This window comes from Falco biarmicus, chromosome 14 (genome assembly GCF_023638135.1).
Source record: "Falco biarmicus isolate bFalBia1 chromosome 14, bFalBia1.pri, whole genome shotgun sequence".
Taxonomy (NCBI): Eukaryota; Metazoa; Chordata; class Aves; order Falconiformes; family Falconidae; genus Falco; species Falco biarmicus.
Genome location: NC_079301.1, coordinates 20,978,613 through 21,264,879, shown reverse-complemented (window position 1 = coordinate 21,264,879; position 286,267 = coordinate 20,978,613). Strand labels below are relative to the sequence as shown.

Below are 286,267 nucleotides of genomic sequence, written 5' to 3'. Positions count from 1 at the left end.
GATTTATTCAGGGGAACAGTTGGAGCATGCAGCATCAGCATCTCATTAACGTCAGAGACAATGCCCCTCCAGTTTAAGACTAAAAAATGGCTTTAGTTTTCCCTATGTAACTTTATTGTAACGGTTTAGGGAGCCACAACAGAGCTGAGTTCAGATTCATTATATTAAAAGCCCTGAAACAGGTTCAATCACACTTGAAACAGCTGGGAAGGGCGAGCGAGCAGCAGAGAGCCTTTGCTCTTCTCCCTGCATCTTTCCAACCACTCGATCCCACTGAGGAGCGGCCAGAAGAGCCCTCTCGGAGGTGAGAAGCCCCCAAATGCATGGTTATTGCTGCACCCATACAACCATAGAATAATTTAGGTTGGAAAAGACCTTTAAGATCATCAACCCCCATCGCTCTGGGATGGACAGGTTTGCCAAATACAACTTTTCTCCTCCCGCCCAGCAGCAGGACCAGCAAAGCAGCCAAACACATTCTGCTGTGAAGGTCTGGATCTGCCATGGAAATAGACTCCAAAGGGAGGTGCAGGGCAATGTAAAAGGTTACAGGGTTTAAGCACCGAGAGGGAGGAAAAAGGTTATATAAAGTTTTACAGGCCAGAACAAAGACCTCAAATATATTAAAAGAAAACAAACATAGGGATGAAGTCAGACATGAACATGCCTCAAGGTTGGTTTGGACTCTTTAAGCAGTTTGGGGGTTGATGGACAGTTTTTAAAGAACAAATACAGGGCTACCCCAACCGAAGGACTTCCTATGGGGAGATGTGGGGCTGGAGTCGGCGACCCAGCAAAGAGCTCCTGACACAGAAAGTGTGGGAACCACTTCATGAATGAAGTCACTGAAATAAAAGTTAACATTTGTGTTAAAGACTCCATTTCAGATTGAACTGTACACCTGCAGCGCAAGACAGACCACGGAGCTCGAGGGAATGGGGAAGACTCCACCTTTATCCAAGAGCTCTCCCCACGGAGTGAGGCTGGAGTAGAATCCCGACCTGACGCACGCTTGGGGAAGCCACGACTTTCCTCCGCGCAGAACAAGAGCATCACTCGCGGTGCTGCCAAGCATCGGCCCAGCTGCGATCCTGTGATCCTGCTACCCACCGCCCGCCGTGGCACCCAAAGCGCCGGGCGCTGCGTGTTCCCGAGCTACACATCACCTTCCTACCCCTTCCCTTCCCTCCATGCCATTACGCTCCTCCCGGGGAACGCCTCCCGCTTCCTACTCGAGGAACGGAGTTGAGGTGAGGGAAGCGCTGACAACAAAGATAGCTTCCCACGCCCTAAAAAATTTCCTTCCCACTCAAGTATTTGCACGTACATCAGCTACTAATTTTAGGACCAAGCTCTTTGCCGTACGTGAGAGCACCTCGTGCAAGCCGAGTGGGTTTCTGGGGAGACTCAGCCCTGACAGCCCCAGCACCGATGGGCACCCACAAACGTCACAGCGGGACTCGAGAGACAACTTGCCGACACTGCTTTGGTATCCCACGTTAGCCACTGATGGATTTACAGAAGTCTGGGACATCGTGAGATTTATTGCTTCAGTTTTATGTACTAAGGAGCAATAAATTCTTCCGAGAAGTTAACTCTGTACCATTCCAGCTCTTCCGTTTCTGACCAGCCTCAAGGAAAAAGGTGTAGAGAGGAAATAAATCCCTACCACATCCACCATCGTTTCCTCCAGCGCATTCCCACCATAAGAAGAATCAACTCAAGGAGTGATGATCAAGCACAAAATGAACACTTCATGCATTTTATTGAGTCTATTGAAATTTGCATTATGACATCTTACATAGGGAACACTCCTCCTAAATGTTAGCTATCAAATCTGGTCAGACTGTTGTCCAATGACCTCAGAGTACCATTTTGTATTAAACAAGTCCAGCATAAACAGATGTAAAGCACTGTACAAAAAAAATAAAAAAAATAAAAAAAAAAAGGAAACCTGTTACATTCTCAGGTGAATTCAGGGCTTCCCAACCAACAGCCTTACTAGCAGATAATGAAATTCAGGAAGGAGTCTCAGGTATTTTAGCTTAAGGGAACAAAACCAGATAAAACAACCAAAACAAATTCAATGGTATGTTTCCCTAAGAAAAATAAAAATAAAAATAGATGCCTCAAATCAAGAGGTTGGGAAGCCCTGGTATAACAGATGCACACTTTTTTTCTTTTTTAACACAACTTGTATGTACTTGGGTAAGTCACCACTGATTCTGTCTCTTCACTCTCCTTCTTCCCTCCCTAGTCAAGGACAAACAAACAAAAAGCCTAGTGTACGTAAGGGCTGGAAATATTTCTGAATTTGTTATAAATTCCCTGAAGGTGGCTCCAAGCCAAGCCTCATCCAAAGCACCTCCTGCTGGAGAAGGCAGCGGAGCAGGCAGATGCCTGTGCACCTCCTCAGCTCCACGCTCCCGTACAGACCCTTCCTCCAGCACCGCGGATGACTGATGAGAAATCCCAGACACCAGCGACATGAATGTACACGCTCCCGCAAAGGATCCCAACCAAGAGGTAAGGCTGTGGCTAAGCCGGCAGGACGCACTCTGTGCGGCAGCGCGACGGGGAAGCTGGCGCCGGCAGACTCGGCACCCCCCTCGCCGCGCTGCTCCAAGCCCAGAGCGCGGTGGTCGCCCCCAGCTGCATTCCTCTTCGCGTTATTATGAGACCACCGGGAACCTCCTCTTTGTGTAGGCGACTATTTCAAGATAAACATGGACTGCAGATATACCAGGGAAACAGTCCCTTGGACTCCCCGCATTTGCATAATCCAGACAAGTGAGGGGAAACTGGAATGACAGTCATTATGGTCCATTGTGCCAACTTCGGTGGGAAATCCATTCGTTGGCAAGTTGACACAATGGACAATTATGGCTCCTTCAAAGCCGGTAAGGTATCACGGCGGTGCAGCTGCCAGGCCTGCACATCAATATTTCTTGCTAAACTTTTGAGTCATTTCTATGCCTGCAGTACCTACACTAATCAAATAATTTCTAAAACAGGTCAATTAACTGCCTACAAGTCCTCTGCAAAAAACCCCAACTTGTTCAACGAAATCAAAAAGTGCACATGAAAGGGAAATCTAACAAACAAATGACTCTTCACAGTCTTTTTAATGGATAAAGCCCCAATTTAAAAAAAAAAAAAAAAAAAAAAAGCATCCACCACTCTGTATCGCTTCACAATCTGAGTCAAACTATCAAACACACTCTTACATAAAAAATGCTGTGCATTCTAGGTTTTGGCCTTGTGACTGCTGTAATTGCTCTGTGCAGAGGCCCTGCGGGTACAGGTCTGTCCTGGCAGAAAGGAACGAAGCTCACACACCGGGCAGATACTCACAGCAGGAGCTTGGTAGTTCGCAGCTTGCAAAAGCCACCACCACAGCGACTGAGGCAGGCAATTACAAGGGACCTCATTCAAAAAATAAAGCAAAGCAACAGCCTTCAATGCAAAAGAAACCGCGCTGCTCCCGGGCTGGGGACAGCCCCGCCGGCGCTGCAGGAAGGCCGAGAGGCTCCCACACGGTGGCACTGCGAACCAGGCAGCTGATGCAACACCGCTGGCTGCCTCCTCAGACTCCCAATTTCTGTACAACCATGCCTTTGAAAATGGCAAAACTAGCCGGTTTAACCCTTCATACAGCTACAAGCACCAGTGAAGTGGCTGTATCCCTCTTGTAATACCAGGAAAGCATAAACTGAGGGAAGTAGTAAGTATAAACACTCAATACCAAAGTGATTCATAAACCATAAATTAGGCTATCTGTGAACCTTGTTAAATTACTCTTTCATATTTTGTTAGCAACTGAAGTGTTAATATCAGCTTTTCCTAACTCCCATCTAACTTTAAAAGAATAGAAATTGAATTACCACAGAGGCTGACAGATGACTCAGCTACATCAAGAGGTCTTTGCCGTATCAGCGATTTAATTTCCACCAACAAACCCCAGCGCCTTCAGCACGCTCGGCATCGGAAAAGGCATATAAAGCACTGAGAACGTTCAAGGTCTCCTGAACTGAGATGAAATTATTTGTTCTTGGTACCATTTGGGAAACCTCCAACATTTTATTAGTTGCTATTGTTACAGAAAGATAAATGTTAAGGCATGCCACTATTAAGCTATAACAAAACTGTAAAGTTGATTCTACCAACGTGAACAGTTACTGGAAACTCAGAACATTAAAAAGAAAGCTATGTTGAATGACACATATCACAGCCGTGCTTCACATTCATTAGCACTAGTGGGCTCCTTTCTTTCTGGTCACCAGCTTTAGTCCTCCAAGATGTACATCAGACTTTCAAAATCTAACATGGTATTCACGTAGAGAGGGGTTTCTTCCTTCTAATTCTATGCTCCAGTAAGTCAGTAAAGCTACTGGAAACCGAAACTGATACCATGTATTTGCTACGTGAACGCTACTGGAAGAAATGCAGAAGTGTCATTTTATTGAGGAAATTTTGGCAGAGCCCAGCACCTGAAATTAAGAGCTAACTTCCAGTTTTACAGTGGTGCATGTCAGAGGGAAAAATTCAAAACCATGAGCTTATTTATTCTTCTGTTCAAAAAGAATACAGGTATTCCCTCTGCCACAATGGCGTGTCCCACCAGGAGGAAAGCAAGCTCCATAGCCAGTCAGGGTTTCCCACTGAACCAAACACAAAACGCACACGCAGAAAAAATCCAGAATTTTGGGACATCGTGGAATCCTTAACTAGCTGATGAGATGTTAGAATGGCTTAGAGCAGAGACTATAGTTTATGCGACCACCACTATAAAACACCAAAAATGTGGTTTAATTAGGAAAAAAAGATAGGCCAGCTTTGGTTTTGTCATCTGAGGAACAAGCAACATTTCCCATATAGCCAGCAAGAGCAGTCCATATCCCTTCCTAACTACTGCCCTGGAGTTGAAGTAAATACTGCTTTCCCTGTTGCACATGTAAACTAGAGGATAAAAAAAAAAAAATATCATTAGAGAATAAAACAAAAGAATAGGTCACTGAGGGTGAAGGATGTTTTCCCCTGACACTGATGAGAGTTTAGGTACTTTTTCCAATTCTCAATTTCAGTATGCCACATATATAATATTAAAAGTATATTAATTTTAATCTGTCCAATCATCTATCCAATGAGACTATTGAGTTCATTGGGGTTTTTTTAATGGTATTCTTAGAATTGGCTACACATTTAAGTGCACTCCCATAATCAATTATGATTTTCAAACAACCTAACACACTAATAATCTGTTTTCCAGTTAATACTTATCTTTCTGTGGCACTTGTGTCACAGGCTACCAACACCACATATATCAGCATGTTCACTCAACAGATCCAGAGGTTACTAACAGTTGAAGCTGGTGGGGAAGAAAAAAAACACACACACCCCGTCAATACTTGTCTGCTGAAGAGTTACACAGCGTTGCCTCAAAAATGGAAAGTGAAAGCTGACAGAAAAACGGGGCGTAAACCTCACTGAACAAACTGGTACATACCCATTTGTGCAACCATACCAAGAAATAACCAGCCATTAGAACAGTTTCTAATTTTTATCGTCTTTTCCTGGTGGCATTACTGAGCCAAAACACTGCAATTGTAACATTTAATTTCCATTTTTTTAATGCAATTAAGATGTCTAATTCAACTGGTTTTATATTACAGTAGCTGTTCACATAAATAGTACAGATATGCACTGCTCTTGACAGGTACACAGTTACAAAAGCAGCTCTCTTGTATTAGTTTGCTCTCTGTGTGGTGGGTTTTGTATGAAAAGCATTCTTGATTTCTAAGCATGATACAATTTTAATTCTTAATGCGTTAGTACAACAGTGCATTGGAAAAGTACTGAGCTTCTACAAAAAAGCTTTACAATTTTAAAACAGATTTTTTCTTTTTATTTAAACAAGCATAGGCAATTCTTATATTTCCACAACAAGATAAATATCCCAATTAAGCTAACAGTTCACCCTACAGCGTGCCATAGTGATGGGGAAAGGGCTAACATTAGTGTTATTTACACAGACATGTCCAATATTAACCCAGTATGAAATTAAAAGTATGTTGAAGTGTGCAATTAAATTCAGTTTTCAGATAGTTGGATTTCTTGCAAAAATTCCTCTGCGACTCATGTACGTTTAGCTGGGATGACTTCTTGAAGAATTTCTCATAAGCACAATCTTGAGGACAAAACGTTTATTGGACTGGGATGGCAGGGGCTGGCTGGGTGGGGGAAAGAACTTGATACTCTTCACAAAGAACAAAATATTTTTAAGTGGGTAGATGTCTTTGGACACGTGAAATATAACACCCAAAACTGACTAGATCTTGAAAACTCTAATTAAAGAAATTTTCCAATTTTAAAACTTGAATTGAGAGAAAATGCTTTCATGAGGGAAGATTCACTCCAAGTCATTACTATACACTGAGATACCACTCAAAAAGTGGCCATAAAGGAAATGACTTCTTTGCCCATCACTATCACACTAGCTGCTTGGCCATAAATTTAGATCTCATTTAGACAACACTCTCTCTGTTACCAGAAGCTAAGACTGCTCTGCGACAAATGGGACAAGTGGAATTTTCTGATAACCAGCGATCAATGCAGTGGACATGATACTCGTGTGAACAAGGCAATTTACGGAGCTTGTTGCCTTCCGTGTACTCTGTAATACACACACTACAGGTTTTCAGAGCATCGCTCTCACCAAAATTCCTCATCGCTAGGTTGTCAATTTGTTCTTTGGTGAGTCCTCTCGGTTGGTCATCATCATCTTCGTTTAGTAGGAAAAATTGTGCTAGGCTAAGGAATGGTAGAGAACCACTTTCTTCAAAAGTGACCGATCCCCTTGTATTCCGACCTTCCCGTCTGGCACCAGACGTCGAACCACCTTCATTACCACCTTCATACACCTCCCCTGAGCCAACATCTGTATTTTCATTACTTGAAGTAGCACCACCTCCGTTCTGTGGCTCAGAAGCATCCACGTTCTGATTTGGAGTTGGGCCACTAGGATCTGCATCACTATCACTATACATAAAGTAACTCAGCTCTCCGAAGCCTGTCATTATCTGCCTTAGCATGGTCTGAATAGCAACTGATGTAGTCTCACTCAAGCCTGTGTTTAAGATCCTACGGATAGGAATCCTAATGGTACTGACATAAGTTCTCACTCCAGCCCGTTCTGAACGTGAAAACGTGCGCCTAAACCCTCCCCGTTCACTTTCGTAAGTGACTGTGTTGTTAGGTGTCTGGGACCTGGACCGCGTTCTGTTGGCTATGCTGTCTCTCTGCCGATACTCTCCTGGACGAACTCTTCTCACCTGAAGATCAAGTACTATAGTAGGAGGCCTCTGCCCAGGAGTTGCAGACTCACTGGTGCCGTTAGTTTCTGAAGAACCTGCTGCTTGAGGAACAGGTCTTGCTTCAGGGGTTGAAAACAGAACTGCATTTTCACTTGGCATCTCAGTCCCCACTGTATGCTGCCTTAACGTCACATGCTGCCTAGTTCTAGAGCTTCCCTCAGCTTCATTCACTGAGGAGTGGTCAAGTGTTTGAGATGATGTATTGTGATGAGACCTGCGAGGAGGCTCACTCACTGGATTAATAGGTGACCTACTTCTATCAGTCCTAGCCCGTGTTCTCCGCTGTTCTGGACTCCTACTTCTTGCTCTCCTCTGCCCTCTAGGAGGGGAAGCTTCCTCAGTTGTTAGCTCCTCTGAAGTGCTCCTTTCTGATCCAGGCTGTCTTACAGATGGTGATTCAGACCTTGGAATTTCAGAGTCACTTTGGCTGTTTTCCAAATCCTCCCCACTGGAAGGCTCTACAGATGGCTCATTCTCAGTTTCTGGATTTGTGTTCCCATTATTACGGTTGACATTTATTTCCAAACTGAATCTGAAGTCACCACTATTTGGGTTAGTCCGGCTCACTGCTCTCCAAGACTGGTTTCCTCGTTGCCCACTTCGTGTTGTATTTCCAGTCTGTCGGACTGAATTAAGCCAGTCTATTATAGAATCTCCATTTGAAACATCTTCTGCGGACTCTGCACCTGCGAAAAAGACAGGGAACTACCAAAATTAGAGTACTGAGCTAATTTTGGAGCCATCTTTTCCAAGAACATAATTGCTTGGTTTAACAAGTGACAATTTAGAAGCACATAATCCTACCGAGTGTTATTGTGGTTTCACACATAGCATCACAATTCTTATCTACCAGAGCTCTTTTCAGGGAGCAGGAGTGGACATTTTTTCTAATAGGTACAGATAGGCTGCAGCCATCACATCGCAAAACAAGTCAAAATAACACACATTGTTTATCGTAAGTAAACGGAAAGCCACGTTTCCTGTGTCATAACATCAATATTCTGTGTTTTCCCTTCTAAACAATTAAGTGATCTATCGACCCCTAAATAGAGAACTAAGTTTGTCTTGACCCTTCACTTAAGAACTGCTTTATAGCAAATCTATCTCACTAAAGAATGAACCCCAGTGGTAAGCTACAAGCTTCCTCCATCAATCTCTTCAGAAGGGTGATAACGAAAGCAATACACCATCTTTGGAAGGGAAGAATGGTGAACAAAAAGAGGGATTGCCAAAAAGCATCCCAGAAGGGAGCAGACAGAAAGGCAATCTTAAAAAAAAAACCACAACCCAAACAAAAAACCAAACAAAATCCCCACAAACCTAAATGCAACTTTATCTCGATGCAAGTAGCAGATGTATTATGAGTGAAATCTGTCCCAGACTGACCTCTGCAGCAGATATCAGATATAACGTTCACTTAGTTTTGAAACAAAGCTGACCTTGCACCTGCCTAGGTTTAACTTGTTCCACTCCTGCACTCAAGTTAAGGTCCGTATGGGGTGCTAAAGTTAAGAGTTTTCACAAATACTGTATATACCTCTATTCTCATCACTGTTTTGCTGTGGTGGACCTTCTTTAACTTGGTGTAGCCTTCTCAGCAACTCTTCTTCAGTAATTTCACCTTAGAAAATAAGCAAAATTTTCCAAAAATATTTCCAAATCATATGTATGGCAAGCATTATCAAAAGCTTCTAAAGAAGGCACAAGCCACCGCTTGTCTTTTTTTCTAAATAAATCCTGCCATAATGAGACTGCCAAACAGGTTGCTAAGGAGAAGTTCAGACACTTCAGCACCATTGTCCCAAGTAAGCTTTGCTGAAGCTAAAAGATCCAAGTTTCAACCTATTCAAGACAGATGTGCTTTCTGGTTCTGTAACCTCCACAACTTAGCGGCAATTTTCATCATCCGATACCAACTGAATGGCTGTCCAGAGTAAAATATTTAAGGTAACACCTGCACATCACGAGAAAAAAGGCTTAAATTAGTTGAAGTAGTGTTTTAAATTAGAACCGGTTTGAATTAGGTATCATCTTATGAAGAGTCAATTTAAAGCAGGAAGCCAATTGAAAACTGACATAAAAATGCCCACACAGAACCTCACACCAGACTACTTATCCTTGTTACAAACACACCTCACCAGCACAAAATTTTCATACGATGCTTACAAGAGATTACTTTTCGATCAAAAATGTCTAAGGGTCCGTAACTGGAACTGGGTCAGCTCCAGGTGTTCCCACCGAGTTGTGCAAACACTAGACTTTTGTATTTGATGAACGCACATCATCCTAACTACCTCTCCACCAGTCAGGGGACTGCTCAGATTTGGGTACGTACAAATTAGTAAGAATGCATCATGGAACACAACTGCAGCACACAAGCTAAATGGGTGAAACAGTTTCAGGAGAACAAAAAATGACAAATTGCCTACAAGCAATTCTAATAAGATGTACATACACAAGCATTACCTACCTGGTGTTCCTAGCAAATTGTTATCTCTCATAAGCCTGTAGTCCTCTTCACTCAGGTTGTTTACAAACTGATAGAAAGCTTCTTCTCGATCTAACCGATCTAGCTGACTCTGACGTTGTGCTTCTGATTGATCAATATTTCCTTTATCACTAGAATCTGAACTTTCCATCTTGATGAGTGGAAGAGTACCTAAAAAGAAGAAAACAAACCTTCATACAATATAGTGAAATACGGCACGAAATTTAGACATGTTTAACCTGTACTATGCTCTCCATTGTTATCCTTAAATTTTGCGGGGTGGAGGTGGGGATGAGTAGTTTGTTAATGAAGCTTCACTTAAGATGAGGTGCAGAACCACAGGGATCAAAAACAAAGTACTTCTCAAAGCATGAACCTCTTCAAGAAGTACAAACAAAACCTATGCCCATCATTATCAAATACTCAATAAAGAGGCAAGTGTTAACACATGGAATATCATCAGCTGTAAGCCTTAGTCCATCTTTACACAGTCGAGACTCTGCTTTTTACCATAAAATATTCCTAATACTGCAACTATGCCACAAAGCATGCCTTACAGTGCCATACAACAGTACAGTACATGGCATAAGCCACCCTTGACCATGTTCTCCAACACTAAAAGAACATGGGATTATACGTTCATCGCTTCTGCCTGCTAGAAGAAACGTCCTCTTCACCATTCAAATGAATTTTAACAGAATGAAGGGGTTATGAAGAATTCAAATATGGAAGACATAAGATGCTATGGAACACTATGTGTGCAACAAACCAAAAAAGCCCATTTGTTTCCTCGTGCACTGGGCTTGCATGGTGAGGTTTTGGTAGCAGGGGGGCAGGCTACAGGAGTGACTTCTGTGAGAAGCTGCCAGAAGCTTCCCCCATGTCCGACAGAGCCCACGCCAGCTGGTTCTGAGATAGAGCCACCACTGGCAGAGGCTGAGCCCATCAGTGACAGTGGGAGCACCTCTGGGGGAACACATTTAAGAAGGGGGAAAAAAAAGTGCGCAAAAAACCCTGCAGCCGAAGAGAGCGAGGCCATGCGAGAGCATCAGTGCTGCAGGCACCTGGGTTGGGGCAGGGGGAGGCGGGGTGGGGGTCCAGGCACAGGAGCAGAGATCCCCCAGTGGGCTGTGCCCCCCAGCCCACAGAGGAGCAGATACCTTCCTGCATATCCACCAGCCTGGGGAAGGCCCCACAAGAGAGCCGGGGGATGCCCACAGGGGGCTGTGACTCGTGGGCAGCCCGCACTGGACCAGCTCCTGGCAGGCGAGAGGAGCCCAGGCTGTCCTCGTCTGGCTCACAAGCTTTTCATTATATTTTCTCTCCCCTGCCCAGTGGGGAAGGGGAGTGACAGAGTGGCTTTGGTTGGCACCTGGTGTCCAGCCAGTGTCAAACCACACCTCAAAAAAGGAAAAGGATTTGTAAAATCAACTTTAGTTTCACGTCAAGAGAAGAATTTGCTTCCAAGTTTTAACTTTTACTGAATTACTGATGTTGATGACTAAAATTTCCAAGACAAAATTCCACGGTGTATATGTATACCAAGGATAACTACTGCTATAAGGAGCAGTCTTCTACATTGCATATTTTTTTAATGTGATCTTCTCCTTCTATTGTTTTTTACTCGGATGAGATCCTCAACAATGTCTCTTTCTCAAAAAAAAAAATTAACCTATGAATGTCATATCTATATTTGATATTGTAACAAAATATATGCAAATGCAGGAGACATTCTGGCACTATTTGTGCCATGCAAATATATCAAATGAAGTTAAAATAATAACTAGTTTCCTTAATCACCATGCCTCCCTATTCACAACATCAAGAATTTTCCTGTACAACTGGTAGAATCTAGTTACTCAGAGAGGTGATTAGCAAGCTAATCCTCTGCATGCTAAAAAGCTCTGCAATAACATTCCCCATCAGAAAACATTCCTTTCATTTAAACCATACTTCATGTGACATGAAAATACTGGAAGAATAAAGCTTTTCTGCTTCTCACTGGAAAATTTCCAACACTTAGACATCTGTCTAGTGCAAAAAGCATCTTTTTTTGGTTTGTCAGCACAGCTGTCAAGTCAAGACTGCCCACAGTTTACATTAGTGCTTCTCCACAGAAGAGCAGCACTGCATGATCTCCAAGGGTAGTTTATTTCAGCTGCTATTGTGAAAATTAAAGTGCACTGACAACCTCAGTGTGTAACAGTAGAAAAATTCCACAGGATAGGACTTCTCATTATTGCAGAGTTGCAAATTAGAAAATAGCTATTCCAACCCTCTTTGTCTTGAATTCTGATGCAGTAGAACTTGTTTTTAAGTTAGTCATATTAAGGCACAAATGACTTGTTGCCACTCAGTAATAGAGCATGCGAGGCTACTGGTATTATTTGGGTCTGTGAATTTCTGCCATTTTACAGTTACTACCATTTCAAATGGAAGCCTATCAGCTTTCTCTGCATTGCTAAATCTCTGGTGCAATCTAAAGACTCCATGGCCTGTCTGAAGCCCTGCACACGACGTGCTGTCAAACACACCAATAAATTAAACCATTCACAGTAAAAGTTGTGCAATAGCTGCAGCAGGTATGTTCAATTCTGGGCTCAGGCATGAAATCTGTATGCCCTTCAAATCTCAGACATATTTCTAATGAGAACATAGCTTACTTGAAATTCAAACAACTTTTTACAAGCTTTCTGTAGCAGAATTATGACTCCAAGTTACTTCACCTAAATATATATTCATTCTCGAGAAGATACTAGAAATACAAGGACAGCTGCTTTTAAAAGAAACATCTGAATAAAGCCTCAAGTAGAATGAGAGACTTGCATCTAAAATAAAACCTTGAAGGATACATTAGTTCTCTGGGGATAAACACCAAAATCCCAAGCAGCACCTCTTTTTTTAGGACAATGAAACAAAGTTGACAATAAGATTAAGTCTGGAGATGACACCGGGTTAGGCAGGAGTGCTGACCTGCTGGGGGCGGGGGGCTGCCCGGGCACTGGGCTGAGGCGCGATGGCCGAGGCCGGTGGTGTGAGGCTCAGCACCGCTCCGTGCCCGGGGGGACACCAGCCCCAGGCAGCTGGGGGCAGGGGGCTGGGAACTGCCCGGTGGGAAAGGGTCTGGGGGGGCGGCTGGATGTGACCCGCAGGGTGCCCAGGTGGCCAAGGCCAACAGCACCCTGGCTGGTAGCCGAAACAGCGTGGCCAGCAGGAGCAGGGCAGTGACCGTCCCTCGGCGCTGGTGCGGCCGCCCCTCGAGCCCTGGGGGCAGGTTTGGGCCCCACAGGGCAGGGGGGGCACTGGGGGGCTGGAGCGTGTCCAGCACCGGGCAGGGGCCGGGGTGGGGGCACAAGGCTGATGGGGGTGGCGGGGGGAGCCGGGGGGTTCAGCCTGGAGAAAAGGAGGCTCAGGGGGAACCTTCTCGCTCTCCACAACTACCTGAAAGGGGGGTGCAGCGAGGTGGGGGCCGGTCTCTTCTCCCAAGGAACAAGTGACAGGACAAGAGGAAACAGCCTCAGGTTGTGCCAGGGGAGGTTTAGGTTGGGTGTTGGGAAAAAATTCTCCACTGACAGGGACACTACAGCCCAGGATGTAGTGGAGTCACCACCACTGGAGGGATTTAAAATACGTGTAGATATGGCACTTAGGGACATGGTTTAGTGGTGGACTTGGCAGTGCTGGGTTAATGGTTGGACTCGATCTTAAAGGTCTTTTCAAATCTAAATGATTCTATGGTAAGAAAATAAGGAAATGTAGTAAAATGCTAAGAGACAGGAACAGCATAAAGTTTTGTGAAATGTTTTCCCCCAAACAACTGCCACCTTGGTATTTATTGACTTTAAAACACATACACTGTCTCCATAAAGATGGCAATATTAACAGTTTGTAAGCATCAGACTAATTCTGCAACAGCTTTTTTAAAAGAAAATCGCACTATACGCACAAAACATGACATTTGTTTACTGCTTATGCTTTGAAATTTTCCTTTTAACTGCAAATTCTAGAGCTTGCTGGCACCTTAGCTATAGAATGTCTATTTGATTATAAGACCTTTGCTCATTCCATTCCAGAACATGAAGAGGCACCATTCTTGGTCAGGGAATAAACAAGAGCCAAAACAAGTGAAGTGGGGGGAAAAACCCAGATAATCTCCTCTTTACCCACAGACTGATGTACACTTCAACAGGTGATCCTTTAGGAAATACTCAGAATAAGTCAGTCAGTCTCGCTGTTTCCAGGTTTGCTCCTCTCTTCTTGTCCATCATCTCCTATCTTCCCTCTTAAACCATAAAATCAGCTATTGGTCAAGACTGAAAAGATGCTATTGCTAAGAAAAAAGCCTCAGAGGTGGGATCTTGAATTAAGACTTTAATTTACATTAGGAATATTTCTACTAGTGACAAACTCACTGTATTTCCCCTTTGCAAGTTACTGTAACAGATCACGCCAGCTCACTGTACCCCAATTTTAAGCTGTTTAGCTTTGATATCCTAGGAAACCTATGAATCTATATGGGATGTTTACACTGATGGAAAAACAGATGGCACAAACACATAAATGCACATCGATGCTTTCCCCCCTACCTTACTGTTGACAGCAAATGGGACAATACTCTTCAAACTAGAGCTCTGATATTATAACCAGTGAATGGATAATAGGATTTCTACCCCAAGGCTTCTGCTACTTTCTGTCTCTTCACTGTCCACTCAGCTATACGTCCACATTGTCCACTTTAAGCTTTGCCTCCCACCCTGCTGCACAGCACTACATTACCAGACTGAACTTACTAGAATATTTAGACTACTACTGCCTCAGCATGACTCCATAGATCCCATCTGGCTGTACAACAGGATTTCCACAGTGGCACTTACTATGTCATCTTGCTCCTATTTCAGCATGGTAGAGAACACGGCAGAAAACTTGAAAATCTGTCCGTCATTCAGGATTCTGCTCTCAGCTCATGCACTACAGAAAACTGCCTGGCTTAAGAAGCTGACTACAGTAACACAGGGAAATCTGATGAGAGAAAACTAACAGGTATATATTAACACAAGATAACCAACATCTGATTATCTAATAAGCAGCTATGCTTCAACTCTTTCTTTCTTCCAGTGGTTTAGTTCAACTCAAAGGCTTTGTTCTTATCCAAGTTAAAAGATTCAGAATTTCCTTCTTTAGTCCTTCCTCGTCAGCACTGAGTTGACAAAGGGTGGGGAAGGTCATACCTATGAGCAGGAAGTTCAGATCTGTTGGTTGTTGCTAACTTCACCGAGATATTCAGCAATGCAAACCTCTTTATGGGAAAATGGGGGGAGGGGGAGATCACCTAAAGGTTGCACAAAACAAGAGAATCACAGCTAGAATAAATTATTTTCTCTTTTACAAAAAAAAATATTCTTTAGCAGCTGAATATCCAGACATATTAACTACAGTGAATTCTTAATTGGTGTTCCCATCCTTCCAGGAGTCAGCAAAGTATCTTCCCTGCAGTTATGCTTCAACAATCTCAGAGGTTTCAGAACACAACTGACTAGTTGTCTCTCCACTGCCACTGGAGACTGCAGGAGTAAAACCAGTAAGCCCACAAAAGGTATTGTTTGTTACATTCCTTTATTCAAAAGGAAGTAATGTCATGCTCTTTTGGTACTATATATTCCTTCAATAATGCAAAGTTAAAGTACAAGAAATATTTTACGTTTTCCCTTAAGCCACATCATGTGTAAACTAAATGCAATCAGTCATGAATTTATTACTACTTAAAAACAATCTAGTGGGCCAACAAGGAGTGATAAAACACTTGCCTTGTCCATTTACCTTCAACAGTAACATTGTGTATCTCCACACTGCTTAGCACTTACGGACTACAGAATTCTTCCCAGAGTACTAAGAGACATAAGGCACAGTGATAGATCACTAGCTCTTCCTCCTTCAAAAACGTGTAGTATCTCCTGACATTAGTTATCTGTACCAAATACCAAGACACTACCTTAACCTGCATTTCTGATTTTTTAAATAAAAAATAATACATAAAACATTAGAACTCTCATTAAACTAACCAGGTAAAACTTAGAAGACCTGACAAACTCAGAGATCGCTCATTTGCAGAGTTAAATGAAAAAGCAGTACCTTAAAGTTGTATTATTCATTAAATTTATGGGCAAGTCTGAAATTTTAACAGGACAAAGGCACTGAACTAAACTGCAGAAACAATGCAGATGCTCATGAGCTAGCTGTGCAAAAGAAGTTCTCTCTCAAATTCTCCCCATCTAGGTGTTACCAGTATTTTCAACATTACATGAGAATTCGTAGTACCCTATATGTTACCTCATGTCCCAGCAACATAGTTAGTACCTTTGTATGAGCAAGAAGAAAAAAAGATGATGGTAATATGAGTTTCATTGATGTGCTCAGCAGAAGGCTAATTTCTCATTTATGATTCATAACCTCATCTTAATTAGGTACTTCAACCAGTAGATCACCTTCCTTCCAGTCTGCAGAAATTATCAAACCCTTCAACTAAAAGAAGTGACTCAGTAGTGGAAGCCAGAAATACTTATTTTCTGGTTTGGTTGTTAGAGATTAACTATTTTTTTTCTCCCTTGCGTTCACCGAACATACCTCAAAGGCACTTTAGCTCTACAGCAGAAGTACAACACAGCTGCCTGTTCAAAGCGCTTTCCATGAACTCTGACTTCAGCAGCTCTAACATACCATCCCGCTTGGCAGGACCAGCCCCAGCCAGCAGTCTCTCCAATTCCATTTCTCAAATGACACACAAACAGCAGCAAGAACAGGCAGTTCTGTTACCCTGGGTTCTTTAAGCGCAAACAGAACAAACTTCCTGTGCAGTATTCATCTGACCCACCCCACCTCCCAAGTACTAGATTTTCCTAGAAGAATTAAAAGTTGAAAAATAGTTTCCATGCCAGTCACTGTCCAATTTCTCAATCCCCAAAACTAGCAGAAAGTAAGACATTAAAGAAACTACATTTTCATCTTAAATATTTCATCATTCAAGTCTGCAAGCTCAAAAGCAGAAGCAAAAACTGTCAGTGAATCCTACCATTAAAGGAAAAAGATACCATAAAACAGTGAAATGAAACAGTTACCTATTTGCATTATACATGGAGCTTCATTATGTCAAGTTTGGTTTCTCTTCTTTTTGTGCAGGTGCACAAGTTTCCTTTTGTGATCACATCGAAGTCTTTGATAGCATAGGTACAATTCACTCATCTACATCTTAGATGGTAACAAGTAACAAACTTTCCTAGTTTTCAAAGTGGCATCGTGAATTTTGGATATACTCTCTTTTTTTCCCCTGCTATTTTTGCTTTATACTGACACCACTCTGAAGAACAATAGATCTATGCTCTTACTAGATTTCTGCTAAACTTACCACAAATTTTAAACACTCAAGAACTCCCTGTGTCCTCTTTGCCTCAAAAAAATATCATGGAACATGTACCACTTCCAGAAAGCTGAAGGAAAATTTTGTCTTCTATGAAGTGTGATGCGTGAACAGCTATAAAATTTAAATGCCAGCTTAACAAGGACTGTTAAACATTGATTCAGCTATTTCACTACACCAGTATGTTTCAAAGCAAAGGCCCTAAAACAAGATGTCATTCTGAACATATATTTTAAACAACAGACAGCAGATAATACTTCTGCAGAACAGTTGCAGAAAATTCCACACGATAAAAAAAAAAAAAGGGGAAAACATTTCAACGGAACCAGCTGTTGGGATGAAGAAGAGAAAAACTCTTAGGTATATCAACAGCTCCTGAGAAGTCAGAAAAGTAAAGAAATCAGGGTACAGAATCTCAAGAGTCCTACAGCATCTAAGGCAGAGTAGCCATCTTACTGCATAAATTCCCAGCTCAAAGAGATCTAGTTAAAAAAGAAACTAATGACAATTTTGCAATGTCATCTTCTGTCTGAAAGGGTAGAGATTAGCAATTCCAGAACACTGAGAGCATGTGGAACTCATGTGGAAGACGAAGCTCTTAAAATAAAATGCCGTAAGAACTGCCAAAATGCAGAGCTTCACATTTTATCACCTGCACTTACTAAAACAACACTTCTCACATACAAATTGAAAATAAAATTAAGACAGTACTGCCTTTTACCCTCAAATTCAGAGGGTATCACAGAAGAGAAAGCTTAGCAGCATATACAAGGTGTAACAAGTTTCCAGCTCTGGAGTCTCATGAAGCGATGCTCTCTTCCTCCAGAAGTGAGCTTCCTGCTAGGTCAGCAAGCAGAATGCCCACTCTGAAGCTCAGAGGAAGAAGTAATGCTGCGCACAAGTAACCAGCATTGACACTGAAAGACAGCAGTATACACAGGACTGACATCCAAGGAAGCTGTACCCATAAAACTACACGATGACCATCATTTAGTGTTCCGATTTCTAAAGAAACAGAACTTATGGTTGGCTTAGTGCTTTCACCAACCAGAACTCACTGAATTTCAATTAAAATAGAAAAACCCATCTTTAAATTTACTACCAAATCTCACTCTCGCCACAAAACTGCCAATACAACTACTACTGAAAGTAAAAGGCTGATAAAACAATGACAATCGCTACAATCATAACCCACACAGGAATTCTGATACATGGACTTTTGTTGTTGTTGTCTAGTGCCTAACAAATGTAGAAGTGAAAAATAAAGCAAAATTTATCTGAAGTTAACTGTATATCTGTAAGACTAGAATTCCATTACTGATGACACACTAAAGCAGGCAAGCTCAAACATTTTAACAAGACTACATGCATATACATCTTGCATACTGAAATTAAGAGTGCTCTAAGCAAAATGTTTTTAAGTTACAAAATTAAGAGAGAACGTGCGGTTTCCTGCATATTCAGTTATTGTTAGATGATTTTACGAGACTGTGAGCTCCACAGACCTCCTCGAGTAAAAAGCTGAGCTTCAGCACCACACATCAGCAAAAAGTTGCTAGCGAGTACCTCGTTAATACAAACCTGAACAGTTTGAAGCAGATGCGGGCTTGTGCGTTCAAGACCTTAACTGTAGCCAGGAACATGTGCAAAATCAAGATGGAGTCTCTGTGATGCTTCTGGCTATCCCTACTCACCATACAAAGGTCCTAACTAAGTTAATAAAACTGCTACACTGTTTAGAAGTATTCTTTTTGAGATGTACAAGGCCATCATAAAAATATTTTGAAGACAGAGACATGCATGTTTGGGTTTATCCCTTCAAGATTAATTTTTGCAAGCTCAAGCGTTTCTAAGTTTTTATCAAGACTTAGATTATGTCACAAAACCTTGGATAAATATCCAATAATCTTGTTTGGATTTGAATGTTTTAATGCATGGAAACAGAGTTCTCTACAAAAAAATTCAGAACAGCTTAGTAAGGTGTAAAGCTATATTGAATTGGACTTAACTGTAATCATTAGAGTCAAGTATATGAAGTCATAACATTGTGTTATGGCTGTGGAAAAAAAAAAAAAAAAAGTACACCACCTCCTCTGCAACTAGAAGCATTCTACTAAGACCAAGGAACCTATTTTGATACATTCCTACAGGGAAGAGGAATAAAAGCACAAGTTAAGCAGGTATGTTAATATACAGGTGGTTTGAAAACATTGCCATTTAAGGTTCATGCTATCCATTCCTCTAGAAAGACCACTGCAAATAAATAAATTTTAAAAGACAGACATATAGTGCAGACCAAACACTTGTAACACTTTTCCAGTACATCTTGGCTTGTCTATGAATTCAGTAATACGGAAACCAAATTTGACACAGATGACAACCACTACATGCTTGAAAAATGCTGGCGTGGTTATTTCAGTGACTAACATTTATGTAGTCAGAATTGCTGATGAGGAGAACAGTGTAGAAGTTATGCTTTAGTGGTCTAACATAACAAGAAGCCCTTAATTTTACAATGTGTGGTGTGTTTTCCCTTGTCAGGAGCAGGCAAGACATAATTCCAAACTGTAATTCTTTTAATTTCAAAACAGTAAACCTGTAGAGAATACAGTCAGTTTAACTGCTAGTGACCACTACAACAAAACTAAGCATCTGACACTCAATTAAGATAATTAACTGCATAAGAAGCAGTCAACTATTTTTAAAAAAAGACTTGACAATTCACTGCAATTAAAATTCAGGGACAAATTGGTGTCAGAGCTTCTTTAGCATTTTGACAATGATTTTCAACTTGAAATTAACTAGTACTGCCAATATGGACAGTCAATAAAATTCAGATGTGTGCCAGTACTACTGGGTTTGAATTCTTGTTTGAATCCTCATTTACAAGCTTCTATCCTCCCAAGAAATGGTGAGATAAACAAAACTATTATTAAAAAAAATATGAATCTGTATTTTTTGCTGTGAGACCTTCTGTCAGACTCCTACTACACACTAAAAATCAAGACACATAACAAACCTTAATAGCTACATTACATATATATATTTACATACAGCTTAATATTGTTCCCCCCTTAATGCAGATCACTGAAGATAAAGTAACACATCTAGCTAGACTTCACAATGGTTTCAAATCACAGTAAAGAGAATCTTTAAATGCCTACAACAGTATCAAAAAGGGAAGGAGGAACTTCCACAGGAAAGTTAAAGTGACAGAGCAAAGACGACATGATTAACTGGAAAGAAACTAACAGAATAGGAATAACAAACATCACAGGTTTTAACAGGTCACAAGCTGGTCGAGACCCTTACAACAGATACAGTGAGATATGAAGAGTTCCTCTTGCCTGTCTCCCACAACACGGCTTCTTATCTCACGGGAAGAACAGATCGAAAACACCGTCCTGAAGAGCTGCGGTTCCTTAAGTAGACACTGAACAGTACTGCCAGGCCCACGGTAATATAACTCGCACACACCCTTCACCCCTCCAAAAAAGAACTAGTTTCGATTCCTCCTCCAGCCCCAACAGATACCTGGAAGGTGGGGGTCCAGCAGCCCTGCCCGGGGGGGTGGAGCATAAACCCTCCCCCAGCTCCAAACAGAGGAGCAGGTTCGACCCGCTTCAGCGGGAGGCCCTGCCACACGCCCCAGGAGAAAGAGAAAGAGACCCCAGTGACAGAGCCCGGTCCATCCGGAGGAGACGGGGGCCGAGGATCCTCGCAGCGCCCGGGTCACACCCGCGCTCAGACCGCCATCACCGCCCCCAGCTCCATCACGGCACCCCGCTCCGCCTCTGCCGCGGGGCGGTTTCGGCCTCCCGAGCCCGGCAGAGCCAGAAGCCGCCTGCCCTGCCCGGGACCCCGCAGCCCGCACGGCGGGGACCCAGAGCTGGGGCTGAGGGGCCTCGCGGCCCCCGGCTGCCCCCGGCTCCGGGCGGGGGCCGCAGGCGCCGCCGCCTCCCCTGGGCCTGGGCCTCTCCCTTCTCCGGGCCATTTTGAGAGTCCGCCTCCAGCCTCAATACTCACCGCCCGCCGCCGCCGCCCGCCGCCGCCTCCCCAGCTCTCGGTCCGCTGCTCTCCCCGCTCCTCAGCGGGCTCAGTTCTAGCTCGCCCCGCTCCGTCCGTCCCCAAACAGCCGCAGCGTCGCCCGCCCTCCTCTCTCAGGCGGCCATTTTCTGCTCCATTGTTACCAAGGAACGGGAGCCCGGAAGTGGCCACCGACAAACGGAAGTGAAGACGCACGCGCCTCTGCGCAGGCGCTGCCACCGCCTCCGGCGTGGGGGGGTGAGCGCGGCCCAACGAGAGGAGCGTGGAGGACCGCGCGGCTAGAGCGGCCCCAGTGCCGAGGGGGCGCCGCCATTTTGAAGAGGGGCAAAGGCCGGGGGTTGTGGCCGGGTGGTATGGAGGAGAGGTGGCTGCTGGGGGTCTTCACGGCCACCCCTCAGCCCACGGCCTTCTGGGGCTCCGGGGACATGTGGAGTGTCTCAGGGCTCAGCTGTGCTCACCTGCGGTGCTGTTAGGGCACAGCAGCAGTAGGGCCATGTCCCCACAGGAGCCAGGCCTGGCGGTGTGGGGGCCATCTCACATCACCTCATGGTGCGCACAGGGCAGAGGTGCCGGCGGTGACCGACGTTTCCAAAGGCTGAGTTGAAAATTGGCAGTTAGTACTGGTGGCTGTCAGTGGGGACATTTGCCCTCCTAAACCGTGGCAGAGTTTCCTGCCTCATGCTGTGATTTCTTTGCTGCCTAACCTGGTGTTGTGTATTAAAGACAACTGTCACGCCATGCAAAAGCAGAGATCCCGCTTTTCCAATGTGAGCCTTGCGTAACTGAGCACCAGACTTCCCATGTTCTTTAAGGCCTGTTCTTCAGTTATTCCTTTCTGCAGTTCTTCCCCTCTCACCACTGAAACTATAAACGGCAGCTGTGTCTGTCTCCCTCATGGCATTCTGGCAGAGAAGTGAAATCAGGAATCAGTAAGACATAGTGGGAAGAAAACTGTGGCTGAAAAGATACTGGAGATAACTGGGAGAGAAAAAAATATGGTCTCAGTTTTGAACCCAAGGGGGCTTGTGCCATACCGAGTATCAGTGCTAATTTAAGAAGAGGAAAAGTTAAAGCTCAGCAGACTTGCCTCCCATAAAGAACGGGAGGGACTCCCACAGAGTTTTGAAAGATCCTATTTTAACGCTTGAAATGTCTACCTTGCAAAGGACTTGCAAGGAATTCATCTTCACTTTCAAGCAAGATCCCATACATAGAGAAAAAAACATATTTCTGAGCATTTACATGGTTTCAGGAAACCCACAAGAAACCTTTGTTTATTCTTTTGGCAGTTTATTATAATAATAGTGAGATTACTGTCAAGTTCAGGGGTGGGTTGCATTTAAAGATTGTTGAAACTGTTGCATAGGAAGATACAAGCCTGGCTTCTAATGTAAATGAAGTGCTTTTATATAGTCACAGTCTAAATTTCCCCCTTCGGACTTGAGAACTCTACAGTGTGTGTGCTAGAGAGAATGGAGGGGTCAGGTACAGGGAATATTTCTCATCAGTTTTACTTGCCACAGCATGGGACCAGGATATTTCTCATCAGTTTTACTTTTCACAGCATGGGACCAGGAAAGGAAGTAGCTTAGAAACTTATGGGACTGAAGTCCATGATGCCAAAACCATTAATAATGGAGAGCAGAAGCAGTCCCAGTTTCATACGGAGCAGATGTAGGCTCCCAACTATATTTTTCTTGAAATAACGGGAACATAAAGCATGGAAGTTTATTACAGCTGCAGAAGGTGATACTTGATACAGCATATAGCTGGAGTGACAGTGAGGTAGTACCTAATACAGCAAAAAACTTGCTTGCGGAAGGTCAACCTGTTTCATTTTTAAAAGCAAATTGGAGTTGGGAGACTGAGTTTAAATCAGATCAGTCCTTTGCATCATTGCTGCAATATAGATCCTGCATTACAGTTGGATTTACTGTAGGGTCAAACCATGACCTAATGTCGCTGGTTTGACTGTTCAATGTGAGTAAAATTGAAAAGTTAGGATGAGTAGATTTAATGTCACAAAGCAATTTTGCAGTTTTAGTGAACCAAAATATTTGCCATTGGGAAAAACTGACTTGTTCCTGACCCATGACAAACAGATCTTTTTATGTAGACAGTGCTCCTACCTCTGACAGATGCCAGTAGTTGGAGAAATTATATCCCCTGAAGAGAGATACCCTGTGGCTGAGTGTGTGTGTACACTTTCATTGTTGGCCAGACATCTTTGAAGCAGGCAAAAAATTCATTCCATTGTCAAACATCGATAATTCAGGGAGCAAATGATTGGCACACAATCGATCCACTTTATCATGGAAAGCCTTGTGCTGACAATTGATAAGACAGCCACCAGGTGTGAGTATTGGCAATTAGTAAATCAGCAGGACATCTATCAGAGTGCTCCAATGGCAGACCTCAAAGAACTGAAGAAATAGGAGGTGATGTGACTGCGGCAGAATGATTTATGCATGAAAGTGAATCCTGTCTTTTCTCACTACCTTTTCTGAATACCAGGCAAGGTCAAAGCAGCATAAAAGTGGCTTTGTTATACACCAGTAACCTAAGCAGAAAAATGTTAGGGAATATTGAGCAAATGGGAGGTGGAGCAGATTCTGCTATTTGAACAAAGGGATAAAATCACGGTTTGTGCTCCTGGAACAGCTTTCAGTATTTTATGACATCTGGCAAGTAATTTTGTTTGTTTGTCTCTTTCTTTCGCCCTCAATGAAATATTTTTAATTGATTAATCTTACCAAAAGTCTTGAAGATCATCAAATGGCAAGCAGCAGAGGACTCAAACATGTTACTGTACCTCTGTGGGTGAGTTCAGACGTTTCAGGCAGATATTTGCCAGTTTGCTGGGAGATGAACACTCAGTGATGTGCAGAGGTGGCAGCTGGGTTCTGCTGATTCATGCCTCACTTCAGTGGTAAAAACCTGTAGCTGAGGTCCAGGGCAGACAGCTAAGGAAAAGTACCTCCCTTGGTGTGATTTGGTGGAGCTTATTTGTCAATGCCCTCACAGGGTTGATCAGGTGCAGAATAAGCTCTGATATTTCAAAATTGCTTAGTGGATTTCAGTATCCAGTTGACATTAATAACAATTAACGGCCTGTGCATACATATCTCCTTAACAGCTTTGAAAAAATAGGATTGGTGTAGCAGTGTATTTCAAAAAGCTTACAGGAGGAAATGTATTTGCAGAGAGAACTTGGGGAAAAATAGGGAAAAAAATCCAAAATCTATATCAAAAGTATGGTGTAATTCGTATATAAGTGTTTTCAATTTGCTGATGTATGTATAGCAAAGGAGAATTACAACACTTTTCCATGGTAAGTTTAATGTTGTTTCCTTCAGTGAGGGTAAATAAATTTGCTTTAAATCCCTCAGGGTCTTAAAAACTGGTTATTTGCTATGCTGTGAAGATGAGAAAAATGTTGTAATTTTTTTTTCCTAAAAGATATTAAAATAGTTTATTCACAGTATAGATAAGTAATAAACCAAATGCAGTGAGGTGAGAAAAATCTGAATCTCCTGGGAACTTCTAAACCTGAAGCAAAAAAAAAAAAAAACCCCAAAAAAAAAACCACCCACAAAACTCCGATCCTTATATACTCAAAATATTAGCAGACCCAGGTATTGAGCGGGCAAATGAAGTCAATGTACAGTAATGTACCAGCCCAGAACAAACCCGAGAGGAAGCCTAAGGATATAACAGTTCCTAACAGTCTAACTTTGGTCTTTTCTCCGTCTGTTCTGGTGGGGAGAGAACCCCATATTTATGCCTTATACAACAAAGTATTTTCCATCCAGCTGGTTATTTTTAAATCAGTAGGTCTGGCATGCTAGAGTTTTAAAGAGCTGGAGAATAATTTTGCATCTTAAAGGGTCGTTTTTAATAGTGTCCAGTAATTTGCTAAATTCTGATCTATGTCTTGTTTGTCTGGCAGTGCTGTGCTCTTGGGAGAACTTACATACTCACTTACATCCCTCCACATCCATGCTTTTCAGTTCCAAGCCTGTCTGGGGAGCAGGCAGAATCATAGAATTGTTTAGGTTGGAAAAGTTCTATAAGGTCATCAAGTCCAACTTGTTAAAGTCTAAGTCTGTCTTAACTGTTTAAATCTACCAAGCCCAGCACTGCCACAAGTCCACCACTAAACCATGTCCCTAAGTGCCACATCTACACGTCTTTTAAAGACCTCAAGGGATGGTGTTTCTACTACTTCCCTGGGCAGGCTGTCCCAGTGCCGGACAACCCTGTCAGTGAAGACATTTTTCCCAACACCCAACCTAAACCTCCCCTGGCACAACCTGAGGCTGTTTCCTCTTGTCCTGTCACTTGTTCCTTGGGAGAAGAGACCGGCCCCCACCTCGCTGCACCCCCCTTTCAGGTAGTTGTGGAGAGCGAGAAGGTTCCCCCTGAGCCTCCTTTTCTCCAGGCTGAACCCCCCGGCTCCCCCAGCCACTCCCCACAGGACTTGTGCTCCAGCCCCCGCCCCAGCCCCTGCCCGGTGCTGGACACGCTCCAGCACCTCAATCCTGTCAGTCTAACCCTGCATTTCTAATGTAGATCCTGTGGTGGACCTTAACGGTATTTGATGAAAGATGGCAGCAGAATTAATTACCATATTTCTGGCAAAATATGTTCTGGAGGGGGATCTCGAGAGGAAGGTGGCAGCTGAACACAGTAGGGCACGTCTAGGAATTCAGCACCATCAGAAGTGCTGCTTGTGCCTTTTAAAACTCTAAATTCCTCATATATAAAACCAGGAAGATGATCTGGTGACTTTCATTCTGTCAACTAAAGCATATTGTTAAGACAGCAGGATCAGAGCTCTCGCTGAAACCATGTGGATTTACAGGAATTTCCTGAGCAGGTTCTTGTATCTGTTCTGGGTTTGGTTCTGGTTGCAGCCACGTCATTCTTTCTGTATTTCTCTGACCAGCAGCAGCAGCAGCAGCAGCAGCAGCAGCGCTGCCTACAAGGTCTGCAGGCAGCATCCCTGCCTGCCGTCGAGCTGCAGCGCTGTTCCTTAGGGAGTATATAAAATCAATTTCTGTCTTCTAATGATGGCTAAACCAGATGTCTTTGTGATATCACACGCAGCTATCCAGCTCCGATTCAGAAACGGCTGTGAAGGTTTCCAAGGAACTTACTCTTACTCAGTAACCTTTCCTGTAAGGAGTTATGGCTGGTCTTTCCCTTTCCTTACGAGCAGCTCAGCCTCACTCGGTTATAACTAACACTTGTCCAGGTCAGAACAGTAAATAGTTTGATGGCTTCAGAACCGCTTCAGGTCAATATTCACGCATCAGGTTTTTAAAAGCTTCAGGATGAAACTTGAAACAAATACAGAAGTTGTGTCAAAATGAGGCAGGACCAAATGTGGAGAAAACGTGTGTCTGAGTGACGGAACAAGCTTCATTTGTTCTCTTTTGCGTACTTAAAGGAGATATCCGTATGCTGCGCCTGGCGTTCGTGTTGTTGGTGCCGCGTTCCCGTGCCACAGAATAGCTGGGCAGGTTCCTCTGCATCCCGTGATTAAAGCCGAGCGCAGAAAGCTGCAGCGAGAGGTGGGTGTCCAGGAACACGGTGTCCGTGGGGCGCTTGCTGAAGACATTATGCGTCTGGGTTCTTCAAGGCAGCATGGAAATGAGCAGTCAGATCCCTGCGGGGAAACAGTGTTTCTCAAAATACTGATGCTGAGATCTTTGTGCTCGGTGCATTATTGCAGCTGATGCCGCAAACGTAATTGCAGATGGCCTACTAAGGAGCACACAGTTTTTCCAATTAGTATTTTTGGCCTTTAAAAAGGCTGTTAACTAGAGATCTGGGCAGTGTAAAAGCAGCAATTTTGCCTGCACCCCCTGCTACCTGCGGTTTTAAAGCCTGGCTGCTATTTACTTTTTAAATTGACTTTCTTTTCCCCTTAGCTTCTGAAAGAAGGTCTCATACAAAGCATATGATAAGTGCAAGATGTGTAAAGTTCTGTTCAACATGCTAGGTAAATGCACTGGAAAACAGAAATTCCTCAGGCTGTCTGTACTCACTGCTGCAGGTAACAAAGGAGATGAAGCATTCAGCTGAGTGTATGGTAGGGTTTTTTTAACTTGCAAATAGCTCTTTAAGGGGTAACATTCATTTCCACTTTCATTGGTGCGGTCTGTAAGATAGGTCTGTATGATGCATTGTGGAAAAGGCCCAAAGGATTTCTCTCATGAAGTTTACTGTCAGTCTCTATCTAGTTAGGTGCTGTAAATCCAGTTGCACCCAAAAAATTCAGGCTATAGAAGAATAAATAAATTAAAGCAGAATGTGTAGCAATTTATACAACCCCAACATTGAGATGCCTGACTTCGTCATGACAGAGTGCTTTCTTACTGTACCTGAGCCAGTGTCCAGGCAGTAACTGACCAGAACTGATCTAAGTCAGGTATTTACCCCCTCTGGCCAAAAAAGATTTTAAAATATGCCCTTAACCAACTCAACAATAATAAAACATAGAAAAAACCCCTCTTGTGACATCATACAGTCAAACTCGTTTGTTCCGAGTCTGTCAGTCCGTTCCAAAATACTTCTGTCCAAAGTGTGTTGGTGCAACAGGATGAAATTCTGTAGTTAAGTGGTTGTCGTGGTTTAAACCCAGCCGGCAACTAAGAACCAGGCAGCCACTTGCTCACTTCCCCAGAGGGATGGGGAGGAGAACTGGGAAAAAGGTAAAACTGGAGAGTTGAGATAAAAACAATTCAGTAATTGAAATAAAATAACATAAAATAAGTAAAGAAGAATAAGAACAATTGTCATGAAAAGGAGAGAGAAGAGGAGAGGAATAAAATCCAAAGGAACAGAGCAAAAAAACCCCAGCAACCAACGCACAATACAATTGCTCACCGCCCGCTGACCGGTGCCCAGCCAGTCCCCGAGCAGCGATCGGCTGGCCCTGGCCAGCTCCCCCTGGTTTATACACTCAACATAATGTTCTATGGTATGGAGTATCCTATGGCTAGTTCAGGCCAGCTGTCCTGGCCGTGTCCCCTTCCCAATTTCTTGTGCCCATCCAGCCTTCTGGCTGGCAGGGCCTAAGAAGCTGAAAAGTCCTTGACTTAGTGTAAACATTACCTAACAACAACTAAAACCATCAGTGTGTTATTAACATTATTCTCACGCTAAATCTAAAACACAGCACAGCACCAGCTATCAAGAAGAAAATTAACTCTATCCCAGCCGAAATCAGGACAATGGCGATCTCTGGAAATTCCTGGATGATGGATTTGGCACCTTTTGAGAGACGGCAAGTGCCTCAACTTGCCCTGAGGTGTGGAGAACAGGCTTAGCAGGATAATGACACTTGGTTGTACGCCATGTTCTACAAGAACTTTGACAGCCTCAATGACAGTATTACCAGTACCTAAAAGGGGAAAAAGCGAGATTTTTATTTCTCTTTTCCCTGGTGGAAGAACTTGTCCTAGGCCATCCAAAAATATCCGTGTTAACACTGGGGTGTGGCCGAATGATGATATTGTCCTTTCCCACTGGAAAACTATCACCTCTGCATGTCTTAATTGTAGAAAACTTTGGTCTCCTGCTGAAGGAACTTCATCTCTACTCTGAAACGGCCAACTCTGCCAGGTTTCAAGCACTGAAGTCGGTGGATTTTATTAAAGCCCTGAGGCAAGAAAGCTCATCTAAAATAGTAAAATAGCAATTAAGAGCTCTATGTGTAGAACCAGAATTAAATCATCGACTGGAAAAGTTACTTCACCCTGACAAACTCCTTACAACATTTACCAGATATTTTTTTTTTTTGGTAGTATTAACTAAAGTAATTTACTTCTAGGATTACAGTATTAATCCAAAAATGTCTTTTAATAGCATGAGAAAGATACTGTTTGAGTCTTTTCTCATGGCAAAACTTTAAAAATTAAATGTGTATCATGTCTTAATGTTTCTACCTTTCTCACAAACGCAGGCATGCCCAAATGATTTGCTCCGCATTCGTGCTGGTGCAGGCTGACTAGTATGTATTCTGGCACAGCCCGATAAATTCCCTGCTATGTCACCTAAACCAAGCAGAAAACTTAATCCAAGCCCCCGAAATTTGGAAGTTTGCCTTTACACTGAGCACACTTGCTGTTCGGATGAATCTAGCTGTACATAATGAGGAAAGGCACTTACTTAGTATTGGGTACATAAGAAGAACCTTTCTCCTGTAGATGTCTGGTGGAAACTTAGCGTAGTACACTTTGGCTCTTTGAGTCTCCTCATCGCTCTGTATCAGGATTTTTCCTATGCGGATTGATCTACAGCAGTCTCGTAAACCTTGTTCCATTGCCTCTCCTCAAAATGAGCAGCAAAAAAACCCCCAAGAACAATTGTTACACGCTGAGAAATGGCACAACTGTAACATGCTGCAATTAAATAAGACAGCCCCAATACTGCATTGGTGAAGAGTTCTAAAAAAGGGGATTTTTTTTCTCAGTTCTAAGTGTTAAAAACACCTGAAGTGATTTTCCTTTTTTTCTCTGTTCTGACAGAAAACCGAGTCTCCTTGATGTTACACAGCTCCTGGGCATTGGTGTTTCCACACACCAGTGCTCAGCTCTCAGAGGCAGGAGCTGGAAACGTCAAAACAAACGTCTGGGGTTTGGAGAACGTCTCTGAGCTCTGCCCAGAGACAGGGGGGTGCCAAACGTAGCGCTGGAAGCTGTGGAGCCGCTGGATTTTGCATCACAGATACCAAGGTTTGTTCCACAGCACTGGGCAAAACAACAGTGACTCTGCCCCCACCGAGCGCGGCTGGTTTGGAGACCCCTGTGAGCAGAAGTGTTGGCGGCAAACCAGGGGGGGCAGCCGGCCTGGCCTCTGCCCTGCAACGGCCACGTGAAATCTGCTGCGGCTCTTTGTCTCCTCAAAAGTTAATGGAACGTACTACTCGGCATTTGTGGTCAAGGATACCTAAGCAAGAGTAACAACTGGCAGGTTTGGGTAAAGCTCTGCTGCAGAGAAGTGTTGTTGCACAGTTTTGTAAGGAAGTTGCTTACAGGTTTCCAAAACGTTTAATTTGTGCCCGTTCAACAACCAGGATCTGCCTACCGCTTCTCATTATGCTGACTCCGCAGTTTCCCTTTTCAAATCTGACTCCTTCATGCTTGTGTCCTGTTGGAGTGGTCACAAACAAGCACAAGCCTGCCTGCAGACGAAGCGGCAGAGGTACTGCATTTTGCAATAAAGCAGGGCCCTGCAAAAGGCTGTTAGAGGTTGAACCCATCTGGGGATGGGAAAGAATGGCCTTTACTGGAGCAAACGTGGTATGTCTGTCATGCTGACAGCAACGCAAAGCAAAATAGAATGATGTAGGTAAGAGGCCTTGCTAATAAATCATTTCAAGAAGATACTGTAACGTTATGAAGAATAGGCTTTGTCAAGTTAATCGGTCGCTTTCCTTACGTCATTGTTTAAAGCACTAGTGCTGATAGAATAAACCTTCAGGTAGTAAGACATCCGATCATCTCTTCAATGATATTTTGATTGAGAAAGAGGAACGGTGTAAGTCAAAATGACAAATATCAATTGGACTGAAAACTAACTGATAGGTAAGCAGAAGCATCACTGAAGAAGGTATAGCTTGCTTCCTATCGGTTCTTGACCCCACACTGCTTAGTGTGTCATCAGTGACCTACAGGAAAACATAAAATCATTACTGGTGATCTGCAAGTGCGGAGAAGTTAGGAACAGGTCGCTGATAGCAAACCTAAACTGGATCACTTAATGAGCTGGGCTTAAGTGAACAATATGTTTTTCAGTGCCACCAGATGTAAAATCATCAGCCTAAGAATAGAGCAGCAGCTGTACTACAGGGTGGGTGACAAAGTCGTGGAAAACAGTGGCTCAGAAGAGGGATAATCAGCTGAACATGAGCTCCTAATGAGATACTCTGCCAAGAGAAGCTAATGCTTCCGTGGAACCGAAACGGGAGACACCAAGGAAGACAAGGGAGGTTTTATTACCTCTGTTGTGGGCTCCAGGAAGACTTCCCTGAGGGCTGGAAAACACACCTTCATGAGAAAACATGCAAGGAACACAGTTTATTAAGAAATATAAGGTTAAGGGGCATTTCATTTTAAATGCAGTTTCTAGGAAAGCACATGGCAAATTTAACACTAAAGTGTTCTTTATCTGGCAGAGTAGTGTTTGGGAACTGGACGTCAAAATATGTTGCTGTATATTTTTAGCAGTGGGGAAAGTTGTCCACTGAAACAGTCCACCCACTATGACAGAGTGCCCATCACTTGAGAATCACTGGAAATACTTAGTGAGGTTTGTTTTGTTTTTCTAAAGGAAACACTCCAGTTTGAACAGGAATTAATTCAGAGGAATCCGGCAGCCTTCATTAGGCTGGAATTGGGAGCAGGTTATTAGAACAGCTCCTGCTAGATTTCTTCTGAATAAATACAGAAACATTACGACTGCAGGCAGGGGTGAGGGGAAGAGGTGAAGCAGGCAGGCGCAGGTAGCCGAACAGCTGCACACTGCCTTAGCTGTGATACACATGTGCTCCCAGTTAGTTGAAAAGGCCATTCTGAGTCATCTCCCCTCCCTTGTCAGGTTTAAGCCGTATCTCTAATGCGCTACAGCTTTCCAATACTTTTTTTTTACCCACATAACATTATCAGTGTGAGCCATAGCTGCCCTGAGCAGCACAAGCCGCAGGGCAATCAGCATTTGCAAAAAGACAGCTACCAAATTGTGCCTCTGACATTTTTTTGCCGTGCCTTTTGCTTTAACTCTGTGCTGTAAGAGCAATATTAGCCACTGGGAAACTTAAACATGTTACAAAGTAAGAATACAACCAAGTAATGTCAGCTTTAGTGCTGTCCTTGGCATTTTGAAAGTATTGGGGTGCCCACTGGGTTTTATTTTTTGTTTAGGGGAAGCAAGGAGCCTGGGCAGGCTTTATCTTTTCATTCGTTGCTGTTGAGAAACCAGAATGGAGGTTTTTTAAGTGCCAAAGTCCTTAAGAGAAAAATGGGGGAATGTGGGAAACACAGGATGGGGTTGGAGATAAGAGAGATCTTTCAAAGACATTTTCTTAGTCAGTGTTGATGGTCACCCACTTATTTATATCCAAAATACAGTTTTGACAGTCGCTCACCAATCCTTGTCTTCGGGTGTGATTTCTAATATCTCATGTGCAGCCTGCGCGTGTCAGTGACTTCGGGTACTGCCGTCTGGTTAATCACAGGGCTGGCAGGGGGGACGCAGAGTGGGTTTCTGCCTATTCTGTCTTGCAGCTGTTTCAACAGCAAATGCTAATTCCTTGCTCAATGTTTTGCTCTTTCTGGGAATTTAAAAATAACTTGCCTAATGAAGCAGTGCTGAGCAGCTCATATGTCCAGACAGATAGGAGTGAAATGCTTCAGTTCAGAAAGCAAAGTCGTCCGTGGTGGCAGTGCCTTTGAACAAGTCCCCCAAGGCCCTTTTTCAAATAATCCCAGGACTGGCTGAAATTAATACAGAAAAAAATTCAGAGAAGGGGGGGGGAGGGGAGAATCACGTCGAAGGGCCTGGGACTTGGGAAGACATTTCTGGGTGAGCTGTAATCAGTCCCATCCTACGACATCCCTTTAGCAGTGCCGTTTAATTACTCCATTACAGGCAGGGTTTGATGTATGTGTTCTGTAGCAGGGGCATCCAGAACATGAAAGAAAAATGTGGTGCTTACTGAATGCTTTACAAAGATCAATGAAGCTCCTTGTCCCTTGTTAGAGCCACGAGAAGCTGAGCACAGAGTGACAAAACTGCTTGTCCAAGGGCAGCCACCAAAGCACAAGGAGAGAGACTTACAGGCTATGGCAGTTTTCAGTTTCTCCTGGAAAACCACCTTGTTTTGTTACTCATTTTTGGTTTTCTATCCTCTGTACCTGGACATCACCATCCCCATTTAAGCTGACCCTGCAGTGAGCACATCTGCCTCAGTAGGACAAGACACATGAGAACTGCAAAGGGCGAACAGCCGTGTATTTCCAAGAGTGGCTGTAAGAGTGGTTACAAAAACTGGGCAGGATATGCTGGGAAGCAGAATTGCTATGGAAAGGCAGGTGTGGGGTCCAGGGAGATACTTGGCTTCTTACTTTGGGCCAAGACTGGAATCAGAAACGCTTCCTCTGCCCCCTTCTAGCCCCCTTTAGCCTCTTGGATTGATTTGCAACATTATTGTTTTCTTGTTCTTTAGAATTAAATAATTTACGGTGCAAGTCCTTGAGGTTTCAGACTTAATTCTGTGGGTGCCATAATACTTACCAGAGAGTAAATGTTACTCTTTCTAATACATCAGTGATAAAATATTTTTTCCCCAGCTAGATGAGCGATTATTACATTCTTCAAATCAATTCTCATTTTTCTTTAATTGTTTCTGATGCCCTTGGCACTGTTGAGTCTGCACTCCAGCCTAGGAGGCTACTGGGGTAACTCAGCAATCTCCTCACCGGCACAAGAGGAGATTATTGATCCCAAAAGGCTGGGAGTTTTATTTGAGGCACAGAGGATGTGGAAAACATCTCTCAGAAGAGGTGGCCAGGCAGAGACTCATGCTACTACCTATGTTAACCCCCCAAAGCATGTAAGATCTGTATCATACGCAGCATGTCCATATCTTTTTATTGAATTGTCCTTAGGAAATGCCAGCTCTAGAGTGCAATCCATTTGCATCTTGCATCCAATATGCCATACTGTAAAAGGATGAAATGAAGCCAAAACAGAAGGATCATGTGTTACCTTGGCTCTGTGCTTGTGTCAGGGAAATGGAGGACTTCCACCACTGGGCTGCAACTGCTAAAAACCAGGAGCTTCTCTCCCTCTGTACAGAATAATGAATGTCATCCTCCTCCTTCATCCTTCATCCTTCAACCAAGAACGTGGCCTGTGTGATGTCCAAAACAGTCCAGGCGACAGCACATTTCCTTTTTTGAACTGAAATCTTAACCCGGTTTGTAACCATAGCCCAAAAGTGAAACTGGTGATCACTCCTTGCTCGACAACACAGCAGCTGCTCTCCGTCACCAACATGAACCTGCATCTCAGTGTGTTTCCCGTAGGTTAGCAGACTTTACAGACTTAGCAATGATCAGAGATTTGTGCATTTCTGTTCTCAGATCCTAACCCTAACTTTAAGCAACCTTGACCAAAGCTGTACAGTGACTGTCTCACTTGCACTGGGAGCTCTCTGAGCAACTTGAGCCTTTCAGATTCAGTAATAAATCTTACTCTTCAACTCTTTTTTTCAATAATCCTGGTATCATAACCCCAACAGAGACCGGAAGCTTCCCACCCTCCAAAAGAGAAACTCTCCTCCACTCTAGCCCCCAAACCCCCTGAGGGTGTTAAGCCCCTTCATAGAGAAGGTCTATAATAGTGCAACTTGTCCCCATTGCATCAGGGCATGTTGTGGAGGGGTCATGGCAAGAACCAGCCTTCAAACAGAGCCAGGGCCAAACTCAGCGGGGGCCTCAAGGGCAGGACCCACCACGTAGCCAGGGGCAGACTGTGTCCTGGAAGGACTCATGTTGATGCTAAATCTCTGACGCAGCTCCGGGCGCTGCCAGACAGACTCCTGTGACTGCACAGCATGTCAGTGGCTTGTTTCAAAAAGAAAGATCTTAAATAGACTCCACAGCCAGCATTTTGCAGCGTTATCCAATGGGAGAGGAAGGAGGGATAAATTCCTTAAAAATAATCCTCATGGTGTTAAATAATGTGATTAAGCAGGCTGCCTAATTCTCCTCTTCGGTATTAAACTGTCCTGTTTATCACTGGTTTCAGCTCTGCCCCCCCTCGCTGCCCTGTCCTGTGCACCCTCCTCCTCTGCTGCAGCATGAGGATGACTTGATGTACCACCGCTTTAGCAGCTGCCTGCCATAAAAATGTGCCCTTATCTATCAGCCTGCAGTTTATGTTCAGTCTCTTTATTTTTCTTCATGTAATCATCAGACATTTCTGCATTTCATTGTGATAAATACCAGACTGTTGAATCTCTGGGACTGCCAAGAAATGCATCACACCATAGCACGAATAGAGCTGCTATTTTTTTTATTTCTTCCTTTAGTTTAACATTTATTCCTGCAATTGTTGTCTGTAGAAGGATAAATAGGGCTGCATCTTGCTAGCAAGTTGCTCCAAATACATTAGATGAAAGAATAAATAACATGATGTACCGAAGGCTATGAAGACTAAATATATTATATTGAGATAGTAAAGCAAAGGGCGTGATAATGTGCTATTCATTATACAGGTGCACCAGTGCTCACTACAGAATAAAATTAGATTGACTCGTCTGCAGGTCATGTACCTTATACGGCTCAGAACTGGCAGAGATTTTCTTCTGTCTGTACTGGTAGCACATTGAAACAGGGTTATGTCAATCACAGCCCTGCACTCCAAATAGGGGTTTCCATGATCACGCTGTATTGCACAGTATAAGGCATGAAGGATCCTGGTCATCGTGGCTTTGGTAGCACATCTGAAGACATCTTTTCCATTTCCCCTTTTTAAATGCCATAGGTTTCTCTTTTCCCTCCTCTCAAAGAAGCAGAAGATGTGCAACATGCAAAAAGATAAGAAACACATGGCGTCTGATAGGCAGGTTGGTATGTCAAGCATTACCCAGGTTATTTGCTCCAGATTATCATCTGAAGGTTTGTTCAGGGATGCTGAGTGACTGTCTGAAGTGGTGATACTTTGATAGGCAAAGTGATTGCTGTTTGCTGCTGCAGTAACTTGTGCTGCATTTCAGACATCGGCGCCGACTGAGCGCTCAGTGTGACTCTGTGTTTCCTGTTTTCCTTGATACCCGCATCCCACTTACCAGTTTACAGCCACCATTCTTGAGACACTTATGCCACACAACCTAGCTATAAAATGTCTTGCACTCCAGAGAACACATCCCTGAAGTACTATTCTCTTTGCAAGAGGATTAGCTGTCTGAAGCTTTACAGCCACCCACCACTACTGTTATTTTCATAAAAGGCTGGAAGCCTAATCTTGCAAAGTCATGCAGTCTAGAAGATCTCTAAATGGATTCTGATGGTCAAGAAAAAAAAGGTGCAGGTATAGGCAAGTGTGTCTTATGCTTCATGCAGGAAATGCAGAGATGCAAGATGCAAAATTCCACAGAAACTCACTTGTGTTTGTTTAAGTCCTCCTGTTCCCCAGAGACAGGGATCAATAAGAGCCTGCAATGTCATTTTGGCTGCCTGGGTTATCTCGCTGGGTGGGTTGTTTGCAGGAAAGGTTCTTGAATCAGTACCCTCTAGGTGTATCTGCTTGCTAGTCTCCCTCCGGATGACAATTGCTTCCCCTTCTGCATTTTAAGATGGCTCAATATATAAAGTTTAAAAGAAAAACCCAATCAGGGCTTGTGATACCTTGTGGTATCATACAAAAAGACTTTGATTTTAGCACTCACTGTTCAGCTTTTTGCAGCCTGAGGGCAGACCTAAGAATACCATGTGGTGACTTAGACTTATGCCCTTCCACAGCAGCCGGCAGCACTGGTGGAGGCTAAAGCTGGTTCGGTGAGGGCTGCCTGAGCCGCGTGCAGGACGGCAGCATGCTGGCCCTTCCTCTGAACTGGGCTCACTCACTGCAGGGAAGGAAGCGCAAGGGCAAAGGCAAAGCACCAGTGAAGAGCTGGATTTAAGCTTTTCTTGCAAACACACAGGCTTCCCCTGAAGAATACCACTACAGCCTAAAGGAACAGAAGTTTCCGCTTTCCCACCAGTTTTTATGAGATTAGTTCTTACCCAGTATCTGGTCTCCCATTCTTGAGTCATTTCCAAGTGTCACGTTCAGCCGCTGCACTGCATGTTGCTGCAGCTAATTATGGGCTGACCATGAAGCCCTGCCATCCCATTCCAGCAGGACCGCTTGGCCAGAGCACACCACAATCTTTTTTGTGCACACAAAGCCATGGCAGGCTGTGCTCTCCATCTCAGGTACCTTCGCACAGCCAGAGCCATCTTTTCCTCTGCCCATAAGGAGTAGCTATGGGTAACGTACTTCTTTGCTTATTTGTTGGCTGTTGCCAGCAAAAATACATTGCTGTTGCAATATGAGGATTCCATGTGGCACTAAAACCCCTCCATGTCCTTAAGCACAGAGGTGGATGCACAGCACATTAGAGAGGCTTGGGAGAGCAGAGTTACAGCATCATGGACATCAGTCCTGTCATACCGCACACAGTGGGATGCCTCTAGAGCAGGAGTGAAACAAGATGAAGTAGAAAAGACATTTTTAGGGATGCTGCAGAAGAAAAGTCTTTTGCGGGGCTTGGATTAGCCGCCCTGAACAGCCAGGAGCCCAACCAGAAGATGTGAGAAGGGGCTGGAAGTGCAGTGGGACTGGGCAAGAGGATGAGCCGAGATGGGAGCCAAGGCAGGGAGGTGCGGGGAGCCCCGGGCGTGCACGGATGGTGGGCAGGGATGGATGGGACTGACGTCCCAGTGCTCCCACAGCTGGGAGCAGCGCTGTGAAAAACAGAAATTCACCGGTACTGACAAGAAGGGCAAGTGGAAAAGGGGAGCTCGCATGGCAAGGAATGAGGCAAAGGTGGGAGGGGGTGAAAACCTTGAGGCAGGGGAAGAAGTAGATGAAAAGGGAGGAGGCAAATTGTTGGCTCAAGGACATTTCTGAATTTTGGGGACAGTCAGCAGTTGGATCACTTTTTCAGACACAGAGAAGGGGCAGTGCTGCTTCGTGGGGGATCCAGGCTCTTTATCCTCTCCACGAGATAGCTCCCCCAGCACAGTAAGGCCAGCAACGCCAGGGCAAAGCACAGAGCCATTGTTTGTGCTAACATGTTCCCAATGTCAGCAAAATAAAGAGATAAGCAGTGCAGCCAATAAACTCCCTGACCCGTACAGAAGCTTGCCACTTAATAACTCCTATAGCTATAGCACGGTTAATACAACGCTGCCATTGTCTCCTGCCCCACGCTGGGCACCAAAAAGGAGTGTGGTGGGTTGACTGAGGCTGGATGCCCAGTGCCCACCAAGCTGCTCTGTCACTCCCCTCCTCAGCAGGAGGGGATAGAAAACAAGGTGGAAAAAACCTCATGGGTCAAGATAAAGTCAGTTTGATAAAGTACAAGTGACGGCTGCGTACAGAAGCAAAGGCAACCAAAAGATTTAGTCTCTGCTTCCCATCAGCAGGTAATGTCCAGCCACTTCCCAGGATGGAGGGCTTCAGTACGCATAGCGGTTGCTCTGGAAGACAAATGTACTAACGAATGTCTCCCTGCCCTCCTCCTTTCTCTTGGCTTTTATTGCTGAGCAGCCATCATATGGTGTGGAATATCCCTTTGGTCAGCCTGGATTAGCTGTCCTGGCTACGTCCCCTGCCAAGGTCGTGCCACTGGCTCCTGGGGATAAGGGAGGAATTTTGGAGAGACAGCCTTGACTGTGTGCCAGCACTGCTCAGCAGCAGCCAAAACAGCAGTCTGTTATCTACACCTCTGTAGCTACCAAGGCACAGCACAGCACTAGGAGAGCTGCTCTGGGGAAAATTAACTCCATCACAGCCAGACCCAATACGCCCATATTGTTCCTTTTCTCTTGGAAGAAATCAGAAAGATGCTTTTGCAGATGCAGAAGTCCAGGCAGAAGGAGGGGAGTGCTTGAGAAATCAGTTTTTAGATGGTAAGAAAGTAGTGAGAATTGAGGGTGGTGGTGAATTCCATGAAATAGGAAAAATGGAAGATTTGCACCTTGAAAGGTAACGAAACCGAAAGAGAAGAGGAAGAACTGGACCATTCCAGTTACTTCTTTACACCCAGGACCTGGCAGCATACAGATGTAACAACTCTCACTGTTTCAGGAGATGTGGTGAGGAGTACTACCAGACACTGATAAATGATCTTTCTCAGATTGCTAGGATTTAGGCTCATTCCTTTTACTTAATTTCCTCCAACCCTCCTGAGGCTCAGTTCTTCCTCTCATATTTGCATGTGTTTATCTCTTCCAAATACCTCTAGACAGCTACCACGACTTCCCTCGCATCACTGACGATGTAACTTTAACTAGGGACAGTGAAATGACAAAAAACCCGAGCAAACAAAAAGGCAAAGAAATGACAAGGGCATTTTGCTGCCTTTAGCAGTAAAGCACAGTGACTCCTGCACTTCTGAGTGCTGTCACTGTTGTGTATTTAACTCATACGCACTTTCCAGGCATGCCATAAAATAAACATCCTAACAAATAATTCAGGTAAGGTTGCAGACCTGTCTGTCTTCTGGGCACGTGTTAGCCTGTGAGCTTCACAGCCTTGTAAGACATCAGTGGAGCAGGAAATGCAGGAGCAAAGTTTCAGTTTCACAACAAGGTGGGGACCATCCAGCTTCAAATGCCAGCAGCAGTCCTACCTCTGTCCCAGTAGCAGGATGGGGAGAGCTCTCCAGTAACAGCAAACGCTAGTGGAGAAACAGAAAACCAGTCACTTGTTTGCATGAAATTTGTTGGAGTTTGGCATCTTTGGAATCTTTTTTTTTTTTTTAATTAGGTGAAATTTATCACAGAGTTCAAAAGTTATGGAAATGGCCCGAAAGACAAGCTGGCGATGCAATTGCAACAACTCTCTTTAGGAAATCATTTAAAAACCCCTAATGATTGGAGAAATGGCCCCACAGCCCATTATTTGATGGCTGTTTGCATTTTCAGGTCCCTGTCTCCAATGAGAGAGAGAGGATGTCTGAATCCTTCCTTTTTCATAATTAGAGCTTATGAGCTGCAGGCTCCTTTTTAAGGTGCCCCTTTCTATTGATCTGTGATGCCACTTTAGAGGTTGTAACTAATAATATTAGATTTTAATCAACTCAGATTTGGTAGTGGATGCTACTTTCAGCTAGAGGAATCTGTTAACTGCCTCTTGCCTTTTTCCTATTTATATTTTAACTGCATTGTGTGAGAATAATGGAGCATCTTCATTCAGACAGAATTAGTCATTTATTTTATGTAGGAATCTTCAGCATGTAGTAATCTCACCCATATTCAGCCAAGCAGGTAAGCACATACTGAAGTCTACAATTAAAATCCTTAATTAAATCCTTAAATTAAGCACATACTTAAATGCTTTGCTAAAGAGGGATATAATCTCCAACATGCTTAAGATAAAGTGTGCATTTAAGTGCTTTATTGAACCAGTACTTTCACTGCAACTCGAAGTATATTTGTGAAGCAAAAGCTGCTATAGGTGTAATCCCACAAAAACACCCAGCAGTTTGACAGGGGAAGCCGGTGTGCATTTATCAACATAAACCACACGTCGCCTGTTCTGACAGCTTGTACCTGGAATTTTATGAGGTGTAAAAAAACATTTGGATGTGACGTTGCCAGGCCAGTGGAACGCGATTAGCTGTGCCGGGACCATGGCAGCGAGAGCAGCAGCGTTCACAGCTCGGCCGTGGGCTGGAGAAAGGACAGCCCCGGCTCGGACGCCTGCTGGGATCTGCATGGCTTGCTGGGCTTACATCCCAGATCTGGGGCAGGTTTGGTCTCCGTGTTGACTCTGGGGGAGTGTGAGGGTAGGAGATGGAAAGAAGACCTCCTCTACCCTGCCAAGCGCCGGAGCTGGCATGCTGCGGGGGCAAGGCGTCTTTGTGGGGCAGGAGAAGAGACAGGCTTTGGAGATGGCTGCAGGGCTAGGGCTGGGTCTGAGCGCGATGGCTGGGCTTTCTGCCAGGTTTCTGAATGGGACAAAATGAAGACTTTAACTGCTGAGTCTGCAAAGGCTCACAGGGTGAAGGTGATAGTTGATTTTGGTGTGAAATGGCTCTTGTTTCAGGGCAGGGATTCATCAGCTGGCTGCTGTTAAAGCAAAGTTAGGTTGGGTTTAAAGCTGAGCTTTAATAAGCTCAGGGTTGAGGATCTTTGGTCAGTAACTGGGGCCAGGATGAGACCTGATGCCTTGAGTGCACCTGAACCTCCTCCTCCCCCCTAGAAAATCTGCCAATAGTCCTGGTGCCAGTAGCTTGGATCTGCTCCAAGAGGATCCAAGGAGACCTGACACTTGGCCGGGGGGGCTGCCAGAGCTACGGCAGGACATTACTCAGGGAGGTCTGGCTCTTCTCCTGGCACCGCAGCAGCCAGGCAGCTGCTGAAAGCAGAAAGGGAAAGCAAAAGGAGGAGAAACTGTTTTGTTTTTCAGAGAATAAGGAAAAAGGGGATGGATCCCCCAAATCTCCTCACCACGACTATCTTCAGTCCACAGACAGGTCTGGCACTTACCCAGCTTCAGGTTGGCAGCATCCAGCTGGACGGGAGCAGCCAGGTTGAGCTCCGTCCTGAGCCAAAAAGGAGACAGGCACATCATCAGGCCACAGCTGGGTCCTTTCCCTGCAGACTGGGCTTTGCTAGACCTGGCCCGCAGTCAAATGTGCCAGCAAGATTGTGAATATCCATCATTCCTGCCAGAAATGGTATTAAAAGAATATTATAAGTTGCAATTACCATGGTATGCACTATTCCTGCTTCAGGTCCCAGTGTCATTTAGCGCCCAGGATGGATACTGCCCAATTGATGAGCAGCTATTTGGTATTTTGTTTTAATCTCATGGCCAGTGTGTGACTTTGGACGTTATTTACCGCCTGCTACCCAGACCCCACTCCAGAGACAAGGTTATTTGTTTCCTCACATTTGCCCACCCAGATTCATCACTCCAGTACCCAGGAGCAACACACATATTAATGAATTTAGCGTTGCAGAAGGGTGGGGGAAGGATTATTTCCGTGTTTCAAATTTCGAGCGTGACTGCTCGTTTGAAACAACCTCTCATTTTGGATCCATGATTTGCAACGGCCAAGACTTCCTTCTTATTTCATTTGCAGCAAACATACGATTTGACAGAATAGTAAACCATCATGAAATCAGAAAAGCCTGACTTGGTAGCATGTGGGTGTTAGACCAGAGCACCCCAAAACCTTCTGAGAAATGATCGCTCCAGTGGGCAGAGCTTGGAAGTGCAACACATTTAATACAGAATAAATCTGTAAAAATTCAGTTTATTAATCCTACCCCAGATTCCTGCTTTGGATGGTGTACTGCCACCGGCATATGCGTACAGCATGAAGCTTTGTCTACAGTTCGGCTGTGACTTTGTGGAGATGAAACGAGGGGCTCACACTGCATCCCCTCAGGCACGGGCACACGGGTGGCTGTGTTTGCATCGGGTGCTGCTGATTAGAGAGTGCTGCAAAGCCCACAGACGCACTCACAGCACTGCAACAGGCCTCCTAATTCCTTGTTCCCAGAAACACTGTAATTTCTAGGTTTGAAATATATTTAAGAGAAGCACTTACCGATACCCAACACAAAGCAAATCCCAGTTTTTTTGAATTGACTTTCTTGCATGAAGAGAGGAAAATACATCCACAATTTAAACTCATTACCTGACACCCTCTAGAGGCCTCCAGCCTGCAAACGCTTCAGCATGAGCTAATTTTACGAGAATATTCCCACCTTGTGCTAACTCATTTCAGCTAATGAACCCGGGAGGGCCAGTGACACACGTGCCTGGGGCTGGTGGCCAGGCTGTGTTGGGGCTGGTGGCACAGTGGGGAAGGTTTCATTAGGCAGAGACACCAGCCCATAAGCACAGGCTTGGGAAAAAAAAAAAAAAAAAAAGTTTTGAGTCCTCGAAATGCAACATTACAACTCGGTGAAAGGCACAGCAGAGAGAAAATGGTGCCACAGCCCCTCCCCCCTCCCCCCGCCCCCCCGCCCCCCAACTTTTTTTCTTTTGGAAATGGCAGGCAAGAAGTTCAGCCACGGTGCCAGCAGGGTGTAGGAACTGAAATGCTCAGCAGAGCGGGGGTTGCAGCACCTCTCCCCGATGGTTGTGTGCCTGTCCCTCTGCACAAGACCCTTCAGACTGGATCTACACCATCCCTACATGCTACATGGGCACGCAGCCCTGGGCCCAGTGGGCTGGCACTTCTGACCCTTTTTGAGTGATTTTTGCTAAGCTGACTGGGTACTTAGTTAAACAAAGTTAGGTGCTGTTGGATTATTTTTCCCATCGCTGCTTCTCTCACACTCCAGCTTCTTAGGTTGTAGCATATTGCAAATCTTCCCCCAGTGTACTCTGCAGCAAGAGGTGGATTATATGAAAGCAAAAACCAAGCAAGAAAATGTAGAGTGACAGCTCAGCTTCTACATATAATTCAATCCATGCCATTCCCCAGTGCATGAAAATCCACGTGCAACATGCAGTGTGTGTAGTGCAGCTTCGCAGCATGGGGAGAAAGTGGTCACAGCTTCACAGTTACTTGTTGCTGTTCATGAGAGATTACTTCAATGGTATCGACAGGCTTCAACACCATTTGCACATTTACAGGGAGATAATCCAGTAGTTTAGTTACCGGTCAGGAACACAGAAGGTGGAGGAGAAAATCTCCCGTCCATCACACACTTACCATCCAATTCAAGGTAAGTCAAAGATGTCCTGGAGTGTCCGAGGACTTCAGCAAGGCCACGGTAGAATTTACCTGCTTCCATCCCAATGTGTCATCATCAGGAAATTCATGCCCAATCCTATGGACACCGCAGGACATGGCCGAGGCAATTTGGTGCTGAGTAGTGCAGCAGTATCTCAGATTTCATGTTGCTGAGGTTCCCAGATCAGGCGTTTATCAAATTCATCCCTCTGAGGGCTCAGCCCATACCGAACTGCAGCTCACAGCATCAGGGTCCACCCCGAGCCCAGGAACAACCAATGCGTCCCCTCTGGGGCCATCCCACCCCTTCTGCTTGGCCACCTGGAAACAGGGAGACCCAAACGAGACCCTTGTCCACCCTTAGCCCAGGCAAGTACTCCAGCAGCTGGAAAATGGCACGGATGCAGTTCCCAAAATGTGTGTAACCACAGCTAACGGACCCTTCTAGTCCCAAACCCATGCAAATAGCACCCAAAGAATCTCTGACCTCTCTCAGCATAGGCCCTGGATAATAATACATTAAACCATACCCTTCAAAATAAAAGGAGGCTGTGAGCTTTGGCAATACGAAATGAAAAAAAAACCCTCCACCCAATTCATGGATAACTGATCAGCTTCTCCGGCTTCCGTGCTCTGATCAGGTAAAAACCACCACAATCCAACCTGGCTGAACTAGAACTGGACACCTCCTCTCCGTGGATGCAGCCCCCGGTGTTGGGGTGGCAGCCGGAGGGGAGCTGCGTGGCCGAGCTGCCCAGCCTCAGCAGCAGGCTGCAGGGATGCAGGGGAGCCCGTCACGGCAGGAATGGGAACGCTTCCCGGGTGCTGCCCCGGGAACTTGTGCCCAAGCCTGCGGGGCTTACCTATGGCGTAATTAAAGGAGGTGAGAAAGACAGACAGACCACCGGGCCATCGGTCAGTTGAAGTGGCTCGATGCCATTGTTTGGACCACTGCAGAAATCCGGGATGCCTTGGGTGAATTCCCACCTGCGTTTGGATGAGCTTTGCAAGCGTGTCCTACTTAAGCGCACAGGTTTGCTGTGCCCAAACAGCGAAGTGGGCAGGTCTGTGCCCCACCGGCACCTCCACTTCTCTCCTTTCCTGGCCCCAGCAGCTACGCACCGCTTTGCTGCTGGCTGCAGGGGAGGCAGAGAAAGCAAGGAAAAAAAATAATTAATACATCCCATTTCCCAAGCGTTTAAATAACTGCATTCTCTGTAGAAAGCAGTGCATGGAAGGGCAGGGCTTCTGGCGTCACAGCTGCTGGGGTGATTAGCATGGTAATTAAGGTGGCTTTGAGTCAAGGTACAGCAGAGTAGCCTTTAAGCAGAGGTAAGCTCATAATGGAAAATGCTGTAGGAATTAGATTCCAAATCTAATTCATCGTGGGCTGTGTGCAGGAGGGCTGCTCGGCAGTGCGGTGTTATTTGCCTCCTGACCCCCTTGCTGTTGCTCCTTCCATTAGCCAGGCGAAGCAGTTAAATGGGTTGAAAAGCCGCTGCGCAAAATCCTTCCGAGCGCAGGTGAAGGTGTTCTAACCCATCCTACGGAATCAGTTACAAAACTGTATCGCTGCTTCAGGACGCGGTGAAGGCAGTTAGGCCAAAGCGAGAACCACGGAGGAAAGGCAGGTATTACTGGGGCGGGTTTGTCCCCAGCCTGCCTTCACCTGCCAGAGACCGCAGCTCCCGCTGACAAGACAGAGAAGCTGGTGATATTAAATTACATCCTAATTAAAACCTGACTCTGCTTTCATTCACAAGGAAAAGTCACTGGGCCGTATGCATAGATGGATGATGGTTCATCCAGAAGTTAGGAGCGTTTTAATTATACGTGCATATAATGTAAATGCGTTAGATAAACACAAACCCACTTTAACAGGGCCCCTTCTGTAGCATTACTGAGGTATATGAAGGCTCTGCTGGTTAATTAGATGTGGTTTATTTAGGTAAAAGATGGAGATTTTTTACAGTTAACAGGTGCCTTATTTTATAGGGTAGTTTTCACTGTATTTTCATTTTTTAAATGTGGGAATGTACCCCTTTAAAGGAGCAATACCATGATGACACCTCTGCCTTTAAAATGCTACAAAGATAAGAATGTGCAATTCAAGTGGAAGGTTATCTTAACCCTAATTTACCCTTCCCAGCTGGACTGTTTGTCTTTTTAGTACTTTGCTTTGCCAAGGCAATGACATTGCAGCTTACTCCCCAGCTCTGGTTAGCTTTGGTCCCACTTGGATGCTGTAGCAGGGCTGCTACATTTATCCTGCTCAAAGTTCAGAGGAATCTGCACAGCAAAAATAGCTCCTCCGGGATTTGAGAAGTAAATCATTGAAACATCTGTATTGATGGGCTTTCCTACAAAAATACAGCTGGAACCAAAATTACTTGGGTCCCCTTTTTCAACACCTTTTCTAGAGCTGTGGGTTTTATACCAACAACGCTGGAAGATGGGGTTTTATTGGAAATTAGGAGGATTCATGCAATGCTGTCCTACAGAACAGCAGGGCATCAGCTCCCAGAGCTGGGGCTTGTCTGGAAAACCAAGGTGAAGAATTTCCCCTCCGGCCACTGAGCAGAAGTTCTTGGCAGCTCACCTGATGGATGTGTAGAGACATCTACGGCTTTACTCAGCTCTGCAATAAACCACTGACCCGGGAAGTCCCTGGATGGGAGCACTTCCCAGTGCATCTTTGTGACAGTCCCTTCCATCATGCCACACCTGGGATTGCCAGCTCTAATTACCAAAGTAAAGCAGGCGAACGGCCAAATGAAAAGCAGGAGGGGTCACTGGAACAGCAGCGTTAACCTGTGCAAGCTGGTTTGGGCTTTGCCAAGGAGAGATCCTTGGGTGCCTCCAGAAATACTGCTGGAGCTCAGCAGCCAAGCATCGATTTCTGTTTCACCAGTCTGGCTGCTGGGCAGTGAGATCTGCCGTGGCAGTCACCAACACATGTTTATTGTCAGTCCTCTGCTCCTGGGCTGATCCCTGAGCGTCCCTCATCCAGCCGTGTCACCACTCCTCGTGTGTGTTCACCCACCCTAGCCCGATGCCCGCACTAAGCCTCCGGCCGCTCCCCGCACCGGGGCAGCACCACTCCACTTGCACAGCCACTGCGTGCTTGACTGCAGTTAAAAACTGGGGATGTGAACAGGCTGCTCCATCCCGTTCTCAGCAGCTTCTGCATCCATGAGTTCAGCGGGTGAGATGCTGCAGCAAGCAAAAAAAAGGGCCTATGGAAGCAGCCGCCATCCGTGGCAACAGCAGAGGGGCCTGAGATGGGACAGTCCCTGCAAGGAACAGCCAAGGTTTGCTCAACCACAACCTTAACCATTGACGGGAGTTACCCGAGACCACAGGCACTGCCTGTACCACACAGGAGCGACTGCAGCTGGAGAAGCCGCTGAGCTCGGGGCTTTGGCACTGAGCTTTGTTTCTGAGTGGGAAGGGGGCTGGCAGCTGTGCCAGCTCGTAGCCTTCGAGCCAGCTGTGAAAGAGCCCCCAGATCGGGTATTGCCCAAGAAACGCCATCTCATTGGGACCGAGGAGGTCAGAAACTGGAAAAGTAATTTTTGTTCTTCCATGATGGGTGTCCTCCCTGGGCGGGGGAGGCCGCACCAACACATCTCCCCACCCCAAATTGTGGTACCACTTACACTGAATGCACACCCGCTAGCATCGCAGCCGCACAGGCAGGCAGCCGAGTCTTGGTCTTGCTGCAGAAAGCACAAGATTGCAACAGGAACTCAAAAGTGCGTCTTTGAGCAACATAACCCCGATTTTGGAAACAACCTGCAATTATGGCTCAGAGAAACACCAGCCTCCCCGCTTGCCCCTCGCCCCAAGGCTGCTTGCTCGCAGGGCTGCTGCTGGCACCTTCCCCACGGGGCCGGGGACACACAGGGAAAGCGGCTGTGCTGCTCGCTGTCCTCTGCCTCGCACTGCTGCCATGTCACAGGGTGTGCACCAGGTTCACCGAATGATGGAATGGTTTGGGTGGGAAGGGCCCTTGAAAGGCCATCTAGTCCAACCCCATGGGCAGGGACATCTTCAATCAGACCAGGTTGCTCAGAGCCCCGTCCAACCTGGCTTTGAATGTTCCCAAGGATGGGGCATCTAGCCCCTCTCTGGGCAACATGCTCCAGTGCTTCACTGCCCTCAGTGTAAAGTACTTCTTGCTTCTATCTAGTCTGAATCTACCCTCTTTTAGTTTAAAAGCATTACCCCTTGTCCTATCTAATCACCTACTGTGAAGTCTTATTGTCCCCAAGACTTATCCAAGGAGCTAGAACTATGCCCAGTCTGTGTGTCACGGGACCAGTCCCATGTAGGCGGGCAGACTGGGTGGGTTTGGTGGCCATGGGCTTGGCCCAGCCCCTCTACATGTTTTTCTTACCAGAGAGCAGACCCTCCAGTGCCAGATGAGGTTTGGTCCTTAAAGCCGAGCTGCCGACAGCCTTCCCCGTCCCGTGGTCCTGCTCCAGCGCTCGCCCTGCTCGATGCTCTGGGCTCCCAGTGTCGGGATCTGCATGACCGGCGGGAAGCACCAAACTCCTGTGTCCCGTTGTGCCTGTCTGACACAACTGTGGGGAGGCAGCACTCGTTTGAAACCAGCCCGTGAACTCAGGCAGCTTGCAGAGGTACCGGGTCTGCTCCTGGGGGTCGCTTCCCACCCCCTTGCCAAGGAATCTGCTGCTGAACACGGCGCCCGTGTCCTGCTTTCTGCTGGCAGGGCTTGGGAAGACCTGACACTGAAGTAATGCCCTTCCACTGGTCCTCTCAACATGAAGCACTAATGAAAGGAATGGTAGGGATTTTTTAAAAAATAATTTTTTTAAAGCCTTTTTCACAAGAAAATGAAGAGGGAAGACAGCAGCGCCCAGAACCGCAGGGCACTTCACTGCACCCACCTGCTCACAGCCAGGGACTGTGCTCCAGGCACTGCTGGGACCTCGCCGGACCCCCAACCCAGGCCTGGGGGGCTGGGGGAGCCCCCCCTCTCAGCCAGCCTGCCTGCACCGCCCGGCCCCATCACCGCGCCCTCACAACTCCTTCCACGGTGATGAGATGAAGTTTTCATTTCTCAATTAAAAATAGCCAAATAGCCACACTTTTTTAAAGCAGAAGTGCCCAAAGAACTTCTTCCCGCTTCTTCCCACCTGCAGCCGTGCTCCATCTCTCATGCGCTGGCGGTGATGAGCATTGGCCCCATTCAGCCGCAGGCTGGGACCAGGAGTGTGCGCGGAGGGGGCAGCCAGACTGCTCCTCATCTAGAGTAGCGATTTGTTTAAAGAAACGATTCCTAATATTCAATAAATGGCAGTTTTAATTTCTTCTTCATATATGATCTTAAAATGAGATTTTAAATTTTTTTATTTATTCCATAAACAATATAACAAAACTCAGCAAGTTAACAATATGACGTTTTCACCATACAGAGTCAGTCACAAATATTTAAAACCTTTGCAACAAGAACAACAAAACCCAAAATATTACAAGAATAATTTACAAGAGGATCTATAAAACAGCAAAGCGCTCACAAATTTTCCAGTTTCCTTTACACAATATCACTACACTCTTTCACAACATTTCTTTTTATTACAAAATTCCCAACAAAAGTTTAATTTTTTTCTTTGTATTTTGGTTTTTAAAACCAGAAACTTTTAAGTATACATCCTTTTATTAACACCCGAAGGTGCAAAAAAAGGGAAACCTCACACATACAAACACTTCACAGCACTTTTCTAAGAAAAATATACACTTACAAAATATTTTACAAATTGGCACACTTAAAAATATACAAGATTTTGTAGGCGTCTTAGAGTGATCCTTAAGAATTATACTTCAATTGACTCTACAGAATATTTATAAAGCTTATTCTAAAAGAAAAAAGGCAAATAATTTCCAAACATGTTAAAATTGCAGTGTAAAATGTGGAACAGAAATGGATATGTTACATTCATAAAAAGGGCCATTTCATAGTTCTTAAATGCTCAAGGGGGGGATAAAAGTTTTCTTTAGCACCATAAAACAGGAGCAACTTCCTAACGAGGTGCCTCTAGTTCTATGGAAGGGAACTCAAGGAGCAGTACATTCACATCTCTGGAGGCAGCAGTCGAAACGCCCCGGCCGGCGCCGCGGGCAGCGGAACAGAGCAGCTCCTTGGATTTCTACCCTGCTTCCCACTGGGAGTAAGAGACAAAAGGAGTTTAACTGGTACCTTTCTTTTGTGTAGGTGAGTGTGGTTTAGTCTGTGTTTAAGTCTTCCCTTTGTGCTTTTGAAATGGACGTTTGTCTATCTAGCGAAGGGTAGTGGTGAATACCAATCTGATTTCTTGTTTCCTTTTGCACCAAGTGTTCAAAGGCTCAGTAAACGTGTCTGGCAACCCAAGCATCCTGCGCGATGGAGGGCATCCTCCTGCTTTAGATCCCAATTCCCTTAGATGGCTGTTACTCCACTGTCATTAGTGTCAATTGTTTACCTGAGAAACAGATTTGAAAAGCCTTGCTTCTACCACAGACATTGTACTTCATTTCTTTTCTTTTTTTTTCTTTTTTTTTTTCTTTTTTTGCATTATTTCATGCGCTGAAGAGATAAAGAGGCACATTCTCAAATAGATGTCAGCGGCTTGAACCATGCAACTTCCACTGGACCCCCTGGGAGCTGCATAGGCAAAGTCCAACACACCGAGTTGAGAAAGTAAGACCGAGGGCCTGACCTTGCACCAGCTGAAGTCCACGCACCTGATCCTTCTCGCTTACACTGACCAAGGGAGTTTTTCTCGTGACTTAACAGCCAGGGGTGGCTGCCATCCAGGAAAGCACCGGCGGAGCAGGAGCCCCTGGGAGCAAGCTCCCACCCAGGTGCTTTGCTAGACAGGGACCTTAAGGAAAGAGGAATATGGTCCAGCAGGTAAAGGATGAAAATGCTCAAAACATTTTTATTTTGGTTTGTGGCTCATTTGAGCCACATAATACCAAAAAACCACCCAGCAATCCTGACTGTTGACAAAAGCAAGCTGCGCGGTAATGGTTTCACCAAGCAGCGGCCGCCGGGCTGCAGCCAGCCCTGCCTGCTGCTGGCCTCCTCCCCCCGAAACCTGGCTGAACCTGGTCCAGCAGTCATTACGCTCAAGCCATTTTTCAACCCCCTCCCCTCTTTTATGCTTAAAAAAGAAAAGCAAGATGTAAACCTGGTAAGTTTTTTTTGTTTTTTTTTTTAAAAAAACCCTATTACTTGAATCCCCATCACTGATATTTCCCTAATTACAAAACCTCTACACGCAAGTACCTCCGGGAAACCCCACAGCCGCCAGGGGTGGGCTACTGTAGGGTTTCCTTCTGCAGAACACCCTCCGCACAGCACAGCCACCACAGGGCGATGGGTGCCTTCCCCGTGCCGTGGCAGACCTGCCCTTCTGCAGGACGGCATGGGTGCCCAGCTTGGGGGTGGAGAGCCAGGGGCTCAGGCTGAACTACCCCGCGTGGTGTCCTCTCGGATGGACTTTGTGACCTTTCTTTACAAGCAGCCGGTTTCTGCTTTTTAATTTCACTACCAACTATAAGTCGCCCAAACCACAGTGTGCCAGCACAGCGCGGCTTAGGAGAGCAGCATCGCTGCCACCGGGTCCTCTCATATGGTGGCCAGTGGGACACCAGCACCACCAGAGCAGGAGTGAAATGAGATAAAGTAGAAAAGACATTTTTAGGGATGCTGCAGAAGAAAAGTCTTTTGCGGGGCTTGGATTAGCCGCCCTGAACAGCCAGGAGCCCAACCAGAAGATGTGAGAAGGGGCTGGAAGTGCAGTGGGACTGGGCAAGAGGATGAGCCGAGATGGGAGCCAAGGCAGGGAGGTGCGGGGAGCCCCGGGCGTGCACGGATGGTGGGCAGGGATGGATGGGACTGACGTCCCAGTGCTCCCACAGCTGGGAGCAGCGCTGTGAAAAACAGAAATTCACCGGTACTGACAAGAAGGGCAAGTGGAAAAGGGGAGCTCGCATGGCAAGGAATGAGGCAAAGGTGGGAGGGGGTGAAAACCTTGAGGTAGTGATAGGCAGGGGGAGATGAATTTTAGGGAAGTAAACTTCCAGCTGTTCAAGGAGTTGGTCAACAGGACCCCCTGGGAAACCGCCCTTGGGGACAAGGGAGCAGATCAGAGCTGGCAGATCTTTAAGGATGCTTTCCATAGAGTGCAAGAGCTCTCGGTCCCCAGGTGTAAATCAGGAAAGGAAGGCGAGAGGCTGGCATGGCTGAATTGAGACCTGCTGGTCAAACTGAAGGGCAGGAAGGAAATGCAGAGGCAGTGGAAGCAGGGGCAGGTATCCTGGGAAGAGCACAGGGTCATCGCCTGGTTGTGCAGGGATGGTGCCAGGAACAACAAGGCGCGGCTGGAGCTGAACTTGGCAAGGGCACAAAGAAGAAGGGCTTCTGCAGGTATGTTAGCCAGAAGAGGAAGGTCAAAGAAATCACACCCCCACAATGAACACGACTGGCAAACTGGTAACAGCGGATGAGGAGAATGCTGAGGTACTCAACTACCTTTTCGCCTCCGTCTTCACTGGCAGCCTCTCTTCCCACACCTCTGGAGCGGATGGACCACAAGACAGGGACTGGGGGGGCAGAGTCCCTCGCACGGTAAGAGAAGATCAGATTTGTGACCACCTGAGGAATCTGAACATACATAAGCCTATGGGACCTGACAAGAAGCATCCCAGAGTCCTGAGGGAACTGGCTGATGTACCTGCCAAGCCGCTCTCCGTGACACCTGAAGAGTCGTGGCAGTCAGGTGAAGTCCCTGGTGGCTGGCAGGAGGGAAACGCTGCACCCATTTTTAGAGCGGGTGGAAAGGAGGCCCCTGGACCCACCCACCCGCCAGGCCACTGCTGTGCCTGGGAAGGTCATGGAACAGATCCTCCTAGAAGCTGTGCCAAGGCACGTGGAGGGCAGGGAGGTGATTCCCCACAGCCAGCACAGCTTCACCGAGGGCACGTCTGCCTGACCGACCCAGGGGCCTTCTATGATGGCGTGACTACATCAGTGGAGAACAGAAGAGCTACAGCTGTCGTCTGTCTGGATTTCTGTAAGGCCTTTGACACGGTCTCCCACAACATCCTTCTCTCTGAATTGGAGAGATAAGGATTTGATAGATGTGCTGTTCAGTGGATGAGGAATTGGCTAGATGGTCATGTCCTGAGGGTAGTGGTCAATGGCTCAATGTTCAGATGGAGATCAGTGATGAGTGGTGTCCCTCAGGGGTCCGTAGTGGGACCAGCACTAATAGCTTCATCAATGACACAGACAGTGGGACCAAGAGCACCCTCGGCAAGTTTGCAGACATCACCAAGCTGAGCGGTGCGGTTGACACGTCTGAGGGATGGGATGCCATCCAGAGGGATCTGGACAAGCCTGAGAAGTGGGCCCATGTGAATCTCATGAGGCTCAACAAGGCCAAGTGCAAGGTCCTGCACCTGGGTCAAGGGAACCCCTGGTTATCAATCCAGGCTGGGGGATGAAGGGATTGAGAGAAGCCCTGTGGAGAAGGACTTAAGGAAGAATTTTTTTATGCTGAGGGAGGTGAAACACTGGAGCAGGTTGCCCAGAGAGGGGGTAGATGCCCCATCCCCGAGAACGTTCAAGGGCAGGTTGAGCAGGGCTCTGAGCAACCTGAACTAGTTGAAGATGTCCCTGCTCATTGCAGGGGGTTTGGACTAAATGACGTTTCAAGGTCCCTTCCCACCCAAACAGTTCTATGACTCTATGAAGATCAAAAGGGAGGAGGGACATGGCTGGCTCAAGGCAATTTCCAAATTCTGGGGTCTATCAGCAGAAAGATTGCTTTTTCAGACACAGACAAGGGCCAGTGCCACACCGTGAGGGATCTGGGCTCTTAAGATCTCCCCAGTCAGAGATTTCTGGGGAGAACATGGGATGACCACTGAGGGTGGCAGCAAAATCGGAGCAACAGGACAGAATGGGAGAGCAACAAGGCAGCTGGTATTTGTGATTAATACTGTCCTGAAACACCTAGCTGGGTATTCATGGATTTCCAACATAAAATAGTCAATACATTTTATGCCTTATCTTCATGCCCTATTGCACACTTCTTGAATGCAATAGATATTGCTATCTGGTTCAGTACAAGGTATTTTATACGAGTCCCATATTCATAATAAGCATAATGAGCACAGTGCAGGCCAGTTGAAATGTGCTTTTAAACGATGGTTCTGGGCCAAAAAGAAGGGCAGTGCTGCATACCAGCCCTGGGCCTGACCTGTCTCTGTAGAAGCAGCAGCCTGAACATCCGAAAGAAGGGAGCTGGCAGCCCCTCATCCTGCAGCATGTGGGAGGAACGCAGAAAAAATGGGATACACCAACACCATGGCAGTGACTGGAGCTTGCAGTATCTGATGACCCTACGAACAGAAAAGACAGCTGTTGGGGAAGCAGGGGAGAGCATGGAGGCTGCAGGCAAGCCAGGCACCCAGGGATGGAGCCCTAGCACAGCTCTCCTCTCCAAAATAAACCCTGAGCAGCTTCTGGATCTCCCTCCTGGAGCCAGAGCCAGGGTGGGATGCTGCACCCTGCTCCCACCTGCAGCAACCTGCAGGGTACCCAGAGTCTGCTCCCAGCCAGAGCAACTCACTCTGGGCAATGCCAGCATTTCATTTTTTCATGGAATAAATGAACTTACGGGATTGTTTTCAGACTTACTATTTTTTCAGAGTTGCTTCTTTCATCTGTTAAATAAAATGCAATGCAATCACCATGCTGTTCTCTCCGGGATTGCAGAGCCGAGCCTAAGCTATACCTCAAGCTCTGCAAATGCCAAAAACATTTTGATTCTAAATCGACACTCTGCAACTCCACTTCATTTAAGTGTTCAGTCTGCTTTTTTGCTAAATTAACTGAAAACAATTCTGCTGTTTTGCCTTGCGCATGGGCTGAAAAAAAACAAACCTGCTTGCACAGAAACCCGAGTCTAGTCCTGCCCTCTGCGAAACACCACCTCTATGCTCACAACCATGTCGAGAACGTGATCTGTCCAACTGCTATTAAGGCTCCTCTTCCTCACAATTTTCTATTGCATAAACATGTCCAAGCCTCGCATCCTTCTGCTCCCAACAGCTCCCAGTTAGCAGGGCTCTTGCATATCAAGGTTTCATGAGAAATCAGCAGCAAAATGCAATGCACAGGCTCTCAGTTGCACAAGGAAAATAGATATTTCTTGGGTTTGTTATTCTCGTGGAGGGCGAGGGTGTGGTGAGTAGGGTTACAAATAAGGCCTTTTGAGAATACATTTAGCATGTAATACTTAATGCTGTCTTAATAAAGTCCAGTCATGTATGATCTGGCCCTGATTGGTGAGATCACAAATAGCTCCGCTTTTTTTTTTTTTTTTTTTACTTATCTTATGAATTGAATGAAAGAAAAGGTTCAGACTTGTATTTAAAACTAATGACTTTGCTTTTGAAAGTTCAAACTATATTGGCATTGCAAGGTTAGACATTTAGGAAACACCAAAGCTATGATAGAAGAGCGCTTTTGACAGGCTCTGCATCGAAAATGTTTAAGAAACTACTCAAAGAAAAAGTAAATAGCAATAAATGTATGAAACTTATTAGTTCTGTTTTTATAACTATTTTAGAATTTATCCCAGGTTCTTATAAAATATATAAAACTGAGATACAAAGAATTAGCAATGTAACTTTGCATTTCAAATGATCTTCAGCTACAGGTTTTGCTTTAAGAAAACAGACACTTGAAAAGCAGCTGTTCTGTAGTCTCTAGATGCAGACACTTGAGTTCCTGGCAAACTTACCATCAGTGGTTTTCTGAACTCCTCCACCATTTCAACTCTCTCCTATAATGAAACTCAACATTTCACCATTAAGTTTTTCTGCTCATGGTTTCAAAGAGAGGACATTACCATTTCCCAGCATCGGTTTCAAAGTTCCTTTTTTCTTTTTTTTTCCCCCCTTTTTTTTCCTTTTTTTTTTCCTCTTTTTTTTTTTTTTCTTTTTTCTTTTTCCCTTTATGAGCTTTAAACCACAGGGTGAATCCATGAAATGAGGTAAGTAAATTTGGCACACTTTTAGTCATGTCCATAAAACTTTTGGTAAGTTGTATAAGTGAACAATATCATTTTCATCGTGAGTTACAGGTGCTTTCAAAGGGGGGTGGTTAGTACTTAACAACTGGAATGTTTCTAGTAAAACCAAAAGGCATAGCTGCAAAAACACTCACAACCCAATGTTGATAGAGAAGTAAAAATATATACAATACAGTCACTTGTTCATAGTTTGGCACAATTTTTTTGTTGTTGTGGGTAATAGTGCATAAACTACTGTACAACAGTATGACTTTTAAAACAGTCTTTCACAGAGAATACCAGATTAGGTTTGCTTTCAAATAATAAAATTCCCACAATTTCAAACTCTTCATTTCAGCACTTACATTTCAACATACCACAAGGCAGATTTCGAAAAGGAACCGACGGGAAAAAAAACCCCCAACCAATAAAAAAAAAAAAAAAAAAAAAAGAAGAAGAAGAAAAAAGAAAAAAAAAGAAAAAGAAACAAACATCAACCGTCTTTCTAGAAAAGGGAGTCTCTTCTTCAAATACAGGAAAACCCAAAAATGTTGTTTCTGCTTTAAGAAGAATGGAGTCTGATTCCCTGCAGGAAAAAATCAAACATTTGATGCCATCTTAGTTAGCTCGTCTGGAGTCACCACGACGGAGCGTACGCGCTAAAGGCGGGCGGGTACAGAAGATGCAGCTTTAGATGATGCAGGTTAGGAGATAAACAGCAGAGGGGGCCAGAAAGCACTCAAAATTGCCACGTGAAGCTCAATTAGGAACGAGTTCTCATTTGCAAAGTAAAGAGCCGTTTTAAGTTTCGAGATCTTGGCTTTTGGATGCATAACCTCTTTTTTTTTTTTTTTTTTTTTTTTTTGTGGTTTATTTTTTACAAAATGTTCCAAAACAAACAAAAAAAAAAGTCTTTCCTCATCAAAATCATTAAAAAGAGCATGTAATCGTGTTTTGTTTTGTTTTTTTCTCCCCCCAATAAATAAGTAATTAAAAACTGAAGAAGCCAAACAGCAGAAAAGAGTAGCCTTGTTAGTTTTTTTAACCCCAGCCAAGCCAGAAAATTGGTCATTCTTTTAGGTAGCTTGCAAGTATTAAGTATTTTCATGCACATAAAAAAAACCCAAACGAACAAAAAAACCAACCCCCAAACCAAAACCAACCAAAACTGTAAAAGGGGAATGTCTTTTTTTTTTTTTTTTTTTTTTTTCATGCAACTTTTGCTTTCAGGAAGGAAAAACTGAGGAAGAGCGGGCCTAGCAGGTGGGAGGGAGGTTAAGGGGCATTCCAGCCAGTTTGGTGCAGCATTACCTCAGTTTCTCAAAAGCAGCTGTCACGGGTGGGTCCTTGTGGGGCTGTTCGCGGTCCGTTCGCTTTATTTTACAGTTCTCATCCCTCAGCGATTTCGAACTGGATTTATGACGGTAGAGTTTTTTATGGGTAGGTCCGTTATTGCCTAAAGTGCTCAGGTTACTATAGTTTTTATCAAAAAAGGGAGCGTGAATGTCCGTGGTGTACCCAGTTGAGCAGTTGGGGCGACCAGGGTCGCAGGTTGCGGCTTTGCTGTTTTTGCTTGAGCCCTTGTTGTTTGACTTGTGGTTCTTCGCCGCCGCCGGCGACCCGCCGTTCGCCTTCTTCTTCGACTCTTGGGATGTCCCTGCCAAAATTTTAAGAGTTTTCAGTTTCAGGCTGTTGGACTCCGGGGACCGGAATATGTCTGGAACGCTGTTGTGGCCAACAGGCCCCCACAAGGGCTCGATGGAGGCCATCATAAACCTCTGGACATCCGCCATTCCCGACGCAATGTTGGACAGGATGTTGGAAGGTTCCTCAAATTCCCTCTGGTCGTCATCCAGGAGGCTGGTGGCATTGCCCAGGCTGGCTTCTGACCAGCCCGCGCCCCCCTCTTTCCCCAGCGCCCACTCGCCGGAGAGCCCATTGTGCTTGCCCAGCTTCACCCCAGCCGGGCTGCAATGCTGGGCGCCCTCAGGGAGGCCCTTGGTGGCCGTGGCCGTGTTGCTCAGCTGGCTGACCGCCCTGCTGCCAACGGCCAGAGCCTTCTCGCCGTTGACTCCTGCCGTGTTTTTCCCTTTCCTGGCAGATTTGGGTGCCTGCCTGGAGTTTTTCCCTGGCGGTTTTTCGGTTCCTTTGTTGGTTTTGGGTGATTTTTTCCGGGTGGCTTTCTGGGAAGAGCTTTGGTTTGTAACCACATTCTTGCTGGATGAACTTTTCCTCTTCGATTTTGACACTTTGCTATTGGTGCTAATTTGACCAGATGGCTCATTAAATGTTGACAAGCATGGACTCTTTTCGAGAAGGCTGACAGAATCTTCATCGTTGAACATATGGAACTGGAACTGGTGATTATTTAAAGCAAACCCATTATCTGCCTGATCCTCAGTCTGCAGGACCCCACAGTTCCACTTGACCTTCTCAGAGCTGTTGAGGGTGGCCTGGGGGCTGTCCTGAAAGCCCTTTAGGGTGCCCAGAGGCTTGGCATCAGAGCCAGCTATCTGTGGGGACAGGTTGGGAGTGTCCGGAGGGGACATCTCTGAAAGCGACGACTGGCGGAACCTATCAGGTGTGAAGTTGGAAATGTCTAAAAGGTCCGTGGACTCCTTCAAAGGGGTGATTTCATCTATGCTCTGCTGGATCACTAGCTTGGGACTGCAGTGGGCCAAGAAATCATCATTAATATCATCCTCGCCGTCCTTTTCACAAGACTTTAAACTTAAAGAACTGTAATTGCTAGAACTAACTGACAATGAACCCACTGAATCAAAACTAATGAGCCTGCCATCATCTGTACTTAGTGTACCTCGTTGGAAATGAAAGCGCCCCTCTCCATTATTAAAATGACATGACTGATAAGAATCATCAGACTGCACTTGTTGGCTATCCGGCATGTAATTTTTTTGGTAGAGCAATTTGCTGCTATTCAGATTGACTTGAGCGTATCCAGAGGCGGGGAGGCCGTCTGCACCCGCGGCACCGCTGCCGAACTCGCTCGGCAGCCCGGCCGCCTCCCGCATGTCACCGGGGAAGTCCTGGCGGTCGCTGCCGGCAGCCTTGCTGGCCGGCCACATATTACCGAAGCTGCTCTGCTCCATCTCCAGGTGGCCGGGCGACTGCTGCAGCTCGGACTCGGAGGGCGGGGAGAGCACGCAGCTCTGCGCCGGCTGCAGGGCCGGGAAGGGCTTTTCCGCCGGGACGATGCTGGGGAGCGGGTGCTGCTGCTGCTCGGAGGGATGCTGGGCGAAGTATGAGATACCGGTGTTGCTCGACAAATCAGAAGCATCTAACAACGTCTGCAGATACCCTCCGGGGATCAGGGGTACATTGGTGGTGATATTAGCAGATGGCAGAGGCTTGTCTGAAGAGGAGGTGGATGGTAGGAAAGGAGAATTTTTAGCAACCTTATCCTCGTGGCACTCCGGGAGATGGGAGCTGTCTGAAGCACAAGAAACGTTTTCGTCCTTCAGACGCGCCGCAGAGTCCTGGTTTTCCAGCACCGGGGAGCCCTCCGCCGTACTGGTAGCAGCTTTGATCTTCTTGCACTTCAACCTGGCTTCACTTTTGAATTTGATTCTGCGGAGCACTTTCCTCTCCGTCCCCTTGTGCTCCCGTTCCTGCGATTTGCATTTCACAGCGGCGATGCCCGTGATGTCATGTACGTGTAATCCGTTGGCACAGCTGGGGGTGGCGATGGCTAACGCCGGCAGCCCTTTCAGGCCCGTGTCCTCTTTACTGCTGCAAGGCTGCTTGTGATCAGAGGAGCAAGAGCCCAGCTTGTTCACTGATTGCTCGATGGCTTTAATTCTTTGAATCCGGTGCCTGTTTGCTAGCTTGCATTTTCGCTTCCGTGGGTGAGGGAGGAATGAAGCATCTGAGCCGTTAAGATAGAAATTCTGCTTGTGGTAGAGAGACGATCTGAGCAAATCCAGCCGGCTCTGCTGCCTCTCCTGCCAGAAGCCCTTCAGAGGGGCCAGCTTCTTGTATTTGCTGAGCAGCTCCTCGTTTAGGGTAACAGTTGTCTCGCTGGCATCCACTTTGCTGAGCTTCACCAGCATATGCTTCTCCCCTTTAAACCTGTTAATGATGATGTACTTGATGATAACGGGGGGCTCCTTGCGAGAGACTTTTCGCCGCTTCTTGGGGCACCACTCGTCATCGTCCTCCTCCTTGGGCCCGTCTGGGAGCCACTCCTTCTTGTCCAGGATCTTCTCGTTCTCGATGGAGTCCACATCGTACAGGTAGTCGTCGCTGTATCGCACTTTCCTCTTCGCCCGCAACCCGTAGTTCTGCTGAATGAAGGAGCCGGAGTGGTCCCGGGACAGGTACCGGCTGCAGTCCTTGATGTCCCGCAGCACGTCGTAGGAGGACTCTGTGCAAGTGCTGTCGTCGCTGAACTCCCCGGAGTCCTCCGTGGAATTCACCGAGTCCAAGAAGTGGCTCCTCTTGGAGCCCACGTACTGCACCATCTCCGTGCTGTTGCAAGATTTATTTAAGGCAGCTTTCTCCTCCTCCTCACCGTCCTCTTCCTCGCCGTCCTCCTCCTCCTCCCCCCAGATGATGCCTTCCTCAGATTTGAATTGAGAAGGGTCGGTGGCACCGCCGGGCCCCCTTTTCAGGGTGCTCCTGCTGTCCCTTTTGGTGCAGTTGCCAAACACGCTGGGGAAGAAGTTGAACTGGGCATCCTCTTGTAGGGTGGTGGTCTTCTCCCGCACGTTGTCCTGGAAAGATTCGTATCTAATTTTCAGAGAGCAGACATCGCTTCCCAAGGTGGAATCGTCATCATCGAACATGTAATTATCGACGTCTTCCTCAGAAAACAGATTTACAGAAAGCTCATTTTTGGAGCAGAGGTCAAGCAGCTCAATTTTACTTTCACTAATGAAAGACTCAAAATAGCCCCATTCCTGGTTGGGATTTGTTAGTAAAGGTTCCTCACCATTGCATTTGTCTAATAGTAATCCCTCATAATAATTTTTCTGAGTGGGGTCCTCTGAATCACTGTCAGATTTTTCTGCATCTCTTTTGTCCGCTGCCCTCGATTTATGCATAGGGAAGCTTAAAAGCTGGTCTGAAAGCAGTTGATCCCCATATCTCATGGTTTCTCCTGTGCTCATGCAGTGAATCCCTATATCAGAGACTGAACAGGTGTCATAATCCCTATTTATATCCCCCACTTTCAAGCTTATTCCTGGCTCTGCATCAATGCCGTCCTTTGATTCAATAAAGCAGCCCAGACAGGTCCGGCTCGGCTGCATCAAGCAGTCGCCCGTCAGCGCCGACATGCCTCCGGGCTCCATCATGGTGAAGGGAGCCTTCTCGCAGTCGCCTGGCAGTGACCAGGAGCTCATGCCCTTCGTCACGCAGGACGTGAGGGAGATGGCGTGGGCGGAGGAATCATCCGAGGCGTGCTCGGGCACATCCGTGAGCCTCAGGGGCGACGGGGGGCTCAGCAAGCAGGGCTTCTTCGAAGTCAGGGGAGGCAGCGCCCGGTGGCACGCGTGGTTTTCCTTCTGAGCTGACGTCAAGGCTGAGAATGTGACCGCGGCCTCGGCGGCGGTGCAAGGCCTCTCATCGCCGTCCAGGGCGTGCGATTCTGTGAGGGTAAGGACAAGGAGGGGAGGAAAAGAGAAAGAAAGAGGGTTTACATCCCTTGCAGTTCTGCTGAGGCTCGCCACCCGCTCCCCTTCTCCCTCGGCTTCAGTGGTGACTTTTCCCAAGCGCTCCTTAGGGAAGCGGTAGGTGCTCTTCCCGCAAGAACGTGATCCTTCCCTTCTGGATCTAATTAATGTGGTGATGTGCAAGGAAGGGAGAGGTAAACACTCTCCCCCCTGCAGCCAGCTGGAAGAGGTACACGAGTAGGTTTAAATAAACCAAGCCCATCCGTTCTTTCCTCCTCATATACATACCGTTACCTGGATACTGCCTTTCAAATCTGACAAGGTTATTATAAAACAAAACAAGCCTAATAAAAATGTTCCCATTAACATTGAAAAAATTAATGGAAAAATAAGATTCTTAAAGAAACAAAGCATCCCCCCTGCAGTGTCTGCAGCTTAAACATACCTGAGCTGCATTACTGCTGGAGGGTTGGAAAGTTACAGCTATTTTTAAAAACGCAGTAGTCTTTTTGTCACTGGCCACGCCAAGGGAAAGTAGAAGGCAGCACAGGGTTTAAAGCAATTATTGTTAGAATTATTGTGGGTTTTGCCATTCTTCCCTGATCTCTAAAAATGCCTTTTTAATAATGTAAGGATTTTTTTTTAACCTAAGGATTTTTTATTTTTAACTCCTCGCACTCTTTTATGGCAGAACAAAGTCAGTTTTATCTGACTTCTGGCTCAATGGATGATATGACCCTTGAAATTTAAATATGATGTCTTTTCATCCACGAACATGCTCCGCTATCTCTGTATTAAAAAAAAAATACACCAACATGTGCATTCATACCAGGCACAGACCTTTGCCAACACAGAGCTGAGCGCGGTGCTTTTGTCGCTGCTCACGTCTTACCTTCTCGGTGGCTCCACTGAAGGCGGAGGGCGCAAGCGCAGGAGCAGCGCAGGCTTTCCGAGGAGGGACAAGTGCTTTAAAACCCAACTGGAGCACAGGCTATTGCAAGAAATGGGGCGTCCAAAGGGATTTGGCACCTACACGATTGCTGCAACCCTCTGCAACAAGTGCTTTGATTCAAAACTGATGGAAGAGCAAACCCGCTCCCACACCTACGCCAGCCGAGCCCAGCCGGCGCAGGAAGGCTCACAGAGGCACACGTACCATTGGCACCACGACCCACCCACCGTGCCGCCGCGCCGGGGCTGCCGAGGAGAGCGGGGCTCCCGCCTGCCGCTGGGCAATAGGAAAAGGAGCGGGATGTGACGGAGGGCTGCCTGCCCGTGCCAGGTGTAAAACCTAGAAGAGGTCAAAATGCCCCTAATCTCATCCCAAAAGCTCCTGGCAGTTTTGTGCTACGAGGGCCTTAGGGATGGAGCCATCGGTGAAGCCTTAAGCCAGCCCAAGCAAACTGCAGTCGGGGCCATGCAGCGCTCTAAGGGCTTTAAACAACTTTCCAAGCGCTACACAAACCAAACGAGAAGCGCAGTGCAATGCCTGTAAACGTCTTCCAGCACGTGTGGCTTGGGAGAGACCAGGCTGACTTGCTTGAAATTGGTGCTGCTTCCCTTCCCTCCAAAAAGGGTTAAAATAAATAAATAAATAAATAAGCTGATTTTTGAGTCCCTCCCACCAGTTTTTAGATCAGAAATGCAGAGGTGGTATCTTTTTCCTTAAGCACCAAAACAAAGTAACCGGTGCGGTTTCCACTGCAGAAGTAAAAGAAAATAAAAATCAGCTTGAAGCTGATGGGAAGCATGGAAAATTTGAGGATAAAAGAAGAATGTCTGTGAACGTTGTAAGACTTAAAAAAGAGGGAGGTAGAAAGCTGAAATTCAATCTCAAATGCTGCATTCAATACGCAGAGATGCTATTACATAAAATAAACTGTCTCTGGGTGTTTGTTTAGGTTTATACTTGCATAAGTGAAAACTCCTGTGAAAAACAAATGCCAAAACTTGATTTTCTGGGGCTTGTATCATCCTAAAATCAGGCTCACGTTCAATTGATGCTCTAAAGTAAACAATACTCCAAAAGGCTACAGTTAAAAAAGAAAATGCTGGAGAAGCAAAAACCACCTTTCCCAGTTTAACTCAAGAGCCATCCAAAAGCACATGTGCAGGCTGAGCGGAAAAATCCCGAACCATCGTGCTGTCAGGGGGCTCCAAAGGGAGGCCGGTCCCGATGGCTGCTCTGCACCCACAGCAGCCAGCACCCATTTATAGTTAGGGTGGGAGGGGGCAAAAAGCATCAGCCCCGTCCCCAGTGCCACCGACAGGGAGGTGGTGACATCAGAACTACTTGCTGGCTCACTGCTTTGGATTCAACAGCAACCCCATGGCAGTGTTGAACTAAAGTGCTTTTTAAGCCCTGTTTAACTGAATTTCATGAAAAATTTCATTTTTAGCAGGTTCTAGAAATCACCCGTCTTTCCTGAGCAGGTAAGCACTGATTTGACTGCCTATTTGATTAGACAAGGGGACCACGGCTAGAAAATCTCCCTGCAGCTCCAGCAGCTGTCATCAGCTGTGGCTTTGCCATGTGTAGCCACGAAGGAGACGTGCTGACAAGGACAGATACCTCCATAATTACATCGCGGGGGCAAGCGCGAGCGTACACTTCACCTGCCACCAGCACATGTTGTGGGGTCCTCGCAGGCACCTGCGTGTCTGGAGTTGCTCCTGGTTTTTGGTAACGAACAAGAACAACATTTGTCTCCGTGCACCTTGTTTTGAGATGACAGAAGGATCTGAACATGCAAGATGTCAGGGGACCAACTCCTTGATATCTAATAGGGTCAAATTTGTATATAAATAAATCTCTCTGTCTCTCAAGATTTACAGACCAATATAAAATGCAAAAAGCCATGAAATAAAACATAAAAGCATGGCAAAGAATGAAAATGTCAAGCTCTGCCTCAGCGCTGGGCTGCCATTGCATTTACGGTGGCTAGTGACTGAAGTCCAAACGACCTGAGAAAGTGCTCTGGGGCATATTTATTTCAATCAGGCAACAGAGCACTGTTACTCCTAATTAGTTACTGCAAGTATGGCATTGATTAAATAGATACAGACAAAGTTAGGTATTTTGGGCAGGCTGCTGGAAGGGGCTGGTCCTTCCCCACCGATGGCACTGGGAGCAGGACTGACTCAGTGGCCACCGGGAGTGGAACTGTGGCCAGCAGCACCCGTGCCCGCCCAGGAGCGGTGTTACAGGCCAGGGGCTCCCACGTGCTGGCTGACGGGCCACACAGAAGAGGCAGTAACGAGCTCACACGTTCGACCTTCCCTTTCCCTGGGTGCTAATCCGGGTTTGTTTGTCTACCCAGTCTCTTGTTTTTCCCCACTTTGTAGGGACTAAGGAACCTTCAGTCAAACTGAGCTGAGGTTGGCTCGTGGGTTCGTAAGTAACCACGAAGAGAGGGAGAGATTCCCAACAGAGGGGCTACATAGTCCTGTATGACTTTTTTTCCCTAAGAAACCAAACTAAAATCCGTAATTCAAACTGCATGTGTACATAAACATTTCCAACCATGCATATGCATGGGCAAAAGCAGTACTTGTTAAGACCTAAAAAGGCATAGATTCATAGCTGGAGTGACATCTGTGCAGAAAATACCCATTCACCCTACTGCTCCACATTGCAGGGATACCTGCGAACCACTAACATTAAATGCACAAAAGGAATTAGGAAAATAAGTTGGCTTGCAAGTCGTCGCTGCTCCCTCATGTACTGTAATTAAGTTCCTTACCATTTTCTTTCACCCCATTAATCAGGATAGTTTCTTGGTCTTCTGAGGCACAATCCTGCTCTTGTTGGTCATCCATCAATTTAACCTCTTTCTGTTCACTCCATGCCCCACTGCATCTGGCCAACCTGCACATTTCCAGAAACATAACCACAGTCAGTACAATTCCCAGAATCGGCTCATGGAACCGTGAATAAAAAATAACAACAATAAAACACCCCCGCACAACCTCACATGCTGCCCTTACCCTGCTTAGGAGGACAAATACTATTTCTTTAGGCTATTGTATTTTCACTTTTCTACTCCAAAAGCCAAGCCCGATGTATTTCAGCAAGGTTAAACGGCTATATATCACCATTTCCTTCCCCAAAGTCCTTCTTCGGGAGGCGGAGCAGTGCTCTGCACCCCTGCAGCACCCTCTGCATCGCCCACCGCTGCTTTGCAAAGGCAGATGGACATTATCATCTCCAGACGGGTGAGTGGAGACATGAAGAAGAAAGGACTCACCCCAGTCCAGGTAACAGCAACTCTGCACTGGAGTTGGAAGAGAAATGCAGATACCCTGAGCGACAGCTGCTCGCCCTAGCCACCAGCTACTGCTCCAGTCTTCCACACGCTGGCAGGTATGAAAAACTCCCCCAAAAAGCAGGTTTTGAGGAAAAAAGTATCTCTAGTCTCATCTTTCATGCAAAACACTTCATCACGAGAGCTCCTCCCTTGGGAGCCTCGTTCATCCTGACACCTACCTCTGCTCACACCACCCTCACTGGGTGAAGCTCCATCCTGGCTGCAGGACCACCAGTGGAGGCTGACTGGGCTTGACAGTACTTCTCTGAAGCCACAAAGCTGTGATCAGAACCAAGCCCAGACCTTCCCCCACTGACGATCGCCCCACATTAAAATGACCACCTGCCTCAGGAGACGGAGAAGGTGCAATGGAGAGATGCAGTTGAGTCCCCAGGCATGGGTGGCACTGGGTAACCCTCGTCAATGCGCCAGGGACAGAATTTTACCTCTTTGACCATAAATTCAAATCAGAGTCTAGTTTTTTTCCTTCTAACAACTTGAACTCAATTTCTTCTCTTTCACAGAACAGGTACTAGATGGAAGCATTGTTTTAGGTGGGGGTTTTGTGCTTTTTTGTTTTAGTGGTGGTTTTTTTTGTGGTTTTTTTTTTTTTTTTTTTTTTTAAATCAACATTTGTCAATGTCTGATCTTCCCACTTCTTCACTGTCCTGGGTTCAGCAGCCGAACTTCATTCATATTCAGATTTGCAGTGGAGTCCTCTTAATTAACGTGAAATCTTTACAACCATCTTAGTAAGTGAAACCTTCACTGAACTTAAAGATGTTGTGACACCGAGAGTAAGATAAGAATAACAAGCATCAGTAACTCAAATCCTTTGCATATTTAGAGGAATATTTAACTAACCCTGAGAGTTTTACTTTGATGCAAATCCGTATTTCAAAGCTCTCCAAACACACGTCGGTTTGCTGCAGTAAGACCCCTCCCTGCCAGCGCCCGCACCCTCCCCAGCACCCCGGGCTCCCACAGCACTGACAACAGCTCCAGCCAAAGCATCGTTGCAACAGAAGCATCTTCGCAACAGAAGCATCGTTGCAACAGGAGCGACTGGAAATGCCAAAGCACAGGTCAGGCCTCCTTGGGAGTTATTTCCATGCAGCTTGAAGATTAACTCCTAAGTGTGAAAGCTGCTCTGCGCTTCCCAGTAACAGGCTACAACCCCATGCCTCTTTGATAATATCTCCTGCCTATTAAACACATCTTAATTGATATAAATATTAATAAATCAAGTTTTAAAACCATCTATTAATAAAAATGTTAATGAAATATCTTGAGCCTCAGGAGAGCCAGAGGCTTCTCAGGAGACCAGAGGACCACCACTGGCCCCACGCATGGGCCAACGTGCCTTCTGGGGAGGGGACTGCTCACTGCCCGAGGAAGCTCTGGGAGAAGGAAAGGCTGAGTTAGGAGCTTCAACAGATTGTGACCTGGTAGATGTGCCTGCACGCCCTTGTGGTTTGCCAGGTGGAAGAGAAATGTGCAAAGATCCTCCATTTCAATTAGCCATGGGCAGGCAGGGTGGGAGGACGGCACGTTCGGCTACGCATGTGTACGGATCTGAACCTGCTGCTCACTTCAGCACACTTGCTGTGGATGATGGGACCCTCACCTTCAACGTACAGGAAGGTTACAGTCAGCATTTCCGCATACTCTGATGGCCCTGCCATCACGCCTTGCTTGCGACTTTCTGCAGCTGAGGGGCTTCAGCATTCAGAGACTACACCCACAATTTATTCTATTAATTTCTCTAATTATTTTCAATTTAGTTGAGACTGCTGGCTATGGTTTGGTATGAACCTGCTGTCCCCCACAGGACAGGCCACGTTCCCTCACAAAACCACAGCCTCAGTCCTAGAAAGGACTTGGGAGTACGACCACCACTGAAATATTTCATAATATTTATATTCACAGCAGAATCACAGCAACATTTCAAGCTATCTAAGTACATAAGCCAAATCAGGACTCTACCGAACTTCTTGTCACCGTTCAGCGCTGAGCCCACAGCACCAGGCGAGGGGTGAGAGCTGCGGGGGGTTGTGCAGAACGCTTCATCCTGCAACTCGAGTCATTATCAGTACAACGAGCACGGACCCGTGGCTCAAGCATCGTCTCTGCACGGCTTTGCTGACCTGGTTTTTGCCTGGGTGTGCTGGTTTAGAGCGATTTGGTGTAAAATGCCACAGGTGGCCTGTTTTCAACCAGGAACATCATCACAGCCATATTAAAGTAACGGCTTCCAATGAATAAAACATAGGACAAAAGCAGAAACAATAATTCTCCAATAATGTAAATTTGTCACTTCCAGCGCACAAAACATCTCCAGAGAGAAAATAACAACGCAGACACAAAACACTAGCAAGCTCACCAAGAAAGATCCCAAGCATTTTAAAGAAGGCATCATCCTATTCCCGACGGGATTTCCACCGGAGGAGGAAGGAGCAGGGTCTCACCCGTGGGTTGCAAGCCTCTCCGCCTGCCTGCTTCTTGCTCTTGCAGCCTGTGGAGTCGGCGGTCTGACTGCAGTTCGCAAACAGGTAGGTGAGGGAGGCTTCTGCTCCTTAGCTCTGGCAGATACTCACCGGCCAGCCTTTGAGGAGAGCATCTGGGCAGCGGGCTGAGGCAGCGAGCAATGGGCATGCAAGCAGCCAAGCAAATGGAGGCAGGAAAAGAGTTTATAGGTGGGGAGACCTGTAGGACTTCTAACCTCCTATTATTATTTCTTTAGGAGGCATGTGTGTAAGGGGGAGGTAAGTGCAGAAGGGACATTTCCCAGCAGATGCGACCCAAAGGCTGGAGAAGACGATGAAGATGACGCAATGCAAGAACAAAGGGCTCTGCCCGCAGACCACAATGTGCCTCAACCGCAGCAAGGCAGAGAGCAGGGCTGAGCTCTAGGAACGAGCTGAAAAGAACTGAGAAGAGTTCAGACAGGGATCGTCACATATGGTCAGAGAGAGCTGAACTGCAAAAGAGATGGATGATCTGAAGTTTGCGGACACCTGCTGAACAAGAGGACCTCTTGGGAGCAGCGTGACTGTCAAAGGTCAGATCCCAAGAGGGACAGCGAGAAACACTGGCAACCGAAAAAAGAGCTGACAAAGGAGCCTGATGCAATGCAGAGCAAGAAGAAAGAGAAGGCTGGGAATAGCAAAGAGGAGGAGAACAGCTGGGTCCCTGAGAAGAAAAACTAAACTGAGAGAGGTGTGGGGTATGGAGGTGCCAGGCAGAGAATACACCGGGTAGCAGGAGAGCACAGAACTCAGAGCTGTCTGTGGACAGAAGTATAAAAGGGAGAGAGTATGGATTTCAGAGGACGTCAAGCCACTGAAGATACACGACTGGGGTCACGCTATTATGAAGAACTGACAGGAGGAAAATCAGTCACCAGCTTGACATTTATGAACTTGACTGGAGCTGGAATGGATGGAGGAAGAGGATGGTGTGTGGAAGGTGATGGTCAAAGATGTGCAGTCAGATGAACTCCGGGTCTTTGGAGGAGGAGGGCAGAGCACAGCTTGGCAGGCTGTGCTTCAAGGGTGGTCACAGGTGGTTCAGTCGTAGGGAAGAATTCAGGCGGACTTCTCTTGAACGCACCACGTACTTCAGGGCACTGGTCTGCTAAGATCGCAGCTGGCATGACAGAGAAAGGCACTGGCTAAGAAAGGGGATCAAAGGGAAGAAGTCACAGAAAGCAAGCAGTGGAGCTAAACAATAATTCAACTAGTTTTAAGCACAAGATGGACAAATTAATGGACAGAAGGACAGGATGCAGTTGCCTGTGATAGCAATACACGGGAGACCAGGTCTTGTTGACCTGGAGAAATCCCTTTCAGCCCCATGACTCATGTCAGGTGAAAGCCTGCAAATGCCTCAAAAACACCTTCAGCATCACAGTTGACAAAATTCTCCATTCCTCATGGTTCCTGTCAGTTTTCCCAGTGCTTGTGCTAATGGGGTTGAACAAAAGCTGTCAGCGACTAGACTGCGTGCACAAGCCTGGAAGAACACAAACACAGCACCTGAAATGGAGCCTGCGCTGTAAACTTCCCGTTGCCTGGCGAGCAGGCATCCCTCAGCGCCGGTGGCCAAGGAACGCAAAGCACTTTCTTGTTCTGGTTTAAGAACCCACATGATACTTGAGCACTTTTTTGGGCACTGGTGCCGCCGGAGTGGAGGCACACACGGCCAGAGGAGGAAAGCCAACGCTCCAGCTGAGGCCCCACTAGCTCCCTCCGCTCCCAGCAGTGAGGCTGGCACAACTTTTCTCCATCAGTTCTTGGGATTAAACCCAGGCTATTGCTTTTTCTAGAAATTCAACAGGGTATGCAAAGCAACAGCAAGACAATCAATGCTCCCTATAGGAAATGAAATCGAGGGGTGCCAGTTATTTACCTGGAATGGAGGAGGAAATGCCCAAATTACAAAGCTGAAACATCTGGACGTGTTCCCATATTCATCTCGTCACATAAACGATGGACCTTATGTTCACTTAAAAGTGGCACATTTTCGTACAGCTTGGATTTAAGCATGTTCCTATTAATGTTAATTTTACAAAAGCAAAAGGGGAAATGCCACCAATTTTATACAACCACGAGGGAAAAATGCACCTGCTTGGTGCCTGTCCTGTACACAGAAAACAACAGGTTGCTTTGCTTCTTTCTCAGCCAGAAAATGTCCATTCCCCTGTCATCATCATCCCCCCAAGTATTGCGTGCTGCTGCCCCGAGTGGGTGTTTACAAGGCGTCCAGCTAGGGGTCCGTCACCTTGCTGCTGTCATGGGACACACGGGGAGAGGGCATGTAGGACCTGTAGTGACAGGACAAGGGGGAACGGCTTTAAACTGAAAGAGGGTCAGTTTGGATTAGATACAAGGAAGAAATTCCTCACCGTGAGGGTGGTGAGACACTGGCCCAGGCTGCCCAAAGCAGCTGTGGGTGCCCCATCCCTGGCAGTGCCCAAGGCCAGGCTGGATGGGGCTCTGAGTGACCTGGTCCGGGGGAAGGTGTCCCTACCCAGGAGACTGGATGGTCTTTAAGGTCCCTTCCAACCCAAACCATTCTATGATTCATTTTCTGATTCTATGACATGCCCTTCAGCCTCCCCAGCTGGAGAGCCCTGGTTCCTCAGATGCTGGCCCAAGGAGAAGCTGTGCTCTGCGCAGGGAAGGAGAGATTTCCTTCCCCCGGAGGACTCTCTGCAGACTCTTCCTCGGGAGGCAGCAGTGATGTGGCTCTTGGCATTTTCCAGCAGAAGCAGTGATGGTTGCAGTGATGCCCTGGAAGTGCTTTGAGGGGATAAAGCAAGCCAGCTAGCCATGACTGCCACATAATCCAGTGCTTGGCCACTTAGACATATACATATATATATACCCACAGCTGCCTGAACACCTTCTCGTTCATACTGCTTGGGCACCAGCATTACACTGTTGAAGCCTAATACACTCATTCCAAGCAGAGGAGAAAAAAATATCTACCAGGTAAAAATAAACAGCCTACTACACCGACTGAAAGCCCACCTACACATATGGGAAATTTTATTAGATGGACTAGATTATGGGTTAGCAATGGTTGTTCCATAATTAAAGTTGCAGGAGTGTTTCAGCTTAGAGCTGAAAAAATAAAAGGTCACTAGCACCCAGACAAAACGCAATGTGCCAGTTCCTATTTACACACAACTTTTACATACCGAGTGCTTTTATTTGTTGTAGATCATTTGGGTAGATGGAGAGGCAGTATCCAAAGTGGAGGAAATTCTTTTTATGGAGAAGTGGGGGAAGAAAGCAAAAGAGATGTGGCTTTTTTCCCACAGAGTTGTGAATAAGCGCAGGTGTTCTATATATGCGGTTGTATCTTTCAAAAAAAGAGCTTTAGAGAAATTAATTACATGTCAGAGCCTCTGACAGGTCTTTTAAGAATTATGATACTTTTGAATGAAAACATTATATACTTAAAAAGAAATACCATGTAAATGTCTCCGAGATATTTACATTCAGGGGAGTAATAGTAGATAAGAACTCAGCTCTATCGGTGGTACGAATGGATGCTGAACATGCTGTGCTCTTCTTAACGGCGCCTCCTGCACTTGCAGGACTTCATTACCTCTCCTGCAGAAGCACAACACAGAGTACAGGGGCATCCACCAGGAACGGGCTGTAAACAGAACCACGGCCCTCCCGAGGAGCCGGAGCTGCCCCCTCGCCCCCTGGGCTGCCCCCTTGGGCGCACCGCTCCTCTCGAAAGCACAGCCACCCCATCACCCGCCTGCGCTGCGCCGGACGGGGCAGCAAGGCCTGTGCAGAGGAGAATATCCAGGAGGTTTCTGCCTTTTTTTTTTCTTCCCTTGTTTTTTTTCCCCCCTTTTTTTACTTTTAGCCCTGACAAAACCTGGGCAGGACATAGGACAGAGAGCTTCCCGCAGAGAAAGTGTGGTGGGGCAGTGATCCCACCATGCGCCGGCAGCGCTGCAGCGATGCTAGGGCCAGCCTTCACTGACCTGAAGGATGCTGTTTTCCTACCAGATTCTGAAATTCCCAAATACCTTTTATTCCAGGGATTCCATTTGATCCTTGTTTTTTTGCTATAATTTGATAACTGGTGGGTGAAGCGATAAAAATCTTCACTTGCCAGCAGATGGGGATGTATTTTACTACTAAGTCTCTAAAAGCACCTCTCTGAGTAAACCTGTTTTCCCCAGAATTGACATTTTTGTTTAGGTCAAGGGTCTCTGAATTTTGCCCAGCACCATGACAAGAAAAAACCACCGAGTTCACGAGGTTTCTGGAACTGGCAGGGTTGGAAAGGTGAAGATTGTAAGGAAAGGTGCAGTGCGAAACCAGCCTCCCACTCTGCCCATCATAAAGTGCTTTTCAGGCCCATGGAAGGGATGCTGGACTTAAGGGTTCTGGTTTCAAAGTTATTTTCCCAGGAAAATCTCATTAGGAAATGCTTCCAGAGGGTAAGGTTTGATAGAGTCAACGTTAGCTGAGAATAGGTTCGGCAACCTAAATATAAATACAGATAAAAGCCTCCAATTAGGAATAAATCTGGGGGAAAAAAATGAAGTTGATAAAAAAAGAGCTTGCAGAGAAAATGGAGAGAACACAAAAACCATGAAAAGAAGAAACAATTTAAGAACTAGTGTGTTCCCAGAAGGTGTAAAGTATGGATGGCTTGTTAATATTCATAGCAAGCCTCCACTTTTTCCTCAGCTGAAAGCAGATGCAACAATTATCGCAGAGCCCCAGCCCCAACTCCAGCAGACCCCAAGATATGATATGAAGAGCAGAGTATTTTAGAGCTGACTCTAAAATAAAGAACAGTTTCTGACCTTACTCTGGAGGACATAAGGTGGAAGTATTTCAAGACCTGTCACAAACAACTTTAAGGAAAAAGGAAGGAAGTGAACAAAATTATAGCCTTCCTGACAAAGCACAGGTAAAATACAGAAGGAGCTTTCTCTGTAAATGTATTCTCACACATCCAGAGCAGCACTATATCATAAAGGAAAAAAGGCAGCAATTAAAATCCTTGAGAAGCTGAAACCCATGAGGGAACGTCTGAAATACAGCGTATTTCAGCACAGTACTGTACCGGGTTAGGGAGAGGATAGCTGCTCAACCCAAAAGATGAGAGTACTGAAATGCAAGGAAAGAGAGCGAAGAATCATTGCACTACGGGTGTGAGAGGGAGCGAAAAAAAAAAGTCCAAGCAGTAACGTGGAGAACAGGGAGACTGAGAAACTGGGAGGAAAAGGGACGGTCTGAGTCCAAAAGCAAAGGGTGCTGGTCCTGAATGGGCACAGCTCAGTGCCACGTCCCCAGAGACCGCAGTCGAGGACCTGTTAGAAAGTTGATGACTTGGGTAAGGAAGAAACAAATATCCCTTTTCACCAAGCGTGGGGTGAATTTACACAGTGGGGCTGGGGATGTATCACCCTGGGAATAACGAGGGCGAGGGAAGGCAGGAGCCCACCCAGGTAGGCTGCCGAGGGCTTCAGTGAGGCCACTCCGTTCTGAGGTCAAGAAGCATAAAGGGGCTTCCTGGCTATTGAGAGCAAGGGAGGGCTATGAAGAAGAAGCGCTGGGTTTCGTTTTGGTCATCCTCTCTCATTTTATAAGTGGGGAAAGAAATTAAGCAATAATTAGTGTCACCAGCCGCATAGTTTTGAGAAGCACTGGCAAGCTGAGGGGTAGCTTTTCTCCTCCTGAAAATGAAAAAGAACACAAGCTTTGGTTTAGATGCGATGGCCTAAAGTAAAAACATTTCTGTAATTATTAAAATAAATAAATAAATAAATAAATAAATTAAATAAATAAATAAATAAATAAATAGCCTTACCCAAAGACAGACGTTTTTTACAACTGATGACCAGCAGACCTAGCATTAAGCCATTGGTACAAGCCTATTAAAAAAAAGGGCAACGATAACTGCCACAGGTACGGCTGCCACCTTGCTCCCCGTGACAGGACCTTGCTCCCCGTGACAGGCTTGCGATTTTATGAGCTAAATACAGCCTTCCTGTCTTAGCAGGCAGGCTGCTGGCGAAGGACTTGTGGTCCACCCTGACCAAAGGTCACCTCAGAAGAAAATTAACTGCAGTGGCTATCCAGGCAGGGTTAGCTCCTTCTTTTTACAGCTTATTAGGATTACTAACGCATTTAGAGAAGCAAAAGTTATCTTTGTCTGGGATGGGATGAGAGGAAGGCAAGAGAGGATTTCAGGGATTTCCTAAACTTAGCTCTTGATACATCAAGCCTGCAAAGAAAGGAGGAAAAGGTGGTATTTGTTGGAAGAGCAAGACCTGAATGTATCTGAAAGAGGAAGAACCCTGATCCCACTTCTCCGTGGCACAGGCCATATGTTAGAACCTGATATACTCTATGTATCTCCATGAGGGTCATAAATCAACAGGTCTCATTCTTTTCCAGCAGATCTGACTTCAGTAGATGGGAACTCAAATATAACCAATACTCAGGAATAGCTCACATCTACCTTACACTGCCTCTCAGCACAAGATACATACAAAGATTTTCAGGAATATCTAAGAAAAAATCAGTAAATTGCTATGGAAGGCTTGTAAAGCCACAGGAGAGTGAGTAGCTCATTAACAAGCTTATTAACAAATTTGAAGAACACAAGCCACCACCATCAGCAATATACCAAAAAGCAAACCAAAAGCCAGACCACAGCAGCTCAGGACTGAGGCCCTTCCAGCCCCGGGGTTCAAAAACCAGCAGTGGTTCCAGAACATCACCCAGTACTGGAAATCAGAGGAAAACTGACTGTTGTGCAAAGTAGTGAAGCAAATAAACAGCTTCTCTGAAACAAATACTAGGTGAGCCCAAGAGAAGCTAAAAAAGGTTGCCAACCCTGCTCATAAGAGATACTAAGGAAAACAGATGTTTCACTTGGGAAAGAAAACAGACACTTTTGGACAACTTTAAAAGGGATCTCTTCTCTCAGCTGTCTATTTGAGTTTGTGTGAGAGGTAAAAACCTCCTTCAGGCAGGAGGAGGAGATAAAGTCCTTAAACGACCCCCCAAGGGATGGGGAAGCAGCTACTGCCACTTACCCAAAGACTGAGGAGCAAGCAGATCCACCTTGGTTTACAGCTGAATTTTAAGGGCTCCAAAATGTTTTGATGGCTCTGATTAACTAGATTATGCGTGGAGGAAATACTCCCTCCTACTGGACGGGACCAAAGAGAGCTGTAGTAAGCGTATTGGTGACAGATCGTACCAACTTTGTGTCCTACAGACTCACGTCATGGATAGATGTCAATGCTGAGTGCAGGCCATCGCGCTGGCAGACGGCCACGCACTGTCTGGGCTGGGTGCGTGACTCCTGATTGGTCAGCATTGATGGCAGGCAGGCAAACCCCTGAGAAAATGAAGAGGGTACTTAATGCACCACGCAATAGTTACAAAAATAACGTTCAAGGTACCACAGCAAAGCCTCGCGCCAAGCCAAATGGGAAAAGAGCAACAGAAACATTTTTCTTCAGAGAGGAGTTGAGAATTTACATTTTTGCTTTGTTAAGCAGAGCTAGCATGTGGTGTTGCCTCGACGGGGTTAATATTAGCAAGCATGGTCCCCGCTGCTGCCACTGCCCCATGCTCTGCCGGCCACCCCGCCAGCTGTTACAGGTAGAAGAAGAAAAGATGCCCAAAGACAGCCCATAACGTGGCTTTTTGCCTTTCCTGCTTAAAAGCAATTGTATTCCAAACATGTAGCTTTCACTCAATCTCCGGATATAAAGTTAAGATAAATCAGAAATGTTAAGAGCCTGCATTTCTGAGAAAATGAGGCTGGAATGATTAAAAACTCCAACCCTCATAAATCTGCAAAGGTTGAAAATTCAGTGTGATACTGGGGTATTAACCTTACAAAAACACAAGGACCTCTCCAAAGCTAATTATGTATCAGTCCAGTCTAAAATAACAAAAGCCATGAAAGAATAGTGCGGGATGGAGATTCCTTGATGGGCAGAATTGCTTCATTTAAATGAACTTATTACCAAAATTCTCTTTCTGCTGGAGTATTTACGGATAGGTCTATAAGACAGTATCTTAAAAGCTTAGCAAACTCTTCCTGTGAACCTAATCAGGAAATATGAGACACCAAGGTCAAGTGCATTAATATTACAGCAGCTTACTAAGAAAGGGACGTTTCACAGTCCCGTGCACACTGGATATTATCAAATAACTCAGCTGAAGAAGGGCGTGTAAAATTTTGGTTGAAGATACAGATTAATACGGAGCGAGAACAGCACAAGGAAATGGATTTGACAGAGGCACGCTGAAGAAAAGACTCAGCCCTAAACTTTATGGTTACCTCTTTTTTTGACTTATTAAGGCTTCCCATCAGACATATTCTCTTCTTGTCCCTCTTAACCACCAGGTTTAAAAAACGAAGAAGGAAGAGAGGGATTTTTTTCTGTACAGATTTGTAATATATTAAAGTTTGGACTAAGGAGGGCAATTAAGCTGGCTGGTGCTGGAGGATGATATGAAAGCTCATCAGGATATTTGCAGTAACCCTAGTGGGGTAAACATTTCTCTTTTCTAATATCTTCAAATTAGAAATTTTATAGGAAAAAGGAAATTTTCGCAAAGCTCGTTTGTCTCTTATTAGCAATTAGCCAACATGGACTCAGGATAAAAAGTGTTAATTTCTAAAGTATACCTAATTTTCATAAAAGCACAGCTAGGAAGACCAAACAACTGCGTGCTTGGCTTAGGCACAGGAAGAAATTAAGCTGGAGCAAGGGGAGGAAGGGCTCGCTCCTCCCGTCTTTTATGCAAAGAACCATTTGGAGGAGCCTTGCAGGGCCAGTACCCACTGGGCCAGTACCCACTGATGGTGGGGAGCGATGGCTCCAGCCGGCTGCGGTGCCCAGCTGTGTCGGGGGAAGCTCCCACGGCAAAAGCCAGTCCCCCGGCGAGCTCTGCCCCGGCTGTTCCCCCCTCACCCTCCTCCCCGGGGCACTTACCCTGGGCAGCACGCACCGTGTTGTTAGCTACGAACCAAGGGGCTGTCTGCACGCCTGCAGGCATGTCTGCATGCAGAAGGACTCACTTTCTGTCCTTGCTGCAGTTCCCCTCCCACGGCACACACAGTGCACTCTAACGCGGGCCGTCGCCGGCTATGAGAAACTAAGGGAAGTAGATCGCTAGAGAAGAGACAAAGGTGAGAGACCCCCCCCAAAATGGTGATGTTCCTCAGGGATGTGGAAGACAAAAATCCCTCAGCCATCACATCCATGTTTCTAGCCAGATCCTTTGAATATTCATGGAACAACTTGAAGTTTTATAAGGATTTTTCCTTTCTATATACGTAAAAATGACTATATTGATAGCAGATGGGCTCTTCCATATGATTTCCTTTTTAAACTTCCAACTTCATGCAATTCCTGCCTATTCCTTGTGCGGGGAAAGGAAAGCCTGTGCTTTTAGCTCCAGAGTACAAAGCTGGGTTTACTTCTGTTCGTTTGCTTTTGCTTTCAAAACGCTGAATTACACAACCGGGTAGGAGCTCTGAGATACTTCGTCGTCATCGTTTTTTTCCCAGAGACCACCTCGGTGCATTGGGTCTGCCAGGCAAGATGGATCTAAAAGTAAGTTACACTTAGAGAAACTACACAGTACCTATTGACTTAGCCGTATTTTCATAGCAGAGTGAGCAGCTCCCTATAGCTGACACAGTTAGACCATCAAATTTTACGGGTAAAATAGCTTCACAGTCTTGTCCTGTGATGTGCATCCGAAGGAGCGAATGCTTCTGACTAAAAAGGAATAAGGGTAGGGAGGAAAAGCAAATGATCGCAACACTCATCACACCGAGAAAAGAAATTATTAGGCCTGATAAGGAGTCTGAACTGATGACAGTTATAAGATACCACCCGTTTTTAGCTAATGATTCAGAAAAAGGATGCATTATTTGAGGGATAATAAGCGGTCATTTATTTAAAGACTTATCCTAACGTATATGCTGGAAGAAGCAGAGCAAAGGCTGTACGAACACTTTACCACTCTCCTTTCGGACCGTTATACCCCACTATTCAAATACAGAGATTTAATAGCACTGTATTTAGTTGTAAAATGCAGCAGCTGGTTTAGTTTATAGGGCTCCTGCATTTACAAAACAGCAAGCCATTTTACAGGGCCATTTTATACCCATTCCTCTTTCCCTCCACTTTCCTATTCACGTTTAATAAATCTGCCAACATTTGCCTTTGAGAACTGGTTCATTTATTTAAAATTCCCAAACAGCCCCATCCACGACTCTGCATGCCGTAGCAGTTCACCCGATTAGACGAAAGCATCAATTAAATGTAAAGTTACATCTCTTAATTTTCACTTGGAAAGATTTTGGGTTCCGCCAAACACCGAAGGCAATTTCTGAAGGCAAAATCCCGCATTAAGAGAGATTGCAGCTCCTAAGATATCAGTCCAAATCCCCATCCGTATCCAGGTAACAATCTGGAATGCTGATATTTAAGAGGAAAAATATCTGGACAGCTGCCCCATCTCCCTGGGAAGCAATGTTTAGTTAAAGTCTTGGATATCACTGAAAGAAGATGTGGAGATGTCACACTGCGGCTGAAGCATTTTTTCAAGTGCTGAATTATTCACCCGTGAATCTCAGATGTGAAATCCAAATGCTCCGGTACTGCCCTGGCTTTAGACAATGTCTAATTCCTTTCTGTGCCACTGCAGGGTCTCTTCATCAGCTTTCTTTCATCTATAATCACAGCCAGGTCATGGATTATTAGTCATATTCACTGCAGAATTCAAACCCTGCTACACCAATCAGCCAGCCTGGGACCCCCGAAAGGCTCCCCCCGCATTACTAACCGCATGGCTCACCGCCGTGCCGGGGACCCTGGCGCTGCTTCGCAGGGCACAGGGGGCACAAATCGCCGCAGCCATTTGCCCGAGAGGAGAGAGCTGAGGGGCCGAGCTGGGGAGAGCGCCCCAGACCCACCTGCCGCCCTGCAGCTCTGCCCGCCCGGCCATGGCACGGCATGACCTGCGGCGGTGCAGCCGCACGGCACCAGGGAAGCCAGCTCTCCACCGCCACGCACGTCAGAAACTTGAGGTATTTGCCCCACACACGGCGCCTGTTCCTGGGATGTGAATTCCTGCAATTCAGGAATGGAAGGAAAAGCCATGTGATGCTTTGGGCTCCTTTTTCACAAGCCTCAGGTACAGCGAGGCCGGCAGAGCACGCCAAGCTGCCTGATGTGCAGCCCCGCCAGCACAGCACCCTCACTGGGGACCTGCTGGGGACTGAGGACCCTTCATCAGCTGGCACCAGCCTCAGCACCCCCTTGCAGCCCCAGTGGCTGAGCATCACCTGGCCACACGCGGGCCACTGCCCTGGCCACGCTCCCCAGGTCCCGCAGCCACCTCGCCTCCCCCACTACCCAGCATCCAGCACCCATTATTTTCCTTTTTGTTAACTTTTTTTTTTAAACCGAAAGGAAGACAATATGTTTCCCCGTTCTTTCTCCATGCAAACGGAGTGGGAAGAAAAAAAAATCATAAACAAAGGCATTTATCAGCTTTTGCTGGAGGTGCTACTCTGCATATTGAGCTGCACGGCTGCAATTGTTCCATTAGGAGGACCTCGGTTATGTCTGCAACGTTAACGAGTCTTGGAGAATAGAGGAAAAAATACTACGGGCAATGCCGCAGCAAAGATAAATAGGTAAACATCCTATGCCTGACATTAGTTAATACATCACAGCTTTATTCACTTAGGGCAGCCGTGAAATCAATTCTTCAGTAAAAATAAAAAATTTGTAGCCAAATCTGTGTTCACAATATGAGTGAGGCAAGGAATGATGTAACGGGGAGGGAAACCTTGCCTTTGCTGTATGTTTTAAGTCTTGCTGATTTGTCTTGCCTAATGCAAAGCCCTGCTAAGTACTTTGTTTTCCACAAAACACAATTTTTGCCATTTTTCCTCAAAAGTAAACAATCTGTCTTTTTTAAAACTTTCTCAGAAGTCAGCAGCGATGTGTTCCCAGCCTCTGAAGGACACTTTATTGTAGTTTCCAAAGTATCCTGGCTAAATTGGTAACAATGATGGAAACCACAGGAACTGCTAAAAATAAAAAAAAAACACCTTCTCTTTGGTAAAAGCTAAAAACCATTTTAAACTGGTCAACATCCAGTCTTATTTCTGGATAAACTTCTGCCTTACACTGTTAAGAATGAGACTCCGACAAAGTCAAAACAAAACCGAAAGCAGCCTACTAAATGGAGACCGACGGCTGAATCCATGGTTTCATGCCGATTCCCCTGGAAAACCAAGACTAGATCATGGATAACTCCTCATCTGCAATAAAAACAAATCTGTCGGCATTTCCTGCAGATCCCGACGTGGCTGGAAACAGGGCTCGCTCTTCAAAGACAAGCAGTCATGACATGCAATCCAATAAAGCAAATTCTGCCCAGCGACCGAGCATTACAGCCCTCCAGCAGCGCGCATGCCGTGGCCACCGACAACCTCACCTTGAATTAAAAGGGCTTGGAGGGAGGAATCCGGCTTCTACGGGAATGCTGTGAGCTTGGGGATATCCACTGTTGCTGCAGAGATGCAGGAAACCACTACAGACCCAGGATTTTGCAAAAGCAACACGCACACTGCACCTGGAGGCTTTCCTCTTGGGTGCACGTTGCTCGTGTCCCCATGCCACCCATCCCTCTGTCACCTGCCCATGCCGCCCCGGCCCCCAAAGGCATGCAGAGATGGACAGGGGGACCACCTCTGGGGGTGTGCCTGGCCAAAGGGCTGCGCGAGGGGCAGCACGTCTCCATTTTCAAGAGCAGGATGCAAGTGATGGATGGGCACGCAGTGCTGCTCAAACCCAGTTCTCCATTCACCTAACAGACCGATGGCTGACATTCATTACAGAGCCCGGCAAACAGTGACAAAAGGGGAAACACAAAGGAAAATGAAGCGTTCAGGCTCTGGCTTGGCAGTAGAAACATCATGAGGGAGGACCGGTGTCACTGAGGTGGCTGCACAGTGCCATCTGTACCCTGCAGCGCTCGTAGCTCCAGCAGTCGCTGCCAACACGACTGGCCTGATCTGGACAAAACCCAGCTGCTTCCGCTCCTCAGAGTAAGTGTTAGTAGATCACCAGGGTGCACATTTATTATCTATAAGAGGAGCAAGTAGCTTCTTTTCTACACCCTACAGCCAGCCCTACTGCTGGGATAAACAGGTGGTGGGGAAGGATGCGACCTCCACGTCCCGTGGCAGCGCAAGGAGACACAGCCATCGTCAAGGGATGTAACACAATCCAGGCAACGCCACGGCTTAACAATCCTGCTCTCCAATCTGCAATTAAAAGGCGCGCAAGGCAGGAGCTTGGGGATCCCGCACATCGTACTGGCACCTCGAATCCCATTCGGACTTTCCAAACCATTCAGTGCTTTTTTGGGCGGCAGCCGTGGGTTACGCAGGGGCCTGTCTATTTTGAGCTCAAATTGATTGGCAACTTTGAAGAAAGCACTGCAAATTGCGGTGCTAATCACAGCAACTCCAGCCATGTAACTATATTAAAATAACATCAGTTCTGAGACAGAAAACTGAGAACAGCCAGGAAATGCTGAGCTGAAGTTGCCTGCTCTGGATCCTTCATCTTGCCCGCTCGTATCAGGATGCTGTACCCTCCCTGTTTTTTTCCCTCTCCGCAGTGATCTGGTTCCAGATTCCAGATGGCTGCTCGCACCGATTCAACAATAATAACACTCAGTATTTCAGCGCTGCTTTCTGCTTCCTAAGCGCTGGGGCGTGTTTTCAGAAAAGCGAGTGTTTTTGCGGTAGCTGCGCTCGAGCGGTGGGTATTGACTTTCCCAGGCTGCAGACATCTGCCCGATGCCACCTGCCTGCCGGCACACATCACTTGCTGGTGCAGAGCTGCAGCCCTGTATTTTTAAAATACAAGTGTCAACCGTACCTGGAAAAGGCCACTCATACAGCTGAAAAATAATGTATCCCTCCAAGGAAACATTGACAGATGCAGAATAAGGAGATGGTTTAAAATTTCTCCTATGCCAAGTTGTCTCTAAATCCTTTCACCGGAGATAAGGAGAGATGGGGCTTTTTGACAAGCTGGGAAAGGTGGCAATCTGCTCCAGGCACGTGGGTGCCTGCACCTGCCCCCCAGCCCCATGCAGCTCTGCCTTCCCCCAGCTCTAAACCAGAAGAGCCTTAGGGAGCACCATCTTCTCTGTTCCCCAACAGCCTGCAAGGAAAGACCAGGTTTCCATCCCCTGCAGTGAAGACTGCTGGCTGCCTCCCTTCTGCACAGGCGGGGTGAGACCTCAGCATCTCTCACCAGTGGCTGGAGAACTTGGGGCACCAACTCCCACTCCAAGGTAAAAGCTCTTCAGTCGTAGAGACATGATGACACTGTGAAGCATGCTTTGAAAAGTGCATTCTGTGGGTGTTATTTTCCAGCTCATCAGTTAAGATGTAAAAAAAAAAAGTTTCATTTGGACTAACCAAACATCGTCCTTCAGACTCCAAGCAGGGACACACACCCAAGGCTGGTCCTGATCACTGCCATGGGTCAACCAAGCCATGGGCATTTGTGTTCTGTGGGGTGCTCTCGAGCTCAGGCAAAGGGGCAGGATCCTGCTCGGGAAGAGGATGTGCTGCATCCCGGCTGCCTGCGTGGGACAGGCATCAGCATGTGTGGGGGGAACAGCTCTTCAGTAGATGTGGATTAAAAACCTTCAAGAAGAAGAATCTGCCTCCCATATGCTGAAGGGTGTCCCAATTACTGACTATCCAAAACAACAGATAAAAAGGGAAAGGGAACAATACCCTCCCCGCCGGCTGACAAACACAAAGGTCGTTACAGAAGGATAAATCACTCAGTTCTCCCCTTCCATGCACTTCACTTAGACTGGTGAAATATCCTTTACAATAGATTAAATCAAAGTCCATCGTCAAGTTCAAGAACACGTTTAATGCAGACCTATTCATTTCAAGGAAGGTCTGTACAATGGATAGCTTTCCCCTTCAAAAATTATACAAAACTGCATGCTTCCTTTTCATTCTTCTGCATCTTAACATGTAAAAGAGAAATATGGCATATTTGTAACACAGGAACGTGTTCTAGAAATCGTAGTCTGCTGTAAAAAGTGTATTTCACAAAGACTTTCCATGGTACAGGGACAAGGATCACTTGTTGATAAATTACTTTCACTCGAGAGAGTGGAAAGACACATTCGTGTGCACCATAAGTGGTGTGATTGTTGAGCAATTTGATGGAAGTCCAGTAAAACGTGCTGTACAGGTTTTATTTAAACTCATTTAAATCAAATGAATAGACAGGGAGAGCACTGAGAGACAAAGCAGAGTCCTAGATGTATATGCACCAAAGCGTATCTTTGGAGTTAAGGAATATGTATACCGAATTATTCACTTAGGCTGCCCTTAACCTCTTGAGACTCACCTGTAACAACCGTGACCTGAGCAGCTCCATGGTGTAGCTTCAATTCTACATTCATTTTTAAGTCACGTGAGGAACGGGCAGCAAGGGACACAGCGCAAAGCGCCATCGTTGCAAACAGCTCCACACCACCACAGGCACCTCACACAAAACCAGAAACCTCCACTGGAGGCTCAAGACCACGCATGCATTTGCTGATGGAAAGAGGTTTGGTACCACCTCAAGAGCTGCAGGTAGACACATGTGCATAAAAAAAAGAAATAAAAAAATCCCTACTACCATAAACCCAACACGAGAACAGAGCCGAAAGCCAAGACACACTCAAACCACGCAGCAAGCTTTTCAAACCAAAGACACAGGAAAAAAAAGACTTGGGTAAATGCTTCTTCTCCCAGTCAGGGAGAAGAGCCAGAGTTTTGTACCTGAACTCTTCCTATGGCACAGAGGAAATGAGCCCCCGGGATCTGTGCCAGGGAAACACCATGTCCATCCCAAAATGAGAAAATTCATTTTGAAGATTTAGACTCCTGGAAATCAGTGCAGAGCTCTGGATTGCAAAGATAACAGGCTGCCTAAAAAAGTCCCAGGATTTCATTAGGACTAATAGCTGTGGGGAAACAAAAATGCTCCCAAACATGCCTTACAAACACAGTCTCTAGAAATTCTTTCAAAGATATCTCAGTTAGAGCAAATGACGTGCAGAGACTTGGTTTGCAGCAAATAAGTGATCCTGCCTCCCGGAGAGCAGTGGGAGGAGGAGCTGGGGGGACAGAGGCTGCAAGGAAAGCAGGGGGCAGGCTGAGCCTCTGCCCGGGGCAGGGTGGGAAGCAACCAAAACCTTTGCTGTGGCCAGGACCTCCAGTGAACTCTACCTGCACAAGTGCCTACAGTTCCGAAGCAGGAATTCATCGCATCTCCTCTTTGCTGAAGAAAATCCAGTTGCAAGACAGGAGCTTGGTGAACTCCAGCGTGGAGGGAAACAGAAGAGCAAAGGTGAGCGGGCAGAGGCACTGGGCGCCCAGCCTTGTGCTGCCACAGCACCACGCGGTCAAACACAAGCTGCTGTCACTGCAGGCTTTCTGCTGATTTCATCAGCAGAAATCTTCCTGATGGAAGAATGCAAGAGAATTGTAGAATCACCGAATCCCAGACTGGTTTGGGTTGGAAGGGACCTTAAAGCCCATCTAGTTCCAGCCCCCTGCAGTGGGTAGGGACACCCACCACCAGCCCAGGCTGCTCCCAGCCCTGTCCAGCCTGGCCTTGGACACTGCCAGGGATGGGGCACCCACAGCTGCTCTGGGCAGCCTGGGCCGGTGTCTCACCACCCTCACGGTGAGGAATTTCTTCCTTCTATCTCATCTAAATCTCCCCTCTTTCAGTTTAAAGCCATCGCCCCTTGTCCTATCATTACATGCCCTTGTGAAAGCTCCCTCCAGCTTTCCTGCAGCCCCCGTCAGGCACTGGCAGGCTGTGCAGGGTCTCCCTGGAGCCTTCTCCTCTCCAGGCTGAACCACCCCAACTCTCCCAGCCTGTCTTCATGGGAGAGGTGCTCCAGCGCTCTGATTGCCTTCATGGCCCCCTCTGGACTTGCTCCAACAGGTCTGTGTCCTCCTTGACCCATCCGGTCCATGATGTCCCCCGTGGTCTAGCAGACAGCAACATCAACTGGCATTGTGAAAAAACAAGCCTGTGTCTTAGCAGAAGAGATAAGAGCAACAACCCACTGAAGTAACTTAAGAGCAATGCATAAATTAAGTTTTAAACTAGTCCTCTGGCTGTGTCCAAGGCTCTTGTTTAAGGGAAAGACATTAGCGCAACATCTTAAAGTCACTTAGAGGATTCCTGTCCATTACCATGGAGAGGTGAGGCCGTGAATGATGCAGCAGGCAGAGCCTGGTTTTTCACCCTGGATCTTCAAAATGGGGATTGGCATGTCGAAGTGTATCTAAAGCACAGGGGACAGGCTGCTTTCACAGCAGGACAAGGCCTGCAGCAATTTAAAGTGATGGCTTTTGGCTTGCCACGTTGGAGAGGTTAATGGAGGAGGTATTGGACGGCATGTCTCTCAGCCTGTTTGTTAAACCGACATGATATCCCGGTGCATGCTAAAAATCTCCGAGCAGGAACTGATAAATGGGCTGCGGTAAGCTTAGGGTTGCAAAGCTGAAACTAGACCCAAAGAAACGTGAGTTGTTTCAAAAAGAGCCAATTTACCCTGGGCACGGTGAGGTGGAAGCTGTCACAGCCTAAATGAGAACAGAAGCTGTGAGGACCGGCCAGCCCCTCGCACGCTCCTGGATGCGGAGTTGCAAAGGGCTTAGGTTGCGTTATAAAAGGTTTATTTGCAAGTCTGTCAGTATTGCAAAACTGTGTGGGAAAACAGAGTTTTTTTTCAGTGGCAAGCAGAGTGAGACAAGCACCCCGAGAGCTGCAGCCTGGCTCACCCCTGGTTTAAAATGCTTTCATGGGATGGATGACAGTTTTAGGGCTTCTGCTTCGGGTTCACCCCCACCTGAAAAACACAAAGGTCTTGACAGAGGAGTGGCTTATCACAGCAAAAACTAAGCACTGTAGCTTAGAAGCAATTAAACCACTCAGTGATTAAGTCCATAAAACATTTCCACTGCTATTTGTCTGGGAATAACTTGCTAGAAATGACAGACCCCACTTATGTGTAATAGGTTTAGGAAGCTGTAGAAATCCCATGGGATGGGATGCCAGGCATCCAGGCATCCTGCGGCACCAAGATGCTGCAATCAAACGCAGCCCAGGGCCCAGCAAAGGTTGCACTGCCGCCTTGGCTGCAAAGCTGAACCCCATCTGATGGGAAAAAGCAAAGCACTTGTGTGCAGGAGAACAACTGTGCCCAGAAAGAGAGGTCTGAAACAATGGAAACTTGTGCTAGAAAACATACAGCTCGCACCACCGTGCGTGTAGTTACAGGGTATTTTTGCCAAGTATTGCAGCAAAAATAGCCAAAACCAAAGAAGTGAGGAAGTAACTGAAAACCATGGCTCAGGGCAAAGACACCCAAGATTCACATCAACTGAAGAAATCTTTAAAATCTGAGAATATTAAACATTTCCTGGTCTTTTTAATAGAGGGGGTTGCATCAAGGAAATAACCTATGACAACAAGTTTGCTCTCCTACCTGAAGCGACCCACAGAACTGGGTGCTGCAACTACTGGGGTAAGGGCGGTGGTGCAGGGGGTACTCACGGGCTCCAGGGCTCAACCTACACCTCGGCATAGGGAATGACGATGAGCTGCCACTCAACCGCACAGACAACGGCCATGCAAACCAGGGCTGGGAGGAATCCAGTTTTTTTCAGCGTCCCCTTGGGCAAAAAACCCTCGCAGTTGTGATTTTGGTGACCCTTCCACCTTTCACCTCGGCCCTGATGCTCCACCTCCAGCCAGTTTCCCCCAGGAATCTGCCACGCTCCATTAGCCCATGGACAAGCAGGAGATTTCCACGTGCAACCCTGAGCCCCAGTAACGTTTATTTACATGGGGGCAAGCAGTCCGGTTACGTGTCTCAGTTTGCCAGGTGACAAATGCCCTCAGCTCCCATTTACTCCAAGATGTGCTGAGATCCTTTCAGAAATTAAACCTCTTTATTCCAAGGTAAATGACGCATGTTTTGCTGCACAATCTCTTTGCCTATTATCCACTGTGCCCATTACTGAATGCAGGTGTCACAGATGGTGCAAATCCATCGTACTGAAGGGCTTTCGTCCTCCTTTCTCTAAGCAAGTAATATTTTCTCTCAATAGCAACCAGAACTCTGGGTTGAATTGGCTCAGTCGTGTCAGGTCACTGCTGTAACTCCCCTGCCAACCAGCACAGATTTCTCTTCTAGCTTACTGTTGCTTTTCCTGGCATTGATTTGCTAATATTTCATTAATATATCCCTGATATGTGTTCTTTGTATAGCTTGGGAAAAAAAATGACATCGTTACTCTCACTCTTTAGAACCGATTGTGGGAGGAAGGTGAAGTGCCACTGAATTTATGCTAAGATTTAAAAGGATGCTATCAATTTGAAACTCACAAAGTACTTCAATTTTTTTTCACCTCAGTTAACAATCTAGCAGCACTGTAGAAGTGAAGGATTTTAAATGATCTAAATTTAGTGCTTCCAGCTCACCCAGTGTCATCAGCTCTGACTGTCTGGTGTCTTTCCGAATGCTTGAGCTCCTGGAGTCAAGCGATAACATGAGAGTCTCACCTAAAACAAACACGTGCGTCTAGCCCATCAGACTGCAAAAAAAACCACTTGAAAATATGAATCAAATATGACCTAGAGGCTCAAAAAACAACCCGCACGTAAAAGAATTAAAGATTTAATTATTTTTTTTAAATTGTGTGATTTAAGTCAGTCTTACAATTCCTGAGCATGTAAGGATTAGCCATGTTCCTTATCTTCTACCATTTCTCTAGTTGGTTCGTATTTTACCCTGAGCTCATCCTTGCGCACTCACCGTTGCTGCGGCTCCTGCTCTGGTTTACCTATGTGATGTCACAGTTGCATTAAATGATGTTGATTTGCTTGGAAATGCAAAGCTACAAGATGTCTTATTTCTTCCTTTTTACAGAGGTTCAAACGAAACAAAAAAAGGTTTTGGATGGCAAATGACATTGTACTTAAAATAGCGTGCAAATAATAGTTGTGTTTGCTACCAATTCACTACGCAAGGTCCCTTTTACAGTCATGAGCATGTACTCACACTACAAGCTAAAGAAAAACTAAAGTACAGGAGATTTTTTGGGAGTCACATATTCTTGAAAACTTTATAACGTGTAGATGTGCATCATCCACAAAAATACTCCACGGCAAGTTAAAATCTAACTTTTAAAAACACAGCTCTAAAATGGCTCAATGGATGAAAACCATTTTTGTTTTCCAATTTTACTTTTCTTTTTTTTTTAAAAAAAATTGCATCTGGGCTGACAGCTTGAACACTGAGCTGCAGCCCATGAGACAGAAATACCAACTCAATCTTAACAGTAGTGCTGCTACCAGTTGCTATAATGATCTTAATCAAAGAGTATTGTGATAAAAAAAGGACTCTGGTGTGGCTGCCTTTGGCATACCCTAGATATCAGTGTCCAGATTTCACACGATGCCGTCGGAGAAGCAAATTTCCCTCTCTGGCGAATTGCTCCCTAATCCATTCTCTCGTAAAAGGGTACCTGCACGGCACTCTCAATATTCTCGACGCTCCAGTTTATCCCTCTACACCCCAAAGTCAGCAGGGAGCCAAGGGGAGAGATGCTGCCTCTTGCTCCTTCCCTTCTTGCCATCCCTGCAGCAGAACCACTGCCTGCTGTCAGGAGGAGAGACTGCAGTGTTAAACGTCTATTAGCATGCACTGACCTTGCGTTTTTCAAAACCAGAGTGCTGCCGCTGGGTGACAGAGTGGGATTTCCACGCCGCGTTACACCAAACACAAGCACATGTCAGGAGGCAGACGCACGCGTGCAGCCGAGCAGCAGCGGTTTCACCGCTGTCGTAGGCAAGAGCATCTAAGCAAGAAGCCAGCACGAAGGCTCAAGCCAGGGAACCGGGCTAAAAGGTATTTGAGGAACCAAAGCAACACTTTTCAAAGTTCCTGATGGTATTTCACAACGTTGTCTGGTCTTAAAAGAACGGCCGCCCACAACCATCTCCCCTCGCTGGATCCCTGCCATCGCCCTCCCTGCTGCCGTGCGTGGTACCCACGGACCCCGGGCAGGATCCAGCTCTGCAGTGCTCAGAGCCACACAGGCACAAATTATTGCTGCTGTGAAAATTTTACGGTCTAATTTGTGGCAAAATGCAACAGGTGCTATAACACAGGCAGGGGAATGTGAGGAGGAGGAGAGTAACACCAACGGGAACAAATGCCTAGATAGACAAGGCATGCACAGGGAGATGCTCTATTTAAATACTATGCCAGTTAAAAGTTAAGCAAACAAGTCGATGGAACAAATAATGCACTCCTACCTCCCACCAGCTGAGAGATACCACGGCAGAAATAGGTCATGCAAGTTCAGATAATGAAAGCGTATCACGAAATACTATTTACACCACATACAACCGCATGTGGCTGTGTATCTGCTAGATGGAGGCAGCTGTAGCAGGCAGGCTGTGTCTGCGGGCACGTCAGTAACCGTGCTGAGGCTTCCCCTCTGCTAGGCAGGCTGGGGGCGGGGGGGGGGGGGGCTGGCTGCAGCCAGAGTCATGTCTCCTGTGGGGCACACAGGTGCCAGCGCTGCAACAGAAAACATCTGGAAAGTGTTGTGTGCTTGGGACACATCTGCCGGATCAAACCATACAAGCTGCCGGGAATCTGCACTGCCGGGCAAAAGCAGGAGGAGAATGGTTTTGAAGGCAGCAAAACAAGCCAGCAGCCCGGTATCCCAGGTTGAGCCAAGTAAGAAGGCAGAGAGAAGCTGCAGCCCACGGTGCCTCGTGGGCAGAGGGCACTTTGTCCTGAAAAGACTTGAACGATGATGCTAATAATAACAACCTCTAAAAGCTCGAACGTATTTATACTGGGGAAAAACAAAGAGTTAGCATCTGTCACCAGCCCTCGCTTGCCAAGGCGCAGCATCCAAAGTACTTCTTCGAGTCCAGATTGGCAACTCTGGGCAAGCGTGGCCAGAGCGGCATGGGTACATGATCCGCACACGTGCCACCGGCCCGGCCACCACGCCAGCGTCCCAGCCACACCAGCACCTCCACTGCCACGGGCACCCTGCAGCTTCCCCTCGGGTGGCGGGGTAGGTCTCCAACCCCCCCAGGAGGACAGAGGGTGATGAGTACGATGGGTGCCATGGCTGGAAGGATGCACTCTGCCTCGTAGCATCACGCATCCCAGCTCCAGCTGCCCGGGCCTGTTTTCCTAAAATTATTTTTCACTGGAAAGAGCCAATGCATTGTGAAGGTGTTTCGGCTCCGTGAGGGCATTTCTAGTGTCCTGGTGAAGAATCCACTGTGAAAAGCAGGAGTAATTGGAGAAATTCAGCTCACTTCATGGCATCTCTAAGCACAGATTAATTATTGGGGTTTAGATCACTTAGATCATTTAGAGAGGTATCTCACAGGCAGCTAACAGAGATGACCGAGGGATTGCCATTATGGCTGTAAATCCATGTTAGCTTTCCTCCCTAACACTACCAAGCCACACACTCTCCATCATTTCCTAATTTGCAAACCAGACGACTACTGTCTTTAAAGCTGACACTTATTTCACTGTATTTCCCAAGGATGCCAATATATAAGGTGACTTCCCTTCTGTGTGTTATTACTAAAATAACTGAAGATCACTGGCTGCGGTATTACTGGAAACAAAACAATAACATTTTCATTTCATTCCAGAAAAGTGTCTTTGCTAGACAGAAACATTCTTACCTTTGCACCATGCCTATTTACTGGGGGAGCAAAGCACAAACAGAAATAAGAATAAATGTTCACAGGGAAATACGAGCAGGTTTAAGTGCAACTTCAGGCTTAAGCAAAGCATTGTTTTACATAGCTATGATCAAAAGAAATGCTTCCTTTTTATTAGCTTAAATTAAAATAGCTATTTGGTTTGAACTTCCCTCCTCTGCATTTAAGTTGCAGCAAATCCGCAGCATCATATGAAGTTATAAGAGCAGTAAAGATGCCACAGGAAAAGTAACAACACACAGAAGTGGAACTGGTGGATATTCACTGTCCATGGCCAGCAAAGCACCAGCAGTAACCGGTCTCCATCATTAGCGAAAAGAAAACAGCATTTTAAAATTCCTTTTATTTAAATAGTGTGGTGCCATTGCTGTGCTGTGCGTTGATGGGAAGAGCTGGCAGAATTCCCTCTTCCCCCCTTTCTTGCCTCCCAGCGCCACGCGTTTAGCAGAGGACAAGGATCGCTCTTCCACACAGTCCCACTGGTGGGGATTGCTGTGGATGAAGATGCCCAATGCATGAAAGCCCAGTGCCGAACAATTGTCACCTGCCAAACTGGGCAACATGCAGACTGCTACGTACCACCCCGGGCAGCAGCAGAGAGCTGGATGAGAGCCTGTCAACAAGGAAAAGAATAATAATGATGATGATAAAAAAATCAAAATGCTGCCTCCAAGCCTTTCCCACCAGGAAGGGATGGATGTACACAGGAGCAAGGTGGTGCAGGTGGGTGCAGCACATACCAGGGGGCTTGGTGGCTGGGAGGGGTCCAGCAGCGATGGGTGCAGCACATCCAGGGCCTGTCCCCGCCATGGAACTGCAGCTGGGACCCAAACCCGTCACTGAATTGCACTGATGCCAGCCTCCAGTACCTCTGCTGATAGCGGAATGACTGAGCTCTCACTGCTAAAAAGGCCTCTTTGAAAGTATGAGTGTCTTACATAAGATTGCTATAAACTGGTACCAAAGAAGAAAGCAAGTAATTACACTACTGCCTTGTAAGCTTTGATTCTGTGTTGGTTGGGAACAATCTTAGGATTTTTTGTTAGGCTTATGAGGGTAATGCAGAGAACAGCAAAGGTTTGGAGGTGGGGTGGTCTAGCTTTCAAGCTCCTATGTAAAAAGCAGGTTTCCTTAGAATCTCACAGCCTCACAGGCATGACTGGAGAGAAGCAGGAGACATTTCTGCCCTCTCCTAGCAGCTTATGTATTATTCCTTAAAACATAAAAAATAAAAAAAAAAAAGGAAAAGAAAAACTTTCAGAGAAATATGGTGCCTTTATTCCCTTATGTTGTTTAAACCTTTTTTCATGGCGCCACACAATGAGCTTTCTTTGGGAAGCAGAACAGTAGCTTTTCCTTAGACCACAGTAAAGCAGTTACAGCTTCAGTGCCTTGAGAAGGTGGTAGGTAAAATAAGAAAAAGGAGAAGAAGAAAAAGAAACCAAAAGAAAGGGAGAATGAATGAGGATACAATAGGGAACTTGAATCACTGAGAGAAAGGGGGGGTGGGGAGGGAAGAGAAGAAAAAGGCATCAAGTGTAGGTATAATTGCAAAGTACCAGCACAGTTCTGGCACCCGGGAAAAAAAGGCATTGTAGATGATTCAGGATTGTGACAAAGAATCCCTTCAACAAGTTGTCTTTTATCACAACTTTGCTGCCATACAGCTACACCGCAACAGGGAGAAATTGCATCATGTCAACAGCAAGTTTATAAAGATAAACCGATTCTGAAGACAGTGGAAATATGCTGGCAGTTACTTTGTGTTTTGCTTATCACGCTGCAATAAATTCACTGAGAACAGCATAAACAGGACATTAGAAACAAAAATATGCTGGCACCTACAAGGGTCAGCTCTGCAATACTTTGGGGGCACAGACTCGGCACGCCGCCCAGCCCGCCCCCCCAGCCCCCAAACCACGGTCCCCAGTGAGGAAAGCTGAGGGCACTCGGATTCAGGCTCCTGCTTAAAACTCATTAAAAGCTCCTTAGGCCAGCCGCTACAGAACACCCCGACACCTCTTTGCAGCAGTGACTGAAGCCTCCCAATACACCAAGCAATAACGCTGTTAGCGTACGGCTGAAGTAGTGATTGTGTACGGGTGACCGAGCGCGGTGTCGCGTTTTCTGGCCCCAGGATGGTGGCAGGGAGGCAAGAGCTGCCAACCGCCGAGGGGACCTCTCGCTGCCCCGCGTGGGAGCTGACAGCCCCATGTTTCAGACCATGTCTGCAGGGAGCAGCGAAACCTTTGCAAAGCACCTGCCCCAGCAAAACAGCCGCTTTGCCCTCGCAAGGCCTGAACGACGAATGCGTTCAGAGCTCAGGAACACAATACTCTTTCACCACCTCTTTCCCATCGTTCGCCAGTCAGAGTGGACGTGGAATTGTACGGAAGGGCTTCTCCTGCCTCCTCTCGCAGGCTCCCTCGCCCTCCTGCCCGGCCTCACCCCTCCGCTCCATCCCAGGGAACGGCTGCTGGTTTAAATGCAAATAGCGCACATGCAGGCACAGGATCTTTTTTTAAATTCTGAAAGCTGAGACTTCTAAGTTTATCTCAGAAGGACACTGGAAAGATGAATAGAGAGAAATTATGCAGAGAAAGAGAAAATATTCAAAGAGTAGAATTATGTATGCATAATTGCCTGGCTCCCTGGGGTGCATGGGTGAGTACACCAAGTCACTTTGTGAAATCATTCCCCACAACTCCTGTATCCTAATTATAGTGCTGTAAGTGGGGAGAAGCTAATTTCTAAACAGTCCTGATGGGGTAACTGGAAGAACCATGAGGATGCTGTTAACCCCTTGCCTACTGAGGGTCTTCAAGCAAAGAAGCAAGCACAGAAGAAAGAAATGAAATGCCAGTGAGCCCAACACATCGTTTTCTGGTTGATTTAAAGGTGTCCAGCACCAGAACCGAGAAAGCACAAGCTTTCAGGCTAAAGGAGAAAAAGGGCAGACCTGAGGAAATAGGCCAGAATGAAAAACTGCCAGTGAACACGACCCCTGCCCAGATTTCAGAGTTGTTTGGAGTCAGTGTTACGGTGCTTCTGCATCCCTTTGCTCTGTACAGCATGTTCTCAGCCAAAAGCTTTATAAGCCCTAAATACGCCTGTAGAGGAACCACTTTAACCATCCAGAAAAAGCAGCCACAGCTGCATGGTACCTCCACATGCCCCCCAGCGCAACATGACTACTTGCAGCAGAAAAAGCTCAATTTGGTGCTCCCGGAAAGCAGCCGGCTGGTTCGCACGGGAAGGACCTGGTTCCAGTCAGGACCTGCTAATAGGACTCCTCATCATGCCCACACAGGTCACAGACATCTATGCAACAGCAAGCGAGAAAGGTCAAAACAATGTATTTTTGATTCATTACCTATGCAGTGCTTGAACCTGGCTCCTTTCACAGGAAAAATAAAAGGCACTGGCAGGGCAGCCCTGCCTTCAGCCCGTGCCCTCACATCGCCCTGCCATCTCCGCTAATGCAGAAATCAGTCACCAACCGCCTTTTATTCTTGCCATGCTCAACAAGTTTAAGCTAACTAAAAACACTCCTGAAGTCCCTAAACTCAGATATTTTGACTGGAACTGTCACTAGTATTTTGACCAAATTCCCTTTAAGTTTCTCAGCCTGGTAATGTTTGTTCTCATTTACTACAAATCCCTTAAAACGTTCCAGTTAGCATGGGTTTTCCTTATTGGAATAGGTGCAGGCACGCAATGTTAGAAAGGAAAAAAGATAAAATACTCCCCTTTACTGATCTTAGGCAGGCAAAGAATTATTTTTTCCCTCAGCCATGCCCTGCACAATGTCACTAAAAGCATGAAAAGTTGCTTAGGGCTTCCCCGCTGGGGCTGGTGGGGCCGCGCACACACGCTGGGCGGCGGCCGCATCAGCCCACTCCTTGCAATACCAGGACTCCAACAGCTATCGCTGGGAGAGAGAGAACAGCGAAGGCCTTCACTCCAGGTTGCATTATTTGGAATCCCCTAGTTGTCTGGGTCTCTGTATTTCTACCACGCTCGTTCAGGCAGGGCTTCCCATGGCCGCCCCCCAGCAAAGCCCCACACGGGGCTGGATCTCCTTCAGCGCCCGCAGAGTCTATTCATCCAGGTAATGCAAGGCTGACACTTGCGTTTCCCCTCTCTGGGAAAAGCTCCCTCCAAAATTTTATAGGTATCCATGGGATTTAAGACTAGAAGATCATTTAAGAGGACCTCCTACGATAATGAGCAATTAAATCTTAGCCAGGCACCTCTTTGTTCAGGCCAATTATTTGTTCAGAGGAGAACTTCCAGAAAGACGTGCTTGACTTCAAGCATTGATCTCAGCACGTGAAGAACTCTCAGCGCAGTCTTACAAGTGATGAACTCTCTGCCAAGCCCAGATTAATATCTAACCCTTGCGTCCTGAAAATTAAATATTCAAGTCAAATTAATAGTTGTTGGGGTTTTTTTTGGCCAAAGTAATAGACACAATTTTACTACTTAATCCTCTCATATTGTCTCAAGCTCACTCCAATTACAGCCATTTGAACTGTGATCTGAGCTCCCCTGTGCTTAACGAACTAATTAGACCAAGGACAGCCAAACGTCCCAACTTCCTGAATACTAAAATCTTTGCCTAGCCAGGAGCGGCAGGACGAGCACCGCGTGGGGTGCCAGGGGAAGGAGGGGAGCCACTAGCAGAAGCGGGTCCCGTGTGGGTGACTTGGCCCCAGGGGTGTCCCAGGGCTCATCCTCATCAGCTGCAAGGCAGTGGGAACCACCACGATGAGTTGAGAAAAAAAAAAAATCAGGAGACTGGAAAAGATAGTTATTCTCCTACGTATTTCTGTATTTCCTCGGAAGGAAATGTTCTGTTCTGTCTGAAGAAAACACACCATTTACAGACCCTCGTTGGAGATGTGAAGGACCGGACCCGTAAAGCCATTCCTGGGGGAGTGAGAGGTGACAGCAATGATCAGGGGCTTCTTTATGTCAACCAAGGGACCTGGGCCCACCTTCCCCTCTTTCAGAAGAGGGCCGCAAGCACAGACAGGGCAGGACTGTCTGAAGCTGCTGCACTGGGCAAAAAGCAAACACAGACTGCAACGTTGTCTTCTCTCTCTGGACCAAAGGCCATTTCAGCAGTCAGGGAAAAATAATTAAGTTCTAACAGGAAAACCTGAGGGAGAGCATCAAAACCTTGTTCTTCAGGGCATTTGCCCCAAAAGAGGAGATTCTGGTTTATAACCTAATTTCAGGGGAGGGTGGGATTCCGCCTCCCTCCTATTGATGCTGTCTTCAAACCCCTCCACAAGGAGCGTGCCATTCGCCCAAGTTCAGACGGCCCCTCAGGCTTTTGGCTTGCACCTCCTACCACCTCCTCTCCAGCAAGGGGAGGACGATGCAACCACACAAACTTAAGTAGATGTGGGGTGGCATCTCGCTGGGGCACACAAGGTCAGCACTGTAACATACGGACACACAACGCTGTCTGTGCAAACTTACTTCTCTTATTCTTGGGAGAAGAGAGGAAATCAAACTGCTGGGGTAGTAACATTGGAAAACAGATGCAAAGAAAGAGGCTGAGGAGGAGAAGTAGGGCTGGAACCGCAACGTGACAGGAGCGCCTCACCTTTAGCTCAGATCTGGACCAGATCAGCAGTGAACCAAAAATTTCCTGATAGACTGTTTATGGCTGAGCCTGGTTCTGAGCCTGCCGCAGCCACCAGCAGCACAATAGCAGCACGATAGCCTCCCGCATGACAGTACAGCAGACACGACACCACCTCAGCAGATACTGAAACTGCTGTCCATGGGAAAGGTGGTCCTGTCTGGACAAAAATTTGTAACTAAATTTGCACCACCTGGGTTAAGTTCTCTGGATGAACTTCAGGGTTGTCAATATAAGACTCATCAACCACATTAAATTCTTCTTATTGTTATCGTTATTAGTCGCCACATACCCAGAGGTATTCCCGAAGAAGAAACCTGTTGATGTTTGATGCAGCATCATTGCGTTTGCCATCAGCAAAGGTGAAGGACGTGAGATCAGGCAGAAAGGTTACAAGGATGAGGTCACAGGCTTACTCGATAAGACTTCATAACACCAGATATATCTGCCGTCCTTTTACACTGCCACCTCTTGCAGACCAGATGTCGGAGAAGAGTTTAATAAGGGTCTGTAGGCACATAAGATGTCCTGCAGGAGCCTGTTCAAGCCACTTTCAGCATAACACAAGAGCAGGCTTGCAAGTGTCGGGAAGACATAGCCAGGAGACACAATGGGTGGTACAGAGGCAGAAGCTGCAGGACCAAGGACCATTGGGCAAGGGCAGGAAGGAGGAACCCTAGAAGAAGACTAAATTCAAGCAGCTTTCCACAAGAATTTGCAAACTGGCTAAGAGGGTGTCAGGAGATTGAGGACAAATCCATTCTAGTTGCTTAGCTGGGTCCTTGGTGCCTCCTGGAGACAGATCATCACGTTGAACTGGGCCCACTCCACAGCAGGGAGGTTCTGAGATGGGCCATCCTGCCAAGTAAAAGTCAACCAAGTCCTACCCCAGAGTCAGTCTCTTGGCAACACCGAAGAACAGGCCTGGAGGACCAGAGTGCATGTGTCACCCTTCCACCCTCAGAGCTTCCGTTTGGTGTGGGTGATCTTATGACAAGATCAATGAATCCTGATATAGCAGCACTCGAGATAAACGTTGCTTCAGAAGGGCTCTCGTGTATTTGGAGTGAAGAGGAGTTTGGGAGGGATGGATAAGGAATGAGAAACAAAGGAACATCACCAGCTGTTGGAAGCACTATACCACCTTTTGTACAAATACACCTTTCGCGGGGTGATACTTAAAACTACCTGCAAAATTATTTCTTATTTCCAAACCTTCCAATAGCTCTTGCAAAAGCTTTTTTTTTTGCATCCGCACAGAAAACAGCTATGGCTGTCTATGACACAAAGAGAGCTCCTATGTAATTTGCTCAAACGTGCTGCTGCAGCTCCCGCAGACAGGCAGCCCCGGTTATGAGGCAGCCCCAGGTAAGAGGCACCCACAGCAGCTTTCACATCCACACCCACGTATCTCCCTCAGCTCTGCGTAGATGAGTGCTGCACTCATCTCCCTCCTCCAAGCCCCAGGTTCTTCAGAGGGATGCGCTCCAAAATCCCAGGCATCATGAACCTCACGCTGCTGCCGACCTGCCAGTATCCTGGGATGTTACACGGGTTAAACACCTCCAAGAGGACTGCAGCAGGCTGCATCTCTGAAACGCATCTAGTTAGACCACAACCGTGTCAACAGAGAAACAATCACCCCGATGCCTCCTGAGACAAGGCTGCAGCAAGCGCTGCACACCACGGCAGCACCAGCACCAGAGGCTGGTGGCGCAGCACGGGGTGAGCCCTGACCCCCGCAAAGCCAGGAACAAGCAAGAGGCTGAGGCACACCAGCGCATCGTTTGAGCAGGATGCACAATCTAGGACACAGATCCATAGACAACAGCTTCTTCAGGGACTCAAGTCCCATAACCACGTAGTTTTTAATTTCTGCATTGATGTTAATTAAAAAAAAAAAAAAGGCAGGAAAAAAGTTAGGAATCTTCCCTCATCCTTTGGCCAGGTAAAGAAACGTAAAAGCTCCCAGCTCTAGCTGGCACAATGGACAGCATCACGGAGGGGAGGGAATGTTTATAAAACGTTTTTAAACAATTCAATTTTAAAGCAATTTGTGCGCAGCGGCAGTAGGCAGCCTTGACTGCAGCAAACAGACAGCAGGCTGGATCAATTGCGGGGTGGAGGTGGGTGCAGGAAAGCAGGAGCAGCAGACTGTGGCATTGAGGCTAATAGCTTTGTAGCAATTTATTCAGTGAGAAATACTGCATAGAGCGACGTGGGGGTCTGCACAGAAAGTAGGCAGAGTACGGCAATGCCTGGGAGGGAGATGGTCCCCGACTCTGGAGTGGCAGAGGGGATCAATACCCAACACTCCAGAAAAAGCAGGAAACTCTTCTTCTCTTTCAAAAAATAAATAAATGACAATTAATGGATCTAATCAGGCCATGTACAAAAAAAAAAAAAAAAAAAAGGAAAAAAAATGTTGTTGAAGGAATGTCATGCAAAAACCCCTAGCAAGATAAAAGCTTCAACGCTTCACAGCATCGCTCCTGGTACAGTCCTTCCCTGCAGCCTGCACCCTTAGGGGTCCATGGCCCTGCCACCTCACCCTGAAACAAAATCCTGTTGCCAGCAATGGGGACGGGCTCTTCATTTTCTGTACCCATGACAAGGGAAACCCCACAGACTTATTTCCAACCCTTTCCCCAACTTGGTCCCACATCGCCTTTTCAGCAGAAAAGCTTTACATGGAGACATACCACCATGTCCCCCCTCTCCCTGGTGGCCTTCATCCATGCTCTGGATGAATATTTAAGGAATGGACAGAGAGTGCTAATTCTGAGATAGAACAAAGGGAAATGGCTTTCTGGAACCTGGTTTTGACAAACGAGCAAAAAAATTGCATTTGATCGTTATGCGTGTCCTATGATGCGAGCTCAAGAGCTCTGGATCTCCTTGCAGACAAAATTTGCTCTGAATTGCTCCTGCTGGTGTTTGCAGCCCAAGGATAATGCGATGCTCTTTCCACATCACACTATCTCCATGCCCAAGCACATATGGTCTGGCTAAATAAGAAGCCTTGGAAAGGCTGTCAACAAGACTAGAGGAAGGTGCGCATCTGTGCAGAAACATATGCGTGCCCCAGCACTGCGCAGTGAGCCACGGAAAGGATGCTCATGCCCAGAATCCCACCAAAACCTGCATGGGTCCAGCAGAACTGTGGTGCAGGACCAGTGACACTGCTGCTGCCACCTTCACAAACCCTTCCCCTCGCTTCCTTTGTGCCGCCTGACTGAACCCCATCAGTCTGCTTCCGACGACCTTCTTGCCAGGATATCTAAAGAAGATGGTCCCTCTAAATTCAACCAGCACAGGCTCACAGCATTGCTGCTCTAGCCCTCATCTGTATACCCACTTATGTGTTTGCTTGAAAGTACATACTTTATGTTCATCTACAAAAATCTCCCCCATGGTACTAAAAGCAATGGAATAATCTACTATTTCAACTTGCATCCCTCAGAGAATTCTGCAGTTGAAAAATAAAAAAAAAAAAAAGAAAAAGAAAAAAAACCCGGTTGAATTTGATTAAACCTTTGGAATCTCTCCAATATTTCCAGTTATTCCATCTGTAGAAACACTCTACTGGCACTTGGCACATTTATAGCATTAACTGCCTTCTAAATCAGCAGCAGTTCTGCCTAACAATTTGGCATTTGCACATTGCCTTGTAAATTACCCACCTTACATCTCTGGGTATGAGGACAGTCCCCTACAAAAAGCCTATTACTGCCTTGTAGAAATTCTTCAGGAAGAAAATACCTTCTTACGGGCTTGTCTCTTGACAAAAAGAGGGGGGGAACGGCATTCGGTGGGTACGGTATTAACACTGTGGCTCACGGTGTTACTATGGCAGTAAAATGAAACCAAATGCAACCAGCTGGTTGCTATACTGCTGTTAGAGCCTCTTTTCTGTTTTTGACCTTTCTAAAACTCTCCGAAAGGCATTAATGTGTTCAAAATCCATCCAGGACCTATAGCACGGCACAAGGTGAAGGTGCTGGCGAAGCAGTCCTCCCGGCGGGCACCGTGCATGGAACAATTAGGAATCCATCAGCCAGGCTTAGCTTTGCTTTTTTTGTGCTGCTGCGCCGCGAAGTCAGGAACCCAGCTAGGAACGGCTGCAGCTCCAAATCAAGCCACAAAGCAGCAGGAAACCACTCAGCAATATCAGCGATTTGTGCATTTCTTGGTTGAAAACAAAGAGAGGAGAAGGCCAGCATTATTACCGCCCCGCTTCCAAGTCACCTCTCCTCCTTTGTCTACCCAAGTTGTTGGAGGCAAAACCCCTCCCCTTCCCAGGTGGCTCCCAGCTCCAAGCTCTTTTGAAAAACCTTCCTCCTTATCTTTATTCACACCTGACCCATTCTTCTTATGCCTCCCCTACAAAGTGTAGGAAAATCATTAAATCAAGTGCCCAGCTTGTGCCTTCCTGTGCAACAGCCTTGCCTGCGCCTCAGACCTTGTTTTCTGCTGCTGAGCTCTGCTCTGGTCAGCTGGTCCTTCCTAGCACGGACCTGCTCTACAGGCTGTAGGGGGGATGGGAAGGAAAAAAAATAGCGAAGAAAAGGACAAGGTAAAAAAGAAACACATTGAGTTATCTCTCCTCCTGCCTTTGGCTTCTAAAATATGCCTTATTGATTTTTATATTTATTATGAGCCTGTAGCATTAGAAATCCAGGGTCACCTGAGGACTTTGAGACAGTCACTGTGCCGTTTGCCATGACTGCTTGGAATGTGACAGCGAGATAGAGTTCAGAGCTTTGTGCTTAAAAAGGGCTGGCCATAACTATCCGGTCTGAAAAGGATTTTCTTCTTGTTTTGCAGGTAGAGGTCCAACACACAGAGCTGAACTGCTCTGACCATGTCCCACAGCAAGAAGTAGTGACTCAAACTGGCTCACTCATTATCATTCTTTTGGAATTAGTGACTTAGTTAATGCTCCCCATGCTAACATTTTAAAAATTGCATTTATTTTTGTTCTTTTGTATTATATACCCTTCCCTTGCTCAATATGTTTCTTCTTTCAACTCCAAGGAGGAATGATTTTCCTCGGCCACAGTTAACAGCGAAGAGTGACCCACAGCTGCAAGGACCCACAATCTTCTTCACCACTTTTCATCAGTTGGAGCAGGGTCCCATCCTACATCCCACCACACATCGGCAAGATCCTGTGCCATATCCATAAGCCTGGGGTTGTGGGTGCTGTTGTGGGTCCTGTTGTGGGTCCAGTGGGGCTGGAGCAGGAAGAATGATTGTTGCTGTGCATCTTCGAGATGGGTGAGCAGAGCCAAGTGCCCCCACAAACGGGGCTGCGAGCGCACAGCAAGTACTGGCCTCTGAGACCACTGAGCAAACAGATAAGTCTCAATTCCGTGGATGCTCCACACTTGATGAAAATGTCTGCTCCCTCACACACACACACAATTTTTTTTTAAAAAAAAATAAATACAGCTCTCCCTGCAGCCAGCGATGCATACTAGATGACTGCCTTCTCAACATGAGAGCAAAAGGGCAAATGAATCACATTACACTCCATGAATAAAAACAGAGTCTTAATGCAACAGCGACTTAATGATTTCATTTTCGATGCACTAGACAGTTTGGCCTCATTTGGAGAGGTGCTGAGCACCCCTGAGTCCCACTTCAGCTAATGGGGACAGCAGGCACTTTGTACCTCGGGATTCTCCCCCGTGCCCCGTGTGCGCTGGGGAAATTCTCCCACATGGTGGGGACACTTTCCTCAAGGTTTGTGAAATGAAAACATGATAGTAGGGATAAGCCTGGGCCAAAGACCTTGGATCTCGACCTGCTGCATCAGTCCCGGGGCAGGTGGGATTAGGGTTTGCAGCTCTGTTTGAACGGTGCATACTGAAGAGGAGCCCAGCGTTGGCCGTGACGGTGCCCGGGCAGCCCTGGCGATGCGCGGCGGGGAGCAAGCCCTGTGCTGGTGGGGGTGGCTGCTGGCAGCACCAGGAGGCAATGAAGGCGTCTGCCCAGCGTGACTCCGCACCCCCCCGTGCCCAAGTTGAAGGAGATGGCGGTGTGAGCCACCTGAAATGGAGAAAACAGCATTTCCCAGCTACCCCTTGGCAAGGTGCTGATGGAGCAGTTATGGAAAAGCACATAGTGGAGGGACAGCAGAACAGAACCAAATCCCACTGCCGCTGCGGGATCAGAAAGGGGCTTCTGCAGCAGATCAAACCCAGCCAAGAAGCAACACCAGCATGTGCAGACACACAACTATCAGCACAGGCAGGTCACAAATAACAAACTCTGCTCAAACCCTGGCAGGGTGTCAAACATACACACCCCTGCCTGAGCTTTTTGGGCTCCCTATGGCCTTTAACCCATCTCCTGTTCCCAATTTGCTTGGTAGAACTAGCCATTTTCTTTCAAAAATGCTCCTGCACTGGCAGCATTTCTCAAAGCCCCGGTGTCCACATCTAGTCACAGCAAACACACCCACTGCGCAGGCAGTGTGAGCTGTACCCCAGCCTTGGCACCATCCTTCTCAGGAGGAATTAAAAAAAAAAAAAAAAAAAAAAAAAAGACCTTCACTGTTTTCCTGTATCTGTTTGGAAAATACATCCCAGGACAACCTCTCCAAAACAACATCAGTCCTCTGGCAAACAAAAAGAAGTCAAACGCAAAGCATTTATTGCCAAAAGCTCTTCCTTCGTTGTAAAATACTGTTTAATTTTATCCCTTAGGCATCTATTATCTCATAGCCCATATTATTTTTCCAGCTATTACTGCTTAATTTTCCCCATCCAAAAAGTACGTACAGACACAAGCCAATTTCCGTCTTGGCATAATTGTTTATGAGAAACAAACAGCTGTTTCACTGGGGTCCTAACAAATAGATGGTGAATCGATGCTTCTCATCTCTTCATTAGCTTCCCACAAGAAACCGGCTGCTGTCACGTGTCCTCTGCCACCGAGCATCGTCACCCTCCCTGCCACAGCCGCTAACGAGCGGGGACCCTCACTGATGAGGGGGCACCTTGTGGAGGGAGGAGAAGCCAGGGGGGATCTGCCGGAGCCCCTCGTTTACAAACTCATGCTGCGGTGGAAATAAGGGCTAAGCATAAACACCTTTTTTTTTTTTCTTTAAATAAAAGCTGCTGAATTGTAATCAGAGCTTAAAATAAAAAGTAAAAACCATGGCTAATGGAATACACTTATCAAAATGCTTGGACTGCTTCTCTTTTCCCATTTCTGGTTGCAATTGTTTGTTTTACCGCTTGTTGATTTTGTCGTTTCTTTTTCTACTAGTGGAGCTCCTGCGGGGTCTGAAAGGGGTTTTTTTGCAAAATTTTACCGCTGGCTGCACAAGTAAGCATAGGACCTTCTCAAGGTACAAAGTCTGTAACCCCCATTGTATGGAGATGGTGGCAATGTGATTGCCTGTGTGGCTGCCAGCAGCAGCCGGATGGCAGGGAGCAGCTGGAGGTTTGCAGAACAGACCCCAGGAAACAACCTCTACTTCCCAGACTGGAGCATGGAGCGGACAAAGAATGGCAAACAAGCTCAGAAACTCAGATTTTAAGAAACGACTGAAGCAATTAAGAAATATACAAAATTGCAAAATATTGTAAAGGCATAGAAGAAACTAGCCAGAGTCACTAGCAAAACCAGCTGTGTCTGTGTGAGATGGACTGAAAACCGGGTGTCGATTCTGGTCTGCCTTCCCACAAGTATTTTCCATGCAGAAGGTTGTAATTCAGCCTAATTCCAGTTCTGAATTCACTGAACCACTGCTGACTTTTTTTCCCTTAACACGCAGCTACTCAGAGTAGGGTTGGGGTACTTGGGGCTTGTGGACTTGACTTCTCATGTTGTGATCCAAGGATTCCCCAAAGAGACGGCAGAAAGGGGTCTGTGATAATGGAGAGGAAAGGGAAAACAGGGTTGATGCAGAAGCCTGAATGGGCTCAGCACCTGGGTATGGGCCAGAGCGTCTCCCAGCATCAGCCCCATCTCGGCAGCTGGTCTCAGCTGGGAGGCCATTGGGGACGGAGCCTGTGCTGGGCACGGGGATGGCAGCAGGCATTCTTGGCTCAACTCCTCACGCCCGCCTGCCATGCACAATGCAAGAGGCATTTCTTCTGCTGCTTCTTCATTTTCATACTTTATTCACGCTTCTGACAAAAGGCATCACTAACGTTTTCCTTTCTGTCACCTGTCCTGGCTTTAGATGCTCAATTTAAAAAAATAAAAAGCTCCAAAAGCAGTTGCAAGCATCAGTGCTTTGCAGCGCTCTGGTCCTGTCCAGTGGGTGTTACCACAGCAAATAGAAATTGCAAGCAGAGGCCGAACAGCAATGAGTCAGGAAGGCAGAAAGGCGTGAAAACAAAATGAATGGAAAGGCAATAAACCCGCAATATTTCACCACCGGTACTGAGTTCCGGGATAACCTCCATCTATCAGCGTTATCAGTGCCTGGGAGCTCACCGGAGCTGTACTTACAGCACATTAGTGACACCAGCCCAGAAAAGGCTGTGGCAAGGGCCCTGGCCATCCAGCCTCTCCAGCACCTTGGGATCCTCCTCCAGAGTAAAGAGGAAAATGCTCAAGCTTTTACCAGCGTCCTACGTGAAGCAGAAGAGAAAACCAATGGGGCAATCCCAGGCAGCAAGATGTCCCTGTTTAGGAAAGGGATCGATGATGGATGCACGTGCTGAAGTGCTGTCCAGCTGGGGGACCCTGTCTGCGAAGGAGGAACAGGCTCACACACCTCAGGTCTGACTCCAGCAGAAGCCAGGTGTGCTGCTTAGGGAATAGAAACCTGAGAACTATGTATCAAAAGGAAAGTTGTTCCCTGTAAAAACCTGGAGAACAATTCAAGGAATCAACTTAGAGAAAGGAGACCCTTTTCCAGTCACCCCCAAAAAACACCAGTGCCCCATCATTCCCCATTTCTCACAAAGGCACAATGCGTAGCAGCTCCTCTTTGAGGCAATGATGGGCAACCCCCCTTTCTCTGTATCTACAAAGAGATTATAACAACATTAGCAGAAAAACGGAGGATAGGGACCACCTCAGTTGTTTATTTTCCAGAGCACCAAGTACAAAATACCCTACCGGTCCACTTTTAGAAACAAGCCCTTCTTTTTCACTCCTATGCAGAACAACGTAGACAGCTGCCTGCAACTGCTGCCCCTGGCTGCCCATCTCCCGCACCATCCCTGCCACGGCACTGGGAGCCCCAGCCATGCTTCCAGTGCAGAAAGCAGTCGCATATGGGCTTTGCCTGCAAGTCAGGCTCCTGGCATTACACAGAGAGCTGAACCCACCCCTGAAAAACCAGGCTCTGCCTCCCCTCACCGACCTACAGCTTGGACACAGGTCGGGGCCCCCTGCCCAGGCTGCAAATAAAAATCACCATTGTCTCCCCAAAAAGAAGCTAATTTCCCATTAGCACCGCAGAAAACTCAGGCAGCCAGCAAGAAGAAAGCTTTTTACAGAGATATAAAAACAGGATTTTTGTATTGAAACACATGCCACAGATGGTGTAGCAGACGAGGATTAATTCATGAATCATATTTCTTAAATGATACAATCTCTCTTTTCACTTCCATACTTTCCCTTTTTGACTCAGAAGCAGGGATTTAAGATGCCCTTCCCAGATATGAATTTTGCATGAACAAACATTGCGGGGCGGGGTGGGGTGGGGGGGAAGAAAAAAAAAGGCAGCAATAAACCAGAAAACCCAGATGTTTAAAGCTAAGTTCTCAAATGTAAGCAAACGCATATCCTGTCCATCTATGAAAGAACAGAACATGTGTGGAAATGCAATATATGCAGACACAGATCTGGGACTAGGGTGGGAAAATGCATTCCCTAACATTTGGAGATTACTAATGCTTCAGCTAGGGTTCTGAATTTCACAAAAGCTGATTTTATATCTCTTCCTATCTTATTCGCCACCCTCACAGCAAAAGAAAAGCCTTAAGGCAAACAATTCCACTGAGAGGCCCTGCTCACTCTGCCGTTCGGGTTTGTCCCTCCTCCAGCCCCCATCAGCGTTTTCCTTCAGACCCCCCTGGCGCAGACACTGCCAGGTTGCTCTCCAGGAAAAGCTCACGGAGCCCACAGAGCCGGGGGGGCCGCAGAAAGCCACAGCAAGCCAAAGCGACCTGCACCACGCAAACAGCAGCTATAGCTCGCTACCATCGCTGAGTGATGCTTTAAGTGGAAAAGGGGGAAGGAAATGACAAAGGAGCTCTTCAACAGCCGGAGACGCCCAACTCCCAGCTCCTTCTCAACTGGAAAGCTCTTCCAGCCCAGCCCAAGCCCAGAACCACGTGCCTGCGCAGATCCACCGCTTCTACCCAGGCAGGAGTGCAGGTTGAACCAGGGCCAGAAGAAATAGTACCAACAGTCCAAACTGCCAGCACGCTGCCCTTCTGGGCATTTTCTCACCTGCAAAAGGTGCCGTTATAGCTTTCCTTCATCACCAAATCAGCATTTCAGTCATTTTTTCCACTTTGCACATGAAGCAGCTACGTATATGCTTAACAGCTTCTTTATACAGCCTTGCACTTACTATTGTAGCTTTACACACAAAGCTTCAAGTTAGAATAAGGGCAAAAAAAATTACTTACCCTTAAATTATTTCAACCTTTCCCTGCTTTGTGGATGACGTGGGCTTCTCTTTTGGTTACTATTTCCAGATTTGGTCTTTGGGTAGGTGAATGGAAGAGGAGAATGAAAGGAGTTGTATTTGATGACGATGGAGACTGTAAAATAAAGAGAAGCACTTTAGTGCAGAACCATCCTCTCTATACATACATATCAGATTAAATTAAATTAAATTAGTGACACCTACATAAATGCTTCCTACTGTTTTTATGCACACATACAAATATCACAACTGTCAAAGAGAATGCAGCTGTCAGTAATATGGTGGGGGGGGGGGAGGGGGGGGAGGGGAAGAGCAATTTCTAAAATGGAAGGAGAAAACCCTAGCATAACAACAAGCATTTGAGTAGCAGCAAAGGGGTTTCCACTGGTTCGCAAGAGGGCAGGCAGGGCACGAGGCAGCTGCCCAAACCAGGCTGCCCACAGAGCTGCAGTGGGTGCAGACCACATGGGAGCACCTGGAAAGGGCTTGAGCAGAGGGCAGTGTGGAAGGAGCACAGGGAGCAGAACCGCAGCAACAAACCTGACCAACGCTCTTTTGCTTTCCGAAATACTACATCAGCTCAACTGCTTTTGAGAAAGCATGGAAGGAGCGCAGAGTTTCAGAAAACACAATTCACCCATACCCTGTAACGCTGAAAGGACTCCTAGCACAGGAAGGAATTAATAACTTGGTCACCATACCAGCAAGTACCCCCCTAAAAACCAGACTGATCTCCCACCATCTGCTTTAATAGCAGGATTTCTGCTAAGTGGCTTTCCCCTACACAGACCCACATATCCATGTAAACACACAAACAAACCATTTGGCTTCCCGCAGTCACGGGGTATGCAGCTGCTCGGAGAAGGGCTCCGTGCCTTTGACATGATGCCAAGGTTGAATTCCTGCCATCCCATTTACACCTACACCTCTCCCCCCGCTGACTCCGTGCCCCGCTCCGTGCAGACTCCTTGAGGCTGCAATCAGGTGGGTCCCTCCCTCCCCTCCGCTCGCCTCCCCAAATCACTGCCCATTGCGCGTGGTAGGTTGGGATCCTTAAAACAGAATTTCGCTGGAAGTAATGGAAAAAAAGAACAAAGACGAGAGGAACGGACTTCCACGCTATTATTTTTCTTGTGACAACTCTCCCACCTTCTGCACACAACTGGCATCTCCAGCACCGCCAGCCCCAGCACAGACACCGAAAGCATTCCCGAAACGGCATATTTACCAAATTATTTAGAAGATGCTGTGCCTGGTAGTGGAAAAAAAATAGTCCCCGAGTCAAGGAGACTGTCCTTATTTGGTTGGAAAAGCACAAAGGTCACCACAAACAGTATATAAAAACACATGCTAACACTGAAGAGGTCTAAACATAATATTAAATAACACTTTTCATAACCAGCTCAGTATTTAACACTTGCCCAGAGGCCTCTGGTAAATCCTAGGCGCTTTAACAAAGCAAGGAAGCTTTTCATTGCTATTTAGCAGAACAGGGTAAGCAAAGCACAAGAGAATAAAACTGCTCAAGACATCAAGGACCAAGTCAGAAGCAAAAAGCCAGGTCTCCTCACCCAGCCCCTCCACCACTGAATGCCTTGCTAGGCTGCTGTATTTAAATAGAAATATTATTGTTAGCCATAAGCAATGCAGACTCATTAACATTTATTTTAGTGTTATAAAATATATTTTTAAATACTCGAAGAAATAATCTGGAGGAAGTGCTAAAGCTCTGAGCATATTTTCAATATGTCCCAGCTTTTCCAGAGAGATTTCAGACCTCCTGGTAAGACACAGACCGTCTCAGAGGCTGCAGTGCGGGAGCGTGCGGGTACCTCCAACCTACCCAGAAAAGCAGCACATGCAAATTCCCTGCCCTTACTTCTCCTCCCAGATTGCTCAGTGAGAGGTAAATCTAAAAATGCCATTGATTTTAATTACTCGTGGACAGCAGAAACCCAAAACTATCATTTCCCGCATGTTTTTAATGTGTGTGGGTGTTATATGTGAATAACACTTGGAAACAGAGGAACCTGATGCCTGCAGAGCCACCTCCTCGAGCAGCACACCAGCAGAAACCCCTGCCAGCACGCACAACTCCTGCTGCACAGCTTCCACAGAGCCCAAGGTCAGCGTGCAGGTCCCAGCCACGCCGCACCTCATCCCAAAAGCTAATGGAAACCACCCATGTTTCCAACTTCTAATTTGCCCAGCAGAGCACGAGCGTGACCAGGGAGAGGTGACGCAGCCTCCCCCCATCCTCAGGAGAAGCAGGCAGCACGGGCAGCTGCCCACACCGGCCCCTGTCAGGAGCGGGGTTTGGGGCGTGGTTGAGGGGAGCAAGCAGCGGGTGGTGGTTGTTCCAGTGGTATCCGTAAGTACATCCAGAGAAAACCATTGCGGGAGGATGCTGAGCTACAGAGGCAGGAGGCAGATTCAATACAGAGACCAGAAACCAGAGGTAGGCACCAATATATGGAGCACAGTGCCCTGTTCTTACCAAATCCAAATGTCTCCAGAATATAGATGGTGCATTTTATCTTATATACACATTTTACAAGACAACTCCAGTTTTCCATATGACCCAGCCAGCCTTGGGCCGCCTTGGACAAAATAAAATGGGAGGAGGCAAGAAATAGTTTTCATTGTCAGAAAAGTTATTGCACAGTTAGCATCTGAGAGCTCCCCCCGATCTCGGAGCAGTCTTTCATCAGTGTTTTGGTGGGGGAAAGGAAGAACCAAGACAATTTCTGTGGTTTCAGAGCAGGTTAAATGCACGCCTGCTGCAATCTGCTGTTTGGAGACGGAAGGAGACAGCACCTTCCATGGGTCCGACCTGGCACCCACTGCTCCTCCCCAGGCTGTGGCAGCCACTGCGGAGCTGGAGGAGCTGCTGCTCCAGTGTTTCAAGCCACGCATCTTTTCCCTAGTGCGGAGAAGGAGGGACGTGCTCTGGAGCTCAGCCATGGTGGTCCCTGGCACTGTGCAGATGGCAGCGGTTTGGTTACCCGGTGCTAAATGCAATCTGCACAAGCTACAGCATACACCAAGTTCAAAGTCAAAATGAACATTTGTTCTACAACAAAACACATTGCAAATGATCCTTAACAAATTTTAACTCTTGGTACAGTCAGATAAGAAGCACAGTAGCATGGATCATACCCTGTTGTTATTGCAAGCTCTGTGCTGCTAAACATATGAGTGGCAATGCAGAGATATCTATATTTTGTGTTTTGGTATAAATTATAGAGCAGCATAATAGACCTGAAGAGGCAGCTTTGCTCATTCCTGCATTGCTTCCTTCACATTTTTAAGCCCATTAAATTTCTTCCCGTTTAGTTGCTTTATTTTGGTTCCTTGCTGCATAAAATTGTTCCGCATTCACCAAGCGGTGAAGCCGAATAAATAATGGCAAAACTTTCCCTGCAAAAATTTGGAGAGCTGTTATGTAAAGCAGAGGGTATCAGCAGATAGAGACAACTCAGAGGCAACCTGAGGTTTGGTATTCTGTGTCAGCTTGATACACAGGGGAAATAACCCTTTAATCCAGTGCAGTGTATTTCATTTACTGTAGTGTTATCCAGTTCGAAGATGTTATGAAAGGAATCCCCGGAGAGACTTAAGACTTCAAAACCAGCCTGAGTTTGAACTTAATTCCACCGTTGCAAAAGGCTGTAGCAGTGGAAGATGACCTTTTCCGTACCTTGCATGCCAGGAGCCATTCTGCCTCATAATGTCACACCAAATTAGAATATTCTCTTTTTGTTTTACTCGGGAATTTGTTTTGTCTTTTCTTTTTAATTAAAAGCATCTGTCACTATTAACGAAACGGAGGGGGGAAAAAGAAAGAAAAAAAATCAATAACAAACAGATTAAAAACGGTGATGTCAGGAGAGATGGGGAGAGCCAAAAAGCCAGGTAATTAACAGAGGGAGCTTTGCTGCGTAAGCTCATCACCAGAACCCAGGTCAGGAGCAAACGAGTGGTGGTGCTACCTCCTTGCTGCTCATCCTCGTTTCACCCATTTGAAACAAAGGGATGCTCTTGTCCCAGCACCAAGCTGGTCTCCCCCAGATACATGCCCCAAATCCCACCAGCGGCGGGACCTTGGATGGTCTCTCTCCTCTTCTTGGATAGGAAAGGAGAGGGGAAAAATACCATCAAAGTGCAGATCTCAAAGTTGCTCAGGTCTCGCCAAGGTTATCCTGAATAAATGTTCCAATACATTTATAAAAAAGACCATAAATCTGTGGTAGTGCAACAGAAGCTGGTGGAACTCCCTGTGATGATGGCAGGGATGAAGTGGTCTGACCTTCAACCGACTGCAGGCGCTTCACTGACCAACACGCATTTTTAAGTAATCCTGCAGGAAGCTTAATAGACAAGTTATGGGAAGCCCAGTTAAGGTTGTTTGCTGTGTTAATCGCACCCATGGACTGTATTATTTTGAGGTGACCCGTAAAAGGCCAGTTTTCACTTGCTGCATCTTACCGTTCAGGTATGAATGTGATTAAATGTAAACTTGCATTTTCCAAAAATACAGTTCTCCCACAAAATACTATAAATTAATTACAAAATGTCTTCATAATGTGAAATTATTTAGCCTGTTAAGGCAGTACAAACAGCTTTATTGTATCATTAATAGTTAGAAATGTTCAGTCAGCACAGTTGAAAAAAATGTAAACTAAATATGTCAAGGATACATTGCTTCCTACTCTCACTATTTTTTTAATGTCTTATTTCATGGTAGATAAGTGAAAAATCTTTTTACCTGACTTAGTGAGAGGCTCATTTACTCATGCAAATTTAAAACCAAGTGTCATAATACAATGAAATTATAAAAACATATCAAAAAGAAGTTAGAGAGTCACTAAATTTAACTCCTAATGGAGTTCAACCTGTCGTATGCAGTTGTATGTTAATGGGAAGAGCTACAGGGCTCTGTAAACATCAGAGCGCACTCAGAAACCATCACACATGCACAGGGCTTCTGGAGGAAGCCCTTCAGGTTTACAGCCTTCCACACCTTAATCTAAGGGAAACTTGAATTTCGACCCCAGCCAAGGTTACGAGTGTGCCCAGCACCAAATCAATGAAAACGCATCGCGCTGGTCTCTGCAAGCGCTGGGTTCTGCGAAGCTGCTTCACTAACACCGGTACCCGTGCAGACCTGGGATGATTTGCAGGCTAGATACTTTACATGCGTAGGGATTTTCTAAATCCGTACAACATATTACGGCTGACATGATGAAGCGCTGACTTTGTGGGCTGGAAGATACTTAGCAACTTAAGGGCTTGGCTCTGAATCTGGGTAGATCCAAGTAACAAAGAGAAACGGGTGCGTCTGAAATAACAGCAGCAAACCACGCGCTAAGGCAGAGGCAGGATCCTGCGTTACAACTTGCTTTATTTTTTTTACTTGCTGATAGTCTGAGGACAGCACTAACGTGAAGTCTTTATTCTCAGAAACAATCTCTTATTCCAGGAGCAAGCCAAGAAGATGAAAGGGTTATAAGAGAAGGGAAGGGAGGGCCAAGGTTTAAGATATGACCAGTCCATCTGGTAGACCTCCAATATTCATCAAAACCAACCCACTAATGAGGCACAGAGGGAAAAAGATGCCTCTGCAGAGAAATTGGCTGAAGATATAGGGAGGCAATTTCCTAAAGATGCTAATGTCCATCCCCCTGCCCATCAGACTGGGTCGGGTTTGGGTCCCAGCCGTGGGACCCCTCCATTCACCGCCGGGACGGCTGCAGCAGAAGGCACGGGCAGGGAGCAGTACTGCCCTGTGCAACCCCCCCACCGGCTGCCACCTACCCCACCGCAGCTGCAGCGTGAAGCTGGGGCCCAACGCCTCACGAAAGGAAGAAACAAAGATTCCCTGTGCTTCCTGACCCGACAGAAAATCGTGAAAATAAGACCCTGTAACAAGACAAGGTAAGGGAACTAATGGAAAAACATCAAGTTGCATTAAGGGCTGTGTTAAAGGTTTACAACATAGTCTCCAGACAAGTCCACTGATATTCCTGAACCCTTATCGATCCACAGGTCAAACCAGAAACAAAAAATATCAATTTCAGAAAATATCACTTGCTGTGATACAGAAAAACCACCCCATCCCTGTGCCCAGGTAAATACAGGGACCTTTCCACATGAGACAAAAATCTGCCGCAGAGCTAGACTGTAACTACAAAATCACTAACCTGTCCCTGTCTTGCAAAACACAAAGGCTGATACACGGAATTAGGGAGATGTCCTACATAAATGCTTTAATTAATTTGTGAAATTTTGCACCCTTCTTGGAGGCGTGCGACATGGCACTTTTTGCTCCCCTAGATTGCCACAGTTCTCAATTTTATTTTTATCCTAAGTTAGATATGAATCAGGATCTGCAAAAGACAAAACAACACTCTGTAATCATCCAGCATGCCAATTAAACTAAAAGATACCCTGGAAATTAAAATTAAATGCCGTATCTATGAAAAGAAACAGACAGCTTCCTCAGAAACAACAAAAAAGCCCGGATTATAGGAACATGACTATGGCAGTCCAAAATTGTAGCCGAAGCAGTTATATAACTTACTATCATCCTTCACATCTGCATACTGTAGATCTTCATCAAATCGTGTATGTTTTTGCACATTTATCATCAAGATTTATTGAAGTTGATTCCATAAATTTCATTTAGTTGTTCACTGCTGCTATTTGTTTCCAAGGCAACAAATGCACTTTGCCCAAGCTGCACAGTAAATCATGATTGTTCGGAATTTGGGGGTCCCTGCCCCTCGTGCTGCACAACGGCTGCACCTCCCGACACAAACAACAGCACCGGCTCGGCGGCGGCAATAATTAGCAACAGATTTGGTGAGCATTTAAAAAAAAATAATAAATATAATCCATGCTATGGAAGGAAAATGCAAAACTAAGCAGGCAGACAGTGGGCTGCCGGCAGGAAGATAGGATTCATGCAAAGCCCCCTCTCCTATCTTATTTACACCTCGGATGGCTGGAGGTTGAGAAATCCATTCGCAGGTTCAGGAGGAGTCGGAAGGCTCTTTCTGCAAAAAATAATGATAAGAAAGTCGCCTTCTCATTGTAGTCGTTGCAAAAGGGACAACTACAATAGTAAGGAAAATAGAAAAGCAGAGGATTTACCAACACTGCACACACGCCTGAGCCTCCCCCGCTGGCAGCATCCGATGGCTCTGCCCCTGCGGGCACCGGGAGTGGAGCCCCCAGCACAGAAACCTGGCAGGCAACTTCGGAAAAGTTCAGCTCGGGATAAGAAAAACTCTCCGTCTGACTGGTGATAGCATAGCGTCGTTATTACAATTTTCAGCAGCTGAACCACAGGAGGTGGGCAACTCCAAGCACTAACTGGGAGCAAGCATTATTGCCCCATTTTATGCGATTCAGAAAGCGGCATCAAAGCTGTCCTGTCCAAGCTGCCCTGTCAGCACCGAAGATGCTCGGGAGCCACCCGGGAGCATCTCTGTGCCCCTGCACCACAGAACTGCTGCACAAGTCGGAGCAATGACCCACCATGACAGGCACAGGATCGCTAAACCACCTTTTCAATAAAGGGCAGTAAAACAGAGACCAAAACTGCAGGAAGACAAAAATCAAACGCAAGAGACTGAGCTAAAACATGCTCTGTGCTCCCGGAGACGACTCCGGGGAAAAGCCTCACACAAAAAGCCATTACTTCAGCATTTCTAAAAACAAAACCAATCTCATACACGATGTCGGTATTTTAATGGGACATGACGTTTTTCTAAAGACAATGCAGTTATTTCTGTTTATCTGTCATAAGCAAATAGCCATGACTGCAAAGCTGCTGTATAAGGTAGCTGACAAACTCAGCGCACTGATGCTGGCCAGTATAGACCGAACTGGAAACTTTATGGTGTGAATGAGGGAAACCCACACTCAGCTCCCCAGCCCAGTCACAGGAGTGCCATGTAACTGCAGCCACTGCAGAGGAGCCAGCCCCAATTCCCCAGCACGCAGGAAGCTACAATCCCTTCCCTTTTCCCCCATTTAAAAAAAAAATTAAAAAAATAAAAATTGCTCTCAAACCCCCTTTGCTGGATAGCACATTCCCTTGGATTCACACATTATTGCGGGAGTGATCAACGCAGACAGCATCCCTAATGACAAAAGCCACCAGTTTTGCTGCTTTCAGCCTCAGAAACGTTAAGATTGTTTGCTTTCTAAGTGCAAGTCCCCATTTAAAAGGCATAAAGAATTTGCTATAGCAGGCTGGATCAATGATGCAGCAAGCCAAGCATGCGACCTCCAGCAGGGTGGCTGGGTCCAGCGCTCCTGGAAACAATAAAATAACCTTACGCTGCTCCTGATCAACTGCACAATGCAGGAAATGGGGAAAAAACTTACTCCTGGCCCTTGATGCAACGAGCTACCTCCTTCAGCTCTATGAACTGATTGCTGTCATTATTATCAGGCATATTCACTCCCTTCTCCCCTTCACTGCAACGCCTGGCATCCGAGATGCAAACCTGGCTTTCATAGCCATGACACTGGTACGATGGAAGCAGGATAGATGGAAATCAAACAGCATCATCTCCAGTTCAGTAGCAGGGAAGAAGAGCCCTCTTGCTGTCACGTTACAAAGATGGAGCACGGTGGCAGCGTGCCGGTCAGCAGCTACGTCCCAGGCAGCGCCCAGGCGTCCTCACCAGCACGGGCAGGGATGCTGCCCGCTAACAACGGCCGCTGAACACAACCTTGTTTCTCTGATAGCAGCAAATGAAATCCACCCTGCGAACACCATCATCTCCTTCTAACAAGAGACAAAGGTATCGCGCTGCTCATCAGGCACCGAAGTGACAAACTGCATTAACTATCCCAATTACAGGAGCGCTACAGTGCTTCAGCCTCACCCCTGCGCTCATGACTGTGGTCTCCGCTGTTTACGTGAGCGTGAAAAATAACATGTTCCAAGGGCAGCTTCATGTTTTACACTACGATAAATAAAAAACAACACAGGGGTCACAGTCCACGAATTGCCCTCTTCTTTCAGGAAGAGCACTGGAAATGTATGGTCCTGCAGTCGGGTGACAGCTGGAGAACATCCCCATGCTGCTAAAAACATCTAATATAAGAATATTCTCCAGCCAACAGCACAAAAGCAGGGAGAGGGTGTAAATAGCCTTTGAGGAGGGTGCATAAATAACTATAGGTACCATATTTATGCTATAAAAATCCTCAGGTTTTGGCCTGGCTTTGCAAACATGAGTTTTCTTTCTCAGTGCTCTGCTGGTGCTGTGTGGATGGGCTTCCCTCCCCTTCCAGCCGGCACATGGGGGAGAGGGCAGGCCTCCGCTGGATCCCCCAGTACACCCTCGGAGGAATGGCTGGCAAGGGAATTTCCTTTGCCAGCTGATTAAAAGAGATCCTATCAAGGCTGATGGGACCAACAATTGGCTACGTTGGGCTAGATCCTGCCAGGGGTTACAGCCACGGGGCAGCTAGGGGCTGTGATTTCACACGCCTGCCTTCGACACAGAAAACAAGCAACTACATACGCGCACACGGGCGTACGCACATCTCACATTGGTGCGCTCTCTCCGAAAGCAATACTATCTGCTCTCTGAAGAAGCGTGAGCTGCCAGCCTCCAAGCTGGGCGAAAACACATAGAGGAGTGCAGCCGGTGCATGTGCATGTGACACAGGCATCTGCATATCACGCCACCCCTCTGCCTCCCTCCCTCCTGCTCGCTGGGTCCATTCTTACCAACCAGCAGAGGATAAAAACGCTCTTAAAAAGACCTAATTTTCCGCCCCGGCTATTTGTTGGCAATGCAGCCCATGGGGTTCACGCGGCCAAAGGGGCGCTCCCCATTCAGGGAGGGAATTTCACAGCGACAGTCTCGGTTCGGCAAGGCTGTCCCCTCTCCTCTGCCACAGTATCAGCATCCCCAAAGATGGTCCAGCCCAGCCCCATCACTCTCAATGTTCCCCCAATGGCTCTCCCCCCGATGAAGCAGCACCCTGGCACATCCGTCCAGCCACAATCTCACCTCGGATCCCTCTAAAAATCTCTAACAAGGGCACGGCGAGGCCAGGGAGGGAGCGACTCCCTCCTGCGCTGCCCCCCCAGCACGCTGGGAAGCGGGGCTGCAGAACAAGGCTCGGCGATGAGCGCTGGCACAGCTCGCTTACCACCCGGTGAGCAGCTCCCCGTGGCGTGCAGGTGGCTCCTTTGATTTCCGATTATTTGTCAGCCTTGCTTCTGGCTGGCACCATGCCTAGGCCAAACTTTGCAGCAAGCGGGTCATCCCACCGAACAGCCTCTCCAAATTGTCTCTCGGAGCTTGTGCACCCACGGGAAGGGAATATACACTCTGCACTGCCCTGCTATGGATGGGACCCACAGTCCCAACTGCCCTTCCAGCCAGGGGTCCTCACCAGTGTTTATCGAATGATGCCCAAGCGAAAACCTTGCATGGCAAGGAAAGCCCATGAGAGCTTCAGACTGAAGCTATCAGAAAAATTCCTGTTGAAAAACACTAACTCATCAAGGCCAAAATGTTGTACAGGAATATGCCAGTTTTAGCAGAAATCTCACCAGGAATGTCTTGCAAACCCAAGATGCCCAGAGCAGCTCACAGCATCGTCTCCCAGCCAGTGAGACCTGGGTCCAAGTCCCTGCTGTGTCCAGCTCCAACCATGCATCATCTCCCACACCCCTCCAGGGGCAAGGCACATGGAGCAAAACCAGCAGAGCAAAACCATCCAGGGGCACTCAGCATCGAAAAAAGGCACAAATGTACATACGAACGAGTTGCTACAGAGCAGCAAACTGCTGTGTCAAATCCACAGCTCCACGGGCTGGTAACAGCAGCTATCCCAGTCCCACGCTCTTCAACATAGAAAGCTGGAGAGCTCAAGACTCTGCTGGGGTACCTAGGCACCCTCCAGCTTATTGTACAGGCAGCTGGTTAGTTTGGCCTTTTTTTACTTTGCACAAATCTTGCTTTAATTTCACCAGCATTTCGGGCACATATACTTCTGAATCTGGGTTTGGCCCTTCTGCTGAGGCTCTGTGTGTGTGAGAGTGTCTATACACAGCGGGGACTATTCATATTTGTGGGAGAATGAAGGAGCTAATTCAGGGCTTTGGTGAGATGAAAGGAAAAACCTTAATTAAAATAAGTTTTAAAACCCATCAAGATTTTTTTTTATCTTATTCAGATTAGCAGCCATCCTAAGATTACACTCTGAATCTAAATGTATCGCTTCTCTTCAGTCGTTGTGGGCTTTGCACACAAAGCCCTTAAGACATCAAAACCCATGCCAACCTAATAAAATAAATATGGGGGGAAAGTACATCTGACAGTAACTAAAATTACATAGGCTTCAGCAAAGAATGCAGGTAATGCTGTTATTTTATAAAAAAAATTCCTTTCCCCCTACCTCAGCTCAGAAATAGTGCTCCTGGAAGCAAACCACTGCGAGCGCGGGGTCTGAGCAGCTCTTCTTGCATGAGAAAGCCAGCGGAAGGGCTGGTTCATGCACAGCTCCACACCTCACAGGTGAGGACGTGACTGTGCAGATCCTCCAGCGCAGCCAGGCAGTGAGAGGAACGCCGTGACTGAGCCACTTGGACCACCCTGCACTGGGTGCCAGGCACGAGTCTGCACCCTCAACCTAGGGAGCCCCATCCCAGGGCAGAAGTAGGGCTGGGACAAGGATATGTTTCCACAGCAGGCTGATTTTCAAAGAAAATTGCCAAATAAGAGTCACCAAAGCTCTCTGCACATTTGCAACGTTCACGTTCATCCCAACAGAGGTGGAGTAATGAGTGATCGACAGCGCGTGATAAAACGCAATCTATCGCCCCAGCTCCCCAGCCCATGGCTTCGCCTTCACCACAGTGTGCCTAAACCCCAGGCACCCACCAGCACCTCCTGCAGAGGTTTTCTGAGCAACACCTGAAGAGTTAGGGCAACGCTCTCCCACAAACATATTTTTACAATGAAGAGCAAATACGGAGAGGGAGAGTCTTCTTACCACAATTCCAACTACAAAAAAATACATTATATATAAGGAAAATCCTTCCTGCTTGGAGGTTCCTCCAGTAACGCCAGACCTTACCTCCTAGTCAACTACCCGTCCCCCAGCTCTCGAGCAGAGAACACCATCCGGACTGCTTGCTGCAACCGCAGCCCTTCCAAGCCTACCTTTGGGGCTGGGTGGCTGATGCAGCCTGGCTTGCTGCGACATACAGTGAGGCAGGGAGGAGGGAACGCAGCCTTTCTGAGCAAACTGTGCCATTTGACAGGTTTTTGTTCTCCACCCCACAGCAGTCCAAGCGAGTGCACTGCATACCAGGTACCATTAGTTCGATATTGAGTTTGCTTTAAGAAAAAGAAGAACCAAATCAATTTCTTGGGAGAATAAACTTGCAGCTAAAGGGAAAAACTACAATTACACTTTTCAGCCATGAAAAGTAAATCAGATGGTGCTGAAATCCCAGCAGAAAACACAGATTAATTAAAGTCTGCACTTTCTAAATCTGTTATTCAACTAAACACAGCTGTTAAAAAAATGATGCCTTTACTGTAATTTTCATGTACATTCATACGACTGAAATACAGTGAAAAACATTATTAAGTGGCGTTCAGTTAGCTGCTGAAGTTGTACCGGGAAAGGACGCACACATATATGTTTAAATATGACAAGGACTGGTTTGTTTCAAAGAAGAAATTTTATGTGGGAGCTCAAATCCTGTCTGCAAAGAAGGGATGGAATTTATGACAATGGGGCGAGAGCAAATGAGGTGGAGCAAGCCGGCATTGCCCCGGCGGGGCGGGAGCTCAGGGCACTCCCTCCTCCTGCATTACCGGTCCATGCCCACGGCACGTGCCATCCATCAGCCAGATCCCAGCACTCCTTCTGGTGCAAAACCACTTGTACTTCCAAGTGCTTTTGGCCATCTGTCCATCACAGGCAGCGCTTCCCAATTTCACTGATTTCATTAACCCTAATATATTTTAAGATCTTACACAGGGGGGAAAAAAACAAACCCCAACCCACAAAACAGTTTCTTCACAGGGCCTCATTGGAAGCCCAGGAAGGCAGAGAGGCTCGTGCTGAACCCTGCTAGCTTCAGATCAAGCTCTGCTTCCACACGGAGCCAATTTATTCATCAGGAGATGGCACAGTTACCCACACAGTGCTGGGTGCCGGGAATATTGTACACGAGACACAACCTGGTCCCTCTGCACGCCCCGATCCCCCCCCTCTGCGGGGGCTCGGCGCGGGGTGGGTAACGCTGGCAGAGCACAGCTCCCGCTGACACCCTGTCAGGTGGGGAAAACACGACATGCCTGAAACAAAAGCTTTCCTTCTCTTCCCCCCCCTTCCCTTCTCTCCAAGTCTACATCAACGATCAAAGTGGAGAGCTCCTTGCTCTGTCACAGAGGGAAGCAAAATTGCTGTGATTTGAATGCAACCTAAAAGGCACTCTGCAATTCAACTCAATCAGTCTAAACTTACTTCCAGCCCTGACACAGCTGTTCCTCCCCTATGGAAGAGAAAATAATACTTGAACCTTGCCTCCTCTGCAAGGGGGAGAAGGCATGGGAGAGCCCTCACGGCCTCTCAATCCTCCCGAAATCATTTCAGCTTAAAATATAATTAGCATGATCTAATACAGTAATATATTAATATTGGTAATAGCTCCTCGCCTTAATATCAGCCTGTAAAGCCTCTCATAATCGAGACTCGCCATCGCCGCAGACAACACCAAGATGACAACGATGCCACCAACACGTACTCACAGGTATTCACGTCAGAGCTGGGAAAAGCCGCCAGGCCAACGCCAGCGGCTGGACTGCCAACGCGGAATCACAGTCCCTGCGAGACAGCAACCTCCGGCGTGTGACGGTCAGCTAGCGACGAGATGTTACAACATCTCGCCCTTAAAACTTGAAGTGTGACAAGTCCTTATTTGCATTTAACCTGCAATAAAAATCACTATATTTTCATTACCCTCCATAATTTTTTTTTTATTATTTTTTTTTTAGGAAAGCAAAATTGCATGCGAAAAAAATCTTCACATTCAAGGAGGCTGTAAGAAAGTGTTCTCAGGTCCAAGGAGACCCCTGAGCCTCTACACGGCACCGGTCAGTGACCTCTGTGTAACAGTGCACCAAATAAACTGCTCTAGGCAACTACCCCACAACTCCACAGGAAAAGACACTTCTCAGTAGGTTTTACTGTCGCTGGCTTTTGCATAAAACACCTCACTGCATCTACTTATTATTACTCCTCTACCTAATCTACCCAACCATATCAAGCATGCACTTCTTGCAAGTTCCTGAAACATGATCAACTAGAAGAAAAAACAATTAAAACCAAGGAAGTACTGGTAAAAAAGAGGAGCTATATTTTTTCAAGGATGAGCAAGATGCACTGGTAGCGAAGTATTTCCCAGAATCTTCCATTACAGGGTGAAGGTTTTAATAAAAAGAAATAAAAAGAGCTCACATTTTGATCTTTTCCCAGAGCTAGACATGGTTTAATTAGCTTGATCTCATTATGTAAACTGGAGAGGAAAAAAGAACACCATTAAAGCAATATCCCACTGGCAAATGAGACAACCTTGACATCAACTAAGATATTTTCTTGGAAAAGTCTCCCCTGCCTGTGATGCAGCTTCCACACCTCTTCCTCATCACAAGGTCTTCATCATCCCACCTCTTCCAGCTGCCCTGCTCAGTTCAGTGGCATTTCTTGGTTTCTGCTCCCCTCCAAGCAGCCTGGAAAATGCCAGTAGTAAAAAAAAAACGAGCTAGATTTTGACTTGGTTCTATTTAGCCTGAGATCATTCAGCATGTTCTTTAGAAAAGATCAACTGGAACTAAACATTGCCATAATATACTCCATCTGTTAAAGTACATACTTTTGTAATAACGCATTTAGAATTCAATAAGAAAAGCGAGAATTACAAACAAGGTGTCCATAATGAGCCTCAATATAATTATTAAACCAGATAAAGTAGGCCTGGTTTTCAATACAAGAAAGTTATTTGTACCTTAATGATAATGAAATGTAAAAAGCATCTGTAATTTCCGCTGAAATGTATTGCAGAAAGTCAACTTAGTGCACGTCACTTTGTTAAGACTATTCTTATTATTGTGTTTGCAATGACAGCAAAATGCTTCTTAGTTCCAACTCCTGGGATATATAAAAATATGATTAGAGCACTATAACAATACAACAATGGATTAATTTGCCCAACCATTACGTTCGGATCTGAAAGACTTTTATAATTTATTTTACCAACTGAAAGGTGGTTATTTTGGGATCCTGGCTCATACCAAAGTAGTTCAGCGCCGCATTTTCAAATATTTTTTTTATATTCCAGCACCGGCAATACTGCAAGGTTCCAGTGATTCTCCCCCATCTGCGTGTCCCCCTGAGCATTTTTGCTAGCCCCCTGCCATGCCTTACCCCGGGGTTCAGCTCGGGATGCTGCAGAGCTGCCACCAGGCTGCCTATCAAAAGGGTACCGCGCACCCCACAGCCTGCAAAACACGGCGGCGGCAACATACCTGGTAAACCCATCACCCACGCAAAAGAAACAGCCATTTGGGGGGGGTGCCTAACAATTATTACCTACACCAGGACAGGAGAACACAAAGAACTTATCAGTGTCGAACAACGCAGCTAACAAACATAGGCCAAAAGGTGTTGAGAAATCTGGCCCTAAGGGCAGACAATATAAAGGAAAATAATTAATAACTCATTTGCTGAATGGCAACAGGAGCCATCCGCTACAACTGGCATGGAATAATCACAGATTATTAGCAAATTCATGTGCTCACCACCCTCAAGTTAAACCAATGCTGGTTACGAGGGCATGGACGTTTCCAGTTTGGCCTAAAATGGGGACCAGAACCCATTTTTTCCAACAAAGCAAAAACCCCTGGGATCTCGGCTGCAGCACTATTCAAAAGGAAGCAAGTGTGCAGGGGCAGGGACAGCCCTGTGGATCAGAAATAAAGACCAAACCAGAAATGTGCAACACTGGTGCGACACTACAGGCAGGACAGTCGAACGCACTTGCTGTCACCCTCATGCCATCAGCATCACCACAGTTTGGTTTGATGGAACCCAAATTTCACTTGTTAAGACAAAAATCCCTTCTCAGACTCTTGGCCCAACCCTGTCCATTCTCCTGCTGACTACCTCTCTTAAATTTACTCCTCCGCTATTTCCTTGCAGGTGTGCTGGCTGCTGCGGCTGCTGGACCCGGAGACTAGCCTGCTGTGAGCATCTCTCCCCAGATAACATCCCCACTCTGCTCGGTACACCGTGTTACACCTGCACTGCCACACACAGACAGACAAATATATCCTTAGCCAAGCAGGAAAGAGTTGGCAGGCCCTAGTTTAAGGCTAAGCTAAACGAAAAGCATCCCAGCACTCAGGAAGCAAGCTGTGTATTTCAGGCACCGCTGAACCACATCAGTGGTCCAAGCCAGCTCGCCTGTCACCAGCCTGGTCATTAGGAGCAGAGTCCTGACCCCTGCGGTCTTGTCCCATGGAAACCCAAAGGCAGGAGTCTTCTCCACCTGGTCTAAATCCATGGCAGAGGACACTCAACATTACAGGAGAGACCATCTTCTGCAGGAACTGCTGCACAGTTTAAGGGCATTATGGGAAAGCACATATGAGCGAGCGCTATGTTTCCATTAGTCAAGACTATATTTTCAGTTTTATACTCTTGTACTTGTTTTACAGTCTCTGTACTACACCGTAAAGTTAAACTGGCAGCCTCACCACCAGGAAAATCAAGTCTTTAGTCTTGTTTTGAATGCTGACGTCTGACATTAGCCTTTGCTGTGCTTCCTCCAGTCCCACAAACCATGCCCTTTCTTCTCACCTACCCTGAACGCACCGCAAGAGCCTCCAAGATGAGGGCGCTGCCTGGGTTAACAAGGAGAAAAATTAATGCAACGTCCCTTTTAATTGCAGTGGCAAGGCAGAGAAAAGAAAGTGCAAAGGCAAGCTTTACTTGCTTATGCTCTCTGCTTCTAGCCAACACAGACCTTCACGCCGTAACAAGAGGCACAGCACACTGACATTGTACCAACTGAGAGCTAATGTTGCCCTTCCACCGGTGTAATCTGTATGTGATGGGTTAAACAACTATTTCATTTCTGGATCATTGTTTAACTAATATCCTCAGCTTTTAGGCAGCGAGACTTATTATGTAGCAAATTGCCCAAATCTTGCAACTGACTTTTTTTTTTTTTTTCCCCTAAAGGAGATTTTCAAGGAGTAAGAAATTTATCTTCTCTTTATCTTCCTACATAACTCTAGTTATTTTGCAATTAACTTTTGTGCTTACTTTTGCATTTTACTAAAGTGAATTTGGTCAAGTATAATATGCTGCATCCCCTTTTTTTCTTGAGAAGCCAGAAAAGAGTAAAAACAAAAACAGGACGTGCAACTGGCATCTCAAGACAGGTGCTGGGCAAGAAGGATGGGTCTAAAAAACCTTGAATTTTCAGAGGTTTTGAGCACTCTGAAATACCATGGGCTTGGATCTACACACAGTACTTCATAAGGGTTTTGCTGCCTCCCCCGCCTGCAGTAAGGCCAATTTACAAGCTAGATAGCGGGATAGGATGGATTTTGGAAAGTAAGAGGAGGATAAAGGAGAAATGCAGGCATGTGTGCATACATAGTCATCTTGAAACTCTTCCTGCCCTGCTTTCCGTATGAAATCATATGAGCTTCCCATTCATTACTATCAGTGCTCTTGCTGGATTTGGATGATTGCCCAATTGCTACTGTTGCCAGAAATCCAAAACATCAGAGGGGTGATTCATCTGATGCCTTGACAGCTCTGGAGCTCGGCTAAGGAGAGAGGTGGAACCCAAAAACCCAAATACCACAATGGAGTCCTCTTGCATCCTGCTCGGAGCCACCGACGCAGGCACGGTCATCGCTTTGGGCTGCACCTCTCCTGCACGCGTGCTGCATGCCCCAGGGATGGTTTTCTTAGTACCGGACGCAGCTTTACCTATATTTTCTTTGTCCGCACCACAGGAGCTAATTGTCGTAATAGAGCAAAACTGTATTTCCATACTGGCAAAGCTCTTCCACACAGATGTCATTTAAGTCTTGTTTATATGGTGCTCACTCATCCAAAGAGTTAGCAACTAGAGAACAAGAGGGGCTTTGTACCTCCATGCTCTGCTATGTTAAAAATTGATTTAGCATAATGGTTTCAAAGAGATTAAAATCCAATTTTGTAAATCAAAGCAGGAACTGTACTGACTCACTTCTACAGCAGCAGAAAAGAACCTGCTGAATTCTGAAAACGACAGTCGCAGCCCTGATCCTCTATTAACGCAGAGAAAGTAATTAACCAATCAAAACCACAGTTTAATAAGCTGTATTTTGCTGTATGCATCTGCTCTTTATCCTCACGTCAATAAACAAGATGGAATGTTCATCTGGAGAAGAAGAAAAGGCAGCTTGTGGGCTAGCCACAGCTTCTCAGGTGGCATGGGCCAGCTGACCTGCTCAGTGCAGAAGGGCTGTTCATGGCAAAGCCAACAGGAGATCCCTGCTCCTCAAAGTAGTTATCATCATTCGGGATTCAGCTTTGCATTATTCCAGTTCTACAAATCACTTTTAGCATTAAACTTCATTTGGAAAAAAACCCCACAACAAACCACAAATGAGTAAAATAAGATAAATTGAGATTAAACAAATGGGCTCTGCAGATGTCCTAAGAACTCCACATACAAACTACCTCCTTCAAGGAAAACACATTCCCTTTAATATCTTGGATATGCAGATATAGCTGTAAAGAAAAAAATATCCACACATTCAGATTAATTTATAGTAAGTATCTTTGATGGTTATAGCATCTTTTGAAGAAAAACGCAGACATACTTAACAGGGCCTGATGCATACCACGCAGTTCGCAGATGTTATGTGATACAGACAACCCAGGACTCATTAGATCTTTTAAAAAGATTTCGCATAATTTCTTACAAGCAGTACAGAAATCATATCACAAATTCACATACGAAAAAGCAATCTGAGCTTTAAAGAGCACCTGAAGCTTTGCACAGGCATGCAAGAAATCATGGATATTCAAGCTCATGTATTTACATAGATGAGGTAGAGTTTGTTGTTTGTTTTTTTTTTTTCTTTTTTCATTTTGTTTTCTTTTAGAGGGAGGATATTGGCATTTTCCCTGGCGCTCTCTTTAATGCAAAAGTTAGCCTTGCTTACGCTACTTATTTCTCACCTAAATCAAGATGATCTCTGTGCTGCTACACGGAAACGTTTTGCATCTATCACCATTCCCCAGCTCTACAAAAATATATTCTACAAAATCCCCACGGAAAGATGAGGACTTGTCCCAGGGACGCATTTAGGGAGGTTTGGAGCCACAGAAATGCAAGGCAGGGAGGAAGCCCTCATGTCACAGACATTATCCCAACGAATTTTTGGGATAAAGCTGGGAGCAAAGAAGAGCAAGTAGTCACAAATTTCCCATTGAGAAGAGTGAGATTAAAGAAATTCATATCGAGAACAGCGCACGTGGGCATTGGTGGGCAGGCAGCATCAGATCCACGCTGTGCCCCCGGGATGCAAAAACTGAAAGGCCCTGGCCAAGCCCAGATCTGAGACAACCACTCCGAGACGCCTGAAACAAAGCGGGTGAAGTTCTTCACTCGTCAGCACATACTCTTGAATTTCGGTGTGCACTCGCAGCCTGCACGCAGCGTGCTGCCGAGGTAGGCACCAGGCACTGCCGGCTCTGCACCCTCCCGAGCCAGGCAGAACAACCCGCTCTTCTCCTCGGCTGGGCAAAGCAGCATGTCCCAGCACCACGGTGGCTTCGCTGGCTCAGGCACCCTGGGGAAGGAGACCACCGGGCTCTGCAGGGATGGGTCTCCCAAGCTCAGCAGTTTTGCCAGCGCTGCCGGTGAGCAGGCATGTGCCACCGGAGCCTGTCCCCAGGAGTACGGGACCCAGACTTGTGTGGCTCAGCTAGTGATTAAAAAGGGGGGAAAGTAAGAAACCATTCCTTCTTCTCTTATCTGCACTGACCCAAATACAATTATCCCTTAATGAGTATCACCCTCCAAATCCCCCACAGCTGCAGTTTCGATGGGCATTTCATCCAATCCAGCAATTCTGTGCAGGAAAAGCAACCACCTTAGCCACACCGATTACCTGTTTAGGTGGATTTCTGTTGGCGCCGAGTTAACTCTCGATGCTTTGAGCATGAGACAGCAGGCATGACACCAGGGGACAGAAATGAACTGCCTCAGCTCCAGCCAGGTCTCCGGTCCAGTTCTAGAATTTAGTAACTGGAAGAGAAATTGCATGATCATGCTGGTACAGCCAGCAAAAAAAGTCTCTCCTCCTTTTTTCCTGAAAAACTGTGAGAAATGCTGCCTCGACGTGCATCTGTCTCTCCCTCTCTATCATCATCGTCAAGAACGTTCAACGTACAGCAGCAGCTCTCACCTCACGAGTTCTTAGTCCTGTTGCTTTTATCTCCAACGGTTATAAGAAAAATGGTGGGCTATTATTTCAAGGAGAAAATGATCTTCCACTGAGAACTCAACAGCTTTCTCAGCTTCCCCTCTTGTGGGAAGGATCCCTTCTGGCAGGCACTGCCTGCCACAGAGCAGGACACCCCCGAGATCCTGGCCCACCGCTGCTCAGGGACGAGGACCGAGGGAAACGGTACCGCACTGCGAGGCGGCCTGCAGCAAGAGAGTTATGCAAATGAGAAAAATGAATATTTAAATAAAACATTTATTAAGAACAGATTAACTCTGTCAATCAATATTCACTTTTGTTTTCCTGCGCACACATTCGGAGGGGCTGCACAATAACCAGTTTCAGTTTTTCCAGGGTATATTTAGTTCTGTATTTAGAAGTGTAGCTTCCTGAAAGATATTTTTTTTTTTAAAATGAAGTGCATTTCCTTGTGCAAAGGAGAACAAATTGCTACTTAAACTTTCTTCTATTGTCTATTTGCCTGCAATTTCCACCTCATTTACAGCTTTTTTGTGTCTGCCCTTTTGTTTAGTTTTACCTTTGACATTCTCTTAATTTCTCTTCAGAGATACCTGACACCTTTACATTAAATTCACAATACGCATAATGCTGGAGTTTTTGGAGAAAGGCTGTGCAGCAGCAGCAGCTCGAGCCAGGCTGAGAACCCTGACGTCTGCCAGGAGGTGCTGTTTGGAAAATAATTTCTCAGCTGCAGAGAAAACTTTGAATCACATTGAAAATTATTTCTGAGTTCCCAAGTTTGTAGGGAGAGCAAGGAGTGCTAGCGGGCTGGGGCGGGCTGACCTTGGCTGTGTGCCCGGCGCCCACCCAGCCGCTCCATCACTGCTGGGCAGGGGAGGAAATGTAACGGAACAGCTCCTGGGTGGAGATAAGGGCAGGGAGAGCAGCACCAGTTACTGTCAGGGCAAAACAGACTAGATACAGGGAAATTAATTTAACTGATTGCCAGTTAGAAGTCAGAGTAAGGTAATGAGAAATAAGACCAAATCTTAAATGTGTTGCCCCACTTGTTCCTTCTTCCCAGGCTCAACTTCACTCCCGGTTTCCCTCCCTCCTCCCCCCAGCAGTGCAGGGGCTGGGGAATGGGGCTGGGGTCCGTCCATCACACGCTGGCTCTGCCGCTGCTTCCTCCTCACACCCTGCCCTGCCCCAGCCAGGGTCCCCCCACGGCAGACAGCCCCCCAGGCCCAGCCGGCACCAGGGGGTCCCCGTGGGGTCCCCAGCCCGGCTCCAGCCCTGCCCCCCCCCCCCGCCGCCCCTCCTGCCAGGAGCTGCCCCAGCGCCGCTGCCCGCGGGTCACAGCCCCCTGCGGGCACCCCCTGCCCCGGGGGGGCTCCCGGGCTGCGGGGGGCGGGGGGGGGGGGGCTGCTCCCCCGGGGGCTGGGGGCACAGCCTGCCCCGCCGGGGCTGCCCACGGGCTGTGGGGGGTCTCTGCTCCGTGCCTGGAGCCCCCCTGCCCTGCCCTGCCCCGGGTGCTGCAGCGCTGCTGCTCTCGCATGGCCTCGCTCCTCTCCGCCGCTGTTGCGCAGGGGGTTCCCCCCTTCTTTAAGATGTTCCCCCAGAGGCTCCCACCGTCGCTGATGGGCTCGGCCTCGGCCAGCGGCAGGGCCATCACAGAGCCGGCCGGCGTGGGCTCTGTCGGACATGGGGGAAGCTTCTGGCAGCTTCTCACAAGCCCCCCCTGTAGCTTCCCCGCTACCAAAACCTTGCCACACAAATACACACGGTGCAGGCCTCGCCGATGCTGCTGGTTTCTTTGCAGCTCCAGCAGCCGCACACTGCATAACCCAAGATCCCGGGCAACATTTACCTTCCCCTTGAGCCCACGTGTTCTCAAATAAAACAGGAATAAGCCACTGAGCTGCTTCAATAACCAGCCTAGATGTGAGGAAGAAGATGGAGAAGTTTGTTATTTAAGGCTGGCCAGCTCTTTATTATCTATCAATGTAAGGAATCAAGCTTTAAAATTAATTGATATTATGATAAAGAGCTTTGGGGCAAGAAGGCATTTACAATGACCATCCCCTTCAGGTTAGCAGAAGGTAAAAAACCCACGTAGCTGCCTGAGAGCGCACTTGACAACTTGATTAACATATCATAACAAGATTTTGTGCCCAGCTACAGATAAGGTGAAGAATTCACTTCCCTGCTCCAATCCTCCCTGCAATCCAGGAAAATCAGGGGAGGAAGGCGGGAGTTTTGAGGATTCATGGCAGAAATGGGGAAGATAGGCAGGTGCATCCCCACTGATGTTTACAGCGGAGGCCATGCGGGAAGCGCAGCGGTTCCCCCCCCCCCCCCCCCCCCCCCGCCTCCCCACCAGGGGACACTGGCAGCAGGTTCTGAGCACAAGGGGTGGCACCTGGAGAGGACTCCATGCCTCAGCTGGCCCCAAGCACAGAGACAAGGAGGAAGATGGTGTGTTGTGAACAAGGCTACACTACTAAACCCTGCGCTTCCTGGCATCTGCCAAAGGCCAGCATGCAACGGCTGACCTGCTTTAAATTTGATCTGTTTCTGATCTTTTGCATTTGTTTGAGTGCTAGGGATAAGCCCAGCTTTGCCCATTCCTTCACCCCACCTGGAAGCCCTCCCCGATTTGGCCAGACTTACCAGCCTTGCTGCACTGTTCAAATACATTTTTGGCAGCTCATGTCTGCTGCTCCTGCCCTGCTGGGGTGCCCTGCAGCTGGAGCGGGCTCCCAGCACGGCAGACGGTGCAGCGGCACCCACCCCGTGTGTGGTCATAGCAAGGACGGATGACCATGAACCACGACTGCTCAAGCTCCAAAGCTGTGCAAAGTCATCCCCTTGCCTCCACAACTCTTTTCTCCTCCTACTAGTTGCTTCTTAAAATGACCTTAGTGCCACACCGCTATACATGTCCAGGGCAGCCTGGTGCCCAGCTCCCTACTGATATTTGGGGAGTAGGAGCTCTACAACCATCCAAGGGTCTCAATCTTCCTCAGAGCTGTCATGAATTGACAGAACTCGGCCCATCACTAACGCTGAGTGGACCCATTGGAGTGGGGACGGGACGTAACCCTCGCTCAGACCAATCTCACCAGCAGAGACCCTGACTCGTCTCTCCCTCATCTCAGGTGAGTCCCTCCTCACCAGTGACCCAAGTCCCACCTTCTGCTGCAGCCCCCAGCCCCCATGTCTCCTGCAGCCTGGCCTTTCCAGGCAGCAGATGGGAGAGGGCGCACCCCGTGCGGGTCCCTGCTCAGCTGGCAGGGTTTGCTTACCAGCCATCCCTTCCCCAGGGCTCCCCCGGGTTTGCAGAGGATGCACAGCCCCCACTGCAGCTCCCCATCCTCCTTCGCAGGGCCGGTCAGGCACTGGCACACCAAACTTCACAAAGTTAAAGCATTTTGCTGCATCTTGGTCCTTTTCATTCTCAGTTTCCTTTCGAAGAGTGTTCCAGTTCAGTATCTGCTGCTAACAATAGATGGGTTATATTATATTGCTGTTAGAAGAAATAACAAGAGTGTCCTCCACCTCACCGTTTTTCAGAGACCATCGAAGCTGGAGCGATACTTCTTTTGCACGCCAGGAACAGGGCACACTCTACTTGGGAACTTGAAAAGCATTAAGCCCATCACTCCAATCCTCAGTGGATCACAAACTCCACTTCTGCTAATGCTTCCATTTTGTTTGTGGAATAAAGTGAAACAGGTTTCACCCTAAATGTTTGCTCGCTCTCCATCTCCAAGCACTCATTTACTCTGGCTTTCACCCCTTCTGATCTAAAACCACACCAGCTGTTCCGTTTTGCTCCCCAGGCAGGACAATCTGCCCATTTTCCTTTGCCTTTAATAAGAAAAAAAGGAGAGGGGGGAGGGAAACAAAAAAAACCCCGAATCCCAAAATTAGAGATAGTCAGGAGTTGGCATCTCCATCAAACACAGTCATGACAGTAACATAAAAAAACCAAACAAACATAAAAAACCAAACACACACACCCCCAAAAAAACCCCAAACCAAACCATAAAAAACCCAGAAAGACACTTGGCTGTGAAAGCGTGCGTTTCCCAGCATTTCTGCCGGTCCTGAGGCTTCAGGACGTGCCTGCTCCCAACACACAGGAGCCAGGATTAAGCCCTGTGTGCTGTCGGCAGCGCAGTTCCCCCTTCCCCAGCACCTCACGTTTCCTCCTGGAAACATCACCACCGGGACCGCAGAGCACCAGGTCGGAAATTCTGAGAGCGTCGAGATTTGATTTTCATCTACTTTGTTAAATTTCTGCTAATTGCTTTTAACGTACTTCCTCCGCCAGAGTCTTTATAGCTTAATTCCTCATGGGCATTTATTCTGGAGTTTTACTAAGTACAGAAGGAAAATGAAATCTAACTACATGCCAGTGATGTAATCGCTAATGGCCTTTGTAACAAATGCACACAGGGTTTTTTTTTTAAGGGGAGGGGTTTTTTACCATGGCTGGCCTTCATAAAATCTCATAAATCAATGAAAACCGAGCAAAAGAAACTGCAGTTCTATAAATGCTATGAGGCACTGGGGCTGGATGTGATGTAATGCAGTCCAGTCTTTTATAATTAACAAAGTACAGTGAAAAGACTCCGAACTGCAATACTTGAGCTCAAGTTTTAATAGAATACATCACTGACTTCCTGGTTTAGACTAAGATAAGTTGTCACCACGAACCAAGAAACTTCAGCTCGTTTTCAGGCATCAGCAAGCTACAGCTAGCAGGAGTTAGAGCATTAATACGCTTTTACTCTCAGACAACAAGGATGTAAGACCTGTAACTCCCAAACAACATTATGCATAGAGCATACTTTTCATCATTACACATTAATAGATTTGGGAGTGAAAGTTGGAGGGGTGGTGTTATATGTCAAAATTAATTATAATGCCAATAAGCTGAAATTCAACAGGGAAGATCAGGTTGACTAAATTATTGTGTTGAGTTATCATCACTGAAAAATCAACTGAGAGAGGCTGTAGCACTCTCGCTGCAAATCAAAAGGTGGATAGAAAAATAAGGAGAAGTAAAAAAAAAAATCCCAGACCAATCCATTGCAGAGGAGTTTAAGTGAGTAAGGACAGTTCCAAGTTAGCCTGAATTTATCCAGGATATAATTTTGCATTACAGCTGTTAGGGAGTTCAACTGTATCTTATCTTTTCATCACAGGCTTACTACAATCTGGGACCAGTGGCCACAAACTATGCCAGTTTGGGTAAACCAGGCTATTTGCTTCCTTCTTAATGTAAGGCCATAGAGGAAACTTCTGCTCCATTTCTGTAAGGCTTTCTCAGTGGCTTTCCAGGTCAGGCACCTCCAGCATCCCTCGTAAAGACAATGAAAGGGATTCCAAAACTTCCACCTGTGCTGAAAATGTGCCAGTTGGCAACTTCAGAAGAATACCACAATTAACATAACATTACTAAAACAAAACCAGAACAAAATAACCCCCTCCACAACCCAAAACCCCTACAAGCAGAGACACACACCCCTCAAACCCTTAGCATTTAAGTATTCAATATTCTTCATAAGGCCTGCAGTACTAAGAAGAATATTACTGTGAACAAGGATGAGGACAAACAAGCAAGTGCCACATGAACATTTAATTCCTACAGAGTCAATTAAATGGCAACAATAAAATACAGTAAGAGTTAATGCTAGACAAAAGGATTAAGGAATGAGGGAGGACTTATTTATAAACATACAAATGAAAACCTGGTTAAGAAGTAGGGGAATTAATAAAAGATAAAAAGAATGATTCAAATATGGCTAAGAAGGGGAATTCCTTTATTAAATTTGTCTTCAAAAGTAAATTAAGAAAGATGCCTGTGCTATCAGAGAGTGATGGCGAGTTTATAAATATAGCTACCACCGAAGGAGAGAAAAAGGGAGTATGTGGAAAATGCAGACGTGTGCCAAATCACTCAATCTGTGCAATTAACTAAAGAAATCAAGTGTTGTTATTTGTGAAGAATTATTTTTTAAAAGGGAAATTTAGCAAATTCCTTCAAAACATAAATCTAACACCTAATTCTGGAAATTACTTACACTGATGGATGCAATTAACTTCTATTCCTAGCAAAAGAATGGGAAAAAAATTAAGAAAAAAGTATCTGTGGCAGATAGCAGCTCAGCAAGCTGCAAGAAGTACAGATTTGCAGAGAGAACACCTCTTGTTATGCACAGTTGGTTTGTTAGCACATATTATTTATTTAATGAAAAGAAGAAAGGAAATGCCATGTGGATTACAGTAGCATTTTTGAGAGTCAGTCCTGAAATTAAACGCAATAGTTCTGCAGAAATCTGAGCAGCCTCAATTCTCCCTACTTTAGGAGGGATTAGGATGTAGCACCTGCAAGACTCGAGGCCAACTGAAAACAAAGGAGTTGGAGGAAACTGCCAAGGAAGGTATCACATGGTTCTGTGTTAGATTTAATCTGAACAGCTTTGTTAACAATCTGGAAGAGGAAAGAATACGGTTTATTAAATTTCACCTACTATGCCCTGAAATGCATTGCAGGACTTGACAGGAAAAATAAATACATACAAAGAAGATATTGCTTTGATTGACTGGGACATCTTAAATCAAGAAAGGTGCCCATCTTCTCTCAGGAACACCTTGTCAACATCATTCAAAGAAGAAATTTCTCTGTCCTCTGCAGGAGGCCCTCCCAAACCTGCCAGATCTGAAAGAAGATGGAAAAATCATACGAAGATTTTTCTGCTTGGAAAAAAATACAGCTGTTTCTGAAGAGATCTATCACCAAAACCCAGCCATACTCTGAGAAGGAGACATTGGGAAGGCATCCATCCGAAGAGGGCCCTGGGAAGGCAGAGGGCAAGCAGCTCTAGATGGAACTGCAGAAGGATGCAGCAGCTAAAAAGACAGTTTAGTTCCAGAGACAGAAAACACAGAAACATGTATCACATAGCAGGATGTTACAGTCCTCTCTCTCTACAGATGTAATTAATCCATAAATGGAATAATGTATTCACTTCTGGACACCTCATTACCAGAAAGACATTGACAAATTGAACAGAGTACAAAGAAAACAACAAAAATGTTTAAGGGTTTGAAGGGAAAAAATTCTAAGGAAAGATCAAAAGATTTGAATACGTCCAGCTCTAAGCACAAGCATAGCTTAGTAGGACGAGATATATATCTATATGTTTTTGAAAGGTGTAAACATCAAGCAGAAAAAACAGCACGGGGGGCTATTAGGAGGAAGAATGGAATAAAATTACTAAAGAAGAAAACTTAAGATGAAAATCTTCTTGCCCTATTAGGATGCACAGTTAATCTCAAGGGATGTGGTAAATGTGCCAGTGCAAGAGAACCAGACTAGGCTGGACAAATTCTTAATAAATGTACAGCTCGGATAACCACACACCAACAGGCAGTGGGGCTGGGAGCTTCTATTTCTGATCCCTGATGTCTGCTTCCCCTCTTATTTTATATACAGATACAACATCCATCCATGGACTTTCACATAAGTACCTTGTAAGGACGTGAACCAATTTAAATAAAATTAAAATAAATAATAAAAAAAAAAGGAAAGATCTATATGCATGGCTCCCCTAAACCAGATCAGAACTAAAGGACCAAATCCTGGCATCCCAAAACCGCAGTGGGTCTCGAATGGTTATGAACGCTGCAAAGGCAGCCGCAAGGGGGAAAAAAACCCTGCATCAGACCACGTGCATGAAGAGGTAATGACAGCGGATGCATTTCAGCCATTTATCACTGTGTCTAACTGATGCTGCTGTAAATAACCTAAACTGCTCTTACACCTCCCTGCCAGCGCCACAAACCTTTCTCAAGCAAACACTGTCTTCAAGTCAATCAGGCTTTGCCCAAGGAGATCTTGCCGGGTCAGATTAAGCCTTTGTACCAGGAAACGTTCAATACTAACACATTGCTCCTCTTCTACTTACCACACAGTATACCAAGTAACTTAAGTCAATGTTATATTGAAAAAAGATAATTAAAAAATTACATTAAGCCAGATGCAAGCCTACAGCACCTTTTTAATGACTGTCATTGAAGTCAGACCGACACTTCGTAGCTGTGCCCCATCTCACAGGTTGTTATCTGAAGGACTAAACCATGGAATTCCCTTTAAATAACAGTCTTTCAGAGTGCCAAGCAGGGGAAAAAAAGAAAACAGAAGCAAAACACCCAACTTGATAGGAAGATGCACACCAAGAAAGCCTGCTGTAATCCTCCCCTCTCTGCTCCAGCAGCAGTTCTCTAGGCAATACCCTTCCATCAGCAAATTGCACTGCCAGGCTGTCCTTGGTGTGCATTTCTGCAGTCAAGAGCAGCTATACCATGAGATATATATCACTGCTTCCTAAAGGATGGCAGGCACCGCTTCCTCATCCAACCTGCAAACGTAAGAACTGGAGTCCCGGACTGAGCCGAGCCGCAGACAGATGCGGAGCGTGTGGTCCCCATACGGCCAGTCCTGCACCAGAAGACACCTTGTTATTTCTCTCTAAGTGATTTAATTTCCCTCTTTTCTATCTGTAGGATCTTCAACAAAAGGTTAAACTGTAAAAGAAGAAAAATCTGCAAGACAGGTCCACCTAACAGCTCTCTCCTGGCCACCCACACAAGGCAGTGTTTATAGCTTATTGATGTGCTTCAGACTGGGTCAACTGCACGTTCAGCGGCCTCCCTCTCTCCCTCTTTCTCCAAACAGGCTGAATGAGAAGAGAAAGGCACTGCAGTGGCTGGCAGTGAGTGCTGCCCAGGCACTGCCTCATTACCATGACAAAGGGAGGGTTGAACATCCTTCAGCAAACACCATGGCTCCCTTCTAGCACCCGACTGCAAAGCTGGCAGTGAGTGTCTCCAGCTCCTGATAGCCTATTTACTCAGGCAGAGGAATAGGATCAAATAGATTTTAGGTCCTTCTGCAGTTTTCCGTGGAATTGCCTTTTTCTCCATAGGATTCCTCCCAGCCTCACACCACCACAGCAGTCCTGTGTCCACCTTCAGCAGCTCGAATGCTGCAGTCCCTCTGGTAGCTCACAACAAGGACACAAACTTTAATCAATTCTTCCCTCCCCAAAGCACTACGAGGAGGGATGGCAAGCTTTTTACAATGTGAAAATGTCAGTGTTTGTTGCTCGCAGAGGCCAGATTTACAGCAAGCCTGAGCCAAGCAGCTTGTTTCACACCTTCAGATTTAAGGGGAACAGTGTTCTCCTCTGGAAAGCGTGGCCCAGAAGTTGCAATGAAGCAGACACAGATATGTCAATCACCACGGATGCAAAGCTGTGAAAGCTTCCCAGAGGAAAGCATTTAGTACCCGATACAGAATGGCCAACTGGAAACCCTAGCTCGGAGCTCCCTGCAGCATGCCTGTCTGGAGGACTGCCCCCAAACGCAGCCTGCAGAGCATCATTGGAAACTCAATATACACAGGAGAGAGAACAGGACAACAAAGAAGAAAGTCCTTGTGAAAAAGAACAGGATTTGGGCAGCTATTTTATGATACAGTGTGCTAATTTGCAGCTAAACCCATGGAAATCCTACTGAAGCATCACCCAACAAAGACAGCCAGCAAGAACCAACTGCTGCGGTCGGCAGGAAAACCTTGGGAGCCTTCGGGGAGCGTATTCCTCCATTAATCCTTCGGCTAATGTGAACTTAATGCTGAGATGAGAACAGATCTGTATTGCCTTTGCTGGGAAGGTAACACCACATGAGATGATCACACTTAAGAGGTTGCTATCCTGAGCTGGGGGGGGTTGTGGGTTAGATGAGCCCGGTTAAACTGCATCAGTGTCTGCAGCCAGCACCACGCAGGTAAGCAATGCAATTAGCACTGCGGCTCCCTGACTTTTCCTCCAGGCCTAAAGTCTGGGCAGGTTCTTTCAGCTGAGCTAATTTGGAAGAGCCTTCAGCACAACAACGCCTTCAGACCTCTAGATTTGTAATGAGATATCTTCACCAGACGGGATTTTAGCAGTCTCCAGGAAAGCAAACAGAAATACATCTTGCTCACACTTTTCTGCAAGGTACTCTGCCCCACCGCGCTTTCTGCTGCCGTGCGTGTGTCAAATTAGTCTCTGCAAAGGCTTTAATTTCCTCCCATGTTGGACCCACAATGAAGTTCAAGGGTGACATGACCCCAAAGTCTTATTCCCCTCTTCACCAACGCAGAGCTCCCATCTGGAGCCCCCAGCACACTCTGGGGCTACATCTGCTACTGATGCTACAGCACAGCCCTCCCCCTCTCTCCCAGGGACATATCCTTACTCCAGAGGCATCTCCGCAGCGATGTCCAGCCATGCCTCATACTTCCCATAGCCTCCCTGGACAGCCCTCCTGCCTAATGCTTCACCTCCACTGTCACAAAGGTTACACCTGAGATGTTCCTGAGCTGAAAAAGGCATCTCACTGTTACAAATTATGTACATGCTTCCTCCCAGCATTATTTCAGGATACTACAAGACCCTCTGTCTGTGCAAGGGAGGACTTTGCAGTGAGTTTCTGTGACCTCTGCTGCACTTTCAGCACAGGTACCCGCAAAGCAGACAGGCATCCCTCGATGATGCTCTACCTGACTCTGTTTACCCCGTTGCAGAAGGGTCCCTGCTTTTCAGTCAGACTGTGGATGGCACCACATCCACAACCAGCAAGCCCTTGTCTCCCGAGGCTGGCTTCTCACCCACGACAGGCTCGTGCCTCCACACGAACACGGTCTACATCCTGACAACAAGTACAACAAGTCTACCACAGCTGCTAACAAGACTCTTCCCGTTTTTATTTTCTTTTTCTAGATATTCTGCACAGCACAACTGAGTTTCTCTGTACAAATTGTAGGTGCTAGAAAACAAGATGTTGAAATTACTTCGGTTACACTGAAAGAATATCCTACTGCATCCTTAGGGAGAGAGGAGAGAAAACACATTTTTTAAAAAAACCTAACGTACTGGCTCCTATGTAAACCAACTCTTACACTGGGGGCAAAATTTTTTTTTTTTAAAAAAACCAAACAAACCTTTGTGCAAGTTCAAATAGGAGGAAGGTGACTCCAGCTAGCAGCTCCTCTCTCCTGCTTGAGGAGATTGCCAGCAAAGCCACAAAAGAGAAGCAGAGCCGTGCAAGGATGCTCTCCAGGCAGAGCAATCCGGCATGCAGCAGGAGGAGCGCGAAGCTGTGGTTGCACAGCCACTTGGATCCAATGGCTGCCATGGGAAGAAGCTGTTTTGTCTGATCAATTTTTTTCAAAATATCTGAATGTTTTCTTGTTGAGTTCTTAATTTTTTCCTTAAATTTCTCACAGAGTTTCACCAGCTCTGCTTACAACAGCACTTGTCACCCCATTGGCAAAAGACAGCAGGCACGGATTAATTTTTGAGGGAAGCTGCTTTCATGCCAATGCACTTGGCAATAGAGAATACAAGAAAAGCTATCCCAAAAATGCAGTATTTATGAGAGGAGTGGTTTCTAAAATTGTTTTCGCTATGGATACCAAGAAGCACCACCTGATTCCATACTCTCTCATGCACACGCTTTCATATGATTTTTAAAGGTGACTTGAGCATCTCTTTCACAGAACTCCTATCTCAAAGCGAAGCAGTTCCAGCTGGACATTCAGCATAGCCGTTTTCCAAAAGTCACTGCAGAGAGTTTGCAAATGGAAAATGCACTTTTATACCTACAGAAAAAATAAAACGCCTGCAGAAACAGAGAGATTCTCTCAGTGCGATTGTGATTCCAAGATTTAATTATCTCAGCACAGAACTGCAGGTATCAATGCTTCAGAGATAAAGAACAAACAAGGCAATTATTCCCAGAAGTCCTCATTTTTCCCCTCTAACAATCGCAAGGGTTACAAACATGCCAAGGTCAAAGAATGTGTAATAAAGAAATTTATTTCCAATTGGAATGCACAGAAACCTTGCACAATAATGGTGGAAGAGCAGTGGTGTGAAACTCAGCAGAGCCAAGATTAATGCATGGCTAAAGATCATAAAGACTATCACAGAACCGTGTCTGAAATGACAAGGAATAAAATTAACAAGCATCTTTCCAACCAACTCAAACTCTTTCCCCTACAATTTCCCGCTGAGCTGCATCACACATGCCCAGCCCAGAGATCTGCCATCTATCAGACGTATGCTGTATGTATTAGAGACGGCTCCAAGCTGTACAGTGCAGCTCTGGGTTTGAACTTCTCTGGGGTTTGCCCTCTCTAATGTGAATGGATTGGATTAGAGAGCACAGAAAAAAAAGCTCTGTACGGTGGCAGCCTCTGAAGCTTCTAAAAGCAACACAGAACAGGATGGAAACACATTGTTCAATTCCCCGGACTTCTTCCTCAATTATTCGCATCATGCTAGGACACCACTTGAAATATTTGTTTGTGGGCACCTACGGCACCAGCACAAACTGGAGCCATGCACGCCACGAAGAGAGGGGAAGCATTAGGCAGCAGCTTAAATCCTTGTTAGATGTTTACATGGACAACGCGGGCAAGTTACTGTCATGAGGGCAACGACAGACAAGGAACACTTCATGTAAAACTTACTTAAAGAAATAAGGATATTTTTTTTTTAATAAAGAAAAGCCAAACTCTACACAACTCTGCTGTGCTGCAGCTTCCACTGGGATTAAAAATACTCATGCCCTACCTCTAACGCAGCAAGCCTCCATTGCCTCATTTTTCCGCAATAACAAATCATAATATTTTCAGACATAAAGGCAGGAAAAGTGTAATCTGGTCTAAAAAAGGGGGAATACCCTATGTACTCCAGTGGACTGAAACCTAGTGCCACACGACTGCGCAACAGCCAATTTTCCATTGCTTAGAGGACAAAGTAAACTGAAAGTCATTCTGAAGTGAAAATAACGATTTGAACAGTTTCAAGTTTTGTACTTTAGACTTCTTAAAACCCCTGCAAAAAATATTAATTTTTTTTCTTTTAAAACAGATACATGTTTCCTTGCTATTCAACTTGTTTTACTCAAACTTTCCAGGTCTCTCAGCAAGAGCCCAAACAAGAAAGTTTTTTGCCATCAAAATTATTGATTTGGGAAGTTTTTTTGGAAATAGCAACATACACAGTGAAACCTTAATACATTATTCATCATGTGCAATATTACGCAAAGTATTCATATTTATGACAACAGACATGCACCTGGTACATACCATAGACCATATTTCTAGAAACCTTTGAGCACGAGTACGTTAAAGCATGCCAGACATGACTTTAAACCTTCAACCCCCAGATCAGACAATTACAACTCACTTCATTTTGTGGATGGGCATTAAGTAATCTTCCGAAGAGTACGAGACAGCAGAACCAGGAGGCAGACACAGATGCCCAAGTTTCCAGTCCTTCCAGCCAGTAGATATGCCCTGAAACAATCACACCGGGCATGACATACACACCTTGTGAGCACTTCAGCTAGCCCGTGCTAGAGACCGTCTGCTGGGCTGGCTTCCTACGGCTGGTTTTATGTAGACAACAAGAAAAAAGTGAGGGTGGGATCATTCCGATTTGGCTGTGTGCATTACAACTTGCTCACTGACGCACAGTCTTTATGCTGTATTCTCAACTTTTTTTAAAATTGAAAAGTCTGAATTTCTCGCAAAAAATTCCACCCATTGACTACTTGTGTTTGGCAGTAAAAGCAAAAGGAATAAATAGAGGATGTAGCATTCAGGCTGGGGGAAAAAAAATACTATCTTTGCTCCAAATCATAGCTTTACTAGAATAATATTGCAAATTAAAACCATCCAGAATTAAATAATAGTTCAAATTTTGCCAGTCTTCCCCACCAGTGTGAAGCCAGCTCCTAACCCTGGCTCCCAGCAGCCTGGACCCAGCAATCCCCCCGAGCCTCACCGGGCACCTCAGCTCTCTGCAGCTCACAGCCTGACTAACACCTCACTAACAGACTCCTCCAAGGACTTATTATGCAATGAGCACATTCAAGCAAAGAAACACAACTTTTTAGCAATGAGGAAGGGAGAAAATACTGCGGTATCTCCTGAAGCATGGGAGAGATGTGCAAAGCTCAGCCAACGCTCTGAGTCTCTGTTTCTGCGATTTTTTGAGCGCATACTACAGTTCTACGACACCGGCAAGTGAACTAGCAGCAGATAGCAAACCTCAGCTAGAACGCAAGCGGCTCTGGTTTTGGTTGAAATCCACCCTCGCTGGCCGGACTGAGCCGTCCCCTCTCCTAAGGGCAGTCACAGGGCTGCTAGCCATGGTTGCGTTCGCATCAGACCATGTCCCACAGCGCAGAGGACAAAACAAACCAGAGAAGGGTGGATGAGGCAAGGAGGATGATGAGAAGGACTGCAAAGGATGATGAAAGGTAAGAAAAAGATATTGGCAACGAATGCGTTGTACTGAGCCAGTGACCGCTCCAGCCACAAATCAACCTGCTCCCCACACGCAGCCAGGGCACAGAACAAGGGTGTAAATCACAGCGGCGCGATTGCAAAGTGACTCACTGTCATACGAGTGTCGCCAGCGCTGCAGACCTCCAGGCAGGAGGCTCTGGCTCTGTTACGTCCTTTGTATGGGAGCAATCACAGAGATGCCACCACCATTACCAACAAGGCGAGAAGGTACCAATGCAGGATGCGCCAAAGCCTGGCTGGAGAGCGAAGAGATGAGCAGTAGGGTTTTATATCCTTCCCTTAGCCAGACACCCCTGCTTCTTCATTTCAAGGGAGAGATACTTACTCCCAAGTCTCTCTTACTACGGCGACAATTCTCCACTTCTCCCTGGGGATCAGCCGCACAGAGTGAGCTCTCTCTCTCTCTCTCTTGTTGTTGTTGCAGCTGCTGGTAAACCGTGCTCACCAATCAATCCACGCCTGAAAAAACTTCAGGAAGCATGTGCTCCTGGCTGAGCCCTGCCAGGAGGGAGGACCTTCCGCGTCCTGCCCAAGAAAAGCTCCTTTGACACCTTCTTCCTACACCAGGGGACAGTTCATGCGACCTGCAGGCCAGGGAGAGATGGGAGAGGTACCACACCGAGTGAAAAACCAATTTCTCCTCACTTTCTACCTGCACTGCTCTTTGTGCAGAGATCACCTTGGGTGTGATGCCTCAGCCACACACAACCATGCCAGGTATGCTTAACGAGCCAGGAGTCTACATCAATTTTCTGCTTATCTTTGTCTTCACAAATAGGCAAACAAACAAACAGGAGATCAAGGTTCAGGATGTGAGTTTTCAGACCTCAGGTCACCAAGAACATTTGTAAGTCGCCACTCCCCTTCTCAGGCCGCTTTGCAAACGCCGCCAAGAGGAGAGCACTTCTGAGGATGTGGAAATGCATCGCATGAGCCATCTCCCCACCATGCTCACCACAGCCTCTGGCTTCCCTGGGCTCTGGAGGAGCAGCGGGGGAGACCATAGCTGCCCGCCACAGTCCAGGGAGCAACAAGGGAATAACAATGAGCAAGTTCTGCATTGCCCCTCAACAGTTTTCTTGGGGAAAAAACAAATGATGCGCAGAAATTAACTGTATCGCTTTGCAACTCCATCACAACATCCTAGGATAAAGATTTTCCTACTGCCTTACAGCCTGCCCCACAGGCACTGCAGATAGGCAGATTCTTCATATATTAACACAGAAAGGCAGTCCCTGGTGGAACAATAACACAGCTCCTGGCACTTTCAAAAGGGTCCTTTACAATCCCAGTCCTAGACATGCAGCGGCTTCTCCAGCTGCTGCACAAAACAGCAGCATTTTCACGCACTTCCACAGCCCTGAGAGTAGACAGAAGCAAATTCACATCTGCCTGAAGCCTCCTCTCTTCAGCAAAATACCACCAGATACAGAGCTGACCTGATGTTTCTAGGAGCGACTGAATATACACATTTATTTTTGTTTTCTGGAGGGATTCTGAGCCCACCCTCCCGCAGCCCCCCGCAGCACACACACAAAGGAGGGAGGAGGATCGCAGCTTCTCCAAAGAGAACGGAGTTCCTGAGGTCTGAAATAGCATGGCACAAAGGTCATGTCACTACTGCAGCAGCCGGTGACCAGGGGAGAACAGCTATGGGTTAAAAGAAATTTGGAAAATAAATGCATTTGCTAATTCATTTTTATTCTGTATGAAAATGTAAACTGAGTGCAAAAAATAAAACAAACAGAAGAGGTCTAATTATTTATACAGGCATTTTAATCAAACAATGAATAGCACACAGCAACCTTCTACGTCAATTAATAAAGCTGGCTTCTGCAAAACAAAAGAGTTACACCATGTGCCCTAATTATAAAATCCAGCCTAGAGATGCTTTTTTTTTTTTTTTCCCTCCCCCCATACACCTGGCTTAATATATACCCACTGCATTCCTGAGCTGAGGACACTCGTTAGCCCCACTCTCTATTTACAAATTCATTACTGTACTGCATATTTACTAATGTCTCTGAGAGTAGGAGTGGTCATAATGCAGCACTCCGAGGCAAAACAGCAGCTAACTGAACGTGCAGGGGCTGGGGGTGGGTGGAGAGGGGGGTCTGCCTCCCTTTCTCTGTGCAGGAGGCAGCTGCTTCCACTTAAGCTTAGCACATTTCATGAGATGAGGATAAAATAGGAGCTATTAGATGTTTGCATTAGATTCCAGGGAGCCACCTCTATGTTTTGCATTAACAAAGCATGCTTTACAATGTGTTTCTTCATGTCTTACCTTGGGCTTCACTTGATCAAACATCATTCACCACCGTAACATATGTGACCAGGCTGGCTAATGATGAGCTGTCACCTTTTTGATGAATCAGTGCATATGCCTTCTGAAAGCAGATATATCAAAAGAAGCCCCAGTGCCTTGCAGCTTCACGCACATCCACGGCGCAGGGTTTTCCGTTTGCCTCGGAAGGGCTGGTGGTGCTGCAGAGGAGCCGACAGCATCTCCACGTAAGCAGTCCAGGCTAAACAGCCCAAGCATCAAGTGCATTTTGTCCCCAGTTCAACAGGGTTTGGGGTGCAGGGGATGCTGCTTGTTTAAGTAGCAACGACAAAATGCAACATATAAAATGTCAAAACCCCTCTGAGGCATTAACCTCAAGTTAATGAACATTTTATAAATGTATCACTTTGCCAGTGCACAACCCCCCCCAGCTACTTCAGGGCTTTCTTTGGGGCTCAGCAACATGTGGTTTGATCCAGGGCACTCAGAAAGCGGGGCCATTAAACCAGAATGGACTCCTGTGCTGGGGTCATTCTTTAAAAAAGCATAAATGAAGCTCTCCCTCGTTCTCATCCAAACAAAACGCACCCAGGAACTCAGAAAATTCATGTTTTCAAAGCCTCAGTTCATGTTTTCAAAACACCTCTCCCTCCTCCCTGCAGCTCACGTGGCTGGGGAAGACACATGTGCATGCCCAGGAAGACAAGATCTCACCCAAGGCAAAGCGGGGCAAGGAGGACATCCCAGCAGATGAGGACACAAGCCAGGGCTCAGTTTCCCATCGTGTCCAGTAACGTGTTAGCATCACCATGCTCATGTAGCCTACAACGGGTAACATTGGCAGGGAAGAAGCAACAGTCCAGTCTACACTCACAGCAGCGGAATCTGCCTCGAGGGAGCCAGGTCCATCTTCTGGATCCTCATCTAGCACTTGTGCTCCTCTCTGAGTTCACAAAATATGTCCACACTGCCAGGGCTCGGCAACTTTTGCTCAACTAGGGCAAGCTAAAAGCTCTGGGTGCATCCGTTCACCCAGCTGTACAAACAGGTTACGACAGTCGCTTATGAGTATGGAGTGTTTTGAGGGCTATTTCTAAAAAGGACAACTCGTATTCTGTGTTCAGCATTGCAGAACATCTAAAAATGGTGAAGTGAGATCAGCATTTATTCACACAAATAGAAAAAATATTACTGTAAAATAAAGCTAAATACAAGAGGCAGATTCCCTTTCGTCTCTTTTAGCAGCATGAGGCAAGACACTGATAAATTAATTTTAAAAATTTCATGCTAGAAAAATCATACTCATTTAAACAATTTGGTGTAAATATTAATCTAGAGAAAGCTTTACGTGCTTTAGGAGATTGGGGAAGATTACTTCAAAACCCAAAGTGTATGTTTACAGATTATGTTCCATTTCTCAACAGGTAGGACAGGCTGGTAAACAAAAACAAAAATGATGACTGTACTTGGCTGGCGCTTTACTGAAACCATCCATATTTACTTGGTGTACTTGTAAGTCCTTCATCCAGAAGTCAGGCGCCGCAGTGCCAATAGTCATGTGGTACTTGACACAAGGCACAAAAATACAAATATAGAAATGCAATTGCAATTTAAATCTGTTAAGAAAAATTGATTTTTGAAACTCACACCAAATGTAATCAGATACTATTGAAGTTCAATTATTCTTTGTTATATTTTTTTAAAAAGTTGTTAACATGTATTTGATTCTCCAAGAGAATATCATTCAATTAGAAAGCTCTCCAAATTTCAGAGCTGATGCTTATGTATAGTCAGAGAAAATGTTAAAAATTGTACTCGTCAGCTCATGTTGCATAATAGACTGTGTTCCAAAGGAAAGCAAGTTGCACACTCAGTGCCTGCAATTATGAATTACCAACATGAGTCATGTTATGGGTTCAATTGCATGTAGGTGCCTTACACCCTAAATCTGAGTTGCCAAAGTTTAAACAATAGAGTTTTCAACAGCACTTGTACTGACAACAACAACAAAAGCCAGACACCAACAGAGTACTTGATAGAGGCTACAGAACAGAAAACATCCACTTCTCCCCATTAGCTTGACATCGCGACTCCAAGAAATAATGGGAAAACAAAAGCAGCTCATGAGTTGCTTACTCCTAACGCCCGATCTGGGTGTCCAACACGGGCCTGGGCAAGGGGCACCAGCTGACCCCCCACGTCCTCTCCACACTAATGGTCCAAAGAGGTGGTTGGGTGCCACCACATGAAAGTGAGACACGTTAAAAATGATGGTGACAATGACGACTATCGGGTCCATTCTGCCACTAAAGGAGTTAGTCACTGACTTGCAGTCATCAATGTACAAACCTCAGTATCAACAGCAAGAATAACCCTCCCTTTCTTCTTCCTTCCCAGCCCCTTGAAGTCTTCTCCAGAAGTACAGGACATGACCGCTGAACAACATCACCGTCAGCCCAAGAAATATTAACACATAATCACTGCTAGATTGCACAACCTGATACTAGCCCCCTCTCCTCCTGCAGACCCTGTAATGATCTCTCGATTAGTAACATTTATTAGTGTCCTTTAATAACTCCTGTAATGATTCACTTAAAAAACCAAATAAATCATTTTTATTGTGATACTCTGTCTCTTTAGGAAGACACAGCGTACTGACAAATAAAATCTACCTACTGAACACCAAGACCTTAGCTGTGACATTGTGAGCAGTGAAAAAACACTTGGAGAAAAGATGTATTCCAGAACCAAATATCCCCAGGGAGCTTGGATGTTAAAAGCAACAGCACTTGCAATTTTGGATATACACATCTGAAATACCCTTCTAGGCTACAACACAAATTTCACAGGTAAGGAAAACGAATAAAAAGAAAAAAAACCCTAAGTGCTAACCAGAGATGTGATTCAGAGAGGGGACATGCTACAAACAGGGCTGCTTTCTCAGCTAGCAGCATGACTTCTCCTCTTTGTGATTTACAGATACTTAAAAACAAGTAGGTTAATGAAGCAACAATACACTGACTGTGGAGTGCTGATTAATACAAACTTCAGAGCATAGTGATCCACAGGCCAATTCAGCACTAACGCAATGTCCAAACGGTTTGCTGGGTTTATTTAAAAAATAAAAAAATAGAGGCCTTGAAAACTTGTCAATAGTATTTATTTAATAGTGTTGACTAAATAAAATAATTCCTCAGAAATAATTGTATGTGTCTCCTCTCTAGGCGGACTAAAAACCGTATGGATAGTTTCTTGCTCTGCATTTTGATCTTAGTATTATCACTATTAGCTTTTTAACAGTTTAGTTTAGAAGGAACTTGGCCCACCAAATGGATTGCACAGTGAACCATCAGGACTCTAAATGAGCCTCTGATGCCCAGTGAGTATCTTTGCCTCAGTTTTCTTTTCTCGAAGGTAAAGACAATACCCCAGAGTTGGGAATTAACCGCAAAAATGCTTGGGAAGCATTTTGAACACTCAAAAATGTGCAATTTCCCTTTCTGTTAAGGAAGCACCCCAGCCCCGGTTCCTGCCCCAGCAGAGGAAGGTGGCACGGCCAAAGCGTTGGCACAGCGCTGGCAGCTCTCACCGGCACCTTGTCCCCAGCTGTCCCACCCCACTGGCGGGCCTGGCCAGAGCCACACGGTTGGGAAGAGGTGGGGTTTTAGGAAAATAAGATGCAGAAGCATCTTCAGATTCTTCAAGGGGCTTTTTTAGGGGGCAGTGCTGACTTACAAAGGCTCTGGACCGGCAGGAACAAGGCACCCCCAGCCAGGAGCGCTGCAGGGTCACATCACCTCGGCTGTTTGCACTGGCTCCAAAGTGTACCCCATCCAAGCCTAAGTCTACACGCATGCAATTCAAGCATTACTTCCCCAGAGCTGCATCTGAACACCTGATGCCATGCCCTCCTAGAGAAAATATGCTGCTGGAGGAGGGAAATCATCCAGCTGCTGTCATCACCTCCCCAAACTGACATCTGTACGCACCCAAGCACTGTGGTCCTTCAAGCTAACCACAAGATACTGCAGCAATATTTTACATTTTTCTGGTTTTTCGCAACAGAAATCAACAAAGGTGATTTTTTATTATTATTATTTGTATGCTGGTATTTCTACCTGTCACCTAAAATTAAGGTTTCCTGAGTCATACTATTACAAAAAAAAAAAAAAAAAAAAAAAAAAAAGAGTTGAAAGTGAGGGGCCTTGAGCGGGGTTAGTAAGACCATATGAGGTCATTTTTTTAACCAGCTTTTCCATCTCTGACAATGGCATAGCCAAGTCCATAGGTGATCTGAGCTGCACGATGGCTGTTTAGCAGTCAATGATATGCTACTGGAGGTCTCAACCCAGTTCTCAGTGAACAAATGGTTGTATAAAAATAGCCATTACCTAAGATGACCATTTTCATTCCAGGACAAAAGAACATCAGGCTGGAAATTGCAGAATTAATCCCTTGAGACCGCAAAGATTGCAACCCACCACAATGTCTTGTGTTTAATTTGCAGTGGGGGAAAGAAAATAAAAAAAAAAAAATTACATAGTGGTGACCAAGAACAAAGGACTAAGAACAAACATAATAGGAACTAATTTCAAGGTAACTACTACTGAAACACAGGGCAAACCGCACCCGCTGTTAAAAGTTAGACCAATGGCTACTGGGCATCAACTGAAAACAGAGGTGCTCACTTTGTTGCTGCTTGAATTGTTATAACCTGGCTTCTCTGCTGTCAGACTCTGCCTGGGATCGAAGGGGGAACAGGCACCAAACACAGAGATGTCAGGGTGCAACAGAGGAAACCACTCTGGCCGTATTTTGCCACCTTTACAAGTGATCTACAGCACTGCAAGCACTGCTCCAGCACCAGAGCCTTCTGCTACAGCAATTGGTATGCTGAGTTTGTCACCGAATAACCCAACTAGTGAAAAAACCCAAAAGTTAAAAATAAAAAACCAACAACAACATATCGACAAACAAAGCAAAATGATTTTTTTTTTTTTTTACACTGAATGTCTCCACTATTTGGAGATATTTTTCCCTTTTAAAAAAAATAAATGTATACCATCACCTAAAGAAAAGACACACTAGTTGGAAACAATGAACAATGGGCCACAAAAAAAAAAAAAGGCAAAAAAGCACCCATGTGTTCCCTTCCACCTAGCCTGCTGCATCTCCTTGTTCTCCACACTAAAACTTGCCAAATTTGTGACAACAAAAACCTGTCCTTTCAAATCCCGGGGGGGGGGGGGGGGGGGGGGGGGGGGAGTGGGCTGTGTGTGTGTGTGCTGTGCTGGGACAGAAACGAAAGGCTACAAATCAGGCTTCAAAAAAGCATAGCAGGATGGAAGGGCTACCTATCCAAGCAGAACATTTATGTGTTGTGACTCTAATATAATTAAAAGAAGTAGTAGATTAGTACAGGGTTATCATCAAATGCAACAGCTCGTTTACAGTGACTAACTAGGGCAAACAGGGATAACTGTCTTAATGAAGCAAGGAAGTCCGCAGCTTAAGCTGAATTCTCAAAAAAGATACCCGAACAAGCAAAGGTGTGGAAGGAAGAGTAAATGATGGTCATAGTGACAGAGCCAGCTTTTTTCTCATGGCTGCTGCACTGAGCCTCACAGAAGATGCTCCCGAGCAAGGCTGGCATCAAGGCACTGCCCCCCATGCCCAGCTCCACTGCAGCATCCGACAGCTCCCGCGCCAGCCACGTCCAACCCTCTTTCCTTACCGACCTTCCCTTCCTCCGGTGCCACCAACCCCAAAATCAAGCTGCTGCAGATGAAGGATTAAGAGGAAAAATTAAAATTAAAATAATAATGATAAAAAATAACCAGTGAACCCATTTTTTAGGGTTCAGAGAGAACCTTTTAGGCATGGCCCAAATGTCACCCTGCAAACACTGGTCTGCAGGTGGCAGCTGCATTCTGCTGTCGTTGGATTATATTAAAAACATCTGAGCACTCTCCTGTGCTCCCTGTATATTAGCGAGTATTTAGGGAAGTGCTGGCAAAGGTTACCCCCAGAAGTTTACCTCTGAATGAATACTGATAGGAACGAAAAACAAGCAGATGTTGGATGACTAACTTGAATGCGCTTGAACAGGATTTTGGAGCAGTCAAAAAAGAAAACGTCCCTAGGGGATTTATCTCGATTTTATGTTCAGCATAGTGCATATTCATTAAAAGCACAGTCACCGGTGTAGGTATGTGCTAACACAATATTGTTTTAACACGTAGAGAACTGGGAGTCACGTGCATCTCCAAATGCCTCCCGGGTGCCTCACCACCACCCAGGGTAATGACACAGCCCTGGCTGGGGAGAACTGCCCCTGGGGAAGCTTTTAGGAAGTCTTCAAGACAGCATGTGATTGCAAACATTTCTAAACACCTTACGCTGCTTCCACCCTGTTTTCATAAATACATGCCTGATGTGTCTCTTAAGGAGGTCTCTCAGCTACAAGAGGAAGCAGCGACTCGTTCGGTTCTCATTGTCCAACTGGAAACAGTATTTTGGAATGAAGAACACTTGCAGTTTTCATCGCCTGAAGAGCAACTGCTAGAAGAAATGGGGAAACAGAGACAAAAAAGAACGACTGACATGCATTTTGACTCAAAAGTACTCGTAAACCTTGTGTTTAGCCAAGTTGCAGCTGAAGTGTCTGCTGCAGCAAGGTGTCAGTCTGAAGCCCTGAAGGCAGAGCCGTCGTGCTGAGCAGCCCCTGGGGAGAAACCTGGAGGAGAGCGGGTGCCATCTCTGACAGTAGGTCACAGCCACGCCAGGTCACGCCGGAGGGTGACAACTGGTGTCAGATCCACACCACGCATACCTCTACAGCCAGTCAGTCCACCAGGCTTCTCCTCCTGCGGACACCGGCACAACCCAACCCAACTGACCAGGCTGTGCATCACGGTGTGCCCCACCATCAGATTGCAGCTGCCTGCAGAAACAGCATCGGTTCGGACCTGCAGTACGCCTGTAAAATATCTCAAGAAGTCAGTCTTGAACGCAAAGGCCTCTGACTTGAGGACTTGCTGCTCCTGATTTCAGCCAGGAGAGTGGTCATCTGGCCAGGAGGCCATCTGTGGCCCAGCAAGGGTCACAGGTATCATCCATCCTGCATTGCCCGTGGTTTTCATTATATCACTTTACCCCCACAGATGACAAATCATACTTTAGCATCGTTCCCGAGTACATGTTTTCCTCCTTCATTGCCGATACACCCTGACCTCTCAGGAACTTCAGCCAAGAAGGTGAACACCATTAGCCCCACCACAGAGCCTCACAAAAGAGCACATTTAATCAGCTCAGCCTTGATTTATATGTCTACCTCTTACAAAGCCCAATTTCTGATGCTGGAATTCTGATTCGTTATCACAACCTTTAGACCTACAGCCAAAGACTGTCATTTTTAACGCTGGTCATTTGGCAAACCACAAAGAAAGCTCACAAATCTCAGTAAAAGAGGTTTTAAAAAAAAACTAAAATAAATAAAAAAGATTCCACGCAACAGTTCTGGCCTGCTGCATAGCAATGGGGAAAAGCACACAGTAAATCACCCGTCTGACCATTGGGCAAGGGCCAGCATTCACTGAGAACCTGGCTGGAGACAGCACTTTCTCAGGTTCCCCACAACGGGCTGCTTGAATTCACTTTTTAACTACCCACAGTCTAACATCAGCCTTTGCTGGCAAAATAATCTCAAAAAAAAACCCACAAAAAACACAACCCAACAAAAAACCACAAAGTCAAAGTACCTGGTGTGCTGCAGCTGCGTGTGTATGCCAAAAGGTTCAAATTCAACAGAACCTCAAGGATCCAGGTTTTGGACAGGGGACCCCATTACAAAAAAGTTATAAGTTAAAAAGAACCCCAGATCTGTTTAGAACTGAAAAAGTAAAGATACAGCAGTAAAACCTTTAACAAGACATATAATACCCCATCTCTCTTTTCTGTCTTCCCATCCTGTTTCTTTCCACCCACTTCATTCACCAGTTGCCCCTCCAGAGCGGTGACGGTCCCTCAGCACATGTGCACCCTCCATCTGCATCCTGCGCAGGGGAGGGATCTCCATCACTACATCTGACATACTTACTCTTGTAGAGTAACAGATGCTCAGCACTTATCTACGTGGCTTCAGATACCTCTCTGGCATACCAAAACCAGAGCCCTGTACAAAATTAGCTTGTAAATACCCACAGGGAGCAAAAGGATGATGGCTAATAGTTACAAAAGAGGCAGTCACACTGTTCACACACGGCATAAATCTGATCTACATTTCATTGGTGTGTAAAATCAATCTAACAGCAAAGGGGCAAGCAAGCCCCGTCTCTACATGACTTTGTGTGTTTGTAGCACCTACACATGATTTTCCAAACGCTATCTGCAAAGAGTGCACTCTGGAGAGAAACTGAGGCAGCCAGCCTCATTTCCATCTGTGTTTAGCCTGTTTCTGTTCCTCTGTGACTCACCAGAAAATAGAAGTAGAGGAAACCACTCACAGATTCAGCTGAAAAGCAAACACAGAGAAAAAAGCGATGACTTCACTCTACGGAGTCTGGGCAGTCCAGTAATGCTGCACACTGGTTGCTCCCAAAATTTAGCCTGAGAACATTTCTTACCCACTTTCAATGAGAAAAAGCACAGGGAGCACTGTGGGCCACATGCAGCTGTTACAGAGAGACCTGTATTAGTCTGGTAATGCAACCCCACTATTTTTATATGGAGCCTCCAGGCACAAAATGTCCCTAGGACAAGTGGTCTCATAATTGGTTAAAAAAGGCAGAGAGGGTCAATCACTGAAACATCAGGCTTGTAGCCACCTATGTACTCAATTTCAGCACTAATTCCCTTCCTTCCACAGTCAAATCCTGCTATTTACTCCCACCTACATAACATCAGGCAGATGGGAAACACTCAGCATAATTCTCCACTCTTATCCCTCCCTGCGTCCCTCCAAAACCTGATTTGATTTCCTACGCATCAAGACAAAAATCATATTAAACTGCAAGGGAAAAAACCCCAAAAAAACAACCAGCTATGCTACACACAGGATTTGCATCTGATCCCAAATTTCCTTCACACCCAGTGCGTACATTTTGCAGATTTCTACCGTAGCAGGACTTTCATCCCTCCCTCCGCACAGCCACTACTTGTCTTGCGGTGTGAGATTGAAGTAGACAAGTGTGAAAGAATCATATAGGGCTCAACATCATTAGGCTCATCCTGAAAGCATAAGAGTTGACAGGTTTGAGGAAGCAACTTCCGATTTTCCCCTGGGGCTCAGATTTGGGGGCTTGGAGGTTGGGGAGAAAAAAGGAAGATCTTTAGAAAACAAAGCCAGGGAGGCTGGGTGTTTGTCTTTTCCTTTGCAGTCTTGGGGCACTCATGAGCCTTCCAGGGCATCAAAAATTATGAAGAATTAAATAACTATGAAAGCCTCAAATTTAACATAAACCCAAACTGTGAAAACACAATGAAAGTTCAGCCTGTTAGAAGTAATGTGCTGGGCAAAACATTAACACATTTACACTTGAAAGTTGTGAAAGAGTCAGAATGATCCTGCTTAAAATGTATCAGTCAGGCGAGATCTGATTTCAGGGCAGAGCATCCTGCAGATACATAGAAGAAAGTACTTGAATAGGCATCATAACACAAACATCCATTTATTTTCTGCCAAATAAGATCAATGTCCTAATGCTCCCTGCAAAATGATGGAGTTCAACTTGCTCACAGAAAAGGAGGTCACAAAACCAAACGCCCCAAAATGTTTAACTTATTAAACAGGCTCAGTTGCACACTTAAGGGCATTTGTCCTTAAGTGAGACTGCTGCATTTGTACAAAATAGGAAAAAAACCACCAACAAACAAACCTAAAATACCCTCACCTTAAAGGCTAGCAGATCAGCTTTGCCTGAAAGGTCAACCAGACTTTTCCTGACTGAATCAATTGCAAAGCCAAGACTTTGCCCACTGAAAAAGCCCAGTGGTTTAAAGCTTGTGGCTGTTACCTATGCAATGATTACCTTGCATTAATCACATTACAGGTAAAACCCATCTTCCTCAGTGGCTCATGGAAGAACAGCCTGCATCTCTGAAATGAGAGCAGCAGCTTAAAGTAATAATTGTGGGGGTTTGGTTTGGTTGGGTTTTTTTTATTATTATTTTTATGTGGAGTGAACCACTGAAGATCAAGTCAAATGCATTCCCTGCAGCAATGGCCATCAAACAGGCAGGCAGCTACATTTTGTACCAGCTGTAACTTCTCCCTGGCCTTTTAGCTTAGCCTTGTTCAGAAAACTGTGCAACAACTCAATCTGGACAGCACAGAGGATGAGATCAGAGAGAAAAGGTCACTAATATATAACCAAACCAAGGTGGTACCTAAACATACCAACACAATCTACCAGTCTGGCAACCCCAAAGCACCACCCTCCAAAAGTGCATATTCAGCTCAGAAGATGGGCAGTCTCCTCCGTACCTAGCTAGGAAAAGTTTCTGTATTCTCAGATGCATCCATAATTTGAAACTGCCAGGTTAAAAAAATAATTGAAATTCAGTAATTCTGTGCTTCCCAATGCCTCCTCTTCCGACCAACACTGTAGACATGGTGCCGAGGGACATGGTTTAGTGCTGGATTTGGCAGTGTTAGGTTTACACTGGGACTTGATGATCTTAAAAGGGTCTTTTCCAACCTAAATGATGTATGGTTCTACACTGTCTAACCCAACAGCCCTCAGACTGTCCTGGGAGGCCTTGAAGTCATCTCAGCTTGAGTTTCAGGTTCCTCAGGACAGAAGACCCATAAATGTAAGATCACCTGCATGGTTCTGTAGTGCCACGTTTTCACAGCAAAACCAAGGCAGAACACTGTGCAAGTACAAACAATGGCTAAACTCTTTCAGTTTAGCAGCCATGGTTGTACCTGTAATTTTTACCATGAGTTCTGTAGTATTCATCTTCACACTTCTGTTCATAAATTCCTTGGGCTGTATTAAAAAAATACCTTCCCTCCCCACCCATCCCCCCAAGCCAAATTGCCAATTCTGACAGCTGCAAATGAAAGATTGGAAAATCAACCAACGTGCATCCCAACAGGTCAGAAACCAGGTGAAAAATAAAAAGCAAACTCAGTTAATTGTGTAAAAAGTATCACCTGATTTTGGGGAGGCTACTTCATGATTTTTTAAAATAAATACACCTGGCATACTGGTTACAATGGGAATATATACTCATTAATTTCCAGCCTAGTGTCAGCTTTCTAGATAATCCCACAACAATGACTGTAACAGAATACAAATGTTCCAGATCATCGTTATGCCTGGGGTATTAAACAGCACTGACGAATAAAAGGTGGAATGAATATTTCAAGGGGTTGCAGGCAGCAAGAGTAATAGATGGGGATGAGAACTGAGCAACTCCTGACCCAAGCGGTTTCAAGGCACAAAGCACGCTGACTTTCAAAAGCCGAGAGTGAGCCATGACTTGTGGCATTCCCATTTATGACTCCCCCAGGTGAGGTATTTCAGCTTGCTTGCTTTCCAGAGGACGGGCATTCAGTGCTTCTGAAATCATTCCTCCTCATCACATCTGGGTGCCCCAACACTGGTACTCCTAAAAAATTCTTTCTGTGTCTCAGTTCCTCAATTGCAACATGGGGAAGTTTCTTCAACTATAATTTCACAGTTCCCAAGGTTGCTGGGAAGGGCTGATTCATCAGCATTCACAATGTTCCTTGAAAAGAAAACAAGTGATACATATGAATTCTCCTCTTTGTCATTTACTGATCTCTGATGCACCCCAAAACTGATTTAACAAGTCCTGCTTGTTAAAGTGAAAACCAGACAGGAAGAAACTCTTCTTGCTATTAAGGTGCTTGCCAGAAAACTCAACTGCTAATATCCCTGTGCAGCACAGAAAGCCTCTCCCGAAACCTTTCATGTGTCTCTCTACACGTCAAGCTCCCTTTCTTCTTCCTTTTATCTTCATATTTAGATAACTCTCACTAAAAGCAAGGTGGTCGTTCTTGCAAAATTACCATAACGTCTCTTGATGGACTTTTAAGATCTCTCCTGCTTGTTACACAGTACTTCGGATGTGTTTTGCCAAGAAGCGAGACATTGTTTATTCTTGTATTAGGAAGACAAAGTGTTTCCCACTTAAGGGCTTCATCTCTCTTAAAACGCGCCGCGTAACTGAAAGAGCGGCACAACTGAAGGGAAGAGACTCCTAACGGCAATTGAATTTCAATTTCATTGATTAGTAGTATCGCCAGCATAAGGAGATTTAATGGCGAGCCTGGTGTAAATTGGATTCCAATTGCTGCCCCTGTGTAAAAGGGGGTCTCGCATAAAGGATTAAACGCAGGCCAAGGTTGCACAATGAACCCACTGGCTCATTCACAATCAGCTTTGTGTACTCATTAGAAAAGGGAGCTAATCACCCCAGTTTGTGCTGGTTTGAGAGCTGCCAGCACAAAAGGCTGTGACCTCCCACTGAGAGTCAAAGACAAAATACCCCGCTTTCTCCCATGTACGAAAAACCTCTCATTTTGTGCCTCCAAAATTCAACCTTCTGATGGAGGCACAATAAAAATTCGCTATGGTCAGCAAGATTTGTCTACCCTTAAAATCGCAGTTATGTCGCTAATATAGGGGGTGAATTACAAAAATTAAACATCTGTCCAGTAAGGAGTCTACCAGTGACCTAGTTTTGTCCCAGTGTGTGGCTTGCTTGTAAATGTATTAGGAGCATGTGCAATACAACAAAGCATGGAAATTTCCTAAGCAATGCCACAGGTAATCCAAAAGATCTACATTTTAAGCAGCACATAGAAATGTATTTCTACCTGCGCTTGTTGGTATGGCACACAAAAGTACAGGAGTTAAACCAAAAATTACATGTAGTCAAAAGATAGGAAATTTTGCTGGCGAGCAAAGCTTTTGAAGCAGACAATACAGTGCAGGCCAGGAGGTGGGTAGCACATGGTACGTTCCCCCCGCTTCCCCTTTGGTCCTGCAAACAGCTGCTCAGAAACAAAAAATACTCAGAGGCTGGACACCAGCCTACCAGCTCAGCCCTCGCACGCTACACGCCTCTTTTGAATTTATAGGCTCTCAGTAGATGCCTGCCAAGGAGTTCACAGCATCCCACACATACAGGATGATGTGCACCTCTGAACTGCATGTCCTTGAACTCTCTTTTCACATTTCCCGGGCAGAACAACATCCACCCAGCCCCTCAAAAACCAGGGTGACTACCCACTGCTGAAATCACACCCCAGGCAGGCAAGGCTGGCTCCCTGGGGGAAAGGAGCGCAGGTGAGACCCCACCTTGCAGATGCTCACCATGTCCACTGTTCTCCACGGACTCTCACCACGCTTTTGGCCACCATACGTCTCCAAGCAGATCTGTATCGGTGCCCCTCCCATTCATCATCCTGAAATAGCTCAGTGCCATTGCGTGGAACGTAGTATCAGCAGTGTGGCTGTGTATTTTTAGCACAACAAACGTTTTGTCCTTTCTGAGATAATTGCCCTGTTTCCTTGTTCTTCTCTGTTCTCCCCCATCTCCTGGCTGTTTTGCCAGGCTGCCTGGTTCCCCACATGGCCAAGCTTGAGTCCACAAAAAGCAGTGAGGGTCTCACCAACCAGCTCATGAAAAATATCACTGACATTTCTGTGGTCCAAAGCATCTCCTGGGCCAGGAGAGGAGTTGGTCCAGCCGCCCATGCACCCCTTTCACTGCACACTTGTACAGTGCCTAATGTACCACAGCATGACCACAATACAACTATTAATAAATAACAGCACAGAGACACTGCTGACTGCTTTCCATGCTGGAGTAAACAGAGAAGCATTACTCTGACACAAGACCTCCACCCCCCCAACTGGTCCTAGATTGTGGACACAGAGGTGTTGCAGGGACCAGACCCCCACATAAGCAATAAACTCCATCCACTTTGTGGGAATTTCAGGGAAAAGTAAAAAGTAAGAGCAGCTTGCATCAGGAAAGGTTTAAATCTTCTAAATGGTCAGACTTTGCATTACCTTAAATTACCCTTTGGCTAGAGTATAACCCTTGGTTTCCAAATTCTCTTTTACTATGGAAAGCTCCAGGCCAAAGGAAAACTTCCAGCATCCAACCATTCTTGTATTAGGAAAACGAAGTTTGAAATCCCAAGTAATCAGTGACAACGGGACCGATTAACACCACCTGCTTTCATTGTGCCTAACTGCCTCCTCAAAAAGAGAAGGGGAAGCAATTCCTTGCTCTCACAGAAATTAACCCTGCGCAGACATGCCAGACAGCGATATCCACAACACTTCCACAAGGAAGGACCAGTGTCGGGGTAAACAACAGATCTGGCACAAAAAACATAATGCAGAAAAATGAATGATTAATCCACTGACCCCTTTTTATACCCCTGCCCAAACAATCATACAACCGCAAGTGGACACCACCCCACCACCACACCTGTCCTCCCATGTCCCTCCCAGCCCAGGGCAGTGGGACACATTACTGGTGTCCCAGGGAGAGGAAAGTGGCTCAAGGGAACTGCAGAAACACGGAAGAAAAGGTCAGGATGTTAATTTTTATATTATATATAACATAATTATTTTTTTTTTAAATAGGGGATGTTTAATGGGTTGGGGGAAATTAGTGGACCTTCAAGAAGGAACAATTCCAAAGGAGAGCAGTCCAAAAATGTGCTGAAGACCACTCTTGTCAATGGGGAAAAATTTCTGTCCACATAGGCCTTTGTCAGGCAAATAAAATCTTCTGTCAGCAGCTGCACACAAAATCTCCATTGCTGGAGGACAAAATCTGATTGTGCGTACATCTGAGAAGATGTTATCTATTCACTACCCATTGGTGCATAATGTCTTTGGTAAGAACCGTTTAACCTAAAATCTCACTCTCTTCAAAAAAGAGAAAGAAAAAAATGTAGGCCCATGGCACCGACTACAGTCCAGATTTCTCTCTCTGCCTATATATAAGTGTTTTATTAAAGGATAACCTGTTGGCAATAAGAACGCAGAGCATCCTCTATGCTTTTCAGTGAGACCAAATCTAAACTTTTTTTTTGGTGGGGGGATATATGAGAAAAAATGAAATCCAAATGACACACAGAAGTCACAGAGCATTAAAATCACCTCCTGAGATTTTTAGACTGAACGATCCCCCAACAGCGAAAAAGCTTTACGTTTTCTTTCTGGATTTGCAACATATGGACCAGTTTAAAGTTACATTTAGTAATATTCACTGTTTTATTGCCCCAGGAAGTCCCTGCTTGGTAGCTTGATACTTCAGTGACATGATGACCTTACAACATACTGAAGCATCTCTTCAAAAATTTCACCTCGCATTTATGCAGCTTGACCAGCACCCTGCAACAAACGTGTGAATCTCTGCTTCTCTGTCAATATATTCACAACATTCTCCCACCAAGATGATAATACTCAATCTGCACTTATTTTCCAGATCATCAACTGGACTTGTGCGCGCCTTACAACCTGGCCTTTGGCATTCTCAGCAAGAGTAGCATTAGGTCCAATGATCGTTATCTCCATGACTTCAATTTTCCTCTCAGCCTCTTGCAATCTTAAACCAATGCTTTCCAGCTTCTTATCCACTGCAGCATGAATAGCATCTCGCTTTTCTATAATGTCTGCCAACCACTTAGCAAGCCCAGCACTGCTTGATAAGCCAAATCCATGCCTCCTGACGGTAGGAAGCTGAAAGCAGTCAAGCCTGACCCACCCAGCTATAAGGAAGTTTGAAAGTGAAATATCTGGTCCTCAGTGTGTCCAGCCTGATTCGTTTTTCCCCAGCAGTTATTATTACCGAAAGCAAACAGGAAACCACATCCCATCCCCAGGATCACACCCACCAGCTCCTAGAAGTTGCCCACCTTTGCAAAACATCAGTCAACCTTAAAGGTCCATATAAGCTTATGTAGCTGAGCCAGATAAATAAGATTTTCACTTCTAAATACTGGACTGCACACGCCAGGTGTTATGTCCCAATTCCAGAGGTAATAATGGCAAGGAAAACCAAGGGAGGCAACTGTATCATTTGCCATTCAGAGCTATGAGAGGTGAGAGATGTGCCTGATGCTGCAAGCCCGCTTCCCAGTGCATGCTCAGGGCCGAGAGCCCCAGCGCTGCAGTCCTTCCTCTGTGACTCCAGACATGTCACTTCAAGATGCACAGACCAGACCTCACACAGGCAAGTTTCTTCCTATGTCACGGTGAGTTAGGAAAAAAGCTGCCTAGGTATAAAAACCACACACCATCTCCCTTACAGTAATACATTCATTGATTTCCCTTTCACAGACTAATTCTGATCCCTCACATTAGGGTTAGGGAGCAGCGCAGTTCCCACTGTGCCTCCCCATGGATTACCCTCGCTCCCAACAACAAGGCTGATCTCTTCTTATTGATTTAAACCTACCCTGCTTTTTGTCAGGGATCTATGAGGAATCAGTTGTGGGCTGAGGAAAGAAATTCTGTAAAATAAAGGTGCTTTGGTTGGCGTGAGGGGGCACAGAAAGAGGAGGGAGGCTACAGAAGACATAATCTCTCTTAAAAACTCAAAATATAATGGACTAAAATCTTTTTCTTCCATCATATGAAGAATACAAGCAGCACCGAACCACACGCTCTAGAAAACTAATACCTGAAGGACTCAGAGTATTTGATGCATCATCCCCTAGTCAGCCCTGAATTGCAGCCTCTTTCACTAGGAAACAAAATAGGGTAGAATGGGAAACAAGCAGGTGGTGGAGGACCAGGAAAGGTTAGGAAGATAGCTACCTGCAATTTTTCCTTCTTGTTTCCCCGTTCAGCCACCAGCACCTCCTAACGCACTCTTGTTCTTCTCCACGGGCCTGTACACGCAGAGGCTCCTGTCTGGATTTAGAAAGGTGAACTTGGAGAGCTGGGGAGAAAGGAACGGGGGAGGATGGTGGTGCTCCTCAAGAGCCACTTCTGGAGATGGGAACAAAGACCACAAGGAGCGGGGGACATGAAGATGAAGCAACTTCAGACTGCCATGAAATGCTGCTTCACACATCATGCACCTGCAGCAGGCAAGTCCCTGTCACAAGAAAACAGAATCCAACAGCTTGATATCCACCCCCCCTCCCCCTTTCTCTAAGAGCTACATAATTGTTCTGACTAATAATAATGGACCTGTTACTGCTCCCACTATCCTCAAAGGGAGAAAAATCAGGTTTGGCATTTGTAATTATGAATGCTAAACCAGAAGTTAACAAGTGTCATGTTAAGAGAATAGAGGGCATGATCCCAGGCAGTGCCGAGTGTTCCAAGCCTTACTCAGAACAATGGATAAGCATCTATTTATTTATTTATTTATTAATATACCTAAATTCATTCTGCTTGCGTCTAAAGATGCACTCAAGTCACATGGCTGGACCACAGCAGGGAAGAGAGGACTACTCAGGGCAAGGAGAAAGTCTTCCCCCATGGAGAACTCATCTCAAACTGGCTGAGAACATCAGGCAAGGGGAAGGCTGCGCTGGCCACGGCTGGAGGCAGCAGGTGACCTACCATCGGTCTCACCCCTCGCCCTCCTTGGTATTTGCTCTGTGCTCAGGTGGGCATGTGACAGAGAAGGAAATCAGGGTCAGACAGAACCAATTAGGCTCCAAGAGTCCAATCGTGAATTGTACCCTTAAGGACTCCAAAGCATTTGTTGCTAGAGCTAGTGGATGTCTCATCCTATTTACATAATATATGACCTAATTTTGTGTTCACTGAGTATTTAATTACAGTCTATTGAATACAAAAATGACTCAAAATACTCTCAGCACTAATAATTAATGTTTTAATTGTGTTTTTTTGGGGGGTTGGGTTTTTTCCCCACGTGCAACATTTAAATATTTTGAGCACATACCAAAAAAAAAAAATACCACCACAAAACAAAACAAAACCCTGAAAATGCATTGCTCCTTCTGGAGCCAGCTCTGAAGGGACAAGCACTTGCTCAGCAGGGCGGCCCCTCCTCTTTTTCCAAGGAAAAAGGAATAATGTATTTACAGAACCACGGAGTAGCCCAAGCTGTAAGGGCCATCAAGTCCAACTCCCTGCTCCAACCATCCTCTCAGTGAAGAACCTTTTCCTAATGGCCACTCTGAACTTCCCTGGCGCAGCTTCACTCCATTTCCTCGTGTCCTATCGCTGGTCACCAGACAGCAGCACCTCCCGCCCCGCTGCCTCCTGTGAGGAAGGTGTAGGCTGTGATGCGGGTGCCCCTGGGCCGTGAGGGAGCCCCTGGGCCATGAGGGCATCCCCGGGCCATAAGGGCACCCTTGGGCCATGAGGAGCCCCTGTGCCGTGAGGGAGCCCCTGGGCCATGGGGGGGGGCCTGGGCCGTGAGGGAGCCCCTGGGCCATGGGGGGGGGGGGCTGGGCCATGGGGGTGCCCCTGGGCCTTTTCTCCAAGCTGCACAAGCCAGCTGCCCCTCGCCCCCAGGCCCGTCCACCCTCCTGGCCGCCCCCTCCGGACACACTCCCGGAGCTGGATTCTCCCCCGCACCGAGGCACCCAAAGCTGCCCACAGAGCCGCGGGGCCGCGCCAGCGCGGAGCAGCGGGACAGTCGCCCCCCGGCTGGCTACTGTGCGGCGCCTGACGCAGCCCAGGGCACCGCAGCCCTTTGGGCTGCCAGGGCACGCCTGACCCCAGGCCAGCTTGCCGCCAGCCCAGAGCCCCAGGCCTCTTTCCGCGGGGCTGTTCTCCAGCCTCTCGTCCCCCAGTTTGTCCATGTACCCAGGATCAGCCCATCCCAGGTGGAGAATCCGGCACTTGCTCTTGTTAAATTCCATACGGTTGGTGATTGCACAGCTCTCTGGTCTATCCAGATCTCCCCGTAGGCCCCTCTACCCTCGGGGGGGTCTGCAGCCCCCCCTATTTTAGTATCATTGGCAAACTTACTCAATGTACATTCAGTTCCTGTGTCCAGATCATTTATAAAAACGTTAAAGAGCACTGGCCCTAAAATTGAGCCCTGGGGAACACCACTGGTGACTGGCCGCCAGCCTGATGTAACCCCATGTACTATAACTCTTTTCACACTCCTGCTACCAGAATTACTAATTCCAGCCCATTTCGTGAACTAGAACCTCTGTCAGTTCACTCACCCAAGTCCATCCCTCTGGGACAGGGCCTTGTCAGGCTGTGGAGCATCATCTGCTTGCCTCGGGCAGAGCTGAGACACAACTGTGTTGAAAGGAATTCGAGCACAGCTGCTTGACGAATGCTCGCCCAGCACAAGACAAAAGTGTCTCTATGAGTAGCATCAAACTACTCATCGGTATTTGTAAGATGCTTAATGGGAACCTCCTTAATAAGTGTGTATTTCCATCCCACGTGGGGCCACATCACCAAACTGTTCACAGGCAATCCAATCCTGACCATTTCTCATGGCAGAGTGGGAATAGCTTTGTAATACTGCATTTCAGCTAATCAAAAGAATTCATAAAGGAAAGACCATTTAATCAGGCCAGTTCAAAACGTTTCCAAAACTGGTTCACACCTCAGAGAAAGTGACAGTTAAGAAAAAGAGAATAAAAAATTAGCAAAAGGACTAATAACCATAGGACTGTTCACATACCTTAAATTGAATAAATTGAAACGGCTTATATGTTCTTAACATATCAGGAACAAACCCTTCATGATACCGCTATCATAGAGCGCCACAGAAGTATCAGTCTTCCTGCAGTGTATCTAACATTAGTACTCTCCGTATTTTTTTCCCTAAGAGTGACTCAGATAATGATAGCAAGTGGTAAATTAAATCATACCAGTGCTATCTGAAAGCTGAAATCCTTTATTATTAGGGGGGGTTGTTTGGGGGGGAGGGGGGGAAAATCACATTTCAAAAAAGCTTATCTCAAGGATAAAGGCCCATTATTTTTAAACCATTTGGGTGGTGTTTTTTTAATAATGTCAGCTTTTAAAAAACAAAACCAAAACTACAACCACCCCCAAAACTGTAAAAGGTCTTCTAAGCAGAGGCTTATCATAAATAAAACAAAGAATTAGCCTGTAAACCACTGTTCCTGCAGAGCCAACAAGTGCCCAAAACATATGCAATGTGTTCATCCCACCCAAAGCTATCCATTAATTGTTTTCACCTTAACCTAGATAACTGGAAGAACTTAACTATTATTCCAGGAATTACAGTTTTATTAAAATGATAATCTCCTCCTCCCAATTCTTCTGTTGAAAAGATAACTGCACTATTATATGGACATAAATGAGTAATCAGACACCAAAAAAAGCAGAAAATTGTAGAAAGGTCTTTTAGCTCTTGAGATCAGTAAAAATGACTATGCTCAGCATTTCTCTCTCAAGATACTTATACCATGCTCATCACCTTGGTATCCAAGTTCAATACAAGAAAAGCAAAAACTTGTTCACACACAGCATATTTAATCTTCAAATGCTTGACAAGCATCAGCCAATATTCAGAACTCTCTTGTGACTTCTCTGAAAGAGCAACTTAAGCACTCAGGTTAAGAGGTTGAATATAGAGTGGGACTTAATGCCTAGAATGGCTTTCAGACCCAAGCAGTCAGAGACCAACAGGACTCACATTCCCATTCAGGTCTGTTGGTTCCATTGCAGCACTATTATTAGTAGTATTATCATTATCATTATTATCATCATTGTTATTATCATCATCATCATTATTATTATTGCTCTGTCCAGTGTTAAACTCTTCTACACACTCTGTGTTAAACTCAGATTATGGGGTCCCATTCAGAGATCTAAGCACTTAAAAATATGATGCTGTAGCAGCAAGTCTTTTATTAAATTTAATCCTGAGTGACCTCTGATATCAGAGCCACGGTAACTAACCAAGCAATAATCAGTCAATTACTTTGGTCAACACTCCATACAATCATGAGGAAAAAATACTGGAAACAATCTCAGGGATTTTGGTCTTGTGGAAACCTGGCCCCGGTCGCGCTACGCACACTGATCCTTGGAGGGATGGCAGAGCAAGGCTATGTAATCACTTAGTGTCTTTTTGTCTGGATATAAGAAAATCAGTGGTCAAGAAGGCTGCTTCACAGGTGAGGCTGTCATGGACAGAGAGTCCGTGTCAGCAGTGACTTCAGATCTGCTTCTGCCATCATCTGATGAGGTATGAAGCACGTCCCCCTGACCTGGGGGCCTGGGAGACTTCAGTGCAGAAAGATCAGCACTGCCTATAAATATCCTTTAACACATCATTCTTATTGCTTCTAATTCCTCAGATTAGATTTGGTTTCATTTTTAAATGGAAATTAGATCTTCATCAACCTTGAATGCTCATTCTCCGTCTACCGGTTATACATATTATCTATTCATTCTTGCTGGGCTTTAGCAAGGATTGCTTGAATACCTCTTAGAAATGAACACTGCTTTGTAATTACTAGTCTTGATTAATAAACAGAGCCTCAACCAATATCTAATTTGACTTCTAACTATAGAGATCCTAAATAATCTTACATTTAAAAAAAAACCTTACATTAAAAAAAATTTAAAAATTACTCTACGGACTTGCTTCATTTTTTTTATTTACTATCCATTACCATTCAGTTTCTTAATCAGCCATTTCTGTGAAGGTTTTATTAATTTTAACTGCAAATAAACAATGCAATTCCATATATTCATGTGTTTTAGCCAGTGATTAACTACTACTGACCTAGTACTTCTGACTGAGCTTGAACACATGTTTTCTTCTCAACAGGAGAGCTATGAAGCTTCCCAGCCTCTTGTGCTTAAATGGTCCGCAACCATTTCCAGGAAAGGAATAGATGTGGTATCACCTGAATCACTGTACCCACAAGTTAATCTATGAAGGATGATTCAGAAGAGAGTGGTTAATAAGTAAAGAGGAATTTCTAATTCTGACAGTGGTTTGATGGGTGACCATCCCTCTGCTTCTTTCTGCCCAGACCAAGGTTCTCCACATAGGAGGAGATAAAGAGAAGGGAAAAGAAGGGGGGGGGGGGGGGGGGGGGGGGGGGGGGGGGGGGCGGCAGAGAGAAAGAAAACAAAAAAACCATGCTTTGTCTTCAACACATTTTGTAGTTTCTATTTAGTATTTTAATGAAATATTTACTGTTCTTATATTTATACTTTAATTATTCATTACTGAGATCAGTTTAAAAAGCTGACATACTCTACAATGCAGTTCTAAAAATACCTTGGAGCTCCCCATTTATCGTAGTTTGGTGACTTTCATCTCAAGTCTGCTCTGCTTGCAAGTCATGAAGCCCCCTTCCTCTTCACAAGGACCTGAAATTTCAGCATTATATATTGAATAAAGGCAATGTTTGGACATACAGATGGTCCACAGTTATCTACCATTGGAATGGGGCATCTGTCTTGTTAATGAAGTGCCTTGTGTTCAGCATGACCTCTAAGTATGAAACAGCACTGGATAAACCAGATTTTTCCTCTCGAGGCAAGCTATTCCTGCAAGGAGCAGGTAGTTGGACTTGATGATCCTTATGGGTACCTTACTACTCAAGATATTCCATGATTCTATGAGCTTTTCATTGTCCTAATGCCACTTCCAACACAGTGGGAAAGACGCCTACGAACTGCATGCCGAGGCGGCAGCTGATGCAGAAGTCCGCTCATTCTGCCCCAGCACAGTGGTGAAAGGCCATCGCTACAGCTGACCACATGGGGAGAGCACGCTGCGGTAGTGTGGCAGGGCTTTGGTGTCGCCTAGCGTCCACTGCACAAGCTAAAGAGATTATCAACATCCAAAAATCTTTAAAGGGCAAAATATGGAAAAAAGAGGACAGAGAAAACTGAGTTGGATTCAGGGCAGTCAGAGGCGCTGCTGGGAGCAGACCCATGGACAGGCTCCTCCACCCCAGCCAACCTGCTCCTTCAGGGTTACCTTCTCCATGCAGTCCCTGTGCGTAAGGTTTGCAGCACATGAAGTACCCGAGATGGGGGGGGGCTGCTGGGTGTTTTGCAGATAAAGCCTCAGTCCCCTTCACACTCCAAGGAGAACACCAAAATACAGCTAGAGTAATGCAAATTTAAAGTTCACCTTGTGCGTTTTCACAGCAAGGAGTGCCCATGGATGACACAAAAACCTGTTGCATTGACAGGGCCTAACAACAAAACTCTATCCTAAAACTTCTCGGTTTGTCTTTGCAAAGAAAACAAGGGCTTTTACCTCACCTTCACCAACACAGGGCAGCTTTCAAAAGACTCAGCTGAGGTTGCAGGTTTTGACAAATTACCATGGTCAGACAAGCCTGAAGGCCCCTATCATCTGCCAACATGACTGAAAACACGTTCTTTGTCTTCTCTGGAAGTGCAGCTTGTGGCGGTGATGACTGCAAAAAGTCCCAGCTACGGGTGCTGTGCAAGCACAGAACAGAGAGATGATTTCAAACAGTGCTCAGTCCAGCCTTGTATCACGGCTTAGGGGAGAGGGGAATAGAAGCAAGCAGGCTATGCTGGTCAATATGACAGTCATTTGTCACCAGCTTAACAGCTGGCAGGTTTGGGGCCTCTTCAGCATCACAGCAAAGGAGGTGACCAAGAAGGATACTGCAGTATCTGGGCAGATATGGAGAGAAGTCTCCCCAGGAGAGACAGCAAGATGTTCATTTTAGTATTTAGGAAAGGAGCAATGGAAGCTGACTGTGCCAGCTCAAGGAGGGCTCTTGCTAGGAAGACAACTGGCAAGAAGAGAATTGGCCAGAAAAGTGGAGGGGAGCGAGTCATGCCTCATGGAAGGGCAGAGAGGGGCCAAGAAGGGTGCTCTGTGTTCATGCAGTGTGCATCACCCAGGCCAAGTAAGGAGTGCTTAATAATAATATCTTAATTAAGTCTGTGTTTTCCTGGAGCTGTACACCTGAGGGCTCCCTGCAGCATGCAAACGGGCAGGACCTCAGAGGGAACCGAGCAACCCTCTCAGGGTGGCTGCAGGCTCCCTTCTGCTCTGCTTCGTTAAGTAAACTAGGTTTTATTAGCAGCTGGAAAGAGGGGAAGTGGAGCGATGGAGGCCAAACCAGGCATACCCGCCACTCCACCCCACCCAGGGAGAATAAGAACAACGAAAGGCTCTGAAATGTTACTTATGCAGAGCTCTGAGGACTCCGGCAGGGTTCTGTACAAAGCCCAGGTATTTGTTCCTGTGAACTCCTGCCTCCTAGAAGAAAAGGAGGAATGAGACAGTGGCAGAGGAGGGTGTGGTTACAAAAGGAACAGAAAAGGGTTTAAAAAAAATAAATCATTCCTAGTCCTCTCAAAAAGCATTTTTTTAGTTTAACTAGTATTTTCTCGTGCTGCACATGTATCTATCTAAATACCTAAATAATCATTTGCTGAAAAATACGCTGCTATTATTTCTTGAACATTAGATACAATGTAAAATCGGACCCTGAGAGTAATGACGAGGTTTGGGATAATGCTACTATTATTTCTGGTGCTCAGTTTCTGTAAATAGTGTCTAATGCATCTCAGAAGCTCACTATTAATCACAAAAAAAATAATGTCTCTCTACCCAATTCATAAACTGTGAACAGTAAACACTTTCAGACTGGGTTTTGTTTGTTTTTTGGTTTTGTTTTGTTTTGTTTTTAAGAACTCACATTTTCAAAAACATCTAGAGGGCTCCTAAGGAACAGCACAAAACAAATACTTTGCATTTTCAAAATTAAAATTCTGGAAGAGGCTCTAAACCTAACACCAAACATTTATGCAACTTGAATTTTAACCATCTTAAACATCCTTAATCTTCATCATGTTTAGTACATTACATTTCTTTGACAACTAATCAATCAAAGGCATCATACCTTCTGTAAAGCTGCCAATTTAGTGTCATTTTGCCCTCTCTCAACAATGATTTATTTTCTGCAGAAACTTCCTTGTTTATTTTATATATGTATATTTTTTATATATAAAAATACAGCAGAACAGCTAGGGAAATAAGAAAAGCAAAGCAGCCAACACAATATTGCATTACTCAGGACTGTCAAGAAGAAATCCATGGATCCACAGCCTCCAGTCAACAGATCACCAAGGGCATCCCAGCAGCTCAGTGCCCGACAAAGGAAAGCAAAGAGTTGGCTCTAAAAGGGCTAAGAAGCTCTGGAAACAGGCCATCAAAGACCCAACAGCAGTAATAAGCTCTTCTGAATGAACAGAGAGGAGCATTTAACAGTTCTGGCAGAGGAAAAGCAGGAGACAATTTTGAAATACAGCCTGATAGTTATGCTCAGTGAGGATAGCAGTACCAAAAATAAAACCATGGAGTACATAACTATTTGTCCATGACCTGACATAAATGTCATAAAAGATAAAGGAGTAGTGGAAAGAGATCAACATTAAAAACTAACACAAGCAGCAGCTTAAAAACTACTCAGGAAATGCCAGTTTCAAAATCACAGCAAATCTCCCCCAAACAGGAAAGCAAACATCAAGGGATGCCCCACCACAAGCAGATGTCTCCAGGGGAATTCTGCCTAGCAGAAAGGTAGATCCTTCTGTCAAGTTCTGCTCTTCTCAAAAGCACAGGGGTTTTCAAAACAAGATTGATTTCCTTAATGGGAACAACAGCACAGACTAATTCCATTATTTTCAATGGAGCTGAATTTGAAAGGTCTATTCACGTGTAATGGTGCCTTCTGGGGAAAAGGCAACAAGGAATCAATTCTACAAACCACGGTGATTGAGGCCATTTAAAAAACAACAAAAACAATCAAACCTTTCACAACAATTCAAAGAACCATCGTCTAAAGCATCTGATAGCCACAGAAGCAGCTCATCCTTGCTGCAGCACATCTCCATCCCGGTGGTCCCACATGCCCGCAGATACTCTGAGTCAACAGCTGCTGCCTACAAGGTTTCACCTTCCTCTCCAGAAAGCTTCAGGGCAAGGAATGCTGACCCGGGACCTACCCTGGCTAAGTGGCTGAGTTAATGGTTGCTGGGCCACCACCCCTACAGGCACCCTGAGAAACGGCAGGAAGGGGGTGAAGAACAGCCTGAAATAATGCTTGGAAGCAAGTTCTGCCAACACTGACTGGTAGCTGATATAAAGATATACCCAGCCTACAAGCCTCCCCCTCAGCGTTAAAGCAAAACCATCCCACACCATGGCAGCACTGCTCTCAATCATCTTTAAGAAGAAACAAAGTGTTTCAAATCTGAGGCTCTGAATGAATTGTGAAGAGAGGAGGGTGTAGGGAAGGAGGGTTTCCACCTGCGGGTAAAGCTTACAGCTGCTCTTAAACTCAGTAGCAGAAATCTGTGCTGAAAAATAATAAAACTCTAAGTTCAAACACATGGTTAGGGAGGATATCTAGGCACACAGCAACTCTCAACTCTTACAATATTTTTTTAAAGGCTATTCATAAATTTCACCAAAACCTTCCGGTTACCTTGGCAGTATCCCTGCCAAGCTGTTAAGCAGTGCTGTTAGATTTGGGTGGGTTACAGAGTGACCTTTTCACACCACATTAGTGGCCATAATTTGCTGAACTAATATTTCCTCCTGCTGCTTTTGAGTATATCAAATGACTTTTGAGCTACCGCTCAAGTCTTAAAAGCTTCTTACAATCCGCTCTAGAGTCAGCTCTAATTCGGTGTGCTGGACACAGAAATCCTACAGCACCCTGCAAGCCTTTGAGACAAAAAGTTCTGCCCAAGTTTTACATTTGACTGCACTAGCACGGAGAAAATAATATTAAGTGGCCCAATGCTCTAGTAGGTCCTAAAAGGACCACAGGTACCTTCCATTTGGTTCTTGAAGTTACACTGCATACCTCTTCTTCAGAAATTCTTGTAGCTCCAATTCAACTCTTTATGAGACTTCAGTTAAACAATTATATTCTTACCCTGTGCAATTGGAGACCCAAAGCTCTGCACGGAAGCTGTAAAGTACATACCTTCTCTGCAATAAAACATATCAGCAGTCCGAGTTTAAATATTTTCCTCAGTTCTGATCATGTTTTGGGTGTTCTTGCGAACATCACAAAGAAACAGCAATTCCCCCACCCCAAGTCAACCCCATGAGACACTGTCGCAGGCAACTGTGCCCTGCCCTGCCCGTCCAACAGCAAGGTTAGTCAAGCCTAGAAGAAATAGTTATTAGCTGCCTGTGAAAGGATTAGCGAGTAACATCCTAGAGCTGGACATCAATGAGTGGAAGGAAGACAGAGAAACTATCAGATATTAATCTAATAAAGAAATACACAAGTATTTATAAACTCATCTCATACTTACCCCCCATATGCAGTCTCTATTCTACGTAGCTCAGGAAGCACTTTACAGAAGCAGATTTGTCATCTATTAACAGGTGTAAGGCAACGTTGCTCTGACTTCCAAGGTCCTGGACCACTGCGCTGGCAGGTGACATGTCCCCGCAGTTATTTCTCCTTCCTCTTATTCTAATGAATCTTGTTTACTCCGCTCCTGTGCACCTCCAGACAAAAATGGCCCTTCAGCTACTGTACATCTTATTTGTCCTTGCTTCTGCAATAAGCACTCACATCAATGAGTGTTTAAAACAGTGCAAAATTCAAAAGAAACTCCCCTAGGTGGTCTATGCATACAAATAAGTATATATTTTGCTTTTTTCATAAAAAGACACCCTGCAGGTTTCAAGCTTCTCTCACTGCAAGAGATATTCTCAGGCAACAATGCTGATTTGGTGTAAGCTGATCCGTATCACTGAATCCTGCCTTTGTTTTTGGCAGTCCCCTTTCAAGGTGACTAAATTAAAGTGAAAGTACAGTTCCAGGCAGCCCAACAAGGGGGCAAGGCTGTTTTGCAAAATCTAAAAGGCTAAATAAGATGAAGCAGACCTTCAAGCTAAAGAATTAGCTCATAAAAAACCCCAAACAAACCACCACCAACATCCATGCTGCTCTAAGAATGTCGCCAGTAGTACTGGAACTAGGAAGAAAGAACTCCAGCCAAGAGAAACCAACACCAAACCTCCTGAATCAGATTCATTGAAAACACCTCACACTCAGTGGTCAAGGGTATGGGTAGTTTAAGAAGCTGCTTCCTCAGTGACCCTGATTTGTATGAACACAACTGCTTCAGATCATGTCGAGCAATACAACGGGTCAGCCCAAAACACATGGCTTGCCACTGACCCCAGCACTCCCAAAGACAGTACACAAGGTGCATATAAACAGGGGGATGAAAAAAATGTACCTGCATTCATTTTAAGTGTATCAGCTTGAAATTGCTAAGAAAAAATATTTGCTGTCTGCACCTGTGTGAAATTGAGATTGTGGCTGTAAGTGCTCTCAACACTATGTAAGCTATGGCACCAATATATTGATCACTGAAGGATGTTCAGCAGCTCTGTTAAAATGCAACAGCGAAGAGCAAATTTCCTAATCCAACACGACTCCAAAAATGATCTGATGCATCCCTCCTCCACAGCAAAACAAGGAATTGTCAATATGGGGACCTGTGTACATCCTGAACTAAAATTTCAGCAAATTAGCCCACGCCCTGCACAAACACTGGCCACACGTAATGGGTGGATGCACACTAGTCTAGAGCTACTAAAGCATATTTTCATTTTTTTCATATGGTAAGTCACCTCAGATAGAGGTGTTCTTTACATCCGTCAAGACTGTCCCTTACACCGCACGTGAGCCTTTCAGTTTGTCTGCAAACCGTATCCTTCAAACGACGTGGCAAGCAAAAGACCCAAAGTAGCCTTCGCAAGTCACTGCTGGATCTTCACAGCACTGTAATCTCAGCAGGAGACCTGGAAGCAAAGTCTCCAGGTGCAGCATCTCCTCCTCCTGCCAAAACAGACTTCTGGTGTTGGAGTTGCCTCAGCAGCTTCTGGCTCGACACATCCTGCAGCCCAGCCCTCACACCCGCCAGCTGCCCTCACCTGCAAGAACTCTTCCAGCCTTGAAGAAGCTGGGGAGTAAAACCACTGCACGACCACCTCCACTGCCCAGAAGGAAGTAAATCAGGCCATGTGACCAGAACGTTAGTTAGAGAGCTGAGCACCAACAAAGGCAGAAGAGGAACTATCTGGGTCACAGTATGCTAACAAAGCACGGCAAAGCTTCAGAGCCAGCGGCAGGACCACGGGGAGAGGCCCAGGGAGGTATGTTGCCTACTCTGCAACGAGCACGCCTTACAGACTCAAGGCCAGACTGCTGCAAACTAAAATAGCTGCTGCATAAAAGGCACAGCCAGCTCTGCATATTCAAGATGAGAGCAGAGATAGATGATGAGATTCTCTATGCTATGCACAAAAGCCAAAAATCACCAGTGCATTTACAGTTCAATATTCTCCTAATCCCATCTTTATTTCTAGTGCATAAATAAAGCTCATTACAAATTATTTTCTTCAGAAACCTACTAGCAACCCAAAATAATTCATGAATGTGCTGTTTGCATTTATACATCCTTGACACCCACAGTAAACATCAAAACAAGGAATTCAGTCAGTCACATTGGTTGTAATACATAATTTCTCTTTTCTCTGCGGATTCTGTCACAGCTACACCCAGAAAACTCCTTCAGCAGCATCTTTCATGTTATCAGGTATATGTATATCTATATATACAGGCACACATGTTCACTTTATGGGGACTCTTCTCAGTCCATCTTGCTTTTCAACATGAGCAAAGGCATTTTGTGACAACACATGTACACATATTGAATATTTAAGAAAAAAAATAATAGAGCAAATGTTTTCCTTCTTAGTCTTGACCAAGCACAAAGCCACCTGCTCTCTTTGTTCCATTATTGCACAGTGCCTCCTCACTTTCGGCACACTACACCCTTTGCCCACCAGCTGCAGTGAACTGTGCAGCTCTGATGTCCATGCACATGTCGGGGATGGCAGCAGGGATGCTGCCGGTGGAGGAGTTGAACAGCACCGCAGCCTTTCCCAGATGGCAAGACCTGGAGCCTCTGCCAGCCCGGGGAGGGGGCTGGTATGGGATACTACCATCCCATCCACATGCTGGGTGACTCCCTCCCTGCGCTCAGGGGACAAGGTCGACACAGCAGGACTCGCTTTGCTTTCAGCACTTCCTTCCTTGAACGCTGAAACTGGACAGAGACTTCAACAAACAAATTTAGAGACAGAATTCCCCTTTTTCTTAAATTACTATTATTACAAGACCACACATGCACACACACACACACCCCCCGGGAACGCATCACCACACAGAGCAAGGACAGAAGGAGAAGCACAGCCAGCTGTGCAGTGGCTGTGCGACTCGCACCACAATACCAATGGAACATAGGCAGGGTCCCTGCCCGGCACGCGGGCCGTTGCAGGGAAACACGCTAACCAGCCTCGGCGCCTCTACTACCGTCTGATGACAACTAGGCACAGCGGATGTGTATAACCTCTGAAGCATTTTTAGTCACAGTATATCTTTAGCACAGAACACAATGCAAGTATTAGGCAGCAAAGCTGTGGCAGGTGACAGCTGATCAGACACAGGAGATGCTGGGGAGGAGGAAAGGATGCGCAGCGGTGCTAGAGAAGCTCCACACACCCCTTGGGCTGCACTGTAGGTGAGGCTGTGGCCAGTGAGGAGGAGTTGGCTCAAGTCAAGGTGGGTGCCAGCCCACCGTGGAGCCAACAGTGGGGAGCTCCCAGTGCTGCTGCACTTGCCCCTTCACAAAGATTACCAGCGTAACAGCAACAAGACCCATGCAGCTCCCAATGGCTCTCACGGGCACCTAAATATGTCGAAACCAGATCTCTTGCTTTCCCAACACCCAACAACATCCAAGTTAGCAGCTCTGCAGGACCCGATCTGGCCACCTTAGAGAAAGTGACTGTCACAGCCTGAGCAGCACCAGAACCCCCTTTCTGAGGGCTTTGTGTACGGCAAGAATCAGACACAAAGAGGAATTCTTATTACCTGCTCCGTGCTGAATTAGACATACACAACCCCCCTGACTGCACACACAAGGTAACATTAAGCATCATGAATTTTCTTCAAAAGAAAACACGCATGTCAACCCTTCTCATTCAACCAGGAGAACTTTCCTGCTTAGTTCCTGAATGCCAGTTATTTTATACAAAATTCAATGTTTGGACTGAGCAGTATGGCAATTTATGGGGAAAAAAAAAAGAGAGAATACTGCATTTAACACATTTGGAAATACAATTAGTCAAATACAACTTCACAAATAAGTTGTCCCTCTGCCCCCAAAATAAAGAGAGAAAAACTAGAGTGCAAATTTAGGAAACCAAGAATAAGGCTTGGAAACCTGCCACTAATAGAAAAGAATGGATATGGCTTATGAAATAACCCCACCGTTTCTGTGTATAATCATTATTTCCAGTTTGGCCTCCCAAAATTAAATTGGTTTTAATCTTCCCTGCTAAACTGGCACAACATTGACTTCAGCTTTTTGGTGTCCATTTGTTCTACCACATGACATCACGAGATGCCTGCCAATAACAGAGAGATGCCTAAAAGCCTTGAAATTCTTGGCTTTGGGACTCCAGGTTTTCTGAGAACTGTTAATTTACTTTGGCTTAAATCCTAGATTTTGGCTCCACTTGAGAAAAGTATTTCTCACGCAGTAATTAAACTTGTAGTGGACAACACTGAAGCAATAGAAGACAAGCTCCAAAAAGACTATGTTGTCTAGTCACGTCTTTCTGAGGTTTCTCTTCTTGCAGCCACGCAAAGAAAGCAGTAAAGAAGCTGTACACCAGTAGTGCAGTTTAAGTTCTAATTAGACAATTAATGAAGAAGAAATGGCATTTGTTAGACAAAACTTTATAAATTTTTACAAAATTGGAGAAAGCCTAGCTGTCAGTTAAAAAACAGCCTAAACTCAGCCCATGTAAAACGCAGAACAAGCCATTCAACTTTACAGCAGCAGCAAAATTACCTTTTCCAAAGCAGCGCTTCATGGGGTCTTGGCGGCATCCTTCTGGTGGTGCAAAGCAGGAGAAGCCTCACCTCTCCCACCCGTGCAGGGACTCTCCTTCAGAATATGATAAAACCGGGGGACAGCACAAAGACAGCGTCTTGACCCTCAAAACCATCAGGATACAGGTCCCTGGCCTGCTCCTTCCCCAGAGCTTACCGGGAATTTGGCAGTATTTCCCTGCACTGCTCAGGGAGCAGGAGAACAGAAATGGCACAAGACTGCAAGTTCAAACACATTACAAAATAGTCTGCAAAAATAGCTGGGCCTTGTAAGAAATATACTTCTCCATGGAAACCACCAGACGCTCTGAATTCTGGCAGACTAGAGAAAACGGGTTTGTATTATTAAAGGAAATGTCTATGTATTTGGGCTTTTATAATTCTAACCTGCAGAAAGAGAAGAGCAATTGCTGGTCCCCAGAACAGGTCAGCTGAACTTCCTACACCCTTCCCTCTTCTGTCTCTCCTCATCCACCGACACCGCGATCCCCAGGGGACAGAAGGATGGGCGGGGGGGTGTACTTTGCAGGTCTCTGCAGTGCTTTTAATTACAGAGACAGACTGGAAAGAAGCAAGGGGGGGGGGGGGAAGAAAAAAGAAAAAAAAGACACCCTGGGGTTTGAAAACACCTGTCCATACAAATAAGACACCTCCGCATATTTAGGTGCAGAAAGAGGCAAAGCAATGCTTCTGTAATACATTAATGAACGTGACGTATACATTTCAACATCTGTGTATTCCAAACCTCTCACACTCGAGCAAGTGCAAGATAAGCCATTACTATTCTCTCCCTCACCATAAACAGTTTCCACTTTGGATGCCAGGTGGGGAACTATAGATTAATTAACTCCCAACTGGCATTGATGGGATAATTATACTCGCCTGTCTCTGGATTTCGCTACCTCCAGCTGAACTGCCACACCAGAAAGCAAATCCTAACCATGAACCTCCACTTCTCCGCTGTATCCCAACAAGGCACTGACCTCTTACCTGCAGAGGCTGGGATACACAATTCAGAAGAACTTAATAGAATATTTTTAAAGAAATAAAAGTGCTGCAGCCTCAAAACATGAAAGGGATGGGCTACAAAGGAGCACTCACATAGAGAGCAATTATATTTTTGATATCTAATGGTTCTGCCTCAGGAAGCAAGAGCTGGCTAGCATCAAACTGTATAAAAGAAAGGATTATGGGCTCACGAAAAAAGAATGCCATTTTGATTTAAAACCCAGCAAAGCATAGTGCAGACTTGTTATTTTAACTCAGAGCGCTTAATTCCTATAACGAGCCAGAATGCTATTAAGGATGAAAAATACACGAAATACTTACGGTACAAGAAATTAAAAGTAACCTCAGTTTTCATCAGTGGCTGTTCACCAAACAGGCCATTCTTGGCTTCTCAAAACCGTCTTGTGCTTGCACAATACACAAAATTTCAGCAGGAAAAAAAAATAATAACAAAAAAAAAAGTTTAAATTCATTTCTGAGAACCTGCTACTCCACAGCATTTCCCAAGGCCAGTTTATGATAACTCCCACCCAAAGGAGTCCAAACCTTCCTGATAACTTCTACCATCTGAACCCTCCTTGTGACTTCCCAACCAGCATCAAAAGCAGCTCCCGCTGGCCTTTCCGTGATTTCATACAGTGCCATGTACACTGGTGCCACAGGTACCGTAGTCAAGTTTTTAAAATAAATTCTCGGCATCTAATCCCCAGTCCTAGCAATCATCATCATGGGTGAAATCCAGAGTTTGCACAAAAAGAAAAAGATTTAGTTCTTCCTCAATTCAAGAAATTAAAGGATAATCCCCAATTATTCTGAATACTTTTCTAGTCTAGCATCTCAATTTGCCATTTTACTTTTATAGTAGGCCTTTTGGTGGTTTTGTTGTTTGTTTTTTTCTGGTTGTGGGTTTGTTGGGTTTAAGTGATTTGTGTCCAGAGAATTTAGAAATTATGCAAAACTGATTGCTGCTCCCTATTTTAAAGAAAGAGTATGTTAAGTGTGCCTAGTTCAAAAGAAGCAACATGCAATATGATCAACTAAAAATATATAAATATGCTCTTTCTGCAGTAGTCCATTAAAAAAACCCCAAAACCACAGTTCTAACAAGCAGATATGGAAGTGTTCTCTACAGCACTTGCACCATCATCATAGCAACATGTGACAGTAGTCAAACACGAGAAACATGGAAAACAGGCCAAGGCACAACACAGGACTGGAGAACTACACCCATGCTAAAATGTGGTGCTTTGGGGAGGGGGAGCAGTGGCACAGGTTGGCTGCAGGCACCTGGGGAACTGCAGCCACCAACAGCCATGGTGGGATGCCTGCCTTGCGGCGTTCCTGCCCAGCACTGCTTGCATGGTCCCACCTGGAGCAAGTTTCCTCCTGGGGTTGCTCCCGGCAGCAACAGCCGTGTGAAAGGCTTTTGGAGCCAGCGTGGGACTGCTGGCCTCTGCACCTGGGGAGCAATTCCCTCCAGCTGAGCATTGTTCCTAGCATGAAGCAGCCAAAGCACAGCACAGGGCATCACCCCGCACTGCACACGGAGCACCACAGGCTGTGGAGAAGTGTAAGGGAAGGGGACATCTGTCCGTGACTGATGTCCCACCAAAAGTTTTTTTAAAGTTTTTTTAAAGATTTTTTTCAGATCCTACATTTGACCCAAATCTCCCTGCCAAGTTTTTGTGCTGTCACAAACACTTTTTGATCTAGTTTTTTCTCCCACCTTCCCCATGGTTACATGTGAATGCCCTCCAGGAACAGAAGGAAAAACCTGGGTACCCTGGCAAGGCACTGGGAACCCATCAGCGTGGCGACATTCACCTCCTTAAGGAACTGCAGCAGTTAACGAATGGTTACAGTGGTTAAAAATAAAAATCAGAATTATTTATTTTTTTAATCTAAATAAGTCACTGTCTACACTATCTCCTAAGGCCCCCCAACTCCTGATAACATTCCTGAGAGGTGAAAGGAGTTTTGATGTCTGAGTGGGTTTATGCTTGTTGAGAGAAGCTAAGTCAAAAGCCTAGCACATCTTTCTTCCCATCCTCACCTCCCATTCATATAAATGCTTTTTTTTGTCTTTTTCAGCTGCAGTTTCGGACCCACAAGACACCGACTGAGATGTGTGCCCTCCCACTCAGAGACAGGCCAAAGATTGGCATTTCCAAGCTTTTTAACACAATCATATCATCAGACTTCAGGTACTCGTACTTGCCCCCAGTTCCCAAGGGAAAGACTTTCTCCAAGATGTCTCTTCCACCCCCTTACGCAAGAGCAAAGCAGCGTGAGGTCTGACTGCCAGAGACAGCCACCCCAGCCCCTCAACTGCCAGGTGGAGAGCAGTCTGCCTCTTCCCAAGAGCAAAGCCCTGATCACTATACATTTTGGAGGCTCTATCTAGCATGCTTGAAGTCATTCCCAGTCAACAGAGACCCGAGTAGAGACACAAAGCCTGCTAGCAAAGGGCATGCTTGTCCTGGACAACAGCAAGGCTGTGGAAGGATGCCTTCCTTGGGCTCAAGGCTATACAAGGATGCTGGATAGCCAGTCCAGCTTGGCTGTCTCCATCCTGGGGGCTGTAGCACAGATACAATAAACGGAGTTTCTTTGACGTGACACGTGCTCACAAAGACCTGAGCAGAACTGGCACCCCAGCCACCTCACAGCTGGGGTCTCAATTTAAGCAGCTTTGGTTGAATCCCGGCTAGCAGTACCGCCCAGCAGATCGGCCATACCCCCTCACATCTTCAGCCCCGGGATCAGGGAAAAGGGCATGAGCTGCAAAGCAAGCTCCAGCTCAACAGAGCCCACCACAGCTGCGGGTAGCACTGGGACTTAGCTGGTGTCAGCAGGCCCTTCAACACATGGCTGAAAGTTAGGTGGCCTCTGAGCATAATAAAATCAATGATCCCTACCTTGCAGCACACAGGCACGAGGGAGGGTAATAAATGCCAGTTGCCGAAGACTTTACCATCAACAAGTTGGTGACATTCTCTCAATATGTTATCCAGCATCTTCACCTAAAGGAGCAAACACTACACTGCAAAAATTTGCCCAGCTTTTCAACAGTGGATCAGGTCAGGGGAAAAAAAACCCAAACAAACAAAAACGTAACACAAAATCAAAACGTTTCTTCCTGTGCAGAAGGACCTCTTGACAACAGTGGTGCAAGCAGAAGCAGTACGGCTTGTGGGCTCTCCTCCAGCAGAGCTTATGGCTCATCATAATAGCAATGCTTTTTCTACTTTATGTTGTGCTAGGGCTGACTTGCAAATGGGGCTAAGATGAAACACAGGACCATGATTTTTTTTTGCTTAAGCAATCACTCTCAATTGTGTTTGAAACGTCACATTTTTGTTAGGTAAGCTCCAGATAAATACACTGGTAGATAGAGAAATAAATACAGTGGCAATGGTTAACAAGCCACCTTTGGACAAGATTGATAATCCAAGTTCCTCTGTGTGTCAAAAAAACCAATACCGTAACGTGCACATGTTCTTCTTCACGAAGAAGAAAGATTACCTCCTACCATACCTCATCTATCCCAGCCCACTCCATGCCCCCCAAAGCACCATCTTCACCTGTCTGCTAACAGGCTTTCCACAAAAATCCCATCTCTTCCATGCTTAATAAAAGCAGTATAGAAAAATTCATTAAAAAGGTTTCTGTGAAAAACTCAGGAATGGTGTCAATGACAGAACAAAAAGTGTTCTGGTGAGAGCTACAATACAAAATGCTGCTTAATTTCTGTTGCAAAATAATAGCTATATTTCCTTAGGTGACACCTCTTGCCAACGGTCTGTGTTGCCATCACTTTCTCTTTTTTATAAATCCTCCTGAAAACCCAATCTCTGAAACCTTACGTTAAATTATCCAAAGGAATGAAGCAAGAAAACATCAAATTATTACATTAAAAAAATATAAAATTTAACCTATCAGAAAACCAAGTCAGCTAAGAGCCATTTAAGTAACTCCACTCCCTTTTCCCTTCTCTCCCTTTCCTTATCCCGTGTCTCAGATCCCGAGCCCAGAGGCCGCTGGAGCAGGAACCTGCCCATAGCACACCACCATGGCTGGTCCCGAAAGGCTTCTGGGCACCTTCACAGCTCAGGAGGGCAGAAGGTAGGTGAAACACAGCCCGCCTTCCGCATGGCTCTCCCAGGCACTGCACCAGCCAAATAAAGGTTTTCAGCACCTGAACACTTCATACAAACTTACCCAACCCTTTCAAGCACCTCTACAGTTTCAAACAGTGGAAAAACATTGGGGAAGGACAAAGATTCACACAAATAGGTGTTCTGCAGGCAGTGGGCACCTCTGCCCACTGGGGTCCACCTGCCCTCCCCCACCTGGCTCAGCCATGTGGCCTCGGAGCACATGCTCAGCCAGGTTGAGCTCTGCAAAAGCTTGTCCAGGACCCATTCCCCTCCTACAGGAGATGTGTTTAAGCTGGGACAACACACGGTCGATGGATCCATCTGCAGACAAACCATCTTTTGGGCTTTTACAGCTTAGGAAGCTTTACAACTCATGTAAAAGCAACATCTTGGATTTTTTTATACTGTTTAAAGCTCTATTTTTATAGGCTCACAGCGTATGACAGTACTACAGCTCAAACTCTGTTGTGCCACGTGGATGAAAGGTTTGCAAGATTAGGCACACTGCTTCATCACCTGCCCATCCACACAACACAAACACCACCCAGTTCGCTTTGTGCTGAGGGAAACTCTTCAGATACACATTTCAATAGTCCCCGACATTTAGTCATGTGAGGATTTAGCCATAGAGCTAGTAACTCGCCTTTCACTGACCTGTATGTGCAAACTTGAACTGAAAACATTTTTTTCCTCATTTTAATCTAATTTAATTAAGAGGCAGGTGCCTGCTGCAATCCCGCAGGGCACATTTATATACTCACACTGACGTTACAGAGGTTCCCTACCATCACGGCTGCACAAGCCAAATCCGGCTTGCCAGCTGTGCAGGGCAGCCGTCATCTCTCCCCAGCCTTTGTGGCAGAGCAAAAAACTGGTGCAGACTCACGTCCTGCTGAAGGACCCAAAGCTGAGCACTTGGGTCCCAACCCCACTGGAGGGAGGGATGGAGGGACAGCCACCTCCTTGCCCTGGAGGAATGGGTGGCAGCTCCCAGCAGCCATCCCCAGGGTAATTCATGCTGCTACGGCTGCCCGGAGCGAAGCGGCGCTGCAGGGTGGTGGCCACAGGCTGCTGGGGTCCAGTTTGGCTGCAGTAACTGGTTTTCTTCACAACCGGTCCCCTTGCAGGAATAATTCAAAGCATTAGCTGACCAAACACAATTTGCATATTTCCAATGTCCAGAATTAAAACCACCACGGCCAAAATAAAACATGTCTGGGAATGACACACGATTGATGCCAAGGAGAGCAAAAGAGGGCAGGGAGGAGCAGGGTGAGAAAGAACCAGAAATGGCAAGCTGGAGCAGCTCAGTTACCTGGGAGATACACCCCTCTCCAGGCAATACGATCTACTATTTTCTCAGGCTAATATGATGTCAAATCCCAGAACCGCATGAAGGTTGTTCAGTTAAAGGGTCTGCTTCCAGAGATCAAGAGATCTCAGCATCTACTGAACTCGGCATGAGCCATATTCACATGCACAGCTCATTGATAAAAATAATGCCCAGCTCCTCAGCCAGTGCTTTTCATCTGTCAGTCCAGACACACGGCAGGACTGGGGAGGATGGCATCATTAGCTCCATTTTACAAACTGCAAAGCTAAGGCAGTGAGCTAACATGACTTGTCCAAAATTCATCCTTGCAGAGGCAAGGAGAGGCAGCCCAACAGGCCAGAGCCCTTTTTCACCATTTTATGCTCTGGGTTACACCCCTTGATGCCCAGGACACGGCACAGTTCACTACATGGACACGCTGCCAGGAGCTCAGACCATTTTGTAGCCAATTTGTAATAGATTTGAAACCCTCTGAAGTCAAAGCAAGTATTTCCCTGAAACCACATAACTGCAAGCTTTTTTCTTTTTCTTCTTTAAAAGTATTAAAGCCAAGAATATTCATCATTGTTGCGTCCACTCCTTGGGAGGGTGGGTAGGTGTTCAGCGCCAAAGGTATAATCAAGCGCTCAGATAGGCTTAGGAGTTTTAAAACGAGACATCTGTAATAAAAGCAATCACAGTCAACAAACTACTAAGAAGAGCAGTAATGGGATTATCTGTCAACACAAACAAAAGGATAAATACGAGCAAAACCACCAGTCCTGAAACCCAATTCTCGTGTATTTAATCTGAGACTATGGCAGGGAGATTAAAGAACCCGGGGATCAAATAAAAAGTTATTGATTGTAAAATTCTTGCTTTAGATAAAATATTTGCTTATGGTTTAAGCTAACCAGTGTACGAAATGTACGGTAGCAGGTAATTTAACTACAGACACCAAAGAGACTGCACCATCGCCATCGAGCAGCCGACCACCGAGGTACAAGTCGGGCACCAGCACTGAAGCTCCTGTTCACCCTCGCCCTCTTCCAGGTGGGAAACTTCTCTCCCTTTGCCACATTCAAGCAGTAGGAAAAAAACCCCAGGCCACCTCCAAATAACAATGTAGCTGAAGGCAAACACACAGCTGCATTCAAATCCCCCTTTCATTTTGCCAGCTTTACTTGTGTGAACAAGGCCAAAGCTGAAACACCCTCCTTCAGAGCCTCAGGACCAGGAAGCCCTGAAACTGCAATCTGCAACAACCCGCACCACATTAGAGGCATGCTAAAGCAAAGAGCGACTGATCCTTGGATGTCTCTGCTCCTGACGCTCCCCTGAAGTCTGCCTTTTAAAGCACAGCACCGCTTGTCTTGCCTCTCAAACATGGTAACATGGGGTTTGGCAGGAAAAGCACCGCTGGGGCATTTGTGCGTGCTGGCAGGTGAGCAGAGGCACACACCCATGCACATACGTGCACACACCCATGCGCATACGTGCACACATGCGTGCACAGGCACCGCCTCGCAGGCGGCAGCAGAGCTCGGGGAGGGAAGGCAGGCATGGTTTTATTCCTCCCACTCTGTCACAGCAAACCTTGCCAGCTGCCCTCTTACCTTTCATATGTTCAGCACAGCTGCCAAGGCTCAATCCAGATGAAAAGTCTGAAGCATGACACAGAAGCATCTACCCCACTTCCCTTTCAATCTAATTACCGGATTCACCTGAGCACACGTAGGAGGGAAGAGAGGGGGCCCGGCAGCATGAAGATGCTGTGGCAGCTCCCAGTTAATTTGATGGGGCCCGACTTCTGACCCAATTACAGCCCAACATTCGGGGACTGGCAGAGCTATTTTCACCGCTGATGACCCTACTGCCCACCTGGATGACTGATTCTGAGAGCTTGCAGCACCATGGCTCATTTCTTAGGGCCAGCACCCTTGTTTTTTGCTATCAATGAGGAGATCCTCATTTACTTAACAAAGTGGGATCAGGCCTTTGTTGCACAGAAAGTCTCAGTGATGCCTACAAAGCCAGTAGCAGTCACTGGGAAGGCTTCCTCAGGTAGGGGTACCTGCCCGTGTCTCGTATAAACAGGAGACTTATTTCCCTACCCGTGCTCTGCCCTAGAGCAACAGACACCCCAATGCTATCTCCCCACAGCAGGATTTCTGACTCCCCCCATCCTTTTAGGAAACTGTTCCCTCTTTTTACACAAACATCTGAAGCCCACTCTAATCTCTCTGTGTGTGACACACAGCGCTACAAGCTCCGGAAGAAGAGTATATCACAGACCAGACGGCTCCATATGCATTTTTCATCTTACATGACTGTGCCCCTCCACACATGACCGAGGAGATTTTCTGCAAACAGTTCAGCTATCCACCTAATGCTTACTTAATGGAAGTGTTTTCAGAAAAACACTACAAGAATTTTCAAATAGAAACAATTAGCATTCACAGTAATTTGCATCTACTTTTCCCCATTTCTAAAGCAGCATGTTCTGCTTTAATATTAACCCCTGCTCGCTCATGAAAGCCCAGTGCAGGGGAGTTAGCCACACAACTCCCATTAGAGACTACAGGAGCAATTCAGTTCAATGGTGAAAAGATTACATGGCAATGCTTGAAACTTGGGTGGACTACCCTTTGTTTTTAAGCATCCTGCGTGTCAGCAAAATGAGCGGCTTCCATCATGCCACAGCTATTTTCACCAGCGCTCTTTTATTTCCTAATCCGTTCTCCTATGCATCCACAAACCTCGGCAAGGGACTAGCGATGGGATTTACAAGAGCAGTATTCACCAAATCACTCCCCCCTCACCTAAGGTGCCCTGAATGCACGACGGGCTGAGAGCAGAGCAGCCAAGCTCCTCTGGAGGCTGGAAGGAGCCCAAGTGCCTGGGGTGGGGAGGGGGATGGAAAGGTTTCATTAGCCTGAAGTTATGATCCAAGCTCATTTTGAAAGCCAGCTATCTTGTGAACATTTACATCTCAGAAATCACGGTGTACACCTTTACACTGGAAAGCCTGAGTTTTCCAAAATACAAAACAGCATGTCCTACCCTTGAGATTTTGCAAAATAACAGAACATTAATACCTCTCTCGCTCTGTGGATCGTATCTCTGAAGACACATCATGCCTTGTGCTCACAAGATAGTTTGTGGCCCAAGCGGGTCGGCCCCTGGGGTAGGCACCATTTCCTACACCTACATCACGTAGAAGGTGAGCAGATGGGGACGAGAGGAAGTGCAGAAAAATTCCCATGAAACAAGACAGTATTTGCAAAGGTGCCCAGGAGAGTTACAGCTCAATCAACACGAGATGAGCATACTCTATGAGGTAAAGAAGAAAGGGAACAGCTTCTTATTAAAACACAGCGTCTTTTTTGCTGTCTAGCACAGAGCTCCACAAGATAGCGGGTTTTTTTCCCCCTTTTCTAAAACCCTGAAGAATTCCATGGAAAAAAAAGTCCAAGTTTAAAGACTCCACATGTGACAGCATCTAAGCAGAGACCACTTGTGCAATGCGGTGCTGTCCCCTGTGTACACACACTGCTATTCAGTCTTTAAGAGATCACATACTTCTTTTCCTCCAGGACCCCTGCCTCCTTCAGCTCGCTGGTTTGATGGGAAGCAGCAAGTGATGCAAAACAAACGGGAAAAGTCTTGTCAATCTCTGCCTGATTTGGTAACAAGTCCTGTCGGCAGTGTTGGCAGGGCAGATTTGGATTTACACTCCTTTTACTGAAATACCCGAGTTTTGTAAACAAGATGGCTGGTGTGCAGTGAGTAGACAGAAATACAAGGAGGATCTGGATCGTTCAGGCGATGGTCTGGATTATTCATGATGAGCTCAGTGGCTAGGTATAAACCCCTAACCACTTACTGAACGCTACCCAAAGGGAAGGGACACACATAATCAACAAAATACTGGGTTGTTTAAGCCATTACCATATAAACTGTACTACTGAAGGATTTCTGAGAGATCCCCTTTGCAAAATATATTCTTTTAATGCAGGTGTTGAAGGCCTTTTTGGGTAAGAAGGCTTTTGTTTGTTTTTTAAGGATAAAGAAAGCCAGGTATTACTAATTTCCTGAAACATGTCTGGCATCAGTAAGATGCATAACAGACTGAACAGCGAAGGTCCTGTTGTCAACTTCTTCTGAACAAGGTAAATGCAACAGGTCCGAGCTAGTGATAAATGAATTCCAGGGCATGGACTGTTGACAGCACACTGAAAGACTCCCCCCTTGCCTTCTGCTCCCTAAGACAATTTCCAAGCCTGTAGGCAAGTAGTAACTCCAGCAATCTCAAATGATGCAACTGTGCATAAGAGAAAGGATATATTTTATCATCATCCAAGCAGCTAACCACAGGAACTTGGTAACATATCCATATACGCACTCCTGCTGCAGAGGAGCCTGCAGAGCACAAACACTTCTTGCATATTTTGACTTGACTGTTTCCTCCACACAAAAATAAATACAGTTAAAGATAAACCTCAGGAAGAGGTAAAACTAAGTATCACACCAGGTTTTGCAAACACCTTTCTTTGCCTACTGCTTGGTCTAAGACATATCCTGTTAAGTTACTATACCACCAGAAAGATGAGGGTGCTAACAGGGTTTCTATTTTCCACAGACACAAAGCTCCAAATAAAGCTACCCTCTGAAAGCTGCTCCATGCTCTTCTTTTTTTCCTGTGAGCTCAATTAAAGATCTGCTCAACCTGGCTACATACAAAATTCAGTAGCCTGTAGGACTTTGAAATGGATTATAACCTGGTGTGCAACAGCCACTGGATCATTAATACTCTACTTCAATGTAATGTTTAAAAACTATGCAAGAACTGAAAATTAGATCCTCCTCCACCAGTTTGGTTTGTACACTGTACAAAGTTGCATCTGAAATGCTTCAAATTGCCACCAGCAGCTACAGAGAGCGCGGTGCAGTGCCACCTGGCTAACAGCATCAGGGAGGCTGAGGTACCAGCAATGAAATAGCAGAAGGCCTTTGCTGAAGCCAGAAGACTGCCAGGCCCAGGGCAGACTCCAAAATGAAATTCAGAGGGGAAGGATTATTGTAAGAACAGGAAATTATTACTTCCCACAAAAGATTCCTTTGGAAACTCACTTCTACTCTTTAAATTCGGTGGCTTATACCTGCTTTTTTCTGCCTGGTGCAACGCTGATGGCACCTCTCACACTAAAAGGTGACACATTCTCAACCGCAGAAAACACAAAAGAAGCAGAGATCTTTTCCATCACCTGGAAATAAAACACAGTCATCCCCAGCTTGCTGCCCCAGACTCTGGCTCACTGCAGCATGGAAGCACAGGCTTAAAAGTGTTTGCTAAATAAATCACAAAATGCATACATACATACAGAATGATTTTCCTGAGTCCAGAGTTTTGTGAACAGGAAGGTCCCATGTAGCTAAAGCTCCCAGAAACATTTTTCAAATAGCAATTTATCCTCACAATATTTCTTTAAATTATGCCTGAATTATTTACCTCTTTTTTGCAGATGAGAAGCTATAAGGAAAGGCTAAGGAATACCTTCCTAGGAACCCAATCACCTGCAGCAAGGTGTTCAAGCACCTCCAAAATTCTTAAGGGGGGGGCAGGGAGGGGGGAAGAATCTAAACTGGATTAAACTTCAGGAGTTCCTATACACTTATCTGTGGCAGTGCCTAAAGACCAAACAATAGCAGGATACCACGGTGCAAAATTATATGCAAAAAGCAGTTTGTAGTCCTTGTCAAATTAGCTTGGAGTCTAAACAGACATTAGGAGTGAAAAAGCACCAGAACAGCACCTCCAGTGAGCTGGCCAGAAACAACTATCTAGTCCTATGATTTTATTGATGGGCATAGCTGGGAAGTTAAAGATTTAGGAAAGAAAAATGAAGAAAACTAGGTACAAGCCAGAGGAAAAGAAGAACAAACCTGGAGTGAAGACAAGAAGAGTAAGAGGGATAGCCGGTGATCCCAGCTTCTTCCTCCCCAGCACTGCTCCTCGCTGCCCCAGAACAAAGCAACACCTGCTTTTTGCCTGCATCCCAAAACAACCCTTTTTCCTTATAAATCCATGTGGACCACAAATTCCCAAAGCACCCAGAGTACTCTCGGTACTTCACTAACAGCTGAAACGAGGACGCTGTCAGAGCCCGCACATCCGTGGCTCGCGGTCTCTTGTTTGGGAAGCTGTCCACCCCCGGAGCAACAGTCCTCCACAGATCCGTGGGCTGGATGCTGGTGATGGAGATTAACTGTGTAAATGATAAATTCAAAACTAATTTCCTCTTCCTCTCTTTCTACAAGAGGTCTCAGCAAGGCAACTACAGGCCTAAGAATATTTGGGGTTTACCTGGGACGCCAGTACTTCTGGAGGTGGGGAGCAGGTGGGTTTACCCTTCGCCCTCAGTGATAATGGCCTTGTGTTTAAGAACTGAACCAGGAGAGCCAAGGTTGCTAATATTTGTGCTGATTTCGTAGGGACTGATTGGAAGGGAACAACAGTGCGTTTTTTGTAAAGGTCAAAGCCTGTGCAATCATACATTTTGCATGGGTGAAAGTCACTTCTGTGACAGAGCGAACAAAAGAGTGACGAGAAGGTAGAACAGCGGTGGTAAAATTTCAGTATCCCAGGTAAAAAGGAAAATTGCTACTCTCTGATTTGCATGTTTTTGGAAAGGTGGTTTCAAAAGCAACTTTTATATTTTCACAGATTAATACCTAATTTTCTTTTTTAATACACTTTGTTTAGAAAAATCTCCTGAAAGCATATTCTAGGTGTCAAATATTGTATCAGCAACAATGGAAAACAAAGGCTTAGGCAAAAATATATAGTGAAAACATCACCTTTTTCAATTGGTTGAAGTAATTTACTCTAGTAACACTGTCATGCTGAGAAAATGATCTTTTGTCTATAACTGCTACATAGCTATTAAGCATTTCAGCATATAAGTATGATATTTTTCTTCTTTAGTGTGTAGCTCTGCTTAGGCAGAAACAAGGTGTGGGGAAAAAATAAAATCGGCATTTAAGCTTGGATAGGAAGTTTAAAAAACAAACACACAGTCAACAATGAGACGGTGTTTACACTGCAGAAAGAGAGAGAGAATTAAAAAAACATTTAAGCAGAAGCACAAATGGCTGCCCCATTACAAAATCACGGATAATATCACATCTGTACCTTGGGTCACTCACTAAATAAAAAGTGCTACTTGGTAAACATGAAACAAGAATTTGCCCGAGAAATACCATACGTGGGGATGTTGATAAAGTAATAGGTATCAAAGCACAGAATTCTTAATCTGCAAACTGTCCTTATGAAGCAGAACAACGCTGCACTTGGTTTTCCTTTAAAAAAAAAATTCTAAAATAATTTGAAGAATCTGAACAAAATGAAAGTTCAAGTGGACGCCCACAGCCAGGCTCAGCAGCCAGAGCAGGGGAGGGAAAAGGGAAGGGAGGAGGAGCAAAAAAGACATCCTTCCCTTTACTATTCTAAGGTGTAAAGACTTCTCCATCATGACAGATTTTTTTAAGAAGCTATCACACATTCATAACACTAATTGATTTTCATAGAGAAGAGAGCAGATGAGGTCTCTTTGGGAACTGCCTGCTACATTTCTGCTTGAAAGGAGATCACTGCTGGTGTGCCTCAGCTCCTTCATAAAAAATTTAATTAACAATATCTCCAAGAACGAACCCACAGTTAGGTCTCCAGCTATCATGTGACTACCAGCACTCCGATGCACCATGGCAAATTAAACCCAAGCAAACGATACCTGTCGCACGTCGAGCAGCCGGCATGTTATCATCTGGGCAGGTTCTCGGGGAGGAGCAGGGATGTGATGGGAAGCAGGAGAGCACACAAAGGGACCACGAGATGCCTGCATTCGGCCTGGCAGTGACAACTTGTTTTCCTAGCTGCCACTTTTGATGGCTACACATTTCTATTCGTGATCCGGTGGCAGTGCCAGAAAGCAAAATGCTAAACACCCCACAGTTCCAGCTGATGATCTTCACAAATCTACATTTCAGGAACAGCAGAAAGTGCGCACATTAGCCCTTTGCTCTCTGATACAGAGGGACGACCATGTAAACGGCGCCTCGTGTGTCCCGCGGGAGAGGCACTGCACCGTCATCCCCGAACGGCGCCAGGAATAGAAAGCCACCATGTGCCGGTCTGGAAGTCCCATCTGGCACAGCAATGGAGGAGAGGAGACAAGACTGGATTTCTCTTCTCCTCATCACCACTGCCACCCTCGCTGCCTTACCCCGTAGGAGCTCCCATCCTCAGAGGATTTGTTCCTTCGACAAACTGAAAGCAGGGGGGCAGAGATCTGAAAATAGCAACAGGTCCGACGCTATAAACAGATTACCAAAATCACTTCTTGTTTCTGCATATGGACTCCAGGCTTGCGCGCAGCGAGTGCAAGGAAGCACACGTCTTAAAATTTTCCCAACTGCACAGTAATTAGCACTGATTTACAAGACGATGGGCAGCAGATACTGCCCGTGCTGTATTTTTAGCCCCCATTTTGTTATCCTTTAAAAACTTTTACCATTGCAGACGCAATACCAATACGCTTGATTTATCATCTCTAATGTCAAAATTGAAAAGGTTAATCACCATTATTAGTCAGTGAAAATGAGGCAAGATTATCACTTGAATGCCGACACTGACACTGGGAGCAGTGTAAGGGAGGAAGGGCAGGCGCGCTCAGGCACGGCCACCATTCCATCTGTCCGGACCACGGCTCCTCCAGCCACAGCCGCAGTCTGCGGCGCAGGAAGGTTGCAGAGTGTAAAACACCTCCACCATACAAAGATTATACCAAAACCCACAAAACAGGCTTTTAAAAAGTACTACTTCATGCAGCCTCAGAAGCATTAGCAAGGTGCTCCAGAGTTAGGGCAATTTTTAGTTTTTTAGTGAGCTTTAGTTTCGCATGCCTGACGAAATTCAGTTGGCGATGCTGTGCCAAGGGCCACGAACCTGGCACAGGTGGGTCTGCCAAGGGAAGGGTTTTGGAAGTGCAGTTACACAAGGACGGCAGAGCAGATGCCCCTCACACACCCTGCCATGCTTGTGGGACCTGGCCAAATGCCGTCCCGCAGGCGCATCGCCCCATCCATGTCTGCAGCGCTTTCCGTAATTTCGACCGCAGGTTGCGCTCCTCAGCCTCAGTGCTGAGTCGAGCTGTAACAACCGCTTTGATCCACCTCAGAGGGAACTGCATCTCAGTCTCAGGTAAATTTATCCTTAAGAATGAGCTGCAGACTCCAGCGATGCTAAAGCTCTTTTGAAAGGAAGGCCGGGGGAGGGAAAAGAACATTACAAATATACTATCTACCTAGCTCATCTCCACGACAGTTGGCAGCATTATCTTTTTCTTCAGTAGTTCAGAAAAAAAAACCCCAAAACCCACAACCACCGAACCACCACCACTAATGGGATGCAAAAACTATTTTTATATATGTTGAGTTAACATAAACACCATAGCCTTATTCAAAAAGCCCTGTCAAGGCAAAAATCTGGAAAAGAAAGAGTTCCTGAGCACCCTGCTGCACTACTGCCTGTTCTGTAACCACCAGGAAAGGGGCAAAAATCCTCATTGGCAAAGGCGAGCCCCATCCTCTTTCCAATTAAAAGGACCGGACCTATGCGTACCAGCAGCATGTTTAACTCAATGCACATGCCACAGGTTTAGATGTGACAAATCCCACCAGTTCAAACAGTTTTGGAATATAGTAACATTATCTTGGAATAATAAACAGTAGAACACTTTTGCAGAAATAAACAAAACTGAAAAAAGATGACAAGAAGACCATGAACTTTTGAAAACTAGACCCAAGATTATTTTGGCAGGAAGGTCAAAAACAAAATTAAACCACAGCATTTAATTGTTGTGATAGATGTACCATCAACAAGATACTCAACGACACTCACTACTATAATTCCATATGATTACAAACTTGCTTATTGCTGTTTTGGATGTCTGTTCTAACCTGAAACACAGCATTAGAAACCCAAAGCCCTGGATCTACTTTGGGATCTACTTCACATGACCTTCCAAAACAAACAAAAATATTAACAATACACAGGTCTTAATGCCTATGTAAAAACAAAAATGAGATTAAGCCTTCCAGTTGTTGATAGCTGATCCCGTATGTGTTTGTAGGGTGGGAGACACTCTAAGAAGTGACTTCAAACAAATAAGAAAGACCCCAAGTGTTCATAAACATGTCTAGTGAATATTTTCAAGGTACGGGAACATTTCAAAAAACCTATTTATTGTGCAGATTATATGCCATTTCATGCTCTTCAGAACAGGCTTTAATTTCACCATTTTCATGTAATCAACGCTGTCTTGGTGATTTTTTTTTTTTAAATCAGATTCAAATTGAAAAGACCTGCATTTACATTAGCCCTTAAAATTTGAGTTCTGTGCAAGAAGCAACTGTAGCAACTTTTTTTCTATCTGTTTATTTATTAAGTATAGCAGTCCAGTGGTAAGGAAGACATGCAAATATAACATGAAATATTTATGCTCAGTGCAATATCTCCAAGAATAAAAAAACAGAAGTGAAACTTTGTTTTGAGAGGTAGAGGGAAGGTGTAGGTGAGCGAGTAAAATACTGTTCAAAATCAGACAGGTAGCATTAGTGATGGGTTAGAAAACCCCTCCAATGCATGCAGAAAGGGCAGAGTCTGGCCTGCACTTAATTCACCATTTGAGGGGCTTGTCATTCAAAATGTAGGCAAAAGTATAGCAAAGATAAAATAATGTCATACCCAAAAGGCCACACAACCAAGAATCAGAGGTGGTATCAAGTATTTTCTTTCTGCCTTGCTCAGGGGAAAAAAAAAAAACAAACCCACCCAACCAACTAAAAACCAAACAACACAACAAAAAAAAATCCAAACAAAAAACCACAACCACACACACAAAACAAAACAGAAAAAAAAGCTGCCACATAAAAAAACAACCACAACACCGGGTGGGGGGTGAACCATATGTTTCCGTGCAATGCTCCAGGATGGAAATTCAGCGATTAAAGAGTTAATAGACACTCTAAAAGTATCTCACCCTGATATGCTGAGAATTTGCTGGGATCTCACGGAGAAAAGGGTGATTCTTACATACCATATGTTCTGCAAACGCTTGCAACAACACAGAGGGGAGCCGGGGATTGAAATCCACCTTGGCTGCCGAATTTCCCTGCCTTCTCTGAAGAAATGGAGTCCAATGGAGATATATGGTGTAAATCAAGCAGACCTCACCCCACCGCAGCAGCTTTACCTGAGCCCCATCAGGAGGGAAGGCAAAGGTGGGGAGGAGAGTTGGAGCTGGTGGGGGGACCAGGGCTCTCCCCAGGCTTTGCCACCCACCCCAGCACCTTACTGCCAGAGTTGCATCATCCTTGGTGTCATCTCCCCTGGCCTCTGTTTCTCCACCTCAGGGGGGGTAGGGCAACAGAACCATAAAAACTTTGAGGAACGACTGGAAACGGGCAGTCACAACACTTCAGCCTGCGTGAAAGATTGCAGCACTCTCAGAGGGTGCAAAACTGGACCTGAAGATAGCACTGGGGATGTCCTGTTCTGGTTTGTTCCCCACTCCCCAGATGGTATCTAGTATGTTGCAACCAAACCCAGATTAGATGCCAACGAAGGCAAGGCAGATGCACTTTTATTACATTTGTAAGTCAAGGTAAATCTAGAAATCTTTATGGTTGCAAACCTCCACTTGCTACAGATACAGTGCCTGGCCATCCCTTGGGTTCCCTTATCTGCATGTCCCTTATGACATGCTAACCCTGGCAAGCATGTCACTCTGCCCAGGCAGGACAGAGTCCCCACATCACTCTGTAGGACAGGACTGTCACCGTAAAGTGACTCATTTTACAGCTACAAAGCAAGTTTCTAGGTATGTGGTAGACTTAACATTACTTCTTGCCCACTGTATTTTTCTGCAAGGGAAAATTCACTATTGCACTAATTTCACTATTGCACTAATAAATGCAGACAAAAATATCCTGAAGAAAAAAAATAATAGGAGAACAAAAGCACAAATCAGAATTAGTAAATAACATGTAATAGCATCACAGCGTACACCTGAGCTATTGTGAACTTATCTCTTCAAGAATTTCCACATCAAGAATTCATTATCAATGAAAACTACATAAAGAATATAATAATTTAATTTTATTGTTTATACTGCTTGACAGTATCTGGACAAGATAATAAAATAAAAGGCCAATCACCTTTTAAAATCTATTACTATCTACAGGACTTGGAAGTTAATTTACATAGCTTGTCTGTCCCAGTTTCCCCCTAAGAATTTACAAATAATATTTTTTTCCAGTATGGAATGTTTGTTCTCTACTGCAGCTATGTGAAAAATCTATACAAAATAGAAAAAACTCTTTGAATGTACTTGTACCGATATCTTCACAAAAATAGCCTGGAAAAATACAAGAACTCTGATGATCTTTTCTCAGTATTGCTTATTTTAAATGCTACTCGCAACACTGGGAGGTAAAAAAGCGTTCTTACAAACAACAAATTTTGAAGGTGATGACATCCCTTTGCAAACAGTGGCTGTTGCCAACAACTAGCCACACATTTTTTTCTTTCCCTTTACCATACCTACATTTCTAAGGAACACGCCTTTTAATTAGCGCAAGAACACATGAAAAGGGAGGTCACAGGATTGCATCCTAAAAGCCACGTGCACACTAGATAAATGGTATATTTTTGCTGACCAAAAAGCTGATTCTTTCCTTGTCCAAAAAAAAAAAAAACAAACAACCAAAACCCCAAAAAAAAACAAAAAAAAAACCCCACCAAGCCAAAACCCAACCCCACCACAGCACCCAAAACCAAACCAAAATCACCCAACTAGAACAACCCCCAAATCCTTCTACCAGGTCTCTCTCAACATCAGCGAGTAATGGGGAGGGGGAAAGGGAAGGGGGACCAGAAAATAATCAGCTCCAACTCCAATTTCATTCTCTAGCTGTACTTCTCAGCCAGCGTAACCCATGCTGAAATCATTAGCTGAGAATGAATTGCCAGCATTTAAAACATTTTTTGATAACTTCAGATACAAAAATTCTGTAATGCATTTCTCACAGAGAAATACAGAAATATGGAAAACGTGAAAGCAAACATCCACTTGAATGTCAAAACGTTCATTCCAGGGTGTTCAAAATGCTTTTCATGCTAAATTATCACATATAAATATAGGCAATATGGCATTTCTTGAGGTGAAGGAGCTGGGGGGTGTGGTGTGGAAGAGGTTGATTACTTACAATTGGGCTTTTCTTCCCACATTTGATGCATTTGATTTTTAGAGTTAACATGGCTTCTGAGATGACTCTCTAAAGCTCATGTCTCAATATGCTGCATATTCAGTACTAAATGAATTAAGAGATTACACATTGAAGGTCATATAAATATCTACAAGGACTGGAAACAATTTTGTAGTGGGGAAGAAAAAGCTTAAATCTAAAAGAAAATAAATGTGCCACTGGAGTATTGCTGCTGAAGAGTGAACCAATGCCCTGCAAGAGCCAGGTTAATTTTAGATGCCCTGCCCTGCCAGACACCCATCACAGCCTAAAGATCATCAACCCAGCTGCAAATCAGCCTGACAACAGGGTTCCTTTGAACTGTCACCTATGAACCGGCGTGTGTTCACACACGACAAAGTAAAGTACAAAAACATGGAAAGTTTAGAAGTTACAGCATTCCTGAGCAAACCAGCTGGGTTTGGCTAACAGTTGCAAAATTGCCCTCGGAGAGGAAGGAGGACAGCCTGAGAACATGCCCCCCCATGCTGAACCGCAGTCCTGAGCGGCTGCAGCGTTTCGTGGAGACAAAGAGAGTGGACGCTAAATGCCAGAACGCAGAACGTAACAGAGAGATAATACATGCACACAGCATGCACTCCACACTCAAACTGTTTATCAGATTGTAACAGCACTGCGGCATCCAGGAGCGTGGATGTGCTGTTTTGTTCACATTTTAATGTGCCATCTTGCAGTAGATGCTTGCACAGCAGAGTAAATACAATCTCTATATATACCCTGCGTGGGCGTCAGGGGTTATTTCTGACTGTCTTCATTACACTTCATTGCCAATTTAAATGTAAAAAAATAAAACCCTCAACAATTCTCAAAGTGATTTCAGTCTGATTTTTATAATTATTTCCAGAACCTTTTCATTATGCAATTTTAAATACTTATTGAAAGCTCTCTCTTTCTTAGAAAGTTATCTTTGATACAAGTCAAGCAAACCAAACAAGCTAAACCCTCTCCCTCTTCCTTCTTTGTTAATAAACACGGACATGAATAACATTCACAGTGTTTAGCCCCAAGAACAGATAAATAATAATGCTGCATCTTGCTTTATAGGGAGGGAGCTAAAAAATAAACTCAAAGGCTAATAGGTACAAATATTGTGCTTCAATTGCAATAAATAAATAGTGCTGAACTGTAGAAATGTAACTGATAGCAGCAATCTGAAAGATGTGGGTTCTGGTAACCCTCAAGCTAAAGCCGATTAGGTTTTGTTACATAGGTCCTTTGTGTATTTTTGTGCTGTTGTACCAGTTAAATTGACCTCTACAGGCACATGTGTTGCTTTTATCATTTAATGGCTTCACATTTTAAACCTAACTTAGGCTAGGAAAAACAAATAAATAAAAAATTCCCCCTCCAACCGGGCGTATGCGTTAAACCCACCTGTGAAAAGGGAGATCGCTGCACGTGAACACCATGCACTAAAACCCAGGGAATGCCAAGCAATTAGCACGATGGCAGGAGGACGCGCGAGCTGTCAGGTAGGATGCTGGGGCTCAAAAAATGGAATTACAGTTACACACGCCGGGCAGAAATGCCAGGCCACAGCCAGTTCAGCTGCCCTGCCGAACCGCGCTGGATAAGCCAGGCAAGGGCTTTTTGCCTTCCACACCCTGCAGCGGTCAATAATGAGCGTTTCAGAGGGGACACGGAACTTGCAAAGCACAGCAATGCCACACAAAGCTCAGCACAAGGAAAAAATTCTTCAAAGACTTTCCTTACTTTTGACAATTACCTGCTTGCAATCAGCTCCACTACAAATAAAAAAACCAAACAGCAACTGTAAACCGCGTCCTCTGTAAATCCACCCGCTTCATTTTGATTCACCCATTCCAGCACACTGACTGAGCCCAGAGCTGGTCCATGTTTCCCTCTGCAGCGACACTGCAGCCAGCCGGCCCACTCTTTTGCTCTGTGTGATGACTTTTAAAAAAAGCAGAGACCTGAGCAATTTGTTTATGACAGGCCTTTTGCATTCAAGGATGCAAAGGAGCCCAACCAGCCTGTTCACACAAAACAAGCCCCCTCAGCTGGAACGGGGGGCAGCTGCCACCAAAGATAGGCTCAAAAAAAGGGGGACGAAGGCAGATGGGAAAACTTGGTTTGAAATTTTCTTATGTTGAAACGCCTTTATTTGCACACTTAGAACAGCCTGACCTTAGGGAAGCATCGTCACTGAGTAGCTAAAGGGAAGTTTTAGCCAAGTTCTAAATACATATATGTTTCTGAAGCTTCAACGAAGCAGAATTAGTCCTTTGGCTACAGGACACAAAATTACTTATGTGAAGTGTGTTTAAATACATAACTACAATTGCTAATAGGTGTGCCGCAGCGATTCGATGGGCTAGCAGCTTGGGCACAGGCAAAACGCTGGAGTCGATTCCCAAAGGAATAACCACCTCTTCAGAAAGAGAATTCAGAAACTCAAATCTAATTAATAGGTATACAACACTGAAATGCAATCAGGCACCAGTAGAGGAAGGCAGGCAAAATGGTGCATTTTTAGAACATGTGGCACATCAAAACCCAGAGAGTTTGGGTCCTGTAGGAAGAAAACCAGGAGGAATCTGTTCACAGAGTAACAGCCCGTCTCCCACATTCAGGAGATTCAGGGGTCAGTGGAAAATGAACGGCCACTGGAGATGAGAGAAAGCCACTAGCCGAAACCAGCAGAAAACTTCACAGACACTGCTGAGCAGTAACAAACCTTCAAGATATTAAAATAAAAGAATGGTGTATTAAGCGATGTGGTAACTGCAATTTGTCATTTAGCACTGTGAATCTATGGATTTTAATGACAGGGTCTCATTTACATTTAACAATCAGTGTACTAGAACATTTCTTGGAAACTGGGGATATTTTCTTGTCTCAGTAGGAATATATAGAAATTTCTTCTTGATTAACAACGGAATAAAGGAGTTCTGCCCTGAAATCTCAGTCCCTTCGTTTCTCTCTAGAGCTGGATGAATATCAACATACCAAACTGCAATCCTGACAAGAAAGCTCTCCAAAATTCAGCTGTTTGTAATAATTATGTATTTAACAATTCTTCCACAAGAATAACATTATAAAGCACCTTACATTTTATTGTTCATTTATACCACACATCTGCTTTAAAAAACATTAGCAGCGTATCTTGTTCTTAATGACACGTTTTGGACGTGACTTTCAAAAGCACTTACAGCAACTTAGGAGCATAAATCCCACTGATACTCAATGGTATTTGTGCCCTTAATGCCTGTAGCCATTACTGAAAACCTCATTCTTTTGCAGAGCTTTGGAGTTATTCCAGAGGTCGTACATGCAGAAAGAAATGGCAAGTGTCACAAGGTATTTTATATTTTACAGAAATGCTATGCAGCTTTAGGACAGACATCAAGAATACTGAATACACATACTTAAAATGATAATGGGGAGTTTAGGAAGAGGGGAAAGGCTTGAGTCAAATTCAGCCAGTGAACTTGGGGATAAGGATGATTGATCTCTGTTACATCCAAGTTAGCAAAAGCAGGATTCTCATTCTTTTTCATGCCGCTGGCTCATGGGGCGAGCTGCAAAGTAACTATGCATTTCCCAGAAATACCACTGACCACTACGTAGCAGAAACAACTTCTCCCACTTGGACAACAATAATCAACACTTTAGACCTTAGTTACAGCTAAATTAAACTGTTCAACAGTTCAACTAGGCCGTTTAAAATGCATATTTTTTTGGCAAGTCCTAATTAGCTTTCATCACGTAGAGGAAACCCAGCCTTGATTAATGACCATCTCATTTACTCTTGAGATGCTCCCGCAATCCTCGGCTCAAGCACCAGCCAGGTTTCCTTGGTGCTTTCTGGACATGTCGGTGTTCAGCCGGTTGGCTATATCACCTACACCCATTGAGTGCAACCACAGATGGGAGAGCTACAAAGCCACCAGGAGCCCCCGTTAGTTGCACAGATCAGTGAGCTCAAAAGCTGGCACACAACTGCAGGAGATGTTAAGGAAGTTGTAAGCATACATGCAATTTTAAATGGACCGGACAAACCAGTTCGCAGCGGTTCTTAAAGCCACCACTGCTTCAGGTTTTCCCAGACCACAGAAAATACAATACACAGAATCACCTCAACGTTAATTCATGGATGAACATCCACCAGGTCTCATTCCAAGGAACAAGTTAATCTCTGAGCAGCTGTATAGGGAACCTGGTTGAATTACATGACTTGATCCAAGCACATGAGCGTCTTTTTGCTAGATTAACTAACCTCTGCAGCCTGATTCTAATTGCCCTCACTGACAACCTTGGGAGCTGAGCACCTACAGCACTTTTACTCAACTGGGCCATTAGCTTCCCCCTCTCAGTTTTACCTTCTGTGAAAAAAGGATTAAAAGATTTGTTAAAGAACATTGCTAGTACATAACAGGGCCACAGCCACTGCTGTTGCAGAGAAACTGGTTAAAATTGACGGATACCAAGAGTATTTAGCACTTGTGCACAATTACACAGACATGTGATGTTTCCATGTTAAATTTCTACATACTGCAAAAAGAATTTTTATGAAGCAAAGTGCACAGTTCGTAACAGACTTGGAAGTTCTATTGTTATTTTGTCATTAACTGAGAAGCAAGAGTAAACTAGAAACTTCCCAGAGAATACAAAGAAAAAACTTAATCTCCAAACATCTGCTTATAAATAGCTTACAATCAAGCTTTTTACAAAGCCTTATCTTTTTATTCTCTCCTTCTCCCTTCCATACCATCACTTTTGGGTTGCTAATGTAATTTCTTGAATGTTTGTGTGCACTTACTGGTTTGACTGCACTATTTCCTTAAACCAATGACAAACTCAGGATAGTTGTATAATGAAAGAGCCAGACCGTAATGAATTTTATGGTACGCCAACACTACAGGCTACTGTATTCTGCAAAAAGGTATTGCAAGCAGTAAAACCATCCTGCAAGAGCTCTGTGTGAACGACTTTGCTCGGCTCCTCAGCCCCAGTGGCTGCCAGCACGTGGTCACTTCCAGCACCTCGCCAGCTCATGCATCCCTGCTCCCTGTTACCGTCTGCAGTTTGAGAGACAGGCTCCATGCCAGAAACGCAAAGGATACCAGGCAGAGGAAGCCAGGGAGACAAATCAAACAGACAGGCAGTGCCCAAGCTTTCCTGCCAGGACCTTTACAGGCCAGCGTGATCATCCAGCTCCGAACTGATACCCACACTCCTCCGGTAATGGGAAAAACCTCTGAGCTGGACCTGTGCTTACCAAGCTTTGCAATAAGTCTTTGATAATCCCAATCGCTAGCTTTGCTTCTCCTTAAAAGTTAGCACTGCTGCTTGTGCAACACTTGACTTGCCAGATGCCTAAACCTACACCACGATCACCATCACCAAAGAGCATCCCAGACTAGAGCTGTATTTCTTGGAGTTCACATCTTGGTGTGATGCCCCCTGCATCTCCGGCTCTCCCTTCCAGCACAGCCTATCACCCAATTTTTTTTTGGCTGGATTATCCTTCTGCCCAGGAGGGATGGAAAGAAGAAAGGAATAGCAGTACAGCTGCAGATGAGCAGGTCATTCCTCCCACCCTGACACAAACATTAGCTGCAACCTCACAGCAGGCCCCCACGTCCCAGGGCTGCACTCACCAGAAACCCAGCACCTGCGCCCAAACCCCAACCCTCTGGGTCAGATGCATACATCCAACAAGCAACTTCTAACTCTTGATTAGAATTGCCAATCCAGTATTAAATGAGCTGTGTATCATTTCCATATGCCCTTGATTCCTTCTCTTACAGTCATGTTCCTGGACATACTTCAGATACGTTTTGAGACTCTCGAGAGAATGCACCTGAGGTGTCAAATCAAGACCTTGAATAGACTTGCTGCAAATACATTGCTCAACCCACTTAATCCTTAATTAGGGTTTCATTTTTTAATGTAAGGCTTTAATAATCAGCTCAGAAGAAACTGTAAGAGCAGGTGCCAGGCCACCAAGGACTTTCTCCACACACATCTTTACTGGCGTGGCTACACCACTAGTACACTGCTTTTGCAGTCTCACCACCCTACCAAGCGCTCAGCATGGATGCGGTTGCACTGGTTTGACAGCAGCTACACAAACACAGCCTATTCTTGTGCGATAGATAACAGTGCACCCCTGTAACTAAACCGCACTATTCACGGCAACCAGAAGGCAGTGGAGGAGGAGCCACCCTTCATCAAACTACTTACCTACCACGAAACTTGTACACTAAGCCAGCTATCTACAGAAAAGATAACTGACAACTGCTTTGAGCTAAAAAAAAAAAAAAAATCATCTCTCCTTAAAGTCTCATATTGTTACCCTGCAAAACTGGTACTTTTTATGTAGGAGAGACTTACCTCCTGGAGCACTGTTGTGGGAGGTAACAGGGAAACCACAGAAGAGAACTGGCTCAAGCAGGGCTCTCCCAGCTTTGCAGTCAGACCTACAAATGAGGTCTTTATTGTTTTCATAATATATACTGTTTACACACACAGCTTCATAAAAGTCACCAGTAACATCTCATCTTCATAATCGACTGAGGTAGGTGGAAACCAGAGTAAGGATTAATGAGAGGTTTCATCAGCTTAACTCATTCAGCCAAAGGTGTCTTCAGTAAGCCACTACACCTTCCGCGTGCTGCTGCGGTCCTTGTCTGCAAAGCTGTTGCCGCGGGGGAGAGCACTTTTCATTTTGGCATTTCCAGTTTGTTCTCTATGTCTTGTCTGCACACAAACAAAACATCCACTGGTGGGAATCTGCAAAGGTTTGAGTTTTAACCCAAAATCTGAGCTTCAAGTAGTAATTGTAAAAACTCTCCTATAACATTTTGACATAGCAAAAGCCAAGCATAAAACTTCTTGAATAAGAAACACACACAACCAGTAAGAACAGCAGCTTAAAAACAACAAAAATAAATCATGATTTAGGACTAAATCCTCTAGATCATCTAATTACAGTATTTAATACCTTGCATGTGCTTTTCCTGCTCCAATGGGAGCCTGCCAGCAGTCCAAAAGCAACTGCAACTAAAGCCTGTCAGTGACTCGATGACCTCTTCCCATGCGTTCAGCCACCAGCACACGCCACCAGCCTGCCCGTGGGGGTCCTGCCACCCACTGCCCAGCTAAGGGGGCGAGTGATTTCAAAGCAGCTGAACTCTGGATTCTGTGAAATAACAAAAGTCATGATAGAAGAGATCTTTTCAAAGGAAGGTTTTAGCATACAGTGAAGCTTTCCCTGACAACTGTGAGTGTCACTCCTGTAAGTGTACACCATACACAAATCACATGAATAATGTGTATTTCCAGGGTGCACTCATCCCCCATTTCTGCATTTCTTCTGACACTGTATGTTTCCTTTGTATTTATAAAGCAGGTCTGAAATGGAAAGAAAACCAAAATATTACATTATAATGCACGAACTTTACTAAATTACAATGGATTAACAATGAAGATGGAAACATTCATTTTATTCCTTTCAAACTACAGAGCATAACTGAGTTCAACTTAATATTAAATTATGTACTTGGCTTGTCCTCTGCCTGCCTTTTTTCCCCAGAACGACAAGATGTTCAACTATGTACTACATGGAAGCAATCCATGCAGCTTTAAAAACAATAAAGACCACTTCCAAATGTGCTGTTCTGGTTTCATCACACTCATACTTCACCAGCCGTCACTTCTACAACAGCTCCAGACCCGCTGAGACCTTCCATTAAATTCTGTAGGAACCAGACTCCCGAAGATGAGCAGACACTCATATTCACTGTTCTTGAAGCATCTGTCAGAAAAGTGCTGATTTTAATGGTATTATTTACTACTAACAATGTTATAATCCGTAAAAGCATGAGGTTATGGTTTCTTTTCTGCAGTAATTTTATCAGACAATAATTTTGTGGACCACGGGTTTATGGAGCAGGAAAACCTGCTGCTGGTTTATACTGAACTCCCATCAAGTGGCAGGCAGTGGTACCGCTGCTCACCCATCCTCACTCCAACTCATCCACTTGAAAATTCAAGTATCCTCCCCCTCATTTATATCGATTTTATTAATGTTACTTAAACTACAGTCACCTTATATGTATTTATCTGAAACACCTTTCCACTGTGTTCATGAAATTGTCTCCATAACCCTACTGCTGTCTCAATTATGACTTGTTTCAGCTTATACCAGTTACTCTCAGCCTGCGAAGGAAAAAACGGAAAACCGAACAGCCTCAGTTTCCGTTCAGTTCCAATAAGAAGCCTTTTTTCCTGTTCTTGCAAAACAGCAACTAATATTGGGAGAGTCCTGGATATATCTATGGCCACCATGTTCTCTATGTAAATTAGAAAAGAAATCAAGGGCTTTGAAGGACGGCAAGAACTATGTAGATTTTGTTAACCTTGAACGAAAATCCAGAATAGGAGTATTGGAAACACATAGACATAGTGAAAGAACAAGAAATCATGCACCTAGCAAACATCAAATACTCTTTTTTTCCCCTAATGAGTGTAAATTCAAGTCTGCCTGTTAAGCAGCACTACCCAAGCCAGTCAAATGCTTTCTTCGGACCATGAATAAGACAAAGTCTTGCTCCTGTTGCTTCACCAAAATGCATTCAGTTCAGCACCCAAAGATTATACAAAGGCTACTCTCACATATCAAGGCTGATGAACAGTTTTGCATTCACTCACAGATTACAGTTGCCTCTCACACTATTACTTTAGTACCTACTACAATGTGTTTAAATGATACGTAGGTCCACAGGTGTCTGGATTTGCTCTTTAATATGTTTACCAGCATGTTGGCAGTTTTGATGCATGCTCTTCAGAGGCATGTTTTTAAAAATATGGGAATTATGCCTTGTTCTTTCTTAAAAGTTTCTAAAATATTTGGTTAGGCAGATATCCAGTTCCAGACTTTCAGCTGTCCCAGGGTTGCCTCTTATGTGTCATTTTGTAATGCAATCAATTTTACTTGAAACACCTTCACCTGTGCACCAAGATGTGCAGGTTACGATCCAGAAAATCTGACACGAAAATAAAAAATAAATTCAAACCCAGTAAATTTATTAAATTAGTTGCTCAGAGAACAACTATCTTATGACCTAGAAATTGACCATCCTATGAGAGACTCAAGATGATAATCTTATTTTAGTTTATTGAAACATAATTTTAAGTGAAGAATAATTATGAAGTACATAGGAATTACAGGAAGCACATAGATTTAAGACCAGAGGCAAAGGTAGGAGAGCTGATAGCCACAGCCTTCCAAATTCAAACTGACAACACAGTCAATAAAAAGCTGAGATTCCAACCCGAAGTTAATGTTCTATCTTGGGTGACAGCCCAGGAAGTTTTGAAGGTGTAACCTGAGCACCCAGTAATCAGAAAACACACAGAAGAACCTAACATTTCTTACTAAAAACTGTAACATAGTTTTTAATGCCTGTGTTTCTGCATGCTTGCTTTTTTGAATTCACATGGTGATTTGCTCCTTACAGAAAACCGCTCTCCCCTTTTCAAGCTAACATTATTTGCCAACCTTCCTTTTCATTGTTTAGCATCATAATTCCCCCCGCTTTCATTTACACGCTCTCTGCCGGTGGTATTCATGAAAATCCTCAGGATTCTTATCCTTCCCCTCCCTTTCCAGCCCTCCCCACACAGACGTTTTTTCTTAACATATGAACATATGAATCAACCCAATGATTTGGCCACTTCCCATCAGGGAACATCACCAGCATCCAGAATAGATTCAAGAATACATTTCTAATTCGTGACTACCACTCCATCGGCAGTGCTTTCCCCGTTCGGTCTCCTTGGCAGATGGACAGGTGCCCACACCTAGAAGCATGATCTGACATACATAAAGCTGCCAATACCAATTCTACATACTGTCTGCAGATGCTTACAGCCTACCAGCACATGCTCTATTCTCGGGAAAGAAAACCAATGTTTTCAATAAAACACAGTCTCCTCTGCAGGATACAGCACTCTGCATATATCTGCTAACAACATCTTAGTATTTCTCCACCCCCTCCCCATGTCTCTCCTTTTTGTCAAGCTCTCTAGCATTTGTTCTGGGATCTAATTAAGGTCCCTTATCACCATGGCAAGAGGGGGGCAAGGTCTAACAAAACAGCATTAATGAACTGATTGTTTTCATTGGGCACATACAGAGCCATAATCCCCAAGACTGGTACGTATCTACACTTGGAAGAAAAAAATTAAATCTGAAGAAGTCTGTGTTGTTTACATTTTTACAAGTGTTTATCTGGAAGCCCTGACATAATCCAACAGCACCTTAGAAATTATTTTTAAAGGAAGATTTATTCCGATTAGGACAGGCAGCTTCATTTTGTTTTCTCTTCTGAGCATATGCAGAAGTCTTGCACCTACCATCTGACTCTTCTTCAAAGAGATGTGCTTCCCGTAAACTTCATTAGTTAGATGCCATTTTATAGGTAATTCAGAACTTCTTCCCACCTTTCTGGGTTATTAAATCTATTAACGTCCCAGGATATTGTTATGTAAGTACTGCTCATCTCCATTATGCAGCAGAATTAGAAGAGAGCTATTAGAACCAAGTTTGCCTTGTTTCATCTCATTCTCTGTGTGAATCAGACACCAGAAGCAAGAGAAACTTCAGGGGACGCGGCTTTTGGTACTGAAGAGAAAGGCAAGTGAAAGAGAACAGAAGTCCACGAGGGGAAAGTAACACAGGCATTTTAGATGAGTGTTTTAAGGGAGAAGGTACAGTGTTCTCTTGCCCTGCAAGAGTAAATTTTTGTCTCCTCCCAATACTTATCTCCTTGTTCTCTCCCTTCATCTTCAATCCAACTTCCAGTCACATCCAAGGATTTCAATACCACCTACAGCCAACCTAGATCAACAGTTGGAAGGATCCCCTCCAAGAAATGTCTAGTTTAAACGCTACAGAAAGTGTTGTTCTTAACTCTACCCCCTCTTGGTTTAGGTTCAACTGGCTCCCCAGGCGCTTTCTGAAGAAACGGCTAAAAGAGGTAGTTTTTTGACAAGAAACCAGTCCTGGCCAAAAGTAATCTGCAGAAAGATCTCTCCACCTTTTACTGGAATAGAAATCTTCACAAACCTTTTAATTAAGCATGATAGCTCCTCTATGACATATAAAAGGGAAGAAAGTTTTACAGGCCAAACTTTGAAAGGTTGACTTATTTTTTCAGCACTTAATATGCAATTTGAAACATGCAGGGCCTGTTTCATGTGGGAGAGTCCTACAGCTGTCAAACCTTTTGGATCAGCCTGCAGTTGCATTGGAGCTATTTGTCCTTAAGGAACACACCTGCGGTCACCGCCTTGTCTCAGCACTGGAGATAAGGGCTGTATTTCTCTCTCAGGATCTCATCTCACATCTCCAGGTCCATCCCCCTATACTCCTTTTAGCCTGTCTGCTTCTCAGCTTTCCCTAAAGATATAGCTGACATTGTAAAAGCTGTAAGGATCCCTCCTGCTCTAAACACCTTCTTTAAATAGATGTGATGGAGTATCATTGCAAATATGTGTCAATGCATACATGACCCACAGACACGGCTCAGCCAGGAAAGCAGCAACCATGAAGTTCCATCAGCATAAGGCTTTTTGCCTCCTATTCGCATTTGGTGTAATAACATACATACTGAAAATCTGAATTCTCAAACACAGGATAAAATATACTGTTTTACAAAAAAGCACGTATACTGAAAGAGCCTAGAGATACCACACACAAGATACACAAAAAAATGTGAGCAGTAAACTCCAGCAGAAGAGGAAATACTTTTGCTAAAAGAAATAGAAAAGTGTTTTTAAAGCAGTAGTTGTAATAACGATCAGCACTGAAAGACTTCTTCAACACACTTTTCAAACCTTAACTAATTTTCACAACACTCCAGGGAATCCATATTAATTTGCCCATTTAACAAGCGGGGCAAGCAGGACAGAAAAATGATGGCACTGTCATATGGCCAAGAGAAGTCAATGTTGGTGCTAGGGCTGGAACACAGTTAGCTTGTGCGCTCAGACCACTCAGTGATACCTCCTGTGCATTTCAAATGTAAACCTGCTTCCCTTGTCAACTGTTCTACTGTCATAATCTGTTTTGGAAAATAAAAGTTAACACTAGAGAGGGAGACAGTAACGTAAGCCCAACTGCTCCAGAGCATAGGTTCATATTCTGTCTACTTGTTAAATACTTGCCTGCCCAGCTCAGTCTGCTTGGCCATCTTCCCTCCTAAACAATAAAGTTTTTTACCTTCTGGTGTAAATGAGTTGTTCAGCCCAGAAGAGCATTTAACAACGCCAATAATGCTCATCATATGTTGTTTGTTCTCTCATCCCCTCTGCGGGACAGAAGCACGTGCAAAGGCTGTGATGTTTTTTAACAAATACATGTTTGCAGTCAGCGTGGCACAAGAAGACCATAACGTATGACTGATAAGAATACAAATACCAGCATACATGTAGGTACATGTTTATGCTAGATGGCAAAGGCAAAGAAACACCCAAACCAGCAGGTTTTGTGTTTTGCAGCTGTCCTTTGTTCTGATGTTTGGGGTCCTACTGTCCTGAGCAAGCACTTGTTCCAAGACACAGTTTTTTCAACAGAGTGGATCAGGACTAGAAAGTTATGCTGTGCCAAGGAAGCAAGGCTGCCAGCTACAGCCTTGATCTGGAAGACTTGTTAGGTCTTTTAGTTATCATATGCACAAGGAGCTCACTTCCCTGAAGATAAAGACATCTAATTCCATTCAAAATTAGGCAAGAGTTGACAAAAAAAAAACCCAAAAAACAAAAACCAAACCTGACTGGGGTGCAGTGGGCTACAGCGCAGTGGGGTGCATCCCATCTTTCTTGCCCCAGTCCTGCCTACACGCAGAGGACTTCATGACGTCGTGTACCACACTGCTGTTATGCAGCCAAGGGGGGCTGAAAAACTAAGATGAGGTTATCACTTGCCACCATCAGACTCCTAACCCCCCAGCGACAGCAGAAAGCATCACTCAAACGTACTGCTACGCTGGAGCTCGGCACCAATGCCTGAAGCAGAAGCACCTGTTAGCCATGGGCCGCATGGACCAGAAGGGTACGGGCCCTCTCCACAAGTGAAACAGCTTCAGTGTTTTCCTTACCCCACCAACAATGCCTACGTGTAACTTGGTTTGGGTGTAAATTTTGGAGGCTGACTCTGATACTGCTTCTTGTACAAGAGTGCTCATCCTAATTTTATTTCAGCCACAACTGTAATACAACTACTACTTATTTCAACATATAATTAGTGGCTAACTTTCCAAAATAAAAATGGCCATGAAATTCAGAATAAGGCTATTCATCTACACAACAGTGATTTTTTTGGCCTAAACTCTGCCTGAATGTAAATCCACTTACATTGACAAATGTCACGCAATTACAGCTCTGGACTAATGACTTTATTTAGCCAATATGATTCAAATTCCAGGAAGTCCTGTGCTTACAGAGACACTCTACTCTGCACCTACATTCAGAAAATAAATACAATACATAGATGTAGTAAATGAATTTGTAATGAGTGTCGTTTATCCCTGTCAACCATGTTGATGAATAATGCTGTTAAAATGGATCAGATCGCCCACCAACTACGATCGCAGCCTTCCCATGTCCAAAAGCCATGTGCTTCTCCAATTAGTTGCTCAAAACTAATTGTCAGATGTAATTTTCAGTCAGCAGTTTCTTCTTCCTTCCTCCTCCTTAATATATTCCTTTTGCACGCATTCCCCACAGCACCTGACTTGCTCAGCAATCTTTCCGCCCTTCCTTACACACTCATGCATTATGTCTTACACCTAATCTCTCCTTACAGCTTTTGAGCAGAGCTCTTCCAGGCAGCTGACATTTAAATAAGCTCTGTATTGACTTTCCTCTGCTGTACCTCAAGTCCTCCTTGTTTTCCTTATGTTCATATTCCAATTCAGCTTCTGTGCAGCTCCTTTCAAGGGTAACAGAAGCGGAGCTCGACTGATAATCAATAAATACCTTTACCCTGCAATCCCTCAGACGTAAAGCCCAGAAGGAGATTCCCCTCTCTCTGCATGCATATTCACTATTTTGGATGAGCTTAAAAAGGCAGGAAAAGGTTTTTTCCCAAATCTGCAGCATGTTTCAGACAACACTAAGCCTGTGAACTTTCCTTTAACTCGCATTAAACCGATACAACTTTTAATTAAAAAAGTAATTTTGAAAAATTGCTTGTGCGGCGCGCAAGGTGATGTTCAGACAGCATCACTGATCCCTGGAGTTCTGCAGCCTTGAGTTTAATAAACTGAATTTTCAAAAGTAAACACAGCTTGCATCAGCACGAACCTTCTACTTTAGACTAATATTTTCCATCCATTTCTTTTTTAGCCAGAAGAGGAAGTTTTCAGAGCACCACATGCTTAAACACATTGCACAGGTGTCACTGGACACTAGAAAGGGAGAAAATTCCCAGACCCTGGAGGAGCTCTGTCCACCTGCCAGCCAAGGAAGCCTTGCCTTCGTTGGAGTGAGGCAGGCGGGCGAGATGCCCTCTCCCATGCAGGATGGGAACATCAACAGCCAGTGCCAACACAGCTGTAAGGATAAAAGACCTCGAAAGCCTGGCTGTGGGAGCTGAGGCACCAAGTCACGCCCCCCCCACCTTCTTGCTGAAGAAAATGCCAGGCACAAGAAATGCCATAAAATTCACACCTGAGCTTGTGCATAATCCTACACTCACACAGCAGCTCCTGCATTCTACAACTATAATTTAGGATTTATTTTGCCTAATTCATTATTTCCTGTAGTAGGTAATCCAGCAGGTGGAAAGGGCAAAGGGGAGAACAAAAGCAAAATAAAAATCAAACCTAAATATTTTGCCCTAGGCAGAAACAAGTGAAAAACACTCTCAGGCTTCCTCCTGTTTGTTTTTATAACTGTTCACCTTTTTTTTTTTTAAAAAAAAATTAATCATTTGAATTATCTTTAATCCAAGAGTTCAAAAAGACGCTCGACGACAGTAGGTGTCATTTCCCCCTTTCCCCCCCTTATCAATTTATCACAATTACCCCATTAGCCTGCACACACGCACAAACGAGGGCTGGAAAGTCAAGATTCTTGGGTTCATTTCACGACTGCATTTCTAGCAGGTCATTAATTTCTCCGTGAGCTGGTTAGCTCCTCTGTACAGCAGGGAGAGGTGGGTTGTGCATTTTATCCAGTATTTATAAAACAAATACTTTGTGAATCAAGGCACACTGTGCTGATCTGAAACACCAAGCATTTTGTTATTATACATAAATAAATACAAATATAGCATTTACCATTTGCATCGCTACTTATTTGTGTTTCTAGTATTTTAAAACTTCTAATGTTGTTAGAAATGCCAAACGGAGATGACTTAATGTTCTCATGCCTATTCCACCAGGCCTGCATGTAATTTTTTCCTTCTGCTGAAACCCAGTGTATTTCTAACTGTATTTCCTCAGCCAAACCTTCCTCAGAAAGGAACTGTAAAGGTTTTGTTTTCAGCCTCAGTAATATAAACACTTAAACACTCAGTACTACCTATGCTGAGTGATGTATTTCATCTTCATGTCCCTAACTTTAAGCATAATTGCCAATTAACCTGCACACTTTAACTTTGGACAACACGTTAAAATAATAAATATACGTTTGGATTTGGTCTCAGTTCCACAAACACGTTTAAGCATGTGCCTAAACATTAAGCTCACAAGTACTCCACCGAGTTCTGATTTTAGGCTATCTGGTAACACATACAACAAACTCCAGGAGATACAACATTCATTCTTTATCTGAAGAGCTCCACTCCACAGATCAGCCTTTCAGAGATGTGCCAGCTTGGCTCTAACAAGCTCTTCACACTTTTTTAAGACTAATAGGCTCCATGTATTCATCTCCAAAGAGTATAAATTCCCTTCCTCCCTTTCCCTTTTAAATATGTCAGGCAACATTACAAAAAATAACATCTGTGCCACAGTTATGCAATAAGGAGCATGATAACCATTAAACTGCACTTTATAAAGCTTGGGCTGAACTGAAAATAAAAACCAACCACCAAAACCCACAGGAAAAAAAGTTCCCTTTAAACCTTGAGATGCAGGAAGTTTTCAGTACTACCTCTCTTCCTTGCTTATTCTAAACTCTGTTCTGCTGCCCCTCTTCATTGATGTACCATGGCTATTAATGGGAAGTCTGAATATACATGCTATGAACAGCACAAATGGACTGAATCTGGCTGGAAAGGGCTTAAACCTTCCGTAAGAAGATGCAGAAGTTCCAAGTGTTTTTAGTATGTATGCACATTTCATCAGAGTATACAAGCAGCACTATATATTTTCTTGCAACACTTAGCAAGACTTCTCTTTTCATAAATATAGGTCAACAGAGCTAAACTCTGGGTTTGCCTCAACTCCCACTTTAAATGCATAAAGAATTAGATTTTTAGGAAGCAGAATGAAAGAAATGGTGTATTTCATGCTATTATATACCCAGCCAAGGATCCCAAAGGGTTTGTTTGGGCTTTACAAACAAAACAAAAACCCTTGGCATTTGTCAGACTAAAACCATTTTTCTTTGGTCTTTGCACAACCATCCTTTCCAGATTTGAATAAATAACATCAAACAAATTCTTTTGACTTCCATTACCATGCAACACACATAAGTTGTTCAAGGAGAGACAGAGAAGTGTGTGAAAGCATTTGACAGCAAAGGACTATGAGATGCACCCTGCATAACCACCATCAGGTCTGGAAATGTTCATTCCAACCCCTCCACTACCCTCTTGTTATTTAAGCAGCCTGTGTTGCCCCAGAAAGAAATGATTCAAACAGCCAAAGACCAAGTTCAGGAGCCATGACCACAGGGTATTGCTTTACCCATAGACACATGGGGAAGGGGTACTGAGGGTATTGACAAAATAATGAAAGTACTGATGAAACAGTGAGCTACACATCAAGTTTTCACCTTGACTCTTCATTTACTGACACTTGCAAATATAGGTGTGACTTAACACGGCCTCATCAGCAAACACCCAGGCCTAACCCAACAGCAGAATAAGATACTGTGTATCCTTAACCCCCTTTGGTTTCAACATCAGCCCACAGAACGCAGGGTGAGAACTCATAAGATGATACTGTCAGCTCAGATTTTATATATTTTATGTTCATTACAAGTTGTAACAGGGAGAATAACCCCTATGCTTTCACATGAAGTTTAAGGCACCACACAATCATTAACCATTCCTGATACGACATTTGGACTCCACAAACATACCAATTGCAACGCTGATGAAGAGCAACCACATGGGCAAAAAACTTTGAAGAACAATTTAAGCAGCATTTTCTTCTTTTCCCCATCGTTGACACTGAAATGTCACACTTACTATGTCACTCCAGCATCACCACCTATGCCTTCCTAGGGGCCATTTTCCTCCATTCCTACTCTTGGCTCTTCTGCTGGCATTGAACGCCCCAAGGTGAAGCCTGCACTTGGGTTCTTCCTCACAGTCTCAAGCCGCTCACTTTGCAGAACTTCCCCTCCAGACCAGTGACAGACTACCTGAAGCAGCTGAACAGTTAACCCAAGAAGCTTCTGAATTCACCCTGAAGTGACCTTTAGGAAGTCTTCAATGCCTCCTAGTATTTGCAGTGAGGGAATCCAGCACACGTGCTGGCAGGTTGCACATAGAGGGGTAAAAGCCATAAACAAGGGAGGAAAGAAGGATGTAGTTAACAGGGAAAAAAACTGAGAGAGGGACTGGGATACCAGGGTTTGCTTAACACATGAATCAGAATCGGTAATTCCATACACCAGTAACCATATAATGGCCAACACATCAGTCACAAACTAACTCTACGTTCAGCTCTGCATCATAACCAATATCCATCTCTACTCCAAAACCAGAAATGCTTCAGAAGGGTAAAATAAGCGCTACACCCTGTTGATCATTAAGTGCCAGGTCTTCAAACAACCCTCTACAGAAGGAGGGGGAACTCTGTATACAGACACAAACTATGACCTGAAGGTAAAACCCCAAATCATAACTTTGTGTTGCCTAATACAGCAATCAATTCTGAGACTGAACAATCAAGCTGATCAAAAATTCCACCCTTTCAGATCAGAGACTTCTTGGAAATATCGTGGATTGCTCAGCCTCCCGTTCACATTCAGCAAGGCTGGGATTTACAACAGCTGACATGAAGACAGGCCCAGTTCAAACCCAGAAAGAAGCAGGCAAGTAATTAGCATGAATTAAAGAAAGAAACAGGCACGATAAACAAGACTGTTTCTACTGCAGTACAAACTCTCCATCAGATGATAAGCTAACCAGACAAATAAGACAATTAAGTAAGTGAAGGTTACTGGGTTAGGACAAATTATTTTTTCTGCGGGAGGTTTCAGCTGACGAGTTTCTCCACACTTGCCATGCCTGGCTGGGTTAACGCCACATGGCTCCTCTGCTTCAGATAAACTCGTGGGCACCGTGGGCTAGTAATGGTCCTGAATTACAGTATTACACATTAGCCATCCTGCTTGTGCCACAATCTGCTGTACTTCTGCACAAGCTGGCAATGTCTGCTCCACGTACTTCAAAATTCATATATCACATACACAAAGCATCTAAGACAAGCCACTACATGGACAGGTGATTTTGATATAGTGGATTACCTTAGATACAGACATAAACAAACCATGGGAAATTATTGTGTGTTGCTCCCTACAGAGCCAGCGGTGTCAAGAAGATAGGGGTTTGCTTGTTTGCTTTAATATGAGCTGAAAAATTGTGGTCAGCAGCAGACTTTCCCTTCTGATCTTCCCGAAAATTCTACCCATCTCTCCACATTAAAGGCACAGCTATCAATGAAGTAAACCTGTTCATCTCATGTAAGCAAAACATTTTTAAAAAAATACCGCATCACAACTTCTTGTAGCTAAAATAATCCCACTCCCCAACAGTGTTCTTCACACAAACGAGAACAGCAACCACCCTGAAAAAAGGCAATTTTCATTTTTACCCTCAAGGTTCAGAGAAGGCCAAGAGTACTAATTGCTCTGTTCCCTGAAACGATATGAAATAAGACCAAGCATGCCACCAAAATACTGCCATGGACCTTAAATTCATATTCAGAGTATTAAAACATGACCTCGCAGGCTACAGGGAAAAAGGGGAAAAAGTGCTGCTAGCTGGCCAAACGGACACCTGATTCGCTTTGTACTTGTTAAACTCCCACCCACAACCCTTGTTTCTGTGAAGCAGTTAAGTATTTCTCTGAAGTTATTCAACAACTGTGAAGGTCAAGTATTGTCCTAACTGGCCGGTTGCAAACAAACGCACCTTTCATGTTGGCAAGTGCTTCAGCCTGCCACCAGCCACAGAGTAAAACCCTAATCAGAGGGGAAAAATGTTGGTAAATTGGTAGCAAAGGGTACAACACCTGGTCTACAGAGTACAGTTGATGCTTGCGGAGGATCCAGCTGACCCAGCGAGAGACCTGAAAATTGGGGCCAATGCAATGGATGGGAAAAAAATGTAATTTTTTTTATGTAAAAAACTTAAGAGTTTCAGCTAAAATACTAAAAATTAAAAAAAGAGCTTCAGTGGCACTTCTGAAGAATTAAAAAAAAAGGCTTTGGAAGCTTTAGATTTGAAGCTTCACAAGCTTCTTATGAAAAATGCAAGCTTTGAAAAACTTCTGAAGATTTAATATTCTTACTTTGGGCTCTTCTACTGCCAACGGACTATGGATGCTGTAACTAATAAAAAATAATTAATGCCAATAAACAGGCCCCTCATAAGGCTTCAGATTCTCCATCAAAGACAAGTCATTCATTGGGACATTGTACTGGAAACAAAATCCTTCCACAGAGCTTTTCTCTCCTACATTTGGTTCTTCTGTGCTGTAATTCACAATCAAAACCCTTCAAAATGGGAGGAAAGGAATTTGATTTTTTTTCCTAAGCACGCAGCTCCAAAGGCAACTCTCGAGCATGGCAGATATCTTACCCAGAATGGGATTGCAAAGGAGTCGGCAGTTTGTGCGCTAGCCCTCCGAGCAGCCCGGCTCTCGGGGAGGCAATGGAACAACCAGGCAGTGCTCCACGCTGAGCAGTGCCCTGCAGTCCAAGCCACGTCCTGGCACTCCTGCAAGCCCAGCCACATCCTACAAGGTTCACAGGAGCAAATTTTTCCAATAACCTCCACTCGAATGCCCTCAAAAATGCGACAGCCTCATAGCATCAGGTATCTTCTCACCACATTTGGCAAGCCAGGAGAAGTACAGTGACAATGCTTGGGTTTTAGTGTTTGAGAAGCTCCTCACGCCAGGGGAGAGGGGAAGTAGAAATTGCACCAACTATTTTGATTTATTTCAGAAATACTGACACTCTGCTCTCAAACTGTCTCAGTAACAGCTTCAGACAACAGCAGTGAACATCACAACGCAGTATGGATGACCTTCACGACACCAACTGGCAACCCATGCACGAGGCAGCATTCTGTGCAACAGAAGCTCTACATAAGCAAGGTGAGAAAGCCGATAAATTGGCAATAACCCTAATCAGCATCTCGGCCAAACACACAACCTCTGCTGTTCCTGCCAGCTTCAGTGACACACTGAAGACTGGCATTGTGCTGTGCAAGGTGACATCCTGAAGTGCAGCCTCAAGCTCTCCCAGACTCCTAAGACAGAGATACTCTTAGTCTCATGCCTGAGGATAACGACAGCGATTTGCAGAGACAACGATCACAGTAATGATAACGACAATTCAGAAAGGTGTTTAAAACTGATTTGGTAAATGAATCAAGTGGGGTCCAAGCAGAAGCAATGCCAGCCCTTTCGGTCCAGCGTACTATGGTCCTACCCTCCCAAGGGGCAACAGCAGTACACCTAGACAAGAAGATTGATCAGAAACTTCTAGTGACGCATCCACCCATATTCTGAAGATACGGCACAAACAAAACAAAAGAAGGAAATACAGGATCAGTGAAAGGAAACAATTAGCCAGCAGATTTTTCTATTGTGGGAGACTATCAAGGCAAGAGCTTGGATAAATTAAGCAAATCAGGCATCTTCTAGTAAAAAGCATTTCCAGAGCTTTGTTAAAACCGAACAAGACTACAAATATGAGCTCAGATATGCTCGCTGGGCATGAGTCACCTTCTGAATACTTAAGGGTCAGAAGAAAACTTCGCTCAGGGACAACACCTACCACAGCTGCCTGCTCCCAGATCTCTCTGCAGTGTCCAGCAACACAGCCAGCACGGACCTCTCCTGCGACCGGAGGGCACTGGGTTACATCCCTGTATTATTTGCAGAGCTGACGTAGCAATGCAGACACAGATCCAGCTCATACGTAGCACTGTTTGGAGACTGCATAATGATCCGGCTCAGCCCATGCAAAAGCAATATAAGAACACCTTCTGTACAGAAGAAATTCTCGAGATTTAAAGTTTTAACACAAGCTAACAAATGCCAGGGATGAAAGAAATCCTGGGATGAAAGATCTCCATGACACCTGCTTTGAATAAAAAGACATTGCTACAAAAATATCAGAGACCTGCTGGTCTAGAGCCTTTGCTACATGTCATTTCCCAGACATCAATTTGCAATAGAGGCACACAAAAGCAGTATTACACAGATTACATGCTACTCCCCCGAACTGCAAACAAATCTACCCAGCACTACAACCTTGCTGTCCAAAGCACTACTGAACTAAAGCCACCTTCTCTTGCTGTTCGTAAGATGACTTTGCTAAGGATAAGCCATGCAGCTGGGTTCAACACCGATCTGCAGAACCAACAGCTCCTCCTGCAAACTTCGCCTCAGTTGAGCATTACCAAATACTCCCACTTTTTCCTCATGTCCACAATCAGGGAACCGATGGTACCAATACTGTGGCACTAGCAGTGGGACAGCTTATCCTCAGTTCGGGCACCCTTCAGGCAAAACCCACGCCCAACGCCTGGATGCTTAAACCGAGTTAATCATCTTCAGCAACTGTAATAACTTCAGGGCTTTCCACGCAACAAGGTAACACACGGTAATTATTGCAAACATTTCATTGTAACAGCACCCAGGAGCCCAAAAATCAAAGGGCTGAGATCCCACCAAGCCTCTCGCACCACATAGAGGTTAATAAATCAGGCAGGTCCCCCTGCCAGAATGGCCCGGACCCCCACACAGGTAAACCCACAGGTGCGTATGACTAACTAGATGGACGTAGTGAAGAGCAAGGTACCAACAAAACATGGTTCGCTCGGTTTTATGCCACATGGCTCATTTACTCACTGCTGGCAGCTTCCACAAAATCAGGCTCGTCAAGCACCTGACTGTATACTTAGGTAATGATTATAAAGCTAACTCAAGCGAGGCTAAAAGTACACAAAGATCTAGCATAAAAATAAAAAAGTGCAATCCTCTCCCAGGTGAAAATACAGGACTTTGAACATAACAGGTGGATTATATAGAAATTATTTTGCTCCCAATTCTCAAAATATTTTTTTTTAAATCCCCTCACAGACCAAAAATTGTCATTACTGAGAAGTAATAGCAATTTTGCTGTGTTTAACGTTCAGACTACCCACCCCTCTCAGGGCCAAACACAAACAACTACAGCAGCATCTGCACAGCCCCCACACAAGGGCTAGGGCAAGGTCTGGAGCACCCACGGCTCTCCTCCCTGGATTCTGCCCAAGGAGAAGATTATTTCCTAATGTTGCTTTTTGTTTGCGACAGGGCATAAACTTTAAGGGGAGGGTTTGCTGTTGTGCTTGGGAAATCAGCACAGTTGGCTTCTTATTGCTGTGGCTACGAAGGAAAAGCCTTACTGTCTCGAGAAGTGCTGCTGCGCCTTGTATGATGGTTGCGTCCTACACCTGGGATGCCAACCAAGTCAGATGCCTTTGTCTGGGAACACTTGCTCCCCAAGCCTCACCTGTGCCCTTATTGGTCCTGCAAGCACATTTAAGTCTTTTCATACATTTCTTTCCAGAGGCAGGAAAAAGATACGCGTGTGATCGATCACAAAAACATCCACGAGGCGTAACCACTTCAAAAGAGGACACCATCAAAGTGCTACCCCACGCAGACACACTGCCTTGTACCAGCTACAGAAGTTAAAACCCACTGGCCACAATCTTTTCCCTTTTTTTTTTTTCCCCTCTTTTCTTCCCCCCCCCCCCCCCCTTTTTATCGAAAAGGGGCTCCTCATCGTTCAGAACTCAATGTTTAAGTGGGCTGCCAGAGCCTCGCCTCCAAAAAGCGACAGCAAACACAGAAAAGGAAAAACAAAATCACAAAAATCCCCCCTCCCCACCCCCCAAAGCAAAGCGCCGGGTGAGGTGCAGAGAGGGAAAGGGGGACAAGGCACACAGGGAAGCCGGCCGGTTGCTCCCCTTTTCTGCCTTTCTTTTATTTCTGCTGAGTGTAGTAACACTTGAACTGGCTCTCTTTATTTGCAGCCGGATACGCGCTTTCAAAGATACTGTACTACTGTGTAGGCCAAGCAGGGACTCTCTTTCTTCCCTTGGTTAGGGCTTTTGGGAAAATAATTATTCACCAGAACTGCCATCGTGAACAGAGAAAGCTAAATCAATGTAGCTTTGTATGGGCCATTGCCGCTGCAAAGCAAATACTCCATCAAGACATGGATCAGCGAGAATTTTATCACTAGGAATCCTTATGCACATCTTTGTGTATTTTTAATATCCGTCTTATTATCTGGTGTGCCCCCTCTCTCCCCATGCTCCTGCACCCCACCCTCCCCATGGATTTGTCTTGTGTCACTGGCAGCTACGGGGCTTGGCTGCAACACTCACATGCTCAGTAGAAACATCTTAAATACACAGCCAGGTTTATTCTCTTAAAAAAAAAAAAAAAAAGCATTGGTGCATAGCAGATTTATTCACTGAACAGGTTGATTTATTTAACAGACTTGACATACATCAAAACCTACTATGGGCTTACATAATTGTTATCCATTTAGCAGGTCTGGTTCTTTTGTCAAGTATTTGTTTTTAAGAAGTGATTCACTAACGACTGCTGCCTTATGCACAGTTCACATACCTTAACAAACCCAGCCTTGCACGGGGTATTAGCTGAAGTGAGTTTAAATTGCGTCCTACCTGCTTGAGCCCTGCTGTTATTTTTTTTTTAGTTTCTGTATCCTTGCCATACCTAAAGTAATAAAATAAATAATAATAATAATAAAAAAGAAAAAACAACAAGCAGGAGCGTGTGTGCAGGCACAGGCACAATTCACTTTCCAGCAGACCCTTTGGTGTGGGCACTGTGGTTACTGCATTACCAGGCTGCTCAGCGCTAACAGCAGGTACCTCCAGCACGAGAAGGCACCGCCGAGTACCAGGATGTTGGTGGTTGCGCGGGGGTTTGGGGCGAACCCGGCCGAAGGGCCGAGCAAACGCGGAGGAAAAACCTCCGGGAAGGTTTAAGAGCCACGGAGCCGTTTTGTTTTCACGCAAGAGGCTCGTTCAGGCCCTGGCTCGCACAGGCGCGCCGCTGCTCTCCGGCCGCACGCATCCACCCATGACACCCACCCATGGATTCCCCAAATACGCACCCATCCTGCGCCCGTTCCGAGCGGGAGGCGGAACGCGGGGGAGCATCACCGAGAGAAAGCACGTCACCTTCCCTTCCACCGCCAGTCCCATCAGCTTGTTTGGGTTAATCCATCACCAGCCGCACGGCTCGCCAGCAGCACGGTTCATCTCGGAGGCGAGGATTTCATTATCTTCCCCCCACCCCCCCCGGCTGAGCATCCTCCGCGCACACACACACACACAGGTCACATCCTACACTTAGTAAGCAAAACACATTGCCGCCGCTGCACGGCCGCGCGAGCGGTGCGGGAATTAAAGAGCCCGGAATAAAACCCGCACGAGCCCGATTCGCCGCCGCTCGCCAGACAGATGGTTAATTATATTCACAGCCGCATTTTTCGCTGGGATAGAGTTTCAGACAATGAGCCAGTTTTATTTGATTAGCCAGTTTTCTAGTTTAATACGCGGAATGACAGTTACTTCCAGGGTAGGGGATTTTTTTAAATATTTTTTTAAAAAAATCCCATCCCCCCCCCCCTTTTTTTTTTTTTTTTTTGTTCTGGCCGAGGCTGAAGTGCCTGCACCCCCCGCCCCCCTCGCTGTAAATAAACCCCGCCGTGAGGGGGGGGGGGGAGCCCCGCTGGGGGCCGGGGGGGCCGCGCTGCCCCCAGGGCCCGGTGGGGCGGCGCCCCCACCCAGCGCGGCACCTGCCCGGGGGGACACGGAGCGGGGGCCGGGGGGGTGAGGCGGCAACTTGCCGGGCCGAGGCCGCCGCCCCCCCCCCCTCACACCACACACACCGGCCGCTCCGCTCCTTCCGCCGCCGCGCAACTTCCCCGCAGGCCGCCGCGCCGCCGCGCAGGCCGGCATCGCCAGCACCCCCCGCCCCGGCCTCCTCAGCCTCCTCATCGCCTCACGCCGCGCCCCCCCGCCGCGGTGTGTGCGGGGGCGGGGGGGAAGCGCCGCCGCGGCGGGACTCACCTCAGCGCCGGGCCCGCGAGGGAAGGGAGGCGGCCGCGCGGGGCCGGCGGGTCCCCCCGCCCGCCCGGCGGAGTCGGCGGCTGCGGCGCCTCAGCGCTGCTCCATGCGCCCGGGGCCCCGGCGCGCGCAGGTGGACGCGCCCGCCCCCCCCCCCCCCGCCCGCCCGCCCGCCCCGCGCGCGCCGGCCCCCGCCCCTCCCCCCGCGCGCGCCGGCCCCCGCCCCTCCCCCGCCGCCGCAGGGCCCCCGGCGGAGCCAGCGCTCCCGGCCCGCAGCCGCGGCGCCTCACGGCCGGGCCCCCCGCGGCGCGCACCGGCCCCGCGCTCCCTGCGGAGGGACTGGGGGGGGGGGGGGGGCGGCTCCCGCCTCGCCGCCGCCGCCGCCGCCGCCGCCGCGGCCGCTCCCTCCCCGCCGCCGCCGCCCCCACCCCGGCCGGCCGTGCCCACTGAGGAGGTGCCGGGCCGCTGCCATTGTTCCCTCAGCCGCGGGACCGGCGCCCGCCCGCGCGCGTGTGTGCGTGTGTGTCCGTGTGTCCCGCCGCGGGAGCGCGCCGCGCCGCCACCGGGCATAAAGGGCGCGCGGCCGCGGGCCCGGACCCCGCGGGGCGGAGCGGGGCGGGGTGGCCTCACCTGCCGCCGGCCCGGGGCAGCTCCCGGCCCCGCACCCCGGCCCGGAGGAGGGGCAGCCGCGGGGCAGCTCTCCCGGGCGGGGGCGGGGGAAGATGGGCGCCGGCAGGAGGGCGAGGCGGCCGGGCTGCGATGGGGCGGCGGGGCTGCCGGCCCCCACCCCGCGCACCGCGCTGGAACCGCCTCCCGGGCCGCACGGCTTAACCCCGCCGAGCGCGGCCGGTGCCAGGAGCGAACGGGGGCTGGGGCGGGGGCAGGGGCCGCGGCCCCCCGCGGGCTCCACGGCGCGTTACTAGCGCTGCGCCTTACCGTCAGGTGTCTGTGAGGGGCCGCGGCCGCCTCGCCCGCCTCGCCTCACGGTGCCCAGGGCCCGCCGCGGTGCCGGGCACCGGGGAGAGACAGGGACGCACCCGGCGCTGCCTCCTGCCGAGCAGGGGGCGAGGGAGCGGGCGAGGCGGGGGACGGGCTGCAGCCGGGCACCCCCCCCGCTGCGCGCAGGACCCCGGGCAGGGCGGCCCCGCCGCACCGTGGCACCCGCACCCGCGGGCCAGCGGGAAGTGTCAGCGGGGCAGCTCCTGAGTCCGCGGAATTGTGCAGCAAACAGAAGGCACGCCAGGCACCCGCAGTGTAACCGCGCCGAAGGAAAGCAAGATGAGGAATAGCCTTTCGGTTTAATTAAATTCACGGTGATAAATCTAAGAGAGGGTCCTACTCTTACGTTACCACTTGAGCTTACACAAAATCCTATCAGTTCCTCATCCTAGCCAACACAACACAGTCTAAAAAGTTCGTTAGGTAATAGTGTAACTAAAATTCTAAAGTATCGAGCGCTTTAGCCCTTGTTCTCCCAGCGCCGGAGAGCCCCATGTGTATATGCAGTAATAAAACGGGAATTGCGTCCGGCAACTCATGTAACGCGCTCTGCATTCGGAATGCGTTCTACATCAACTTCCAGTATTGCAAAATAAGCAACTAATCTCATTTGTTCTTTGTTAACGGTGGTAGCCGAGATATGCCACACATCACGTGCGAATAAATAATTCATTCTCACTGCAGCAGCAGGGCACATCGTTGAAGTGTTCTGCCCCGCTGCAGAAGCAGAGGCAAGCAGTTAAGGGACTCAACTAAGGCCACGGAGCGAGTCGCTGCCACAATGGTACCACCTCCCGGTCCTATCCTGCTATGGTTGTCCTCTCCACCATCGCCACTTGCCGTGGAAATCACACCATTTAGTTCCCAGACCTCTGCGCATTTGTGATCTTCACCACAACGTTGTGTTGTGGTTTGTGCACACACACCGTTTTCTTGACAGAAAGATTCAAGTATTATGAGTAATTAATTGGGGGTCAAGTGAGGTGGCGATAGTGCACCAGGCAGCGCTCAGTAAAATAAACACATTTGGATGGTGTTCGTTAACCGCTTTCAAAATTTCATGAACTCAGGGGAGGTTTTGCCCTCCATCCCTCTGCCCGCAGCACGCTCCCATACAGGCTCTTCCTTTCAAAACCACCACCAAAGGCACACCACCAAATCTGGAGGCTCCTCTGCAAAGGGACCTCGCCACACCCCGCGGCGAGTGGGAATTACACGACTAGAAGCACCGGGGCACTGACACCAAGTTTGTCAGACCTACCCAACTCGTCCTGATGCCTTTGGGAAGGAGACGGCAGCGGTGCTGTGTGCAGGGAGACTGGCAGCTACAGCAATCAGCGGAATATAATCACACAGATCAGATTAGACGTAAGCATGGGGAGAGCTGTCGTGGAGAGGAAAAGATACATTCAATTAAATAAGCCTTGCACCTGGATCCAGTTTAGAAGACGACAACCCAAGTATTTATTTAAATGCTATCTTTTAGAGAGAACACAAACATAAGGCTCAAAGATTATCCTTGTAGCTATGATACGATATAGCACCTTTAGTTTCACTTACCCACACGCTACTCATTTAAGGTACTTCAGTTACAAAACTACCACAATACTAATCGATCAGCAGCATAAAATTCTGTGCAGCATGTTGGGCAATCTTAAAAATTAATAGTCTGTGCACTGTGATCTTTTTATGTAGTGCCACAAACAGATGCAAAAAGTGCATTGACATGATGGAAGCGCAGCTACCCACCTTGGCTGGGTATTAATTTTCCAGACTGTCAAAGAAAAGAGACTCACAGGTGCGAGAACAAGGTGCTAAGAAAACTCCTTTTGGCAGGAGGAGATCAACACAACCGCGAGCGAGGAGCGATTGTGATGCCAGCCAGCACCTCGCTCTGCCCTGCCGCGCACCCTCGCTGCCCTCCTGACCTCCCCAATACAGTGCAGCTGCAACGTGCATCGTAATCATTCACTACAACCTGTAAGACGGAGCAGATCAGACATTTACATCTGTCCCATCCTCCCAGCTGTCTTCACACAAAATCCGTGCGCCTCGACACATCCGTACGCCGGGAGCCTATGCCTGCTTGTCTGCCTCGGAAGCAGGAAACAGGGTCTGAAATAGCAGAACCCGGATTATGGCAATAGGCCACGGTGGTTTCCAGTTCTCCAAGCGCCTATTTCCTGATCCTTCCTTCTTTTCCTGACACATGGGAGCCTTGCTGAGGCATACACAGTAAGGGCTAAACCCCTCACCTGGTGCAGCCCGACGCAGGCAGCCCCTCTGCTGAGCAGTACCAGAGACAAAGGCCGAGGTTTGTGGGGGGATTCCAGTTTGCCCATGGCACGAGCACGACGTGAATGTGGTTTTCAAAGACCTCCGACCCGAGACTCTTGAGTAAGCCTGGAAAACAGTCGTTCAAGCAGAAAGCTGCCCAGATGTTACGAACCTTAAAAACCCAAAGCAAAAGGCACCAGGACAACAGGAGACATCACCCTCCTTATCCCACACTACCGCAAAGGGCCGGAGAGGATTTCTTGCCCCGGTCCGCCCGCCTTTCAGGATCAACGTCTGAAGCAGACCGGGGTAACGGTCAGAGCAGGAGGCACTCGATGTGGCGGGGGGCTCTGGTTCAGGTGGGCGAGGGACTCACCCTGCCTCCTCCCTCCCTCCTCCCCAGGCCCTGAAGTGCGATTCAGAACCGTGTGCTGCGGGAAATAATGCTGAGCCTGCAAACAGTGATTCATTCTTACTGAGGCTGAGGCAATTCCTGAAGGAGAACCAACGCTGGAATCGCTAACGGTCACATACGGAATTTCTCCTTTCCTGTCTGTCATGCCTGGCAAGCCTTAAAGCCTGGTCAAAACCGCATGGAAACCCGGAGCTGTTGTTCGTTAGGAACCCCAGTGGCTGCAGAAAGGCTCCCTCAACACTCCTGTCCTGCATCCCCCCCCCACCACGCGCTCTCCAAGGGGAGCGGAGGAACAGTGCGGCCATTTGGTCTGTACCTTCCCTTTGCCCTGCCGGTGATGGTTCTGGAACATGCAGCACAAACTCAAGGCTGCTGGTGACCTCTCTGGGCGAGACACATTCCCAGTGTGCCTGACAGGGTGACAGAAGGAAGGAAGGAAGGCGAGGAGGGTCCCAGGTTAGTTTCCCAGGCATCTCCATTCCCTGATCTGCTCCTTGCTCCACGGTTAGGCCCCTCCACCCAAAACAACCCAACCCTCCCTTGCAACCCCTTCACATGGCTAAATCCGAGTCAGAACGTTCTGGCAGGTTCACAGCCTGTGAGGCTCCCATGGCCCACTACATTACAGCTGTGCTGCTGTCAGGCTCTGATCCCCCAGATCAGTCCTGATCTATTTCTCCATTTCCCCCCACCTTCCTCCCAACATTTCAACTTCAAATTGTAAATCTTTGTTTAAATTGTGCATTTGTCTCACCATGTTTCCCTGGCCAAACACCTCATTATTGGTGGCTTCTGAACAGGAGGAAATAAAAGCACACATTTGTGCCTCGGCCAAGAGGAATGCTCTGCGGACAGAAGGCTCTGTGTTCTCTCATTTCCCTGGCAGGACTAACAGCCTTGGCCACTTCAGGGGAGGCTACTGGATTAACAGGGGGGAGGAGCAAAAAAAAAAAAAAGAAGAAGAAGAAGAAGAAAAAAAAAGAAACACCAAGCAACAACAAAAAAGGCCCATGAACAGTCTGGTGTATTTGCAGTGTGCCAGAGTACAGGTTAGAACAAAACCTGGAGAAGGCAAAAGGATCAGGGAACGTCAAAGTAGAAAGCTGAGGGGAAGGAAAGAGGGATGGAGATCATGAAGGCAGCTTCGGAGGCCACGCACCCAGTGCAGCAGCACAGCTGCTCCCCGGCTGAACCCCCCACCGCCTCCGCATCAGGGTCCCGGAGCCCCAGCTGCACTCCCGTGTCCTTGAGCCCCAGGTGGGGACACAGTCGGATGGATGAATGTGAGATTGGATGGGGAGGTGGGGTTGCCTCCCTGGGTGGAAGGCTCCTGCACTTCTGCACAGAATTTCAGCACAGGTGCAGTGAGCCCCACGCTGCCTGCGCACACCTAATGCACTGCTCAGGCATTGACCCTTGGTCCAGCACGCGCCTGGGAAGACTCAGACCCCCTGCGGATTCATTACAGATTTGATCCACCCACGTGCAGTAAATCCAGTGACCACCCAGATGAGGTCAGTCACCTCTGCTGCGGGCACTGACTGGGGAACTGCAGAGATGCAGTCGGTGGCTCTGGACAGCCCACGGTCCAAACCCAGCTGCTCCTCTGCCCAAGCTGGCCGGCACCTAAACCCCTGGGTGGAGACAGCAGAGCCAAAGGAGCTGTGAGGACTCCGCGGTAACAGGTGGACATGCAAAGCTGGTTTAGCATTGCCATCCTTCACGTTATGCTGCTGTCTGTTTGGGGTGGTCAGCAGGAAAACAGAAGAAAGCCCAGTCCTGTTTACTGGTGATGGAGCTGTTACTTACAGGGTGTTAATAAATTATTGCATTTCCTCAGGAAACATGAAGCTCCTTGTGCCTGCAGGCACCTTCTGCTCTATGCTCTTGCTTCAAGTGTAGCGGACGCTCCAGTAGCGAGCAGGGGTTACAGGGAGCAGCGCTGATGAACAGGGTTGGTTTTAATGCAGGCAGGGCAGCGGCGTAACATGGCCATGTGGGTCTTGCCATCCCAGTTGCTGCTTGGCCACTCTTCAGAAATGAATCCAACCCTCGAGAAATACGCAAAGGTAAATTCATCTTGCCAGCAGAAGTGTTCTTTGAAATGAGTGTTGACGGAAAGGCTCGCTTCCTTTGAACCTAAACGTCCTTAGACTATTTTCCTGAAGCACTGGACGCTGCTAAGTTCAGGAGTCAGCTTGAGATTCACCTCTGCATCAGCCTGCAGAATCACTGCGGTTCAGCCCTCACCTCCTTTAAGCCCCATCTAATTATGCAACTTAACTACTTTGAGAACAACAGTTTTGCTGAATATGCAACAGTCTCGTCATCGATTTTGATGTGGGGAGACAGAAGGAAAAAGCTGTTTTAAAGTTCAAGCGTTTCTACAGGGCTTGACTGATGGAAAAGACAGAGCCCTCTCCGGTCTATCTGAAGTCAAATGCCATTTTCTCATGTGTCTTGGATGGGCCCGCGTCTACTGGAGCAGAAAGATATAAATCTTGGCTCTTTTCCTACCCATTTTTCTTCAGGACTGTAGCTGATCGTTAACTACAAGGAACGCAGCTTCATTAACGTGCATTAGCCAATGACTTTCCTATTACCACTGCTGTCTCCAATCAAAGAATCATTTATGGAAAACAAGGGCAGAGGGAACAACATGCTTTGGCAGCTTTAAGATTATAGGCCCAAAGCTTTATACCCTCTGTCTTACATTTTTACGTTAAAGTATCATGAAATATTACCATGTTTTTCATTATTATTTGTGGCACTAAATACTGTGGAACACAGTGCCAGATGGCTGATATTCAGAATAAAAATAATGCAAGGCCAGTCTTAGGAAGACTCAATGAGAATGTAATAGCATGCATTCATCCTACTTTCCTAATGCACAGAGTTAAAATATTAGCAGACTTAAAATCTGGTTTTCCAATTTGTAAGAATAGCATATTATAGAATTATATGCATGCATATATACATATATTTAAATATGTATGTATAAAAATTTTAATTTCTTTCCATTTTATTTGCATGTTTCAAGGGTCTTAACATAATACATGGGCACATCTTCTTTCACTCTTTAAAAGGTTATTTTGACCAGTAAAGAAAACCAAATGGTTTTGAAATGCATTAGGAACATAAGCAAAAATCTTTTTCCAGAGATTGTTATTGGTACAAAATACTGTTTTTTCTTTTCCTTTTTTTTTTTTTTTTTTAAATATATAAACAGCTTGAGTCCTAAACTTAACCAGATGGAAACGTGCCTACAAAGAGTTGGATCTAATTCAGAAGAGACTGACAGCCAACAGATGAGCCAATTTAGACCATCCTATGCCAAAAATGGTCAATCATGTTATCTTACGTGTGACTCTACTCTGGCAGATGCCAACTCTATCCAAACAACTTCAAGCATCTTTTTGGAAGACAGGACTATTTTACACACATTTTAGAAAAAAATCATAATAACACATGATTTTTCTGGAAACATTCCACTTAATTTCAGCTTTTTCATAAGAGATTTTTATTAATTTATTTTAAGGATAAATTTTTTTTTTATAGCCTCCTAATGGAATAAACACTTTCCAATTCAACGAAGACCGATTAAAAAAAATACTAAATTGCAATTCTGTGACAGTGCCCCATTTATTTAAATATTAATAAAAGAAAAGCTTTACACCTGTGCAAACCAATTTAGCTGCTTTCTTAAGGCAAAATATTTACTATCAAACCCACAAAGAAACATGACTCTAAGTACAGATTAAATATACTTCTTGCATCGTCATCATCTTCCCCAAAATTCAGACTAAAGTTAAAATTAAAGGACTTTTTTTATGGTGAGTGACTACAACCGAGGTGCTTCTTTTTTTTTTTTTTTTTTTTTAATTTGTAATTCATAATCTCTCTGCGATTTATTTATTTATTTTTACCTTCCAGAAGATGCATTGACAGATACGCTTTTCCTCTTGTCTCCAACTGCAAGAAGACAGGGCCACCTCCTCAGTCTCCACCGTAACCTACAAACTCCCCCTCCAGGGAGTGCAGTGCTGTGTGCTCACTTTTTCTCCTTCTTGCCCTCAGTTTGATTAAGAATAGTCAAAAAGGGGAAAAACCCACTTGTTCAGAGTCCATCCTAAGAGCAGAGGACCACTCCATTCATTCTCTAAGGCATCGCATCACCTGTATTTAAGCCCTGTATCTGCTCGTCAGCTCAGTCTCTGTTTAAACTCAATCTGAATTTCAGCTTCACACTAAAGCCCTGGGAGGTCTGCAGGTGATGAGACTTCTCTGTCTGTCAGATTGAAAGCTGCAGAAACCGGTGCAAACACTTAGCAGATCATCGTCTTTCAGAGGACACCTTGAAAGGCCACATTTAAAAAGATGAACGTCTTCAAATCTATTGTTTCCAGAAAGAATAATGCAAGTTTTTCTTCCAGAGAAGAGGGCTGCAGTTCTGCTAGATAGCCTGTAGTTTGGGTGTCGTCTTGACAATTGCACACAAAGTTGCAATTTCATTTTCCATTTGTGTAGTAGGTAATTGCAGTGCCCATGTGAAGTATCCTTCCTTCATACGGCGTAAGGGAGCCAGGCAATTATCCATAGGTCTTACAGTAAGGTCTCCCATTCCCAACCTTTTTATAGTGCCTTTTGTGACGACAGTCCAAGATTTTGAGATCCACAGACATTAATCTAGACGGATGCCTAGGCATCTGGAAGGTCTGAGAGAGCTTCCTTTATAGGACAAATATGTATTCTCAGTTGTGTGATCATTTTCTTATGTTGTTCCCGCTTCTCTTCAGAAAGACAGTGTCAATGTGCATGACCGATGGGCCTTGACCACAGGTGTCAACTTTGCACTTGAGGCAACGCGCACAGAAAGGTTCAGAGACTCACGTACGCACCTCCCAGGCATGCAACGCTCACTTTTCCGTGGACAAAACCACCAGGGTTTAGGTAACCCTCTGCTCACATCAAACTTTTCCCTAACTAGCCCTAGCTGCTGTGTAGATTGTATCGTTCTTACACCTCGGCGGCACACTGGGCTCCACTCCAGAACCCTTCGGAGGTGCTTCAGCTCACCCGTACAGAGCCGTAGTACTTCTGACGCTTTCAGAACAGATGGCCACATCCACACCGACCCAGTCTGCACCAGGGAGCAGCTTCACAGTCACCCACCGGTAGGGTCAGAGATGCTCTGCCCCAACCTGCCCCAAGGCTGGGGAAGAGGCACGGAGCCCTTGGGAAGAACGACAAACTACCAGAGCAGCTCTTGGAAAGAATGGGAAGTTAAATTTTATCACCTAGGTGGGTCTTTTTAAAAATAATTAGTTCATTTTCTTTGTCTATGGATTTACTCAATGGGTAAAGAAACCTACGTCAGCTTCACCAGGGCGATCACAGCTTTCCTTCAGTTCTAGGTAAACATCTGGTTGAACAGCAAGAGGTGCTCAGCGCCAAGGGCTTCACCTCACACATCCTTACCGTACCCACAGCTTTGCCCACCTCTGTTGTACCACCTGTGATTCAAAAACTGTGTGGCCAACAGCCGGGTGACTGGCAAGGACCTTTTTTGCTATGGCCATGTTCTTTTCTCACCCATTTTAAAGCAGCGAACTGGCTGAGATGTTGGCCACATTGCCACGACCCGGTAAACTGCCGCTGTCTTCAGTTTCTGGGCCGTCACTCCAACAGGCCTTACAGCAGGTTCAGTAAGGAGAACTTTAGGGCAAGTTGTGTATTAAAACAGGTAGATGTTGCCTGCACAATATATCCTAGGGGAAACTTTGCTCCACTGTGAGTAACCATATACTTCAGTCACAGGGCCTAACAAACTAATCTAGCGAGGAATCTCTTCTTGTAGAAAGACACAGCTCTTCTACTCGACTGATCACACCTCCACACCTTGCACGTTCAAGGTCTCCTACACTTAGATGACATACGCACACCTGTGAGGTTACACCTCTTCTAACCCTGCCCATTTCATTTTACATTGTCACCGAGTTGCTTTGAACCATGAAGCCATTAGTCCACGCTCGCCTCCCATGCAGGCAGGTCTGGTCACGGCAAAGCACTCAGCAGCAAGGCCTTCCTCGGGCTCCTCTCGCCTCCTCCTGCTCCCTGCACAGCTCATAGGCTAACTGTTTTCACTTCATTACCTCCTGCAGTCAGAGAGAAACAATCTGTTGAGTAACTTCTTTGTAATCCGGCTCAAGTGTGTCGTGGCCATTTACATAGACATTCACCCAAAGGACAGCACGGGTCCTCGAGGAAGGCTTTGGGCTCCCACTTTGGAATGCAGCCACCCCATTTCCACAAAATACCACTTGCATCTCACCACAGTCAATAGGAATAAATCCGGGTGTGTTTAACAGATGTTACAGTTTCCAGATTGTCACAGCTTTCCACGGTTTTTGAGCTGATTGTTACTACAAGATTCCTGCAAGTCACCAGCGAGCAACGCAGCCTCTTGCTCTGCTCATCACGTTCTGACTGATGACGTGAGCTGTCAGACTGTAAAGTCAAAGTTGTCAAATAGCTATAATTTGCAGATTTAGTAAAAGAGCTTAACATTTCTTTGAGCAAAGTACTTAAGAGATGTACTCCGTGGAATTTATGGCCTGTGAAAGTCTGTACGGTTTGCTAGTTAGAACAGGATCTCCACAGGACAGCTCAGATGTCAGTAAAGCAGCTTTGGTCTAAATTCAAGACTGCCATCAGACATGAGCTTATATTTCCACCGAATGAATTTCCACAGAGACTTTAATACCCAAGTATAAAAAACATAGCCATTTTGCAGCATTTGTCACTTGAACATTTATTTGCTAGAACCTGACTACGTTCCAGTAGATTAAAAAATAGCTAGAAAGTTTTGGGTCTGAAATTAAAACAAAACAAACCTCACAAAAATAATCAACAGAAAACGCTTTCTGTAGCCTCCGGAGCTGTTCGTACTCTGAAAAGTAGTTTTCTCTATTTCCCTTTTGTTTTCCAACCCGTGGTGGCAGAGGGGCTGGAACTAGATGATCTTTCAAGGTCCCTTCCAAGCCAAACCAGCCTATGATTCCATGACTCACGGCGTTATTTGCATTTGGCTTGCTGTCAATTACTCCTATGCTATTTATACTAGGTAATCTTTTCGATATTGCAGTCCACCTTCAGCTGTTTTCTGTTCCTCCTTTTATTAACTGTGGTCTCTGTGTTTATATTTAGTATGTATATATGTACTCAGGGCTTGATAGTGTGGCATGATGGCTTTATCTGTATGAATTAGGAGCTGAGCGTGTTACTCTCTTGTGAATTACATCCACATCTCCTACAAGAAGACAGAGAGGGTTTTAAACACGGCCCTCCAGCGCACGCTGTACACAGGGCATGCATCCCAGGCTGCTGTGCCGACAAACACCTTCCCGATGGTGGCCGAGAGCCATGGCACCACAGCAGTACCCCGCTACGGCTGACGGAATTACGATGATCAATGGACAAAGCAATGACACAAAATGCACAGAAGGAAGTCTCAGAATTCTTTAAGTAACTTACAGCCGCTTTTTGGTACAAATTATTATGTGACTTGAGAATCTAATACCTGGTGGAAATTCCAGCCACCAGTTTTGCTGGGAGCACAGCTCAGGCACCAGCAACCGCTTTTCAAAAAATCCATTCCAACGTTCCACATGCTGCCAGCACGTACACCCAACTGCTCGTTTAGCGACAGCCGCATCCTGCCCACGCTGGGATTCGGGAGGTGGAATTTTAGCTGGGCAGTTCTGCATTTGGTGAAGGGGGGTTTCTGTGGTCAGCTGGAGATTTCCAACATTAACAATTCCAGGGGACTGATAAGAAAGCATGAGGCTCGTGGGGACTGAATTCAACTGCCTCCATGTATTACAGCGGTACCCAAGCAGACATTTCAACGGAGAGGCGTGCTCATTGCAGCAGCACTAAGCAGAAATAAAGGGTTCTGGTAAACACTAATTTTCAGTGGACATGACATTCAAAATCATCCTTTCCACACTGCGAGAACTGCGTGCACGTACCAGTCTCTGCAAAGCCCTATCTGACCATTTCGGAGGCGCTGCCACGTAACATGGTCACACACAGAGATGCTGCTGAAAATCAGATGCCTGTAGAACTCGAATAATACATAACCCACAGTGGACAAAAGGCAGCACGGAGAAGGCTGTTATCAGCTGCCTCGTATTTCAGGCTACTCGCCTGCCCAAACTGGAAGAGGCAGATGCCGTGGCAGAGCTCCCCAAGCAGCGCTTCACAAAGCAGCCGCCACAGGCGAGCTCCAAAGGCAGGCCAAGGGCCCGCAATTATTTTAGGGAGAATATGTATTGCCCAGGTATGGGGAGAGGGGAGGAAGAAGAGGCAGCAGAGCACGGGAAGATGATGTTCAAGGAGCGGTGATCAGCTTGCAGGCAAAGCTGCAAGGGAAACTGCAAGCAGCCGCTGCTGTGCGAGGCCAAGGTCAGCGTGCAAAGTTTGCAGTTAAGGGATTGAATTTAGAAAAATCTTCCTTCCCACCACTAACCCAAGTTCACCTCTCTGAATTTCTCTTCCTCTGAGATTTAAATACTGTAAAATGCTGATTAAAAAACCCACCAAACTCACTGCGTTGCACAACTTGACGCCATTTAACTGATTTTTATCCCCAAAACGGGAAACGCTGTCTGCTCAGACAAACAACATTTTCAGTACCACCCATTACAGTCTCTCCATGGTCCAGACACATCACACACCACCGAACATTCATCGATTCCCTCCACACCCTCCTCAAAGAGAAACTTCAGGTGGTTCCACCACACAATTTTTCAGGTTACTGGTTATTCATATTCTTCCCAGTCTCCTCTTTAAACAATTCCCAGATACACACATCCAACTTTATATACGCATGAAGGCGCAGACTTTTTAATGGTTGAATCCAGAATCTGCCAAAATCCTTCTTTTGTTAACGCCAGAGGTATCTGTGATACGTGCAACACAACCTGTGGGAAAGCTGGCAAACACACGACATCGATCTACTCCACACGTGGGCTTCCCTGTATCTGTGGCAGTATGTTACTACTTAGCATTTTAGTCATTTACTTAACTTCCTAACGTTTAATGCACTGCTCCTCGGACCTTCCTTCCAAGAGGGACCACAGGAGTGTCATAAGCCTTCACCTGGTGCCTGTTTATTTGGTGAGGTCTTACAATCCCAGGTATGAACGCAGTACACGTTACCAGCACAACCCTTACACAGCCTTTGAAGCAAACCAACATGCAGTTTGCACAAGGCAGAGGTAACAACTCCAGCCCAAAACACTTCTGCCTTGTGCTCTTCCCCCTCCCTTGTATCCTGCTACATCTCCTAGATTACTCGAGTCACATAACAAGTAACAGCATCAACAAGCGATGTCACTCCACCTTTCACAAACTCTGCAAACACTGTTATTCCCAGAAAACATTCCCTGGTTTTAATTGTAAATAAGCTCAATCTTTTATCTGTGTTCTTCAAAAGGCAGGAAGTTTTGCAAATCACTGAAGAAATAAAGATTTTTTTTTACAGCTGTGTAAAAATACATGAACACGTATTTCTATTTTCTAAAAGCTCCATAGACCATTTCATAATTCATGCACCAACTGTACTTGAAATGTTCACTCCCAATTACAGACTGACCTTTGCATTCCATTTTCTCTAACTAGTGTAAAATGGAAACTTTTCATCTTTTCAACCTGCACTTTCCTAAACACCTGCCAGTGTACGCCCAAGGCCAGTGCAATCGGCAGGGAACACTTTACAATGCATTCCAGGGTGCAACAGAAGCTGATACATTGTGTTTCAGCCTGTTTCTTCCTTTCCATAAGGGAGGGGGAATATCTTTTCTCCCTTCCCCTCTCTCCTCTCCAGGATAAGGCCGAGAGATTTACAAGACACATTTTAAGTTGGTGTGGCATAAATGCTTTACTTGACAAATTTATAAAGGGCTACAAAGCGTTGAAAACTGGAAATGGAATGTGGGGGAGCTGTCACGTTTACTCTTTCAGCTTTGGGGATGCTGTTTTAAATTCTGCCCTAAAACACTAGTAAAAATGCATTTTTCCTCTTTTTTTCATATTAATAAATCCACTGTGCAACTTCGAACAATTGACACTCCTCACCCGAGAGAGATGCTGCACAGCCTCACCGAGGTGGCTACGGCCACGACGACATCGCAGCCCCTCGATTTCATTACGCACACAAACCATATTCTGTCAGCTCTACTTTCACCGCTGCCTGGTGACTCAAAAGAAAGTTAATCATCATTTACTCTCACAGCACATGCCTTAAAGCCTATTTCGGAAGCTACCGTTAGCCTAGCGTGCAGCTTGCCGGTATCACATAAAGAGGACCGTAACGGGGCTGGCCCAGGGTGCAGCTAGGTGAGCACCTCGCGGCGTGCACCGTGCACCTTGGAGGCTCTTTTCTTAAGCATCCACAGGGCAACACACAGCAATACTTCCCCTCGTATTTTTTTATAAATACATATATATATACACAGACACCACCATACAGCAACGCCTCTAGGCACTGGGCCGGTGCTCTGTGTGGCCAGCCATGTAGAAGAGTGTTTCTTACTGCAGGTGCCACTGCCGGGCTCTGGCAGCACCCGGAGGGAGCCGGGGACGGAGCCAGCCCAGCCTGCAGACCCTGCTCCGAGTGCTGGTCTCCCAAGGCTTCGCTGGTTCTCCAGGCTGCACAAAGCTCACGTCTTTTCCCCGCGTTTGGGCACATCATCTGCAGAAACCCATCAAAAGTCATGGAGCAGGAATGTAAAAGGTATTTTTCAGGGACTAACCACTGAAGGATTTTCTTATAAAGAAACCAGATGTACACATTAAAGCCACGGAGGAGCTGAATTCTAGAGTACCCGTCCTACAGGAGGCTTGCGCGTCTCCGTCTCCAATTTACCTCCCTCGCCATGTTATCAATGACATCACCGTCCCGTTAATAAGACAGCTATACAGCACAGTACTGCCACATCACACCACTTTAAAAAAAATGAAATTATTCATTTAGAAAAATGCCCTGGCTCCTTCCAAGGAACATAAACTCTCCAGCATGCAGTCAGGCAAGCACCTGCCTGCCGCCAGGTCCGTTCTCTGTGCATCCCAGTGCTACCGGTTTCCAGCAGCTGCCAGGACTAACAAGAGGGATGGCTGTTTAGGTGCTCAACTAACCAAAATAAGCAATTGGAATTTTTTCAATGGGAAGGAGCAGATAATCGATAGAATACTAAATTGTCACTTCTGCATTGTTCGTACACAGATGGGGTGTTAAACAAGCATGGTAACCTCAAAATGATTCCTAATTTATGTGAGGATTGTAAAACGCTGGATTTGTAATTACTGTTTTCCTTGATGTACACATGCAACTCAAATTAGCACTAACACAAGTTATGTGTATACATGAAGACAAACCCCAAACATACTCCCATTATGGCTCTTTCCTCTGAAAAATTAATGACTTTTTTTGTCAGTATACATTGATGGAGTACTCCCGCACAGCATCGTTACGAGATTTAAAGATAGAGCAAATGAACCTTTAGAAACACCAGCTGGAAGTTCATCCAGTCACACTTGAAAAACACCCAGCCTGCACCGGGATCCGCCATTCATTCGTTCCGGACGTACAGCGCGTTCTGCTAGACCACGCGGGGCTCAGGGACGTTCACTCTGAGGCAGTGACGGCAGGAGCAGTGGCTATTGCGGCTCAGATCAATATGGTGCAAGTACATTAGATGAACTATCAAAATGACCTGTAACTCCAAACTCCCGCATTTCCTGCCTTCTCATTTGATAATGAGGAGCTAGAGTTACAGCTGCACAAAAAAGAAACACAGTTAGCAAGTACACGCAACGTTATATCCAGGGCTCAAGCAATTCCTTAAAACAAACCTGTTGTTCACAAGTTAAGAGTTTACATTTATAAACCCACAGCATTTTAAAGTAAGAAACAGCCAAGCTTTTAACAAGAATTTTCACTCTCATCAGCATGACGCATCTAACATGAGTGCTCTTCACATGTTTTTGCAGCTCCATACACCAAAAAATTAAGGGGCTATAAAAGCTGCGTGGGAACAGAATTCAGGTGCACTATATGAACTCGCCTTTCCGATCGATCATCTGGAATTTGGTTGCCTCATGCTAACTCACCCCCCCCCCCCCCGCAATTGTTATCAGCTTCACTGTCATTACCAAGCATGGCAAACAACTGCTTTTACTAAAAAGGCCAATTCAAAGCTTCCCTCGCTGAGGGGAAGAGCCACACACCCATCGCTGTTATTAACACCACTGCTATTCATATTCCATACCAGTGACTGTTTCCTCTGGAAATTGCAGCAAAGGTGGGAGAGCCATTTTGACAGGATACCCATTTCTATTCACAAAGATAAATCCTTTATTTAATAATAATTATCTATACACAGACAAAGCACAGGAGTCACGGTAAGAAGTCTTCCAGCAGAATGTTTACACAATATGACCTTAAACTAGCTTCTTTTGTTGTTTTTCAACATCTACAGCCTTACTGTACAATGTAAATTTTATATTTCCATTCTGAAAAGAAACTTGAACACGATTTAAAATCTCAGCGTTACGAGATGTAGGTAACTCCTAACCCATGGAACAGAACTGCTGCGAGAAACTGAGGGATCATCTGCCAGTAGCAATTACGAATATCCATTTGTGAAAAGCAAAACCACCCCCCCACCAACCACTAATTAAGTTTTCTAACTTGCAGGCTAGAATAGCCAAAATTTTGCATCTCGTGTCATTGTACCCTGTGCCTAGTAGGTTTTTACATGGGGATTATAATTAAATTCTGTAAGTTTATAGTTAATAGATGACTATGCACTGCAAGAAGAGCCCCTTTCTAACATCTTTTTCCCACAAACACATTTCCTTTAAAAGCAGAGAATGAAAGGGGAAAAAAATTAAACGGCCTTTTCTACTCCAAAATTGCAGACAAAAAGATTTTATAATGGTAGTAAATGACTTTAATTTTGAAAAAGAACCAACTGAAAGTCCGGCATATGAAAAGCTGCTCTTTAGAAAAGTGATGTTCCAGATTACAGAAGAGCAGAATTACCAAGACCCACAGAGGCTCTGAAAGAGCTCCGAAATAAATTCCTTTTCCTCTAAGAAACTGTAAAGCTTTTTAAAGAGACGCCATATATATTGTCAGTGCACTACAGGGAGACTCGCCAAAGCCATGCCTCTCCCATTCAGCACTTTAAATATTTGCTTCAAACGGTGACACTTCAGAGTCAGAGCATATGAATAAAAATTAGAAAGAAAAATATTTAAAAAAAATAATCAAAGCGTGCCCAAGTTTTACTTTCTGGCAGACAACAGAATCACCAATTATTGCTACTGCTTCTCCGAGATGCCCACCCACAAGCAGAACGTAATGTTCAGCATTTTGTTCTTGCCTCCGACGGAGCTGTGCGCAGCTGTGGCAGCCGGGGAACCTGCTCGCCTGCAACTCCTCAGCCATGCAACTATGCTTTCTGCTTTTATAGGAAGTTTTTCCCATTTTACTTGGGAAGGTAACGAGGGGAGAAAAACCTCTTTGCTCTCATTAGTACAGATGCCTTTTCTTTTTTTTTTTTTTTTCTTGTCTGCATTTCTTGTGTGTAGCTGCTGAATTTACGATGGTGAAGTGTACTTTTGTAACCTGCCTCGGAAGCAGACAGGCAAGCATACAGAGAATTCCTTCAAATGAAGCCACAAACAAGTCAGGGATGCTGATCTAGCAACTCCATGGCACAGCATGTTCTCAGCCGTCCCCAGAAACCCACGGCAATTCTTTAAACCAAGTATTCTATGACCGGCTCCCTTAGGAGGAAATGCCCTTGCTCATTCCGTGTCCTTAAGGTCGGACACAGCTCAGCACCCTGACTGGCACCTACCCCCACGGCGGGGTCCTAACGGCTTTACACCTATAGCAAACCCTGGATGGATTTAAACAAATGTCGATCAATTCTGGTATTTACCATCTGAAAACAGCCCTCATTCCAAACCCGTAAGGCTCAGCTCTTGGAGTACTTGCAAAGCCCATCCCCAGTGACAATACACATCAGCATTCATCTGAAAACTTTCCTTCCAAAATGCAATCAAGTTTGGCATTAAAATTTGGTTTCAGCCATTTAAAAGCTAACGCTAGCTCCTGCGCTCTCTTAGACGCTTCTGAGGATTTCTAAGCCCTACAAATGGGACTGTTCATTGAGGAAAAACGCCAGCACTCTTTTCCTCCATCTTTCAGATGACCAGTGACATTTCTAACACTTGTACCAAAGGGAAAAAAAAAATCTTCAGGATTGAAATATTACTATTTACAGCCTTCACACATTATCTGCTGGGTGCAACGGTAGACAAATTATTTCATTCCAATCACCAGCTCCTGTAGGGTGGGGAGGGATGACACATTGTTTGGTTTTTTTATTAGCCACGATACAGCAAAGGGAGATGCCTCATAAAAAGATTTTTTTAATAAACCTTTTCTAACTGTTGCAGCTCAGAGATAACTGCACCTTTATAGTCAACCTTACTGCTGTCAGAAACTAAAAAAGGAGACAATTAGTGAAAATAAAAGGAAGATTGTAAGCTAGTATTCTGAACTGCCACTACATTAACAAAGCTTCACTTTGCTTCTGAGCTGCAAGGATGAAAATAAAAGTCCTTGCATTCGAAATACTTTTAAAATAATTTTTAACTGGAGATTGATGCCAGGTTGGTTTTTTTCACCCATCATTTTAATAGAGAGAAAATGAGCAAGTAGCCGAGAATACAGCAAAGGTTCACTCCCTTTAAGTTACCATTCCTATATTTAGCTGCAGGGGAAGGTATAACACAAATAAACAAACACTACTTGCAACTAAATTTCCAGAAGCACCAAATCCAGTACTTCACTAGTGCCCACACTGAGAAAACTTGCATCTGATTTATAAACGTAATTACATCAGTGTAATTATACTGGTGTAATTCCCCAGGAAAAAAGTTATTTTTCAATATCCAAGAGAAGAAATTTTATTTTTAAATTCAACATGAAGAATTTTCCAAAGTAACTAGTGATAAATAGATAATGGTAAATTTCTCTGAAGAGGCCTAAAAATACAACCCTGCAGTGGCGGGCTGACCTTGGCTGTGTGCCCGGCGCCCACCCAGCCGCTCCATCACTGCTGGGCAGGGGAGGAAATGTAACGAACAGCTCCTGGGTGGAGATAAGGGCAGGGAGAGCAGCACCAGTTACTGTCAGGGCAAAACAGACTAGATACAGGGAAATTAATTTAACTGATTGCCAGTTAGAAGTCAAGAGTAAGGTAATGAGAAATAAGACCAAATCTTAAATGTGTTGCCCCACTTGTTCCTTCTTCCCAGGCTCAACTTCACTCCCGGTTTCCCTCCCTCCTCCCCCCAGCAGTGCAGGGGCTGGGGAATGGGGCTGGGGTCCGTCCATCACACGCTGGCTCTGCCGCTGCTTCCTCCTCACACCCTGCCCTGCCCCAGCCGGGGTCCCCCCACGGCAGACAGCCCCCCACGAACTGCCCTGACCCGATTCCTTCCCAGGGGCCGCAGGTCTCCCCACACTGCCCCAGCCTGGGTCCCCCCACGGGCGCAGCCCCCCAGGCCCAGCCGGCACCAGGGGGTCCCCATGGGGTCCCCAGCCCGGCCCCAGCCCTGCCCCCCCCCCGTCCTGCCAGGAGCTGCCCCAGCGCCGCTGCCCGCGGGTCACAGCCCCCTGCGGGCACCCCCTGCCCCGGGGGGGCTCCCGGGCTGCGGGGGGCGGGCTGCTCCCCCGGGGGCTGGGGGCACAGCCTGCCCCGCCGGGGCTGCCCACGGGCTGTGGGGGGTCTCTGCTCCGTGCCTGGAGCCCCCCTGCCCTGCCCTGCCCCGGGTGCTGCAGCGCTGCTGCTCTCGCATGGCCTCGCTCCTCTCCGCCGCTGTTGCGCAGGGGGTTCCCCCCTTCTTTAAGATGTTCCCCCAGAGGCTCCCACCGTCGCTGATGGGCTCGGCCTCGGCCAGCGGCGGGGCCATCGCAGAGCCGGCCGGCGTGGGCTCTGTCGGACATGGGGGAAGCTTCTGGCCGCTTCCCCCATTCTCACAGAAGCCCCCCCCTCCCCCGCCACTACCAAAACCTTGTCACACAAACCCAATACACCTGCTGCACTGCCCTGCAAAGACTGAGGTTTCTTGACACTGAAGAAATTTTAACTACTGAAATGAGGAGATTATTATAGCAACATTTTCAGCATTATGCAGGTCATTTTCTCATGCATTAATGACATAATAGAAATTTATGGAAGTCTTTATTGAATCTTAATTGCTCCCTAAGACCATGACTGAAACAGAAAAAATGACTGCATTCTGCTTTGACTACTGCAGCAGATGTTGGGGACACAGAATCCTGAACTCTATAGAGTTTTTCATTTAAGGGAAACTTCCAATTCTTCGTATTTACATACAACATTTCGTATGTCTTCTGTGAAGTCACACTATTTTGCCAATTCCAGATTTTTGCCAGCTCTTAAAAATGCTGTTAGTTTTCTTTTAGAATAATACCAATACACTTCCTGATAGTCCAGTATGAAAGGTGTTTGTGAAGGGTGAGATGGATAATCCCAATATTTAGTTTGCTACTCCAAGCCTCTAATATTTTGCAGAGGCTTTTCTTATTCTTTGCAAGGAAGAACACTTTAAATCAGAACACCACTGAAGAAATTAAATTGCATCTTCCTCACTAGCAAATGAGTTTAAATTAGCCCAATTACAATTAAAACATGACATATTTATCAACCATTATGAGACATATTGTAAATCCAGGACAAATCTGTTTACAATTCAATAATCCACCTCAAGCAACTACCCAAAGAATTTACCAATGCCTAAAAAGTGCCGTAAGTTACACTCTTAAAGTTTCTGAAAAAGCTCAGCTCTTGCAGGTACCATTGAATATCAGAGATATCTAAAGATGTAAAAATAGAACTCCTTTGGTTGAAATTATGTCCCTCTGAGAAACTGTAAAACCCTAAAACTGAAAAACCCAGGAAAGTTTTTGAACATTGACTTAAAAACAAGAGCTGCACCTCATTGTAATCTTGTGCATTTTTACCCTATTATACAAGATGAATCCAGGCTCATACTTAGCATGAACAGTTTCCACAGCCTTTCACACTATTGATAATTTCTTCTTCTAGTTTCTTTCTTTCCTCCTCTTTGGACATCCGATTATTTTTCTCTTCCCAGTGTGGATCGTTATGACTATTTAGCACTTTGCTGCTCTGTGTATGCCACATTTCATAATAGAGATTGTTAGGACTTGCCAGGAGGTCTGCGTGTCTACCGCGCTCCACAACTTTGCCCTGTAAAAGAAGGGGAGTAAGTCAGTAATGGGTATCACTAGATTTTAGGGATATAAATGCTGCCAAGATATGGGGCACAGTTTTACAGAATAGATCACAGCAGCTATTAATGAGAAGGAGCTTGGGACGCCAATGAAAGGTTGCATGTGTGCTGCGCACTGAATTGCTGCCACGATGCGAGAACAAGGAGCTGGGTTTTTCCTCGAGCTTACGTAAATGGGAACACGGATGCCTTTTGTCCACGTGCACAAAACTTAAAGCCCACAAACATGCATGAACTGGAAGAGCTATTTAAAGTAAACACAGGCCTCTGTATGAGCAGCAAGGTGTTAAACTACTACTGCAAAAGTCACATGAGTGTACCAAAACTAACACGTATTTGTCTTTGCTTGGTAACACACACACAGAAAAGTAAAGGCATAAAGAGAGGGACTTGTGCTAGATAAGCAAACACGTTTAAAATCAAATCCTAAAAACAATTAGGGTAAATTGTGCTTTTAGATGAGTACTCAGTAACTTGTGTCACTGCAATTGCCGTCATGAAAATCGAGTGAGCAGTTCAGTTCATCTGTGCTATTCTCAAGAGCAAAGATGATTTATTGACTATCATTGTGGAAACGGGAAGGAAGAGTTGGAGAGGAGAACTCAAATCCTACCGACAGTGAAACAACACTATTCTTCAAAAAAACAGACTCATCTTTCTACTTTGAAATACACATTTACATTCGCTGATTTAAAATCAAAATAATGTATTCATTCTCCAGCTATTCTTTCCTTTGGGAAAAGACAGCATTGTACGGATGACTACATGGATTTTGTATTAGTTCTAAATTCTGATCTACAATTAAATCTACCTCCTTGTGACAGCTGCTGATGAACATGCTGGGAAAAAAATTGGGTCTTGTCACTTCTATTACTAGTCATGCTGGTGGAATCTGAACACACACTTGACCAACGTAACTGCAGAATTTACTTAAAAACTTTAAGTGGTTAATTTAGCGAGTTCACTGTTATAAAGACCGTGCTTTTGAATTACAGCCTTTTTTTTATTAACTCTCGCACGATCGTCAAAAACTTAACTTCTCTGTTCAGCTTCACAGCATTAGGATCAATATCATCAATACAGTGTTTGCTTACTCACTCAGGAATTATTCTGACGTTACCCAGGCAAAGGTGCTGAAATTGCAATGCCCTATTTCCATTGCTAAGCAAACCCAGTCACAATCACCTTGTCTCATCTCCACTACCAGCCTTATTTATCTGGTTGCTAACACAGCGCTCATCAATCAAACTGGGATGACAAGAGGCAACTTTTTGCTGAGCAAACATCAATGATGCCTCACGAAGCAGTCGGGCACTAAAAGTGATGCACCACACTGCCTCACTCATTCACAATCTTTATTACACTAACATCATTCATGTAAGTGAGCACCCTAGCTGTTTTGCAGTTTTAGGTTGTGCTTTTATTTTTAATTTAACAGCTACAGTGTAACACAAAACACACTCTTAGTAAGCTGTGAAAACTTGCATCAGAAACAAAAAGTCGCAGATTGCCTTGTAACATGTTAAAAAACATTTGCAAGATGTTTTAATGTGCAGTTACATAAAGGATACACCTTAGGAAATGATTTTTCAAGGAAAAGATGAAAAACCAAGCAGATCAAAACCAAATAAAAATGCCACAGAGCAGCATGAGTGATTTATTCCACTACTTCATTTTGAAATTCATGTGAAGCTGAGATTTGTATAGCACAGACAGTCATGAACATCACCCTAAGATTTTGTTCTAATTCCCCATGAAATCATTTAATGTACTGTAGGAGTAATTTATTTTCTTTTAGAGATGCATATTTTAGTCACTAAATACACCTATGATCACAAGCATATAAATAGCAACTGAAAAAAAATGAATGCAGAGATAAATTTAACATCTATTATCAGCAGATTATAGCACTACATTTCCAGCATCATTGGTTAAAAGAGTAACTACAAAGTTTAATAAGGACATTTTTTTATTTTGTATCTCTAGCCAGATACGTGTAATAGAGAAGAAAATGGACTTAGGACAGACTGAATGTGAGATAAACAGCTGAGTAGTGGTATTAGTAAATTAAATGCTGAAACTTTCTTTCTTTTTCTTCCCCCCACCCCACCCCCCCCCAACCCCCTTACAAGAGAAGCATACAGAAAAGGAATCACACTCTTCCACAGGTACAATAGAGAATGGTGTTCAGATTTATTATATAACGAGACTGAACAATCCTACAACAGTTTTATCTGCATGGAAACAGAACATGCTGTCCTCTCTCTTTCCATTGAAAGAAAAAAACCCCAGTGAATGTATGTGAAAAAAATAGACATTCACTGAGTAATGGTAATGAAGCATAAATTAGGGGAACACGTTAGGAAACCTAACCTGACAGAAGCACATAATAAATTAAATTAAAAACATGCAACATTAAGCCAGTCCCAGAGCATCAAGTGAAATTTGCAATAATACATATAAAGAACATGCAATTAAATAAACTATGCAAATGAGGTAAAAATACAACATACAAGAGAGTCACACATGCAAGTTTCTGCAGCTGATAAACTGTTAGTTGCAATAAGAAATATATAAAAAGCAAAGCTTGGGCCAGAATTTTCTAACAAGGCTCATTTCCAAAGAAAGAACTTTCAGTAGTTCGGTGGGAGGATATTTCAAAATGGACGCACAGACTCTCTAAAACAAACGCTGACATTATGTGAAAATTACACATCACAGGGTGATCATCTCACCTGATCCAGCACAATAATTTCATCCGCATCAACTACTGTTGACAACCTGTGAGCAATGAAAACTGATGTTCGGTGTTTCACCATGTCCTTCATGGCACTGAGAATATTCTGCAAAATTAAAACAGAGACAAACTCTTGCACACTCCTAGGTGGTACAAAGAGAAATAAAATGCTGTCTGGAAATATGCAATTTACTGTAAGTTTTGAGAAGCATCTCCAGTACTGCTATAGCATCACAATAAGAAAGAGCTACGAGTACCTACAGAAGAAACAGAAGAATCCCAAGCATGAAATACCTGTGCCTCTGATAAAGTCCTCAAACTACAAGAAAAAGCTTGCATTCACAGAAAAATGCAGATAACCCAAGGGACAAAGGAAGAGAAGTATTACTTGATTTCAGGAAAAAGTTCCCCATGCAGCCATGCTACAAAAGCAACATAAAGAGCAATAAAGGCATGTGAAAACAATAAATCGTCACAATAACACTACTTTGCAATCAATGAAAGTTAAAGAAAAAATCCTCCTCAACATCATGCCAACGTGGAACATAAAGCAATCCTGGGAATTATCTATCCACCGTTTCCTTTGTGAGTACTCTTCCACCTTCCCAAACTGCATTCAGATGCAAGCAGCACTAACTGGAAATTTATGTTCTCACTGCGATTATTTTCCTTGAAAACCACTTGCCTTTGTCAGAAAACATTTCTATTACCGCACATACTTTTGTGGAAAGGACTCATTTTCATTTGCTGTCTTTAAAGTGCAGTTCTGCTGAAACTGTCAGCTTTCCTTATGATTATAAATACATATAAATACTTATGATAATAAACACAGCAAAACAAAAGAGAAAAAATCCAAGTAGTGTCCTGTAGAACTGTGTGTGTTATGAACATTTCTGGTCTAATGGGGAAACTGTACTATATTTAAATGCTGTACTATATAGATGTACAGTTTGTACTCTGATTTCTTTGCATCTGGAAAATGAAAGTAATTTAGTGATTACAGGTCAATAAATTTGCTCAATAATCTGCATAAGTGAACATAAACATAGCTCGAGCTCTAGTTTTTCATGACATTAGTTTGTGAAATTACTGCTGGTGCTGAGAGTTTTGTGTTTAAGCACAGACGTAGTTATGAAGCCTGATGCAGTGACTGTGGTAGTGTCATGACATCTATGTCACAACGCTCTGATGTTTCACAGCCCTTCCTGTGAAATGAATACAAATTAATACCAGCGCTGCAGGTTACACCTACCTGATTTGCATCTCAGAAAGATGCTGCACAATAAACAAGAGGTTTTCTGTTCTGCGTTATGTCACAATTATTTATAAGACATCTTTAAGGAATGCTAGATGTCACCTAAACACCTTTTAAAGTGGATTGGAAAGCTTCACACTTCATGGCCGCATGAGGTATTTGCAACAGTTTCAAGAGATGAATGTTTAATGGTGAATGGGACCTCCAGAGTGTAAAACAGAAAATATGCCCAGAGACAGAGTTGATATTCTTAACTATGTCTCGAGGCAGACAGACTCACTAGCTCTGCGCTGGCCTTTAGAAAAAGGGCTTAGACATAGAATCTCTTAATAATAATAATACCAGGAAAACCCATGATAGCTCAGAATTCTTTCCGAGAGGAAAAGAACAAGGAAAAAACATCAGAATCAAATCATTACACCACTTAAGTTTTATATTTTGTTATCCCAATTTACCTCTTCTGTAATTGAATCTAAAGATGACGTGGCTTCATCATAAAGAAAAATAAGTGGCTCCTTTAACATTGCTCTAGCAATTGCGACTCTTTGCTTTTCTCCTCCTGAATGGGGGGGGGTGGGGGAAGGGGGAGGAAAAAAAAAAAAGATTATATTACAATCATGATATTCTAAATTAAACAGCAGACGTAACTGTTTTGGGGGTTGTGGGGCTTTGGTTGGTTGGTTTTGTTTTGTTTTTTTTAAATACACATCATGGTTGCTACTGATAAAGGTCTGTACATGTTATATAAAAAATCACACAGGTTCCTGCTCCCTGGTAAATCTAAAGCAATTCAAGATTATCTTTTTAGAAAAGGACAGAGAACTATTTTGTATATGCTGCAAGGCAAGAGCCTCCTACAGGTAAGTAATGATGATGTATGGTAACTCACTCTGTACTCCAGGGAGCATGAGCTCATTTACCTGCTCTAAGCTATGCCCTGTACAGTAACTTTGCATACAGACATCCTGCTTTCTCCCACAAATAAACAATGCTCTGTCCACGCCTGCTGTATTTGATTTCATGCACCTTGTGCACACATTTCTTCTTTCAGTCCCTCCTTGAAATTCATCTAACTTTCCATTCTGTAATGGCCCAGACTTAAAAGTATCCGTACCCAAAAGAGCCTTAACCAGCAAATTTCAGTAAAGATCACAATTAATATGGTACTGAACACCACCTTCATTATGCAAGCTACTGTATGTTGGTTTCTGATGTAACCAAGTTTCAGACTAGTTTCTTCCCTTCACAATTCTTATAGCCAACATCTACTCAAGAATAACTTTGGTCAACATTTACAGACAGGAAAACAGGTGCATTTGACAACTTAAAATCTGCTAAACATTTGGTATGCAATGCAAACATTTCACATTTGTGCACTTGCCCTCCTTTGTTTTATTCGAGGCTTCAAAACATTCCATTTAATATAATTATATTCTTGTTAATGTTCCATTCCTATCAGGAGAGAACATGCTTTAATAAACCATTTAAAAGGCTGATAATAATGCTGCAGTTTAAAATTTAAACTGTCTTTGGCAGAACTCAGTAGCAATTAGAATTGTACAATTTACTCAGTCTATTTTAATGCACTCTCCCTCTCTCTCCTGTAAAGCATGTTCAAAACTCACAGCTTGACAATATCCATGTTTGAAAGACATACTACAATAACAACATCCAAGGTCTTTCCTTACATTTGTAGCATATTGACTTGTTTCATGCTCTTCCCCATTCACATTCAGAGCAGCAGCATGTTAACTGTTTCATTCACAAAGTCAGAGGCTCGGGCTGTTACAGCTCTGCTTACTACACATCGACACTGAAATGGATTCCACTTGATAAAGCCAACACAACTTGGTTTTCATTATTTACTCGTGATGAATCAGTCTCCAAGACCAGTAAGAACTGCACTAAATGCTTACTTCACCATTTCAATTCTCCCACCACACAAGGGGAGAGAAACTCAGGTAGCGAGGCTTGTTATCCATGCTACCGTACTGTCACTACGGAGTCTTCTGTGTATTAAGGTTCTTGCCAATTATTAAAAAAAAAAAAAAATCCACCAATTTTAAAGTATCAAGACAGCACTTCTAACATACCGTTTTCTAATGTCAGTCCTCAAAGTAGTAAACTGTTAATTTACTAGAAGAAAGGAATCCATAACATAGCAAATTTTTGCATACAGGCAGAATCCAATTTACTTTTTCTTTTTTAAACTAGTAATTTGTTGCAATCAGATTTAACTGTTCACAGAACCAGGCTCCCAAATTAAGACTGCAGCCTTTACTGGCCCCACACATTACTACCACATTTCACACATCTGGGACCCGTATTAAGTTGTCATTGTGCCTTTCACTGAGACACCCACCACATCAGTGGTCCTGAAAACCTTGTTTTTCCACCACGCACATATAACGAGTGGATTTCAAAGAGGACCACTTAAATGCATAGAGTTTTCGCTCCCCCTATTTCTCCCACAAAATATTATTTGAAAAAGACAAAACAAGTCAGGACTTTGTTTCTTCTCAGACATGAACTTATTCAAACAAGATATTAAACAGATTCAGAAATTAATCTAGTATACACCTTTCAAACAATTTAGGGAGCCATACTACTATTTAGAAAACTACAGAGATTCAAAGTAACAGATGCCTTGTTTTTACAGAGCTACTGAAGTAACTCAAAAGACACGCATTTGACATCTCCAATCCATTAAACAACTAAACCATTTCTGGCCATTACAACTCTCATTACCAATGAAAATATTGATCTAACAAAAGCACACGGGATGCAGCGGACACATTAGCTCCACATTCCAACCTAAACCCACAAACTGGCACTGGCAAGCAAAAGCACACAGCATCTAGCTCCCCAACAGCCGAGCACACAACTGCATGTAAGATCAACTCAATGCGCAATCCCAGGAAGCCCAAGATGAGCAGACATTTCTGAGAGCATTAGCCCAAGACTCCTGTACCCTGATTGCAAACATTACTGAAGCTTGTTTATTACTGTTCTTTGCCGATACTCATCCAATTTGTTGAAAAGAAGAACTTTAAATACAAACAAGACGGGAAAAAGACACACTTCCCTTCGCTTTCTAAACACCACTTCTGTCAAACATGGTTAGATGGGTGCTTATGACCATCACACAAGCACAAAATGGTAGCACAAAATAAAGGATGGAATAAAGGTATAACCCATTTTCAGAAAGGCTCCATTAAAGGAGTCTCGAGGTCTGAAGGAAACTCCAACATGCCTGCACACACTTTTCCAGATTTAGAATGGGACGTGGACTCGTAGAATCATTTAGGTTGGAAAAGACCTTTAAGATCATCAAGTCCAACTGTTAACCCAGCACTGCCAAGGGCACCACTAAACCACATCCCTCATTTTCAATACTTCCAGGGATGGTGACTCCACCACTTCCCTGGGCAGCCTGTTCCAGTGCTTGACAACCCTTTTGGTGAAGAAATTTTTCCTAAAATCTAATCTAAACTTCAACATAAGGCTAAGGCTTTGAGCAACCTGATCTTGTGAAAGACGCCCCTGTTCACAGCATGGGGTTGGTCTAGATGATATTTAGAAGGTTCCTTCCAACCCAAACCATTCTATGCTTCTATAAACGCCAAGACATTTCAAACCTATTGTTAGTCAAACCCTCTTCCTAGAAATTACTAGTTTGGGGAGACAGGCAGCACAAGAGAAATCTTTATTCATTATCATGGTTCTCTACAGTTCTGCCAGTACCTATTTTATATCTTCTATCACTCACCCAGATTTGTGCTTCACATATTTTATTTCTCTTCCAATTTTTCTGTATTGCCCTTTTGCAAACGTGTACGCTTTCTCCTGCACATACATTCTGGATACAGAATGTAACCTCTGATCCTCTGTTTCAAAGAGACCAGGACTCCTGACTTCAGCAGCTGCATAGTAAGAAACACCACGTTAGCTTGCTGTCTTTGCAACAGGCAGCAGCTCTGCCCGACCACACTTCTGTGCTCCTGCCTCTGGACCCCCCACAGCCCCCAATGAGTCACACATCTCGGTACCTTTCGCCAGCACCCTCAGAACCCTGAAGTTTCCAAACTCGCCGAGGTAAGTCTCTCTCCCCAGTAGGGCCATACCTCCTACCCAACAGAGCAGAGCTGTCTGCCCTCTACCACTCCACATGCAAATGGAAACAGCTGACCTGCTCTTTGGTCTACCCAAAAATATGTCTTGTACGCTGTGTCAGAGGGGAAGACAATTAAGCTCTGCCACACGGTAAGGCCCAGTATTCAGGAGAAGTTCTTTAGAAGACACATCCTACATGTCACCACAGTGATACGGCCTCTCCTCAGGCAGAGCGGTAGCTGTGTATGTACTGCAGTTCAGCATTACGCCGTCTACTTTGTCAAAACCCTTTCAAACATTTTAAATGACCTCACACTTACCTAAACACCTTAAGATTGTATCAGGAAAAGATACCAAACCAATATGAAAAACTGTGCCCCACCACTGCTCATATGGGCTAGCAATTTTAAGCAAAACTATATAGTGTTTTGCTTTTTTAAAACAAGACAATAGGAGATTGTTTTAACGAACTTTGGAAATGCAACTTCTGCTTCTCATCGTATCCACCAAGGAGGGGAACCAAACCCATCAGTGAATTAAATGGGGAAAACCTCATGGAATAACTATCTCATTTTATCTTGCATCAAATACCTATTAAAAAATTAAGAGCTATAAGAAGATAAAGACTTACTTAAACTGTATATAAAATAACCTAGTAATAAGAATCATACACCCTTCAACCAAAACAATGATTTCATTTTTGTTTCATTCAACAGACATTTATTAAGTCTTACATTTATGTGACGGACATCACTATTAGTTTTGTCTCAAAGCAACTTCAACCTAAGGGATTTGAGATTGAAAGCATTCCAGTGGAATCTAGCTACTACCGAAAAAGTTATACTTAAACCCTGTATTTTTAAAATCCTATGTCCCCCCAAAAACCAGAAAAAGGATATGGGATATGATTTACATTCTCATCTTACATTATAACTTCACCTCAGGAAGAATGTTTGCTTTCAAACATCCTCCCTAGGAACAAGTGTTTGTAATTTTAGTATTACAGACAGCTGTAGAGAAGGAGTAAAGTGATTTTTTGTAAGAGTGGCCCGAAAGGCTAGCATGACTAGCAAAGCCTGGCTAATGCCATGGTATGATCTTTCTAGTATAGAACAGTTATGCTATTTTAAAAAGTGCATACTCAAATACAAAGGGACTTTGAGAACCTAAACTCATGCTTTTTTTTGTTTCAGTACCAAGGTTGTATGATTTAAATCTGTAGCTTGCAGATACGCAGACACCATTTTCACATTGTTTCTTACACAATTAACGGTTAAGAAACATGTAAGATTTGAACACCCTTTCACTACAAACAGGGTCCAAAATGACTATACTACAACATACGCTGCCTTACTCACTATCAAAAGCAAAACCAAAACACAACCTAACTTTTGGCTCTTTGAAATTTAGATTTAAGAACACAAATTTGGAAGGTCTATGCATATATATATATAAGCCTATCACATCCTACATGCAAAGCACACATACATGAAGTTCCCAATCCTATTCACACACATCACACTACCCAAATAGATTACGAGAAAGATCATTTTCATTTAGATGCACCTACATGCTTACCTATCAACTCATTTAACACTATCCCCTGAAAATACATTCCTTTAAATAACTTGCAGACTACAGTTGCCATAAACTACAGATCTTTGTATTAAAATTTAGCCTTACAATTATGTTATACTGCAAATAAGCTAAAAGCAAGTCTGACTGAGGAATAAACTATGCACTGAACTTTGAGGTAGCAAAAGGGATACAAAAAACTTGTGTGCTTAAGATCCTACCTGAGAGCTTGAGTCCTCGTTCACCAACCTGAGTGTTGTAACCATTTGGCATTCGAAGAATAGCATCGTGGATTCCTGCCAACTTTGCTACTGCATACACCTCTTCTGGCGTTGCACCGGTATTGCCATAGAGCAGATTGTAATAGATGGTATTATGGAATAGAACAGCATCCTACGTTTACAGAAAGAATATTTTAAACAAGAATCCACGAACAATAGTTTAAAAACTGTCACTGTCCCCAGTCCATGAAAGAAATGAATACAGAATAGCTTATATTCTTCTATAAAGCCTGAAGGTGAAAGTATTTGGGGAAATTTCTTTTCCCAAAAATGGGATTAATACATTTTGTGTCCTAAATATGTGTCACACATACTTTTACCATTTTGCTAACTCATTACGGGTGGCAATCGACTATAAAGCTAAATCACTTAAAGCTGGAGGCAGTTTCTCATGAAGAGGCTTAAACACTTTTCAGAAATTGGATCTATATGATGATGCACATAAAAATATTTCCCAGGGAAGAAAAAAACAAAAAGAAAGAAAAAAAGGCAGCAGCATGGCAACTTTCAAAGGAGCTACACAATAACACTGCATTAGGATTGGCCTTCATTGAACCACAGTGTCAATACTGCTGCATTAGGATTGGCCTTCATTGAACCACAGTGTTAGAATACTGAGAATTACTATTAGGATGGACTATTTGGGGGGAATGAAACACTGTATACCTGAGGTACAACTCCTATTGCCTTTCTCAGACTTTCCAAACTGACGTCTTGTATGTTCTGTCCAGCAACATAAATGTTTCCTTTCTGAGGTTCATAGAAACGAAATAATAATCTCACAATTGTGCTTTTCCTGAAATTGAAAAGAATTGAAGGTAATGTTACATCGCTGGTCTGCTATTTACAATCGCTAAAACAGAACTGATGTCACAAACAATAATAATAAAAAGCAAAACACAAGAACACACATTTAAGAAACAAAATTCTACATCGATTGGTGTATTTAGTCCATTTACCCACCCTGACCCACTACCTCCTACAATGGCCACTTTCTTTCCTGCAGGGACTTCAAAAGACACTCCAGCAAGGACTTTCTGCCCCTCAAGGTATTCAAAATGCACATTATCAAAGGTGATGGCAGCAGTCTGTGGTGTGATCTGCAGGGGTGGTGCCAGCTCTTTGTCCTATTAAAAGAAGAGTGCCACTTTATATGCTGCCCAGAAAGTATCTCAAGCAGTTCAACAAGCTGAACAGTCCATTTCCCAGCTCAGTAAAAGGCGAACAGACACTCCAGCTTGGATATGCTGAAAATAATTATAAACCTTCACACAAGTGAAATTGGTTTGTTCCCTCTTTTCACCAAAAAGAGGTGGTTTGTTCCTCCTTTTCCCCAAAAGAGGTTAGAACTTCTGCTGTAAACGCTGCTTCACAACTTCTTTTGCACTGATAAATTCTGCATCATTAGTTACAGATAAAAATTCAACCACAAGGCATGAATACAAAATAAAAAAAGTCTCAATACAAACACAGCTTCCACGAAGCTTTTGCTGTCACTAAAATGTTCTGCAAGAAAAAAGCAGCTGCTGTTGCACTAACTGCACTTAAAGAGGAGGCAGAACAGCATCCTTACACAACATCTCTTTCTTGAATAGAAATTAAACCTGGAAGGTAATAAACAGGCGAAATGATGGCATTGCCAGAAAACAGCCCTATTAAATACCCAGATACTTTAGGAAAATAAGCTACTACTTACTTTAATTTTGGTATCTACACTGAGAAGTGTAAACAAGGTATTCATATCTATTAGTGCTTGTCTTGTCTCTCTGTATACTGTTCCCAGGAAGTTTAGGGGAAGAGAAAGCTGGAACAGCAATCCATTCACCATTACTAGATCTCCAACAGAAAGGCTGCCTTAAGACAAAATGGATGTGAGAGAATAAGGAGACTTGAAGGGTTGTCTTGTTAGGAAGTACCAAAAGATTTTAAAAAAATAACCAAGTCAATCAAGTCTAGTTTCTTTTATCCCATTTCTAAAACCAGATGTTTAAATAGTAAACAAAATGCATTCCCAGAAGATCAGAATTTATATAGGAAGGTGCCTGAAACAAATGGCAATGTTTGTGTGGATTGCACTTAAGGACACGAAAGCACCTGGAAAATAAGACAAGCAGCATATCAAGAAATTCACAGAAAACATCATATTGTAAAGCTGTAAACTCCACAGTGAGAAACATAAAGGGGCCTAAATAAGTTAGAAGAGGAGGAGCTAATATACGAAAACAAGAATCAGGAAAGACAATCTTAAGCAAAATTACAGACAAATCCAAATGACAGAATTTGTTACGAACAAGAGAGAAGACTTTTATACTATATACAACAGAGCTGCTAAAACATAGTGAGAACCTCTGGGCAGCTTAATATCAAATACCCTGATCAAGGGAAAACTCAGGATGAACACTCTAGCTACAGGTAAGTGCCAGGTCAGTTCAGCTGAAACAGGTCCAGAAAGATGATTTAAAGATATATTTCTATCAGCCTGCTAAAAGGCTATTCTAATTTTTCTTAAGGACAGCCATAAACTGCACCTACTGACTTATTCATTCACAGTCTCACTCTTCCCTAGCCTGGCATCCCCTAAAAAGAACAGAGCAGATGCAAGACAGCCAGCATGATATAAAGGTCTACCCTTCAAACACATCTGGATGCTAATAGTGTTTAAAGCACCATTATTTTTACCCTAAAAGCACACTGCTTTAGCTGAACCCCATCCCAATACTGCATTGATCTACTGTATTTGAAACTTGTACTGTCTTCCTAAACAAGCAGGTTTTACTTTATGTAGTAAATTAGACAAAAAATTCTAACAAATTGAAATTATTCCTTTAACAGCGTGCCCTTATTAATCTATGGAAAGTAAAGGACAGTGGTAATAAAACTACTGGAGACAAAGCACACTGGTATATACACATTCGGGAAAAGTTCTGAATTTTGCCAACATGAAAAGGAAGAAGGGTAAAAAGAAAGGATCTCTGTAGAAGGTCCACAGAAGTATTTGTATTTTATGTGTCTTTCATAATCCTTCAACAGAAACTTCCTGAAGTTACATTTTCTTAGGATCATTTTCTACCTGCAAAACTTTTAATATGTTTCTAATACAATCATACTAGATACTGATATATATATATGATGGAATTAGTAATACTTCAAGAAGTAGCAATACTCAAAACTCTCAAGCAAAAACTCAAAATGAACTATCACGTCAACTCTAAGTTAATTAAAATGAACACCTTTATTATGGATGAATTAAGGTAAAAGGCAGTAATTTTTAGCTTATAAACAGAAGAGTTACCTGCAACAATGCCCTGGCTGGCAAGCACCATAATGGCCGTTAATCCAATGCTAAATATAGCACTCTGTCCAAAATTCAGGAGAGCTAAAGTAGAGGTAGTCTTCAGGGAGGCATTTTCATATATCTTCAAGAATTCGTCATACCGCTGGGCTTCATATTTTTCATTATTGAAATACTAGGATATACACAAAAATAATGAATGTGACCTCAAACATACTAGACTGCATACTTAACTCCTTATAAAATTCAGTATAAACATACTACATGCACAGATACACACAACCCCTCTTCAACACTTTTAACAACTGAAGAGAAAAGAACGTAAAAAGACTAGTGTGTGAGGACAGAAATCATGAGCTAAACCCCAGGACATTCTGCACTGGAAAGGAGATAATACAGAGACCCCTACCATACTCGTATTCTAGTAACACCAGGTGTCTGTCTTGCAGAACTTCTGCTCAATTAACGTCAAAACCAAACACCAGCTGCCACTAGATACTAAAAAGAAGGAAAAGTTACCGTCCTCTACGTACTAGAACGTCCTTGTTACTGTGATGGCAAATTCTTTTGAATCATAGATTCATGGAATGGTGTAGGTTGGAAGGGACCTTAAAGACCACCTAGTTCCAACCCCCCGCCATGGGCAGGGACACCGGCCACCAGCCCAGATAGCATGGTACTGCCCACACAACGTCTACTTCTGGGTGCTTCTTCACAAATAACTCCACTGCTTATCTTTCCAGTTCTAGCTCTCCAGTTAAAAGCAGCATAAAATAAGCACAAGCTTGGACAATTTCAAAGCTGTCCACAGGGTTTTTCCAACAGCAGCAGCTGAAGAACCAATAGACACCTTTTCTTTCATGTGAACATTGCAATGGAGTGCTACAAACAGCGGTAGGTAATGAAAACAGTACACATGGTCATTTGAGAAGACAACGTGGGGCAGGCTGACATTCAGAAGGCAATTCTGCAAACAAGAGAAGTTTCTTCAAGACTCTGAGTTTACATGCTGCAGAAACTGATGGCCAAAGGGATTCAGTCATGAAGCTTCTCACTCTTCATGAGCGAATACATTTTTCCAAGCCCTGCTAACAAGTTTCATGCTACTCCATTAGGATCATGATGTACTTGTCAAATGAATGTTTTAAAAATATGCTATTGCTCCAAATATGTAGCCCTATAAAAGATGAATCTTATGACTCACTTTCCCTAGGCTGACATAAGAAAGACAAAGAGCCTAGTAGTAAAGATTGGTCTTACCTTCACGGTCTCATAATTTAGTAGCGAGTCAATTGCAGCATTACCCGCATCATTATCTGCTTTGTTCATTTCTATTCGAAACTTAGTCCTGTAAAATGAAGGTTTTATACAGTCAAGAGTTCAGGCTGAGGCAACACTAAGCACCCTGATGAATCTGAGGGCACGCCTTACCTCCACTGTGTAACTCCTATTGTGAATGCTGCATAGGCTCCTAGTGTCCCCAGAGTTACTAAAGCAAACTCTGCACCACATTTGTAATACTAGAATATTTAAAAGAAAAGAAAGTCACAATAATTTTCAAAACTTCACTGTTACCTCAAAATTATGATAGCTTAGCCCAGGATAAGAACTCTGAAGGTCCCTCCCAACACACTCCCTACTCTGAAAAAGCTTAAAACTAAATACAGGCTTAAACTGAAAAGGAAAGCAGTAAGAAGGGTCTAGGTTATCTCCTCCAGCGTTTTTATCAAGAGCTAGTGTATAACATAATAATGGAAAGTTATATTTTGCCATTATAAAACAGAAATGTTGCTAATGTTTGTGCCGTTCCCACAAATAAGTATTTGTTTACATGCTTTTTGGGTGGATTTTGAAAGAAAGCTGAAGACTGCGGAAGAAGAAATAAATGGCCTTGCAAAACAATTTATGAAGTATTTTCTCTACTTCAGGGTACACCAGAAGAGGAAAGCCCTAAGAAAAATTAAAGCATCATGGCAGGTTGGCTGACAGCCAGCCTGATCTGCAACTTCCAACAGTTATAAAATTTAACCCAGTATCAACAGGGGTTTTAACTCATACTGACACACTTAAATTTCATTAAGTCCTTCTAAAAAGAAGGGGAGTAAAGAAAACAAGGTTCTTGCTTTTAATTCAGTCTAAGCTACATAATGGAGATCTAGATTTTAGCATATAAATATCCCAAGATCCTGATTTCAAAGACAGTAAGTGTGATTCTTAGAAGAAAAGTTTAAAATTGAGCTTTTTCAGCTTAAAACCTGCAAGAAGGAGAAGCCTATTTTCCAAAAGATAATTTTCATCTTTAAGTTCTAGATAAGAAAAGACTAGTATTTAGAAAGAGAGCTAATAATCACTCCCTCTACCCTCAACACAAGAAGACACAACATTCCTGGAGATTTATATTCTGTTTCCTCAGTATTTACCCTGATATATTTGACACTTGTATGCAGTTTACTTTTCTGATTTTATTTTTTCAACAATTCTGAAGAAAACCATTAGAAACTGTCCACATAAGTACTACCAGCTGAAGACAGGCGTTAAATGTGAAAATAATTTCAAATAAGCCAATTTAACTATTATTTGAAAATTACAGATTTTTCTCCTTTACAGTAGTTGCTTCCACAACCACCCTGCAAATTCAATTATTATTATTAATACTCAGTAGACTTTGGTAGAAGAAAATCCATGTATTATTCCCAAATAAGACAACTCCAACTCAGGAATAAACACCACTTACCAGAATTCCACTGACTAGGGCCACTTCAAACATTGTAGGTCCCAGGTTAAATACTAAAGCACTAAGAACAAAACTGATGCCTCTTGTTCCTCTATCGATGGTTTTTGACAGAGCTCCTGTTTGCCTGCTTAGATGGAAGGCCAAATCCAGGTTATGAAGGTGCAGAAAAACATTCTTTGCTATCCTTCGGATTGAATTTTGAGCTACTTTCCCAAATACTGCATTTCTAGCTTCATTAAATAACGCTGCCCCAGCTCTTGAGATACCATCTAAAAAAAAGATGAAAAAGTTTACAAAATGAAAATAGTTATATTTCCAACTTCCCTCCATGCATGAAATTAGACTCATTCTTTATATATATAGTTTTCAACATTTTTAGCTGAAAACTAATTTAAACTTAATTGGTCCAAAACTTTATGCTATTTTTCATTTATAAACCATTGCACATACATTATAGAAGTTTCTTTTGCAGCTGGTTTTAAGAATGGGTAGGATTTATAATCAAGAATCGCTGCTGTAAGCATTATTTCATTTTTTAATTGGAATACCAGAAGCAAGGTGCCAGAACATTGGAAACAGACACCAACACAGAAGCCACAATGAAACAACCAAGCAGGACACTCAGCAGCGCACAGGTCAGCGCTGCTATCCTACTCCCTTAGGGAAGAACATCAACGCTTGTCAATGGATTTGGGAATACCACTTACAGCCAATGAGAACAGCAGTTGCCAGAGTTGCCACTGTATTTGGTGCATCACTGAGGCTGAGTATGTTTCCAGATACCTGGTTGAGGCTGTCTACTGCATATTTAAACATGAAAGGAACCAATATATTCATGGCCTAAAAGCATAAGAACACCAATTAGTCCATACGCATTAAAACATCTATGTAGCATGACTACTTTTTCTGAAATTGCTCTACTGTTATATTTAGTTCTTAACCACTTAGAGCAGGTGAGATGGCTCTTGATTTCAAGCACAGTATTCACCATACTATTAAGTCTTTACTCCTGGGACTGCAGGGTTAGTTTGTCTCTCTCATGAGCTCCTTTTAAATATCAGTTTCTATCCTAAACAAATTGTACACTGCAAAGGCACTTAAAATGAGGCTGAGCACTCAGTACAGCAATGGCAAGACTAGGAAATGAATCAAGTGGCAGACACTGCATGACGCATACCCACAATGCTACTAAATTATATCGTCATTACAGGTTGTTTGTTCTTTGTGATACTGGCAATATTCAGCATGAAAAAGCACTACTAGAAAAGACCAACTCACTCCCATATTGCTAACGCCAGTTCAATAGAGATGTATTGAACTAAATATAAATATACTAAATATTTATATATAAATATACTAAAGCTCCAGTGAAGTCAAAGAAAAAAAGTTAAACCTATCCTTTGTCTCTTCTGACTGTTAATACTGCCTTAGTATTTAAATAATGCTTTCTATTTGCAACATCACTATAGACATTAACTTAGTATCAACCTTAACCCTAGCATTCGGCACAGCAGCACAAAGGACTTTCCATACAGTCTACAAGAAACTACAAATCACTTTAACACTATGTGCTTTCAAACAGAATACCGAAGTCATACCCACAACCTAACATATAGTACGTCACTGGGTATTTTTGTAAGAACACCAAAACCTAAATGCATCTTCTCGAACAGTAGTGTCTCCATTACATGTGAAAAGCAATAAAGCCAGATATGTAGATAGACCAATTTTAGGATTTTTTATTTGCACAATTGTAGCATGAGAAAATACTGAAAATCTTACAGAAAACAAAATTCTCAAGTCTTGTGCATGTTCCATTTTTATATCACTCATTTGTACCAACAAGAAAAAAAAATCTACTGTCAAACTTAACACAATTAATAGAATTCATTAATTCAAACCACTTCTAACTGAAGATTTGAAAATAAGCTACGCAAGTTTTTAGCAGTTCAATCTTATAATCGTGGCAGATGTTAAAACACTTTACAGCAAACTGACTGCTTAAAGTTGAGTGGGGGGGGGGGGTTTGATATTCCGAAAAAAAATGGTTGGTAGAGGACAAATTATTTTACATGAGAAGAAACAAAAAGCCAAAACAGATTGACAAAGATATTTCAGCTCTCTCCACCAAATGTTTTGTATACCCGCTTAGATCTCAATTGTATTTAGGGACATCTGTTAAAGCTGAAAACCCAGTGAAAAACTGTAAATTAACTGGATAAAACTAGGTCTCAAGTGAAAAGAAGTGGTAAAGTCTTTCATAACTTCAGCCCAAATTCAGGCTGGATCACAGGCTTTTAGTAATTGCAGTAACCGTTCCAGCAGCAAACACTCCCAGTGTTACAAATTACTGTAGGTAGTGGAAGACAGGTGCTCCACAAAGCGGGGAAACCAGAGTTTTGAAAATATTTCTTTTAACTGTAGGATTAAAGAAAAAGTTTTAAGTTAAATTTTTTGAATCTGTTCTGTTTATTTCTTTTAAACATTGTTTAGGCAAAAGTTTTAAATGCAAATGAGGAAGGAATCCGTCTTCTCTTCCCTCCTGTCTCCCCTATGAAATATACTGAGCGGGGCGGGGGGGGGGGGGGGGGGGGGGGGGAAGACAACTACCAAACTGTCAATACAGTATAATACAGACACCTCCTCAGAGGAGACAGATGAGATCTGAGAGCATCGAAGTGAGATTATTACTAGTTAGTTTGTGACTGAAAAAAAGAAAACGGCTGAAAGATGAGGTCCTACTTCAAATACATTCTTCTGAAATCTGCCTAGAGCAAGCCTGAGAGCCGCTGGGCAACAGCTCCCCTTTTAATAGACAGGAATTGTGGAAGTCTCCATTAAAAAAAAAAAAGACCCCAGGTTAGCATTATCTGCAGAAAGCCAACAAATACCATCAAAGCAGCAGTATACAATAATGTCTGATAACTTCAATTATACACAGCAGACGAACAGGTTACTGCCATTACATGCTTAAACCTTAAGCATAAAGCCCCACAGAGAACTGAGAAAGCATTAACAGAGATTTTGAATCTTTACAATACTGAAATTCAAATCCCTCCCCTCCCTTCCCCAGTATAATCAAAAAAAAAACCCCTACTTTTCCTTCAGAGTTACTGAAACTCAATTTTTGGGTGGCATTCTGTTCTTAATAAAGATGAATATACTACCGTGTGTGTTTCAGTGATGACCAACATGACAAAGTGTAGGTTTTCCTAGGAGAGACTACTCAGTAGAAAATAAGAGTATTGTAACGCAGGTTGTCTTGATTTGCTGCAGACTCTCACAAATCCCTCTGCAGGGATTTTACTCTTCAGTAGACTATGCTACACTACAGGTAGTTTCGAAATGGAACTACAGATGTATTTTAAAGTCCATTTAAAGAAAAGAGGGATATTCTTTAAACTGCAGTTCTCCACTTGCAATTAATTTAACCGGTAACAGCCTACAATTTTGCAGAAATGTCTTCTTTTACATCAATATAATTCTACCCAATAGAGTTTTAAATGAAATTTAAAGCCTGGTCTCAGGTTATAGTTGTTCTGACTCCTGGAGGGTAAAGCTTGAATAAGGACAAGGCAGCATGGTATTAAATTTCATTAGCAATCAAGACAGTCTGCTTGCCAGTAATTAAAAAAAAAAAAAAAGGTTAATCTTACAAAGTTTATAGCAAGAGAGATGAGAGGCCATTATTAGAAACAGGCCTTTCCTACTCAATTTGTTAAGTCAATGAGATCACGTTCACATTAACAGAAACAAAATTTCAGCCTCCTGCATAAACTCACAGCTATCTCTTTCGCAGCCTAGATTTGCTGGCACAGAAAAAAAAGCTTTAAGCACACCTAGGCACACTTTGAAAAGCTACCATACAAAAAACTTGTCTTATGCAATGTATCTATACGGGTTTCCCTCCTTCTCCTAACACCTGAAAGCTTGATAACAATTCCCATTAAAAAGATCCTTTTTAATATGAATTTGTTAGTTTTCTATTTATAATTTTGAATTAAAAGCTTATCCTTGCCTGAATTGATTGGAAAGCAAATACAGCCCCCATGAAGTCATCCCAACTCAATTCCCCACATTTAACAGCACGTTATACTGTAATGCATCATGCTTAAATGAGTTTAAACATTTTTTTAAATGATTGCACTGTTCAAAGCTGACAATGCATCATCATCTCTATTCCCCTGTGGGACTCCACTACTTTTAAGGCAAACAGTCTTATCTTTCATTTTGCTCTTCCCAGTATTTCTTGTTTAATAAAGATGATGAATTAGTGACAGGCAGAGCCCCAACAAGATAAAACTGGCCTACAGTGAACTCTTCTTCTGTCAATAATTCAATGAGAAACGTTGACATGAAGATGACTGAATTCATCTCTGGACCAATATAAACGTACACATCAACCCCATTTGTGGAAATATAAACAGAAAACTCCATTCCTTTTGGAGGTAAGGCTGCTAAAGGAGGTACGAAACATGGCCCAAAAGAGGGAAGAAGCAACTGGCTTCACGCCTTCTTCAAATTTAATGATGACCTGAAATGTACTTTTTCCACTAAGAGAAAAAAGAATAATAAAAAAAAAATATCTAAAAATACTTTTCACCTGAAACTTCTCAAAAAGCTAACAGTTTCTTAAGGTTTATTGTCATTATCTAACTGCATCTAAGCCCACAAAAAGTGCTCAAAGTCATACATTCATACTTAACTGATCAGATAGATAATTATTATCTTCGCATGTGGACTAAATTTGCACTTGTGCCTTGCCTCCTTAGCCAAACAATTTCGCCTCCTTAGCCAAACAATTTCTTCTCCTGAAACTACCAGAACTAGCAGTCAGCGGAAATACAGATAGTCTGAAAAAGACTTCTCTGGCTCATGAATAACACATGCTTGCTCTGTGACCAAGAGGCCAAAAACCATTACAGGCTGACAGAGGTGACAAGCAATTTTGACATATTCGTATGTTTAATCCAGCTTCTCAGAAACCCGAGCACTTTTTCTTCTTGCGCCACAGAAGAAAAAAGGAAGAAACCAAAAACTAAAGAAGCCTTTTACTATATGTACCCTGGTAGAAAAGACAAAAAAATAGGAGAGGGAATGTGGAAAAAGAAAAAAACCAAATATGTAGAACCTGAGCAGGCTAATCTGTGTGTCTGAAAACACAGATAATGCCTTGCGTACTCCTCTCACCTGTCTTCCTGTTGCATCTTTCAGATCGCACACGTCTAGATAAGCTATAAATATTTAAGGTAAAAATTTAAAGCATGTCATAATACAACAAATCTTCCAAGGAAAAAAAGACCTTACTAGCCCTAGAGCAGACTCCATCCTGTCAGCTCCAAGTCATAAAAAGCCATACAAACAGCTCACTTTGAAGGCTAACAATACTACTAGCAGTTATGTGTAGACAAAAAGGAACAAAAAAATCACAATAATTTGTTCAATGACAGGCAACTGGGCCCCACAAAAGGAGTCAAGACAGATTGTAACTGCAGGCTCTTCAAAAACAGGCTGCACACAAACTGGTTTTTGTTTTGAAATTGAATTTTACTGAACCAGAAGATTTAAAGAGGCAAATTATTTCTCAAGCAGCAGGAGAAGGAAGTATGACTTCCAGCTTTTTTGTGTTTTGTGGGTAAGGAGGCCCAATACAAATGGGTGTGAACTCCTTATTTTCTTCCTGTGGCTGAGGATTTCATAACCTACCTCTCCTTTATGATTCCTCTGGAGTTTTCTTACAATAAGACTGAAGCAAGCCTACAGACTCTGAAAGAGTCACCATCTGGATCTTTTCTTCTAACTGGAAACTTTGCTTTATAAATACAGTGATATAAAACCTCACCAAACTCTGAAGCAATTGGTCAAAAGCCTAACAAAAGTATTTCTTATGGGGAAAGGTAACTAGCAGCAAGCATCCTGATCGCATAGTTCTCTGGTAAAACCCCTAAGGATAAGCAGCCTTTAGACAAAATCCATAATAAGGATGTAAATCCTTCAGATGCAGACAAGTTCATAGTGAACAAAGGAAACAGGCCAGGACTGCAGTGAGGAGAAAGATAGGCTGGCATTCTTGTGCTGACACAACTGCATAGCAAAGTAACTTTAAATAACCGCTTGTGTGGTCTACCAAGTACACTGTAATTAACCTCACAAGCAATCAGAACAAAGGGCTCCCAAATGGGATAATGAGGGAACTACACAGGATTATACATGGTCCAGGCAAGCTACAGGTAAACTAATTTGTCTTTCATTTTCTCTAGGACTAAGTGACCTTTAGTTTGCTCTGAAAGAAAAGCAGATGTTCAGGGCTGAAAGATCTGACAAACTTACTACAGCTCTGTAACAAACCATTGCACGTCAGTTACACCACACTAACTACATGCATACTTAGCACATGCAAAGCATGAAGCAATTTAAGAAAATTTACCCCACAAAAGATGATTAGACATAGCTCAGGTGACGATGGGTAACCTGTTAAATTGCAGTTATTCAAAAATGTTTGAGCTCTAATACAGCTTTGTTACGACAGAAACAGAACAAAGCAAAGAACATTAGCAAAGGATAGCCAGAAGACATCCATGAATTTTTTTTCACTCCAGTCAGTTACATATTCTGTAGAGAACTTGCTATGTGTTTTCCCAATTAAATCCTTGTTTGCCAAAACAAGCATTCTCACAAAACAATTCTGTGGCTGGGCAAAGCTCAACAGGTTTTCTGCTCTGCTTTTGGGAATCTGCTTTGGACATCAGGGCTTCCAGGCCACCTTGAACAGAATCTGAAGTAGGAAATTTAAGAGAACACTTAAGAGACATCCAAACATCCAGTTACTTCCCCAAACAGGAATTAAGTGTCTGTTTTTCTCACAGGGGAAGCATCTCTATCTCCCAGTAGAAATATAATAGCTCTGTATTATACCAAACACAGAGCTTTTTCAAAAGAGTCAGGCATCCTGGACATCAATTTTGTTTTCATTACATCCCAGAAAGCTGCCTGAAACACTGACAGATTACCTAACAGCAAGGTACAATGCTGCCATATGCAGGATTAGATTCTGGATTCATATTCTCCATCATATTTATATAACCCTACAAATTAGGGAAGTGAAGAGCCAGAGGGAGAAATCAAAAAATACAAAAAATTTATTTTAAAATTGCCTTCAGATTATTAGCACTACTACTAAGGGGCTTTAAAAGGAAAGTGAGTTGAAGAATTTTCATATACATCTGCTTAATTTACATCACCAAACCTCAACCACCCAAGCATAGCTTTCTAAAACTACCTGAAAGGGGGGTGTAGTGAGGTGGGGCTTGGTCTCTTCTCCCAAGGAACAAGCCATGGGACAAGAGTAAATGGCCTCGAGTTGCGCCAGGGAAAGTTTAGATGGGATACTGGGAAAAATGTCTTTACCGTAAGGGTGGCCAAGCACTGGGACAGGCTGCCCAGGGAAACAGTGGAATCATCATCCCTGGAGGCATTAAAAGACGTGTTGATGTGGCACTTAGGGACATTGTTTCGTGGTGGCCTTGGCAGTGCTGGGTTAACGGCTGGACTCGATCTTAAAGGTCTTTTCCAACCTAAACGAGTCTGTGATTCTATATAGCCAGCTAAATATTCTTATGACAGCAAGAGCACAATATACAAGGCAAAACACTCCATGCATCTGCATTCTGAGCAGATAGTTTTAAAGTGTGATGGAAGGCATTCCTGTCTGTTTCACACAGGCATACAACAAGGGTGGATGTTTACTTGTACGGACATGCCATATTCTGTATGTCGTCACCTGCACTATCAGCAAAGTCCTGAACAGCAGGACAAACCAAAATATCTATTGAAGGCAGGACCAGCTAGCACCTGATAGATTGCTCATGAGAAAGAGCTGCAGACCAAAAGGCCTTTCCTCTTCAGCTCAAACAAATGAGCACTTTTCCAAGTACTCTTCTTTTAACACCTACATAGCTGAAATTTGTTTCTTTTTTCTTTTCATAACATGGCAATGTTGCTGAATGTTAAGAAGTTGCTAGTACAAGTAGCTTAAGTGCTAAAACTCACTGCTAAGTAGTACCTACTTTAGCTTATCCCAGCAAGATACTAATATTAGCTTTATGTTTGGTAAAAAGTGCCATACTTAGAAGCAACCAGTTGAGACATGTCAATGATATTTACAAAATTTACTTCCAATGTTTTGCAATCAATTTTTTTTCCCAAAAGCAAAAGCTTTTTGCGCAAAGCTAGTATTTGCTCTTCTGAACTATTTCTACAAGATTTGCACTAAATTTGAATTATATCCTCTATAAGTCTGCAGAAAGCTTTTGCATGCCTGTTTCAAATGAATAAATACTAATGTTGTTGCAGGCAAGAATGAGAGATCCTTTCACATAATGAAGTAAAGGTAAGAGCAACCCTCTATTTCATAACCAAAAGAAAAATCATTTGAATGAAAGCATGGTTTGATATAAAAAAATAAGTTATACAGCTTCTTTCACATTAGGATACCAGAGGAGTCCCTGAAACAACAGAAATTACACCATCATCTCACACAGAAATATTAAGAGAAGACTGGAGTTCAAATCCCCCTTCCCATAGCACAGCAAGAGCTGTGAGTAGATACCACCACACTGCTCAAGTTCAGAGTTCACAATGGGCACACAGCCTTGAAGAAATCCTGTTGGACAGATGCAGCATCACACAAGAAGAGAAGATCCATAAGCAACCTTTAACTCACATTTCCCATAACTTATGATGTAAATGATTAATTGGCATTGGAAAATCCTGGACTAAACTAATGTGAGCAATGGAAACAAAAATTCTGGCGGTCACCATCATCTCCCAAACCACACAGATGCATCTCACATGCATACATACCCCATTAAAAAATCCAAGCTATTATTTCTAATGCTATATGCTCCTTATACAGGAAAGACATCTTAAGATTATAAAGCCCTTAAATAATAAAAAAGAACTTTAGTACTTGTATGCACTCCAAATGAAAAGTAACTAACAGTACAATAAAGAATCTGTTCTTACCTTTGCACTCGCTAAAAACCCCAGGGATATGGCTACTCTGGCTCGCAGGTCTGGTCTGTCTTTGGGCCACACATAAGACAACATTGCTCTGATAATCTTTTTGGCATCTATCTCTTTCAGCTATTGGAAAGAACAAACAAAGGCATCACATTATGAAAAGACCCCAGGAAGCAAAATAACAGTATAAATAGGAATGGCTTTTATACATTTGAATCACTTCAGTATTTTATTTGATAGGCAACACACACTTCACAATGTTTGAGACTAGGACTGCATATTAAAATTTCAAGTTATAAGTTTTTAGGTTTACATCCACAACATGCTGTTAAAAAACAGATGACTTGTTCGTAACCCACATGTACTCAACAGTGCAAGTATAGCTGCTGTAAATGGAGCAGAGAGAAAGCCACAATGCACCAGAGCTGAAAACTTCACAGAACAAATAAACCGATCCTTCTTTTTTATCTTCTCAGGATTTCTGTACAAAATGCAAGGGCTTAGTATTTCTTCTTTGGAAGCTGTTTTAACACAGCACAGAAACAATGGGAGGGAAAATGCAAAAATGAAGTAACAAAAAATAAGGCAAAGAGGAAATTTGAAAGGTCTACAATAAACATAAGTAGTCTGGAGAACATTCAGTGAGTGACAATAGAATACAGTATTTAAAAAAAAAAATCACTAGAATTATAGCAACTCACTCTGAAACTGAACACACATGCTGATACATAAATTGAACCAAATACAAATTTCAGCTCAGCTGACTTTGTTGCATTACTACAAACTTAAGCATTTCCAACAATCACTTTCACAGATTTTGGTCATCTTACAAACTTTGCAGGGAAGCAAGAAATACTGCCCATGACTTTTAGGGCATGTTTTCAGGAATCCAAAGACTAGTCCTTCAGTGGGTGCCCAAAGAAGTTATGACTACTAGCAATAAAACTATTATAGTGGCCTTAACTCAGCTTCCAATGTCATTTAAGAGAATGGCCCTTTAAGAGAATTTAAGAGTTGGGTAATCACGCTTCATGAGGCAGAAGATGCATATGGCCACACATTAGCTTAACTGATACACCCATTTTTTAATGAATTCTTCAAATAGGTTCTCCTTCTCCAAACCTCAAATTCTGCTCTAAATAAGGCCACAGTTCTGTTAACAAGTCTTCTTGGGAAACAGAAGGATTTTTGGTGGTGGTGGTGGTGGTTTTGGTTGTTGTACATTTTACAGAAATACAGGTTATTTTCCAGATGGATAGATGTCTGTATCACACTTGACATACAGACTTGAGATACTCACTGAACTCCCAAGCCAAATACATTGTCTGAAGTCTAAACCATTCTACCCAATCAAGAATATCAGCAGTTATGTTACGCAGTAACATACAGCACAAGTATCAATAAGTCATTTTACTGTGTGGCTACCCTGGGGTTAACTTGAAAGATGTGAAGGTTATCTAAAGCTGAAGGGAGGGCAGCAAGTAGCAGCTAATCTCCTCATTTCAGGCGATATTTGGTAGGGGCGGGGGGCAGACATGAACAAAATGTTAGTCCACACCTTTTAAAGATGACTCTTCATTACATAAGTCAGTAGAAAGAGGGAGTTTTACAGTATATTGTAATGTTTCCCTCACTAGATTGTGTACTTAAAATGCTTCCTCCTCGACTTCAAGGATAAAACTAACTAGAATAGAAATTCTCTGTTAAAGGTCCAGTGTGAATGAGCAAGAAAGTGAAGTTCTGTTAAAAGGTAAGATTGCTGAGGCAACCAGGGAAAGCAATCCTATAAATGTAAGCTTTTAAAAGAACCAGAAAATTCATCTCAGTGTTTCTAGTCATAGCTTCAAAGAAAACCAAAGAGTAAGAGATACTGCACTTTGTCAACAATTGCATATGTATTGGAGCATTACATTGCATAAGCAGATTTCAAACAACTTTTAAAATATGGATATACGGAATATTTCTAAGTGAAGAGAGGATGCAAAACTATCTATTGTGTCCTACCCATTCAGGAGATGGAGGTATCTGCTGCAGCATATACGTGAATCTTTCCATTTGGGCCAAGGATATGCATAAACAGCAGTTCAAACATTTGGAAAATACCTTTGATCACCACTTACAGGTTAAAAGGAAGTTGAAAAAAAGAGTTATCACATTAACACAAAAGTGCAACCAGAGCAGTTCTAATTATATGTTGCTATTGGCTAGTCAGACTTCGCACAGAAAAGCTATTAAAAAGAATGAAATACCAGGCTGCAAACAAGGCATCTATTTCCTTTTCTTCATGGCTTAGAATGGTGACAGAAGTAAATCCGTTCAGAAAAAAAGTCAGAAGGCAGCCAGTCCTTTGCCAAAGGCCTTGCAAAGGAACCAGAAGAAAAATCAAAGGAGATGCAAAATGCGCACATATTACATCAAAGTTTACCATGAAATAAATGTTACTGTTGTACAGAAACACGAGTTGAAAATGGTTTAAATATGCAAGTGGCAACATTAAGAATTAAAATGAGCCATCTGTTTAACGGACTCAGGCCTTTTTTGATTCTCTGTGGTATATAAAAAGGTTAAGAGATGCATTTATTTTGCCACCTTTTAAATGGCAGCAATGTTTTATATTTTCTTCCAAGGCCTATTTCTACAGAAATGGAAGGAATGGAAGGCGTATTATAAATCTAATATACCAGGGAGCCAACAAGAAAAGTATTTTCTTCTATTTGAATGCAGCATGTTTTTAAAACACACAACCAAATACTGAAGACTATTTGCAAAGGAATGAGCATTGACCATCTTCCTGTCCCCTCCACCCATCCCATCTAGGTTCTGGACCTTTTAAAATACCTAAAAAGGGGAAATAAAGAGAGCCATCATTTCTCTCCACAATCTCCAAGATTATTGAGTATGGCAAGCATTCACTGGGCTGACCCTGTGACTTTATGGATAAAGCCTGTGCCAGGATGATGAGCTATCAGAAGCCTGATGGAAGAAAACAGTAGTTTGACTTGCATTTAAGCTGTCATTGCTGATGAAGAAAAAAAGACCCAGTTCTGGCTCCCTGTGTACTCACTCGCAAAGCTGTATCATCCTCTTTATTGTACTAGCACAAGCTGTCCTGCATCTGCATGAGGTTATTTTCTAAACCACTAACAGCTTGCTTCCTCCCCTGCTTCTTCCCTTCTTTGCAGCACTCAATTGCACAGTCCCAGCCCATTTCTCACAGCACCTCTGGAGCTGACGAAACACCGTGATGAACTGATTCCATTTATGAAACTGGCAGAAAACTCTTCAGTGTTTGTTGCAGGGTTTCATCTCACTAAAGAGAGTCAGATAAACCCACAAATTCAGTAGCATGAGATGAAGAACGGCTGAGAACAGAACTTACTTCTTTTTTTACAGCATGAGGAATTCAGACTGTTTCAGTCCACAATATACAGCTTGCTGTGAGCGAAGCAGCTGCAGTGGTTTGGGAAGGGAGGGGGAGCTCCCACCAGTTAGACACGTTATTTTCCAGCTAGATCACCTCACACTAGCTGACTAACTGAACATCCTCATATAGCAAAACACCAAGGTGAGGAAGGAGTTAGGATTCTTCTCAGTTGCCTTATCAGCTTAAATAAATGTCAGATGAAGGCCTGAGTTTTCCTTCCAAACTTTGAGAAAAAAAAAAGAAAAAAAAAAGTACTTTGTCTTCTGTCTTTGTACTATCCATCCCTCCACAGAAGGCAAACAATGGCTAGCAAACTAAATAGCAACTGAGTGAAATAGTGGTAGGAGAAGGCTAATTATCAGGGCTCCATCATGACTATCGGTCTTTCCATAAGGAAGTAATATATGTCTGCTTAGTAACAAGTCGGGCCACAGTTTTTATTTCCGTCTATTCTGTGTACAAAAGACTAACACACACAAAAAACCCAAAGGTGGTAAAGAACAATACTGTTTTCAGTTTCAGCATTCAGCACATCAGTCACTGATGCAAGTAAAAATTATTTCATAGAAAACACAGTTGTGTAAGCTTCTCTTCTAGTTACTTGTGAAATGAAAGAACCATGCCCTTCATATTCTGTGTTTACCCTTAGTATTTAGTTCTCTATCCCCTGAATCTGCTATAAACAGGGCAATTTAAAACGTTAGCGCCAAAGTCAGTTTCCAGAATGAACAGGCTGGGCTGTCAAAAAAATTCTGGAAGAGAGAAAGGTGTAATATAGCTGACGTATATCACCTGCAGTTTTCCTGAAAGCACAATCCTAGGGGAAAAGAATTCTCATGTAAATTGGGTGCCAGTACTTTTATGCACCAAATACAAGTGTATGTACACACAAGCACAAGAAATGCACTTGTAACATCCTATTTCCTTCCTTCTATTTTTGCTAAGAACCTCTTGGCTTTTGCACACAATTTTACACTTTTTTTTTTTTTCACTCTTCACTCATTTCACCTCTTTTACAGCTAGTTCTTTCTGCTATCTCCTGGATAATCCCTAACAGCTGAGATTTGTTTAGTTAGACAACAGCCTAACTGACTGTGTCCTATATTAACTACATTATAGCTCCACTTCTTGGAGTAAAAAAGTCAGGGGATTGGCTTGTACAGGAATAGCTGCAAGTACTGGGTGAACAGAGAATGCCACTGGAATATGTACACTGCCTAGCAGACTGAAATATACTCACTGGCATCAAAATTTCTGGCTAACATATTCCCAGTGAGTTTTGATGTTAAGGAACATCCACCATTCCTTAACATTACTAGTGTTTTGGTAAATAGAACCTTCCATTCCATTTCCTTTCTGACCGGAGAAAACTGTAAAATTTAGATTTTTGAATGTTGCCAAACTGTGGACCTTTGAAAAGTAGTAACTCCAAAGAAAATATGATGTTTAAACATGTAATACCTGTAACGATTAAATAGGTTTGCCCTGGAAGTTGCCCATGACATGCAAGAAGTTTCAGCTGAAAAATGTCTGCATTTCAGGAAATAGCTTTTTAAAGAAAGAATAAACAGCCCCTCATGGTATTTTTGAAGATAGGTCAGTTGTAAAGCTGAGTCTGTGACATGGGTTTGCAACTGAATCATATGAGGGTGAGTTCGTACTATGTATAAGCAAAAAAACCTTTTACCTGGAGTTATGAAAAATGAAGTTAGGACAGCAAGCAGGAAACATTCAGCTGATCAACATACCCACGCAAACAGAAATTCTAACAGGAAAAAAACCCCACAAATATTTTAGCCCAACAGATGCATAATCACCAAAGTGACAATACAGGAGATAATACCCTCTCATTCACAGGAGAAATACAACCCATAATAATTACATTCCATAACATATATGATTCGGCTAAACACAAAAGAAGGATAGTCTTCTAGCTGTAACATCTGTTTTGCCTAGGAAATCCTTGAAAGAGCCTATACCTGTTGCAATTAAGGCCTTAAAAATCAGCCTAAAGTTAATGCTACATGCAGAGCCAGTAATACTGCTGATTTCCCCCTGTGCCTTACACAGAAAAGATCACAGATGTTTGTTAAAACAAGCTGCATGTACTTTAGGTTATGAAATTCCCTCTTACTACCAAAGCACAAATTTTGGTAGCATGTCTCCTGACTTCTGCCTGTAGCACCAACAGGTTTGGATTCAAGGAAGGGACAACTCAGATCAAAATTTAAGAGGAAATCCTAGCTTTAACGCCTCAGTTTCTTGACAAATGAGGCTGTAAGGAAAGACCTCATCAGAACAGTTGAGCAAACCAGCCCAGAAAGACCTGAATTCTGCACTGAAATTTCAATTTGTCATCAACGTGGTCTTCACTAGTTTTAGGAAAACCCCAGCCAAGACTGGACAAGTTATAACCATCACACACAATCATTCTGCAAATACACAAAGCATCAGAAGTAAGTTTGCAAAGGAAGTGAGCAAATTAAACTTAATAAACTCAGGTGCTCTGATTCTGCAAATTTAATCATGCAAGTTTATACTGTGTTGTTTCAACCAAAAGCTTCCCTTGTCTTCTAACTGTAATCACTTGGTCTAATAAAAGATACTACTTCTCCTTACATACCTATCATAATTATTTTAAGATGTGCTTCCTGAACATAGAGTCAAAAATATATCAATTAACATTAAATCCAACTAAAAATATATGCAGTTTAATTACTTCTCCCCTTCTCTGCTTCAAGTGCCATTTTACCAACTGAAGCACTAACTTGTATCCACAAGCTGCTTTCTAATATCCTGAATGTCAAGTCACAGGGATATATTAGTCACAAACAAGAATAACAAATACAATAGATTACAATGGAACATACTTTCAATGAAAAAAATCCACTATAATGCAGGCCAATTTCAAAGGAGTGTGTGACACCAAGACTGCATTTTTAATAAACAACTGAAACACTTCAGCACAGTTGTTATTGTGTGATTAAAACAGTATCTACTCCACTACAGTATTCACATACCTACCAATACAGTTTTTGACAAGTTGTTGCTTGGGGTCATCAGCTTTGGAGTTTTTTTGGGGGGTGGGGAAAGTTGCTCACAGTTTTTATTTAAAAAGCAATAGAAGCAATAGTAATTAAGCAATTTTTTACCCCTTCCTTTGGATCTGTGTGAAGCCCTCCACCTGCATGACCATGCCAACACATTCTCTTTTCTATCAGTCGCCACCTCGGGAGGATCTGTGTGAAAATGAAAAGTCAATTTGCAAGAGCCTCAGGAAACAAGCATGTGAAAGCCAACAGAAAGAAGAACTACTGGTCTGTTTTCCCTCCCTCATTCTCCAACTGTATTGGCTTGCTTTAATAAAAGATACTGCCTCTCTCTAAAAACCTTGCCTTGCTTAAGGAAACAATATTAAGAAAGGGACTATAAATCCAGCAGTATAGTAAAGAGCATGTTCCAAGTAGCCAGGAGGTAAACAAAGCCTTATATATTTTAGTTAAAAGGATACCTAAGAACTGAAAAATGGACTGCAGAACATAGAAAAGAAATTAAAGTTTTGGAGGATAACCATACTCAAGCACATTAATATATAGAGTGCAACACATTTAATCAGCAATACTCTTTCCATGTATGTAAAGAGTAACTTCACTTGGGGGCAAAATAAAGAGATAAATACGCTTCACACTTTTTCCTATCAGGATGAGAATGGCCTAGTGGCACCGTACAACAGGTAAAAGTTAACCCATTTGAGAGCCCCTGCTGCAATCCATATACAGGTGCAGTTAGGAAAAGATCCTGCTTTTTTTACAAAAAATGCTCACTTCTCTTAGCACATGGCCAAGATTCCCTGCTAAATACATACAGATAAAATTTCTGTATTAATGCACGCAGATATACTAAAAAATAGTAACTCACTACCACTAGGTGTTTCTCCAAGTTCAATTTCAAAGTGCCTACCACAAACAATGGACATGTTAAAGCTTTTCAAAAACAGTCTGCATTTTGTTTAAAAGATTTGCTACATGCTGACAATTTCTGGGTTCAAGCCATGCAAAAGCCCTTTAGGAATCCTGTTTTATGATATGGTTTGATAGCGCACCTCAGGGTTTCCTAAAGCAGAATTTCACTTTTCATGTATTAAAGAAAAACATTATAAACCCCAATCTAAGTAGATTTCATGCTTTGAAGTTCCAAGGACTCTCAAAAGATTTTAGCTGCTTAAGTTGGTTCTGATTCTAATAACAAAAACGCTCAAAAAACAAGACAAATACATTTCCTAGCTTCATTCAAGCAAAGTGTGTAACTTTGAAATGTGTCATAATTATTCCATGAACAGTATAAATTGCATCTTCCTTATGTTTACATTAGTGTTAAGGCAAGCAGACCTCATATGAGTAAGCGCCTGACATCCTGGCACTCAGAATGATGAGAATAAATTTTCACTGTTTCTTGATATTCCACAACCTAAGCAGAATTTTGAAGTAATAAAGCCCTACATACTCAAGGAAAACTCACAGCTTTCTATGCATTGGTATGCATGACAACATGAATCTAAGTGTCAACACACAAAACCTACATTTTTAAGAACTCTTCTAAGTTACTGTATTATTATTCATTTCTAGAGATTCAAAAAGATTCTTGAGGAGTGTGCAATAGTCTGAAGCTTTTAAACAGCAGATTAAACTGTAAGATGCTCCAAGGGCTTGAATTTCCTCTGACCTGCAAGTAGGAAGAAAAAAAATTTATACCTACCTCTGAAGCCTCTAAAAACGGCCTTGAATAATCCCCTCGCAGACTGTGCCATGATCTTTGCTTGCAGACTGGCGGAATCTACAGAATAAAAACGTGGAGGGGAAGTAAAAATGGAGTCATGCAGAACATGTACTTCACATACAGCGAATATTCATCTAGTTTATGTAAACAAGCATAACATGAAAACAAGGTTTTGATTTTTAACAACTGACCACGGAAAAACTGGCGGGGAGCAGCTGTAAAATAAATTACACTCAACTATTAAAACTGCTGAGTGACAGTGACTCTTTCCCCTCCCTGAATCCCCACTCCCATCAGACTTTGTTTCTCTTGTACCACTAAAGCCCAAAGTTTTCCCTTTTCTCTCATTTAATTTTCTCCCAGGTTGTCTTCTGACTTCTTTCAAATATTCTTTCGCTCTATTTTTCATTAGGAAATGCTATTCTTATGCTTATAGGTTCTGCCGTATTCAATTCCTCTTAGCTCAGCTCATGCCATGCTCGTCTCACAGACCACGAGGCTAATCAAAGCTACGTGTCCCAACTGGGAAGCACTGGCACTATCAGAAATCAGAGCACAGCTGACTACAAGTTTTAGGTAGGCAGGACACAAGATACCCACTATCCACATCTCCATCAGTGCATCTTTTCATAGATACACTGCTAGGCACCAACTGTAGCATGCTTTACATGTTACATTGAAAGAAATTAATTTTCCATAAGAGTTTCAAAGGACCATTTATTTTCCTTATTAGATGGACTAGCTGGCAGTGCTTCCCCAGTGGCAAAACAGGGACCTCCCTTTTGGTTAGCAAAAATGGTGCCACATCATCTCTGACACATTCAATATTAAATCTTTTACTGCTCTGTTGCAATATTAACCATACACCTCACATTATATAAAAATCACTACCACAGAGCAAACTAGTGAAAGCACTGCTCATCAGCCCACGGCAAAGGACAAATGCCAAAAAGGGAAAAAAAAAGCCAAACCTGATCATAAGAAAGGGTATTTTAAACCTTGACAAACAGCCATGCTGTCGTATATTTTATACCTTGCTTTGAATGTTCCTTTGCTCTTAAGACACATACTTAAGACACATACTGCAAGTTGTGATTTAGTCATTTTTAAGAAAATGAAGATCATTCCCCCACAAGTCACCACATGGGACCTGCTTATTGCAAACATTTCCATTATATGACACACAGAAACCAGCAAACATTACAATTATACATTTTGCACTTTGTAAAGCTAACTGGCCCGGATGAACTATCCTGATGCTTCCAAGACCTGGGTTAAATTAAAGAGCTCCATTTATAAGGCACTCCATTGTAGATACACTCATAACTTCACAGTTTCACGTCAGCACAGAGGATTCCGTCTAAACTAATATGCTCTCCTTATAAACAGTGAGATAAACAGAAAATACAAGGGAAAAAGAGAAAGACTTCAAGATGCCTCAGCACATCCCAGGTTACTGTAAATTAATGTAATCATTACAAAGGCATGGTTATTTTGGATAACATCAACATGCAAGAGGAGGAGTAAGCACTCCTAGCAGTAACTACTACCGTGGCACCTGGGAAGTGTCTAGAACCCAACACCAAATTAAATTGTACCACCAATACGAAAGGCAGCAGTGTTCTTTAATTCCACAAAGGCAGTTACATCAATACAACTCTACCTGCTTCACCAGTCACAGGCCATTCAGAAGTAGGGATTATATGATGACAATGTAGAATTTATAGCAGAGACAAGATCCAGGGTGAGAGGCTTAATACCAGCAAGTCCTACATTCATACCAATGAGATTGAGTTCCTGTCTCATACAGCCTAGAGTGCAGTCAGTATATTGAAACGCTCAGCATATTTACGCCAGCATTTATACTTCCTTAAACACATCATGCCAATAAAAGACTGTTAAGACACCATGCCAAAGTGAAGTTTAGGAGCTGATGAACCACTACTCACAACTATGCTTTGGCTTCTCTTAAGACAACACAGCTGGAACCTCTCGTGAGCAGTGCCATTCTCTCCTGCTTGGCCTTGCAAGAAAAAAAAAAATCTTGAGTACTGTAAGAACTGAAATCCAGGTATTCAACTCTGAATGCATTTTGCTGTTGTTGTTGTATATTCCTAGCACATGGGAGTACACAACTGATGCTCCAACAGCTATCAGAAAGAAACTAGTTACTGTTTTTCTAGAATGTACTCATAGGACATGGTAAAAATATTTTACTAATAATTCATATCCTTTGACCCCAGAGCTGGCAGAGCTCTCTTCTGCCTGACACAGGAGACAAACACCATCAAAAGAACAACTTCTATTGAAACACCAGCAAACCCGGTCTCAATCGCTGCATTAGACTACCTGCTTGACTGAAGCTATGAACTGTCATAGGGTTAAGAGATGAATACAGCAAAAAGATGAAAAGATATAAAAAAGAAAAGATTTTTATAAGAAAAGATTTTTTCTTATAAAAAATAAGAAAACCTGTTCTTATTTCCAGTCTTTAGCCTGGAAGACTGGAGGTTTCAGTCCTCTCCTAGGCTCCTGCTAAAACCCAAGTCTCAGCAAAGAAATAAAGAATTAAACAAGGTGAACAATTTATTTCACTGATAAATCCTCCAGCCATCACAGTATTATTAACAAAAATGCCCAAATGAGTCCAACTGAAGCTTACGCTGTCACTCTCTGCAATTCCTGCGGGCAGACTTGGGACTCCACTTTCCCTCATTACAACTCTTTCCCAAGAGATTTAAGACTACAAAGGAAAGGCATACTTGAACCTTCTCTGCAACACATAAAAGTAGCAGGTTATTGCTTTAAAGGAGCAGGAGCAAGTCCTGCTTATTTCTCAGTTTAAGAAATTATGCAGGGAACTTTAATTCTGGCATTTCCAAACTTCTGAATGCCTGACTCTGCACCATTATGTTCTTTTAATGTATTTTTGGATATGATTCTATATACTCTAAAGGATGAAACAGATGTCTAGTACTGATTGCACATAAAAGTCATATTGCTAAAGTGTCATGACTGTTGGTGGTAGTTTAAATACTATAAATGCAAACAAACAACAGGGATTAAACACATTTGCGCAAGGTCAAATCCACACTTAGAAGCTTCTCTCTGGAATATATTATGTACCATTCCAGACATACTGCACTAACCTAATGGGGATGATTTTGTGTTTTTTTAAAAAATAACTGTAACAGAAAAGATAACTGAAGGTGGGGTCCAAGTACCTGTGAAGTATTCCAGTCCCAGTGTTAATTTTGCTTAGTTTGCAAGGCAAGAAAAGATTAATAGGAAAGAGCAGAGGAAGATCAGAGAAAAGGTGAAAATATTCTGCTACAAATATAAACTGTCACCAATATGAACAATACAAACTTCACTGGAGTTACATATAACAACGGCCAATGTGCAATTGCTCCGTACACATAGATGAATGCGTACAGAGCAAATGAAACCAAGAAGGTTAACAAATAGATACCTTAAGGAGTCTTCCCCATAACATCTTACTAACATACCCTCACGTTTGGCTTGTTTTGGTACAACACGTCTCAATGGCAGAGGAGAAAACCCACACAGCATCACAGCAGACACCCCAGTGTACCACAGCACCACTGCTACAGGGAGTGTTGCTTACCCTGTGCCCCCCCTGTATTTCCCAAATTACTTTCAGATCAAATTCCCATAGTTCCATCTGTTCTACTTCATTATATAACCTCCCTTGCAACATTTTTCAGTATTATTAGATGTCCATTTTTATAGACAGACACATGGGACTGCTGATCTGCTCAGCAGTAATGCTTCCTCTATAATGGAATTTTGAAAATTCAAGGAATTTCAAATACTCCGTTACAAAGCATGTATCTGTCAGTGAAGACTGTTGACTAACGGTGACTGTTGATTAACAGTTCCCATGCATCAAGCTGTTCAACTACACCATCAAAATCTAGAGAAGAGAATTTAGCAATGCACGCAGACATGTGAAATGATGCCTTGGACAATAAACATCAGTATAATTTCACAGAACGGTCCAAGCTTCAGGTAAAAAAGAAAAGAAAGGCAAAATAGAAATACATTTAATGAAAATACCTGAAATTTCTTTTACAACCACTTCCAGAGAAAGGGATATTATTAAATTATGCAGAAGAACATGCTCTTTATCACGTCATGTGGCAGCTGGAAGGGCAAGATAATGCAAGGGGAAAAAAAAAAAAAGTATTTTTTACCATTACACTTGCAGCATTTTACAAAGCCCCGCTTTCTACCACTGCCAACATCCTCTCTGAAAGAAACCCCTCAGTGTATTTCTTAGCTTATACGGAACCTAGTAAAATAATTATCGTTAGTTAAAAGCTGTTGGACCTTTTCAGTCAAATGCTATTTTCCTTCCATTTAAGTTGTAGATCGAATAGAATTTGCCATTGCTTTTATTTTGGATGCGGGCAAACTGTTCTACAAAAAAACCCTAAGCTTCCTAGAAAAAAAAATAGTCTTTGCTTGGTTACTTTTCAGAGTTCAACAAGCAGGCCACATCCAACTTGCCAATTCTTTCTATCACTACCCAGCAGAGATCCTAAATTCAAAATATGAGTTCTGACATAACGAACCCCTGCCTACTCCAACCACAGGAAGGTAAACTGAAGGAGCGACACTTACGGAAATGCAAACTGATCTCAATATCAATAAATGGCATCTGATCACAGTTCTGCAATATTTACGGCACCTGTTTTTCCCCTCCATAAATTTAGCTATTTTCCTTTCCAGGATATAAATGTTACATGTCTTGTTACTCAGAAAAGCAAGATTCTAATCAAAACCAGTGAAAAACGAAAAATGTAAGTGTGAGGGGAAAAAATAGATCTGTAATGCAACAGTACCTAAACAACTCTACTATATTTGAATCTCATTGTACTAACTGCCATAGAAAATACATACACTGTATTATAAGACAATTTAACAATTCCAAGCTTAAAAAAAAACAACTTACAGCCAACATGAGACAATGAAGACAGGGGGATCAAGTACTGCATGGATACAAAGCAGAGTAGAAGGATGACAGGCAAGTGTTTGAAATGACCTTTTTCAAAAAGAATGGTTGGTAACTTTGCTGTTATGGTCGTATTTCACCAGAGCTTTTCCTTCCTTTAATCACACTTTTTCCCACAAGTTAAGCTGCGGCTATAGTGTTTACCAGCCTGAGCTGTACAAGGCAGAGCTCCTGAACGACACAGCTACGCTGCCGCAAGCCTCTGCTATTTGCGTAGTTACAGCAATAAAAGCTGAACTGTGCTTGTACACTTGATTTTACTCACAAAAATAATTTTACTACAGCAGTAAGAAGCACCATGCTGCTGGTATAACAATGTCACCTGAGGTGCGCCCTCCCAGGGAGGCCCTTACCATTTAGGAACACTTCGGGGAAGACATGCCAGTAAAGCCAACTATCTGGATTTCACAAGTGTTTGGGTCCCACCAGTCTCCCATTCCACGTGAGATTAACAGGCTGGATCATGGGTATTTATTTCACATTTACTGCCTTTGCTTATATTCAACAACCTAGTGCAAAATCTAACCCATATTTGATACCTAGAATATAAAGGTAACCTAAGAGCTTTTTCATGTGCTAAAAGAATATATACTAAGATGTGTCATCACACAGTAGCCTGGAGGCTTTCACGAGAACACGTGCTATAAAACACTACTTTCATTAAACCTTATTCCCAGATGACTGTGAAGCACACTGCTTAGGACTGCAGCAAACAAATTTGTTTTAAATGCAAACCCAGGTGTATTTCTTTGATTTTTTAGTATCTATAAAAACTTTCAGAATAAGCCCACTAAAAATATTTAAGAGTCCTCATTAGTGTATAAACATAGCACAATAACTAAACAACAAACTAAAACAGGATGCACATACCCGCTTCCAAAAGATTTTTTAAATGCTGAACTGCCTAATTTATAAAAAAAAAAATATCAGTGGCTAGTCACTCTGAAATACAGCCTGCTGAAGTGTCTAGCCAACTGCTGACAGTCACTTCTGTTAATGTCGGCACAATATTTCTTGACCTAGCTGAAAAATCAAGGGGGGGGGGGGGGGGGGAGGGAGCAAAACGGAAACTCAAATCACCAGACAGTGCATTTTTCCTGTCAGCAAATTTAATGACATGTTAAAAAAAAAAATATCATGTGAACTAGTCCCAACATTTTAAAGGACATTACAACCAAAAACTCCAGAACAGTAAGCTTGAGCCTCCTGCCAGATAATAATAAATGACATTTGCACAACACACATAAAACATGTTGCCCATTTGTCATAATGTGGTACAAAGTTTTTATATAACAAAACCTAAGATCTTGCTCGTGCATTTAATGAATTCTAATTTTCATTCAAATACAGCTTGATGCAGAAGTGAAGCAAAAATGTATCACCAGACTGTAAAAAAAGAAATGCATAATTGTCCACTTTCTAACACAGATGTGCCTAGAAACTAAAAGGCCAAAGAGACGAGCGCATATATATACTACAGACATCGCCTCAGCTTTCTAGTTCAGAAAATCTGGTGCTTAGCAACATGTGGCAATTAAAACTTATCAGCAAGGATGATAATAAAAACATTCAAAAGGAAAACAGGACTATAATTAATACGTCTATACATCACCATGATAACATTGTTGCTTACTCACTAACATCTGAAATATGTTTCCAGGAACATCGGACAATACTGAGTAGCCTGATGTATTTCAATGTCTCCAAACACATGGGAGAAACACTTTATCTGTGTCACCTTCAACTCCCAGCTTCTTGTCTTGCACAGGTTTCAAAACTAAAACCCCCAAACTGGACTGCTTCAGTCCTGCTCATCCCATCTAACCCAGTGAGTAACATGAACCTGACCGCAGTCTATGACAGAATTCTGTCTGTCAGGGGCAACTAATCAAGGCGGATGACAATGAAAACTAGTCACAAACAGTGGTACTCTGGAGGGGAAAAAAGAAGAAACCAAAAAAGGTTATTATCACACAGTAATAATAACCATCTGGGAGTTTATGGGAAGTTCATCCGGCTCAATCTTTGAGACACACTTCCTTCATTCACTCTGAAAAATGCATAAGTATTGTCAAAGGCTAGACTTACTCAATTTGAGACACGTACTCAATTCTTTACTTGTAACAAAAAAATCATTCACTGGAACGTGTTACAGCCTTCCACTGCTGACAGAAAGAATTCAAATTCCCATTTCTTTTCCCTACATAACGGCAAAATTAGCTGTCAGCATAAGTTATCCTCTACACAATGTTCAGCGCCCGTGCGAAGGCATTTCTGTAACGCTGGCCCACGGACAGCTGATCGGAGGCGGCGCAGGCGGAGGGACGGTGCCCCGAACACGGCACAAGGGGGGCAGCTCCGGCCTGCAGCCGCCCGGAGTCCCTCCAGGAAGGCTGCATGAGGCGAGCCGCGCCACGGCCCCCCGGCCGCTCTGCGGGGGCTCCCTCAGCTGCTCTGCGGGGGCTCCCCCGCCCGGCCCGACCACCGGGGTCGGCCCCGGCAGCCCCCGGGCCCCGACAGCCGGGCGAGGTACGGACGGCGCAGGCCGCCCCGCAGGGCTCCAGGGGCAGCAGCGGGGCCCGACGCCCCTCCTCAGCCCCTCACCGCCCGCCCCCGGCGCCCTCCGCCGCCCTGCCCTTGCCGGGCCGGCGTCCCCACGCACCTGGCCGCTCCCCGGGGCCCGCTGCCGCCCGCTCCCCGCCAGCCAGCCGTGCGCGCAGGCGGCGGCGGCCGCCGGAGGCCGCAGCAGGGCGAAGGCCAGCAGCCGCCGCTTGAGGGACCCGACTGCCGCCAGGCTGCGCGGAGCCCCCAGCAGCGCCATCTTGCGCGGGGCGGAGCAGAGGATTGTGGGACGCCGGCGGACCCGCTGGGAGGAGCGGCGGGGCGGGACCGCGCTCCCGGCCCGGCCGCGCGGAGGAGAGGGCGGGGCGCGTCGCCATGGCAACACCGCCCGCCGGGGCCGCCCGGTGTGGCGGGAGGGCGCGGGGGCTGCCCCCGTCCTGCCCCGCCGCGCTGAGGGGGCGGCCGCCTCCCGGTACGGCTAGGCCGCGGCCTCTGGCGCTCCCGAGCCGGCACCTCCTCGGGGCGGTTCTCGCTCCGGCGGTACCGGTAATGTGGAGAAATCGGGGTGGTGAAACAGGGGGGCCCGCATCCCAAACCACGAACTGCCAGCGCCGCTCACACAGGGCAGCGGCGCCATGAACATGGCGGCACTTCGGCATACAGTCTGTGTTGCTCAGTCGGGCGCTCTCCCAAGGTGCCGTTAGTGCTCTCGCCTTCCCCACGGGCGGCTGGACCCCGGGGTGGCTGCCGGCGCAGAGCCCGAGCGGGCGTGGGTCCCTGCCGGTGCCCTGAGCTGGGGCGCAGGCCTCGGCCCGCAGCGCCGGAGCGAAGCTGTGCCCAGATGGCACAGGGCATGGCTCCGCACACCTAATGCTGCATTCTGCACCCTGCCCGGGGCTTGGCTGCGAGCCGCCGTCGGCCAGCACAGCCCTCAGCTCAGCCGTGGCTCCTCTACGACCAGCGTAACGCAGCAGTAGTATGGTACCTAATTAACCAACCCCGTTTAGGAAGATAGAGATACGCCATGGATTACATTTATAATGGCCTATATACTCCCATCTGATTGGAACGCAGAGCCGAGAGGAAGCTGTAACTCTGTGTGGCATTTTTAATCACATAAAGATTTCTTCAAAGCTACCAGAGCTTGACTGCTGATGCTCTCGCCTTGAGGGCGAGTTGTAAGCTCATTTGCTGGGGAGAGAGACAGACAGACAGACAGAAAGGAAGAGGACAATTGGCTTAAAGCTGATTTTTAATGAGACAGGTTTTCTCTACCCTGCACTTTGATATGCAACTTTGCTTCTGACCAGGATTCACTTTAAACGACAGAGGCGACATTTCTCTGTCACTAATCTAATTCTTCATCCTAATTGCATCTGGCAGAGCTTGGTCTGAACAGTGCCGCCCGGTGGCATCGTTCAGAAAGATAAACACACATTCTAGGCATACAGCTTCCATAGATCTGCTGCTGTGGTACGCCCGTGTCTACATGGAAGTTTGACCAGGCAGGATGTGGTAATTGTGACTGGCTGGGATAGCATGCACAGAGAGGCTGGCCAGAACTGCAGCATCTTTCGAGGGATCTAAAATGTTTCTGCAATGCTTCCACATGCACTGCTGAGGGGCCTCCATACGTGCAGATACAGTGTGTTCTGGATCGGTCTGACCTGCAGCGCAGGCTCTTGGCCGCGTGATACGTGTCCAGTATTTCCACTGCCTCAAGCTCTCTGGACATGCGCAGCACCGAATACCCTGTGTGTGGGGAAACGAACCCTGAATTGTGGTGTTGCAGTAGTTGACTTGGCTCTAATGCCTCTCTAATGGAGACTGGCAAAATCACTCGGCAAACGTGTACTGCTAAACCTCACGGTACCGCGCTGAGGCAACTGCACCGTTACACTCTTGCCTTCCTTCAACAGGGAGAGAAGAGCAGGTCCCACGCGACCAGCGACAGAACCGCTTACCTACTTCCAGCAAGACCCTAAACCTGAAGACGGAAACACGCATTTGAGCATTCAGGTCATACTGCCTTTAGGACAGAGCCGCGCAATTTTTTTGTCTAATACAGTCTTAAAATTCTGCATCAAGCACCAACCGCATAAGAAATAAACCCATTCCTCTCATGAAATACAAAGAGCAATGTCTAGTGTTCTGATGGAATA

General features: G+C 44.8%; 4 protein-coding genes across 10 annotated transcripts; all 4 read right to left on the bottom strand.

Annotated features, from left to right (window-relative positions):
- Positions 1 to 1,746: 1,746 nt before the first annotated feature.
- RLIM (ring finger protein, LIM domain interacting) lies at positions 1,747 to 21,436 on the bottom strand. 4 transcript variants are annotated; one of them, XM_056360172.1, is made up of 4 exons: positions 21,299 to 21,436; positions 9,844 to 10,032; positions 8,911 to 8,994; positions 1,747 to 8,059 (listed from the first exon to the last, which is right to left on the bottom strand). In XM_056360172.1, exons 2-4 carry the CDS (start codon positions 10,010 to 10,012, stop codon positions 6,525 to 6,527), a joined length of 1,788 nt encoding a protein of 595 aa, XP_056216147.1. In that variant the 5' UTR covers positions 10,013 to 10,032; positions 21,299 to 21,436; the 3' UTR covers positions 1,747 to 6,524. The 4 variants fall into 4 exon arrangements, with proteins under 4 accessions (XP_056216147.1, XP_056216148.1, XP_056216149.1 ...); XM_056360173.1 differs by lacking the exon at positions 21,299 to 21,436 and adding an exon at positions 20,585 to 20,767; XM_056360174.1 differs by lacking the exon at positions 21,299 to 21,436 and adding an exon at positions 20,620 to 20,767.
- Positions 21,437 to 27,264: 5,828 nt separating this feature from the next.
- LOC130159021 (uracil phosphoribosyltransferase homolog) lies at positions 27,265 to 34,349 on the bottom strand. 3 transcript variants are annotated; one of them, XM_056360180.1, is made up of 5 exons: positions 30,416 to 30,513; positions 29,498 to 29,659; positions 28,632 to 28,730; positions 28,563 to 28,600; positions 27,265 to 27,947 (listed from the first exon to the last, which is right to left on the bottom strand). In XM_056360180.1, the coding sequence occupies exons 1-5, from the start codon at positions 30,423 to 30,425 to the stop codon at positions 27,879 to 27,881; spliced, it is 378 nt and encodes a 125-aa protein (XP_056216155.1). In that variant the 5' UTR covers positions 30,426 to 30,513; the 3' UTR covers positions 27,265 to 27,878. The 3 variants fall into 3 exon arrangements, with proteins under 3 accessions (XP_056216155.1, XP_056216154.1, XP_056216153.1); XM_056360179.1 differs by lacking the exons at positions 27,265 to 27,947; positions 30,416 to 30,513 and adding exons at positions 31,330 to 31,377; positions 34,097 to 34,349 and having other exon boundaries at positions 28,181 to 28,730; XM_056360178.1 differs by lacking the exon at positions 27,265 to 27,947 and having other exon boundaries at positions 28,200 to 28,730.
- A 14,817-nt stretch (positions 34,350 to 49,166) lies between these two features.
- On the bottom strand, positions 49,167 to 222,312 carry NEXMIF (neurite extension and migration factor). Of its 2 annotated transcripts, none has more exons than XM_056359970.1 (5): positions 222,186 to 222,312; positions 107,533 to 107,667; positions 65,271 to 65,395; positions 57,206 to 61,502; positions 49,167 to 56,480 (listed from the first exon to the last, which is right to left on the bottom strand). In XM_056359970.1, exons 3-5 carry the CDS (start codon positions 65,344 to 65,346, stop codon positions 56,249 to 56,251), a joined length of 4,605 nt encoding a protein of 1,534 aa, XP_056215945.1. In that variant the 5' UTR covers positions 65,347 to 65,395; positions 107,533 to 107,667; positions 222,186 to 222,312; the 3' UTR covers positions 49,167 to 56,248. The 2 variants fall into 2 exon arrangements, with proteins under 2 accessions (XP_056215945.1, XP_056215946.1); XM_056359971.1 differs by lacking the exons at positions 107,533 to 107,667; positions 222,186 to 222,312 and adding exons at positions 68,218 to 74,055; positions 75,615 to 75,710.
- A 17,175-nt stretch (positions 222,313 to 239,487) lies between these two features.
- ABCB7 (ATP binding cassette subfamily B member 7) lies at positions 239,488 to 284,389 on the bottom strand. Its single transcript, XM_056359479.1, has 16 exons — positions 284,206 to 284,389; positions 276,485 to 276,562; positions 274,882 to 274,968; positions 268,309 to 268,428; positions 259,992 to 260,124; positions 259,285 to 259,553; positions 257,982 to 258,070; positions 257,811 to 257,898; positions 256,551 to 256,725; positions 254,955 to 255,112; positions 254,222 to 254,385; positions 253,925 to 254,054; positions 253,199 to 253,370; positions 247,745 to 247,848; positions 246,033 to 246,140; positions 239,488 to 243,254 (listed from the first exon to the last, which is right to left on the bottom strand). The coding sequence occupies exons 1-16, from the start codon at positions 284,362 to 284,364 to the stop codon at positions 243,036 to 243,038; spliced, it is 2,253 nt and encodes a 750-aa protein (XP_056215454.1). The 5' UTR covers positions 284,365 to 284,389; the 3' UTR covers positions 239,488 to 243,035.
- Between the last annotated feature and the right edge of the window lie 1,878 nt (positions 284,390 to 286,267).

Excerpts from the sequence above, each read along its gene's own strand:
- NEXMIF (XM_056359970.1), bottom strand. The coding sequence starts at position 65,346 with ATGGATGACCAACAAGAGCAGGATTGTGCCTCAGAAGACCAAGAAACT. Across the intron at positions 61,503-65,270 it reads TAATGGGGTGAAAGAAAATG|AATCGCACGCCCTGGACGGC; the intron begins GTAAGGAACTTA and ends TTACCCTCACAG. Across the intron at positions 56,481-57,205 it reads GCTGCTTTTGAGAAACTGAG|GGAATCAGACTCCATTCTTC; the intron begins GTAATGCTGCAC and ends TTTTTCCTGCAG.
- RLIM (XM_056360172.1), bottom strand. The coding sequence starts at position 10,012 with ATGGAAAGTTCAGATTCTAGTGATAAAGGAAATATTGATCAATCAGAA. Across the intron at positions 8,995-9,843 it reads CAATTTGCTAGGAACACCAG|GTGAAATTACTGAAGAAGAG; the intron begins GTAGGTAATGCT and ends TTATTTTCTAAG. Across the intron at positions 8,060-8,910 it reads AAACAGTGATGAGAATAGAG|GTGCAGAGTCCGCAGAAGAT; the intron begins GTATATACAGTA and ends TCTTTTTCGCAG.
- LOC130159021 (XM_056360179.1), bottom strand. The coding sequence starts at position 34,214 with ATGAAGGAGGAGGATGACATTCATTATTCTGTACAGAGGGAGAGAAGC. Across the intron at positions 31,378-34,096 it reads GACACAAGCACAGAGCCAAG|GTGTGTTTTCCAGCCCTCAG; the intron begins GTAACACATGAT and ends TTTCTCATGAAG. Across the intron at positions 29,660-31,329 it reads TCCTGGAGCCCACAACAGAG|GAGAGGCAATGGAACAAGGT; the intron begins GTAATAAAACCT and ends GCTCATTTTGAG.
- ABCB7 (XM_056359479.1), bottom strand. The coding sequence starts at position 284,364 with ATGGCGCTGCTGGGGGCTCCGCGCAGCCTGGCGGCAGTCGGGTCCCTC. Across the intron at positions 276,563-284,205 it reads GGGCCCCGGGGAGCGGCCAG|ATTCCGCCAGTCTGCAAGCA; the intron begins GTGCGTGGGGAC and ends TTTATTCTGTAG. Across the intron at positions 256,726-257,810 it reads TAAATTATGAGACCGTGAAG|TATTTCAATAATGAAAAATA; the intron begins GTAAGACCAATC and ends TGTATATCCTAG.